Here is a 214,605-nt window from a genome sequence, read left to right on the forward strand (position 1 = left end):
TGAGTCCATCTCTCATTAAATTTTGATTAAATGATAATCTGTAAGCGTTAATAACTCATTATTAAATGGGCACTGACCATCTAAGGGGCTGAGATATGGCAAGATACAGAAAACCAAACAGAATTAAATTAAAAGGCCCTGCCTGGGGTTAAATAGTAGTTACCCACTGACAAACATCTGCTGAAGCTGAGAACTTCAATACAGTACGATCTAAGCTTCAACAGTATGGATGAATGTGGCCTTAGCATTTGGTGAGGGAGAGGCCACTGTTGCCCTTTTTATTGGTGCTATAACTGCTTATTGTTGATCTGTAAGGTGTTTATGACCTACTTAATGACCACTAATAAACAAATATTAAACCATTCATAAACCTTTATAAGGGTAGTCTTGTTTCACAGTGCGTAGCAGTTAATGCTGAAAACAGAGACTGTACGAATACAGTATCTGTAAGCTGAAGGAAAGTACACTGTTATTTAACAGGCAACTTTTACTACTGACAACTTTCCTGCCAAACTTTTTTTAATGGGATTTTTTATTTACCTTTTTTAAGGGATTCTTACACTTTCGTTTTATCGGTCTCTTGTTGTTTTCCGCGTGCCCGTCAGACTGGGTTTAGGGAGTAGACGCATAAGTGCTGCCTTGGCGATTCGCTGTATGGGAGCCAGGCCTAAAAAGCATAGCAGAGGACATGGAAGATTACAAAGCATAGATAATTGCATCAGCCTCGAAGAAGAAGAAGGAAGTCAGTGAGCCAGGTTAGTGCAGAAACCTGCTGACTTAGCTCTCCTCTGCAACAAAAACAAGCAAACACAATGCACTCTCCGTTCTGCTCCAGCTACACTCTTAGTGCACTCAGCAAATGTCCTCACAAAATAACAGTGCACGTACGAGTTCACGGAAAATAAACAGCCCTGGGTGGAGAAGATGCACTGGAGTGTGAATCATAGCATGTGTTATCACAGTGTAGGCCTGCACAGGATACTGTCTGATCATTGTTATCCCATTACTGGCATTTGAGATACGGATTTCTGAAGCGCTGTAAAATGTTAATGGACCTGAACGAGCCTGAGTAAGGCTGTGATGATTTCAATGGACCAAATGGACCAATCTGGGTTTTGGTGCTGTGTACGCTGTATGCTTTTTGACCAATCACAGTTTCAGATGAGTGGGTTTTTTTTTCTTTTTTTTTTTTTTTTGGGGGGGGGGGGGGGGGGGGGGGTGATGAATCAAACAGGCCAACTTGAGTTAACTTCACTTCTGCATCAACAATACACACAGAGTTAAGCTCTAAAGACATTAGTAAACAAGCTGCAACTGAAACTGATTAAATACTGTGATGTTTAGTCTGTGGCTCCACCCCCTCAGTCTAGTCACTTTTTAATCCTATCTCCAGATTAGAACTCCCCCTATCACGTGGGTGGGAGGCCTTCCTATTCTCAGACTCTTGACCATGAAGGGCTGTGATGCTGTGGAGTTGATGGGATTCAGACATATGATCTCCTGTCTTTGGAGGAACTGGCAGTTAGACAGTTGCACCACCCTAGAGCTGTGAAACCATGGAAATACCTGTGTCCAAGAAATAACGAAAAGGTAAATTTCCTCAGAACCGTGTTTTATGTAGTGTAATTTCACAGCTCTAGACCGGCCCTACGGCCTAACTGCTGCTCATCAAGTGTGAGGAAGTTTAGGGGATACACATAGCACACAGCAACAGTACTAAGTAGGCTATGGCATTTCAACCACGGTGGATTAGTATTAATGGGCCCAAGAAAACCTTCTCCACACCATTACACCACTACTTGAATGAAGAGGTGTACAGGTAAAGTAATAAAGTGCTGAATGACTGTATGTTGTAATATGCAGCAGTACAATCACAACGCTAGTATTTTGTCCGCATTTTTGTGGCCTCTCCAGGGCTCCCTGTTGACCCCACTGGCAGTCCTTCACTGTTCTCAAAGTCATCTGACTTGGAGATCCTATGACCTCCATGTCGAATGAATGCAGTGTAACCAGCAACTAATCGCTTTAAGAAATCAGTCTGGTATGTGCATTACTCAAAATACACCCATGATTTGCATGCAGGCAGTTATTAGGTCTCCAGAAGGTGGAAGTGTGGTTAGAGTGGGAGTGGCATGGCAGGGCATGTAAAAGCAACTTCCAGGAACAGTCTAGTAATACGGCCGTGGTTAAGCTGCCGGATAGCTGTGATGTCTGGGCTGTGAGGACAGATGTCCTGAAGAAGGGAGAGCTTGGCTCATAGGGCCCAGCTGTGATCTGATAAGCTGCTATCAGAGATACCGTCACACAGATTATCCCCTACGTGATGTGTACAGAGGCAGAGGCAGGCCTACACACATGCTTTATGTTCTAAAAAGTCCGAACATTAACGAAGACAAGGATACAAAGAATAGGGATGTAACAGTACGACATATGACTAGCATGTTAGCTTGTAACTAATAGTGTTGCAGTACTCAGGTTGCCAGAATATAAACAGGTAGTCTCAGCCTTGTCTTGGCCTCGACCTAGGTGAGGTAACATAACTTTAGCATTTGCTTAATCTCTGTGTAAATTTCAAGCCACATGTGTTTTTTGGTCTTGATATCTTTGGACTTAAGTAATATGTTTTTATTAATTACGTTTATTTTATTATTATTAAAAGGATTTTACATTTGGTTACAGTGCCTTAGTTTGCCAAATACTATAATATAATAACAATTAATAATAATTTTAGTTAGGCTTAGGCTTTAGTTAGCCCCCCCCCCCCCCCCCCAAAAAAAAAAGCTTAAAATAAAATAAAATATGTATAATGAATAATAATGAATGTATAATTAATTTTATTTCACTTTAATTAATTTTTTTAAGATGAAACCTGGTCTCGGCTTGTCTCTCAGACTTACCTAATAAAAGTCTTAGTCTTGACTCATTCTCTGCTCTAGCGGCCTTGACTACAACACTAGTGACATATTAGCTTGAAAGCACAGTTTTTGTTTAAAATATTGCACTTATTATATTAAATGTTCCAATAAACTGAAAATGGGAACATTCAAATACTAACATGAGTCATATTTCCCCCCACTTCTCATTTAAGCTATATCAGAAATGGACCACTGTACTGAATCTGAATTATGTGAATGTTTACACTCCCAGCAAGAACATATATCATTGCTGTCAGAGCAAAATCTGTCCAGAATGGTTGCTATACAAGAAAATGATCTATTGTAGTTTACATTTATTAAATTCTATTTACAGCATTAAGCTGCAACTGGTATTCAGGCCAATCTACAATTGAAACACCCTACCATAACCTTGTAGCACGGTTATTTCACCTGAACAGGTCAACAGAACATGTAAAATGATAAAACGGTGCCCAAATGTACACAATTTTCATTTGATATGACACTATTATTTATAAAAATGGACAAAGGTATGGACAAAAAGCCATCTCTAGGAGGCCACTACTGTTTTAGCTGTGCTAAGCAACTTATGTCCACGGCCTGCAGCCCGCTAAAGGCTCGCCAGACTGACACAAAGCGGAATTACACAGACAATGTAATCCTTCCCTCTGCTGTCAACTGGGACCAGTCCAAGTGTACACACCCCTAAGCGAATCCCCATAGAAAACATGTGGTTAATGACGACATGCAATCAGGCACCCATCCCTTTAATAAACTGTGACCACAGCAGCTGCGTGCGCCATTGTAGGCTAGTAGTGCTGGGTGTAGAGCTGCGGACTGGGCTGTCTGAACCACATGTAACTGCTGACTGGTCCTAATTAGCACTTGCATTAAAAAAAAAAACAAAAGCCCAACAACAACAGTCTGTGCTGCTGAGGTACACGCCATCCTGACTACAGCAGTTCCCAGTTTCCCAGTTCCAGCCAGGTTGTCCACCTGCAGAACACAGTTCTGTGTTTTCCCTGAACCTGAGTCACATCACTATCTCATGATGAAGTCCTTCTGGAGCTGAATCAGGTATGTTACAGTACTTAAAACATGAAGCAGTGGATTACAGGACTGGAGCTGGAAAACTGCGGTGTAAAGTAGTACCTTTGTAAGTATGTAGGCGGTTCCGTTGTGCGCAGGAAGATTACTGTGAAAGCTTTAAATGTTAGGGTTTGGTCAAGGTAATTCACTTTTGCTTCAAAATTGAGCTTGAACACACTGTGTTTGTAACCTTGCTTTCACAGCAAGATTGCTTTCACACTTGCTGCAAGACTCTCAGGCTGTATTAGAGGTCCGATATCATGGAAAACTCCATTTAAAATGTTTTTATTCACTTTTTTAATCAAATTTGTATGAAAACATGTGCGTGTAAACATAAAACATTACATTCTGTTCATAATCCATGTAAAGAAGCTGCGAAAGCTGCCAATTTTTGGGCTGAGTTTGCAAAGTAAGCAGTTTATCCTGCTGGATAGTAGGAGTGATTCAGCCTGGACTGCTTCACTGAATGAGCAACAATACAGGCCGGGCCATTCCGATCAGAGCCCATTCACATACATCTGCCTTAAAGGAGCAGTATCTGAGAATTGGTATTCGTAGGGCTCCCCCTACAGTCGCAGAGTATAACTAACGTTTACACCAACGCCGTAAATACAAATGACACTCTAAGCGACCACTAGTGGACAGTTGTACACATGCATTCGCTGACAAGCTGAGAGATACAGAAGCGGCATCTGAAGGTAAAGAAGCATGTGGTCTGAAGCGGTACGAAGTTCTGGCGAGAGGTGTTGTGTAGTGCTCCGGGCCAAAGTGGCAATAACAGACGACATATTCCTTATTACAGTTTATTAATTCTAGGGGATAAAGAGGTCCTGCAAATGGTTTTGTGAGAATTAAATATTAGTCATTTCCGGTACATAAAACCCACATAAATGTGGATTCTATTGAGAAATAAAATACAGGAAAGTAATGTAGAATATGAGATATGTGCGTAATTCTGTTATTATGCATATACATATTTATATTTCAGTTAGTTAATTCTGTTATTATTTTAACCATTTAAAGCCAAGTGCACCATACTTGATACATATTTGAGTTTTTGAGACCCCTGCAATATCTGTGCCGTAATTAAATAATGAATTACTTTAGGTCATGATTAACATATAATAAATTAAATTATAATCAATGACATATATTAAAAATATATATAATCAGATGCATGTTTTTTGGTCCCTGGTGGATTATCTGTGTACTGCATGCACCAGAAAAATACATACAGATTTCTAAGGTTAAGGAGGATTAAACAATTTTCTTTCTAGTGTTCTATATTTGTTTGCATTTTTTGAGCAGTAAATTCCATATGTATCAAATATAATACAAAATAAATGAAGTAGTATTTCATATATATACAGTAGTCTATATACTGTCCCAGTTTCACGTTCAGCAAACGGGCCGTGGTGCGCTACTGCCATCCAGCGTCCACATTGAGTCCTGCACCTGGTCGAAAATCAATTACGATTTTATTCATTTCATTTTTCTTCCCATTTTGATGTTTTAACAACAGTTAAAATCCGCCCACATCGGAACCGCGCTATATACACATCTTATCCCACCCACAGCCCGTCCTTCTGGCCTAACCGATGGCCTTTATTTTGAACCGGCAGTTTTACAGACTGCTCAGCTGTCACCTCATGGAAGGCGCCTCTGCTGTATGGGGTCTTTCCTCTGCTCCTGTGCTGCAGGGGTCATGCTGAAAACCACACAGTGAAATCGACCGGTTTTTCCTCCAGAAAAATAAATCTCTCGTATCTCCCCGAGCCTCCTCTGGAGTCATGATGGGCGGCAGGACGAGCGCTATCGCGGCGGGTGTCGGCGCGGCGCTGTTTGTCGGGTACTGTATTTATTTCGACAGGAAGAGAAGGAGCGACCCGAACTTCAAGCGCAAGCTGAGAGAGAGTGAGTGATTCCCCGCAGACGCGGTCCGGTCCGGTCCGGTCCGGCCCGGTCCGGTACTGTACTGTGCAGTATGTCCGTGTTTATCAGACAGCGGTTAGCAATGAAGACCGCTCTAATGGAATTTGACGGGGTTTCCAAGGCAACAGTCCCTCACGACCGTTGCCAAGAGACCGACCCCGATGAAGACAGCAGAGCCTGTGTATTAGGACGGTGTTTTTTTTTTTTTTTTGGTTTTTTTTTTGGGCTAAATCTTCGGGTTTTAACTTTTTAGTACTTTACTGTCTTCGAGTACACGGAGCTTTAAAAAGTATTAAGATAAAAAAAACGGCATTTATAATAAATAAAATAATAATAAATATTTCGTTGCTCAGATTAATTAAAAAAAATTAATTTGAATTATTTATTCAGTTAAAGGTTCAGTTATGTTATTTTTAATAAATAATATATCAATATAATTTTTACATTAATATTTTTGTTGTTTCGTACAGCACCGTACCAAGCTACACAAGCTAGCTAATGCTAATGCTAACGGACTCAGACTCAGGCCTTTTTCGTTAAGAGACGTGCTGCGTCGTAAACGTGCTATATCCTACTTATTTATTTATTGTTATATTTATTACTATACATATACTTGGCTATATGTCGATAAATGTAGTTAAATGTGGTGTTTTTGTGACAGTAAGAAAAAACTTAAGAAAAAAAATTTTAACAGCTCGTTTCTGAAGCATAAAAGTTCAGTAAATGGAAAGTAATAGTTGTATTATTTAAAATATTTATTTAAAAAAAAATAAAATAAATAAAGGGCACTTTCCATGAGATGAGCTCTTTAAACCTGTTAGGTCTGTTGGGGTCACTCAAGGTTAGTGCTGCTACAGTGCTGCTGTGACAACACTGGCAGGCCAGGAGGTGCCGGTGCCGTTTACTCTACACTGCTACAGATTGTGATGGTGTGAGATTGCATGAGACACTGAGAAATGCATCAGATCAGATCAGATTAGATTAGATTAGAAAGGCTGTTCAATTGCATGGATGCCTAAACAAAAGCTAACCGTGATTGTCTTTTGCAGGACGGAAGAAGCAGAAGGCAGCACAAGAAAGAGCTGGAATTTCAAGGGTAAAGCAAACACCTGAGCCTTTCCTAATTCTACCCCTGTTCCGGTCTGCAGATCTAAACAAGTGTCATTTAGATTGATAGGATTATTAATTTTTTTACTTGCACATGTTACAAGATTTTGGGACAAGGTTTTCCTTTACACTGGTGGTGATGGGAATCAGAAGCCACTATGACTCCTGACACAAATACGACACAGATAGCAGTTTTATTTACTACCCAAAATGACCTGTGAACCTACACACATGTTCTGGGGATTATATGTAAGGTTCAAATGCTGTAATTGGGGGCTATTTTTCCTTACAGCACTCTGCATGTACCACTCCACCATGTAGATTTTAAAAATACAACCAAAACTCAGAACTATAGCGGGACAGTACTTTACTGTTCCACTGTTTCATTTGGCTGATAACTTTCAGTGAGGCCTTTTAGAGGCATTAAGCATTTCAGTTTTTCACACCAAACCTGCTCAGATTGACTTTGCTCTTATCTTTATTATTTGGAAACTAAAATTTGAAGAACGGATCATTTTAGACGATCAGGCCTAAACTGTGTGTATCGTCTGTAGCTACCGGATTTGAAGGATGCTGAAGCGGTTCAGAAGTTCTTCCTGGAGGAGATCCAGCTGGGAGAGGAACTGTTGGCACAGGGTACGATTCTCATTCTCTTGTTTTTTCGTTTTGTGGTCAAGCTACAGTTACAGTCATGCAAATGCCAGTCAGCCTTAGTACTGCAATCGTCATCATCATCATCCTTGTCTTCTGTCTTTTAGGAGACTATGAGAAAGGAGTGGACCACCTGACCAATGCCATAGCAGTGTGTGGTCAGCCTCAGCAGCTTCTACAAGTGCTGCAGCAGACTCTGCCACCACCAGTTTTCCAGATGCTCCTCACAAAACTGCCCACCATCAGTCAGGTGAGGAGCAATCGGAGCGTTTATGGCAGCTTGCTCTTTTGTGTTGCATTTGTTCCCTGTATCAGAAAGCTGGTGGGCATTAGGGATGTGCATGAAAACTTGAGCACCCAATCAGCATCCAACACTGTACTAGCTAGAGTTTACCTCTTCCAAAGCATGTTTCTGCCCCTAAACACTAGTACTATGACCTAAAAGTAAGCCTGGCCCATAGACTGTACGTAAGAGTGGGCAGTATGCCCCCGTTCACCCCCATGTTGTAAAGCCAAAAGGGTGCAGTAGAGGAACTTTGGAGCCAGAGCATGATTAGTAGAGATGGGAGACAAAGCAGTGTGACTGCCAAACCCTATGTCGTTTTTGTGGCAAGCCCTCCACCTGTCCCTATACTGGGAGTGTGCATAGCAGCTTTCATTAAATAGGAGAAAAGGTGATTACTGCACGCTAAGTCAACTGGCCCCGCAGCTGGCAATCACCTCTTAGCCACACCCTTTTAAAATATGACCAAATACTGGGTGTGTCATTTTAAATTAAAGTCCAGTAGCAATAAAAGCCTTCATGATTATTATTTATTTATTTATTTTTACTTCAGATCCTTATAAATGTTTCACCTGTATAAATCTGACTGTTCCTTCTTGCAGCGCATCGTCAGTGCACAGAGCATGAGCGACGATGACATCGAGTAAGAAGAGGCCCTGTTATTTATGTGCGATGCTCCTCAGTGGACCCTGCTCACCACTGTTTTACTCCTCCACCATCAAATCACTCTCCTGTTTCTCCCCATGCGGTTTCTACAAAGACCACCTGTAACCCCTCTGATAAACACTGATTCATCTGTAAAGGCTGCTTAGGCCTGTAAATTATCATGTTAAATATATCAGTCTCTTTCTATGTGTGGTCTGGAGACCTTTATTAACCTCTAGCTTGACATGTGTCAGCTAACTAACTAACTAACTGACAACCAACCCACCCACCCAATGACTAGTGTTCTCAAACAGTGTGTAAATGGATGAGTGAGAGAGAAGCATGACCTTCATTCATATTTCCATCTTACTTTATTACAAAGTGTTACGTGTGTGTGTGGGGAAAAAAATCAGCAAATATGCAACAAGCAAATGCTGCACATTCACAAATCTTCCTGCGCCAAAATGTTTACATTGCCTGATCTGAGGGTGTTCAGTCCCGTGCCTGGGTAGCACCTGCACTGGACGTTTTTTTATTTATATATATTTATATATATATATATTTATATTTATATATATATATATATATTTATATATATTTATATTTATATATATATATTTATTAATAAATATATATATATAAATATAAATATATATAAATAAATATATATATATAAATATATATATATAAATATAAATATATATTTATATATATATATATATATTTATATATATTTATATTTATATATATATATTTATTAATAAATATATATATATAAATATAAATATATATAAATAAATATATATATATAAATATATATATATAAATATAAATATATATATATAAATATAAATATATATATATAAATATAAATATATATATATATATATTTATATATATATTTATATATATATTTATATATATTTATTTATATATTTATATATATATATATATATATATATAAAATATTCCCACTGTGGCTCTGCTCACAAAGCATATGGATAATGAAATGGAAAGTGTAGCGAGTCCCCAGGCTTTGGACTGAGACCCAATGGGCTATTCAGTTTATCCATAATCAAGAGTTCTGTTCGGTTGGATAAAATAGGTCAAGAAAGCAAAGGGGGCTGAACTACAAAGCTAAATTCATTAGCGAATCAGTTGGTTGCATTGAGTTGAACAGTGTTGGCTCAACTCAACATACTAGTGAGCAACTGCAGTGTCAACGTATGACCCATGAATTCAGCTTCGTACTACACGGCCCACGTCTGTACAGCAAGAACTTTGTTTTATTCATTTAGTTTATTTTTTAAAAACATGTAGACTGTCTTTATGTATTCTGTCTGATACTGCAGTACTTTTGAAGGTGCTTGAGTATTGCCCTTGGTGAGGTCATTTGTAATGGAGAGTCTCTTTTTTTTAAACTCTAAATAATAATAATAAAAAAAATGTATGAAGCTGTGATGCATTTCTAGGATTTATCTATTGTTAACTGGTGTTAAAAAAAAAAAACTACAGTGAAAAAGGGGTAAAAAATGTTACAATCTCAAATAAAGTTGAAAAACACAGTTTCACTCGAAATTATTGCAATGTAGTGAATCAGGATTGGGGCTAGTCCAGGCATAGTTTAATGGATCAAGTATTGGCTACTTTAATCTGAATCCAGTTCCATATAAAGAGTATATTTAGTTTCTTGGAAATGTAACTGCAGAAAAGTACAAATTCTTTAAAACAAAACTTGGGTACAGTAATAAAGTACAAGTCTTCAAATATTCCACCAAACACTAAAAGACACCAGAAGGTTAAGCGTGTGCAGTTTTATTCTTTTTCTTGGGTTTAAATCTCTTCTTCAGTCCTTTGCCCTTCTTGGTGTTGGGATCGGTCATCTCTCCTGTGAAGGACACTGAGGATTTTTTCCCCCTACCCGGATTTTTCTTTAAGGACTTTCCGGCTGGCCTGTTGCCCTCTGCGCTCCTGGGACCTTTAAAGCGTCCTGGATGTGCTCCTTTCCTCCTCTCAGCACCTCTCCCACCCGGTCCTTTAGCGTTCCTCCTTTCTGGGCCGCGGCCTCGCTTTTCCTTCTCCTTCTCCTTCTTCACAGACCTCTTCACTCGGATCTTCCGATTGAGCAGCTCAGAGCCGTTTAAGTTCAGTGCCAGCATTACAGAATCTGCACTCTGAAAAGGAGAGGGAAGCATTTCTTATTTCTGCATTAAAATGACCAGTGTCTCCACTGTAACTGCCTCACAGCAGCAGGGCCGGGTCTATCTAGGAGAATAAGTAGTAGGATAAGCAGTTTGGCTCCATGTCTGCATCACCTACTGCGGCGGTGTTAGCCTGACCCAGCTCACTTAGTGGAAACTAGCATTAATGACCTTTGCAGGGCAAAAATGAGCGGACTGCAGGGTTTCTGTATAGAAGGCTGATGTGTACAGCTGTGCTGGACCATGTTCATGAATTTACTACTGTATATCGCCTTTTATATCGGGACCATGGCAATAGCTGTCCGTTAGCATGCCGAAATCATCAAACCCTGTTGAGTCTGTTTGAATGGATTCCAACATTATTTGGCATGGCATCTATAAAAAGGCCTTCTTGGCGTGGTGCGATTATTGCCTGCAGATTACACGATGCTACAGGATCAAATAAAGTCCTTTTCAATGTAGGGATGTCTCAGTACGGTCCAGTGGATCAGGATCGGGGTTAATCCAGGTAAAGTTTAATGGATCGGGTATCGTCTACTTTAATCCCAATCCAGGTCCATATAAAAAGTATACTGTATATCGCCTGTATACCAGGACCATGGTAATAGCTATCCGTTAGCATAGTGCTAACTGCATGCCGAAGTCTTCAAACCTTGTTAACTTTGTTTAAATAGATTCCAACATTATTTGGCACGACAGCTATGAAAAGGCCTTCTTGGTGTGGTGCGATTTTTGCATGCAGATGGCGGCCTTGGTAAACATTCGGCCCTGCAGTGGAAAAGAGGCCATTGTGTCTGCGGTGTTCTGTGACTGAATTTCTGGACCCCTGGTCTTCTGGTCTGGTCTACCGCAAAAAGGTGGTGGTGTTACCCATTATGCTACACTAACCTACACCAGACTTTACCCAACAAAAAATCATTTTGGGCCAAACGAGGCAGCCCACTGATGCGTTTTCATGCCAACGTCAATTATCAATTATCCACATTGTGCAACCCAACAACCAAGATAATAGCATACACTTCACACATCACACTCTTACCGCAAAAAGGACGTAACCGAAGCCCTTTCCCACTCCAGAATTCCGGTCCCTCACCAGTCGCACCGCCTCCACCTGTCCACACTCTTCAAAGTGTTGCCGCAAAGGGAGCTCCATTATATCTAGGAGATATTACAGTTGGTGGGGTTATAACAGAGGAATTACAAGAGACCCCATTTCTGTGCACTCTAATGCATGAGGACTTACCGTATGGAAGGTTGCCCACAAATATAGACCTCTTATGAACATGCTGGAGAAGGAGAGAGAGAATACACACTGAATGCAAAGTCTGACAAATTCCAGATATACTTCAACTGGCAGCAGTCAAGGGATCACAAGTGCTATGATCACACAAGCTGATTAGCGGACACTCACTGAAATATTCTTCGCGACTCGATCCACTCTGATGTGGACGTTTTTCTCAATCTCCATCCCGTTCCTACAGAATAGGATTACGTTAGGTTTTAGGCAGCAAGAGGAAGCACTCGTCACCTTTCTGACACATTCTGCAGGAGAACCCGCTGTTCCCTTAATGTAGCACAGCAGCAGATCACATCATTTTTCACACAACTCATCAATAACACTTATGGGTACAATACAGAACTAAGAAAACAGTGTTTTCGTGAGCGCTGACGTTGTTTTTTTATTTTTCGTTCGGATTTCTTACCTCAACAGCCTCCTTATAGAGGGCAAGAAAGGGTTAATTTGAGTAAACGATCACTGTTAGGAGCTCATATTCAGTTTTTGTCTAAATCTGATGTAATTAAGAAAAATGACCACCACAGAATAGAGCTGGGTCTCCACTGTAACAGGCCTCACAGTAGCTAAAGCCGATTGCAGTAGTAGGGCCGGTTCAGCAGGGACCAATAGAGAGCAATAGAGCAATGTTTTTTAAAATAGCCTTGTTTAAAATATAAGTACATGACTGGAATTTGGATGGTTGTTTTATTCGTCTGTTTTTGTATTAATTCCAACATGTATTACCTTTCCAGGGCATTCTTTGCCCCCTCCTCCTCTTTAAAAACCACATAAGCGTTGATGCTTTGACTTTTTGGATCAACTTGGCGTCTAGAAAGGAGCACATAAGTGGCATCAGTTAAAACAGGACCTCAAATGCTTTATTTTACATTTTAGACTTTAGAGTTAAGCAGGGATATCTTGCTAATCATAGCACATACCGTATGGTAGCTAGCCGCCTTGACATTGACGGATCTTCCTGAACCTGTAAGAGATGTCTGTTACAAAATAATAACAACAAGCAGCTGATGACACCTGGCTTTCGAGTTGAAGTGTGAGAACACTTACGACTGAGCGGAATCGAACTGATTCAATGGTTCCCAAACCCGCAAAGATCTTCTTCAGATTCTGCAAAACAAAGACGCTCATAAGAACAAGTGCAGGTGAACATACATCCAGTGAAAAGGAGAAACAAGAGCTTCTCATTCTGAAGAAAGAAAGTAGTGAGATCTTGTCAGTGAGCTAGTCTGAAGAACAGAGCTCGGTTCCTCCATGTTTCTTCTGGACGCCCCCCAGTCCAGCCAGCACAGCGTGGAGGATGTGTTCAACTCCATCATCAATCATTAATGATTTACCCTCATTAAGCCCTGATTTACCACCAAACCAGGTGTTGATCTGAGCAGAACTCTAAATAATACTAGACTCCATGAGGAGAACTATGGAGATGTTTTATCAATGGCACGTGGGGCTCCAAAGTTGTTCTGCTGGGAGGCACTTGACTCCAGAGAGCGGTGCAGAGCAATCGACACAACTGAGGAGCAGCTAACCTCTATAACGAACACCTTCAATTACCAAATACACTCCACACCACAACGTCTCGCTAGTGTCATCCGAGCCAAGGGTGGTGATATGACCGTGTCTATGCTGAGACATGAATGCTTTAAAAGCTTTATCACATTTATATGAATATTTAGTCTTTAGAAATGCTGGTATTGTAGACAGACTACCTTCTTTTGGTAGTGGACAGGCAGGTTGCCAACAAACACGGTCCTTTTCGCTTTGATCCTCTCTTCCGCCGGGTTGGATTTAGTCATTTGTCGCTTAGTTGGTCGCTCCTCTTCCCGTGCTTCTTTGTCATAATCTATTGGAGCTTTGCGCTTGACCTTCTTTGGACTTTTCTCCACTTCGTCATCATCTGCATTTTTTAAGGCTTCTTCCCTGTACAAAAAAACCCCCAAAAATAACAAGTGTTTAAAACCAAACCATATCCCCCCCCCCACAAACACTGAATTTCATACAATGCAACATAATGTCAAAAACCTGTTGGTCAGCTTCTTTTCAGCTGTCGATTTTTCTTTTTTGTCCGTTTTCTGTTTTGGAGCTTTTTTAGTGCTGGGAGCTTCGCCTGCATCTCGTTTCATACGACTGGCCTGGGGCTCAACCTGGGAGAACGATAAAGACAAATCATTCCCACTAACTAGCAACTTTAGTAACAATTCTGATGGTCGTTTATCAAGACCGCGAGCTTACCTTTGGAGCTGGAACGAAGACGACAGTGTTTGAGGATGCGGTGGAGAACAGGGAGGACAGCGCTCCACTAGATGGCGAGGTCTGCTTTGCACCCAGGCTGCCCGACACCAGGCCAACAACATAATCTTGCCCAGCATCACTTCTCTTCTCTTCTGCTGCCTCACTGTAAGATAAAATAGTACAATGGTAAATGTCTGTGCCATTTACAGTGTACGAAGTTTGCTTCCTTAGTCACACTGGTGCTACGAGGCAATATAACATTTTAAGGGACAGAATTCAACTGCTTTCTAACCACAGAAACTAAACTTGTCTTGTCTGATAAACTAAAATGTTTGAGGTACAAGAAAAACAGTCATTGGTCTATTCTTTTATGTTAATGTGGTCCAAAGAGCTGCTTAAACCCATGGTTCCCCCCACCCCACACATCTTAGTGTTTACCCTGCTCCCAACACAGCAAGACAGCACTACTATGTGCAGGGCAGGGCCAGGGGTCAAGGGGCTAACACACTCATTCTAACATTCCCAACCCCACACACCTCTATACCTACTATTTACCAAATACTCTTAGGTATATCTGATCTATAGATACAGCAGATCTGTACACCTCAGAAACCAAACATGACTGTGTGTGAGGTACAGGGCAAATCTCTAAGGTTAGCTGCAGAAGACCCAAAGATCAGCAGCAGGAGTAGCCAGAATCACCCCAAACTACTACTAAAGTGCTACAGTAAGCAAAACAGCTGCTGTCACCAACATAACAGACCAAAACTAACGTTACATGCTGATGAGTGGCGAGGTTAACTGAACTCCAGACCTCTGAACTGCTCGTTTCTTCTTCATGCTTTTCTGCTCTTCCCGATCCTTTCGCTGCTTTATCTGCTTAATCTGCTTTCCTTGATCTTCACTCATAAACTACACCCGTGTGCGAGTCTATAATCGCATATCTGGCTGATAAAATAGACAAACGTGCTGCTTTTGCCAGATAATTTAACTCCACATGTTTTCTCCACGCTTGTGCTCCCGTTTCTCGTTCCCCGCGCACAGAGCACAGACATCCAAGGTTCCTACTGTCTTCACGTAGCTAGCTACATAGCTAGCTCTCTAACTCAGTTCTGTAGCTACATAATGTACAAAATACATTCATTTTTGGACAAAAATAAAATACAAACGTGTTTACAAAAGTTACAAAAGGAAGTTCCGACAGCGAGCAGTGGCTAGTCTAATTACCCGACTAGTTAGTCCGCTATTACGAGGTCGGACTGTTTTTCTTGCGGACCAGAGAAGCAGCGGTGGTGCGTTGTGTGTTTCTGCTGCTCCCAGAGATGGAAGAAAAACATCAACTTTAAAACACAGATTTTGATTAAAATGAGAAAAGGAGCTTTTAAAAGGTATGTAATAATATCACGTGTATGTTTTCACATTAGTATAAATCCTCTTTTAGTTGGGTTTAGTAAGTAGCTAGCTGGAGATATGAGGGGTGTTTAGGCAGCAGATGCTCCTGTCTTTTTTTTTGTTTTCGTGTCCTGTCCGTATAAAACTGCTTTGTTGACCACTCAGAATATATATAGTTAGCACTAGCTATCTGTCTATCTGTCTATCTATCTGTCTATCTGTCTATCTGTCTGTCTATCTGTCTATCTGTCTGTCTATCTGTCTGTCTATCTACAGTAGGTGTGAGTAGGCGAACCTCCTCTAGTCGAACCACACCCTCGAGTGTAAACACACACCCTTGCGCTACAACGCTGGCAGAGACAGGTAGGTATCAGCCCTGGCCTACATATAAAATACCCAGATAGCTTTACTGAAGGATTTTCAGAGCTAGATGTGTCCTCTGTGCTGAGTTGGAAGGGCTTTTGTGGGCCTACACGTGGCTAAATGCAATCAGATCCTCCCCCAGCAGCAGTGGGCCGACCCAAACCAGAGGCTTATAAAGGTAAAGGTGCATGTATTTGTCCTCCGCATTTAACCCATCTGGTAGTGAACACACACTCACACACACACATGTATGTGTTAGGGGCAGTGAGTACACACACACACCCAGAGCGGTGGGCAGCCAACTCCAGCGCCCGGGGAGCAGAGAGGGTAAAGGGCCTTGCTCAAGGGCCTTGCTCAACAGTGGCAGCTTGCCGAGCCCGGGAATCGAACCCACAACCCTGTTATCGATATCCCAGCGCTCTAACCGCTGAGCCACCACTGCCCCTGCATGGTGGCTTATGGGTGATATGAGTCCACCTGGATCCACCTGAGCAGAGATAATCATCACCCAGGACATCATCTCCTCCAGACATTATACTCTGGTTAAAGATGTCAACGCTGTCAAAGCCAGCACAACCAGACATGCAGACAGACCCATCAGCCCCACTGGACAGCTCCGACTTCAACCTGAACTTACCAGATAGCATCAGTAATGCTATCTGGGTATTTTATATGTAGGCCAGGACTGATACCTGTCTCTGCCAGCGTGTATATATATTTGTATATTTGTATTTTGTATTTTTTTTTTTTTTTTTGCTTATATTTCTATATTTTCATATTTTTATATTTTATTTTTTAACTTAAATGTAACTTATTCTTTTTTAATTTTTTTTTTATTTTATTTTTCTTTTGCACTTTACTTCATTAAGTTAAGGTTTAGTTAAGTTTAAATGTAGATTTTTATTGTATAGCTTGATGTGGGCAGACTGTCATAAAAGCATTTCACTGCAAGTTATACTGTGTATGACTATGTATGTGACAAATAAAATTTGATTTGATTTGATTTGATTTGAACTTTACAGCCATCCTTACTGTGAGGGTGTGGTGAGGGGACAGGAAAGGTTTTCTTCGCATGCCTCTTCTGTTACGGTTGTATTTGTGCAGGTGCTGCCGCACAGTAGAATAGTGCACCACCACTCCACAGACTGCTAAATATAGGTGTAAGTCCCCCAGCCTCTGGCATATGGCACTCTTAAAGACTGATATAAAAATATAGATGTAAGTATATATAGTTTTCTTTCGCTCATCCAATGAGAAAGAGAAGCAAGACATGTGCTTTCACCCAGCGTTTACCCAACTAACTACCAGCCGATCCCCATCTGAACCTTATTTAGGATGTGTGTCGAGTGAGATGAGAATCAGAGAAGCAGAGAAGTGCGGAATGGCCCAGCAGATGCCCGAGGATGCAGTGGGTCGAAGAGTGTCCTGTGATGGCGAGAGAGGCACTGTAAGATATGTTGGAACGGTTCCCCCTACAACAGGTGGGCCTGATGATCAATTTTCATATGTCACCTTTATGATGTCATTTCATCAGCAGATGCTTTGGTTGCTGACCCATGTGGATGTTTGTATTTAAGGTCTTTGGCTTGGTGTGGAGTGGGACAACCCCGAAAGAGGAAAGCATGACGGAAGCCATGAAGGAGTCCGCTACTTTACATGCAGGTGATGGTCGTGGTGGCCGTGGGTAGGCCAACGTAACCCATAACTAACTTTCATATATTACTACATATATACATACACACTTATCAGCCACAACAATAGTACCACTGACAGGTACCACTGATCTATTGGAAATCTACTGTGACATCTGTCAAGAAGTGGATATATTAGGCAGCAAGTGAATTCTTGAAGGTTATGGATAGACACAAGACCTGTCTCCAGAACATCAGACAGGTCTTGTGGGGGGGTTTCTGGTATGTAGTGGTCAGTGCCTACCTAAAGTGGTCCTAGAAATCATAGCCGGTGAATGGTGAGCAGTGACAGTATCATAAGTACCTAAGGCTCATTGATGTAATCCATGGAGGCCTCACCTTAAAACGTACAGGACTTAAAGGACCTGCTGCTAATGTGCCAGATTCCACAGGACACCTTTAGAGATCTTGTGGAATCCATGCCATAATAAATATTAGGTATTAAGATGTCAATGTAATGGGTGATCTGTGTACATAACACTATATGCAGTTCAGATTTAAGCATGAATACTAGAGTGACTACTTTGCTTATCAGAACTGCTCATAGTGTGGTCTCACCATGTATGGTGGTTTGTGTGTGCTTCCCTGCCTCATTAAGGCACCCAACAGGGGGGTCCTTTGTGCGACCCAAAAAAGCCAGCTTTGGAGTGGACTTATTGACAGCTGTTGGGCTACGCTATGAGATGTGCCTGGACCAGGCTATTGGAGAAGAAGTGAAAATCTCTACCAAGACTGTGAAGATGATCGGTTTTGAATCCATCATGGAAAAACAGAGGTGAGTCCGGTATTATAACAGGCTGGGTGCTGATCCAGGATCAGTTTTCCCTCATGCAGTGGACAACAGTAACTCAATTAGCCTCCTAATTCCAGGCGCACGACACCGTTTTTAAGAACTAATTAACAATTTTTATTATACAGTAATTACTATGCATCTTTTGTATTTGGGTTTAAGGGGTTACATTAAATGTGAATGCAGACTGTGAACAGTTCTGACCCTGTCAGTTTCTGTATGAGGAACAATTTCACATCAACCCCTCCTCATCTATTTAATTATCAGCAGAATTTCGCTGAAAGATCTGCTGCCTCGTTCCTTGCCGAGTGTTGCAGATGCAGTGGCAGTGTTGGGAGCTGTACTTCAGTGTGTTACTGATTTGTTTCAGGATGGAGAATCTAACAGAAATAGCACTTATTAATTGTGAAGTGTCCGGTCCAGGCCCCGAAAATGAAATCAAGAAGAATACGCCCAGTATCCTTTCGATGAAGAAAGCATCCTGATCCAGAGGTCTTCCTCCAGACAGGTTTTGAATTGTGTTATAATGTTATCAGTTCTGGAGCTGTTTGTTGAGAACTCCCTTAACAGCTTTTCTAAGATGCCGTTTCTCTGGATCTTTCTGGAAATCTTCTAAGCTCCTGGGAGGTGGTGGCAGCTGTTACTGAGCAGCTAGAGGAACTACAAGTTCTCTGTCTGAGGTAAGCATCCGTTACCAAACCCATCCAAACACCCAGCAACCTGTTAATTCATCCATCCATCCATCTATCAACTTACACACCCATCCATCCCTCCCCATCTATCCATCTACACATCTATTTATCCATTGATTCATCCATCCACTTATCCATCCACCTATCCATACATCCATCCATCAGTACATCCATTTCATCCATCCATGCATTTACCCCCCATCATTCTTTCCACCCATCCATATAACCATCCATCCAGCAATCCATATAACCATAAATCCACCCATCTATATAACAGTCTATCCACCCATACTATAAATTCCCTGCCTGAGGTAAGCATCTATTCTCCCCACCCATCAATCCTTCCACCCATTCATATAACCATCCATCTACCAATCCATTTACTCATCCATCCACTTATCTATCCACTCATCCATTCTCCCACCTTCCATTTGTCTGCTCATCCACCCACTTATCCATCCATTCATCTATCAATGCATCCATCAATCCATCCATCAATCCAATCTATCCCATCCATCTGTCCATCCATCCACATTCCCATCCTGACACTGATACCCATTAATACTTATATGCCATCTCTAGTAGCAATTATAAATAGTGAATTAAAAAGTGAATTAATAGTAATTAAAATAAGTAATAATTAAATGATAAAGTAAGTAAGTACTTTATGATATAAATATTTCTTCATATCATGATGTTATAATTTTACTGTGTCGTCCACCCCTACTTTTAAGTTTACCAGTGTGTCACCTTGTTTAGCTCCAGGAGTGTGTTCATATTGCTATGCCAAAGGTGTATTCTGGTTCCACTTTATTATAGTCATAATCAACTGAGCATCACATCAAGCCCGTCCAGCCTCAGCCACGCCTTCGCCAGGATAAAAGTCTTGACCCTCAACAACTGTGCCATCACCTGGTCTCAGGTAGAGAATGACTCACTTGCATGTCAGAGTTGCACTTACTCTCCTGTTTACAGTCCTGTTTATTTATTGTTGACATCCCAGCTTTGTCTGTCACCCTAATCTTCCATTAAAAGCATATCGGTTCTGCTGCCGTGTGTGTGTCTTCTGATTAAGACAGACTCTTGCTGTCTTGGCAGGTGCTCCACTGCGCCCCAATGTGGCCAAATGTAGAGGAGCTTTTTCTCAATGATAACGATATCAGTGAATTGCAGAGGTAAGGCTTTAAATACTACACATGACTAATTAGCTTCACAGTCTCTTATATCTTACAGTCTCATATATACATGGAATTATGATTAATTAATGTTTTTTGCTCTTTTTTTTAGGCCTGTAGATGTTCTGCAGGGTTTGAAGGTGTTAGACTTGTCTAACAACGGTTTAGTTCAGGAGAGCTTACCACAAATATATAACCTATACAGGTAAAAAGGACATGTTGTTTTAGCCCAGTCTAGAATGACCTGTATTTTCCACTTATTATAACTTTCTCTTTATTTTAACACAGGTTGGAGATGCTTAATCTTTCCAGTACAGGGCTGTCCACCATTCACTTCAGTGACACGTTACCAGGTGATTCAAAGCCTAGAAGTATTGAAGCAGGGATTAGCGAGCATTATTCTCATGCCTAGGTAATAGTGGTGGTGATATCTCAGCTATAATAATGCCCTTTTTCAGGACCTCTTCATTTTTAGCATATAAAGAGAGGGTAATAGGTCAATTATATGATATTTATTCAACAATTTAACAAATATCAAGAATTTACAAGCTGTAATAATGGTCCTAATTTTACATTTATGTGATTCTTTACTTTAAATGAATACAATTTAGCCTCAGCTCTTTTAAAAAGAACATTTTACATCAATAATCTAATTTACATCAATAGTCTTCTGTCAAGTAATATGTCCTTACATTTGATGTAAAGGCAACAAGACGGCAATGTTTCCTGCCCTGAAGATCCTTTTGCTTGATGACAATAAAATAACGGAGGTAAGGCCCTAGAAAATGATTTTTCAAATAAAATATTTAGAGACATTTCTAAGGTTTGGCTAAGCATCTGAAAGTCTGACTTCTGCATTTCCTGTCTTTCTTTTTCTTCCCTTTTCCTCATTCCCTCTCAGTGGGGTGTGATTAATGAGCTGGATAAGCTGAGAACCTTGGTGCAGTTATCCTGTAAGAGGAATCCCCTGATGGATCTGGAAAAGAATCGCGAGACGACCCGGCAGCTCCTCATTGCGCGAATCGGCCAGCTGGAGATAGTCAATAGGAGTCAGGTGTGTGTGTGTGTGTGTGTGTGTATGCATTTGTTTTCAGGTTAAGCATCAAGAGTGATCCCAGTGACCTAACACACTTTAACTGGGCTTGTGGTCTCTTTCAGGTCCTGCAGGAAGAAAGGAGAGGTGCTGAGCTGGATTACTGTAAGAAGTTTGGACGAGCATGGTTGCAGGCTGGAGGCCACAGTGACCCAGAAAAGAACCATCCCAGTGCAGAGTTTATAGCGGAGCACCCCCGCTACCTTACCCTTATTCAGAGTGAGTCATTGCTCTGGCTTTGCCTCAGGCAGCGGGCATGGCTATTTGTAGGGGTGTAAAAATGCATCATTGCGTCATGGTGTGTGGATCTGAGGGTGGCAATTCAACTGTGTTGATTTTGAAATGCTGGAACGAATGTAATCTGTTATGAATTAGGCACTCATTTTTATTATTATTTGGGACAAAATAAAATTCTTGGGGTATTTTCAAAAGCAAATGCAAAGCTTGATGCTTGATCTTACAATTAATCAAATTGAATCTAACTAGAATCTGCACTGAATCAACTAATTGATCTGATTCTTACTCAAATCTACGCCAACTAACCAACTTGAATTTTACAGGAATGTACCCTAAATCAAATAATTGAATCTTACAACTAATCAACTTGAATTTTACAACTAATTGACTTTAATCTTACAATTAATCACCTTAAATCTTACTTACATTTATGCTAAATCAAGTAATTTCTTAAATCTAACAATTAATCAAATTTAATCTTACTAGAATCTTCACTGAATCAACTAATTGTCTTGAATCTTATTCAAATTTACACTGAATCAACTTGAATTTCGCAATGAATCGACTTGAATCTTACTCGAATCTGTACTGAATCAAATAATCATCTTGAATCTTACAACGAATCGCCTTCAATAAGGTTACAGCTGATGACTTCTTGCTTGTGTGTGCTTTTTTTATTAGAGTATGGTGCACCGGAAGAGGACGAGCTGAAGGAGCAGAAACCATTTGCACTAAAAGATCAGTTGTTGAGTGAGTAGCTACCTGTCTGTTGTAAACAAGCCTACTCTCCTCTTACAGCGGTAGTCTGCCACAGTAATTTCACTTTGTGATGACACATCTTGGAGGTGGAAGCCACTTTTGAAAACTACTACAGCTATGGGGTGGATTTTAGGGGCCATCTGTTTGACAGTTATGGAATTGCATAAAACGCATCTCTGAAATGTCTCTGGACTACAAACAGGAGTTGGGGGTTTGTGAAATGTCTGTCACTGTTGTTTCTCCTCAGCCATCACATTCGAGTGCCCTGAGGACACAGACAGGAAACCCATACAGAAGAAGCTTCCAAGTAAAGACCTACATTTGCTATGTCCCTCACTGGCCGTGCATGCTGTACGTTTTTTTCATGGTTCCGTTTTTGTGGTCTTTACTGTCTCTCATTTCTCTCAGGTTCGATGATGGTTCAGAAAGTGAAGGGGCTGCTGTACAGACTGCTGAAGCTGCCAGGCGCCGAGCTCCGTCTCTCCTACACCAGCTCCAAGGTAATGCACACTCTGTCTTACTGTCCCATGACCTATTATTCTTTATTTTTGATACGGTCACTTCTATAATGTCCAGTTATCTTCCTTTTTTATTTTACTGTATAATGTATCATCACTTTGTTATTCCTGCATTTTTATTCTATGTCTCCTTACATAGATTGAAGGTAAAGAGGTGGAAATTCACAACGACCTGAAGCCTCTGCAGTTCTACTCTATAGAAGACGGGGACCGAATCCTGGTACGCTGGTTCTGAGGCAGGCCCTGCTGGAGCTTAATGGACTCTGGGTCATACACACCTGAACCCTGCACAGACTACAGAGCCCGCTGGTGCCTGCTTTCATCTTGTAGCACATTTCAAAGCAGCAAGATTCACACACAGAGACTAGAGCGATCCTTTTGGCTTTCACGTGTCATTGTTCTAATTAAAGCTTGTGCTTGCGAGGGATGGCAGTGATGCAGTGCTAGATCAGGACGACAATTAAAACATCAGACTGAATCCATGTGCACTGTTTTAACTTATGATGGGATACTAATGTGAATGCTGTATTGTCCTGCTCAGGAGAATAGGATAAATACAGATGAGAGGAGATGAGACAGGTACTGGATAAGGTTGTGAGGTGGCGTCTCTCCAGTCAGTTGCCGGATCTCAACACTAGGTGGTGCTTTTCAGCCTACTCTCACTATACAGCAGCTGCCAGTTGGTTCCTATATGAAATGGGTTTCATGTCAGCAGGTTTTCAGTTCTTTGACTGAATGCATGCTCATGGTGATCTGTTCGATCTGCTCGATCTGCTGTATGTTACAGAGAGTAGGTTGTAAGATAGTAGCCAGGCTACTCCATTTTCTGCATAATTCGATGTTAAACATGTAAACAAAGTCATTCAGAGTGGGTTTAGTGTGAAACGCTCCGTTCCAGAGAAACCTAGAGAATTGTTTACAGTGGTGGTGGATGGAACCCCGTGCCTGAAGAGTTCAATGCCTCTCAAAGCTATTGCACATAATACCAATTATCTATGGTCATCAACATTAGGGACTCTGAGAGGTCCAGTAGATTAAGGAGCTGCCACTACAAACTGAGGATCGCACCCCGGTTCATGCTGCTTGCCATCAGCAGCCTGAGTCAGAGGGAGCACAAGTGGCCTTGCACCCTCAATGTCCAATGTCCTCTCTCAATGTCCTAGTGTGATGTTGGTCAGATGTTGGGGAGCTGCCCTTTCCTCCTGCTTCACGTGTGTCGGTTGAGAAATGTTCTAGCGTTGGGGGCATTGCTAGTGATAGGGGGAGTTGACCTTCAAAATTGGGTAGGAAATGGGGTCAAATTAGAAATAATATGAAGTGATGATCATCAGCATTGTACAAGAGCTACAGAAAATGTGTAGGTCCAGTGATTATGGATGGAAAATTGATTTATTGTCTAATGTCTGTATTTGAGTTGTGGACAAAGTGACACCTGGCTTCATTCACCACCACTGAGAAGCAATCCAATTCAGTGGTATGTAGAATTAAGCTGCTCAGAATGACTCTCAGTGTCATGTCTTAACCCCTGAATTATGCAGAGACTGGGAAAAATGCAGGAATTCCCAAATGAAGGAGCAAAGTGAGTAGATGCACACATTAAAAATGATTAAGCAGTCAAAGCTGAAAATCTGACCGCTATGGTCTTACTAAGGTTAACTGCTTTATATACTTTAATGTGTATTCCTATAGGTAAAACAAGACAAGGCAAGACACACACACACACTGCTATTTCCCTCCTTGTGGGAGTGTTTTTCCTTCTCATGTTTTTTAAGCCCTCGTTTGTCATTTTCTCGAGTAATATTATATCACTTGAATGTAAGAGCAGAGGACATGCAGCTGTTAAAAATGTTAACACACAGTCCCATCTGTGCAGGGGGGAGAAGAGGAGAAGGAGGAGGAGGAGGAGCACTGTTTTATTCCTCAGCAGCTGCCAGGCCTCAAATACACCTTCCTCCTTTTCCGCCCCGTTCACACGACATCACTCATGTTGTCATGAAGCGGCATGGTCGACTGGTGGGAGTCCTACCAGCAGATCCAAACGGCTGCTTGCCAAACAGCGATACGACCCCCGCAGAAAGATGAGTAAAGAAATAAAGAACAGAGAACGCACTCTTAAAAAAGGTTTTTTTTATTAGACAGCTGTACAGAATGGAAAGGTTCTCACATTTGTGTGTTTGTGTGTGTGTGTGTTTGCTGCCTCCTCCCTCCAGCTGCGTCCACAGCACATGCAGGGTAACCTTATCTAATGTGTAAACGCTGAGGCTGGAGCCCCGGATGCGGGATGAGGCCAGGGAGGTTCGGGCCAACGTAGCCTCTGGAGGGGGGCTTGGTCCAGATGGACAGTATCTGGGCCAAGGCCCCTCCAGCCGTCTTCCCTGATTAGCTTTACAGCTTGTAAACTTTATCAACAGTTTGACCTGAAATGTGTATTTAAAATAATGACTATATTTATACCATTTATTTACAGTACAAAATGTAAAATACTCGTAAATATATATATATAATTTTTTTTTTCTTACTTAAGTAAAGAAATAATATAATGATAATATTCACTCCATGCTACCCCATCTGACCCACTGACCCACACATAGTTAATCCAGGGATATCATGCCAAGACAAAAAAATAAAAAACAATGTCTTTAAGGGCTGCTATTATCAATTATTATAATACTTATTGAGTAGTCTGCAGATTATCTAGTGATTAATTGCATAAGAAAATAATCTTTAAAAGTGGTGGCCTTTAATAAAAATATATGAAACACTATTTCTATGATATGTTTACAGTATATATATATATATATATATATATATATATATATATATTATATATATATATCGTTATATCATATATATTGTGTCGTATATCATATATATAATCATTTTATTTATATATATATATATGTATAAACTGCCAGGTTTGGTAGATCTGTTAGATAAGGTAAATCAGCAATCTGGGCTGGACGCCAGTCCCTTGTTGCCCACCAAAATACATAGTAAAATATATATATATTAAATATAGTAGAATTTATATATTTTACTATACATCATATTTGTAACTATATATACATATATACTATATGTATATATAGTATATAGTGTAGTGTGTTATACATATATACATATACACACACATATATATATATATATATATATATATATATATATATATATATATATATATATATATATATATAAAAAAATTCTGGCTCTATTTTATCTATATATAAACAATACAAAACACAAGGCCACCTTCATGTCTTACCTGTACTGTCACTGGTTTTTGTTGGAAAGTGGGTTAAACTGGGGAGTTTTCACAAACGGCTACAATACAACCAGTTAATACAGTGAAATAAAGCTCTAACTACTAATTTTATAACTGATCCATAACAATTTTGGTGATATAATAACTAATTCTGACCCCATCTGCACCAGCTCACGGATTCCCTGGTCCTTCAGGTCCACACTTTTTTTTTATACCCAACCACTTTGCTGACCATCCCTCCTTTCGGACCCCCACACTGCAGTGCATACTTTCAGTGGCCTTTCTCTTCACTCCTTCCTCGTCTCCTCTCGCAGTTTACACGGGACTCTTTATCAGCAGCCGCTTCCTCTCTTCCACTAACCTTCCGCAGTGCACCCACGTCTGCAGTGTCCCGGGCTGTAGGGTCTGTAGTGTCGGTGGGTGGGGTTCAGGGGTCACTTTAGTGGTTCTTTTCTTAATTACCGTACATACCATTTTCATTCCCCCCATTGTGAATCAAGTAGAGTCATCTTTAAAGGCACAGGCGTCTCTTTTTCCCCCTCTCCTTTCTGGTCAGATCACCTGGGACTGCTGCCTCGCTGGGCTGCTGCTCTCAGAAGTTCTATTCCCTATCGAAGCAGGAGCCATCGTTGACATCGGGGCAGCGGCAGGTGAAGCCCTGTGGTCGCGGGAGGCACAGATGGGAGCAGCCTCCGTTGTTCCTTGAGCAGTAGTTCACTTCCGCTGGAGAAAAAAAGCGCAGCGATTGTTCAGGATGTTGGATGATGATCACCACCCCACCTCATCACCCCCATCCCCATGTTCTGAGTTTTTTTTTAAACCCCTTCCCAGACTCCTCTGCATCTACAACCTCTTTTCTGAAGGCCTCAGAGAGCTCTTTGGATCTGTCCATGATGATGATCTTCACCACTCACTTTAACCATCAAGAGCAAACCCCAACTCCCCAACTCATCCCAAAAGTACTGGATGGAGCCCTACCGTCCATCATTCCAGAGAGCACAGTTCTTCCACTGCTCCACAGCTCAATGCTGGGGGGCTTTAGATAGATAGATACTTCATTGACCCTGAAGAAAATTTAGCAGCCAGTAGCAGTTCCACAATACAGCAAACTGCTCTAGTCCACGCCTGGGGTCAACAGTTTCATATTGTTATCTGCTCTAGAAAGTATTCTGTACATTTTCTGTACTTCACTACAGGGACTAGACAAGCTGTGCACGTGCATTTGCACATCTGTGTCAGCAATAAAAAAACAAAGTGGCTCATTGTCCACTTTAGGCCACATATACACATATACATCTAAATATGTGGGGTAGTGGTTTGGAGGGAATGTGAAGTTCAGGAAACAGCTAGCATTAGCAGTTCGTTTAGTTTTCTTTCCCAGACAGAAGAGCATATAGCTCGGCCGCTCGTTTTCTATTGGCTCACACTTCAAAACGAATTCTTGGGTCAATTCCCAGTCAAACAAACTGGCTTTTCCTGCAGACAAAGTTTACTTTATGACAGATAGCAGATGTGTAACTGTAGCGGAGTATTATCCGCTGGGGAAAAGGTCGATAAACAAATTAAAAGCAGAGAGGGCAAACCTTCAGGGCACTGCGGGTAGGAGGTGGTGATGCCGTAAGCTCGTGATTTCTTTTGAGGCTGGAATTCGTCCACCTCTCTCTCTGCCAAACGGTCCACAGAAACCACAGCTTGCCTAGGAAAAGACAACACACATACACACACAAGGACAGTCAGTGACATGGCCTCCACAGACCCATGACCATATAAAGCAGCTTTTCCACTGAGTCAGTGTAACTTAAACATTCAGAGCGGAGACCACCCGCTACCATATCTTGCATCCCATCTCTCATCAAACTGTCCGACTAAACAAATTGTAAACTGGCTGGACACGCTGAGCTACAGGTTAAAGGGCAAGTGATGCAGCACATTCCAGCGTGGTCAAACAGAATTCCTCAGAGGTCTGCGCTGACCAGCGGGAATGTTCATAGGCACTCGAGCGTTCTTCTGTTATGCTGCTGTGTTGTATACAGTATGGCCTCTCACTAACTCAATGTATCTCTTTGTTTTTGTCCAACCCATTAACATCTGCCCCCAGAGTGGGTGGACAGAGTGTCCTTATCGGTCAATTTGGACAAATGGATCAATTTGAGCTTTCTGTGAGCTACCATGTTTCTATCACTGTATAAAAGAAGCTCCATGCTGCCCTTATTGTTGGGTGCACTGTGACAGTTCCTGCAGGTCATTCATGGGTCTCCACAAACACAATACAAGGCCACTGAGGTCGCTATTAAAGCAGATAAGTAGACTAAAATACTGACCCCAGCAGAACTTTAGGAAAGTTCAGTGTAGTTCAGTGACATCAACCGTGGCAAGAGCTTCCTGCAGGTCCCCTGATGACATTTTAGGATCGTCGGAGACCTTGCTAGTATGCTCTGATCTGGCTGTTGTAAACGTTCTCCATGTGTAAATGATTCAGTGGATGGTGGAACGTCTGATTCTAATTTCTAAGTTCTAAGGTCTTCCAAAACTCCTCTGTATCTACAACCTTCTTTCTGAAGGCCTCAGAGAGCTCTTTGGATCTGCTCATGATGGTGATCTTCACCACTCACTTCAACCATCAAGAGCAGACCAGACTAAACATCTGAGGTTTAAATAAGACAGGCTCCTCCAGAATCCTCTCCAACCATGTTCTGATCATCTGCAGCTGATGTTCTGCACCTGATTCTGGTTTTACACATTTTAAATAGATAATAAATGTAGGGGTGTCCTAACCTTTTGGTCACAATATGAATTGCAAATGCTTTCATGGGGTGTCCTTATTTTTTCACATGACTGTAGATGTTTTACATTATGGAAATTGGGCTTTTGTGAAGCCTTTGCCTCTATACCTTCTCCAGTCTGTGTAGTAGAGGTTTCTTCCATAAGAGACAACAGAGAAGGGATAATGCACTCCATCCACCACCTTCTTCCTCAGGCGAGTGTATGGGTCGATACACTCCACCTTACGCGTACCTGCAGCAGTATGAACGACATGTGATGAGAAGGATCTTAAACATAAGCGTTTTTCTTAGTAACGACCTGATCCGGTATGGAAGTGTCTTTCTAAGCATGTTTTAACAGGTCTAGGAAACCAAATTTAACCCATTAAAACTATCTTTGTTTATTTAATAAACTGTTAAAAATGTTTTTTGTGTTTTTGTTAAGCCCTGACTACTAGAAACTGCACAGTAGAGTTCCTAACCCATGACACTTATAAAAAATCCAACCGTTTATGAATATTCAGGATTGAAGACAGTTAAAAGTAAACAGGATTGGTGTTACAAACTAGCAATCACACTGGGTCTGGGCATCAATAAATACTCAATACTGTTTTATTTGGAAACATTAACATTGATATTTTCAAATATTTAAATATATGATATTATACATACCATCAGCAATATTACATACTTTGATAGTTAAGTAATCTATTAACATTCACATATTTTATTATTAATAATCTCATAAAATTGGGACTATTTTTCACTTTTAAATATTCATATGTTTAAATTTTATAATATTATAACCATATACCTAATATACCGAATATCCACTTAATGTAAAACACACATATTTATATATATATATTTTATACATTTTGTTATGTTTCTTGTAATATATATTTATATTTCTTATAATATAATTGAATCTCAGCAGCTACTCAATATGAAATATTTGGATATTGATATTTTGAATATAATCAACAGACACTTTACAATGAATAATAATCATAATTGTATTTACACGCTCAAAACCTTAATATTTGAGTATTGTATTTTTTATATCTGATTGGGTCTTAATGTCAGCAGCTACACAATATTGCATATTTAAATATGAATAATTAAAAAAATAAATATTTGAATATTTAAAATACAATACGCCCTATTAAATATCATATTTCTATTCACACATTTTTTTATTATTATTATTTTAAATGAATTTGTAACATTCTTATTCCCAGTTTTAGTAATGAGGCATTTTATTATATTCTGCATTAATATTTAAATGCTAGATTTAAATAAACAGCACCCCCCCCCCCCCAAACCTGCCCTCAGAGTGATCTAGTGGCATTCCTAACCTGCATCTGCCCAGCACAGCTGCCTGCTATGACTGTCAAAGGTCAATCCGTTGGGCAGCTCCAGATCATCTTTCACGAGGACGGTCCTGTCCGTGCCGTCCATGTTGGACACCTCTATCTTGGGGTTGTCTCTGTTCCAGTCTGCCCAGTACAGACGCCTGCTCCACAGAAAAACAAGAGAGAGAGCAGTCATTTACCGAATTCCACCACAGCTGCAGCTGAACAGAACGCGTCCAGTGTCTGGGTGTTCACCCCACAGAGGGACCACTTTTACACAGTGAAAGAATGATAATCGGTGTGTACCCGTTCTTGGGGTCAGCAATGATGGCTCGTGGATTTATGAGGTCTCTGTCAAAGAGCACGCGGCGGTTGCGTCCATCTAACGTGGACACCTCGATGTGGTCCAGGCGGGAGTCAGTCCAGTACATGTTTCGGGACAGGTGGTCAATCGCAATTCCTTCAGGACTTCCCAAATCTGTAGGTATGAAGAAACACTGATGGTTCATTTACTCCAAACGAAGAGCAGGAAAACCTTTTAGCTTTTAATGGAAGTCAATGTCCACTTTTTTATGAGATTAATAATGCCCTACTTTAGGCTAACATGCTAACATGCTAACATGCCTGGTCTTGTGTGACTGGAAATGGCCAGCGGCGTTGCAAATATGGCCACCAAGTGAACAGACTTGCCCATAAGGACTTCGAATGAACTGTAAATGAGAGTTTGGTCAATGCTAGCATGTTAGCATGTAGCATGTGTGCTACACTGGGACAGAATATAACATACATACACTGTTAGCTAGTTAGCTTGAGGTGGAGCTAGTGAGCTTGACCTCACTAACGCTCTTGTTATTGAACGCAATCAAATCCTCACAGCAATTGGAGAAACCCTTCATGCCTGGACAGTAGGGTCAGTTGTTAGCATGTTAGCATGTGGCTAGTGTGCTACAGCTACACTGGGGCATTAAAGCAAGCGTAGCTGTGGTTCAGGAACCAGCCTGAATGGTTTTTCATGGGGAAAGTTGAAGGTTAAAAGTTCCCTCGAACCAAAAGTGGGAACACTAACACATTAACATATTTGGGGGTTTAGCCATTTGTAAATTGCTACCTTAGAAAAAAGCCTAAATGGACAGAAACCACATAAGCAAGTCCATCTGATGTGGTTTGAGGCAAGCATGTGATTTAGATGGGCAGTTCGCACATTGCTGTACGCGTCCATTCCTTAGTTCCACTACAGTTGAGCTAAGGATGAAAACCTTTAGGATCTAACTGAGCTTGATACTGCTTGAGGCTGTAGGGTCACCTTTTGTGATGATGGCTGTAGGCTGTCCTCCCTGCATGCTGGCCCTGCTGATGGACGGCTGTGTGATGTCTGACCAGTACACCATCTTGTCCACACAGTCGTAGGCCACTGCAATCACCACTCTATCCTGCAGAACACATTTCCATCCGCGTCAGAACCCACATTATCCATTTCCACTGCAAACCCCCATTAGTCATGTTTACTCAAATGGTTTTGAGACAAAACAACTGTCTAGACTCCTCAAGTTGCTTTAGGACCCCCCCTCCCACACACACACCACCACCACCACCACCACCACCACTACCACCACCCATCCACAGACACACGTTTCAAAACAAGGGTATTGTTCAAGAGTTTCAGAGGCATAATGTGCAGCTGTGTAACTCATTGGCTATTCTGAGGTGACCACAGTAGAAGCTGGGCACATGGCAAGTGTCTAGCCGAAGAATCGTGCGACTGTTTGAGAGGAATCTAAGGCATTTCTGAGTGGGTGTTGCAAAATCAAGGGAGAGAAAATCCACAAAATGAGTGAAAAGGAGGAAAATGCTTTGTGCGTCATGAAGACCAGATATTAGATTTCCTCTTGACCCTTTCCATAATTAACACCAAGCAGGACCAGAAGCCACACCATACTCCTATAACTTTTCATCCCATTCAGATTGCCTTATTACCTTTACACCTTTCTTCAAGCCTCAAACTATGCATTCTTGGTTGGGAGTCTCTGTGACGCCTGAGTGTGTCTCATGTCTATTTTTTCCTTATAATTTATTTTGGCACCTGGATGATGGCCATTCCTTGAGAAAGTTCTTCGTGACACAGATAAAAGTTGATTACTGCTGGACTATCCATCTCTTATCCTTCTTTAGGCATCAGTAGAGATCACTGCAAAACACTGAAGGCCTCAGACCTGACAAAGAGTGATCTCTACACTGGCAGATGAACCTCAACCCTCAACAGAGCCAATCAAAATAGAAGACAGCTCAAAGCCATTGGCCTTTGGACTCACAGGGAGATGCATCATGGTCTTGGCCTCCTCTTTCATCATGCTGTTGCCGTCCAGGGGGATGTGTTCGATTTTGCCGCTCTGGGCAAATAGGAGGTTAACTCCTGGAGAAACTGGACTCACAACAGGGCTGGGCGTGGGGCCAAACACGGTAGGAGACACATTATGGTCCAAACCTAGAGGCAGACAGAAAAAAAACATCCTGGGCATCAATAATGGCGTAAGTATTAATTATTAAGATCATCCCAAGCTCTGAAGTAGCACTGCAGTTTAACAAGGATCCCTTGTTTTTGCTAACCCCAATTTAACCTCTAAACCAATGATCTAGAGGCAGGTCTTGTGGAATGTTCCTGGTATGCAAGGGTCAGTACCCATCAAAGGTTCTCCAAGGAGGGACAACCACTGAACCGACAGCAGGTAATGTTCTATGAGGACCCGGCTCACAATCTGCTGGAGTCCATGCCTCGACGGTTCAGAGCTGTTTTGGCAGTACATGTGTGACCTTCACAATATCAGGCAGGTGGTTTTAATGTTACGGCTGATAGGACAGTGTATACTCATCAGTCTGTGCTTACATGTGGGTCTGTTGCCTGGTCCACTTCTGGTTCCAGGGATTTCCTGCCCACTGCGGTCCACACACCAGCACTGACCAGTGCCGCTGTGGCACTGTGTGGGCTCGTACTCTCCATAGGGGTCACAGGTGGGGACGTACTGACCCACCGCAGGCCGTGGGCGGAAGATGCCGTATCCTCCTGATGTGGCGTCCTGCACGGACTCTCTGTGCAGCTCACAGGCTGTCTTCTCACGGTCTGAAACGAGTGAAAACAGCTGAGGAACAGGTGCAGAGAGGAGGCCCAAATGACACACTGAATTAATTAGAACTCGACGGGGGCTGGCGAGCAGATTTAGGGATGTGGAATATGGTGAAGTAGACACAGGCATGGGACCCCAGGCTCTCAGTGGTTCAACCAGTGGTCCAGCCACAATCATCAACACTCATGCAAATTCTCTAAAACCACATCTAAAAACAATGTGTGGAAATAAATATTTATGGTAATTAATTAAATACATAAATGGAAAGAATAAATATTCTTAAATATTATTTAAAGAAGAAAAAATGAATTTCGGCTGTAAATGTAAAAAATACTGCTCAGAATATAAATCTAATAAATACAAATATTAATATATAGGTAAAAACTGATTCTATTCTATATGAAGATATGCAATTCTATACAAAATAAAATGACAAATAAAGAAATAAATAATATTCATATATAAGTATAAATGTATACATATTAATTATATAAGAAATTGTATACAAAATAAAATGACAAATAAAGAAATACATAAATAAATGGAAAAAATAAATACAAATATTAATATATAGGTAAAAAATTATATATAATAATTATATATCTCTATATATATATATTAATATATAAGTAATTCTATACAAAATAAAATGAAGATAAATAAATAAATAAATAATATTGAAGCAAATATATATATAAATTAATATATTCTGAAAGTAAATAAACACCCACTGCTCAAAAAAAAATCTAATAACTAAATATATTAATATATAAGACTGATATATAATAAATATATATAAGAAAAATAAATAATTAAATGACAATACAGCAACTACACTGTAATTAGCCTTTTACATTATTACTGTCAACTAATCGTATATATTTCAGAGTTGCTTCATCGACTTACTACTACTAAATCATAAATCACATCATATGCAGAGGCAGTGCAGTAGCAGTGTTGCAGGGGTGAGGGGTTCAATCCAATCAAATGTCAGACAAAGGGAACTATCATTAAGGCAAGGCGTCGTGTGACATACCTGCCCTGAAATTAGGACAAAAGATTTTTTTGCTTAAAGTAAACAAGTTCTTTCTCAGTGACCAGAGGGCCACATCTGCAGTTAAAAGAGCCCACATCCCACATTTCCCTCCCTGAAGGAGGAAACCTCCGTCATAATGTGGGTTTAGGTATCAAAAATAGTCATGAGTGCATTTACACAAACCGCTCTTTACCTCTTAGAACTAAACAGATGGTTTTATAACTTTAAGACATATGTAAATGACTTCTCTTATGATTGAGCATCCTGTATTATTTTAATACAAAAATCATTCTGTGATTAAACACTAAATTTAGTTTGATTGAGTGGGGCTGAACTGCTGTTGCCAGAATAGGTTTATTTATGCAAATGAGTTGATTTCTGTGACATCACAAAAAAGCTGGAGGAAGCCAGTCTGAGATACATATTATCAATTTCATACACACAGAAAAATTGCACCATTGCATTGGTCAACTCTGTCTGGTGCACTGGTCCACATCATCTTCATGGAGGAGCCATAAGAAAGAAACTTCAGTGATTCCATCACAAAACATCTGGAAGCCAGATGAGGTTGTGGAAACACAGCACTATGGGACGATGGAGTCAACACAGAAGTCTTTGGGCACTTTTTTTGGTAGAAAAAAGAAAAGAACACCTTAATGAAAAGAACACCTTGCCAACTGTGAAGCATCTATCATGCTTCAGGGTTGTGTTTCTGCCAGTGGCACTGGCAATATTGTAAGGGATGAGGACTCCACAAAGTACCAGCAAATCCTGAATGCATGTGTAAAAAAAACTGTCAAGAGGTTGGCTTCTACAACAGGGCCGTGATCCAAAACATACTCCTGACCTAAACATCACAGAGAATTTGTGGATTGGCCCCAATCCCAAAGAACTAGAGGCCTTCAGCAGTGAAGGGTGGGGTTCAATTCCAACTACAAGAACTGAAAAAAAGAGTAACAGCTGCAAGTAGTGATTTCTACCAATGTTGGTGTTACTGAATCTGTACCCAAACCTTTGCACCAATGCAATTATTTATCTGATCCAATTAAAAGGGAATGTCTATGTGTGAAATCAAGCTGATTCAAGGAGGCGATTAGGATAACAATCCTAATCAAATTGTACCGAGGTCAGACATTTACACCCCTGGTCAGACATGGAGGTCAGACATTTACATCCCTGGTCATGAAGCCAGAGGCATATAGAGATGAGAAGGGATGTATGAGTGTGTTCACACACCTTCAAAACACTGAAACACCATTCAAATGAACCCGATTCAAATCAGAACCGGAAGGAGTGTGCTTGTGTCCTTCCTCCACCCTCGGACACACATTCCTATCTCAGCCCAGGCTCACAGGAAGCCCAGTGTGTTCCTCTCGCACTCATTCACAGTCACAAGTACCCATGATTCACTGCTGTTTACATGATGTTATCTTTTGTTTACGTTTGTTTACGCCTGTAATCAGCGTACTCACTTAACCTCCTGACTTGGACCAAATTATTTCCTTTCGGACGTCCACGTCCACATCGCACTTAAAGCCTCCAGACTACGACATGTTCCTTGGTGACTGAGTACCTACCTGATATAGATGTGCAGGTGAAGCCATCGCCATGGAAACCTGGGCGGCACTGGCAGGTAAAGGAGCCCTCTGTGTTGTGGCACACGGCATCTCTATGGCAACGGGCAGTCTGACACTCGTCAATATCTATGAAGCACAGACAAAGAGAGAAAAAAAGACAACTGTGAAATAATTAAAGTAATTATTAGTAATTATAAAGTAATGACTTCATCAGAGTCCGAGTCTGAGCCTAATACATCTCTTTAAATGGAAATACAGCGCACTGTGTTCATCATTAGAACATCTCCAGAGATCTCCTCATGGAGTCTAGTATTATTTAGAGTTCTGCTCAGATCAACACCTGGTTTGGTGGTAAATCAGGGCTTAATGATGGTAAATCAGGTGAGCTGCTGCTGCTGCTGCTGCTGATGGAGTTGAACACATCCTCCACGCTGTGCTGGCTGGACTGGACTGGGGGGGGGGGGTGTCCAGGAGAAACCTGCAGGAACCGAGCTCTGTTCTTCAGACTAGCTCACCGATAAGATCTCACTACTTTCTTTCTTCAGAATGAGAAGCTCTTGTTTCTCCTTTTTACTGGATTCATGTTCACCTGCTTTATCAGTTCTGATGAGATCAGGAGCTCCCACAGTGAAGAACCCTCTACAGCTCAGAGCCTAGGTGTCTGAAACATCTGCTCAGTGCTGTATATATTTCACATTATAGTTAAGAATGTGTTTCTAATTGTGTCAGCATCCTGAAGATATGAGGTTTCGCTACAACAGAGACGCTGCGCCACAAACATGATGCAAAGCAATACGAAGGAAACCAGTCAGACAGCCTCAGAAAAATGATTTCAACACAGTTACAGGAATTTACTTTGGGATCTCTCCAAAAGTAGTTATTACAAAAGCAGGAGTGGGGGAAGGGGCCAATGGGGGAAGGGGGGGGGGTAGTAGAAGCTAAGCACATCTGTGGAGCCTGTGGTCTGAGCATTTCCTGTCCCGTACACTACACTTCCCCTCCCCTGAGGACTGGAGCGGGGGGGTGCATACCACGTACAGCTCCTCATGCTTCTGGACAGTGAGTTAGCTGGCTGATATGGACAGAGTTCATCGAGACGCCAACACAAGGTCTTCCCATGACTGAATGAAAAGGACTAATCCAGACCAGACCTCCTGACACACTTGCTTTAGTTTTGAACTGGAACTTTGAGGCTAATGAGGCTAACAAGTCATGGAAATTCCCCAGTCTAGCCTTACACAGACAGAATACCTATTAGGGGTGTACAAAAATATCAATATATGGAAGTATTGTGATATTATGCTTTGCAGTAATTTCACCCACCCATCAGATATTTCACCATTTTCTCCCCAATTTGGACCGCCAATTACTCCACCCGTACATACCCCCCACATCGCACGCAATGCCCCCGAAACTAGTGAGGGCAACCCCCTCCGTCATGCCACTCATTTTCCGAACTTCCGGGCAACCAACACACCTGGAAGGAAGCGCCGCATACCCGTCTTCAATGCACCAGCCGCCAGACACCAGTGAAGGGCAGCACCACAACAAAGCAATGTGGGTGGGAGAGCGCCATTTACCCACCCACTCTCGGGGCCTCGGCTGCCAATGGCTAGCAGCATGACCGGGATGGATGGTCTTAGGCTGGTCTAAGCTGGTCTTTGGTGGTCAAGGTGGTTGAACAGCTTGTCAGCCCGGCAAAAACATACCCTAAGCTGGTTAACCAGCTCTTGAGCAGCATAGTGTATGATGCATTTGATTTTGGTAAAGTTTCATCATGCTGGTCGTCCAGCTTGGACATGCTGGTCAACCAGATTGATGATGTTGGTCAAGCTGTTTTACCAAGCTAGTTAACCAGTATGACCAAGCATGACCAAGCAAGACCAAGGTGGTCGACCAGCATGATCAACATCACCAAGCTGGTCTTGCTTGGTCATGCTTGGTCATACTGGTCAAACAGCCTTCACTTCAAGGGTAAAAAGGCTTTGGACCTCTCTATCACAAACATGCTTCTTTAAGGAACCAAAAGTGGTTCTTCTATGGCATCGCCCAAAGACCCATTTGTAGCACCTTTATTTTTTAAGAGTGTCAGAAAACCAGATACTCAAGTCCACTAGAACACCTCAGATTGGTCTGAAGTCTTGTGATCTGAATGTTCCTTCACCTAAAGACTACATTAGCCTTATAGCATCCGTACAAAATAGGCAGTAAACTCCACCAGAGAATCAGCTGTTAATAGGACACCCTACCCTGACAGGTCCTGCCGTTTCCGAGGAAGCCTGGCAGACAGGAGCAGATGTAGGAGGACGCCCCAGTGTAGCTGCATCGCGCTCGCTCTGGAACGTCGCAGTCGTGACTCCCTCTCTGGCAGTGATCGATGGGAAGGGCCACTTCTGCAGAGACAAGATAAAAAAAACAACAATCAACTGTAATCTGCTTTTCCTAATGTTCTTAACTGTCCCAGGTCCCTCGTGGTGAATCCACAATCAGTGGACCTTGTTCACCAACTGTACCAATTCAGCTCATCTCTCTCTATCTCTCTCTCTCTCTCTCTATCTCTCTCTCTTCCTGTCTCTCTCTCTCTATCTATCTCTCTATCGATCTATCTCTCTCTCTCTCTTTCTCTCTCTCTCTCTATCTATCTATCTCTCTCTATCAATCTCTCTCTCTCTCTCTCTTTCTCTATCTCTCTCTCTCTCTTTCTCTATCTCTCTATCGATCTATCGTTTTTCTCTCTTTCTTTCTCTCTCTCTCTCTCTATCTATCTCTCTATCAATCTCTCTCTCTCTTTCTTTCTCTCTCTCTCCCTGTCTCTATCTCTCTATCGATCTATCTTTTTCTCTCTCTCTCTCTCTCTATCTATCTATCTCTATCGATCTCTCTATCTCTCTCCCTGTCACTCTCTCTCTATCTATCTCTCTTTTTCTCTTTCTCTCTCTCTATCTCTGTCTCTCTATCTCTCTCTCTCTCTCTCTCTCCCTGTCTCTCTCTCCTTATCTATCTATCTATCTCTCTTTCGATCTATCTCTCTCTCTTTCTCTCTCTCTCTCTCTATCTCTTTATCGATCTATCTTTTTATCTCTCTCTTTCTCTCTCTCTCTCTCTCTCTCTCTAAGAAATGAGACCATTGATGCTGAAATTGTAGATACAGGCCGAGAATCAAATGCAGATATAATTCACTACATTACTGTGTAATTACATAATTCCATGCAAAAAGTACAGCACAGCAACAGTACCGAACTGTTTTTATAGTTCCGGTTCATTTATGTTGGTAAAATGGAATAATACTCTCATTAAGCTCCACACAAAGCTCTCCACTTACGGACACAGGTATGTCCATCGCTGGCGAACTGGAAGCCCTCCATACACTCACAGCGGAAGGTCCCGGGCTGATTGTTACAGATTGTATGAGGTCCACAGATCTGAGGAGTGTCCCTACATTCATCGATATCTAAGAGACAAATATTAATGAGAAAGTTATTACACAGCAACTCATTCTTCTCATAGAAGTGAATAAGAGCCATGTGCTCAACAATCAACTCAACATGTTCCCGCAGTGTAAACTCCACACACATGCCAAACCCAGGTATTGGGATACTCCAATCAGACTGCTTAAGAGCTTTAATCTGTGTTTGCAGCTCCTCAGCGATACAGTAAACGCTGTATTCTCCAAATGTAGCAAGTTTGGCTGATCTGCCAGATTAAAGCGAAGGCCTTTGAAGATAGAAATCATAGAAGGTCTCTGACCAACCGTCCAGCATTTTCCTGCCACAGGCTGACTTGAAAGACTGCGCAATTGTGAACGGAGAAGGATTTCGAAAAAGATAAAGGGTGGAGAGCTATCCTTACCCTAACCTTGGGGGATAAGGTTTGCAAGTGTATATCCCCAAATAACTCCAGCCCATTCATTCCAGCATGAACCACTAGTAGCCTCTGAAGGAGTTTCCTTTATTTTATTAAACCTCTTGCAATACCTACATTTATTTATTTATTTATATATATAATAAATTGTATCTGGTTTTTCACCCATTTTTTTCACCCCAATTCGGACCGTACTCTCCCCCTCCTGACACTAGTGAGGGCGGACCAACACACGCCCCCCTCCAAGCTTCTAATTTTTTTAACTGTCGCCGATGCAACATCATCGGGCAACCAACGGGCCCGATACCCGGCTTTGACGCACCAGCCCGCAGACGCCAGTGATGGCCAGCAATGTGAGAAGAGCGTGCCATCTACCCACCCTAAAGAAAGCATGGCCAACTGTGCTCTCTCGGGCCCTCGGCAGCCCATGGCTAGCAGCATGACCGGGATTCGAACCAGCGATCCTCCTGATAGAGCCTTAGTCGATAATATAGGAAAGGATTTAAGGAAACCATCATCATACACTGATCACTGGCTGAGCTTCTCACCTAGGCACGTGCGTCCGTCTCCCGTGAATCCCGTAGCACACTCACACGTGAACTGGTTTCCTTGGCCTGGGCGGCACACGGCAGTGGTGTCACATCCATGTCTCCCAGTGAAACAAGGGTTCTGCTGTTGGTTTCCACCTGAAAGAGCGTCCACAACCATTTCAAGCCGGTCTGAATTCAATAGTCTAGATGCAGCCATTATATAACCACTATGCCACATCAGAAGGCAGCGGTTGAGGGGCTGCGTGGTCAGTATTCCTCAATCCATATGGAGCTCAGTGACAACATGCAAATGAATACTTTCCACCAGGGACTGGGAAGGAATGTCGGACCAGATTTTAAGTGTATTTTAATAAGTGTAGTGTCATAAAGATGTGTGTGAATGTGAAGAACTTTTTAGATGTTTAAAGAACCATCACTTAATAGATTCTAGTGGCTTTACCTGCTATATCTAACGGACTGTAGTGACAACTTCAGGTTATATTAATCCTGAGGTTTGGAAAAAAAATTCCCTCACATCCTGTGGAGAAGGAGTTTTGTGGGTTTTCTTTAAAGGAGTTTACCCCAACATCTCACATCTGATCCCTATTAGATGTGTTGTGGATGTTTTCTAGATGCACTAAACATTTTTATTATGCTAATTCAAGCAGATTCAATAGATCATAAATGGATTGAATTGTTTCCTTTGGTCCATTTGCCATCTATCTATCTCTCTTTTTTTCTTTCTTTCTCTCTCTCTCTCTCTCTCTCTCTCTCTCTCTGTCTCTAAAATTTTGATATATAGATCAATGGCAACTTACCTGCACCCCAGCATCATAGGGCCATTCCCACTTCCCTTGATCAAAATGACATTTAAAGCAAGTATTCTGTCACCCAATACTTCACGGCCCCATCCCAAACAGGCTGGACCTGCTAAATAAACAACACCATACTGGTGGCCCTCCTGGTGCTGGGAGCAGACATGTCGCCTGGCTGAGAGACAGCTGCTTATTACAGTACGTTTTTGAAGTCTCAGCCCATCCAGGCCCCCCGACAGGAAGTCCTCCACAGATGTTAGTCCTCACTGGCTGTAAACTCCAGCTGAGGCAGGCCTGCTTACATAACCTGGCCCCCACACTAGGAGGGCTACCCCTATGGCCCCCCAATTGGCTACCTCTGCCTCAGCTCTGACCTTAAACCATATGCACATGGTTAAACACACCAGAGCGTGTACACTAACGCAGGTATAGCCGGCAGTGTACTCCAAACTGCTCATGTGATCAACTCAATGATCTAGAACTACCACCTTATTTGTTTCCCCTTAATCATCTAATCAGTTCCAATCTCCACCCACTAGCTAAGACTCCCCCAATGACACGATGCTAACTGCTAATGCAACGTCTTGGAGGAGAACACTAACTGCTTCCTGCTCTTTTTGTTGATTTTAGTTGACTTTAGATGACTCCTCAGACTTCCAGAACAAGACGAGGTGCCCACTTACTGATGGAGCCGACCTTGTTGGTCATGGCGTAGCGAATGAGCTGGTTGGCGGAGTCGTACATCACGAAGACCTGATCCACGCTGAGCTGCTGGCTGGACGGGAGAGGGCGCGAGGCCTCGGCATGGGGGCAGCTTTGGAAACTAATGCTCTGCCTCCACAGGTACATCAGAGTCTGCACAGAGCCATCAGGGAGGGTGACGGTGTAGTCCCGGGTGGAGGAGGAGGTGATCACTGAAAGAGAGAGGGGAAGAAAGTAGAAAAAGCGAGTGAGTGAGTGAGTGAGTGAGAGAGCGAGAGAACAGGAAACAGATGTTTTGGTTCTCGCTCAGATCCAGAATCAGTGCAGGTGGTGCATGCTTCCAATCACTGACTGTATAAAGAGATGGGTCTGCTGGAGCGCGTAAAAAAGCAGACTACTCACAGTGTAGGAACACTACTTGCAGGTGGGAAACGTCTGAGGCATCAGAATAAATAAACAAAAAGTACCTAAACAGAACCAACCCCCTCCCCACACACACACACACACAAATTCTGAATAGCCAATTACCCAACCCACTCATTAATAGTCTTCCCATCACATGTAATGTTCTCAACACTGTGAGGAAAGCACCGGGTACCCAGCCCTAATGCACTGGCTAGGAGACGCCCATGCCATCCAGGATGGGGAGAGAGGAAAATCCATCTACCCACCCATCCAAATCCAGCTGCTGAAGGTGGGCAGCATGACCTGGAGTGCAGTTACGTGACTTTTCAACCTGGTCTTTGGTTGCCAATGGAAATCATCCTTTAGCTTGAGACTGGCTTTATTTAAATTTGACTTATTATTACTATTATTAAAAATATTACTAATACGGCTCACATTAACATTAAGAGTGACCTTTCTTCTCATGAAACGTGTCCCACCCACTGTATCTCCAAATTTGACTGCTTGATTCCTTTGTCGCTTTCTAACTGGGTTGGTGGTTCTCCTCTGGGCAAAACCGAACCTGTTGGCTACATCTGTGATGAGTTCTGAGTTTAAATCTCAGCATTAATTCTTCTAAACTAAAAAAAACTAAAAATGACAGACATTCCCAGGAACCATTAGGCTTTTTCTAAAGGCCTCAAAGACCCCCAAAGGCTTCCCAACTGCAGAAAGTTACCCAATCCATCCAAAACCAGTCAATAAATCAACAGGTTCCAGAGATCTGCCACAATTGCAGCCCTCAGACAGACTCACAGTTGCTGGAGTACTGATAGATCTCATAGTAGGGGTCGATCTGGACTGTGGCCCCTTGTGGCACTTCCGGAATCCTCCCCTCCAACTGAGTGCTGACCACCAGGTGATCGTGCTCATCAATCCCTTTGAATTCCTGACTGATGGTCAGCTTCTCTCCGCCCGGCTGGAAGGTCACTTCGGCCTGGCGGGTGAAAACACCTCCTGTGGACAGAGGAGCGGAGAGGGGTGAGAAACACTCCAGCATATCACAGTGCGAGGCATGACCTCCAGCATGTGCTTTCACTTCAAACAAGGCCGCTTCTGCGGGATGAGAAGTCAGCTGGAAGCAATGTGCTGCAACAACAGCTGAATGGAGAGCTTTGTTCACAGAGCAGAGACGGCTAAAATGAACTCGCAGGCATCATCCTCTGGCCCCTATATAGACTGAGAGATGAAAAGAATGTGAAGCAGATCCACCGATTCACAGCTTTATGTGAAAGAAGACTCTTCACAGACATGTGTTATGAGGAAATACTGAAGTGCCTGTGATGATGAAAAGTCTGCCCTTTGTAAATATTAGAATATAGAACATAGGATGCAAACAGTGTTAATGTTTCATAAAGTTACGCTCACTCCCCGGTCCATACTGTCCATACATGGCATCGAAACGGCAAGAACAGTCACAAAAACCAGCACATACAGTCGCTTATCCATGCTATAGCTAGGGTGACTGGGAAGTGCATTGTTACAAGAAGAAAAGACTTTTACCAGCCTGAAACACTTAAAAACAGCGAATCAGACGAAAATGGTAGGTACAATACACAGATAGTGCTGCTGATGTGTCAGTCAAACTGCTTCGCCTGATTCGCCGTTTGTACAAGTGTTTGACTGGTAAAAGTGTTTTGGTCTGGTAAAAGTGTTTCGGTCTGGTAAAAGTATTTCAGTCTGGTAAAAGTGTTTTGGTCTGGTAAAAGTATTTCAGTCTGGTAAAAGTGTTTTGGTCTGGTAAAAGTATTTCAGTCTGGTAAAAGTGTTTCGGTCTGGTAAAAGTATTTCAGTCTGGTAAAAGTGTTTCGGTCTGGTAAAAGTATTTCAGTCTGGTAAAAGTGTTTCGGTCTGGTAAAAGTATTTCAGTCTGGTAAAAGTATTTCAGTCTGGTAAAAGTATTTCGGTCTGGTAAAAGTATTTCAGTCTGGTAAAAGTATTTTGGTCATTTGTAAATGTGTTTTTATTTTTGTAATGTTGTTTTGCCCTTCTCAGCCACCACAAATAGCAGTTAAGTCCCGCCCATTCCAATCAGCCAACAGCCAATCAGAACAGCGCTCACTTTGACATTTTGATATATATGAGGCACATATCAGCAGTGTCACGCAAAAAAAACTCATCCTTCAAAAACCTTCTTAACTTTCAATGAATATCAATAGACAGCATTTCTATTGGTCCATTTGAGAATTTCCCCACTAAGGGACTAATAAAGGATTATCTTATCTTATCATGAACTTTTTCTCACAATATAAAGATCAACAACCAGATTCACATAATGTCAAAAAGTGAATAATGGCAAAAAATTGAGATACAAGGTTTTTGCGTGACAGCACCACTATACACCAAAACAGCTCATTCAATTGTATGGGATAAAGAAAGGGAGTAAACTGGCCATTGCTTTGTTGAGTCCTGCTATGAGTTTACAGGCTTTCAGGCACAACAGGACTATTAGGAAGCTAGTGTCTAGCCACTAAATTAGAAACACATTGAGAACAATTGACACTTCCTTGCCATGATTAGTTTCTATTTATAGTCAGCTGTTTTTTTTCTTACCAATAACGCTGAAGCCATTCTCATATCCCGGCTGCTCCAGGGCAAAGGCCCAGCCAATGACTCCTCCAAGGGAGGAGAGGGGCTGCAGAGAGGGCCCAACACTGTCTGGGATGGTGCTGACCGCCACATAAGCTCGGCCATCGTTGGCTACCACATACGAGTGCAAATCGTTGTTGGAGAACTCCACCGGAGTGCGAGAGCTCCCGACGTAGACTCTGCCGTTCACTTTCCCGTTCATCCTCTGGGGCTTGCCTGCGGGTTGGGAAACAAAGATGTCAGATCTCAGTCGATGCTGGGCTCAATTTGCAAGACTGACAACAGGGGACAGGGTTGTAACGGTACACAACAGTCAGACCTTCAGTACTCCTCAGGAAGCTCCAACCAATGGTATGACAGGAAAAAGGCAACCAACCCTGAACCATGAACAGACAGTTGTGGAAGTTGCAGCCTGTTCCACCTAGTGCTAGTATAGCGCCCCCCTGAGGTAGTCGGTACAGCCTGTAGTGTGTAAATATTAGCATGTTACTGCCTGGATCCTCAGTCTACAGCTTATGCCTACTGTTTATTCTCCATACGATTCTCTATAAGCTACGTGACACCAGTATAAGGTGGTGTGATCGTTTGGTATGAATACATGCATCTTAACACTCCTAGTTGGTGGTTTATCTATAATGCACTCATTATTTACTTTGTTTTTTTAGCTTCCTAATTAGTGATTCCTGGCTTTCTCCCCCCTCCCGTTATAACTTAGGGATAACTCAGCCAGTTTGCATTGCTGAGCATGTATTTACTGATTAGTGATCCTTAGGGTGTAATAAAGGTCACAGCGCATAAGGGGTTAAAATGCTATGCTTGGGTTGTCAGCGTTCAGTTAACTCCATGTTTTTTTACTGGGTCTTTTCCTAAACTAATCAAGGCCACAGTATAAAGTCTTCAAAGAATTTTTGAAGGTTGATCTTACCATCAGCAACACAGTCCTTCCCATTGCCATAATACCCAGGCTTACAGTGGCAGCAGTACCCGCTAGCATAATCCCTGCAGTCGGCAAAATTCGAGCACTTGTGTCTGTTGCTGGCGCAAGTCTCATAATACGAAAACACTGCAAAACAAAAGACAAACAAACCGGACATTAAACAGTGGAGTGGATGTGGTTAGCAACAGAGCTGGGCAAGTATTGTTGCACGGACTACACGGACAAAAGTATTGGGACACCTCTCGCTGGGTCACTGTTTCTCCTGAAATCAAGGGCATTAAAAAAGAGCTTATCCTGCTCTTGTTGGAGGTGCTGTCTCTACTGTCCAGGGAAGAAGGCTGAATCATTTCTGTGAGGATTTGATTGCATTGAGTGACAAGAGCATAAAGGAGGTCAGGATGTTGGATGATCACCACCCAACCTCATCATCCCCAACTCCCCAGCTCATCCCAAAAGTAATGGATGGAGCTCCACTATCCATCATTCCAGAGAACACAGTTCTTCCACTGCTCCACAGCTCCTCAATGCTGGGGGGCTTTATACCCCTCTAGCCCACGTCTGGCATTAGGCAGCCTGGTGCCAATAGGTTCATGTTTATTTGCTCCAAAGAGTCCTAATCTATTGGCAGTACTTATTATATTATATTACCAGGACTAGGCAAGCTGTGCGCATGTATGCATTTGCACAACTGTGTCAGCAATGGGTGCAACTTAAAGTAGCTGAATGCATTCGTTAGGAGCGGTGACCCCTTCTTTCTTTCCATACCATATTGGAGAAACAAGGTTTTGCATGACAGCGCGACATGCAGTTCTAGTCCTGCAGGTCAGCAGCTGTTTCCATAACTGCGTCAAAAGCTACTCACCGTTAACGTTGATGTCTTCCTCTGGGTCCTCCAGAACTATCAACTGGGGGTTGACAGGTTGGGCCAGGGCTGGCTGAGGCCTGGGGGGCAGTGGGTAGCTTGAACGAGGGTAGCCTGGCTGAGCTGCGACATCCGGCACTGCCTCCTCATGCAAAGCCAGCTCTTCTGATTCGAAGGATGCTTCCGGAAAGGCCGTTGTTGTGGTGAATGGTTCTGGAGCAAATGTCTCTTCTTCGTAAGGTGGGTAATCTGGGGTCTCATCCGGTTCCGAGTACGCTGGCTCTGGGACTTCAGGGGCACCCTGGTGCGGTACACTCTCCTCTGCGGCTGTGGTGGTGACCCGACCCGGGGTTATGGTGTCGAAGGCGGAGGAGGTGCCGATCAGATACACCCACACACCACGCCTGCCTGAATTGGTCAATCTGAGGGAAGGGTAGGGGGTGGGAGCATCAAAAACTTCAAAAACGTAAGATATTCATAACACATGGATGAAGAAGATGACCAAAGCCTTTAATTTATTGATTCCCATTTATGAAATATCACCCTTCCCCCACGCTTTCACGGCTTCATTCATTACAGGCCAAAGCCTCATGCTGAGCAGTTCAACACTTGTCTAATGCTCAAAAATGGCAGAAACAGCTAAATATGGGATTTAACTGGACTATCCAGATATTTAGTGAGTAAACATGTAAACAGTTGCAGAATTGCAATTGTTCTAATACGTCACTGGACAGCTCTATATGCTAGGAGGAGAGCACTAACGCCCAATTCTGTTACATCAGCTAACAGACGCCTAGCATCATAAGTTGGCTAAGTAATGGAGGATAAAGGAGGGCCTCGAGTGTTTGTTAACTGATACGTACAGTACAGACATGTTGACCACATTCAAAAGTGAAAGCATCTCCATGTCTTCTGTTATTATATTTTTTGTTATGACTAATATTTTTCACTGTTTTGGATTATTTAATGATTTTAAGTGATGAATCAAGTCCAACAAGTCCAAGCGTTTTTACTTACTGTGCGAGGTCTCTGACCGAATCCTCATCAGTGGCGATGCGATAATAAGGGCCCTGGGTACTACTCCAGCTGAACCAGCCCTTAATCTGACCTTGGCTGAAGCCAGCCTCTGCAGGCCTACTTTCACCCTCTAGAAGAGTGGAGAAGTACTGCAGATCATCTTTTGGGTAGAGCAGGATGGCATAGGTGGTCAGCTCCATTGATGCAACGACAAGTTGGAAAGTGTTTCTCTGTAAAAGAGCAAAATTACTTATTAGCTTATTATTTTTAAGAATACCATGAAAAAAATTAACAATTGAATATCTTGGAAGTTTATTAAGTTCTCCCAGTTCAGGGGTGTCCAGCTTTGGTCATGGAGAGTTTTAGTCCAAAACAGTTCTGATCCAAACCCACTGATTTAAACTCAGCAGTTGGTTAGCAGGTATTGTCAGTGTGTTAATGTAGGGTTATCACCAAACTGTGCTGGACTCTAAGCCTACAGGACCAAAACCAGACACTCCTGACAGTGCCTCAGCGTTTTCTGGCTTGGATTTATTGTTCTAAGAAAAGCCTTTAATTGATAAAAGGCCTTTAACAGAACCATCCACTGAAATGTCCTTAAAACATACTATTAGCTTGAAGAGATGCTTGAAGTGCTTTAACAGCATCTTGGGGAACTTGCCTTTTGGTTCAAACCATCTCCTCTTTCTGCAGTTCCACGAGTTGCTACGTTCTCCCAGGTCACAATAAGGGCATGAGTGAGGTCGACCTCATCCTCATTCGGAAAAGCTTGGCCAATCTGCTCTGCAATCTTCTGCAACACATCCGGATTGGCATCCTGCCTGAAAAAGACCTTTCCAATTCCATCGCTGGTGTCTAAGTCGCCAAGAAAAGGTGCAATGATGCCAAAGTCCGCAGGCATTTTCCCCAAATACTCGGACTCAGGGGGAGGCTGCTTCAAAGACACAAAGCCATTGGTATTGACCTGCAGACACAACAAATGTGGGACAGGATGAGTCAAGGTTACACTGTGGCCATGAGACAAAGCAAAAATGTTAAAACTGCTAACTCTCAAAGCACAGTTTTAAACAAAGACCACTACACAGAGGACATTTCTATGCCTGGGGACAAGAATTGCTGTCAGGAGGTCCAAGATTCTTCTCCAAGTTCTGACTAAGCTAAGTTTAGACTTACTTTTTTACGCATTCACAAACTCAGCTTTGGTCCCTGAAGGCTTTAGTCCAGCACAGTTTGGGCCCAAACCACCTGATTCAACTCAAGAGTTATAAAGTAGGTTTAGTCAAAGATCACCAAACTGTACTGGACGCTGGGCTTCAATGGACACCTCTGACAGTTTCCTAGTAGTTCTTGACTTTTAAAAGAAAGGGGGACAGGGGTTAAAGGTTCGGGCAAAGGACAATCTCATCTCGGAAACTGCTAACTCTGTGAGATGTTCTAGAGCCGTCGTAGTGAAGGTGTACCGAGAATGGACTTTGACTGCATCCCAATGGCATAAGAAAAGTGCCCTGACGCCCATTGATGCCAGAGGGGAATGACCCGACATCACTGTGGACCAGTTACATTTACATTTACATTTAAGGCGTTTAGCAGACGCTCTTCTCCAGAGTGATATACAAAAGTGCTTTGCTAATTACCCAAGAAAAACCTCAGCTAGTTTGAATAGACTAATAATTCAAAGATAGAGTTTAGACTCTACTAAACACAAGTCAATAAGAAGACCACTCTGCTATTCGCCCAAGTACTCTCAGAAGAGGAGGGTCTTCAGTCTGGGTTTGAAGACAGCCAGTGTTGAGGGATGGCGGGTCGAGCCGAGCCATACTTGAAGCTGAAAGGGCTCTTGGTGCGGATTGGCTTTTGACCATCGCCATCAAGTACGGAGGGCTGGTCCTTTCTGGGCTTTGTAGGCCAGCATCAGGAAGGTAGTGAAGAGAACACAGCAGTGGAGTGACATGGCTGAATTTAGGAACGTTGAAGAACGTTGAAGACGACCCGTGCAGTTAACCTCTATAATGAACACCTTCAGTGACCCAATAAAATCAACGCCACTAGTGTCATCTGAGCCAATTCCCACTATTCCCAGTCTTAGTTACGTAGTGATAATATTCTAATATATATAGATATAAACACTCTCTGCAAAACCCCTAAAACACCAACTCTCAAGTTCAGCTGCTGCTTGAATCAGTAATGCAAGCTTTAAAACATCTGGATTCCCAAGAAAATCCACCCTTATGATTGAAAACAGATGCTTTACCTATCTGCTGGTCAGCTAACAAAAATGTCCATTACATGAACCCAGCTGCACACTGCACATCGTTCAGCTTACCTGCGTTCTCTCCACAAGGCAGGCTGCACGTATGTACGTTTGATTTAACCCAGCAGGTCCCCTGAAAGTGATCTGTAGCACGGCATGTTATTGTAGAACATGAAGCTGAAGCGTCTTCACGGTCCAAGCCGGTCCCAAGTATTTACTAAACAAACAATCCTCTAACTAGTTACAGATGATGGGAATTTGCTTTGAGGTAAGTGAGACTTCCATGAGAGAGCATCCAGGCCGAAACAGAAGGAGCAATTTACAATGTACAGTGACATTCTTGGGCAGTTACGGGGCGAACTAAGTGCAGGGGAATCCGCTATCCTACTGGAAAATTAGCGTTCGTGACCTCGAACTTTAACAGCTACCTGTGTGGAACACAAAGCAAACACAACACTTTTCATATTTTTGACCGAGGACCCTTAAACCAGAGCAGCAGATCCGGCCTGTGATCTCCAAAAGCCTTATACTGGGTCTGGTATCACCTCCTGTTACTGTAAGTGTATACAGTATAAACTATATGGTAAAAGGTTTATGGACAACTGCTCATCCAATGTTTCTTAAAATTAAGGTCAAGCCAGATTCCAACATCAGCAAGTGTGTCCAGCCACTGCTGTAGTAACTGTAGTCTCTAGACCCTATTTCCACTAGATTGTATAACACTGCTGATTGAATTCAACCACGAGAGCATGAGTGAGGCCAGGTACTGAGGTAATGAATGGAGTTCCATCATGCCAGAGAACCTCACAGCCCAGAGCTCTAGCAGACCCCTGCCATGGGGTGCTGAGCGTCCCATTCCACTGGCAATTATTTCCTATGGGGTTCATGGAATTGACCATCTACCTCAGTAATGGGTGAGCCTTAACATTGCTGAATTCAGTCACAACAAGTGGTGTCCACAAACCGTTGGACATGTAATGTATCTGAGATCTCCTGCAAGTTTCGAACCCAACCCAAACCTAACATATCAATCATTCAGCCAATCAAGGACTTCCAAAGGTAGTAGTTAGTTAAATTAGGTGAGGTGAATTAGGGTTGGATCCAAAGTCTGCCAGAAGATAGCTCTCCAGAAGCAATCCTGACAGCCATTGGTAGATATGGTGGATATGGTGTATGCCAAAACGTGTGTGGAGCCCATCAAGTAAAACCACAGGGAACACAGTTATATAACTGCAGATAATGGCTAAAGTATTATCATAGCCATATATAATGGTTGTTTCCTTAGTCTTAGATTTCAATTCCTGGCATTTATGAAAATTGGACGGTACTGTGGGTGCAATCTAACCTAATCTGAAACATCCCTTTAGCCCCCATTTGTCATGACCAATCCAAAAACCAGGACTAACCAGTATCCAGAAGGTTTAGTCTTAATAGGGCAAATTAGGGACCACTATGGTTGCCAGGGGAATCTGTATCAAGGGTAAGATGGCTTGGAACAAGGAGCATCCTGGAGGGCCAGTCTTGGAGGGCATAGTTTGTTGGTTTCCCAATCAGACTGGTGGGATCTCCAGTATTTTGCTCTGCAATCCCATGCATGTCGCCACTTGACCAACATGAGCAACATGGTGTCCATAAGCAGCACTGGCCTAAAGCCTAAAACCTCCTATAGTCCATTGTTAAACAAGCTACGTCTGGTCCGTAGGCTTTGATTTAACATACAATAAAAGCCTCAGGCTAATTATCTTTATCAACTCAACACACTGAAGCCTAGGCTGTTGTGGCATCCCACAGGGTTCTATTCTAGAGTTTATGAAGCTGACACTAATTGTTAAAGTAATGTAGTTATATATTATATATGACCAGAGGTGTCCATGCACTTCAAGGGGTTTAAGGGGTACAACCCCTTACTGATATGTAAGTACTTCTGATGCAATGACATATTTGTGAGCTAAAGTGTGTGGAAGAGAGTCAGCAAATAGTTAGCATTCCTGCTGCTTCCTAGAGCGTCCAGCAAATGACCCTGAAGTGATGCTGATTATAGTCTGCAAGGCTATTAAACTCTGCTGGAGTGTCAAAGGTCTCTACAATGGAGCCCATTCTAATGACACACGTAAGCGCACAAATGACCAAAGCAGCTGATGAAAGGAAAGCATGCAGAGCCAAGTATAGACCTGGAGTCGGTGGAAACGTGTCCGGGTTGTGCCTTGTGAAGCCTCAGGGACTCAAATGGCAAGACGGACTCTTATTAAAGGCTTAGCACACTTTTCAAATGGAAGTGAAGCAGAACAAATCAGGGACCACCCTGCTGTAAACCCCCACTGGGCTTTAAAAATGCAAGGAATTCAGAGTATGGCCTTGAGAACACCAGCTCCGTATTACAAGTAACTGCAAGGTCCTACAGTATGAAGGAGGAGGGACAGGCAAGAGAGGTGTTGAAAGACAAAGGTGTCAGAGCCTGAGGACCATCTGCTTTACAAGTCCTATACAATTATCCCAGATGTGTGAGCCTGATGACTAACATGTCTGAGGTAATACCTTCTGTACCTGTGATTCCATCAAAACAACTGTGAGAACTATGTGACATTGGGAGAACAGGGATTTACTTTTGGTTCCACTGGTAGAACAGAAAGACTTCAAAAAGCCTGCCCAGAAAGGAAGAGTCCATGCATCCAAAGCAAACCACTTCATCTGTCAAACTTGGTGGAGGCACTGTTATGTCATGTTCATGGACGGCTGCCAGTGGAACTGGGTCTCTTGTGTTTATTGATAGTGTGACGGCTCAGCCAACACGCTCATGTGGGGTACACCCAGTTGGAACGTGGGTTAGGTGGGTTCCAGGTGGGCATGAGCTCTGAATGGGTTTGTACATACACTTTTTTTTACCGGGCCCCATTGTTACAGCCATCTTAATCTCACATGGGTCCCATATGCAGTTTGTACCACCCAGGTCCGTTAGACTAAGGTGCTTCCACCATGACGAGTATCGCTGGCTCGAATTCCAATTCATGCTGCCTACCATCAGCAGCCCGAAGAAGCACAATTGACCTTGCTCTTTCTGGGTGGGTACATGGTTCGAGCTCACTACCCACATCACTTCAGTGTGGTACTGGCAGGCACAGGCGTCTACTAGCTGATATATCAGAGCTGGGTGCCCAGAGCTTTCCTCTGAGCACTTTATTTGCGAGAGGACATTGCGTTGTAGAAAGACCCACACAGAAAAGGCCTGGTTACACATCTCAAGGGAGAGAACCCTGGTGATCTGGTGATGTTCATGGGTTCCAGACTTCAGGCAGTCATTGACTGCAAAGAATTTGCATTTATGTATGAAAAATAATCCTAATACATTTCAGCCTGTGAAAAATAAACAGCCTATGTACAAATGACTGTAATTCCTAAACAGTTAATGAAGAATTTTTTGGCAAACATCTCTTAATTTAAAGCTGAAAGTCACCACTTCAATTTAAAACCCATTTCTTCATGTGAATTTAGCCCCTCTTTATGTATAACCATTACATAAATATCCAAGTGAAAGACACGCCACATTACCATCAGCCCAGAACTTCCATATTGGTGCATCCTCAATCCAAACTGCATGCTAAACTCAACACACACAAGCCTATTATGGCTAATAAAGCAGGCTCTGGACACCAAGTACGTCTCCTGATAGCTGATAGACTCCATGTGGGTTAAGGGAGTAAGGGAGTTTTGGCCAAAGCTCAGCTTTAAGATTTAGATATGCCCTTGCTGACCCTCCCAGTGGAGCGCACAGGAATTCAACCCTGACCGCTTTTAATCATACCCAAACCCCTCCCTGCAGGCTCCCCGGGGGCGGAGGTGGGCTAGGGAACGCTTCAGGGGAGGGCAGGAGATAGCAAAATCCAGCTGGAGGGGCTGCCAAAAAGGCACTCACTAAGGCAATACCACCTCGACCAGAGCCGGATCAGAAAGGAGCTGGGAAAAGAGAGACTGTTTACTGTTTTGTTAGAGTGCAATTAAGATATAATATATGTAAATGAGCTTTATTGTGATTGGCTGAGCTGAGCTGAAACACTCCTTATAACTTGAATGAGTTGCTGGAGGCTAAACAGACGCATATATGTAAATGACTGGGTTTAGGGACATCAGAAACAGGGTACAGTTTAGTTTTATTGCATTGACTGTATGTTTATAATAAGCATTTTCCATACTATGAGACTTTTTATGATAGACATAGCACAAATAATAGAGTGACAGAGGTCAAAGTCAGTCGAAATCTCTGGTACAAAAGCGGAAGAAGTCAGTTCTGGACACTAACTATGTCTTGACTGATTTGTTACAGTTGGGGTCGGGCAGAAAACTGTGAGAATGAGATTTTTTAGCCAAAATAATCCTTTAAAAGGACAGTCTTTCAACCTCTTAAGAGCCTATGGTCCCCATGTTATTACAAACCTCTATTATCAGAGAATAGCCACACCAAGTCACTGTAGCCTTGGATCGTTAAGGGGTTAAATAGACATCGATGTCACCCATTTCAGACACTAGTAATAGATGTCCATGTCAGTCAAATCTCGGTCTGTAAATTCGGGGTCAAGCAGAAAACTGTAAATTTGATTTATTTGGCCAAAACCATCCTTAGAAAATGTTTACGTCACCCAACCTTGACCAATAAACCTGCCTTTTGACCAAAGCAACCCTTTAAAATGACCAATTCAGAAGTTCAGGGTAGCATAACCTCATAAAGTAGCTAGAAGAAGTGGTGTCCACAAACTATTGGACATGTAATATATCTGAGTTGACTCCTGTAAGTTTCGAACCCAGCCCAAACCTAACATATCAATCATTCAGCCCATCAAGGACTTCCAAAGGCAGTAATTAGTTAAATCAGGTGAGGTGAATTAGGGTGGGGCCAAAGTCTACCAGAACATAGCTCTCCAGAGGCAATCCTGAAGACCACTGGTGGATACTGAACGGTGCTAAATGGTTAAAGAAGTAAAGTTTGGAACTCTAACCACATCTTGACCAATTTGTTACAACTAAACTGTGTAAACCTGCCTTTTGACCAAAGCAACCCTTGACCAATGACTAATTCAGAGGTTCAGGGTAGCATAAACCCTAATCCTGAAAAAAATGTTCCATCTATCCCTAATCCGGGCTGGATAGGCGACTCATTATCCCACAAAGGTATCATGCAGGTAAGCCTCTTATATGATGGATTTTAACATGCAATGGACGTTGAATGTCGAGTACCCCACCGAAGCGCCGGCTTAAGAGCGGAAATGCTCTTAACTCAGCTAAACAGACCTCAAAAAGGGCAGGAAGAAGCACTGCCTGCTTTGGAGAGAGAGAGGGGCGGAAACTGGAGCTAGTGTAGATCTGCAGGAAAGCCTTATCCTCAGGCAAGAGCTGAGGAACATAGCAGCGTAGCGTGGTGTCGCCTGTCTGCACACAACAAAGGCACTTGAGATCCAGCTAAGCTAAAAACACTCTTTGTTCCGTATCTATGTAGCGTCTCTGAGCTGGAGAACAGCATGGTGCCCCCCAACCCTCCACCCCAAGTCCACAATCTAAAGATCTGCACTCCCACTCTCAGACTCTCAGTGACTCCAGTATGAATGTCTGCGCTTGTGGTTTCTCAGCGGTTTACTTCGTTACTTGGTGTTGCTGAGCAAAGAACTGATCGCTGCGAGTTTCCGACACCAGCTAACGATCTATTAGGCCGAGTGTCACACGGATTGACCCTTTGTAAGCACTCGCCGGAATGCAGACTGCTATCAGTAAATGTGGGGGGATGAGCAAATAAGGAAGATGTTGTTTGAAGGGGGTTGTGTCAACAAAGTGGGGGGAGAGGAGACCAGACAGAGAGTACAAAGAACCAACAAAGTCAACGACCCACTGAAGAACAGCACTCGCTGAAACCATCCTTTTATCTACTCCTTTAACATCTGCCGCACGTCTGGGCCGCCTTTGATGATTACATCAGTGAGCCGATAATCGACTGATTATTTCTTGGAAAAGATCAAACAATAAAAATGGACTGAATCAAGCAAAAACCAACTATACAGAGTCTTTCAAAGAATTCTAAATGAAACTATTTTACAGATCATAGCTGGCATGCAAAAACCTTGCATCTTGCAGTCTCCATTACAAATGAAACCCAAAATGACATATAATAATAATAATGATATTTTTATTGTAATATACTTATAATAATATACTATACACATATAATATTTTTCACGTTAACTTACATTGCCTTGTTTTTTCCATGACGGTACCAAAATTTTCCAATATATATATATATACAAAAATATAAAAGAAACTATGTGGCATAAAATTAATAAAAAACAAGAATATTACAGCTTATTACACCAAGCAGTCATAAATAGACTGAAATATGACAAATTTAAACAACAAATGTAAAATATTCCAAATACACATTTCACTAGGTAACGCTGTCAAGAGAACTACTCTTGGTGTTGTACTGTGAAAAATAGGGTTCTGCAAAGGTTCTTTGGTAAATGAAACTAAAGATGGAACTAACAACTCTAATAACTGTTTAATTGCTTGAATGGTTCTTTATCTGGTCGTGATTCTTTATGATGGCATAGACTAGTTCTTTAAATCACCTCCTGAAAAAAGGTTCTGGCCTCCCGGGTGGTGCAACAGTCTAAGCGTTGACGCGTTTTATCAGGAGAAGTCGAATTTGATTGCGAACAACAGCTCTATATAGCTTTGAAACAGAACGCTAGAATGTATTACTAAGATCAGTTCATGTGTACTCATGTACAAAGCAGTCCAGGCTGAAACACTCCTTAAAACCTCAGCATAAGTGAATAGGTGGATGTATGTTAACCCCTTAAAAGGCCGGGTGTTATTACAAACCTCTATTACCAGAGAACAGCCCCTCCAGGTTGTATAGAAGTCCCTGTAGCTACGAAATACTACACTACTACTATTAAGGCTTAGAGAGGTTGAGGGGTGTACTGTACATGTACTGTATGAACTGGGAACTGACTGGAGCTCTTAAAATGGCAAGAGTATGACCGACTGCTTTAGTGAGAGTGTGTTAGAACCAAAAACAGTGAAAATCTATCTAAAAAAAACTCCAGTTTAGCCTGTTTAGCCTCATGAACTATGCATCCCATACTGGTCTAAACTGGTGTATGAGGGTCTGGTGCTGTTTGACCAGCATATCAGTGTTTAATACAAAAAATCTAAACCCAAATAATGCGAATTGTTAGCAACAACCCTGCAAAACTAGCATTCTCTCCATTTCAATACAATATAAAGGACCTCTAAACCCACTCAGATGAGATTACTGCCTGATTACGGACTGTAAGTTTCCTAAAACAATGACCGAAGAGAAGACTGCAGAAGACTGCATCTCATTCACAAGAACGGGCCTTCCACAAAGGAGGCCTCCAACAATGGAGGCGGAGAAGAGCACGTCACACACTCCGTGTCTTCTCCGTATCTACAGTCCCAGGAACTCGCTGAGAGTAAGTTCATTAAGAGGAGGGGGTTACTTAGACCCTGGGGAAGTTTAACGCTCATGTGTTTGCACTAGACGAGTGAGTGAACACCTCAATAGTCCAAGCACTGTTTGTAAAAGATGACCCACCGATCACACGGCAATCGATGGCGGCCTTAAAGACATCACAAGCAAAGCGAGGACAGACAAAGCTGTTTCGCAGCAGTTTAGTCTGGCAGAGTGTCTGAGTGTGCTGAGAACACAGGAAAAGAAGGGGTGGGAAAAGGGGTCTTGTTCCATAAAGCTCTGAGAGTCAAGAATAAACGACCTCAGCTGTGCGGAAATCACTCCAGTGACTAACGACTCCATCTATGGACACTGGCACTGAGAATAAATATTTAGGCCTTTCTTGCTGGACTTCTTTTCTTTCTCAGAATGACTTTTCAATGCAGGGTGAGAGAGAGAGAGAGAGAGAGAGAGAGAGAGAGAGAGAGAGAGAGAGCACATGGCTGGATCATGGAATGAACCGACCAGAATTCTGGTCCCACAGTACATCTGCAAACACTTCCTAAGCTTCTTACAGGTGGTCGATATGGAAAATAAGCAAAACTGTAGAGTTATACTTATACTCAAAGGGAATTCCACTAATGTCCCAACATTTCTGAATAATTCATTTGTTAAGATGTAAACAAAGCCATTCAGAGTGGTCTGGTTTAGTGGTTTGAAGAGATCCACCATCCCATTTTGAGATGTATTGGCCTAAATGTGTTTTTTATTATTATTATTTATTTATTTATTTAAATATGTGAATGATGGAGCAGCACAGGCAGGGTGTAGTAAGGCAAAATAGTTTAAAAAGCTAAAGTTAAAATCTTTAAGCTCTACCACAATTTGTCCATCACCAACACTGCATATAAAACTCAGAACACATATGTAGGTTCACTGGTGGTATTGGAGACTAAAGAAATGGCTATATCCATTCACCACCACTGTAAAGGAATCTCAGCAAGTTTTTTCTAAAACTAACCATTTCACATCAAACCCACTCCGAATGACTTTGTTTATAACACAACAATCGTACAATTACGTAGAAATGATGAGAAACATCTGGGGAAAATGCCCTTTAACGTTGTTTACAGGCTCTCTTAATTGGTCTAAATCTGCCAAAACATTTGATACATGTAGCTGTTCAGTGTTGTAGGACTTCTGATGATATACCCCCATGATATACCCAGCAAAGAGTACTGTGGTGTAGAGCTGGGCGATATGGAAAAAATATCACGAATCAAGATATTTAAAGAAATGTTTTTTACAATATATGATATTTACTGCAATATTTTGTCATGTAGACAAAATGCACCAACATCGTAACATTTACAAATCTGCTATCCAAATACTCTTACATAATGAGTACCGTGATTTTCTTAAAATATGTTTTACTCTATTGAATTAAATAAGACTAATGATTATACTTTTTATAATGAAACGTGCAGTTTTTTTAGTGCTCTTTAAGCACTGACGATACTCATAATACACTCATAAAGCATATTGTGTACCAGGATAACAAAATGTATCACGATACAGTAAAATACTGTCATATCGCCCAGCTCTGCTGTGGTGTGATTTGATACAGGTAGCTGTTCAGTGTTGTAGGATGATACCCATGATATACGCTGCAAAGAGTACTGTGGTGTAGAGCTGGACGATATGGAAAAAATGTATATCATGATATTTAATTTTTTTTTTTATGATATACAATATCTATTGCAATATTTTGTCATGTATATGTCACTGCTATCCAAATACTCCAAATACTACCCATACTGAGTACCATGAGTTTTCCTAAAATACGCTTCACTCTATTGAATTAAACAAGACTTTATTGATTATTTATCACAATGCAATTAAATACTGTCATATTGTCACATTGCCCAGCTCTACTGTGGTGTAATTTATCACTTTAATGATAACAGATTATCATAATACCTCAAATTTGTCTTTTACAACTTCTAAAAACTTCTTCTGCAAACACAGCAGCTGAAATCAATGGCAAGCCCCCCCCCCCCCCCCCCCCAACCTCCAGAGATTACACCGAATGTTCTGGACGATATCTGATCCATCAACATCTGGAACTCAGAGAAAGCTGCAGAACGACCCTATCAGCCGGGGTATTACATGTGATTAGTGCACATGTGAAAAGGACTGAGAACTGCAGATTCCTGTGCCGGCTGATAGCAGGTATCAGGGTTTCACACGCAAACCCATTTAGTAACACTTACAAAAACAAAAAAGAGAAAATACCAGTGATGAGGCCTGTTCATCGGGCCTGCTCCGTGAACCCCCTCCAGCAGAGCAAACTCTGAGCCATTAGGCTGCATGAATGGACATACAGCCCTGTGAAATCTCAAACACTCTGCAAACACATCTAATCCTCCCCATCACTGCTGAACGCTAAACACTGTCCAACAGAGCACTTATTATGGCATTGGCTTAAGCTATTCCTCAGGATATACTAATTATAGTAAGTGGAATGGGTGAGTGAAAATGAAGAGTTATCAGTATCACTACAGATTTCGGTCACGGTATTCTTTACTGGATATATCGTGACTATATGTGACTCATTAAATGTTCATTTATAAAAGGGGGGGGGTAATTAGTCATGTTTAACAGGATGAGTGTATGTGAAAAATAGTCACTGGGTTTTTAATAGATTTTTAAAATACATTATATGTTATTATAATTTTATAGCATATAATAACGTCAATTAAAATTGTATTATGTATCATGCAGAATAAAAAAAGTACTTTTTAACATTTTGGACAACCTATGCAAAAAAAAAACAAGTAAACACAAAGAAAAACATTTTTACAAAAGTGAGAAAACGAAAAATTAACGAAATTAAGAAAACAAAACGCTTAAAAAAGTTCACGTTTAAAAAGTAAAATTAAAAAACGAGTATTTTACTATTAAAACGAGTGTTTTTTAAAGAAAAGTACAAACTAACTTATTTTTAAAAGACAGAAACAATAAAAAAAACGCAAACGCTTAAAAAAGTAAAAACGAATATACTTAAAAAAAACAATAATAGCTAATAAAATAACGAAATACTTACGTAAACTTTATCAAACTGATTATCGAAGAAAAACACAGCCTGGTCCAGAATGACTTCTTGAGTTACGTCCGTCCCCGGGTCCAGAAACTGGTCACCGAACTGAACCCCATAGTCCAGCAGGTCGCTCCGGCTGACACAGTTCACCGTCACGGCTAAAAGGAGGAGAACCCCAAATACAGCCGGGCAGGGACGAGCAAGACCGGCCATGGCTGCAGCTCTGCGGGCATGTGGGGTCTGCTACACCCCTGCAAAGGGGAAACTTCGGAAGGCGGTCAGTTTCCACACGAACACTCTGGGATTGGCTAGAACCTTACACGAGTCCCGCCCCCTGCGCGCTGATTGGCTAGTAGTGGTCGGATAGTAGCAGCGCTATGGAGGGATGTCTCTCTCTCTCTGCATGGCTCTGGATAGTAATTGACCACAGGGCAATTTTTCCTTCGATCGGTGCACATGTGAAAGTAATTGAGAGCAGCAGCTTCCTGCTCGGTTCTGCGCACACTGATGGCAGGTAGCAGGACTTCACACGCATACTTCTTTAGTAAGACTCGAAAAAAGAGGAGAAAATCCAGACCTGAGTCCTGAAACCAAACAGATCTGCTCAGTGACTCAACTACAGCAGCACACACACTCCCTATTAGCTAACAGGAATGAACATGAGGCATCAAACCCTCTCCATCACTACAGGAGATGAGGCTTGTCTGATAGAATTGATTTGTTTTATATCTAATATTATAATATTATATCTAATAAAGTTTATATACTTATATTGCAGAAAAAAAAACTTCTTAACTAGCGTGCTAATCTGCTATTTTTGTTCCCATGAGAACGTAAATGATTCGTTTGGATCAATAACGGTAGAAAACATGAACATGCTGTGGTTTCATTCCATGTTGTCAAATTTGCAACCAGACTAGAACCCAGAGGCAGGGCCAGACTCGCCGACTCATTTGGTAGACCCCTCCCCCTTCTCCCAGACCAAGCCTTAGTGTCTCAGACCGTCTTCACTGAGCTTCCAGTGCAGAAGCAGAGCGGATTTCCCCCTGGATTCCCAGTTCCCAGTTGGACAGAGTGGACTGGGCAGAGCTACTTTGGACCGTGTGCTGAGATGCTTTCAGGAAACCCAGCCCTGGCCAGTTGTTTGGGGCGGACAATAGCGACCACCCTGTCCTGTTGTTGGCTTCCACAAATAGACCCAAGAGTCAAATCAGTTCCTTTTACTTCTACAATATGGAGTTTACCTCATTAATGGTGTTGCTATGATATCCCAGGTGGTTGCTATGTTGTTGTTAAGTGGATTCTAGATGGGCGCTGCAATGTGACAAAGTGCCAGGATGTTGCTTAGTGGTATGGTGATATGGTGAGTTTGGTGATCTCAGGTGGTTACTGAGGTGTTGTCAAGTGGTTTCTGTTATGCAACATGTGGTTGGTTGGGTGTTTCTAGTGTACTAGGATCATTGTGGTATTTGAAGGGCACTCCATTCATTCTTATGGGGAAAATTCAGCAAAATTCCTTGCTATGAGGAAATGTACGCATCACACAGATAAACTGAACAATGTAGATATATAGATATCTCGGAAACTGCGTGAGGAGATACGCAGAGAAAATCTGGCCGAAAAATATTAATAATAATAATAAGAAGGTAAACAAAAGAGTTGATCAATGCTTTGCGAAACACAGACATTATAACTTCCCTATATTTACACATGGGCAGAAAACACAACATGTCATCACCACCGTTGGCAGAACTTGCACGTATGCTACAGATCTGATAGATCAGAGAGATCCTGTGTAGTTAGTGTACAGTGTATTAGCAGAACTCATCGCTCTATCATGGGTGTACTGGTCGAGTACTGGTATTCCCTAATACTGCTTGTTGGCCTCAGTGGCTTGTCTTTGTCTGCTCATGAATCATTTCCTCTCAAGTCAAAAATAAAACTAGGAGGTCAAAGACAAAACATCCGCCTGTGGCCTCCCAACTGAAGGACAACAGGGGGAAGAGTCATTAACAAATCAACATCAAGAGAGCTCAGGAGATAGGATCTGCGTGCAGGCCCACTGTATAATTAGAGCGTCTGAGGGACACCGTATCCTCTTTCAGAAGAAGTTGTTATCTCTGTGACGGTAAGTTTAAAGATAACTCTGAGTTTTCTGTAGTTCTGCTTCATTAAATTATTCATCCACTGCGGTTTAGTGAGAAAGGCTCAGTTTCAGAGAAACTGAAACAGAAGAAAATAAACTGAAGAATGAAATTGTTCCATTTAGTCCCAGGTTCTCAAGTTCTCTAATATCCTCTCAGCTGAGGGTGACGTTTGGGTCTTCTTTTGGCTCTGCCAAAGAATAGTGGTCTATTTACGCACAGGTGTTTAAACTAGTGATCTTGGGATCTGCACTGAGCTTCTTGTGCTTTCCCATTGGACTGTGTGTTGGTCAAATCCAATGACTGCTGTCAAACAAACCCCATTTTATGTGGGCACAGAGAATCTCCCAGCTGTAGTCAATCATGATCACTTACAAGAAAAGGTCTTGGTCTTGGGTAAAAGACATTTTGGAACATTCAGCACCGCTAAATTAACTAGAGAGTGCAGTTCCTGCAGAGATTGCGAGTCTAATTGCAGCTAGGTGGTAGATATGGTATCCCAGGTGATTGCCAAGTGGTTGCTGTGGTGTTGCTAGGTGGTTGCTATGGTGTTGCTAGGTGGTTGCCAGGGTGGCTTTACAGGTGTTACTATGTTTCATGCTAATACGTTGTCTTGATGTGGGTGTCCAAACACCTTTGACTAAATGCTGGGGTGCAAAAACTTTTGCAGAAAAGATTTGTCCAGTGCCAAAAGACCAACGGAGAGAAAGGGTGTGTGGGAGAGCTGTCCTTCCGACATTTGCTCCTATAGGGAAAAAATGTACGCTAATTTTACGAAAGCATAACCGTAACAACGTTATTGGTTCTGCAGTTGTGCCAAATTTGTGTCTGTAGCTCGAAAAATGTGGAAAAAAGTTTACGGACACATTTCAGTGCATTCCTATGGTAGTGTTTTGGCCACTTTTTTTGTGTTTGTACACTTGATGTTTTTTTTACAGACACTATTGCACTTCTCCAAACGCTGAATACTAGCACACTATTCCAGATCAGGACGGCCGTGTCGGAGTTGGAGTGGTGCTGATATCTCAGAAACTGTAGGAGGAGCAGCTCCAAAAAAAAGGAGATGATAAAAACTGGAGGGTGCAGTTCCCGCAGAAACTGCAGGTGTGGTTACTGCTCAGTGGTGACAGGGCACCAGAATTTTGGTCCAAAAGCTCACCCGATTCCTTTGGCTAATATAGCTGTGTCCACAAACTTGTGGCCAGTTTTATTGATTGTTTTTTTTTAGGATGTATGATGTCACTCACTCTGCCCCACCTCCATGCTGAGTGCATGTAAACGTCTGATCACAGCTGGAGAGAGTGTCAGAAACACACTGCTGGCAAAGTGAGTTAAAAAAATCGAAAGCGCCACCTTGTGGTTTGATACAGTCAGTGCAACTGGTGACGTAAGAACAGGAGGCTCAGCATCCTCTGATGTGGAAAATTCTCAGTGGCAGCGTTTATCCCTAGAGAAATATGTCTATAGTAGTCTATCATAGCAAACTCCGCCCCAGCATACACACACACACACACATACACACACACACACACAGAATGAAAGGTATCCGCCATAGTCGCCATCTCTCTCTCTCTTTCTCTCTCTCTCTCTTTATCTCTCTGAACAGCTCCACCAGTGACGTAGTCCTCATTGAGATCATGTGCCTGTGCTCCTCTCTCTACCCTGCTGCAGGAAGCCGGGCTCATTCGCTTATTCTTTTTATATCTGCTCCTCCTCCTCCTCCTCCCTTCCTCCCTCCCTCCCTCGCTCGCTCCCTCCCTACCTACCTCCCTCAGTCGCTCTCTCCTTCCCTTTTCTCTCTCTCTCTCCTGCTTGTGTGAGATGGCCAGGTACGCCTGCACCGAGAGCCATCATGGACAGAAAAATGGACGACTCAGACGGGACCAGAAACGACAGATGCAGAGGAGCACCTTCTTGGAGTGAGGCCAGACCCTGACCGGATAACGAGAGTGAGTGAGAGAGGGAGGGAGAGGGAGAGAGAGAGAGGTGAGAAAAGAAGGCAGAGAACAAGTGCAGGGACACCGAAAAAGAGAGAGTGTGTGTCTGATAGAGTGTGTGACCAAGTAAGAGAGAGAGGAGAGAGAGAGAGAGAGAGAGAGCCTGATAGAGAGACATTTGGAAAGTGCAGGGGGAGATGGAGAGCTCCTCTCCATCAGTGGAAGACAGGAGAGGGGAGGTGTCCAGGTCCTCAGGGGGTAACGGGTCTCTTTCCCCGCCAACCCTGAGCCCGGCTGTGCCCCCCTACGTAAAGCTGGGCCTGACCGTGGCCTACACGGCCTTCTACTCGCTCCTCTTCGCCTTCGTCTACGCCCAGCTGTGGCTGGTGCTGCGCTACCGGCACAAGCGCTTCAGCTACCAGACGGCCTTTCTGTTCCTGTGTCTGCTGTGGGCCGCCCTGCGCGCCCTGCTCTTCTCCTTCTACTTTCGCGACTGTGTGACGGCCAACGCACTCGGACCCTTCTCCTTCTGGCTGCTCTACTGCTTCCCTGTCTGTCTGCAGTTCTTCACCCTCAGCCTCATGAACCTCTACTGTGCACAGGTGAGGGTGGGTAAGGGGCGGGGCTGGAAATCTCAGGCTACCCTGAGGAACAGAGTACGCATACAATCATGTGTTCTATCATAACTGTAGCTGAACCTCAGTCTACTGTGTCTGCCTAGATTAGACTTCACTAGCATTGGTACCCTCACGACCGCGCTGCTTTTACCTGTTAGTATTTATGCTCAGACTTGCCCTGGACTCGTAAGTATTTGTACTCAGACGTGTCTCAAGCTTGTTAGTAATTGGACTTGTCTGAGACATTAGTATTTGTATTCGGACTCGTCTCAAACTCATTAGTATTTGTACTCGGATGTGTCTCAAACTCATTAGTATTTGTATTCGGACTCGTCTCAAACTCATTAGTATTTGTACTCGGATGTGTCTCAAACTCATTAGTATTTGTACTCTGACTCGTCTCAAACTCATTAGTATTTGTACTCTGACTCGTCTCAAACTCATTAGTATTTAAACTCAGACTCATCTCAAACTGATTAGTATTTGTACTCTGACTCGTCTCAAACTGATTAGTATTTGTACTCGGATTTGTCTCAAACTCATTAGTATTTGTACTGGGACTTGTCTCAAATATGTTAGTATTGTACTCTGACTCATTTTAAACTCATTAGTATTTATATTCGGACTTGTCTCAAACTCATTATTATTTGGCCTGGGCTCATCCTGAACTTTGACTCGTTAGTACTACAGCAGCACCTCTGTAGGATAGAAATAAGCATGTTTAAAGATAATGACATGTTTCTTCTCAGACAGAGCGCCCCTTTAAATTTCTAAGATTACAGACAGCCACTTTAATATCTAAATGAAAAAAGTTTAGAAGTTACCAGAAACAGTTTAGATTAATAAGTGAAGATTAGGACTGCAGATGAAGGGGTCCAGGTGGTGGGAGCACAGACAGGTCGAGGCAGGACAAAGGACCCAGTCTTTTTTCTTTTTTGATTATTCAGAAGCTCGGCACATGCTCCTCCATGTGTGACCTACATTTCAGAGGGAACCTGCATTACATATTGATGACGTGGATACACGCTGAAGCACCGCGTTGGCTGGAGCACTGTAGTACCACATCAAGGGCCCCGTTTTCACACACAGAATAAACCTGCTGCTAAAAAAAGCTACAGTCACATAACCAGCCCCTGCCTTGTGTTAACTCAGACTGGAACGGGAAAAGGAAGGTGTTGTATTAATAGCATCAGTATTACACTGCAGTTCAAATGGATCAGGGGGGCTATGAAATGCCATCCAGTTACCATCCACAACGGTACCACATACTTACAATACAGGCCAGTAGATCTGCCCATTACCATCTGCCCGTTCAAGTTCTCTGTTGCTTTACTAAGAACAGGGTTGAAATGAAACCCACCCCTAAAAATATGACACTCTATGAAAAATTTCTACTCTGACTCGTCTCAAACTCGTTAATATTTGTACTTGGACTCGTCTCAAACTCTTAAGTAATCGAACTCTGACTCGTCTCAAACTCATTAGTATTTGTACTCGGACTCGTCTCATTAGTAATAATACTCTGACTCGTCTCAAACTCATTAGTATTTGTACTCGGACTCGTCTCAAACTCCTGAGTAATTGTACTCGGACTCGTCTCAAACTCATTAGTATTTCTACTCAGACTCGTCTCAAACTCATTAGTATTTCTACTCGGACTCGTCTCAAACTCATTAGTATTTCTACTCAGACTCGTCTCAAACTCATTATTATTTCTACTCGGACTCGTCTCAAACTCATTATTATTTCTACTCGGACTCGTCTCAAACTCATTAGTATTTCTACTCAGACTCGTCTCAAACTCATTATTATTTCTACTCAGACTCGTCTCAAACTCATTATTATTTCTACTCGGACTCGTCTCAAACTCATTAGTATTTCTACTCAGACTCGTCTCAAACTCATTATTATTTCTACTCGGACTCGTCTCAAACTCATTATTATTTCTACTCAGACTCGTCTCAAACTCGTTAGTATTTGTACTTGGACTCGTCTCAAACTCATTAGTAAAGGTACTCGGACTCGTCTCAAACTCATTATTATTTCTACTCAGACTTGTCTCAAACTCCTGAGTAATTGTATTTGGACTCGTCTCAAACTCATTAGTATTTGTACTCGGACTCGTCTCAAACTCATTATTATTTCTACTCAGACTCGTCTCAAACTCGTTAGTGTTTGTACTTGGACTCGTCTCAAACTCATTAGTAAAGGTACTCGGACTCGTCTCAAACTCATTAGTATTTGTACTCGGACTCGTCTCATTAGTAATCATACTCAGACTCGTCTCAAACTCATTAGTATTTGTACTCGGACTTGTCTTAATCTCGTTAGTAATTGTACTCGGACTCGTCTCAAACTCATTAGTATTTGTACTCAGACTCGTCTCAAACTCATTAGTATTTGTACTCAGACTCGTCTCAAACTCATTAGTAATCATGCTCTGATTTGTCTCAAACTCATTTGTATTTGTACTTGCTTGTTTCTGCATTTGGCACTGCATTTTCTCAGAGCTGAGTTGATCTGAGTTGAGCAGCCAGCTGACATCCTTTTTGTCATTACCAGGTTTTCTTCAAGGCCAAGTCGAAATATTCCCCTCATCTGCTCAAGTACAAGTGAGTAATTAACAGAACAGCCCTGTCACCTGTCACTGCTCTTCATATCCATGCTTCTGCCTTGCTTAATTACTCAGCACAGATCACTTACTCACACTGCAACAAATGTAAAGTCAGGTCATAGTCAAAGTCAGACTTAAACTGATGCAGTAACCGATCACAGAGCTTTTTTTTAAAGTTAACTCAACTTAGTTTAGCCCTTAGCCTGCAGCTAAAACTGAGTAAATACTGCGTAAGATGTTGAGGCTGTGGCTCCACCTCCTCCATCTGTTTACTGTTTATTCCCATCTGTAGGTTAGAACTCTCCCATCACATGACGTCCTTAGACCCAGAGACTTCCCCCCATAACATGGGTCGAGGCTTTCTTATTCTCAGACTCCTGACCATAGACGGCTGTGGGGCTGTGGGGTTGATGGGATTCGAACTTATGGCCTCCTGTCATTTGACAAGCAGGCTGTTAGACGGTTGCTCCACTCTAGAGCTGTGAAGCTGTGTACATTTCTGTGTCCAGGGAAGAAGATATGTTTGTATGCAGTGTAATTTCACAGCTCTAGGCCGGCCCTACGGTCTAACTGCTGCTCATCAGGTGTGAGATCATCAGTTCAAATCCCAGCAAGGGCTCAGCGCTCCATTGTCAATAGCTTCCCAGTCTGGGAACGTCATGTGATAGGGGGAGTTATAGCCTGCAGATGGGATACACAGTAACACACAGTGAACAGATTGAAGGGGCGGAGCCACAGGCTAAACATCTTACATAGTGTTTTAGCTGCAGCTCGTTTACTAATGTCTTTAAGGCTCAACTTAATAAAGTATTATTGACCAAACTGAGCTGCAGAAGTGAAAAATTAGATTTTTTGACTAAACTAAGTTGAGTTAACTCATAAAGTGTAATTTCACAGCTCTAGGCCGGCCCTATGGTCTAACTGCTGCTCATCAGGTATGAGGAGATCATCAGTTCAAATCCCAGCAAGGGCTCAGCGTTCCATTGTCAATAGCTTCCCAGTCTGGAAATGTCATGTGATGGGGGGAGTTCTAACCTGCAGATGGGGTGCACAGTAATAAACAGTGAACAGATTGGGGGGGGGGGCGGAGCCACAGGCTAAACATCTTACATAGTGTTTTAGCTGCAGCTTGTTTACTAATGTCTTTAAGGCTCAACTTAATAAAGTATTATTGACCAAACTGAGCTGCAGAAGTGAAAAACGAGAATTTTTGACTAAACTAAGTTGAGTTTTTTTAGGTCGGTTATCAGGGTAATCGTCACTGTCAGAGGTGTGAAATGCATTCATCCGGTGTAGCGTACCAATCTGGAGGCGTTGCAACTGTGTAATCTTACAAATAACTCAATCACACAAACAGCAGAACTGCGTCATGGTGAAATTTGACACGTTGTGATGCAGCGGTCAACCAAACTGACTCATTCTCAGGTTCCCTCTGTACCTGCTCTTCGTGGGTGTGAGCCTGCTGTTCTTGCTGGTTAACCTGGCCTGCGCCCTGCTGGTGAAAATGACGGACACCCAGGTGAAGACCATCGTTCTGGTGCGGGTCACCATTAACGACTCGCTCTTCGTCCTCTGCGCCATCTCTCTCTCCGTCTGCCTCTACAAGGTGGCCAAGATGTCCCTGGCCAGCATCTACCTGGAGTCCAAGGTAGAACGGCAAACCCCAAATGACACAATTAACACGTTCAGAGCAAGACTGAAACCATCTTACTGGGCTTGTCTTACACAGGGCATCATCTCATCATCTTCTTAATGTCTTATAGGAATAGTTTGGCAAATGATCAAATTAGCATGTATGTGGTCTGAGGTGTAACTATTGTGGTTATGCTGACTCAGCTTGTTTAATTGCCATAGAAAAGCATTGCCAATATAACAGCAGGGTCTGGAGCAGTCACTATGCCTAATGCCATCCCATTAGATAGAAGGGTGGGTATAAAGCCCTGCAGCACTGGGCTGTGGAGCTGGAGCTCCAGCCATTACCTCTGGGATAAGTCTGAGTGGCATTTTTTATCTCTAACTAATCATCCATTATCAGTACCTGACCTCACTAATGCTCCCATGGCTGAATGCCATCAAATCCTCACGACAATGTTCTATCTAGCGTAAGGCCTTTACAGAAGAGCAGAGGTGGTTACTACAGCAGTGGAAAAACTAACTACCCTAGTCAAGCACTTCTGGATAAGCAGATGTCTACAAACTTTTGCCATATATATTTGGTCTATATGCCTTGTATTTGAAATTGGCCACTTTCAGATGACAACATAAACATATTATGTGATTAAAATTTTATATTACACAACATACAAGTATTGCATATATGTTTAATACATATATGTATTAATATTATGCAAATATGTTCCATATATATATGTATATAGTTGTTAAGTTAGGTGTAAGGCCCATAGAGTTATGTGTATATATGGCCACATATCAGAGTTCTGTACGGGCTAAACAGGCCAACTGCAGACATCAAATCAGTTGTGACAGTATTATTTAAATTGAAAATCAGGGCAAATCTGCATAGGTGAGATGAACACAGCAGTGAGCCTTATAGAGCAGTGGCGTGATTGGGATTCATGGTGAATGAAGTGTGTGGTGGTTAAGGGTCCTGTTTGCTCTGCTTGTGCTGGTTACAGGGTACCTCAGTGTGTCAGGTGACCCTGATAGGCATAATGGTGATTTTCCTGTATGCCTCCAGAGCCTGCTACAACCTTGTTGTTCTGGCTCTAACAGACATCGAGACCATCAACTCATTTGATTATGACTGGTACAATGTGTCTGACCAGGTAAGTCCTGAAACAGTAGTTGTAGTCCTGAATATGTAATATGCCTAATTAATTATATGACCCTATATCTATCTATATATATATGAGACATATGTATTATTATTAAAGAAGTAATACTATGTGTAATAATACTATATACTGTTTATACCATATATATATATATATATATATATATATATATATATATAAATAATGTAATAATAATTTACCCTGTGTATTATATATCTAATAGTAATTATATGCCCATGTTGTACTATAAAAAGTTCTTATATATTAATATATGAATTCATAATTATTAAAATGCCCTATATATGCTGTACATATATATATATATGTATATATATATATATATATATATATAGTACAAAAAGGATAATACATGTATATTATATATATGTAATATAAATGTATTGTCCTTTTTGTACTATATATATGTATGAATGTAATAATATTCAACATATGTATTATATATCTAACAATAATTATATGCCCAAATTGTACTATAAACAAGTACTTACATGTAATAATAAAATGCCCCATATGTATTCTATACATTATTATAAATATATCTTTATAAATGTATTATAAAAGTACCTATGGGTAATAATTCTACTACTACTAGTACTTATAATAATACATCCTATATGTACTATTATATCTTTTGCACTACATATATGTAATAATATATACAATATGTTTTATATGTGTGTATCAATATGGAATACTATAGATATATATGTATAGTATATATGTATACACATATTTACCCTACATAATGTATATGCAAATACCTCTACGCAATAATATGCTAAGCCTGAACTGTAACCGTTGTCACTCATCACACATACTTCAACTGCACTGTCTCTGATACTGCAGGCTGACCTGAGGTCCAGTCTGGGTGATGCTGGCTATGTCGTATTCGGGGTCATTCTCTTTGTGTGGGAGTTACTTCCCACGTCCCTGGTGGTCTTCTTCTTCAGGGTTCGCAAGCCAGCACAGGACAGGGTGAGGAGAACAGTGTGTGTGTGTGATAAAGGGAGAGAGCATTTGTTTTACTAATGAAAATAGTGTTTCTCATGTGTAAACTGTTATTATATAGTCTAACTATTTGAGCTCTATACACTTATTTGTCCATATAACTTTTTAGATATTAACTTTTGTATACACTATATGGACAAAAGTATTGGGACACATTGTTTCTTCCAAAATCAAGGGGATTAAAATGAGTGTATTCTGCGCATGTTGGAGTAACTGTCTGATGCAGAAGAGACTGATGTTTCCTAACTTGTGTCTAGAGTGCATCTGCCATCCCGAGTCACGTCTTCTCCACCAAACGCTACTTCTTTGACAATCCCAGACGTTATGACAGTGATGATGATCTCGCCTGGGGCTCGCTCCCTCAGAGCTCTTCTACAAGGTAAAAAAACACACCATATCCACAACACATAATACACTCCCCAGAGACACTGCAGTGCTGCTGAAGAGATTAGTCACAGTGACTGTCACTGGAATTCACTACAGGAGAGAGTAAAGCTCAGCTCACTGGTCTCACTCAGTCATTTAAACCACCTCCACTCTGCCCATAACTGTTTTACTTTATTTTAATTATATTACTTTTTATTTTTTATTTATTTTATTTTTGTTTTATCTATATTGTTTAATATCTTATCACATTTGTTTGCTTTATTTATTTGTATTTTATATATTTATTTATGTATTTCTGTATTTTTATTATTTTGGTGTATTAATTTCTATTTCTGTTGTTTTATGTATTTATTTTTCTCTTATTAGTTAAACCTTATTTGGTTTATTTTATACTCTCATAGTCTTGATTGTTTTCCTTTTATCGTTTTTGTATTTGTTATTTTAGCTCAGATGATTTTTAATTAAGTTGATAAAATTATTAGTTTATTATTATTTTAGTTAGTTCATAATTAGTAATTCTCAAGTTTTAGTTTCCTTATTTATTTATTTATTATTTCCATCATTTTGTTTGGTTTTAAAATCTTAATTTGATTTCTTTATTTAAAGTAATTGTATTTTTGTAATTGACTTGATATATTTTATAATTTCTCCCATTTTATCTCTTAATTTTATTTGGGTTTATTACATTTTATTTCTAGTTTTGATATTGTTTTCTTTTAATAGTTAGGAGTAGGGTTTTAATCCCTGTTTACTGTAAATGCTTAACTACATTAAAAACCCTCAGAGTTCTTCCAAGTGAAAATAAAGGTTGATTGATTAGGCTGTGCCAAATACTGCTTAGGCCTGTTGAGTGCTTTCAAGGCACTTTTTCCTGAACCAGGGCTTTCTAACAGGATCGGGTTGTTTGTCAGTTTGTCAACAGATTGCTATGACTGGGGGAGCCGAAGCAGCAGCTTCCTCGTGCACCTGGGAGGAGAGAATCAACGGTCGTCCCCAGTGACCCCAGGGCTAAACCGCTAGCACCAGGGCCACTACATACTGCTACGTGTATATTAGCTATGTGATTGCACTGCACTTTAATGTCCGCAACGTCAGTTACTCTTAATGTGTCTTTACAGTCAGCTTAACACTACTGAGGTGCACCACTGCCGGAAAGGAAATTGTGCTGAGTGAGTTTCCATGGCAACGCCTGCTACGAGATGCATCGGTTACCATGAGGATCTCAGTTTAGAGATGCACCAGTTACCATGGTAACCCAAGCTATGAGATGCAGACGTTACTATGGTATTCCCATCTGAGAGAAGCATGAGTAACCATGGTAATCCCAGTTACGCGATAGATAAACTGCCAAGGCAATCCCAGACTTGTGACGCACGCATTGCCATGGCAACCCCCCATGCAACTGAGACATTCCGAGTTACTATGGCAACCCCAACAGAGACCTGCAAGTTACAATGGTAATCCCATCTGAGCGATAGAACCTCTTCCATGGTAATGCCAGCTAGGTGATACATTAGCTAACATGGGAGGCCCAGTTGAGTGATGCAGCAGTTACCATGGTAACCCTAGTTAAGAGATGCACAAGTCACCGTGGTGTTTCCATCAGAGAAATGCGTGAGTTACCACGGTAATCCCAGTCACGTGATGCATAAACTGCCATGGCAATCCCAGCTATGTGATGCATTAGTTGCCATGGTCATTCCAACTGAGACATTCCGTTATCTATGGCAACCCCAACAGAGACCCCTTAGTTACCATGGTAATCCTAGGTAATCCCAGAAACTCTGCATTGGTAATGGTGATACATTAGTTAACATGGCAAGCCCAGTTAAGTAATTAGCACGAGTTATCATGGTAATCCCACTAGAGAGAGGCATGAGTTATTGTAGTAACCCTATCCAAATGATGTAGCCGTTACCATGGTAAGACCAGTTAAGGGATGCATGAGTTACCATGGTGTACCCACCTGATAGATGCATGAGTAACCACAGTAACACCAGTTACATAATGCATAAATTGCTAAGCTAACCCTAGCTGTGTGACACTCATCTCAAAGATGTATGAGTTACCATGGAAACCCTGTCTAAATGATGTAGCTGTTACCATGGCAACCTCAGTAAAGAGATGCACGAGTTTACTCATGACTGAAATGATATGAGGTACCATGGCAATCCCAGTTGAGCGATGAAACTGGTAATGGTGTCAGCTAAGTTACCGTGGTAATCCTACCCAAATTATGTAGCCGTTACCATGGTAATTTCAGTCCATCATGCATGCATTACTGTGGTAATCTTGGCTAAATTATGCAGCAGTTACTATGGCTAGGACAGTAAAACGAAGCACCTGGGATTACTCCAGTCGTCCCAGCTGGGTGATGCAGGAGTTTTCTAAAGACAACTGGAAAAAGAAAGACTGTAGGTTGCACTGTAGCATCGCAGACTGTACTAACAGTAAACTAGTGTAAAAGGTACACTAATCAAGATTTCAGCATTTTTAGTTATTCAAATATTTGTAATTGTACCATAGTTCCCTTTATACTGTATAATACATCCATAACGGAGGTAAAACACACGTATTTATTTATTTTACACCCAGCAAAGAGGGTGAAAGTCCATTTCTTCATTCAAGCTTGACTTTAAACAAGTGGGAAAATGGTCTTAATTAGAGTACCTTTAGCACTGAGGAGCACTAGCAAGTTCATGTACAATCAATCAAGTCTTGTTCAGCATCATATTAGGATCATAATAGAGAACATGAAGACCATACAATAAGCTACTCTGTACAGCATGAATGTGTTATTTGCTATTTAAGTATTTGCCTGGAGGACTAAACTTAAAGACCAAAAAAAACACGCTTATGTTTGTGAGAAAGAAAAGAAAAACTGGTGGGTTTTCCCACTCACATTATTTCTCATGTACTTGGTTTCTTGTACAGTATTTCATGCCTTTCTTTTATGCTTAGTAAAATGTCTCTGCGGTGGATTTCCGTCATTCTCATTTGGTGGCTGGTTATTGTTTTTATTGGTTGGTTCTATTCCATTGATCACAGATTGTGAAGATTCACCAATAAAGAAATAACGTTTGAAAAGGAACGTGTTTCTGTTTTAAGCTTTGGACTCTAAACAAGTACTTTGAGTTAGAGCTAGACCTCTCAGGATCCCAGGTCATGCCGCCTGCCTGGTCAGCAGCCGGAGCCTGGGAGAGCACACCTGGCCTAGCTTTCTCTCCCCACATCACTTCAGTGTGATGCTGGCCGGCACGGGTGTCTGGTAGCTGATGCATCAGAGCTGGGTAACCAACGCTGTCCTCCAAGCATATTGGTTGCCCGGTGACATTGCAGTACTAGCCATTGCAAGAGAGTACTAACCACTGGGTTTGATTAATGGCTAAAACTAGGGTTGCAGCGGTGTACTGGTTTTAAGTACATCATGATATGAAAATTGATTGTTCTCATACCCTGTACATTTGCTTAATACTGGTATTAGGGGGAAATCCCACCAGTTTCTTACAATTTATATGAATTATAAATGTAAAACATTATTTAATTTATCAAATAAATAAATAAATAAACAAGGCAAGCAGAAAAATTCATAAGAAAAATAATCACCAGCTGGAAACATAAACTTCTTCTCAACTACAGCTTTATTGATATATGTATTATTATTTTTAATGCAGGGACTTTTTTACATATGCTATATTAATGAATAGTTTTCACTATAGTAAAGATCTTTTGATGTGCTATACAGTGTTACCGTAAAATTGTGACGATTATCATACCGTGAAAATCTCATACTGTTGCAACCCAACCCTGCAAACATGCTGATGTGGGGCTCACGTGGTTAGAATGTGGGCTAAGTGGGTTCCAGGTGGGTGCGGGCTCTGAGTGGCTCTGTACATGCATTTTTACTGGGACTCAGTTGGGCTTCTCAAAAAGGCCTCATCATTACACCCCACCTTAATCTCACATGGGTCTTATCTAGGACCCGTATGCAGTGTACAACCCAGATGGTGCCCATGCTTAACCCGTCCTGGTCCAATCACTGACCCTGGTGGGCATCCATATGTGGAGCCAACATACAACCGAAGAACAAAACTTACTGGTTCCCAGTTGGGCTACCCATACAGGCCCTGCAACAACACCACATGTTATCTATATGTTACAACTTTGAGAAAAGCCAACACATGGAAGAAACGAGGGCGAGACTTTCTGAGTAACAGATTTATTCCTGTTGAAATAAATAGATTTGACATGAACCCACAGGAACACAGGAGCAATTACACCATCAACAGAGAACTGAAAGGGGCTGAGTTTCTCAAAACAATCATCGGATCACACAACAGCCATTAAAGGTACAATAAGGAGCATAGCTGAGATTGGTCAATTGCATATAAACACCATTTCGCTGTTGGTCATTAGCTGGCCATGTTCTCACAAAAGTACAAAAAGGGAACTTGCACCTCTTATTACACAACATTCCCATGTCATTCATTTTGAACAAGAATATTTGTCAAAAAAATTGGAATTGAAAATTTTACTTATTGCTCCTTTAAACTACAGTTTTCGTGCTGCTATCTTTCTCTGCAGCAGGAGAGACGTCGGTTTTGGGAAACACAGTCTTGGTTGGGCTTCAGTGGTGGAAAGTAACTGATCTGGAACACTTTGTAAAACACTTTGGAAAATTGGAATAGTAACGACGTCCAGTCAGAACGAGGTGGTCTCTAATTCGCCAATGGCAAGATGTACACTATATGGACAAAAGTGTTGGGACACCTACACAATATACCAACAGGAGCTTCTATGACCCCCCAATTCTAAACCCATAGGCACTAATATGGAACCGGCCCTCTGGAGCTCTGCAGTTATTAAGTCAGCAGAGCGTTGGAGACTTTTCTGCACTATGAGCTCTATAAACTCAGCACTCGGCCCTGACCCCGCTCTGTATATTTACATGGTCTGACAGACACTCGGTGGCTGAGCTGCTCTCTGTGAGCTGTTCCTCCTAAACTCTTCCACTGTTCAATAATAACACCACTCACAGCTGATGGAGGAAGATCTAGGAGGGAGGAAATTTCACCAGCTGACTTGTTGTTGCAGCGGTGTCTCCTATTACATACAGAACCACGCTGGAGTTCAGTGAGCTCTTTAGAACCTCCTGTTCTTTCACTAATGAGTGTAAAGGCAAACTGCAGGGCTAGGTGCTTGGTGTTATGCACCAAAATGCGGCAATGGGACTTAATGAAACACCCAAATTCGATGATTAAGAAGTGTCCCAATACTTTTGTCAAAGACGTCACAGTTGCCAAGCGTTTGGATGAAGCTTATTTTGTCCACTTATTTACTGGAAAGATGTCTTTTTTAGGTCAAATTTATTCATTGAATTGTCTGACAGCACTGTGTGTGGTTCTGTGGAGTCTCAGAAGTAACAGTACTGACTTCTCAGCACCCTTTCCACCACTGACAGTCCCAGTCATTTTAGAAAGGCATGGTAGAACTGAGAACTGGCAGCAACAGCCTCCCAATCAGTGTAGTCTGTTAATCCCAGCGCGAGCTCCATCATATACAGGATCTTAGAGCAGTTAAGGCAGACAAGTATGCTCTGGTGTTCTTCAAAGCATGCAATTGCTCATTACCACACACACACACACACACACACACACTCACACACTCACACACTCACACACTCACACACTCACACACTCACACATAGCTGCTCTTATTCGTCACCATCTTCATCATTACCGTTATTACAATCTTATGATGACCACGCCCCTCATGGACCAGTGTTCTAGATACTGTGTAGATCTGTGTACAGTATATATGGTGGAGGTTTTCCTGCACATGCAATTTCACACTTTGCTAGGACATTGCTATGATGGGACATGTGTGTGTGTGTGTGTGTGTGTGTGTGTAGGTGTGTATATCCATGCCAATGACTATGAAAAACATAGACGCCATGATTCCATCCCCTTCTGTTCTATAGAAATAACTAACTTGCAGCCAGAGTCTGTGCAGGAGAGACTGGGAGCGGTGCCAGATTGGTCTACTCATTTAACAGACCCGCCCCTTCTCCCAGAGCACTGTAGCCCCGCCTTCTTCCGAATAAAGGGTTAAACTGATTTCTGGCAGAGGAAAAACCAACAGTTGGAATGTGGAGACACTGAAGACACTGAGGAGGACAAATGGGATGGAAGATGGGCTGTTTGGTCATCGTCTAAACATATGGGGATGGGCGGAGCTACACGTCAAACTGTAACCAGCCAGCAGAGGTGCTAGACCTGTAGTGGCTTCACTTTTGAGAGATCCTGGGCTGTCCATGTTTTCTACAGTCATTGATGTGAACAACCAAAAACCATCACAACAAACGGTCCGTAAGGAAGAGTCCACCTAAATATTTAAATTATGGAAATTCAAGAGGGGCCGGAAAATCTGAGTCTTTGGTCCAAATGTAAAGGAAAACTGAACAGATCCGACTTCTGTGGTACAGCAGTTAGAGAAGACGTTTAATAAAGCATCTGCAGATCACTCGAACACACACACACACACACACACACACACACACACACACACACACACACACACACACACACCCCTTCACACTGAACACTATAAATAATTTGCTTGATGTTAAAAATAGACCCAAATAAAGAAAAAGCACCCACAGGTCTGTGGCATAGGCAGGACGTTCAAAAGAGGGAAGATCAGTCGATGTCTTGCGAGCTGCCAAAAATTATTCCCAAGCGGTTTTCACACGTCTGATCTGTTTAAACATCGGATTCAAACATGATCTGATCTGTAACTGCATCACAGCTTGTTGACTGTCAGCCATGCACTGGGCTTTTCATGTGTGTTAGATTACAGATGATCTCTCTCATGAAAAAAAAAAAATCAGTCAGATTAAGGGGCGGTGCGACGGGACATAATAGCATATATATTTTCAATCCAAGCTTTTCTATTGGTCCGTTCATCACGAACCTTTGAGACAATATAAAAAAACAAATGCCAGATTCACTATATGTCCAAGATCGACGATATTTAGAGTGTACTGTAGGTATCGTCAAAAAAATCACAGAAATCGGATTGTCCTATGAACCATTCCTTTAAGTTTTCCAATTAAACCTACCTGTGGTTAATTAGATGTGAGATGTTGGATACAGTCCCTTCACTGCTGGTGCTTTGGGAACCTTCTCCACTCTGACTCACCAAACCTCTCAAAGCCAAATTCTCATGACCCATCAATTCTGTTTACATACAGCAGGAAACATGTGATGGCCACTTTATGCCCCATTGCCCCGCCCCGAATTCTGACAGTCTGAAATCCTCAACGCCAAACCCTCTGTTCTAGCCACTGACCGTGAACCAGCTAAGAAACAGGCCCAAAGCCCAAAGCCTGTTGGATGTAACTGCTTGTTATGAGTTGCCCAGCTTCGTAACATCACAGTGCTGCACTGCGAGCGAGGAGGGATGCAAACGCGTGATGCCGGCTGCTTACTGCTGCTCCGAAGCCGCTGTGCATCGTTCGCAGGTTAAATCAGGGGGATCCAAGCTGAATTTGCGTGTGTGAGCCATGTCATGGTGCAACGTCGTCACAGGCACAGGTTTCGCTGCTCTGTCACAGAAACACAAATGCGCTTAAAGCCAAGAGAGAATTAATCGGATTTCGTTGCCAAGCATTTCCTTAAGGAGGAAAATAGCTAAGCATGACAGCATGGAACTGACAGAGCAGTCACGCACTGGCAAATGCACACATTCCTGCGTTTGCTCACGCAGCACAGCGCACACACAGAGCTCACATACAGCTCCTGTACAGCAAAAGCACACATTTTTAAATATAACCATAAAAAAAATAGAAGAAGAAGAAGTAGGCATTGCGAGGCGTTTCATTTCAAGGGGAACTTTTTTTTTTTGAGGATAAGAACCTGAACACACTTTGAAGCACTGCAAAAGTCAGCGTGGATCACAAAGCTGCAGAAGTGCGCCGCTCTGAGTGCTGGCTGCTACTCTTATCACATTAGAAGCAGACAGCTAGCATGACTCTGGTTTGCAGTGGTTTTCAGCAAATCGGACAGCAGAATGAAGGGGGGGGGGGATGGTTCTGTTGACCAGAGATCAATCCTGAAGTCTCTAATGGAGGCCTTACTCTGAGGAAGAGACTATTGCAGAGTCCAGTGGCCTGGCGCCACCTGGTGGCCGGGATGTGTGTTACCTCTGGTCCTTCAGAAGGGTCCTGAAGTTATGGAGCTCTTTTATACTGGTGGAGAGTCTACAAACAAATCAGGCAAGTGTGTGTTAAACAGGAATTTAAATAATAATAATAATAATAATAATAAATAAATAAATATTTATATTTTTAAGAATTAATTAAAATTAATTAAAATTATATATATATATAAAAAGTGCCACTACAAGGACAAAAGTATTGGGACACCTGCTCATTAATTTTTTAGAAATCAATAGAGTATATATAGAGTCTACAAACAAATCCGGCAAGTGTGTGTTAAACAGGTATAAAAATTATATATATAAATATATATAATATTTATTACTATTTTTAAAGAATTAATTAAACTGAATTAAAATGATATTTTTAAAAAAGTCCCACTATAAGGACAAAAGTATTTGGACCACTGCTCATGTTGATCCTGCTTTTGTTGGAGTAACTGTCTCTACTGTCCAGAAAAGAAGGCAGCTTTCTACTAGATTTTGGAGAAGCACTGCTATGAGGATTTGATCGCATTCAGTAACAGTGTTGGTGATTTCAGGATACTGGATGATGATCACCATCCCACCTCATTTCCCCCAACTCATCCCAAAAGTATTGGATGGACCACCATCATCATTCCAGAGAAGACAGTTGTTCCACTGCTCCACAGCTCAAAGCTGGGGGGCTTTATACCCCTCTAGCCCACGCCTGGCATTAGGCAGCATGGTGCCAATAGGTTCATATATAGGAGTCCTATTCTATTGGCAGTACTTCACTACTTCAACTTAAAATAGTGGCCCGTGTTCATTAGAAGGGGTGTCCACAAACATTTGGGCATATAGTGACCTGATTTACACTTTTACTAATAGAAAAGCGATACGAAAGAGTGTGATTCTGACAAACAGTAATAATAATACTAATAATAATATTAAACAAATAAAGCAAATTGAATAAAAGCTCACCTCCCAAAGGCATTAAGCAAAGCTACGATCTCCTGACGTGTGAGCTGGAAGCCCTTTGAGGGACTATTTTCTGGAAGGTTCTTGATTTCTTTCTCGGAGAAGAGGATCCTCAGTGCCGTGCCCAGCCCCTGGGTCTGTGAAAAGGTAGATTTAGGCTTAGAAGTAAAGTCATTTATATAAAAATAAACAAAACCAATAGATTGTGACTGCTGTGTGTGTGTGTGTGTGTGTGTGTGTGTGTGATAGCTTCTGGAAGATGGCCAGTATTTCCAGCTCCGATTTAAATTTATTATCTAATTTATCTAATCATCCCTTCATTAAAGTAAATCTGCTGAACTGCTGGAGGAAATGAACAAATCCATACAGTGTCTAGACTCTAGACTTCAAAGAGAAGATCAGCCTCTAAACCTGTGTTCCATTAACACTATATGGACAAAAGTATTGGGACACCTGCTAATTCATTGTTTCAACTGAAATCAAGGGTATTTAAAAGAGCTGAGCCTGCTTTTGTCTGAGTAACCATCTCTACTGCTTAGGGAACTAGATTACTAGATTTTGGAAGAGCACTGCTGTGAGGATTTGATTGCATTTGGTGACAAAAGCATTAGTGAGGTCAGGATGTTGAATGATCAACACCCCACCTTATCCTCAACTCTCCCCAACTCATGCCAGAGGTACTGGATGGAGAACCAACCATCATCCCAGAGAACACAGTTCTTTCACTGCTCCACAGCTCAATGCTTGGGGGCTTAATAACCCTCTAGCCCATTCCTGACAATAGGCATGGTGCCAATAGGCTCATGGTTACGTGCTCTAGAGTCCATTTCAATTGGCCGAGGTTCTCTACAGGGACTAGACATCTGTGTCAGCAATGGGTGCAACTTAAAGGGGTGTCCGCAAACTTTTGGACATTGTGCATCAATAACTTTACTGACCGAAAGCACTTTCCCTGTCGTTATACAGTTATACAGTTTTGCACAGTGTTGTATTGTGCAGAATTGGCTTTAAAGTACAAATCTGGATGAAAGCGTGGGGGTTTCGAGGAACGAGCGGAAAGCTTTCATCTACCTGTAACTTTCCCCACAGCCGACATTTGCTGCAGCCCACGCAGTCCATTATGCGGGAGATGTTCTTGAAATGGAGCCTGAACTCTTCCTGTGATGGACAGTGAAATTCAGTTTGGTAGACGAAACACAGACACAACTCTCCAGACTCACTCAAATCTGATCTTTGCACACATTTTGCATAATGAGACTAAACAAACGAGGCCATTGTTATACATGGAAATCGCCAGTCTGACCACAAGACTACTTCAAGACTGAGAGGCAAAGCAATGCATTTTTACAGACGTGACTTAGCTTGGCATCTGCATTAGGTACTTACGCGCAGGGTGTATGTCTATGTGTTTAAGCCCAGGGAAGTGAATGAGGAGAATCTGCTGTAGGTTTTCTTAATAATTTGGTTTTATCAAATGTTTCCCCCCAATTTGGCATCGTCGTTTATAGCTCCCCCAAGCACACACTAGCCACACTCCCGTTTCAGCAGCACCAGCTAACAACAACATCACTTTAAGATTGATGAGGGGAGACATCCATTTACCCACCCGAAGAGAGTGCAGCCAACTGTGCTCTCTCCTTGACTCCGGCTGCTGATGGCAAAGCGGCATGGCTCAGCATTCAAACTCGTGATCCCCGAGCCACTCAGAGCCCCCTGCACTTATGCCGCTTTCAACCATGCCCCGATAACATGAGTCCACACCCAGAACCCATTCTGGGCTCATTTTTGGCCCATTGACTACTCAATTTAAAACATTTTTCTTTTCTGTGTGCATTTTTGCTCAACAGTACGACCTAGTTTTATCCGTATATCGCTTTTCCTTATTTTCCTTAAATCGAACACTAAAGCAGTGAGGAACAGCACTTTCTGGAGTCATGGCATTTCACCGTGCTGACAATGCGGTGCCACCGATTTCAGGAGGAGCAGAGCTCAGTGCTCAGAATGCTCCCGGGCTGGAAAACAGCTTTGACATTTGACCAAATGCACATAAGCTCATGAGTCTGCAACAAAAATGGTAGCCTGAAAATCTGTCTATATGCGTGTATTTATGTATCCATCTTTCTGTAACACCATGGACCCCTATAAGCGAACCAGAATTCAAAGAGAAGTTACCAGTAATTCTTTAGTTCACCTTTAATCTTTGGGCTTCCATTTTGTGGCCTGCAAACATGGAGCTCTCATCAAAGTGCATGGGGAATGCTCTGAGAGAGAGAGAGAGAGAGAGCGAGAGAGAGAGAGAGCGAGAGAGAGAGAGAGAGAGAGAGAGAGAGACAATTATCATTTAAGTGATTTTCATCTGGCATGTTTGGGTTGCAACTAAACTTGCAATAAGTAAACTTGATGTAAATGAATGATGATCAACAAGTTGCTGGCTCTCACTTTGTCTCATTGAAAATCTGCAGCAGCAGCTCCTTGGTAACGGAGTCGTCCTGAGCGTTTCCCGTGTACAGGTTAATGAAGGCGCGCTCGAAGTACGGAGCCACCTTGGACAGCGCCCTCAGCTCGATCAAGTACAGAAAATAGAGGTTCTTCAGTCGGCGTGTTCCCTCTCCTTTGGTTTCGGCTGAATCAAAGCGGCGACGGAACTCTTGCACATTCGGCCCCCAGGTAGCCTTCCCCCAGCGTTCTGCATGAAAACAACAAACACCAGACATGACGGAGTGAGGCTCCTTTCTTTTCTATTCAATTTTGTGTCAATTTTGCTATTTTATTCCTTAATATTTGTCCTTATATCTGTACACGTTTCATATTTTACTTTATTTAGGTTATTTTATGTGATAAAGCTGCTTATCTTCTTATTATTTTTTTATTCTATTCATGTCCATCAGTGTGTTAGTTCAACCTAGGGCAGCACGATATTTGGGGGGGGGTATATTTTGCAATATTTTTTTTCTGCAATACATATTTCAGTACAAAAATGTTTTAGGGATGTAGGAATAGGCATAAAATTGTGTGATTTAATTTGCCTTGCGTGACACCTCACATTCTGCGGTGCGAATCCTGCACATGCTCGCACTGCAATGGTTAAACAATATATTGTGCAACCCTGGTTTAACCATTCCCATTAATCCCCCAATCATCATTAATAACATCACTGAGTGAGGGGTTCAAACTTACCATCGAGTAGGTATTCAGCACTCAGGTGGATATTAATGCTGCTGTGGAGGCCAGAGATCAGCCTGTAGAACACCCTCTTCTCCAGACAGAGCCCTGCAGCACAGAATCAGCCACATACACGTTTTACAAACACCTCGGCCGGCTTTATTAGACAGGTGATGATGCACAATACTGAATCACAATTCATGATTTGAACAAAATGATGGTGATATCCATGCTGTTTCATAATCTCCTAACAAGACTGGGAATAATGACATAATATTAATGAATATTATATATTATTATTAATTAATAAATAAGAAATATATAGCATTATTTGAGTGCTACATGATACATTGGCACAATCACGCTTTTGTACTGCAGTATCACTTTTCAATAAATAAACCTTATTTTTATTATTTTTATTTGTTTTTTTTTTTATTTAAACCTTAGTTTTATTAATAAAACACAGGCAGCCTGTTTTCTGATGCTTTCTGAAAAAAATGCTGGATTTTACTGCTGCATTTCTCAAAGTGTGCAGAGATGCAGTGTGATAAGCACTATTTTTGTATTTTTTTAATGACAAACTGCAGTACACTAACAGAAGTGTAGGTGGCGATATTGCCTCTACTGTTTCACTTAAAAAAAAAAAAAAAAGAAATTGCTTATTTCCCCAGACACAGCTTGTATGGCAGCATTATGATGAGGACAAGTGCACTGTGAAGCAAAAATCTTGTATCTCAAAAACGAAAAACTTTACAGGAGAAGTCAATGGAAGTCAATATTAAAAGATTTGATTTACGGTCATTTTGTCTAAATTTTTTTTATTTGGACTATATAACATTTTTTACCTTGCGTCTAGACATTCTTAGCTTTAAAAAAAAAGCTATTTTGCTGCCATGAGAAAACCTTATATCTACTAAATGGCAACTTTACAGGAGAAGGAAAAAGCCTTCTTAACTTTCAATGGGGAAGTGAATGTAAAAATATATTACTCCAAGTCATTTTGGAGCATTTCTATTCAGGTTATCATGAAATTCTGACACAATATAAATAACAACTCTCAGATTCACATGATGTCAAAAAGTGACAATCTGCAAAAATGTAGATACAAGTTTTTTTTCCCCTGACTGTGACAGAATGACAGAAATAGCCATCGGTTGCAGTTCCAAGTTCCTATGAGATGACGTTTGGTGAACGTGGCATCTCCAGCCTCCCATTAGAGCACTGCAAACACAGCTGCCCTTCCGTGCCCCCAATCTGAGAGAGCTACAGGAGATCTTTGTGAAAGAGGGCTCAAGTGGTACTCGTAAGAGGACAAAAAGGCATGCAGACACACACAGAGGGGTCCATTTAGAGGGGTGCTGATTAAAAAGGGAAGGAATATTACACTGACCTGTTCATAAAGGCAGGTTTGTTCAGCAGTCTAATACCTGACCGCCTGTGTGGGTATTTATATAGGTGTGTGTGTGTGTGTGTGTGTGTGTGTGTGTGTGTGTGTGAACACTGAGCTCAGCAGACAGTCTCAGGCGAGAGCTGTATCTGTGTATACGTGGTGACAAGGATGAGAACGATCCAGTTACCTTCCAGCCAGTTGTAAAAGCCTTCACCTGTGTGAACAAAATCAACAGTGCATCAGCATGGGAGCAAAGACCTCCACCTCACCTGGACCCAAACGGACCCAGACTGGGTTTCTCACGCCCATGTATTCCATATACCATATGGAAGTAAATTCGAAATCATAACGTGAGACTGTGTGTGACCAGATCCCTCACAACTCTCGCAACAACTGATCAACTGAATATCAGGGCTGTGGTTTAATGAAGTACTGTAATATAACTCACCATCGTCGTCCCCTGGAAAACGAGATGGGAACAAAAAGATGGTTACAATCAAACAATCACAGCTATAGAATATTAAAAATAAATAAATAAATGAGAAAGTATTTAAACTCACCGCGAGTTGGGGCCAAGGGATTGAGAGGCCGGTACACCGACCTAGGCCTAGAAATGGTGAATCAAGAGTTGTTTAAAAAATTATTATAAAAATCACAGTTTCTTAAGAACTGGATCTGAAATTTTAATAAAATAATAGATAACAAATAATAAATAACAAACGTCTCAGAAAGAACATCTCAGGAAGTACCCAGAAGTTAACCAAATGGTTTTATATTAATAAATTAAATAGTAATAAAACCAAAGAGATCCACCAGTGTCACTCATCCATCCTCTTCACCACATCATCAACACTGTAGATTTTCTACAGTTCACCGATCGGATTTATATGGAGTCTGGAAAGTGGGCTAGGGTTTATTCAGATCCTTATCTGTACTATTTTTTGTGTGTGTTTGTTTGAGAGCTGTCCTGTTTCAATTCAGCTGATCCGGATCGGCGCCGTTTCAAAGGATTAAATCTGGTGGTTTTAGTGGAGCACAGGTAACACCACTACCGGCCAGTGAGCTACTTCACCATGTGGGAGACTGGGGTTCAATTCCCGGTCTGGGTGACTGTGCTGCGCTACACCAATAAGAGTCTTTGGGGAAGACACTACATTCCTAACACTACATTGGCCCTCCTCTGTAATACGAGTCACCTTGTAAGTCGCTCTGGATAAGAGCGTCAGCTTAATGCTGTAAATGTAAATGTAAATGATTCAGTTCAGATCCTTTGTTTTTACCGCTGTGCTCTAGTGGGGAGCCCTACGACGTTCTCTAGGCAGCTTGAACAGGCGTTATTTGCTTGTCCATCATCGTCAGTGCATCATTAACCCTGTAGATCTACTACAGTAGAACCTCTGGGTTGTAAGAAGTCTGGAGAAGGTGTGATTTATTGAGATGGAGTCTAGATTACTGGAAATGTAAAGACCAGTGTTTTCTATTCTACTCGAGTCCAAATGACTTACTTGAAGCAGTTCTCCTCGTAGATGCTATTCCACACCCTCCAGGCAGAAGGCCCTTTATACCCTGTGTAACGCTCAGGGTTCAGTCGCAGATCCACATACTCGGCCTCAGGAGATGTCTCGTCTACAGGACAAAACAAGAGCAGAAATCAGACTGATTTTCTGTGCCACATCACACTGAGAATGGCCATGGTTAAACATATATGACACAAAAAAAAGAGAAAAGAAAGATAGAAAATCTTGATCCTGTACGAAGATAATCAGCCAAACACAGAAACGCCAACGTTTAGTTTCAATCACAATATTTCGTTAATATGTTCAAGGTTTTTTTTTTGCAGCTGAAGTGGTTTGCACTTCCAGGCAGTTATTAGGTTGCTGCCACTACAGCGAAGCAGTTTTTGCTAGGTGGTTGCTATGGTACAGCAGGTGGTTGCTATGAGGTTGCTAAGTGATTGCTGGATGGGTGCTGTTGTGTTGGCGGGTGGTAGATATGCAGTTGCTTAGTGGTGGCTAGGCAGTTGCTATGGTATTCTAGGTGGTTGCTAGGGAATTTGCTAGGGAATTTGCAGACTGACATTTGCAGAATACTGTGGTATTTGCCGAATACTGTAGTATTTGCCATGGTATTTGCCCAATACTGTAGTATTTGCCATGGTATTTGCCCAATACTGTAGTATTTGCCATGGTATTTGCCCAATACTGTGGTATTTGCAGAATACTGTCGTATTTGCCATGGTATTTGCCTAATACTGTGGTATTTGCAGAATACTGTGGTATTTGCCATGGAATTTACCCAATACTGTAGTATTTGCCATGGTATTTGCCCAATACTGTAGTATTTGCCATGGTATTTGCCCAATACTGTGGTATTTGCAGAATACTGCAGTATTTGCCATGGTATTTGCCCAATACTGTGGTATTTGCAGAATACTGTGGTATTTGCCATGGTATTTGCCCAATGGTATTTGCCCAATACTGTGGTATTTGCAGAATACTGCGGTATTTGCCATGGTATTTGCCCAATACTGTGGTATTTGCAGAATACTGTGGTATTTGCCATGGTATTTTTCTCAATACTGTAGTATTTGCAGAATTTGCAGAAGCATATACATTGGATAAAGATATATATGATATATATAGATCAATAAAATATATAAAATATACTTATTTTGTGTATTTGTTTGTATTTGTACTGAATTCCATTAGTAACAATATGACAAATACAGTCATCCTAACATCACCTAATTACTATACATCATATTGCTCACTCCTACTTCTGAGGGCTAAAAGTCGTGCTGTCTCACCGTCCAGCCCGCAGAAGTGATCCTGGGCATCGTCATGGTGAGCCCAGTCCTCGAACGCCTCTTTACTCTGATTACTGCAATCAGAAAGGAAGAAGGAGGTCAGAAAGATTCCCAACACCTCCGTGCAAACTGTGTTTTTACTACATGTGCACGACCCAGCGCGTGACTGCAGCTAGCAGTAGGACTGGAACAGCAAGGTCGAGCGCGTGGGTTAACTACATACCTCAGTGTACTGTTAATGGCACCCAGCTCATGAGCCTGCTCACACTCCTTAATGTCTCTGATAGAGTTCGCTGCCAGGGAATACTGCCAGGAGAAGAGACAGGTGTCAGGGCAAACAGTGCAGAGACACTTGACATGCAAACAGAACCATCGTAAAAGTGCCAGAGAGTTAATTTACTGAGTGTCGAAGATGTTTGATGTGTGAACAGTACGTCTGCGACTTTCGACGAGCAAAAATTGCTCAGTGGGGTTTAACAAGCCTATTTACCACCCCGTTAATTTACCTTACTTTTACGGAGATGAAAAGTTTAAGAGTAGCCGGTTAGCTTTTAGCCTTGCCCTCACTCGTTTCCCCGGGTTTGGCTTTCTCAAGTCTGTTTAAAAAAAAAAAAAAAAAAAGGGTCCAATACTTTCCCTCTGATGCGTGTTTAGCTCGTTTGGAGAGAAGATCTGCTAAAAGCTAGTGTCAGCAAGTGATAGCTTCTAGCCTAGCACAGACCCCTGTTTGCCTCTGCAGCTTTCACTTCATCACATGCCGAGTTTGAGCCCCCCTTCTGCGAACACTGGCACAGGAAAGCTGCGGCCACTGGGCCTGGTTCCGGTAGCAACACGTAGTCCCTTAACTAGCAATAGAGTCTGGAGGTGATGAGCTGCTCTCCAGTATCAACAACACCATATTCTCCAGTTTGGCAGTTTCACCAGCTTTGAGTAAGGCTTTCGATAGTGGTTTATGTGAATTTAGGGGGTGTAACTATAACAAGTCAAGACTGTGATGTAACAGTTTTGAGATTTTGGAACTGATCCATTTTCTGGTTCTGTTTTGTTTTTGTTTTTTTTGAAGGAGGAAAAGCAGTGTTGGAGGCTTGTAACTTCCATGTTCTGAACTCTCATTATTCAAATCTACCTATCTAAATAATTTTTTATATATATATATATATATATATATATATATATATATATATATATATACACACACACACACACACACACACACACCATATGTATTTATATGTATAATATAGATTTATTTTGGTATATTTGGTGTGTGTGTGTGTGTGTGTGTGTGTGTGTATATATATATATATATATATATTTATATATATATATATACACACACACACACACACACACAGTTTGATGTTCTGGGCCACCTTTCAAAACAGAGACTTTTATGACAGTTCTCAGTTATAAAGCGATCATAGACCTGTTGAGTGGTCAGAGCTCTGGGGTCAAAGGATGCCCTCAACTGGAGTATTTTGGTTTGTACATTAACAAATAGGAATGGATGGGTAATACGTGCACAACTCAACACAAGTGAAACACAGCCAGCCTGACCTTGACTGCTATCACCCAGCCAGATGTCACAGCACTTTGGGTACACGCATTACAGAGCAAACAGTGAGTGCTAAGAAAGCGCTGTGTGCGCTGACTCGACACTAAGTACTAGAACAAGTGTGTCTATCCTTAGCCTTCTGCTCCATTACACGCACCTGCAGGCCGACAGCAAACGGAACGTCCCAACTCACCCTGGAACCCGAAGCACGCCTCATTATCCATTAGACGGTGTTTGCACACATTAAGCATAAAAAAATGGCCATGTTTGACATATCCCCACTAAACTTACCTACTTAAACAGCTGGAAAATTAAATGTACACTACATTACATAAAGATGCTTCAAATGGGTCTTTGAGTGGAGCCGTAGAAGAACCGTGTTTGTGAGATGTGAGTGTGAAAATCTTTAAACTGGTAAAGAAAAGATCCCTTACATCAGTGAAGGTTCTTAAGACGGGTTCTTAAGAAGGTTCTTCACACTCAAATCTCTTTTTTGAGGTCTATCCACCTATTTTCAATTATCATGGCACAACCTTCAGATTGTAGCCCAAAGCCCATAATCAATCCACCAAAGTACCAAGTAGCAGTTGGAGAAGGGTTCTTTTCATGAACGTTTTGAACCTTTTTGAGGTCTTTCCATCTTTTTTGGATAATTTTAGGTCAGGGGTGATTGTGATGGCCATGTTAGGGCCAAACATTCAGCTTATAGTCCAGAATTCGCTGGTATTTAAGTGAATACCAGTGAAACATTCCCCATGTTCTTAAAGAACCCCTTTGAAGCACCTTCGAGTAGTGTAGTTTAAATACTGGGAAATGTTCCCAGTGCCACTGTCTGCACCACAAACCCAAATGAGCCATGATCAACCTATCAAACCTTCTTAACAGTTGGAGAGGTGTTCTTTTCATGGACCACAAATCTGACATTGCTCACTGCCGCCAAAACGTTTTTACTACGTTACACCAAGTGAAGGTTCTTTAGACCCGTACAAGGTTCTTCATACTCAAAAATCTGCTTTCTGAAATCCATCCACAGATTTTTTCTAATGGTTAGGTCAGGAGACTGTGAGGGCCATGGCAAAATCTTCAGCTTGCAGTCCAGAATTTGCTGGTTTTCAACTGAATACCACTAAAATATTCCCAGTGCCACTTGCAACACAAACCCAAAGCACAATCAATCCACCCTAGTGCTCAACAGTTGGAAAGGCGTTCTTTACATGAACTCCAAACATACCTTTGCCAACTGCAGCCAAAGGCTAAAGCTATTTTAACTTCGTCACTGTGTGGGACATGTTTCCAAAGTGCACCAGGCTTGTTTAGAAGAAGGGTTTGCCATGGCTCGCACAGTCCCCTACCAAAACATAACATAACATCCCTTGATGTTCTTTACCAATTGAAAGGTTCTGCACACTTCAACATCTACAAACATGGTTCTTTATGGGACCCTAAAGTGGTTCTTCTATGGCATCACCCAAAAAGCCACTTGAAGCACCTTTATATAGAGTAATGCAAATACCAGTGAAATATTCCCAGTGCCACTGGCTGCACCACAAACCTGAAGCATAATCAACAGTTGGAGAGGTGTTCTTTTCATAAACTTCATGAACTGCAGCCAAAAAGTCTTTATTTTAGCTATTTTACTTCTCTTTTTACTACTATACTACTTTAATAGTATAACACAGCCCATCAGCCAGGCCATGTTTGCTGTCTGAGGCTAACGTAGCTAACAAGTAGTGAAAGATCACACCCAGCCAATTGTGTTGTTCAAACTGCAGGCCTAAATCACACACTTGCCTCAAGACCACATGAAGTTGTGAAGTAATCTCCAACAGGCTTGCTGATGTGGTTTCTGACACAGTATGAATCACTGTTTGGTATAAACTTGAACCCCCAGGACGCCACAGTGCTAATCACGCTAATCACAGTAGTAGTGGTAGGAGTGTCTGAAATCCTGATCCTTGTCCGTACTTTTGCCGACTGACAGAAGCAGGTCTACATGAGCTTTCTAGATGCATCTAGCTATCCAGATCAGCAGCTCCCATCCCTGGTCCATGGTATGGAGCTCACGGTTCGGTGCACGCAGTCACATGGATAAAATACACAACACGGGCAATTTGGGTAAATATGGTCATTTCACAAGTGTGCACGTCACCCATAAACCTTAAGCTGCAAGCCGTTGGATTTGCATGGAAACTGTAGTGGTTTAGGAGTACTGCTAGAGTAACTGTAGTCTTGTTTGCCCTCCCCCCCCCCCCCCTCTCCCTTAGTCCTCCTTTTTTTTTCTTGTCTCACTGCCTGTTGGATTTGAAACCACTGCTATTAAACAAGGATTTCACAGAAATCTCATTTGAACTCAATTAAATCATGGTGGATTACCTGAGGATGATGTATCTGCGTTTATGTGTGTGAACATGCTAACGTTTGCACTTTCCTGCTTAATTAGCACACTACAGGCTGTACTACCTACCTCAGGGGGCGCTATACAGCAGTAGATGGAACACGACTGTCTGTTCAAATTACATGAAAAGGAACCTGGTTCATCCAGCAAATCCAAAGCGTGAACCGAACCATGACGTCTGTGCACTATTACACCCCAGACACATTTTGCAGCGTTTACTAAAGATCAAGATCACTCACCTTATTATAGTTGCCTGATTTAATTCCCACTGGAATCTTGCTCTGCATGAAGGAAGAAACATGTAAGCAGCCTAAACTAGTATAATAATCCTCAACAGCCAGATCTCTTCCCTCACAAAGGATCACTGACTCGCTCATACACTCGCTCATACACTCGCTCATACACTCGCTCATACACTCGCTCATACACTCGCTCATACACTCGCTCATACACTCACTCATACACTTGCAAAACTAGTAAAAAAAAAAAAAAAAAGTAAGAGTAATTCTCTGCTAAACTGCAGGATGACAGAGTGCTGACCTCTGGACAGGGCTCCACATGACAGTCTTTAATGGCGCAGTGGCTGTCGTCAGGCCAGAACGGACAGGGTCGCTTCAGGTTCACCTGGGAAAAGAAAAGAAAAAAATATATATATTTGTATATATATAAAATATATATACCTATATACACAGCAGCATGCAAAATCTTGGTAACCCTGGCCAAAAAAATAAAATAAATAAAAACAATATAATAATAATTGTTTATATTATTTATATTATATATATATATATATATAATTTTTTTTTATTTTGATATTTCTGTCCATAAATAGTCACCTCATTTTCTAAGTAACACAAAGTAAAAAATGACATTTGTCTAATATTCGAAGCAAGAAAAAGGGCCTGAAGCAAAAGTTTGGGCACCCTGCATGGTCAGTACTTAAGGGGTGTGTGAGGACCATGGAGAAAAAAAAAAAACCTTCATCTTGCATCTCACCTACTTAAAATAGCCCAGAGAGTTCTGGTACTGAATGAAATACCAGTAAACGTTCTCTGTGCCACTGGCTGCAACACAAACCCAAAGAATGGTGAATCCACTCTGTGCTGAACAGTTGGGGAGGTGTTCTTCTCATTAATGTTGTTCACTGTGAGCAGAAACCTCTACATGTTTCCAAAATGCATCAGGCTTGTTTAGATGCTCTTTAATTTGTCACTTTTAAAGCCTAGTTGCTCGATGTATTGTTGGCTGTTGTCTTAAGTGAACTCCTTAAACCTCGTACATAGGCCCACACTTCAGTCCTTCACTTTCATACCTGTAGCACCTGCAACACACTCATAATTACCATCAGTTTCATAGACCCTAAAATATAACCCTGGGGTACTCCACAAAATATGCTAAACCAAATGGATACCGAATTAGGGCAGTGGTGGCTCAGCGGTTAGAGCGCCGGGATATCGCTAACAGGGTTGTGGGTTCGATTCCCGGGCTCGGCAAGCTGCCACTGTTGGGCCCTTGAGCAAGGCCCTTTACCCTCTCTGCTCCCCGGGCGCTGGAGTTGGCTGCCCACCGCTCTGGGTGTGTGTGTGTACTCACTGCCCCTAACACGTGTGTGTGTGTGTGAGTGTGCGTTCACTACCAGATGGGTTAAATGCGGAGGACACATTTCGCTGTACAGTCCACACTGTACAGTGACGAATACGTGCACCTTTATCCTTTTTATCCTTTACCTTTATAATTCAGTTTGCATTATGATTCATAACCGAATTACAAACGTAAGGTTTAAATGAGAGATAAATAAGACCCCCACATATATCCATATATTGATATTTCTAAGTATCTACTGAATAGTACTAAGGTTGGAAGATCCAGTATTGTGTCAACACTAGTATTGGCAAATGTCCCACTGATTAATCAGTGGTCATGCTCTGGAAGCTCTGGAAGCTCTGGAATCCAGCCCAACTGGAGTCCTGAAAAGCTTCATCACAGCACTAACCTATTTGGATTTAGTGCTGGGTGGTATGACAGTACATGATACATACCGTTTAAAAGTAATCCGACGATCTGTGTTTCTTACATAGCATAATACCGCAGTTTACAGCAAAAAGCCTTTATTATACTCATAATAAATATGCATTTTTCTATTCTATGGACTCCTGACACGAAAGTAAGCTGAAACCTATAGAAAGTCCAAGTTATTAAATTAATACCATGGTACATTTAAATAATATAATAAATATTGACAACCATACCGCCCAGCCCTATTTCTATGATTTAATACTTTGTGAATTTCTTTACAATTTCTTGTTTGACAACTGATTTAGTTTAACCTGTTTAGTTAGTTTAGTAAGTACCCAATAGTTAGATCTGCCTCAGAGAAAGATCAGGCGTCTCAGCAGCCTCGTTCTTCAAGCCATCTCTCAGTCTAAGCCTAAGCCACTTCCCCCCCTCTCACAGCGGTTTGCATCACCTAAAACAGCTTTCTTTCCTGTGCAGTAAAAAAGACCACTCGTAGCCCGCCACGTCGTCACCCCCTAATCTCTTCCTCCACGCTTCGGGTAAATTAGATGAATCATTTCAGGTTGTAAGAGTCGCAGGTGTCGGGCAAACTCGAGATTAAAATCTGCAGGGGCTGATTTCTGATTTCTGAAGAGCGTAAAAAAGAGCATGAAACCTCTTCTTAGTTCGGGTTCTTTTTGGGACAGAATGAAAAGCCGAAGGTTTTCGGACGGATTTCCTGAATCTAGGGGTTGTAATCTGGCAGCGGCGGAACACAACAGTAGGAACAAGGAGCAGGTCAGAGGAAAAAATGCAAATGAGGAAGTTAACGACTCAACTGGAGCACCTGGCTGAGAAGATTCGAGAAGATTAGAAAGCAACAGAGCGAACAGGGCGATATAAAACTATACTATTGTTATTGTGATAAATGAAGAATTACATTACAGTTCGCTTTTCTGAGGATTTAGCGAATATTGTCATTAATTAAGGAACACCGAACAGCTGCATGTTAACATAATTAACCCAGATTAATTAGGATTTAATCCAGTGCAGAGATTGAAACATTGAAGAAATTCGCTTTCACAAAAAAATAAAAAGGTCTCCTTAAAAACCTTGAATCTGGCATTGTGTCAATATTTCATGCTGAATTGACCAATAGAAATGCTCCTAATTGACTTGGACTTTAAAAGCCATTAAAAGTGCAGTAGGTTTTTTTTCCTTCTGCAGAAAAGCTTCCGTTTTGGAGATAAAGCTGATTTTTAATCAGTTTCAACTGATCAGATTTGACAGAATATAGATATTCTTGTGCATCGTAAACTAGTCATCAAATGCTGAACATATTAAATATACATTTTCTTTGTCGCTCTTCAATTTGTCACTTTTAAAGCCCAGTTGCTCGATGTATTGTTGGCTGTTGTCTCAAGTGAACTCCTTAAACCCTGTACATATACCCACGCTTCCGCAATTACCATCAGTTTCATAGACCCTAAAATATAACCCTGGGGTGCTCCACAAAATATGCTAAACCAAATGGATACACAGCAGTTTCATAGCAGTTCGCATTTTGATTAATAACCGCTTTACAAACCAAGAGTGCAAATGATTCTTTAGGTCATTTTCACTTTCACATTTATTTCTTTTTCCTTTTTAATCTTCTCCAACTGATCAGACTTTACAGAAGATATATAATACTATGAAGCTCCCTTTTTGCCGTACGATCCACACCTATTATCGACAGCCGAGATTTCAACAGTATCCAAGACAGCAATGAAGAACTTACCCTGTAATATCTGAAGAAGTCCCTCTCAATGAGCTTCTGTACGAGTGGAAAGATCTTGAAGTTGTTGAAGACGTCGATGCTCTCGATGTCACAGAAACAGTCGTCCAGGACACCCGTCAACTGCCGATAACAAGAAAGTATATTTTTAAAAAGGGGAAGAGAGAGAAAACAGGAAAAGCACTCCACGCTAGACCCACCCTGTGGCAAGCTTGTTTATACACAGACCCCCCTGTTATTAACATTACACTCATCAGATAATGCAACATGAATATTAACCATTAACCATAATTGCTAAAAAAATCTATAATTTTAATCAGTTTTTATTCAATTTTCTCTAAACAAATAAAAAAATAAATAAAATAATGAATGCCTTTTTGTTGTATCTTCAAAACAGTAATTTTACAGGAAAATAAATAAAATCCTTTTTCACTTTTAATTAAAGTAATTGTAGAAATAATCTCTTTCATTTGGAGAAATTCTGACGTAGTGTCAAGAACAGCTGTCAGATTCAAACCATGTCAAAAGGTTTAAAATCAACAAAATTTAAGATACAAGCTTTTTATTTTCCGTGACAGCGACGATACGATACAATACAGACGATATTAAGCCAGGAATTGTGTATAATTTAACACAAATCATAGTTTTACTTCACGTTCTGTACCTTTTCGATCGTTACCAACTGCTAAACCAGCTAAACTTCCACATCTCGATTCCTTTTTCACACCTGATACCAACTGCTTTCATTTTCCCATGCATTATGAATAGACAGCTGCTTTGTGTGAGGGCCTTCGCTTTGGCACTTGAAACGGACATCGCCTAAATAATTCACCCCCCTCATCCAATCAATGCAACAGGCTCCCCAATACTTTATAATAATCTATCCAAGCACATAATGATCACATAAAGAAAATAAAGAAAGTGGAATATTATTTTTTCAAAATATGATACAACTGAAATGGACAGCAATACAACAAATAAATAAAAAGACTAGATAAAAAGACTAGATCAGACAAAGGTTATTATAATTATTATTACAGTTATAATTATTAGCCTTACGCCAAGTGTGATCTGCCATGGCCGCAAAAGTCCAAAAAGACTGATGGCAAGGAAGGCTGTCCTCCACACGCTGCATCCACCTCCAGGCATGATCAAATAAACCCTTTATCGATCCTCATTTAAATGTTATTAGTTACTTAAAAACTCATAACACAAGGGGAACAGGTAGCAGCTGTCCTCTCCAGTCAAGCTCCAGATCCCAGGCAGCCACCTTGCAGCCCTGCTGTTTATAAAAAGGCAACTTTGGAAAGGGAGGGACAGTTTTTATGCCACCAGGCGATGAGCTGCCACTTAAAGCCACATGTCTTGAAATCACACACGCCTCCAAAACAAAGATCACGTCACATAAAGCCTCGCCTCTCCCCCCCCCCCTCCCGCGCTGTAGTTTTTTACCCACTCCTGTGCCGTTCAGCCGGATGGCTGCGGAACGCGGTAAGAACTACAAATCCCACAACCCCGCACAAAGCTAGCCCGCCGCTGAGCCAATCAGACAACAACACGCTGAGTAAGTGGTCGGTGTGCTTGCAGCTTGTGGATGTGGGGCAGACGCAGAGCTGTTTCAGTGAACCAGGCACGTCCTGTGGATTAAACAGTTGTTTTTACTGGAAATATTACTATTATTATTAATATTAAAGCATTTAAGCGATCCGGTGTGCTGCAACTAGCTAGGTGTCACACAAAGCATCAGTGAGTTGTTTCTGTACTTTATTTTAAATTATTAAATATTAAAACAGGTATTAGGACAACCCAGAACTCAACTATTAACAATTAAGCTCTTAATGGCAAAAATAAATAAAAATAAAAAAGAATTAATTAAACGACACGAAAATATTAATTAATATCGTAGTTCCTGTGTTTTTCCTTTCAATTTTCAGAGCCTTTTAAAATCTATAAAAGTAGAAAAATAATATTTAGAGACGTAAGCGTTGCCTTAATTTAATAAATCGTAGAAAGGTTTAGCTAGCTAATTCAGTGTGCAGTAATTAAACCAAGGAAACAATTAAACTATTAAACCGAAGGAACGGATTTATTAAATAGACTGAAATAATTAAATTAAATTAAATTAAAGGAAATGTAAGAATTTTAAGTTAGAAACTTTTTAGGAGGGAACAATTGATTAAATCCCTAATGTCCCTAAATATTATTTTTCTAGCTAGTTACCATAATACTTCAGACTTTAATGCCGTACAAAAACAAACAAACAAAAAATATATAGAACAAACACGATTAAAAATGTTTAAATATTCCTATTTAATTCACAAATTATTATAAACAGTATTTTAATTTTAATTAGTGAAGAAGAGAAAATGAAACGCGGCCGCGAACCAATTACAGCGGCCCTACGTGATGACGTCAGACGTGACACAGGAAAATGCCAGAAGGACGCGCCGCATGTCGAATATGAGCTGAATGTGAATTACTGTGATAATAAAGTTCATCATCATCATAAAAACCTGAATTTGTCGTTTATCGCGGAAATCACCGCATCGTACTCACGTGACAAAAGCAGCTGTGCTCCGAGCTGTCCGCCGAGCCGCTGTGTGTGTGGTGGTGGTGGTGATGGTGTTGATGGTGTTGTTGGGTTTTCCCCTGACTGCCATAGTGAAACCATCCCCACACTGAATCCCCCAGCACCAAACACAGCAGGAGCAAAGCCCCACACACGCGTGTGCCGCGTCTCACCATCCTGCCTCTGAACTCCCGACAGAAGTGAACTTAGATAACCTAGATAACTAGACTGCATCCGGAGCGCTGCCAGAAATGAGCCAAATCCAGGGACTGCCCTGCCTGTTCCGCTGTGCCCGTTCTCGTGAACTCCTCGTGTAAGAAAATGTCACCTGAAAATGTTTTCTGACGAAATATGAAGTAAATAACGAAAGTCCGCGTCAGTTTCCTCAACGCTGCTCCTTCCTGACTACGGAAACTGAGGAGGCGCTGTGGGCGCGTTCCAAACGGAATCCTGGGCTCGGTCTCAAATCGAGCCATTGTTCCCTAGGTAGGACACTCAGAGGGAATTCACCGGCGCTGTATCTCCCTCCTACAGCACACCTTTAGATTCACTCTTACGATTTTACAGACATCTTAAAGTAAAGGAGAAAGTAAAATTAGAGACTTAAAGACTAAAGTTAAGGACTGTTTCCTTGTTCAAATCATTCCCTTGGTTTAAAGCTTCACACAAGTTCATCTGTATATTTGTTTTGCTTCTTATATTTCTATATTTTCATATTTTTATATTTTTTTTTACTTAAATTTAACGTAAATGTAACTTTTATTTTATTTCTTTAAACTTTTTTTTGCACTTTTGCACTTTATTTCATTAAGTTAAGGTTTAGTTTACATTTAGATCTTATTGAATAGCTTTGATGTGGGCAGCATTTCACTGCAAGTTATACTATGTATTACTATGTATGTGACAAATGAAATTTTTCAAGTCAAGAGTTTAAGATAAGATAAGATAATCCTTTATTAGTCCCGCAGTGGGAAGCAGAAAGGGATAGCAAGACATTCAGTTACAAAAAAATGTAGATAAATAATTTACACTATATACACAATATAAATAAGAATTAAAAAGCAATAGCAATATTATTTACAAGTTATTGCAAATGACTCTTAATTGCACATGTGTGTGTGTGTGTGTGTGTGGGGGGGGGGATATTGCACATAGTATTGTTACATTGAGGGACCTCTCTTCCCTGAACATGTGTGTGTAGTTAAGTGTGTGTGTGTATGTGGTCTGCTTATTTATTGTTATATGTACAGCAGAAACAAGCAGTTACACTGTGCAATGAAAATCTTACTGTGCATTTATTCCATTTACCAACATAATTCTTATAAATATAAATATATATGGTTGGTATGGTGCAACAGATAACACCACTAACTGCCACTGAGTTACAACACCCTGTGGGAGACCAGGGTTCGATTCCCAGTCTGCATGACTATGCTGCGCTACACCAATAAGAGTCCTTGGGCCAGGCTCCTAACACTACATTTGCCCACCTCCCATTTGCCCATATGAGCAACCTTGTAAGTCACTCTGGATAAAAGTGTCTGCTTGTTGTGTTAGCTTTTAGCCTAGCACCCAGCTAACACCCGCTCACCTCATCAGCTTGTTGTCAGTTCCCAGCAGCCGCATCATCATCATGCTCTGCCAGACCTCTGTTAGACCGTGGCCTAGGGTGTTGTCAGACATTTGCAGGTCAGCAGCTATGCTATCAAAGGTGACGTGTGAATTGGTTGAATTTACATTTATGGCATTTAGCTGACGCTCTTATCCAGAGCGACTTACAAGGTTACTCATGTTACAGAGGTAGGCCAATGTAGTGTTAGGAGTCTTGCCCAAGCATTGCGCAGCATAGTCACCCAGACTGGGATTCGTACCCCAGCCTCCCACATGGTGTGGTAGCAGGTAGTGGTGTTATCTGCTGCGCCACACCAACCACAGGTGACGCCTCGTTCCGAATGACTGGGAAAGCTCAACACGGCATGTGTTTAGGGTTAAGTCTGTCTGTTTTAGCCCATCGCTGAACAATATTTACACAGACATTAAGGTGGTTTTCAGTTTCAGGTTTCTGCCGATTCAGAGAGAGGAGGAGTCTGGTGTTGTATGACTGGAGTATTATATAACTGCCCAGAGGTCAGACCTTCCTATAAGAACTTAAATTCCAGTATTCCTGTAAATACACCTAAAACATAATCACTACAGCTACAGGCACGTTTTCCTGACCCATAGCTCAAAAGCTAACATCTCCCCAGAAGTGACAACGGCTACTTCACCAGTTTGAACTGCTAGTTTTCCAGTTAGACCATTAGAAACAGGTTGATTGGATTTCTAACGGTTGTAAATGATGTCCAGAGACCGAACGTCACTGTACTGCACTGTTCAGCTAAGAAGCACACACTTTCATTCGCCATTGCTGGACGGTGTCCTGGAGTATAGAAGGTCAGGGGCTGGCTCAACAGTGGCTGCAAAGCAGATGGGGTACTAAACCCACAACCTTGTGATAAGTACCCTGTTACAAAACCATTGTGGATTGAAGGTGTACTGAAAATACAGCAGCTTCACAAACCCAGTTCAATCAGTCAAGCAAATGTCCTCAGTATTTCTCAGTATTTCTACCTGATACTGTGTTTATTTAGTCCAAAATACAGGATATCTCGAATATCCAGTTTTGCTGGAAGCGTCATCGTATCATTACTTATAAATACCGGTATCAGCCACCATATTACCATTCTCAGCCCTTCTAGAAGATTCTCTGTAAGAGATATTCTTTAACAGGAGAATGTCACACATTGAAGAGGCTAAGTCTAAAGGTGAGTTTCGTCATTATTATTTTTTATTATTCTGATTAATATGAGAGTCTGTTATTAATGAGAGTCTATTATTTTTTATAAACCTGATGATGACCATTTTTTTTCTGTACTGCTGTATCATATCTGATGGTGACTAAATCACATTACTAATAGTTGCTCAGTATACTTTCTTGTATAATAGATTTGGGCCACTTCACATAAACAGACCAGATCTATCTGTTTTTTGTTTTTTTTTATCAGTAGAGCATTACTTAGGAACTAATCCCCAATCCAAATTTGTTCTCAGTGAATTGAATGCCTCTATAGGCTTCCTCACATTAACAGTGAACAGTTGTGGATCTGCTGTCTGAGACACTGTTTTGTAAAGATTTTGAGATTTATGGTGGAGAGGTACAGGCAAGGCACTGTACAGCAAAGCAATCTTGACTCATTACTATCAGCAAGTTCATGCCACTACCATGTCAGTAGTCCTATGGTAGTGTCATTCCATTGCTGGATGGAGTACAGGGGGCTTAATAGTTAGGGGCTACAGTCTGGATTGTAGTAGGTACTACTAATGGGCATACCTTATCAAAATGGCCCAGGCCAATCAGCAGGGATCACCTAGATAAACGTATTATACCATAACAACAGTGCCTGTGAGGGTCTGGGATGTATGTAATACAGTAACTGAACTGAAGCTGAGAAATGGACTGACAAAAGGAAAACTGGTGATAGAGTGCTGGACGCCCAAGGCTCCTCGATGCAGGCTGTCCCATCCAGGGTGCACCAGCACAAGGGCTACTGTGTGGCCTGTATGGGTTCGGTTGATCCCACATATGGATGTCCAGCTGGGTTCCACCAGATTCAGTGATAAGACCGGGAGGGGTTAAACATGGGCCCCATATGAGTTGTACACTGCACATGTGGGCCTAGACGGGACCCATGTGAGATTAGGGTGGGCTGTAACAATTGGGCCCAATTGGGAAAGCCTTAACACCCTTAACATCTCTCTCTGTGTCTCTTTCAGTGTCCGGCACAGAACTGAGGGCAGTAGTCCTGGGATGGCACAAATCTGGAAAGACGTCAGTGATCAATACCATATTAGGACCCGGTGTGACAGTGGCAGTTAGTGGTCAGTGTGTGAAGAAAGAGGGACGTATCCATGGAAGGAAAGTCACGCTGGTTGACACTCCTGGCTGGTGGAAAGACTGCAGCATAAAAGATTCACCAGAGCTCGCCAAACAAGCCATAATGCGCAGTGTAACTCTGTGTCCTCCAGGTCCTCATGCCTTTCTCCTGGTTGTTGGGGTAGATTTGCCATTTATGGAGAAGTACATGGAATCACTAGAGCAGCGCATGGAGCTTTTAAGTGAGAGAGTCTGGGCCCATACCATAGTGCTCTTCACAAGGGGTGACACACTGAAAAAAGTGACCATTGACCGGCGCATTCAAAGAGGTGGGAAAACACTGCAGAGGCTTTTACAGAAATGTGGAAACAGATATCATGTGTTTGATAACACCAACCGGAGCAACCGTGCTCAAGTCTCAGAGTTATTGGAGAAAATAGAGGACGTAGTGAGAGGAAACGGTGGTGGAAATTTTGAGATTGATCTGGAAGAGCTTCGAGGCCTTCAGAGAAAGTGGGAAGATGTTCAGAGAAGAGCAACTGCAAGACAGTCCAAGGTGCAGGAAGAAAGATCTACCATTAAACAAAAAGGTATGTGTGTGGTCAGATGAATTGTCAGCATTTCATTGAAGAGCTGGCCATGTATTAATTCATGTACCTAACAGATCTTTCCCTTCTTCTAATTCATTTGAAGCGTATTTAAGTCACCTTAAAGAAGTGAGAGTTGTGCTCCTGGGTTGGGTGTTTTCTGGGAAGAGCTCAGTGGGAAACACCATACTGAATCAAGAAAGGTTTGTGACGGGGAGCCGAACAACAAAGTGCACACAAGAGCAAGGAAGTGTGGCTGGAAGGAAGATGACTGTGTTGGACACCCCTGGGTGGTGGAAGTTCTTCTCACCTGACCTCAATCCTGACTGGGTCCAGGCCGAAATCCTTAAGAGTATCAAAAAATGTAGGAAATACCCCCAGGCCATGCTGGTGGTGCTCCCTGCAGACACATCCTTTACAGAAGAGCAGAAAAGGATCATTGAGGAAAACATGGCTATCTTTGGAGAACGCATATGGAGACACACCATCGTGTTGTTCACATACGGGGATTTCCTTGGTGATGCGTCCATTGAGCACTACATTGAGAGTGAAGAGGCCCTCCAGTGGCTGGTAGAGAAGTGTGGGAACAGGTATCATGTCTTTGACAACAAGAATAGGGGTGATCATGCTCAGGTGATTGAGCTGTTGGAGAAGATTGAAGAAATGGTGGCTGGAAACTGCTTGTACCGCTACGATACTCCAGGTGTGGAGTTACATGAAGAGACGACTAACTTACAGCTAGTTACTTATGAGGAAAATCAGGTCAAGGACATCCTGAATTTACTACAGAGGGAATGGAACAGAAGGGCTGAGGAGTTTAGAGAAAATATGGAAAAATTATGCACTGAATTTATTGGGCCACCAAGGAAAAGTAACCAAAGCAGGACTCCTCCTCCTGAATGTAAGTTATAAATAATTATGCGACTGTTTTCAGTTTAGTTTTTTTTTTGTTGCTTCATTTAAATTCTAATTGAAATGTGTTGAATTTGTAGTTTGTAGTGAAGATGATGAATTGCCTGTTACCCCCAAAATGTTTGGGCCTGAATGTGAAATGGATCGCCCACTGGAAAGTCAGGTACATTTTAGGAGCTCAAAACTGCCCTGCCATCTCCTCCCTACACTCTAGGTCTTAATGCTAATATAACATTGAGTATTGTGGTCTCCATAATGGCTTTTGTATTTAGTAGTATCTATGCTTAGGGATAGGGATATCTAACCCCAGTTGATACATACTGATACATACAAACTAATACATACTGATACATACATACTGATACATACAAACTGATACATACTGATACATACAAACTGATACATACTGATACATACAAACTGATACATACTGATACATACAAACTAATACGTACTGATACATACAACCTGATACATACAAACTGATACATACTGATACATTCAAACTAATACATACTGATACATACAAACTAATACGTACTGATACATACAACCTGATACATACAAACTGATACATACTGATACATTCAAACTAATACATACTGATACATACTAACTAACGAAAGTGTTTTCTGAGTAAACAGTGAAGCACTTTTGTACGCCGCTCTGGAGAAGAGCATCTGCTAAACCCTTTGTCTTTGTTCATAGACTGGGTTTTGGACAATTTCTGACAATTTCTGCTGATGTTCCCATTCCTACCCTACCACAGGTTAGCGTCGACCTAACAGAACAGCTTCTGCCGCTTCTGGACCGAGAGTGGAGCAGAATAGAGACAGTGGTGATGGAGAAAGTGCGTGCAACTCTTCTCCAGGTCAACCGAGCCAGTGGTAAGCTGCTGTTTGCCTACAAGTAATAACAAATTTTCAAAACATGTAATAAGTGGATACAGATGCTTATGGATGTTCCTTCTCTACAGGCGTGTCTTCTGAAGTGGGTGAAGAAGAGATCCAGGAGTCATTAGTCAAAGTGCTTTGGTGGCTTCCAGGCTGTAGACATGAGAAAGGAGCATGCGGAGTCAGAGACGATGTACCAACAGAGCTGTTCTAACAGATGTGTATGTGTGTTGCTAGTACATGCTATAGGAACCATCTTTGACAGTCAGCACTCTATAACCTGTTGCTTTGTTCCCAGATTACTTTAACTAACATCTCTGAGATTCATTAGCTTGTTAGGTGTTATAGCGCATTCGCAATCATGGTTAGGAATGTTCCGCAAACAGCAAACCCTGTCCCAACAATCAGCAGACTAGCACTCATTGATGCTCACAAAGCACAACCCCCCTAGTTTGTAATGGAATTAAGAAATGGGAGTGGTGCACTGTTCTACTGGGCAGCGACACCTGCATATTAGGCAGGTGATTTGTTGTACATTTGGGGATCTAGTGTATGTTGACTTGTATGTTGTCTTTATTTATTTTTTTTTAATTAGTTTTGAGACATAGCAGGACTGTACTGTTTGTTTTTCCTTTCTCTAAATGTACCAATGTATTATTATTTCCATTATTAATGTAATCTGTCTGCTTGTTAATTAATGTGCTTAAAGCTTTGAATGATTCACTTTTTATTGGCCATGTTGTAAAGTTTCAGGGTTTTTTTGTTTTTTTCACATGCGTCATCATCTGCTGATCATGCAAGTACTACTGTCAGTCCACTTTCAGTATCATGTCATTCTGAAGGCTATGCTTCCCTAAGGAAACTCCTCAAAAAACAAAGGGGGTAAATGGCACAGAAAGAAGAATCTAGTAGTGGTGAGTTTTATTGTTATTTTAAAATCAAATGGTTTTACTAGAACACCTTCCACCGGCCATAGTCACTTCCTATTTCTTTATGTAGTGTTTTCTGTTTAACCTCTGATCAGAGGTGGGCTGTATCTAGCTCTATTTGACTGTATGTTCATAGGTCAGTGTTTATTTGAGCACTTGAGGACACTGTAGATTTCAACTTGTCTGGGTATATTTAAATTCTTTTTAAATTCAGGTATCTCATATTATTATAGTATTATTATTACATATCATATTATTACAGTAATATTTAACAGTATATTTACAGTTAAAATAAGCACGGAAAGTCTTTCTTCCACAGGATTTAGCAATTTAAAGGTTATTGTGCTAGTATTAGAGCCTCATGTTTGACTACGATTAGCTCTGGTGAGTTCTTTTCTCCAGCTTTCTAACTAGTTGAGTCGTAAACAGGGTTAAATTGTGGGGAATTCAGACAACAACAGCAACACAAGTAAAAATACTTGTCTAGTTCTACATTTTGATGCTGTTTTGCTAGCATTTTTGAAGTTTTGCTAGTCATTTGAAACCCAGAAGGCAGATCTCATGATCTGTAAATATTTTACCTCTGCTGAGTATGAAGGTCAGCTGACCTGCGCCGCGGCGGTTCTGGGGTAAACCGCTCATGTGACTCCAGAACTGCTGGTGGGTGCTTCGCTTTTAGCCAGGTAAAAATTCAGGGGCGGATGTAGGAAAAAAAACCACATTGTCCCTCAGTAGCCTGAACAGATTTATACTGAATATCCAAAAGTCTCGTCTCTCTCTCTCCTTCCACTTCCACTTTGCCCTTCCACGACTCTCCTCATTCACTTCTTCTTCATTCACTTTCTTGCTCAGTTGTTTATTTTCTATTTCTCTTAGGTCAGGTTGTGAAAAAGGAATAGGGAAAACAGAAGTAAAAAGAGACTTTGTCAAATGTAGATTTTTTTAATATCAGTAAACAGCAGCACAGTAAAAAATACATTGGCTTAAAAGATGCATGAATACATTTGAGTAAATAAATCCATACATGTGTGTCCTGAAATGTATTTTATTTGATTTTAACTGGAAAAATTTGAACTTCTCTGTGTATTGTTTGTACCACGTCCTAAAATCTCAATCACATGCAGAACTACATAAAATACCCCTGTTCTAGTTTACCCTGTCACTCTTCCCTATATGGGTTAGTTGTGGGTTGTCACTGGTTGTTTGTTAAGCACAAGCATTTCCGTTTTCCCGGACACGTGATGTACAAAAACAACCTTTACATGGCAGTTTGTTTGAAGGCTTGAAGTCAGAGATGGGTAATAAAATAAAGGTGTAGATTATTTAATTTATTTTTTCTTAGTTTCTTTCATTCATTTTCTAAGCTTGTAAATCTGCTACTTTTTCATATTCAGCCACATTGCCTTATTTTAGTGTAATTAACGACATGAGCTGTGCTCTAGCTCTAGGCTCCCTTAAGGACTTTTGTTGAGTTTCAGTTGAAGTTTGATTCCCTGTGTCAGTTCAGTGTTCAGTTCATGTTCATATGTTTGGTTCAGTTTGTCTGTCGTCTCACGTGTTCCTGGTTTTGTTATTTATGTCATGTCTTATTTAGTAATGTTTTTCACCTGAGACGGGGGGTACTTAAAGAGCTCAGCTACAGAGCTCCTCGCCGAGAATTGGTTCAAAGCCTTGAGGTAGCCCGAGAGGCTCGTGACTCAGATCACGGTTTGTTTAGGCCAGTTTGGTTCACAGGTCAGGTCCTCTAGCGAACCTTGCTTTTTTTGTCGGGTTTTGCAAGGCGCTTTCGCTCGCTGGATACATTCGCGACTCACGCTCCAGCAAGGCGACCCTCTTCCACTACGCGTCTCCAGGTTTAGTCGGCCTAGCCGTTTATGGTTCTGCAGCTGGTTCCCCAGCTCTCTTCCCCCCAGTTTTGTGTAGTCTCTGCGTGGTTCATGCTTGTCCTTAGTTCCCTGTAATCTCCAGGGGGGCACAGCCTGATAGGACCCCCCGGGTCTCAGGTGTGATTTTATGTTCGCCCGTTTTAGTTGTCGAGTTTACGTTGTTTTACTGTTTGGTCCCTTTAGTTGCTGCATTGCTTGCTTTCATTTACCCTCTGTGTTGTACCCCTTTTTGTTAATAAAAGTACTTGCATTAGATCCATAATTGCGGGTGTTCGTCCCTCAGTGTCTGGCCTAACCAGCCATGACAGTACCTCTCAAAGAATTAGCTCACAGAGGCACACAACAATGAAGAGACTTCCTCAGTTAATTGTTTCTTTCTAATCTTTAAAACACTTATGATCCGTATCCACGGCTTCCCTCAATAATTGAAAAAGTTTTACATATGCAGAGTGTTTTTCTTTTGCAGTAAAATGTGGGTAGCAGTTCTCACTGAACGTTTTCCTGGTCTTCCAAAGCTCAACTTGATTCTCCTCCACCATTCCTATTGACTGCCATTGTGTAATTACATTGTGAACTGAGGAAACATTATATAGTCTTCTGTAGTAGTGTTAGCCAGAAATTTAGTGTTTCTTCCTTTAATGGACTTTCATATCTTCGCAGATGCAGAACTGAGGGCAGTAGTCCTGGGATGGCACAAATCTGGAAAGACGTCAGTGATCAATACCATATTAGGACCCGGTGTGACAGTGGCAGTTAGTGGTCAGTGTGTGAAGAAAGAGGAACATATCCATGGAAGGAAAGTCACGCTGGTTGACACTCCTGGCTGGTGGAAAGACTGCAGCATAAAAGATTCACCAGAGCTCGCCAAACAAGCCATAATGCGCAGTGTATCTCTGTGTCCTCCAGGTCCTCATGCCTTTCTCCTGGTTGTTGAGGCAGATGTAGCATTCACAGAAAAGCACATGCGGACACTAGAGCAGCGCATGGAGCTTTTAAGTGAGAGAGTCTGGGCCCATACCATAGTGCTCTTCACAAGGGGTGACACACTGAAAAAAGTGACCATTGACCGGCACATTCAAAGAGGTGGGAAAACATTGCAGAGGCTTTTACAGAAATGTGGAAACAGATATCATGCGTTTGATAACACCACCCGAAGCAACCATGCTCAAGTCTCAGAGTTATTGGAGAAAATAGAGGACGTAGTGAGAGGAAACGGTGGTGGAAATTTTGAGATTGATCTGGAAGAGCTTCGAGGCCTTCAGAGAAAGTGGGAAGATGTTCAGAGAAGAGCAACTGCAAGACAGTCCAAGGTGCAGGAAGAAAGATCTACCATTAAACAAAAAGGTATGTGTGTGGTCAGATGAATTGTCAGCATTTCATTGAAGAGCTGGTCATGTATTAATTCATGTACCTAACAGATCTTTCCCTTCTTCTAATTCATTTGAAGCATATTTACGTCACCTTGAAGAAGTGAGAGTTGTGCTCCTGGGTTGGGTGTTTTCTGGTAAGAGCTCAGTGGGAAACACCATACTGAATCAAGAAAGGTTTGTGACGGGAAGCCGAACAACAAAGTGCATACAAGAGCATGGAAGTGTGGCAGGACGGAAGGTAACGGTGTTGGACACCCCTGGGTGGTGGAAGTTCTTCTCACCTGACCTCAATCCTGACTGGGTCCAGGCCGAAATCCTTAAGAGTATCAAAAAAGGTAAGAAATTCCCCCAGGCCATGCTGGTGGTGCTCCCTGCAGACACATCCTTTACAGAAGAGCAGAAAAGGATCATTGAGGAAAACATGGCTATCTTTGGAGAACGCATATGGAGACACACCATCGTGTTGTTCACATACGGGGATTTCCTTGGTGATGCGTCCATTGAGCACTACATTGAGAGTGAAGGTGAGGCCCTCCAGTGGCTGGTAGAGAAGTGTGGGAACAGGTATCATGTCTTTGACAACAAGAATAGGGGTGATCATGCTCAGGTGATTGAGCTGTTGGAGAAGATCGAAGAAATGGTGGCTGGAAACTGCTTGTTTCGTCCTGGTGTTTCACCTGTGGAGTTACAAGAAAAGAAAACTAAACTACAACTAGATCCAGATGAGCAAGATCAGATCCAGGAAATCCTGAAGTCACTTAGGAAGGAATGGAACAGAAGGGCTGAAGAGTTTAGAGAAAATGTGGAAAACGTTTTTACTGAATTTATCGGGCCACCAAGGAGAAGTAACCGAAGCAGGACTCCTCCTCCAGAATGTAAGTTGTCATGGTTTACCTAGTTGTGAGCTTCCATTATTTCCTGCATGCAAGTGGTTTTAATAATGTATCTTATTGGCAGTTATTGACGAAGATAAATCTGATACCTCTGAAACCTTTGGCAGTCTGAGTAAAATGGACAACCCACAGAAGCTCAGCAAAAAGGTGTGGTTTACCTAGGCAGAGTATTCTCATAATGACATTGTTTATTGAGGGACTTTCTAAATGTCCATTCATTTATTTCTATGAAAGAAGGCCTGGCTATACTTCCAAGGAATAACTGTACAGTAGCTTGGCACTATGCAATAATTGGCCCATCCATGCTTTCCACAAAAGTTAGGAACTTTGGGAGGTTCTTCAATTTGCACCTAAAGAGGTTTTTCCACAGTTCCAAACTAAAGAACATCCAAACTTTCCTTGAGGATCTTTAAACTCTTTAATTTCAATTTCAATTTCATTATCTCTCTGTCTAGTTCAAACTGTGGAGGAACCTTTTAAGGTGCTTAAAAGAACCTTCAAGTTTAAGAACCTTCATGTTGCTTCCATGACATGACACGTGACTACATACACTCAGTACTATAGTTTTATTGAGACAGTACATGAACACACAAGGTGGGGAAATTATTAACAGAATTTTTTTTAAATAGTTGACACAAGCAAGAGTACCTCAATTAGAGTTCAGAATGTCTTGATTAATTTTCGATTGATTGCTCAGACATTGAGAAGACTAAGTAGATTGGGTTCTCTCACAGTGTGGTCTTCTCACTACTTCAATGTAATTCAATGCAACAGACTTTCGTTTTGTCCAGTTACTACAATCAGGCTGAACAGGATTGTTGCATATATTCTGTAAAGAATGTCCAACTTACCAACATTTGCTATGAAAGAATGCCTTTGTTAGTGGAACTTGGATGGGGTGCTATTGTGCTTGCTCTCAAGATTGAGACAGATAGATCCCTCCCTAGACTTACCTCTATATATAATAATAACAATAGTAATAATGAAAGAAGAAGGTCTAGGTGTCAAGCCACTTTCCCAGAAATACAAGCTTCTCAGTTCTCAGTGCCTCAGAGTTAGCTCAGCATATTAAATATCAGTTGCTCATATCTCATATCAAAGCTATGATCTTTCTTAGTGAACTGAGTGTAGAAGGTTATTCTGATATTTCATCCCCACCCAAATACAGGTTAGGGATATCCTAACAGGGCAGCTCCCATCACTTCTGGAGAGAGAGTGGAGCAGACAGGAGTCAATGGTGATGGACAAAATGTGTGCAACTCTTCTGAAAGTCAAGGGTAAGTTACTGTTTAAATGCATGTAATAAAATACAAATTTCAGATCAGCAGATATTAAATACGTTCCCAGGGACCTACTGCCTCCCTCGATTCAATCAAACTGACTTTTTTGCTCTAAAAACGGTTAATGTAATGATGTAATTTCCTGAAAAGCTACTAAACACAAGTCGGTAAGGAGACCATTATACTCTACACTTCGCCAAAGTTCTCTCAGAAGAGGTGGGTCTTCAGTCTGCGTTTGAAAGGTTTGTATGCCATTAGGGACACAGCTATTGTGTTCGCTGATATCCCGGGTGGTTGCACTAAATGTATGGATTGTCAGAAAATACAGATTTAGTGATTTTCCATTTCTATAGCATTAAAACGTTTGTCAAAAAGGTTTGTCAAAAAAGTTTTGGATGGAAATGTAGCTACCGATGCTAGTAAATGTACATTCTCCACAGATGTGTCTTCTGAAGTGTGTGAAAAAGAGATCCAGGAGTCAGTGGCCAAAGTGTCTTGGTGGCTTCCAGGCTGCGAACCTGAGAAAGACACATGCAGAAGCAGTGATGATGATGATGATGATGAAGAGGATGCAGGATCAGAGGGACTTTGGAAGACTATGGGAACATTCCAGTTGTGTAATAATTGGTAATACTAGTTAATAAATGGTTTTTAAGTATGACGTATACAAGGCCTATGCTCCCAGAAAGGTATTTGTGAACTGTGTACTGTAAATATGTTTACTGTAAATGTCTAAGCGCTAGATATATTATCACAGTTACAGTTAAATAGTATATCATACGTGTTGCTGATTTGTCAATGTATAAACATTTGAGTGATTTTTAGCACTTAGGCCTAAATTGTTGTGCAAGGTTCTGATGTTGAAAGTGCCCAAGAATGTGTCACTAGAGTATTAAGTAGAATAATGAGAATAATGTGAATAATGTGAACCTCAGACAAATGGGCCGTAAATGGGCCACCTCTAAAACCCCAGGACTGTTATGTCTTAGCTCATAGTGTCACCCAGTACATTAAGCAAAGGTAACGGCTACTTGGAGAGAAAATGGAAAAGAGAAAAGAGGCTGAAAAATTTAAAAGTTAACACTAGCCAAAAGGGTGAATTATTGCTTCGGAGGCGCATTGCGCATCGCAAGGACGTCAATAAAGCTAGCTGGGTACTAGACGGGTGCTAGGCTAAAAGCAGAACCTACCAGAGTCACTTAAGCTAGCTGACCGTACACTGTGGCCTGATGTTGGACAACTAGAGGGCCAACAAGAGGACCCAGAAAAGATGTGTTGAATTCTTCTTATTTTTCTGAAAGCACTGCTAGACTAGGCAATGTTTCTATGAAAGCAGAACGTATCTTTATCTGCATAAATAGAAAATTATCATTTTTCATACTGAGGTACAATAACATGGTGGTAAATAGGAGTATTTTTCACCGCAAAGTCACATACTTAGCTGCAGACTTACTCACCAAATGCATCCTATGGCACCTTAATAGACCAATTATATGAATCTCTCTATGAATTTGTCTTTTGCTTCAGAAATCCAAGATAATAATAACAAAGCTGATGAAGATTAAACAAATAAACACATTCTACATTTGCTGGCTATTTAGTAAAACATGATTCCACTATTCTGCAAGCTTCAGTTTCAAACCGATAAAAAAGGACAGCAGTGAGAGTTTTTAGCAATCTGAGTGGTTTATTGAGTTGATCACAACTGTACAGTTTCTGGTCCACTTAGTAAACTGCAGAACTGCCGCATTTCCTCTGTGCAAAAGATCAACATTAGATGCTGTGCCTAAAATACGCTGCAGTAACGTAGTTGTACATTCATAAACGGAGCTGAATAAAATCAGGTAGTGAAAACAACGGCTGGAACTTTCATTAAACTCCATCTTCAATACAACATTACATATATCGCAATATATATTGTCCATATAGAGTCCAGATGCATTATTTGTAAGGAAAGTGCAGAATTTAGTTTATGTACAAATAATACAGCGAATAAACTCACAGCGAAGGCACTTACTTACGTTCCTATATACACAACTGGGTATGTGCCGGTGGGGGCTGAGGCTGGGGCTGGGGGTTCAGGGTGAAATATCTTAACATTCATAATGATTCCTGATCATTCAAAAGGCTCAACAGTATAAAAATATATATTTACATACATTTTCAAAAAGTTATTTATCATCAATGATCAAAAGGGTGTAAAAGAAAAACACCACTAAGGCTCGCCTTAAAATCCATAGTCTGTACATGCAGGTACCACCTGCAGACACCAGTTCTAACATTGTATTGCACTCTCTCATAAAACACAGGATTCAGCAAGTTTCCGGTGGGTTCTCTTGTATGTGGTTTGGCCTAACACTGCAAAAAGTGATATTCTTGCAAGGTCAGATGACTATTCAACCAATTTCTAGACATTTTCATGTGGAAAATCAACTGATTTTACTTTAATTTCACTAGAAATTCCATGGTTCTCAAAGTGGGGTCTGTGATATTTGTGCCATTTGGTTGCAGAGCCAACATAAACTTTGACAAGAGCCAAAAGAAACATGCAGTATGCCTCACCGCCACTTAACGTAGGACTCAGTGGACTCATGGAGTTGCTTAGTCATTGCTAGGCAGTTGCTACGATATCCCAGATGGCTGTAATGGTGTTTCAGACGGTTTCTAGGGTGTTGCCAAATGGTTGGTTGGGTGTTACTAACGTATTTGTACCATCATGACATAAAAAAGGGTGCAAACATTTGCGCACTGTTTATTCCTGTGGGAAAATAATGTGTAAATAATCATAAGGAAACTGTAAAATTAAAGAAATAAATAAATAAACAAACTAAAGAAAAATAAAGTAGGTCAAAAAGCTGCATAGAGCTGGAACGGTGTCCATATCTTAAACTGTGAGCTGAGTTAGGAGAAATATTAAAAGAATAGTTTGTATTGTGTAACAATATATGATTATTAACCATTAATAAATTTGAAAGTGGGGTGATTTTTTCCCTGCAGGAAGAACCGCTGCACTAGACAACTGTACTTAAAAATGAAATGATATGAGTAAGATATATTGTTTACATAAAAAACCCAAAACAACCTTCACTTGCCACTTTTTTGCAGTGCTCCGTGTTCTAGCTAAAAAATGATTACAAACCAGGTCTGCCCAGAGTGTTAAAACGGCCATCTTCAAGGTAAGCTAGCAGTAGTTTCTTTGGTTATCACCCATCAGCAACAATGGCCATGTACACACCACACCTCACAGTGGAGGTCAGTTTGATTTCAAGTAGTTTAAAACAGCACTGAAAAACATAAAAAAATTAAAACGGATAAAAGTCTTGAAAGAAACGTCCTGAACCTCTGGAATGGAAGTCCAGCAGCGCTTATCGGACTAAAATCACATTCGTAAGCAGTGAACATTAAAAGAAGGTTTAGTGTCTGCAGTAACGGGTCTCAGCTGATGCTCAGATGTGATGCTGGATTCACTGGGCAGCTCTCTTTTTCCTGACAGGGCTCTGCATGTGACTGTGCTTCAGGTCAAAGTACTGCACCTAAAGAAGTGACGGGTAAAAAGCAACCAGATGTTAACAAAGCTAAAGAATCAGTCAGATGCTGAAAGTTCTCTCTGAAGCTTTTCTTGGTCCTCCAGACCTCACCTTGACCTCCACCATTTCTCTTAACTATGTTGTGAAACGAAAGGATGAAGAGCAACCTGAAGATGTTTTCCTGTCTTCCTATTCTATAGCTTTCTCCTGCTTTGTGGGCATCAGTTAGTTTAATAGAGGAGCCCATGGCTGCTGATTGTTGGGAGAAGGTTTGAGGAGTGTGAGTATTAGAAATTTGCAGCCAGAGCCCTAACAGGCTGACCTGGAGATCCGAGACCTTGGGAAATGCTATCTAGGCTCAAATCTTTTGGGGTGCCCAAACTTTTGCAAGGTGCTCCAGTCTAAAAAACAAAAAAACAAAAACACAATAACAGCACACTAATCCAGCTCTTTATACCTTTTGGAGCTCAGTTCATCTTCTACTCACTTAACTATTCACTGTAACAAAAAATTAAAGACCGGGGTGCCCAAACGTTTGCATGCCTAATATGCACTAAATAATCTGGCCGACTTCTTTTGTCCGACTTAAACATTTTTCTGGAGGACTTTAGATGTGCTCTACTGTTTGGAGATCGGAAAAAAGCACAGATTCTGAAGACCTTACCTTCTGAACATCTGAAGGCACCCTGGAGAGGAAGTCCATAACTTCATTGTTGTCGATGGCGTACGGGTTCCGCAGCTTCTTCGTGAATTTATTTATACCTAAAAGCAAAGCAGAAAACCCAGCTCATCAGCACTGCAACAAAAACGGCCTTGTCCAGCAGGGAGCGCTAGTGAGCTGCACTAAGATACACAGTCAGCATTCAGGAGACCTTAAAAGAGACTGAACCCTAAAGAAGCTTTACTGTCACGCAACAACCTCATATCTACAAAACCAACAAAACCAACAAAAAAACATGACTTTTGTCAGTAATCTGATCAACGTGTTTATGTGCACTTGGGCAATCAGATGACCGAAAACCTCCAGGTTTACATGAGTCCGATTTCTACTTCACTTTGTGATTTTACAGAAGCATATGACGTAAACTTTAAACTTCCTTTTGTGGCTTTTTGTAAACATGGACTCATTTTACTGGAAAATACTGGTCTTTGTTTATATATATATATACACAAGACCACTTGAATAATCAGTTATCTGAACTCTGATTATGATCAGAGTCCATACATCCATTTTGGAGCATTTCTATTGGTCCACCGATTATGAAATTCTGATGCAAAACTTTAAAAAACAACAAAAAGGAGATACAAGGTTTTTGCATGACTGCAATGAAATATTGACAATAACTTGCACTAACAGTCAACATCAGACTCTATCAGACTCGTCTGTTCCCGTGGATCTTACCCCATATCAAAATGATGTAGCGTATCGGGATGAAGTATGTGATCACCGTGACGATGATGAGAACCAGGAAGGCCAGGTTGGACAGGAATGGCACTGACCAGTTAAACATACTGGAAAAAAACAAAACACAGGAATGAAGGAATTTCATATTTTGTGATAATGTACAAACCTTACAAGTTGCTGCTGTCACACAAATTCTGGCCATTTCTCACATTTTGACATTATTCAGACCTGTCCTTTATATGTAGCAGATATTCATGATGAATGGACCAATAGCAAAGCTCCAAAATGACTATTATAGTTCCTTATAATTTTTATAAATGATCAAATTTGACTTCAAAGGTTTGTTTCTTTGCTTTTGAAGAGTCTTAGAAAGCCATTTTTTTCTTTTTTAGAAATCGAAGGTATAAGAAGTTATTAAATCCTCTTAAGAACACGTACAGCAGCTGGTACTTACTTCTTTATTCTCTCAGCAAGAGAGGCTATTTCTTCCAGTAGATTCTGGACAGTGATGACAATCTCCTGGACCATGTGGATTTTGTCTATCAACCCTTTTCTCTCAGATTCCTGTAAAAAAGTATTTATTTCAAATTATTAAACTCATTACATTTATATTCATATAATTATTGTAAGAAACCAAATGCACTACCTTCTCATCTTCATCATCCTCATCGCCAGTGTCCATATTGTCCTGAAAAAGGAAGGTAAACACTGTGTAAACATCTATGAGAACTTTCTGCTTACTTACTCACAGAAACAGACACTGATCAGCCATAACATTAGCACCATCTGCCTAATATTGAGAAGGCCTGACACAACAGACCTGACCATTCAAGACATGGACTTCACAAGACCTGTGAAGGCATCCTGCGATATCTGGCACCAAGATGACAGCAGCAGATCCTCCAACAGAAGACTTGTAAGAAGTTCTGAGGTGGGGCCTCCACAAGCATCAGTGAGCCTTGGGTGCCCATGACCCTGTCACCGGCGCACCGGTTGTCCTTTCTTGGACCACTTTTGGTAGGTACTGACCACTGCATACCGGGAACACCTCACAAGACTTGCCTGGTGTTTTGGAGAAGCTCTGACCCAGTCATGTAGAACATCACAGTTTGGTTCTTCGGTTCTTCGTCCTGCTTTGACACTTCGCCTTCAAGAACTAATAGTTCATTTGCTGCCTAATAGGCCTATATCCACCTATATCCAAACCCTTGACGGAGAGATACCACTGTAGATGTTTGTCACTTCACCTGACAGTGGTGCTTATGTTATGGCTGATCTCCTCAGCGATTGGACTATATGCACTAGATTTGTTGGGCCACTGTTTCCTGATCCCACATGGCTTTTAGGAATACAGCTGTGCTCAACTGCTTCAAGAACTGAAAGCAACCTCCAAAAAGGCTTTACCTTCTGAAAGATTTGCATCAAATTGTCAGCGTTTTATTCCATTGGTTATCTCAAAACCACAGTTAAAATCGGAATTTTGCTGATTTGGATTTGGACAAATTTGGATTATTTAGTCCAGAAAGCAGTGAAACAGGTGAAAGAGAGGAGTGTCTATGGTCACACACGTCAACAAAATCACCAAACTGCAGTACTCAAGAGCGTCCACTCTATCTAGGTTGCATTATATTGACCAGAAGGTCACAGGCCAACATCAACACGTCTCTCAGAAAACGTTTTTCAGAAATAATAAAAAGATGACTGCTCTAACGCTCTGCACTCTGCTCACACCCATACGTTCAGGCCTTCTGGAGGGGCTTCGTAAGTATTGAGCAGGCTGTCGGAGACCTTCAACCTCAGCATCCCACTCTTGGCCCATATTAAGGACTACTCAGGCTTCAGGTCTGATTGCTCAACAGCTTCATCTGCCAGCATGAATAAGATCACTGACAATAGATTCAGATTAGACTGAGAAAACCTAGCTTGAGGCTAACATATTAGCATAGGGGTCAAGCTTTTACCTTATTTTTTTACAGCCTCCAAATCGCATAAAGTCACTGATAGTCACAGAGTGCATGAACACGACTTAATCCATTACAATAACAGCAATTTATCTGTTTATCTGTTAATCTGTCACGCAAAAACTTTACAACTTTACAGGAGAAGGAAAAAACCTGCTTAGCTTTTAATGGAAGTCAATGTAAAAAGATTTCATTCCAGGTCATTTTGGAGCATTTCTATTGGTGCATTTATTGTGTAATTTGGATACGATGTAAAGAACAACGGCCAAATTCACATTAAGTCAAAAAGTGAAAAATGGCAAAAATGGAGATACGAGGCTTTTGAGACTCAGCTGTTTCTCTGACACAGTAAATAAACATTTATATATAGAGAGAGACGAGAGTGTGTGATGAGCTGAACGATACTCCAGCTAGGCTCATTTTTGACATATTTAAGATTACGACCAAGATCATCCTTTAGTGCACAGCAGCACAATGGAATTTAACCAATGCATTGAACCTACCCACAGCGGTGAAGGCCCCCCCCCCACCACACCACACACACACACACTACACCCCCCCTAAACATTGGGCATTGTTTCTGTGCACATTCTGGATGATCACATTACTTTGACTCTTATCCACGGTGACTTATGTGAATCTTGTTGCACCGGCTGGAGAATGTAGAGTTACAATATACTGACAAAAGTATTGGGACACCTGCTAATTCATTGTTTCTTCTGAAATCAAGGTAATAATAAAAAAAATTAAAGAGTCCTGAGAGGATTTAATTTGATTGCACTCAGCTACAAGAACGTTAGTGAGGTCAGGATGTTGGAGGATCACCATCCCACCTCATCATCCCCAACTCCTCAACTCATCCTAACAGTACTGAATGGAGCACCATCCATCATTCCAGAGAACACAGTTCTTCCACTGCTCCACAGCTCAATGCTGGGGGGCTTTATACCGCTCTAGCCCACGCCATTGGCATTAGGCAGCTAATAGGTATAGCTATTGGCAGTACTTCTCTACAAGAACTAGACAGGCTGTGTGTGTGTGTATGTGTGCATTTGCACATCTGTGTCAGCAATGTGTGTAAACTTAGGGTGCAAAGTAGCTGAATGCATTAATAAGACAGGGTGTCCACAAACATTTGGGCAAAGTGTAGAGAGTCCTAGGAGTCTTGCTCATAGTGTGGTGTGCTTGCCCAGCTAGGGAATCGAACCCTAGTCTAGCCAATGGAAAGGCAGTGGTGTTACCCCCTACCTACCCTTCAGAGGCTCCCAGGAACCTGATATTTAATGCTTACAGTTTCAAGTTGGACACTCCGGTATGACATAACAGCTGAGACTGGTCAATGTTACCATCCCTTACAATACATCTGACCTTACTGGAGCTCAGTTGTGCTGAGGATGTTTTTGAAGCCCTCACCAGTTCTAGGCTGACCCTCTCGCTGGCGATCTGTAGATAGTTCCATACGAGCAGGAGCACAAGGAATAGAGGCAGCATGTAGAACTCCCAGTACCACACCGTCAGCAGAAAGACCTGCAGGAAGAGACGAGGCCAGAGATAAGGGCATGCATTCAGATTATCAGTGGAGCACAGTGATTGTTTTCATATCGGGCATAATGAGGGTCTTTTCCTATTTTGGCTAATCTCAGGCATAACTGGCATATCTTCCTGTGTGAGCTTGTCTTAGTCATAATGAGGAAAACCCCAAACTGGAGGAGAAGTGGCTTTGGCTTGCTGTAACATGTACCACTACTAATAATACAAGTTGAAGGTGATGAATTCCTGAGATAGTGGGTAACACCTTTACCCTCCATGCAACAGACTGAGGTGTTATTTCCTGCATGGGTGAGAGCACAAAGCTAGATCAATGAAAGGTCAAGTCTGGATTTTGTGTTACATCCCCAGCCTAGGTTCTGTGGAATGTCCAGCCTAGGCTTCGTTTTACGTCTAGTCTCAATTTTGGGTTATTTTCGGTCTAGGTTTCGTGAAACGTCCAGTCTAGCTTCTGTGGAATGTCCAGCCTAGGTTTTGTTTTACGTCTAGTCTAAATTTTGGGTTATGTCCAGTCTAGGTTTCGTGGTACGTCCGGTCTAGGTTCTGTGGAATGTCCAGCTTAGGTTTTGTTTTACGTCTAGTCTACATTTTGGGTTATGTCCAGTCTAGGTTTCGTTGTACGTCCGGTCTAGGTTCTGTGGAATGTCCAGTCTAGGTTTAATTTTACTTCCAGTCTAGATTTCATGTTACGTCCGGTCTAGGTTTCGTGATACATCCAGTCTAGGTTCTGTGGAATGTCCAGCCTAGGCTTCGTTTTACGGCTAGTCTCAATTTTGGGTTATTTTCAGTCTAGGTTTCGTGAAACGTCCAGTCTAGCTTCTGTGGAATGTCCAGCCTAGGTTTTGTTTTACGTCTAGTCTAAATTTTGGGTTATGGCTGGTCTTGGTTTCGTGGTCCGTCTGGTCTAGGTTATGTGGAATGTCCAGCCTAGGTTTTGTTTCACGTCTAGTCTCAATGTTGGGTTTTGTCCAGTCTAGATTTCATGTTGCGTCCAGTCAGATTTTGTTTTATGTCTAGTCTTGATTGTGTTACATCCAGTCTAGGTTCTGTGTAACGTCCAGTTTAGGTTCTGTGTCATGCCTAGCCTAGGTTCTCTGTTATGTCCAGACTAGATTTAGTGTGACGCCCAGACTAGGATTCTTGCTATGACTATACACTGTGTTACACCCAGACTATGTTCCATGTTACGTCTAGTCTACATTTGTGTTACGTCCAGTCTGGGTTCCGTGTTATGCCTAGTCTAGACGTCTAGATTCTTCTGAAATCCCAATGCAGCCATTCAGGCTTACCATGAATGCAATGATACTCCGCTGAACGCTGTCCCACTGAAAGCAGCTCTTGATGTACTGCAGAACTTGAGTCACTGCTCTGTAGATGTTCCTCACGCGAACAACGTTCCTCGTCAGGACCTGATGGAAATAAGCCAGGTTGAGCTACTAGACATCTACAGTCTCATATTCCAATATTCAGCAGTATTTGTAGTTTTACTGGTGTTTTACCTTTTTGGAAAATTTTGGATTGTCCTCAAGAAACTTCCTTTCCCTGGGGTTGAAGGTCCTGATGCTTGCTTTGATCTGAATTAGGAAAGGTTCAGAAGAGAGAGAAGGAGAGAAAGTTCAGCCGGGATATGAATGAATGACCTGAATCACATGTTACAGATGCTGGCCAGTGTTTTACACATCGAGTGCAATCGAGGCTTACTGGATTGAAGATAACTTCAAGCTCCAGTAGTATGGTTCCTTTGGATAAACTCCCCAAGTCCTCTTTCTTCAATGGGCATGATATCATCTGACCATTGTGTATCTGTTATAAACACAAGAAGGTAAAACTTAGTAATTTTTAGTCTCAGGATTTTAATACATACTTTGGTTCCTTTTTTAAATAGTTTTTTGTTTGGTAACATTTTGGTAAATTTTTGCCAATTTTTTGGTCAAATTTTTTGGTCAAATTTTGCCAATAAACCCACCCATTCAAAGCTTTCCCTAGCACTAGCAATGCTCCAGACACTAGGAGAGTAAGTACAGGTCTCCTCCAATACATGCAAAGCCAGCCCTTGGTATTGGTGGTATTCCCCGGCATCCTACAAGCTCAGAGCAAAGTGCTGTGCCGACTAACATCGCTTCTAGAGTGACTGGGGAATAGTGGAAGTGCTTTCGACTGCAAAGCTCCGCAAAGCCCCTCAATGGACGGTTATTTAACTTTAGGGTACCAAGATTTTTTTTGTTATTCCGGAGAACCCTTTTTGGCAATGCCACCTTCACTACTCTCTATGCAAATGTAGTTTTCCCATTTTTCCCCATCCCAACTTTCTTCTGGCAGCACACAGAGCTTCCGTTACTTACTGAAAGCACAGGAATGGCCACTTTCCCCAGGAAGTCCGGGGCCTTGTCTCCATCCTCGTCAAAGACGGTCACTTCCAGTATATCGTGAATGTCTTTGATTGGACTGAACACACAAACAAATGTGACATTTCAGCACCGCATAAGCAGTCTTTTCTAACAACACTCACTCAGCTGCTAATGGAAAAACAATGGAGCCACTCACAATGTGAAGACTTTATCCCACTCAGGGTTGAGCGTTTTGTAGACCGTGTGAGTCTGCAGCCTGTCGTTGCCCAACTCCAGCACACAGAACGGATCACTCTTGCCTACAAAGACAAACCGTGCTCTGTAACTGACGTTCAGCTTGTGAGGATGCTTACTTAGAAATGAGCAGAATTCTGGAATATTAGTTTTACCATTCAAATCCGCAGCCATGAGATCTGAAGCTTTGATCACTTTGACCTGAAGGAAACCAATGTCCCTGATGTTTTTGAAGGAGTTCTGGAAGCTCTAAAGGAGGTAAAGAGGCAGACAATTAAGCTCTCATATTAGATAAAGAAGTGGATCTTATCATGGGGTGTGGACAGAGCAGTGGCAGGATTTTTTTATGTATGAGCAACATGAGCAAGATCAAGTGTCCGTTGTGGTCAAGTCTCAATTTTGGGTTGTGTCCAGTCTAGATTTCATGTTACGTCCAGTCTAGATTTCATGTTACGTCAGGACTATATTTCATGTTACGTCCGGTCTAGATTTCATGTTACATCCGGTCTAGGTTTCGTGTTACATCCAGTCTAAATTTCCTGTTACGTTCGGTCTAGATTTCATGTTACGTCAGGACTAGATTTCACGTTACGTCCAATCTAAGTTTCATGTTACATCCAGTCTAGGTTTTTATGTTACGTCCAGTCTAGATTTCATGTTACGTCCGGATTAGATTTCATGTTACGTCCGGTCTAGGTTTCGTGTTACATCCGGTCTAGATTTCATGTTACATCCGGTCTAGGTTTCGTGTTACATCCGGTCTAGATTTCGTGTTACATCCGGTCTAGGTTTTGTGTTACTTCCAGTCTAAATTTCCTGTTACGTCCGGTCTAGATTTCATGTTACGTCAGGACTATATTTCATGTTACGTCCGGTCTAGATTTCGTGTTACATCCGGTCTAGGTTTCGTGTTACTTCCAGTCTAAATTTCCTGTTACGTCCGGTCTAGATTTCATGTTACGTCAGGACTATATTTCATGTTACTTCCAGTCTAAATTTCCTGTTACGTCCGGTCTAGATTTCATGTTATGTCTGGTCTAGGTTTCATGTTACGTCCGGTCTAGATTTCATGTTACGTCCGGTCTAGGTTTCATGTTACGTCCGGTCTAGGTTTCATGTTACGTACGGTCTAGATTTCATGTTACGTCCATTTTAGATTTCATGTTACGTCCGGTCTAGGTTTCATGTTACGTCCGGTTTAGGTTTCATGTTACGTCCGGTCTAGGTTTCATGTCACATCCAGTCTAGGTTCTGTGTCCAGCCTTGTTTCTTTTTTTATGTATGGGCAACATGCAAGATCTAATAGAGGGAGGGGAGCACGAGGTATGGGGAATCCACACACACACACAAAAAAGAGAATGGTGATGACTAAATGGGATTACGTTTCCGTACGTATTTTTTCAGCATGCTCTCCCTTTCATTTGGCTCCTCCAGCGGTGGAGCACACAGGTCAGTGACAGACACTCCTGTGCATGTGGTTAAATTCACCAGGAACACCACCCTGCCTCGGCTTGGCTCCAGAGCACACGTGCACAACTGCAGCTTGTTTACAGACAATGCGGACAGGTCTACTTCACACCTGCACGCACACACGCACACACACACACACACACACACACACACACACACACACACACACAGAAACATGTAGTCATTGTTCCCACAAGTGCTAAAATAAAAAGCCTGTGAGATAAAATAGACTATTCTTGCCATCAAGAGTTTCAGAAGATTATGATCTCTAGTCCAGACTTCAACCACAGTTTCTCTACACCCTTATAGAACATCATAAAGTTCACAAAACTTACAATCCGTAGCATTCTTCATTTTTCCGGCCCTCTTTGGACCAGACCCCCAGCTCCAGAAAGTTTGGTCCATCAAGGTACTGGTTGAAGTCGAACCTCTCTCTCCACTGAGGGTTGGGCCTTTTGCACTGAGACTGTGAAGGTGGACGACAGCCTACGTCAGGAATATAGCTGGGAGTTTGTTTATCCCCATACAGAAATACACATATTTATATATACAGTACCAGTCAAAAGTTTGGTTTAAATGTGGGCTGATTGACATCTTAACGTCATGTGATCCAACTACTAGGGTGACCATTTTTTTCCAAGAAAAAGGACATACAAGTAGTAGTTAGTTAGGATGTTGTGGCCAGGGGGGATTTCAAGTAGGACCATGGCAGTGTGCAGCTACAGTATGTTAATGTTCTTTAATACATAAACATTCAGGGGCTCAGAATGGCTCAGAGAGCAGGCCAGGACGCTTTGCTATCAGCATCCAGAGTCTGATAGAGCACAACTGCCTGTGCTCTCTCTCTCTCTGGGTGGGTACATGGCACTCTCTTCACCCATCTCTGCGATGTTGGCTGGCACAGGCGTCTGTTGATGTTGGCTGGCACAGGCGTAGCAGAGCTGGGGACCTGACACATTCCTCCAAACGTGTCAGCTGTCCAGCGATGCCGCATTTGCCAGCACTTCTGGTTCTGGGAACACCCCACCTGACGACCTGCCTGATGTTTCGGTGATGTTCTGGCGTCCCAGTTCTGCCTTTGACGGATGTAGATGAAGATAATCAGTGTTTTTCACTTCACATGTGGCACCTGTGGTGCTTATGTTAGGGCTGATCAGTGTATAAATCTTAGGAATCTGATTCAGCAGACAGTTTCTAATTACTGAGACTTTGTCAGAACATCAGTGAAGAGCAGGTGGAGTTATCTCGTCCAGCTTTTACCTACCTTGCTCCTGTATTTCTGGTCTCCTAGCCTGAAGCGCACAAACACATCTCCCTGTCCATCTTCAGGCAGGTTCTGACCCTCCACCAGTGTGATGGTCAGAACTCCGGTCCACAGCTGGCTCTTCCTCAGAGATTCCGACAGGCGTTTGGTCTGCGGTGATAAACTTGACTGCAACACAACACACGAAGCTCGTTTACACGACGCAACAATCATGAAGACGTTATCATTTCAGAGCATCACATACTGCTCTTACCTTAGTGCTCTGTTTCCCCTTCGGAACCCACTTCTTCACACGGAAGATGAGGGGGGAAAAATACAGTGATACAGTGAGCAGGGAGGTTTTGATCACGGTTGTTTTTACCCCCGATCCGATCCAAGTCTCTTAATGCTGACTATTAGTCGATTCCAATCCAATTTTTGTGTTTCCATGTGTATAATACAGCCCCACAATGGTAAGATGTGCTAATTCACAGCAGTCAACAGCAGAGCCAGCCAATCTGATCTACTTTGTTTGGAGCCACTTTTTAAACGACTGTTTTAAACTCTACAGTGTTTAATATCTTACAGTCCGGTCTGACTGACCTCCCTGACCATTCAGCTCCCAGCTCCTTTACAGTTCTACAACAGGTCTAATTAATGGAGCACGGAGGACTGCAGATATTATTCTGCTACCGAAAACCCAAGGATACCCTATCCTTTAGAAATGCCTCAATCGGCCCCCAGTCACTGGATCGGATCGGGACACCCCACTCTGGCCCTAATTAACTCGGTTAGTTCTGTAGCTTTGACTCATTTGGGTTCCTTACATTTTTCTTGCTGTCTCCATCTCTGACTGAGAGACAGATATCAATGACTATCACGCCCATATCTTCCTCCAGGCTGTTAGGGTCAGTGAGCGGCAGCACCATTTCGACTGTCCTGCAGAAAAGATCAAATTGACAACAAAGGTTTTTAAGACTGTGCCTGACACCACAGACACCACATTCAGTGCAGATACAGTAACAGGACTCGATTCACCTACTTCTCAAGTTCCAGTTCACTTAGGAAAACACTGCTGGCACCCATGAAGTCATCTGTGGTTAGGTCCCGATCGTAGACCTGAACACGGACAAATGCAGGATTTTTTCACAGTATCTGGGACCCTTTTATACACTTTCTATGATGACCAATGAATCTATAGGAGTATATACAGGTATAGACATCTCTATATAATGTGATGTTTTGTATATTGGGAAAAATAATTAATTAAAATTTAAAGGTAAAATGCAAGTATTTGTCTCTGTACAGTGAAATGTGTCCTACGCATTTGACCCATCCATGGTAGTGAACACACACACACACACACACACACACACTAGTGAACTAGGGGCTCACTAACACACACATACCAGGAGCGGTGGGCAGCCAACTCCAGCAGAGCTGAGCCCGGGTACTGAACCCACAACTCTGTCATCAATAGCCCAGCGTTCTAACCACTGCCCCACCAGAAATGATGCAGTCGAGATTCCCGCATGTGGGGAATTTGCAAGGGTCAGCACAAACCCAAGTGCAATGGCTAAACCACCTTTGTGAGCATGGTGTCACCCCCATCAGGTAAGTGTTTTATTTATTAATAATGAATTGATTATTTTTTAAAGAATATACAGGGGATTGGGAGGGGTGCAGAGGTCTGCTGACTATATTACCCATGCTGTTACTCTACAGATCAATGCAAGCAGTCCATTAGAAAATGTTCAGATACACACAGTACCTTGATGTCCAGTTTCTGCTGCAGATCACGGATGGGGTAGGAGAAAGTCTCATTCCAGGTTGGGTTGAGGTTCTTGTACACAACCTTGCTTTTGTACAGCGTCTTCCCTTCAAGCTTGAATTTTACATACGGATCACTTGTACCTTTGAAAACAGCCACGGTCAAGAGTTATCCTTAGCAAAAGAGGCAGGATGTCACAACATGGGTTTTTTTTCTGGGGCAGAATGGGTGAACAGCATACATCGAAAACAAGAATCTGATGCACAAGCTCTTCTGAAACCAACACAGGGTCAAAATAATACATACATGGTCAGATACGGCCGAATCAAAAGTTTGGACACATCTGGTTGAATGTGGGCTGATCATCGGCTTTTATGACATTGACCCAAATGCTATGGTGACAATATTTTTGTTGGGAAAAAAAAAGGTTGCTGGGGACGCATTGGGGATCCACAGTAGGATGTGGTGGCTGGGGGATTTCAAGTAGGTTTAAGAACTGTGGCAGTGTGTATGTGTACAGGTGGAAATATAAATAGCCTTAATAGCCTACATGACCACATCACCTCTTTTCAGTTCAAGCCTACTTGAAATCCCCCCAGACGCAAACATCCTAACTACGGTGGAAAGTACTAAATAAACCCACATAAACATAAAGTCAGTGGTCAGTAAGAGTGTCTACCTGTAATTAAATCTATATAACAACAGAATAAACCCGAATAAACAAAAAGTCAGTGGTCAGTGAGTGTGTCTACCTGTAATTAACTTTATATAACATTAAAAGAAGCCCAAATAAACATAAAGTCAGTGGTCAGTGAGTGTGTCTACCTGTAATTAACTTTATATAACATTAAAAGAAGCCCAAATAAACATAAAGTCAGTGGTCAGTAAGAGAATCTACCTGTAATGAACTATATATAACAACAGAATAAACCCCAATAAACATAAAGTCTGTGGTTAGTAAGAGCATTTACCTGTAATTAAATCTATATAACATTAGAATAAACCCAAATAAACAAAGTCAGTGGTCAGTGAGTGTGTCTACCTGTAATTAACTTTATATAACATTAAAAGAAACCCAAAGAAACATGATGTCAGTGGTCAGTAAGAGCGTCTACCTGTAATTAAGTCTATATAACAACAGAATAAACCCGAATAAACAAAGTCAGTGGTCAGTGAGTGTGTCTACCTGTAATTAAGTCTATACAACAACAGAATAAACCCCAATAAACATAAAGTCAGTGGTCAGTGAGTGTGTCTACCTGTAATTAACTCTACATAACATTAAAAGAAACCCAAAGAAACGTGATGTCAGTGGTCAGTAAGAGTGTCTACCTGTAATTAACTCTATATTACAACAGAATGAACCCGAATAAACAAAGTCAGTGGTCAGTGAGTGTGTCTACCTGTAATTAACTTTATATAACATTAAAAGAAACCCAAATAAACATAAAGTCAGTGGTCAGTAAGAGCGTCTACCTGTAATTAAGATAAGATAAGATAAGATAAGATAAGATAGTCCTTTATTAGTCCCGCAGTGGGGAAATTCACAGTGTAACAGCAGAAAGGGATAGCAGAATCAGAATCAGAATCAGAATCTCTTTATTTCACCAAGTATGTTACCCATACAGGACACTCAGTTACAAAAATTTAGATAAATAAATAATTTACACTATATACACACAATATAGATAAGAATTAAAAAAGCAATAAACAATATTATTTACAGCAAAAGACTCTTAATTGCACATGGGGGTGGGATATTGCACATAGTATTCCCTGAACATGAACATGTGTGTGTAGTTAAGTGTGTGTGTATGTGGTCCGCTGGGAGCAGTGTTGGTTGTGTAGTCTGACGGCAGCAGGAAGGAAGGACCTGCGATACCGCTCCTTCACACACTTGGGGTGAAGCAGCCTGTCGCTAAAGGAGCTGCCCAGTGCTGCCAGAGTCTCATGCATGGGGTGGGAGCTGTTCTCCAGCATGGATGCCAGCTTGGTTGTCATCCTCCTGTCTCCCACCACCTGCACTGGGTCTAAGAAGCACCCCAGGACAGAGCTGGCCCTCTTTATGAGTTTTATAACTATATATAACAACAGAATAAACCCCAATAGACAAAGTCTGTGGTTAGTAAGAGCATCTACCTGTAATTAAATCTATATAACATTAGAATAAACCCGAATAAACAAAGTTAGTGGTCAGTGAGTGTGTCTACCTGTAATTAACTTTATATAACATTAAAAGAAACCCAAATAGACATAAAGTCAGTGGTCAGTAAGAGCGTCTACCTGTAATTAAGTCTATATAACAACAGAATAAACCCCAATTAACATAAAGTCAGTGGTCAGTAAGTGTGTCTACCTGTAATTAACTTTATATAACATTAAAAGAAACCCAAATAAACATAGTCAGTGGTCAGTGAGAGTGTCTACCCATAAAACTTTATTTAACATAAGAATAAACCCAAATAAGCATACTACCATGTTACTACCACCACCATGCTTAACAGTGGTCTTGGGTTTGAATGGGTTTGACTTGACACATCCAAGTGTTTAAGACGTCCTGATCCAATGTAGTGGACTGGGTTCAGAGACAATCCAGGCATATTCTCATTAATAGAAGATTGGCAAAATGAACGGCTTCCATTTTTTTGTGCTGAGATCACAACAGCATTAAACTGTTTTACACAGAAAAATAAAACCATGCAATATCTGCACCCTGTCACGCAATTTACAACTGTTTTTACACCAGCTGTCCTGCTCGTGAACACAAGAGCATAAAATAAAAGCCTGTGGGCATTACACACGCTCTATTTTTGCTGTTCACCACGACAGAAACCACCAAAACCATGTAGCTTCGCACTCCCAACATGTTTTTCCACTCATGAGTCACAACTGGTTAAAACTGAAAGTATCACAGATATGTTCAGCTTTCTGGTAGGTATGCTGCACCATGCTTCTGGGTTAAAACCAATGTTTAACACCGCATTCAAAACCCAAGAGAAACCAAGACAAGACAAGCATATTCACCATTTCAACCCATCCGTGCAGTGAACACACACATACACACACATACTAGTGATCAAACACACACATTGACACTGAGCACACATGCACCAGAGCAGTGAGCAACCATCACTCTGGCACCTGGGGAGCAGAGAGGGCCCGTCACAAACAGTGGCAGCTTGCTGAGCCCGGATATCTAACCCACAACATCAGTTCCACTGATCCACAGCCCAGTGCTGCAGGACTTTATACCCACCCTCTACCTAGTGGATGGCATTTGGGATGTGGTCTTAGACTCAAGCGTGGTCTCAGTTAAACACACTCACTGACCGGTTTATTCCCATGTGATATAGAGTTAATTACAGGTAGACACTCTCACTGACAACTGACTTTCTTTATTCAGGTTGATTCTAATGTTATATAGAGTTAATAACAGGTAGACACTCTCACTGACCACTGACTTTATGCTTATGTGGGTTTATTCTAATGTTATATAGAGTTAATTACAGGTAGACACTCTCACTGACCACTGACTTTATGTTTATGTGGGTTTATTCTAAAGTTATATAGACTTAATTACAGGTAGACACTCTCACTGACCACTGACTTTATGCGTATGTGGGTTTATTCTAAAGTTATATAGAGTTAGAGTTAGATCCTGCATCAGAAGCTGATAGATAATAAGCTAAACCATGCCATGACCTGACAGGACAGTGGACTTATTTGTTTTTAGCACTATGCATTCCTTCCAAACTATGCCTCTTACTCAAAACATGTCTATGTGACGTGCCAGTAATCTCACAGTGATGTGAAGAAGGATGTGGTCACAGCTTCAGAAGTGACAGCAACGTCTTCAGACCTCATCATTTCCTGAGGACGCAACTGCTATAAGGCAAGTGCTGGTGTTGGGAAAGCAGAATACGGACACATGCTCAAATGACTAACAAATGCTGTTGGTGACACCCTGGAACACTTCAGACAGCAGATCGTAGTTTTCCAGCACTTTCCAGCAGGAGCAAACTTCAGATTCATCTGTCCAGAGCACACGATTCTAGAAGTCCTGCTTCTTGTTCTCTGGCAAACTTTAGCCCAGATGTTCATTTTTTTTTTTTTTTTTCTACAGCAAGGGTTTCCTCCTTGCACACCTCCCACGCTTACCAAACTCGTGCAGTATCATCTTTCTGCAGGTAGATGGATGCTGAACTTTGACATCTACTTGTAAGGTCCTGTGAGGCAGCTTGTGGTCTGCTCTGGGGCTGAACCTGCTAGGACGGCCTGATCTGGCCATGCAGGCAGTTGTTGTAAATGTTCTTCAGGTGTAAATGATTTAGTGGACGGTGGAACGGCTGATTTCTGATTATTCTGAGATCTTCTTAAACCCCTTTTCCAGACTCGTCTGCATCTACAACCTTCTTTCTGAAGGCCTCAGAGAGCTCTCTGGATCTGGCCACGATGGTGATCTTCACCTCTCACTTCAACCATCAATCCAGAGCAGACTAGACTAAACGTCTGAGGTTTAAATAAGACTCCAGACTCCTCCAGAATAATCTTCTCCAGCCATGTTCTGATCATCTGCAGCTGATGTTCTGCACCGGATTCTGATTTTATACATTTGAAGTGGCAATAAATATGGGGGAGTCCCAAGGTTTTTGTTTTTCTCATAAGAAAATTACTTCCATAAACAGGGCGACAGCAGCCAAGGTATGCGATCCCAGAGGCTCAACAGCTCAACACATCTCACAAATATTCCCAGGACATATTTAGCAATGATATGACTCTACAATAGGCTTATTAAAAGCCCCTCGCTACACATTAAATCATTGGTGTTTTCCCAAATGTGAAGCCCACCGGTTTCAAATGAGCTGCTCTTGAGGATGTAAAGTATCCAGTCATAACATTAAAAAACTGTCAAACATGGTGGTGGTACTCCTATCAATCCATGCAGGAGTGTAGAATTACAAACTTCCATAAACAGGGCGACAGCAGCCAGGATATGCAATCCCAGGGGCTCAACAGATCTCACAAATATTCCCAGAACATATTTAGCAAGTTTCTCATTTTGCAGGAGGTCCCGTGACTGGAGAACAAGTCTCTACATCAGGTTAATGTAATGTTCAGGTATTCATCAGTCAAGTCATGATACAACGTGATAACCGATCACACCAGAAGCTACTTCAAAGTTGACCTTGAGACAGCACTGAATGAATGCAGACTTTTCCTTTCACTTTCAGTGATGTGGCTTCTTCAGATGGCAGATATGGCTTTACGCTCCTGAGAACTTGTTAAGTCACAATTTTAAGACATTTTGGGAGGTGGGGGTAAGCACTCATACATTAAAGATCCAAACCTGGCTTCTCCGAGACTGGCTACTGGACGAGAGCAGGCTGGGGGAGTGGGACACTATTGCAAATTAGACTGTTTGGACCACTGTTTGGATTTAAACAGGAAAGCCGGTTCAGATCAGATCAGGAAATGTGAACGTGACGATCCCAAAAGCAAACAAGTGCCACTCCACATAAACCACAACCTACATCTACAGTGAATTGCGTCTTCATTGTGCAGAGCAGATCCTTCAGGACTGTGTTAAATTTGAAAGAATTTCATATGACAGGTGAAACTTGCCCAGAAGACCGTTTACAGTCCAGTGACTACCTAAGTGAAAACCAGGGGGCTCCAGTGCACTGGGAATGAGAGTGTGGTGTGATATGGAAGGTGTGCTGTGACCTGGGTGTGGCTTCAGACAGGTTTTGATCTGCCGTCTGGAATGCTGACTACAGAAGGAGTGGTGTGTGTTTGCACTTTCTCTAGCATGCAACTTGTCAATTCCAACATGGCTGTGATGAAAATAATTAAGAAAATGAGAACCAGGCAACAAGTCCGGATGTGGTTTCCACTAAATGCCTGGTGTGCCAAGAACAGCTATGGTTGGTTTTGGTGTCACTAGCTCAAAAGAAAGCGCAGGACTATGTAAGACGAGCTCAGAGTTTATCTTCAGAGAGCGAGAAGAAATTCCTGACTAGCAACATTAAGAGATTCCCTGTCCCAACATACCTGACACAGGTCATTTAAAGCAGCCTGACAATTAGCAGCTTATTTGGCCAGATGTGGAATAAATATCTGAAAGAGGTCAGGACTAGAGTTGAGAACCAATGATCTGAAGGAGGTACAAGTCACCTAATGTCACTATTTGTCTGATAATGTAAATAAAACATGAAAGCAGTTCATCTGAATATGAACCGATTTGAATATGATTTGCCTCTTCATCGCTGCATTGCCGTACTACTCTTCTCAGAACGCATTACTTTACCTTTGGAAATGTAACCCGAGAAATGTGCGTAACCATGTAGACACAGGTGACATAACAATGGATATTGGTCTAGCATAACTAAGCAAATAGGATTAGCGTAGCCATGGTAGTGTGCATAGCATAACCATGGAAATGGGTGTAGCATAACCACAGAAATGGGTGTAACGTTTCCATGAAAATGAGTGTAGTGTAACCCCTGAGACAAGTGAAACATGTGTCCAACCACTAAAATGGGTATAGTGTAACCATAAATGTGGGTGTAGTGTTACCATAAATGTGGGTGTAGGGTTACCATGAAAATGGGTGTAGCTTTGGCAAGAAAATTGTTAGAGCGTTACCATGGAAGTGGATGTAACATTACCATGGAAATGGATGTGGCATTACCATGGAAATGGTCGTAGTGATACCATGAAAATGGGTCTAGCGTTGGAATGAAAATGGGTGTAGTGTAGCATTACAATAGAAATGGGTGTAGTGTAGCATTACAATAGAAATGGGTGTAGTGCAGCGTTACAATGGAAATGGGTGTAGTGTACTCTCTGAAACATGGGATGTAACCATGGAAATGGACGTTGTCTAACCACCGAAATGGGTGTAGTGTAGCGTTACTATGGAAATGGGTGTAGCATTACCACCGAAATGGGTGTAGTGTAGCATTACAATGGAAATGGGTGTAGTGTAATCACTGAAACATGGGATGTAAACCATGGAAATGGATGTCGTCTAACCACTGAAATGGGTGTAGTCTAGTGTTACTATGGAAATGAGTGAAGCATTACCAAAGAAATGGGTGTAATGTAGCGTTACAATGGAAATGGGTGTAGTATAGTGTTACAATAAAAATGGGTGTAGCGTAGTATTACAATGGAAATGGGTGTAGTGTAATCACTGAAATATGGGATGTAACCATGGAAATGGATGTCGTCTAACCACTGAAATAGGTGTAGTGTAACCATGGAAATTCAGAACTCAGTCTTACCACAGCGGTCTCTTATGACGAGCCCCCGACCTTCTCTCAGGTTGATGAGGAGCAAGTATGTCTTCTGCAGTTCTCTCTGGTTCTCGCCCATACTCCCAGTCTCTCCTGCCGTGTCCTGAATCTATGACCAAAGCATGAGAGCACAACACTTCCTACTTGTCCAGCAAACCACACATATATCCAGCTTTACGAGGTCACTGAAGTTACGGGTGGGCAAAGCGGCAAAGATGCACAGCCCACACAGAGCACCGCTTTACAAATGCTACCCAACCTATGAGCTCAGCTTGTGTCTTATACAGCGTTTTACTGTGCGTCACTGGGTCCAGTTAATTAAGCTCTCACGAACTTCCTGGATCAGTGGCAATCTGAAAATAATCACTACAGCATTCAATCTGTATCAGGTTTGGTTTATAAGTAATAATAAATTATGTGCTATACATAACATACATAATTGCATCTCCAGCAGGATTAATACTGCATGCAAAGGCAGCACGGAAATAAGAAAATGACAAGCTTTTGCTTATAATCCAACCAGAGTCCAGTCACTCAACACTTTTACTAACAAGGTGCAGTGAGCAACTTAGCAAACCTCTAAAAACTAAATATTATGGTAGTACATGTATAATAACCTTATATCTAGGGCTGGGTGATATGGTAAAAAATACTATATCACGATATTTAAAGACTTTTTTTGCGATATACGATATTTATCACGATACATATAATCACAGACTAAACACATCAGTAGCGACAGATTCTTATAAACTACTATTTAGATCCTCTCCTGTACTGAATATATGATTTACACGGCTAATTACACTGTCAATAATGAAGCCTGCAGCTGATCAGATTTATTAAGCACTAACAGTATCACAATAACAAAATGTATTACAATACTATAAAATCTCGTCACATTGCCCAGCTCAGCTCGTATCTCCAAAAAGGCACATTTTTTGGAAACTGAAAAAAAAATTCTTAATTTTCATTGGAAGTCAATGGAAAATATTTTATTGCAAGCCATTTTGGAGGATTTCTATTGGTCCATTCATAAGGAAATCCTGACAACTGTGTTGCCACTGTGTGAAAAAGTCACCTCAAGCCATAACCACATTTGTTATCAAGTCATCCACATAAAGTGCATTTCTCACCAGATAATAAATGAACACACAAACACACACACACGCACACACACACACACACACACAGTTTACAGCAGTACTCACTGTATTTTGCTCGGCGTCATGGAAGGTAAGGGAATCAGTGTCATTGTTCTCAATCCCCTCTCTCTGCTGCATCAAAAAGAGATAATAATAAAAGCAGAATTAAAACCGTCCTCCAGCCCAAAAACAATCCCCCATATCTACAAGTGGCTGAACTGATCTCAGCTTACGATCTACATTTGTTTTCTGTAGCAATTCTCCTCACTGTTCCATACTTGGCTTCAGTTCTGGAGCTGTATACAGTCCTTAAGGAAAAACAGCAAAGCAAACTAGACTCAATGTCTTTATTAAAAATACCTGCCCTGCAGGACCTAGAGAATTTTAAGCCCTGGGAGCTGAAATAAAGACGCTGAAGAATTTCACTTTCCATTCTAAACATAACCCTTAAAAAACACATAACCCACACTCAATCCCTCTTGTTTTGCATTAGGGCGTATTTTTCTTTTTTAAGGAGCATCATGCAAACGTTTTGGGCAGCCCAGGATATCTCAGCTCTCTGATAACTCCAGATTGGGTCTCAGATCTCCAGATTAGCTTGGCAGGGCTTATGGCTGGGCGATATGGTAGAAATACTATATCACGATTTTTTTTGTTGTTGTTTTCTCTCCAATTTAGATCGGCAGTTACCCAACCCCTAATGTATTTTCTCCCTCCCCCAACACACGCCCCCTCCGACAGGTGCACAGTCAGCCACACAGTTTTCCAAACTGCCACGGATGCAACGTCACCAGTCAACCAACGGACCTGGAGGGAACCGCTGTATACCCGGCTCTGATGCACCGGCTAGCAGATGCCAGGGCACACTTGGCCGCTTAGGGCCCCAAAGCCATCTGGGGGGGCCCCCAAGAGCACCAAAATAGCATGACAAAAAAACTTTTTATTTTATATTAATTTATTTAGTAATTAATACATTTTTATATTAATTTAATTTCATAGTTTGCTCACCAATACTAGGTTAATCAGCTCCTGTTGTTGGCTGCTGCCACTGTTGCAGATGCAGATACAAATGCAGATACTTGTCGCTTGGGTGGTGGATAAAGGCCCGGACGCTTCAGCGTATTGCACAATACCTCTCTCTCCCTATGAAATGATGAAGCATCTGGTGCTGAGGTGGTGGTATAGGCTTGGCCAAGCCTATCTGAGGCCAAGCCACAGATAGATGCAAGTGTAAACACACCCAGAGACTAACCAGGGACTCATTTGACTAGCCAATGTAAATGCATGTGGCTAAGATCTTATCAGAATACGATGAAGTGACCAGGTGAAAACAGCATTTTTGTCTAATAAGTAAACCCGTACGGCATCATTCCTCCAGTCTCGAAATCCGATCACCAGAGGTGACAGGAGACGCCTCCAGGACACACCGCATTGCCAGGTGTAAACAGCTATTAGTCTAATTTGTTTCCTGCAGTATCAGATCACTCCACGCCACGTCTCACAGTCCTCTCACCCTTTACTTCCTGGTACGCTAAATGGACGAAGCGGACCAAAGCTCCGCAGCACTGTAGGCCAAGTAGTTGTCCAACCAGCCTCCAGCTGACACCCTCGTCTGCTTGCAGGATTTGCATAGATGCTTTTTTCTACAGCGCTGTGAACACAGCTGACTTCGGCAAACATTGCTATCCAGCTGCTGCATCACGGATGTATGGGAAGCCTGTTTGCGATCAGATTAACGCTGAGAAACCGATGACGGCTACGTTTACAAAACCACTTGCTGTCTGTGTTTAAGGACAGACACGAGCTGGATCTTTTTGGATTAGCATCCTTTCACACTGAACATGTCTGAAACTCCTGTCTAATCACCACCTGCTAGATTATCTAAGGACATTACTCACAGCTGTATCCTCATACGTTCATGAAAGCAATAACATCAAGCTGCGGGACCAAAAAACACAAAGACAACAGTGATGATATCCACTATAATTAGGATCACGTACCTGAGATTAAGTTACCACATTTCCAGGAGTATTGATCACATGCGAGCGAGTCTGAGAGCTTAACATGACTACGCTTATTTGCGGTTCTTATTCATCACCTACTTTATTTGAACGTTCCTTCATTCAGTGAAACCAGGTGCTGGAACTGAGTAAACCCATGCAAAAACAAATGGAACTCAACTGAGGAGAAGAGGAAGCAAACCTGGGTTAAAGGAGAAGTTCACCACAATTCACATTTCAGCCCTCATACAGTACTGAGAAGAGGTTTGGGCACCTAAGCAATACGAGATTCTACTCATTGTAAACATTCATAGGAGACCTTTTGAAGGTTCTTCACTGTTTTGGAGTTCGAAACCATCTAAAAATCTTTTCTTAAAGGGTTCCCCAGCACTTTCAAACAGAAGAACCTCCAATGGTTCCTTAAGGATCTTCTATGTTTAACTGCAGAAGCTCCAGATCCCATTAGAACAAATGTAGATGAACATAAATCCAGTAAAAAGGAGCAGGAGCTTCTCATTCTGAAGAAAGTAGTGAGGTCTTGTTGGTGAGCTAGTCTGAAGAACAGAGCTTGGTTCCTCCAGGTTTCTCCTGGACGACCCCCCCTCCCAGCCTAGCCAGCACAGCGTGGAGGATGTGTTCAACTCCATCATCATCATCATCAGCAGCAGCAGCTCACCTGATTTACCATCATTAAGCCCTGATTTACCACTAAACCAGGTGTTGATCTGAGGAGAACTGTAAATAATACTAGACTCCATGAGGAGAAGTTTGGAGATGTTCTAATGATGAACACAGTGATGGGGAACCACCACCCACCACTTTCTGTAGGAGTGTTATTATTAGTGTTTTTTCTAATATCAGTGATTTACTGAGCAAATGAACACTTACTGTCAAAATAAGGAGCTTCTAATGGTGCACTAAACTTTGTGTTTACTGACTGGACAACTTCTAGGCACATCAGACAGGTCTTCTTTTAACTGTTTAATTAATCAACTTATTTAGATACAACCATCCAACCTACTTCCATACTACTCCATTAAATGGCAAAATACATACCACATATACATACCACACATACATACTGTACATACAGACAGCTGAACTGACGGATAAAAAGGTTCCTTATAACTACTCTGTCGACACTTGAAATCATAAAATACATTCCTGCAGCCTAAAGAATGCAGTTTCTTTAAGTGGCCTCGCACGCCATAATCACATGACTGCAGGCCTATTCGTCTGCCGTGACGGGGGGGTAATCATATCTACCACTTTACTGTTGTAGTTGAGCTGGCCTGCAATTATGCAAATTATGAACACGGTCAGCGTTTAGAATGACCATAAACTCTGATCAGGTCGTTTCTACCTTGAAAAGATTGTAATTACTAAACTAGTGAATTTGCACGCTGTACCGCTTTCTGAGCAAATTTGAGGTTTTCGAGGTGTTTGTAAACGATTAATATAAGCCGCATTTTACCAAATCGACTTTACGAAGTCCAGCCAGATCAACAGAAGCAACAGCAAAATCAAGTTTACATTTTGGTTGACGCTTTTATCCAGAGCGACTTAACATCAGAATCGTGTTACACAGGTCAGAGAACGCAGCGTTAACCTTTACACCACTGCCATAAATAGCGGAGCTGCATCGGTTTATCGGTTTTAGGTATATCGTGGTATAAAAAATGTATGGTTATCATACCATGTACATTTGCCTTATACCAGTTTTGATTTAAAAAAAAGGGGAAAAAATGCAACCCAATAGAGATTCCCACCAATTTCTTAGTATTTTTTGTCACTCACTGTCTGTTTTGTTTTGGCAATTGATAAATTCGGTCAATTGATTAATGGAGAAAATAATTAGAAGATCAATTCAAAATAATAAAAAAAATCATTAGCTTTATATGAAGTAGCTCAAAAGAGCTCCACCTTGTGCAGCTTTCTTATTTACTGTATTTATTTATTAATATTAGTAATATTAATATGATAATATGTTTTTTATATATACTGCCATTATAAAATACATAATTTTTTTCTGTAGTAAAGTTTTCATTCCTTTAAGGGTCGCTGTATCTTACACTAACATGACTCGGGTTGCGTAGTGCTGCACAGTTCTGGAGAGAAGTTCCACAGTGCAATAGCAGCGCTCCGGTCACATGATTCTGGAACTGCTATTTTAAGGTAAATTGCTACATAATGCTGCTTTCACGTAACCATCTCACTGTCAAAGGTAACGCCTACGTTTTTATTGTATTTGTATCTTTGTGTAATATAATGTGAATAATGTGTTTTTAAAAAGGTTTTAAATCGTTTTCACAGCTACTTTTTGTGACCTCACAGACATTGTGGTTCAACTGATTCAACTGATTCAATCGACTCAACGATTCAATGGCGGTTGTTTAGAGAACGATTATAATGGCATCACTACGTCTGCGTGATATAATGTTTCAACAGTGCCTTCGCAATGTGCGCATGTGCGACAGCCACGCGGCAGGACGTGCAATGTGGAATGAAATCTCCAGAATCGATTTGACGGATTCATTTATGGTCTGACTCAGAAATACTTTTAGAAATATAGTGAACTGGTGGTCTCATACCCAACCCAGGCTTAATGGGTTCAGACAAAAAATTGAGTTGGGTTCAGGGCTCAGAGCTAAAGCTCCTTTTTTGAAGGTGTATTTCTTCTGCAGTAGATTTATTATATATGACTATAAGTATATAGGTTGGGTTTTGGATTATAAACTGACCAGTGCCAGTAGTCAGTTTATAACCCAAAAGTGTGATTTGGGTCAGAACCCAATCTGCTGCATCTTTAGAATACAGCTGACTGGTTGATTACCAGGAACAATCATTTTGAAGCATTTCTTAGTTTGTAATTAAGAGGCATTAATCTGATCTAATCTAATCTAATCTGATCTTATAACATTTACAATAGAAGCTCATTCCCTCGGCACTGGCCCAGATTTTCTGTTCTTTCAAGAAAATCATCGTCCAGTTGTGAAAACAGACCTTTGATTGCACAAAGTCCCCTTTTTTAAAATTTGAGAAGACAAGGAAACGTCGTTCATGAATAACTTGAGGAAATAATTAAACTAAGGAATGCTGAAACTCACACTTACCTCTGTCGAATCCTCTGACACTTCCAGTGCTGGCAGCTCCCCTGTGGGTCGAGAACTAGGCTGTCTCGCCTCAATCTCCTCTGAAGCCTCCAAAAAAAAGTCCTGCTCCTCGACATGACCGTCGGTGACCGACTCTTGATAAGTCCAATCCGAAGAGATCCTAGGTACAGCCAGCAAGCCGTCTGAAAGCTGGGGGCTGCCCCCTCTCTCAAGCAGAGGCTGGTTCACGGGGCTGGAGGGGCTGCTGTGAGGATAGGAGTCCGTCCGGGGCGCTGGTTGGAGGCTGTGGAGCAAGTGGGACGGGCTCTGCATCAAGCGTCTCACATCCGGCACTGAGGAGCTCATCCTCTGGTCCAGCTGCTGCTCCTGCCTGACATGTCGCTTGCTGGGGCTCTTATGGCCACTGTTGCCCCGTACAGAATTGATAAGGGGCTTGGCTCTCTGTCGCAGTTTCCCCCACACCGTCCTTTTGGATTCAGTGGTGGGATCCATTCTGAGGGTTTAAGTGAGGGTGGGCAGGACGAGGAAAAGTTGGCGAGAGCGCTTCACAAAGGCCTGAAGAGCAAACATAAGAACATACATGTTATATGTAAGAACATATGCTAGTGGTGGTGCACTGTTCTCCTGTGCAGTGGTACCTGCACAAATATGACTTTCTGATGACTCTTCCATGAAGACTCATATTAATGCAGGTGTAGCTGCACAGTAAAACAGTGCACCACCTCTCCAGAGTCTACTAAATCTTGCTGAGGGTCTTTTGCAGTCAAATGGGGGTCGGCACAATGCAGTCGGACATGGCTTGATTTTACATACCTGTGGCAAAGGGACTGAATCTGGAATAGAATCTACAATATTTGCCTATATTATAATAAGATATTATGGTAATGATAAAAATCCTAACAAAAACAACAGGGTTTTATTCCCTGAAGAAAACACAGAATGGTTGTGCAGTTAAAGTGGTTCCTGCTGGTTGCTATGATGTTGCCAGGTGGTCACTAAATGGTTGCTATGGTATTGTAATGGTGCCCCAGGTGGTTGGTATGGTGTGGGCGCTAGATGGGTGCTACAGTGTGGCAAGATGACTGCTGTGGTATTTCAGGCAGTTGCCATGAGGTTTCCTAGAAGATGGTAGGGGGTTGCTAGGCAGTTGGCATGGTATCCCAGGTGGTTGTTATAGTGTCTCAGAAGGTTGCTCAGGTATTGCGGTAAGTGGTTGTTGTGATATTGCATGTTGATGGTTGGGGTTACTACACCCCATTCGTTCCTATGGTGATACATTTCCCAGAAGTGTGTATCTGGCACTGAAATAGTGTTAATACCTGGAAACTGCGGGACGAGCAGAAAAATAAATAATAATAAGAAGAATATAAATGGGATAACAATATAGTTACATATTATAATGATGGCAATGATAATAATAATAATAATAATAATAATAATAATAACTCAGGCCTGCAAGGAAAAGGCAGCTGCAATCAGACCAGCAGAACAAACTAAACCTCTGCCATGAAAAGAGCGTTTCATCCTCAGCTCAGCAGCGAAACAGCTCCAGCCTCACATGCACAGACTTGCTTCCGACAGCTGATGAGTCTCAGGCAAGTCTCTTCTCCTCAGCCACAGAGGAAATGTGTTCTCTGGAAATGTTTTGCACTCAGCATTAATCACACCAGCACACACTACCAGCTCCAAGCAGCCAGAGGTTCAGTAGTCTGATCATCAGCCAGGCTTCCCCGGAGGAGTGATCCCTTCCACAGCTCCTACTTCAAATCAACACAACATCTGCAAACTGTTTCCTGATGCTGGAGCTTCCATCACAACACACACACAAAGTCTCGGCGGGGTCTGAGGAGCGTTGAGGAGTTGAGATGCAGCACTGGATCTTCTGGATCTTCAGCACTTTATTATAACTGTTTCTACTGGATTATAAAAGCTCCTGTTAATCCCAGAAGGAGCTGCTTGATAGATGTGGGTGTTTCAACTGGGTGTAAATGCCAGCACTGTACGAACGGTCTGAAGGTATCTGCCCGTATTTTAAAAAGTGAGGACTACGCCCTGAGATAGAGCCCGGTCGGCTTTCCTGTGGTCTGCACGTAGAAGCCGGGCCCCCTCGTTGGTGTGGTGAGTGATGGAAGAAGAGGAGGAGGAGACGGGGTGGAAGTGGGTGCGACGTTTGTTTGACGCACAGTTGAACTGAGAAGCGGGGTTATATAAGAGGATTGAGGGCCAGGAGGAGGAGTTTAGGGTGTGGTCCTGCTCCCAAACACTACACCTACTCTGCCCACGTCCGCTGTTGTTTGGGTTATTGCTGATTACAGCTGACTGTAGAACTGTAAAGCTAATGCTAATTACAGGCCTCTCTAGTAAGCTTGCTCTAGGGGGTAGTACCATGGGGAGTACCAGTACCCCCCCCCCCCCCCCCCCCCCCATCACATTGGACTACTACCTGTGCAGGGAGGGTGAAGGCTAGCATGTGCTTCCTTTAAGACAGGTGAAGCCAGACTACCCCACTGTCACTAATTCGACGTCATCTGACCACTCATTCAACACGCCTGGAGGAGAACACTAACCACTGCCGGTTGTTTACATCAGAGTAACAGACTCGTGCTCACAGACTGGGGGGAGAGGGAGGGCCGGGCCGGGCCGTACCCCTCCCAATTATGCTCCCCGGGTCTCCCAGCCACAGAATGCTGTGGCCTTTCATAGTTTTCAGGTGGTTCAAGAAGCCTGTGCTTTTCAAAGAAGTTGAACCCAACGCCAGAAATCCTTCAGTCAGTCATCTCTGAATGACTAAGATTGAGCAGGTGGAGACTTGAACGGGTGGAGCTTTCATATTAAAAGCCTAAAGCCTTGTCAGCTTAGTCAGCTAAGGTTTTCTGAACCCACAATGCCTAGAATAAATGAATAAATAAATAAAATAAATGATTGAAAGAATAAATAAATAAATAAATATAGCTCAGCTTTCTGAAGTAAGCCGAATATACTGTGAGATCGTGAGCCTACTTAAACCCATATTATTAAAAAAATGAGTCTAATGTGAACCAGGTATGTCCCGATCAAGGTTCTTCACCACTGGTCCGATCAGAGTATCCCAATGCTGACGCCAATCCAATCCGATCCGATCTTCATGTTTCAAAAAATAATCCAGCCCCACAAATTAGGTAAAATGTGCTAATCCACAACAGTAATCAGCAGTAAAATCACTATTTTAGCACCAGTTTCTAAAATCAGACTAAATCTGACTGTAATCTGATCTACTTAGTTTGGAGCAACTTTCTAAACGACTGTTTTAAACTCTATAGTGTTTAATTTCTTACAGTCCAGTCTGACGGACCTACCCTACAGTCAGATTACTTAGTGTGTGAGCATTAGCATTAGCATTAGCATTAGCCTCCTCCTCGTTTCTGCTGTTGCTGCATCATGTTTACAGCGAGGCTCTGAGCTAAGCCTGAACTTTCCGTTCCACCTTAAATTCTGCAGCAGTTACGCTCTGCGGTTGAAATGTACACACTGTACATGCGCCGCTATTTAAGGTGGAATGGAGAGTTAGCATTAGAGCAATAGAACTTTATGTTATGGCTGATCGGGGTATACTGATTACTGCCTGAATCCAAGTGAAATTACTGCATCATGCTGCTCAAAGAGTCACGCTTGGTGGTAAGTTCATTAACACCTTTGCACACCTCATTTCCTACACTGGTGGTCAATTCCCCCTGGACCTCCACCTTCCTGTGGGACTCCGTTTCCTACCAAACCTAACAACTGCAGCTAAACTAGGTCTTCTGAAGACCAGGTGTGACAAAAGCTCAGGCTGGGAGGTGGATATCTGTGAGGGGTTGCTGGCATTTGATGTGTATTGTATAATTCACATTAAAGCAACAATATGTAACATTTTTACTTTATAATAACAATCATGGTGATGCTCCACCGATTCACTGAGAATCACACCACTGACGTTGGTACTCCAAGCTAAGTGTGCCAGAAACTGCAGTGTGTAAAGGGAGGACAACAATTCTGTAATATTAGTGTAAAATCTGGCAATATCCCTCTACTGCCTCAGTCCATATGCTTATTTACCTTTTAATGACAGTTCTGTATTTCCCAGCTTGTCCAGAAATGTACGTTCTTTAATCAAATCAAATTAAATTAATTTGTACTGAGCTTTTTACAAATGCCGGGGTCACAAAGCAGCTTCAGGAATCAGCAAAAAAAGGACAAGTGACCTAAAAACCTAAGACCCCCAGTAAGCAGCCAAAGACCAACTCCCTCAGAGCTAGAGCAAGAAACCTTGGGAGGAACCAAGACTCACAAAAGGGGGAGCCGACTCATCCTTCTCTGATCAGAACTATTTATAAATGACTGGTAAAAGTCACAGACCCACTGCATAAGACTGTTCTACCTGTGCCTGGGGGTCAGCCTGGTAGCTGGGGGTTCCTAAGCGTGAATTACACTTCCCAAGTATAGGAGGCCAAGGAGAAAGAAACATCAATGGTGTGTGTTTAAAGGACCAGTTTCATGAATATCTGAATGTGTCCTTTTTTTATTACAGAAAATAAGACAAATATTCTAAATATTTTAAAACAGAAACTAGTCTGCAAACACAGACTATTCTGAATTCATCATGATTGTGATCGGTAGCGTTCCAAAGTTGGCACATATCTGAAGGAGTGCCTGATATGTATCATTTAACAGTATTTTTTTGTAAAATAATAAAAGACTATAAAAGTACTTAAACCCGCCCTAATACAGCGGTTTCCTGCATGGTGGTGTGTTTACCGCTCTGTCTGGAGTCTTGAAAACTGTTTAGCTATAAGCTTCAGAAACCTGATATGATCTTAAAAGCATCCCCACAAAGTTCTGCAAGCTCTGAAACAGTCACATATCAGCATCGTCATCGACAGAGGCAAACAGCCAAGCGAAAAAAAACCAAAAACCTTGACTAAAGTAACAAGCCGCGCAAACATGACGGATGGGGGCAGGCGGGAATTAATGCTTTAAGCCGCACTCAGCAGAGAGAGAAAGAGGAGGGGAATAGTTTTGGATTAGTACAGTGCAGCACTTTAGCCAGCATAACACCTGCCCACGTCATCCTGCGGAGAAAACGCCTTTCATTCAAACCCTCCAGCTGTAAAGGGCAACCGAGGCCTAAGCTCTATACAGCTTTAAACACTGCCGATGTGTCCTCGAGAGGAACCCTATTAGGAATGAACTCATAAACAGCGTTTATGGGAAAATGGCACTCCGTCTGGGTGGAGAGTGGGACGTCACACCGCTCTGTAAACAGATAAATGACGGGATAAGGAAGAGCAGGGAAAGAATCTGCAATAGCTGTGTGCTGGAAACCCCTCTGAAGTCCCCTCTGAGAAATGATACACTCACAGCGCCTCGCTGGACGACTCTCCTTTAAAGCCAGCCATCCATCTCTGTCCAGCCTGACCCAAATAAAGGGACTGAATACAAAGGGACTTAAATGCAGAGCTGCAAGCTAAACTGCAAATACTGTGCCGATCTGTCTCGATATGGGCTTCTGAAGTACTGATAACACGGAGGTCATGCGGTGTTAAGTCCTGTTTATAAGGTTACTGTGCTGAGCTCAGAATCAGAGCTGTGAATGCTAATAGGAAATCTGGTAAAATACAGAAACATGGATGGAAGGGTTTTTAATATTAAAAACATTACATCTGAACGGTCATTTAAGCTTGTACAAGACCCAAAACTGGCAGCTTAATGGCCTCTAACCACTGACCCACCACTGTCCTAAAGCAAGGGTCATGTTGTGGTCTGGTCCTAATTGACATGGACCTTGGCATCGAACCCACAACCCTGCAATCAATAACCCACTTACCCACCAGTGTCCTTACACAAAGGTCATGCCATGGTGCCCCTGGAGCAGACAGGGTTAAGACCCTTGGCAAGGCTACAGTGACAGCTTAGTGAACCTGGGTATTGAACCCACAACCCTGTGATCAATAATCCAGGCCTCTCACCACTGACCCACCACTGTCCTAAAGCAAGGGTCATGTTGTGGTCTGGTCCTAATTGACATGGACCTTGGCACTGAACCCACAAACCTGCAATCAATAACCCACTTACCCACCAGTGTCCTTAGGCAAAGGTCCCTTGGCAAGGCTACAGTGGCAGCTTAGTGGACCTGGGTAATGAACCCACAACCCTGTGATCAGAAACCCAGCACTCTAACCACTGACCCACCACTGTTCTAAAGAAAGGGCCATGCCATGGTGCACTTTCCCAAGGCTACAGTGGCCGCTTAGTGGACCTGGGTAATGAACCCACAACCCTGTGATCAGAAACCCAGCACTCTAACCACTGACCCACCTCTGTCCTAAAGCAAGGGCCATGTCCTGGTCTGGTCTTAATTGACCTGGGCATCGAACCCATAACCCTGCAATCAATAACCCAGGCCTCTCACCACTCACCCACCACTGTCCTAAAGCAAGGGTCATGTCCTGGTGCCACGGGGCAGAGAGGGTTAAGACCCTTACCAAGCCTACAGTGGCAGCTTAGTGGACCTGGGTAATAAACCCACAACCCTGAGATTAATAGCCCAGCACTTCAACCTTTGACCCACCACTGTCCTAAAGTAGGGGTCATGTCCTGGTCTGGTCTTAATTGACCTGGGCATCGAACCCATAACCCTGCAATCAATAACCCAGGCCTCTAAACACTGACCCACCACCACTGCCCTAGGGCAAGGGTCAAGCTGTAACTGTGATACTGATTACAGAGCGATTAATTATGCTGAATGATGTCGTAACACGGACAAAAATAAAAATCCAAAAATGGAACATCTGAACATGTTGGCTGCAATCATAATAATGGCTGTTTCCCTGCAACACTCAAACGGATTAAAGGTAAAGGTAAAAAGGTAAAGGTGCACGTATTCGTCACTGTACAGTGTGGACTGTACAGCGAAATGTGTCCTCCGCATTTAACCCATCTGGTAGTGAACACACACTCACACACGTGTTAGGGGCAGTGAGTACACACACACACACCCAGAGCGGTGGGCAGCCAACTCCAGCGCCCGGGGAGCAGAGAGGGTAAAGGGCCTTGCTCAAGGGCCCAACAGTGGCAGCTTGCCGAGCCCGGGAATCGAACCCACAACCCTGTTATCGATATCCCGGCGCTCTAACCGCTGAGCCACCACTGCCCCGTGATATTAAACTGATAAGAACAGATACTACACATAAGTGACTGAACTCAGCTGATCTGGTGAACTATTAGATCATCAATGAGACTTCTGAAATGATGACAGAAGCAGAAATGAGCTCACTTCTATATTTCACACATTAGTGCAAATGTAAACACTTCTAGCCTAATAACAGCCACAGCTACTACAGCTACAGCCGCTAGTTACGATGAGCGAACACATAAGCAATCGTCTGCAATGCAGTCAAAGCTACTCTGGCTCTACAGATCCAAACACACCACTGCAGATGTTGTCCTTCACCCCTACGCAAGCCTGAAAAGCATGACTAAGAGCGAGCCTAGCCGCCACAACACAAACCCGGCCTCAGTCAGGCCTTGCTAAACACCACAAGATGCTGAAAAGTTGACTCATGCTTTTTCGTCGTTGCTTGCGTAAACCGCTGGAGTGAACGGCCTAAAAAAACACTGCTAATGAATATTAACAGCTGTTTAAAAACAAAACCCCTTATCTTAAAGTTACACGCTCCACAAAGTCCATCCTGCAGCTGAGAGAGCAGCAGCTGCCCTCCTGAGGGCTGGATTCACTCTGTTTTCGCTATTTTCGTACGTTTGTATAGATATGGTATATCTCGAACCACAGAAGCATGTATATTTAAGAGAACTTAACGCCGTGTGTGATCATGTAGCTCCAGTGTGAAAGTAAGGATGCAAAGTTCTGATCCCAAACGTGGCTTAATTGGCTGATTTTCTCCGTGATAAAGATGAAAACTGTAAATTTGTTTTTTTTTCCAGGCTTAATAATTAAAATGCTGTATGTAGAAATATGTAAAATATGTAAACATGAGTATTTCCTGAAGCAGGATTTTGTGGTTAGCCAGATATCTTAGGTAGCTTCGACTATGTTGTTGTAGCTACTGTGCAAAACTAATGAAACCAATTTCTTGTTAATATATATATATATATATATATATATATATTATTTATATTATATATATATATTTTATTTATTTAAAATAATATATATTAATTTATTTTATTTATTTATATATGTATTTATTTATTTTGACCATAACTTGGCTTCCTAGGACAATGATTAAAAAAACCATAATATACAATAATATAAAAAATAAGAGCAAGACTCAAGATTCATCTGTCCAAAGCATGATGTCCCAGAATTCCTGGTCTTAGTCCAGGTGTTCTCTGGCAAAGTAGTCTTGCCCTGATGTGTTTTTCTTTTTACCTTACAGTTTTCCTCTTTCTGATGGTAGATGATCTACTCTGACTTCCACTGTGGTGAGAGCTGCCTGTAAGGTCCTGTGAGGACATGTCAGGATTGTTGGAGACATCTTCATGCAGCTTGTGGTCTGCTCTGGGCTGAACCTGCTAGGATGGCCTGATCTGGCCATGCAGGCAGTTGTTGTAAATGTTCTTTAGGTGTAAATGATTTAGCGGACGGTGGAACGTCTGATTTCTGATTACTCTGAGATCTTCTTAAACCTCTTCCCAGACTCATCTGTATCTACAACCTTCTTTCTGAAGGCCTCAGAGAGCTCTTTGGATCTGGCCATGATGGTGATCTTCTACACCCCTCACTTCAACCATCAGTGAAGAGCAGACCAGGCTAAACCTCCAGACTCCTCCAGAATTCTCTCGAACCATGTTCTGCACCTGCTTCTGATTCGACACATTTGGAGTAGTAATACATGTTTTCCTCACAAGAAAATTACATTTCTATTAATTTTATTTTACTAATTAAATTTTTAAAAAAAATTCAAGACGTTTCTTCAGTTGTTTGTGTCTTGTTAAATGACCTTCATCTCTAATATCGTCTACATGTTTAATTATATTTTTCCATGGCTGTATTCTGAGATTTCTCCCGAGAACACTACAGCTGGACCACAAAAACCACTACACCAGATCAAGGAAGTCCATGAAGGTTTACACCCACAATCATTAACCTTGCAGGCAAACAAAGCTTTCTGCTTGATTGAAAGCAAGCCAATGCAATTTTCCCCTCCTCTCACATTACAGAGGCAGTCCAACCACACTCAGCAAACTGGCCACTAATCCTTCTCCACCTCATCCAGCTCATTCATGCAGAGCTGGGCTGGGCTGGGCTGGGCTGAGCGTTCCTCTGTCCTCCATCTGCAGCAGAGTTCAGGGCAAAAAGACAAGCTGTTACGAGAATACTGTGTCCTCCCATCCACTAAGCAGATCAGGAATTAAAAAAAAAAAAAAAAACGCACAAAATCCATGGTTACAGAGCAGAAAGCAGAAGGGATTAGTGATACATGCTCAGTTTCCTTTCCAAACATTTGTTTGTAATGGATGCTAACAAGAGCGGGATGCTGGGAAGAGTTTCCAAATCTCTAAAAGTTGAAAAAATACCCTTCTTCCCCTGAAGAAAGTGAAAGATTGAGAAATTCAAAAACACCAGCTGTAACCAATAATGCTTTTATTAGCTCTGCAGGAAACACTGCCAAGTGAAGGTTTCCCATGCCAGTTAGTATTCGGTTGCTTTTACGGGAACGCCCCTCCTAATTCCCTCCGAATTCCTACAACAATCAGGAAAGAATGCAAATCGGCCCACAGTGCTCTGCAGCCCCTCCGTGCACTACTGTACTGTTGATTTAAGGAATAGTTTAGTGAGAAAAACCAACCTTTTGAACTACAGCTGGGAATATGACGATATTTTATTGTATTGTGATACATTTTGTAATCGTGTTACACAATCAGCACTGAGAAACTGCGTGTTTCATCACAGAGAGTGTAATCAGTCTTATTTCATTGAATATTTTGAGTAAAAATCTCGGTACTTAGTATGGGATAGCAGTTATTATATATTTTTATATTATTATATTTATTTTACATAAAAAAAAAGACAAAATATTGTGATAAATATCGTCTTTAAATATCACAATATCATTTTTTCCCATTTCGCCCAGCTCTATTTTTAACCCAATTTTCCTCTTAAACAGCTATATCATATACTGAAGTCAAACCAAGCCAAACAGAACCAATGGCCTGGTTCAGGGCGTGTTTCACAGACCACTTAAAAAGAGGCCCTAGACCCCTGTATTTTTTGGGGGGCACTCGACTAATGAGAGTTCGGTACGTAGAAGTGACAAACTGCGGACCTTAAACACTGCTCTTCCTCCTTAAAAAATAAAACAAATTTAATTCAGCAGAACCAAAACAAAGCTGGAAAACAGGCCAATTCCAAAACCTCCAAACTGTTACATCACAGTCTTGCAACCTCAGAATTTACATAAACCCCACCCACTAGAGAACACTGCTCCGGGATTAACACAGTGTCTACTTTGGGAGAATATGGAAGCGAGGTTAAAAGACTAAAAGCTGACGCCGACTGATAAAGCCATTGGACTAAGATGGTGTGCGGGGGGGGGGGGGGGGGGGGGGGAATACAGAACAACAAAAAAAAAACATCAGGGCAAGACCCAAGATTCATCTGCCCAAAGCACATCATTCCCGAAGTCCTGGTCTTAGTCCAAGTGTCCTCAGTTGTCGTCTTTCTAAAGGCAGATGCTGGAGTTTGACATTTTCAGATCTACAGCTGGTTTGCTGTGGTCTGAATCTGATAAAGGGAGCTCAAACATGGAACGTTTTCCCTGTGTTTACAAGTAAGAAGGTCCTGTGCTCTGGACTAGTGATGATTTCCATGAAGCTTAACATGGAGCAATGTAGCAATGTACAGCTGGGCAGTACACCAGGTTAACACCTGGCTAGGGGAGCCGTTTAGCTCAAACTTGAGGAGTACACCCAAAATCTGGGTCAAATCAAGGTCAGATCACGTTCTCACCACAAACGAACCAGCTCCAGAGTTCGATTGGGACTGGGCCGAGACCACCTGCTCTTAAGGGTCTTGATGCGGTTGTTTTGGTCCGCATCATAGTGCGATTACTGTCTCCACACCTAACTTACTCAACAGTCCAGGCAAGGCTTTCTACCAGAGCATGGTGAGGATCTGATTGCATTCAGCGCCCAGAGCCTTAGCGAGGCCAGGATGTTGTATGATGATCACCACCCACCTTATTCCAATTTTAAAAAGTACTGGATGGAGCTCCACCATCCATCATCCCCGAGAACACAGTTCCTCCACTGCTCCACAGCTCAATGCTGGGGGGCTTTATACCCCTCTAGCCCACGGCCGGCTTTCGCAGGGTCCAATTGACTTGTGTTTATCACAAGTCTGCTCCAGAGAGTCCTTTTCTATTGGCTGTATTTCTCAGCAGAGACAAGACAAGTGTGTGTGTGTGTGTGTGTGTGTGCTTTTGCACATCTGTCTCTCTCTGAGACTACAGGTCAGTTTCCCAGACAGGGAATAGGCCTGTAGCGAAGCAGGGTAGTTTAGGACTAGGATTAGTCCACATCCAGGAATCCGACCCTATATGACAAACTCTCAGCATTAACACTCATGTGGAACATCTGATGTTGGTCAGATTACGTACAGCACATAAAAAAAAGAAAAAAAAAAAGATAAAGCCTCATTTGCTCAGTATTGAGAAATACGTACCACGCCTGTCAATGTCACAATATTGATTAAAGGCATAGTTTGACCACAAATACAATACAGGCCTTCAACCAGCGTAATCAAACTCCAATACACGTCTGGTGTCCAGAGTTCACTTCTGAACTTCTGCAAGTTTCTGAAATCACTGCACTTCTCATCTTAATGGTGAACTCCTTCTATTTTTCCAAAATGCATAATTACAGTAGAACTATAGAGCTGGGCAATATGACGATATTTTATCGTATTGTGATCAATTTTGTTATCGTGATATGCTTTTCAGTATGGAAGAGTATCTGAACAGTAGTTTTTAAGAATCTGTCGCTACTGATGTTTTTAGTCTGTGATTATATATATATATATATATTGTGAAAATCGTGTATCGCGGTCTTTAAACCAACCCATCCCAACTAGGCACCATTAGGAAATTGTGGACCACTATACTTACGCTATATGGACAAAAGTATTGGGACACCTGCTCATTCTAAGATATAAAGTAAGAGTTGATCCCTGTCCAGGGAAGAAGGCCTTCTACTAGATTTCCGAGCATGGCTACGAGGATCTGACTGCATTCAGCGACAAGAGCTTTGGGATGATGATGGCCACTCCACCTTATCATCCCTATTTCTCCAACTCATCCTAATCAAAAGTACTGGATGGAGCACCACCATGCATCATCCCAGAGAACACAGTTACTCCACCGCTCCACAGCTCAATGCTTGGGGGCTTTATATCCCTCTAGCCCACGCCTGGCTTTACGCAGGGTTCAACTGGCTTGTGTTTATCTGCTCCAAACAGTCTACTGGCAGGACTTCTCAACAGGGACTAGACACCCTGTGTGTGTGTATGTGTGCATTTGCACATATGTGCCAGCAATGAGTGCAACTTACAATAGCCAAATGCATTCACTACAAGGGGCGTCCACAAACATTTGGACATATAAATATCAGACAGGCCGACTTGCACATGTAAAGCCAGCCATCGCCTCTTTTTGCGAACTGCTGCTGATGCAGCATCACTGCGGCTTCGCTGCATCTCCCAGCTCTGACACAGCAGCTAACAGACGCCTGTGCTGACCAACATCACACTGGGAGTGACGTGGGAAGGAGGTGTCAATAACCACCCCTGAGAGAGCAGGGCCACTCGCGCTCCCTCTCACCCCGGCTGCTGATGACAGTAAGCGGTCACCACACAACACTACCACGGCCTAGCTGGTGAGTTACTGATCTACAACTCAGCCCACGCCAGGCCATCAAATTACATGTGTACCTTGATTTGATGACTGCACTGATAAAACATGTGGCTACTAACCCATAAATCCACACAGGATGCACACAGGACGGCCTGGGTACAGGGGACAGTACCTAGACCTGTCAGGTAGGGTCAGCTACTTGACAGATTTCGTCCTGCTGGGTCCTGTTTTGGCCCTGTTTGGGTTGGATCACCACTCTAGCAGCACAGTCATGTACCCATATGGATGCCCATCATGGTCCCACAAGGGTCAGTGATGGGACCAGGAAGGGTTTAACCTGGGCCACATTTGGGACGCCCAACTGGGTCCCAGTAACAACACACGTACAAACCCACCTACACTGAGTCTACTGACTGGCAATAATGGTTACTAAAGAGGCTGAGAGGGTCTTCTTCTTCCTCTTCCTCCTCCTCCTCCTCCTCTTCTTCTTCTTCGTCGTCATCTTCTCAACTGCTGCACTATTTAAGGTGGAAGGTAAAATTAGAGGAAAAAAGGAGCCCGGTGGCCTGCTGACAGTCATGGAAGGAAACCTGGTATCTGAGGTGTCTTGTCTGAGCATCCACACAGCATGATGCTCCCACCACCATGCTTCACAGCTGGGATGGTGTTTGTGAGGAACGGGCAGTATTAGGTCACATTTGTGTCTCATCTGGTCAGAAAAACCTTACCCCACATTTGAGCTGGGGGGCTCTGAAGGAGGGGCCAAGTTCAGCCGGGTTACCTACTGACAGTAGTTCCACACTAGTGAAAGGAGAACTCATGGAGGAACTCAGTAGAGATGCCTGAGGCAGTTCAGCCTACTTAGACTTAGAAAGTCTGTCTGCCTGCCTGCCTGTCTGTCTGTCTGTCTGTCTGTCTGCCTCTCTGTCTGTCTTAACCAGAAGATATGGAAAGGTGACCTACCTCAGGTCCAGCGTTTAAAGCGTTTGGACACCATCCTGCTCCGAGCTCTGTGTTGAAATACCGGAGAGAAACATGTGCAAACAGAATGGGCGGTGCTTACAGTGTGTGTGTGTGTGTGTGTGTGTGTGAGAGTGTGTGAGAGAGTGAGAGAGAGAGAGAGAGAGAGAGAGAGAGAGAGAGAGGGAGGGAGTGAGTGAGAGAGAGCGAGTCAGTCAATGAGAGAAATACTTCCTCATAGCCAGTCCTGTAGCCACGTACAGTAAAAGTGTCCAGGGCTGCTGTCCTGCTTCCTTCATGCGGAGAAGCTGCAGCTTTAGCTAGACCTGCCCATCACTCCTCACAGCGCGGAAACCCCCCTATGCCCCTCACTCTCACCATGAAGGAGGTCAGGGTTTGTTCCCGTTGTGTTTTTTTTTTATTTGCACCATTTGTTGTATTTATTTTTTCCCTCTTTCATGACAAGTAAACTTTAATTACAATGAATAATTAAAAAAGTGAATTTAAATATAAATACTGTCGAATTTTTACAACAGTGTCTGCTGCCCCCTGCTGGACGAAGAGCGGAACTGCAGAGCTTGTGCTTACAATCATAAAATAAAATAAAAAATATTCTTTAAATTTGCAGTGTTTATTTGAACGTCTGACCACTTATTAACAATATATATATATATATATATATATATATATATATATATATATATATATATATATATATATATATATATATAAAACACTGTGCATATAGGACTTTTATTTTGCATAATATTTGATACTTTGATCTGGAATTTATTGCTAAAACATACAGACACAAACTTAAGTTTTTTATATTTGATATTATTTTAATAATTTCACTGTAATTTATGTCATTCATTATTATTTGTTATCTTATCTCTAATAATTATTTAAGATTATTAAGATTAAGCCTCAAGTGTCTTGAGGTAGGTTGGTAGGTTGAAATCTGGGCTTTGATTGGCTGATGTTGTTGTTGTTTTTTTTTTAATATAAATTTGTCAAAAGATGTATGACAAATACACACGTGGACAAAATTGTTGGCACCCCTCAGTAATGAAAGAAAAACCCACAATGGTCACAGAAATAACTTGAATCTGACAAAAGTAATAATAAATAAAAATTCTTTGAAAATTAACCAATGAAAATCCAACACTGATTTTGAACCAGGCTTCAACAGAATTATTTCAAAAGTAAACTCATTAAACAGGCCTGGACAAAAATGATGGTACCCCTGAAAATAATGTGACCAAAGGGACGTGGTAAATCAAGGTGTGTCCACTAATTAGCATCACAGGTGTCTACAATCTTGTAATCCGTCAGTGGGCCTGTATATCGGGCTACAGGTAGTCACTGTGCTGTAACGATAGGGCCTATTTGGGGAGTCCAGTTGGGGCCCAGTAAAAACGCATATACAAACCCACTCAGAGACCATACCCCACCTGGAACCCACCTAGCCCACATTTCACCCATGTGAGCTCCACATGAGCATGTTGTGGGCTTTTGAGGAGCTTTAATTGCCATAAGAACCTCATAGAGGATCAGACAGCAGTGCTATCTGTTCATATTACTGCTGTGCAGAGACTGCATGTGCAGCCTAAAATAGGTAACTAGGTAATTAATTAGCCAAAATAACACTAATCATATTTGCTAAGTGTCACACCAAAGACCTCCTTTAGTTACACAGCACACACTGGTGCTTTGCGATGTGTGTGTGTGTGTGTGTTTGTATATGGGTCATATACTTTACTCCGTTCCCCTCTCAGGAGTGAGTTCCCTTCTGCAGCGAAGACGGCAGCAGAAGGGCAGAACAAAGGCCATTTGAACTTTGAACTCTTTAAGTCAACATTAAATAGGTCACATCCTACCACCAACACCAACCCACCAACGTCCTTGTGCTGTGAATGGCCTAGTTTCTGTGTGGGTGTGAGGAGAGAGCAAGCGAAGCAGAGAAAATGGGTACATGTGATTTACACCCCTTCTTATGTAAATAATCAGCTAATCAATGCAAATATGAATATTTTAGAAGATATAATCAGGGGATTGTTAACGTCCGAGGCGTGCTGGGACTCCCTAGAGGTTCCTCCTGGAACCTTTGGTGGGTCATGCTGCACCGTTAAGGACCTGGGATACCCCTTCTTTGTATATAATGGTTGTGGTGGACAAAAGTATTGGGACACCTGCTCTTTCATTGTTTCTTCTGAAATCAGGGGAATTAAAAAGAGCTGATCCTGCTTTTGTTGAAGTAACTGTCTCTACTGTCCAGGGAGGAAGGGTTTCTACTAGATTTTAGAGGAGAATTGCAGTGAGGATTTGATTGCATTCAGCAACACAAGCATTAGAGAGGTCAGAATGTTGGATGATGATCACCACCCCACCTCATTCCTCCCCAACTCATCCCAAAAGTATTGGATAGAGCATCAACCCTTATTCCAGAGAACACAGTTCCTCCACAGCTCAATGCTCATCATACCCCCTCTATCCCACCCCTGGCTTATGGGTCAATATGCCAATAGGTTCATCTGTGTTGATTTGCTCCAGAGAGTCCTATTCTATTGGTGATGCTTCTCTACAGGAACTAATCAAGCTCTGTGTGTGTGCATTTCTCATTAAAGTAGTTGAATGCATTCATTTAAGAAAGGGTGTCCACAAACATTTGGGCACATAGTGTAGATAACGTGCAGCTGCATGTGTTTAAAGAATCAGACACATTAAAGAAGAGCAGTGAATTTTTAAGATGGCCAGCTTGTTCATTAATCAACAGATTTACTAATGATACAATGAGAACATGGCTGGAATAAATTATATGAAAGTGAAATGAAAAATGCTGTTTTTGCTAATAATTGAAGTCCAGGAGCACCACAGAGCAGAGTCTGGAGAGAAAACCGGACCAAAGGACAAACATTTGGCTCAAGTTCATGCTTCAGTCAAAAGACCACCCCACCCCCACCCCCCAAAAAATAATACATGTTTGGATTTTGGACGTCACGCTACAAATACAGCAAATAGATCTACTCCTCATTCCCTGACAGAGTCTTTCAATCCTTCACCTCTCCTCTCTCATACCTGTACAGTGAGTGCTCCCACAAGCTTAATACTGCTCTCCCCTCCAGCCCTCCTTTCTGATACGCCCCTCTCTGCTACATAAAGTAAGGGCCGATGGTGGCCACGCCATTAAATACTCAATAAATAGTGACCATCTGTCCACTCCTTGCGTGTCCCCTTGGAACTTTCGGGGCTGTCCGTAAGAGTGGGGGGGTGCGCTATGTCACCCAGTTATCTGTACGCATCCGTTTGAGCGAAGGCCTCCCGCTGCCCTCTGGACCTGATGGGTGTCTGCCCTGGCCTGGGATGGTTGGGTGAGCGGAGTCTCTGCGCTGGTCCTCGCGGTCGCTGCCCTCGTACGAGCTGCAGGAGGAGCTGAGGCTCTCTGCGGGAGAACGGCCCAGGTCCTGTCTGGATGAAGGTTGGGGCAGGGTGAGGAAGACCATGGGGGTCCCGCGCTCTCGGGGGGGGGAAACGGGTTCAGCTTTGATGTCGACGCCTGGAGAAGAGCTGGGCAGCTTGGAGACCTGAGTGAGGGGCCGAGAGGCTCTGTGGAAACAAAAGGGACGATCTTTGCTCTCGCAGGCGTCTCACACGTCTCTCATATAAGAACGGAAATGATATACACCTACCAGCCATTACATTAAAACCACTGACAGCTGAAGCAGTGGCATCTGTAGGGGCGAGATCTACATATTAGGCAACATAAGCTTGAAGGTGAAGTTGGAAGCAGGACCAATGGACAAGCATAAGAACCTCAGCCACTTTCACAAGAGCCTAATTGTGACGGCTGAACGACACTAGGGCAGAACATCTCCTGGTTGTGGGTTTTCCTGGTATGCGGTGGTCAGTACCTCCCAAAAGTGCCCCAACAAAGGACAACCAGTGACCTAGCAACAGGGTAAAGGGTACCCAAGGCTTCACTGATGCTCATGGAGGCCTCACCTCACAACTCTTATGAGTTAAAAGAATTAAAGGAGCTGGGGCCAGATACCACAGGACGCCTTCAGAGGCATGCCTGTTTTAACAGCACGAGGAGGACCTACACTATATTAGGCATTAGGTGGTATTAATGTTATGGCTGATTGGTGTATAGCTTGTTTTAATAAGTCGTGTTCCAGTCCACGGGTGGCAGCGATGGCCCTGATAAAGCTCTGGGAGCTTTAGTTCTATTACTGAGGTCGAAGCGGTTAAACGCCTTATCGATACTGGTTAAACTGGAATTTGCAAACCAAAGTGGGAGGGGCTAGGAGCCACTGGGCACTACTGGACAAAAGGACAGAAATGTACTCAATACAGATCAAAGCAGTGTCAGAGTGCACAGCACGACCTGCTGAACGGACGGAGCTTTCAACAATCAATCACTCACCCCTGAGACGTTGCTGCCGACTGGCCCAGTTGAGTGTGTTGCCATGACGACCCCGAGCCCAGACCGAGGCTCTCTGGCAGGTTGAACCCACTGTTGAAGTTACTGAGCTCTGAGCTGTTCAGAGAGTAATCTGAAATTAAACAGCTGCATTACTTCACCAGCGACGACGCGGCCTGCAGGTGAACAGAGGTGACGGGCGCGGAGGGGTGTTTACCTGAGCTGTACGCGGTGTACGGCAGTCCCTGAGGAGGCAGGCTGGGAGTTGCCATGGACACCACCGGCGTTGTCAGCGACTGGCTGGACTGGGGGCTGTTTATCCTCTGAGATTTGCATAAAACAAGGAAAACAGAGGCATTACAGCAGGACACTCACAGGTATCCCACGGGAACAGGGTGGGAACCTTTTCTTTATCCCTCCAGTGTCAGACACACAGTTGCTGGATGTGTGGATGCAGTATGTCCACTAGAGGTCCTTATGAGGCCACATATGAGGCCACATTCATTCCTGAGCACTAGGAGTGTTATTTAAGCAAGCAATTATCAATAATGATGTTCTAATGATCTGCAGCTGACTCTAATTTCAGCCTTTTTTAGGAGTAATAATTGCATTTCTATGAATTATTATTAAATAAATACATTTTTTAAATGATGCTTAAAGACATTTCTTCAGCAGTCATATTCCCTCCATCAGTCAGTATTGTTCACATAACGTCCAGAGGTCCATAAATATGTTACAAAAAGACAACAATTTTATGGGGTGTCCTAATTTTTTGTCCCAAATTCCAACCATCCTCGTTTAGGCCTAGATTAGTTTGCCATACACTTTTCTGTTACTGAAGTCTACAGCCCCCAGGATAGTGCATTTCCCAAAAGAAACTAGTGGTTCCCACTTCCTGCTAGGCTGTTGCTACATGGTTGTTATGGTATCCCAGTTGGTTACTATGGTGTTGCTTATTGGTTCACAGGTGGTTAGTATCGTGCGGCCAGGAGGTTGCTATGACGTTGCTGGGCACTACAATGTTGCAAGGTGACTAAAATGGTATTTCAGGTGGCTGCTGTGGTGGTGTTTAATAGATGCTAGGATGTTACTAGGCAGTTGCTAGGCAGTCACTGTAGTATCCCGGATGGTTGCTATGATGTCTCAGGTGGTTGGCTAGTGATTGCAGTGGTACCCTATGTGGTTGCCTGCTACTACTATATTTGCTTCATCGTGACACAAATTGGAAGGGGGCTAAAACTTTTGCACTCCATTCATTCCTAATGGAAGGGAAAAGTCACTTTGTAACTCACCAGATCCCCCTCTGCTTCCTCCGGCTGCATGCAAGAGACAGACATACAGTGTACAGACGTGTACGGGAACTAAGCTCCAAAAACGTCAGCAGTAGGTTCACCGTTTTTGTGATGTCACAAAAAGTATCACATTTACATATCTCAGCCTACTTGTCGGTTTAGCCCCACCCACTCACACTGAAGTCATAGGCAGAGGCCGAAAGTGTAATTACAGACCTATATTACCAGAGCATCGCCCCGCCAGTTTGTACAGACGCCCCTGTAGTTACTGAGCAATAAGCCCTGGAGTGTTAAGGGGTTAAACCAGGCACAGTATAGACAGCCAATCAGAACGGAGCTCATTTACATCCAGTCTTGAAGGCAAAAAAACTAAATACATGCTGTTTAAGTTTGAAAATGGTTCTGTGGAAATGAATTATGACTGTTTTAGGAGCATAAACCCACACAAAGTGGACTGTACGCTCTTAAAACCGGTTCCACAAAGGGTTCTTTGAGTGCCGTCAGAGGAACACCTTTCAGGGTCCTACCCCTTCCAGAGTTTCTGAGTGTAAGGAACTGTTTTAAGGCTATTACACACATTTAAACAAAGGGCTCTACAGTAACAGCAATGGATCTAAACAGAACTTATGAATAAACGGTTCTCTGCTTGTTTAAATTGTTCTTTAAATGGTTTATTATTATAGGAATTAAGCATAAACCCACACAGACTGAGCATCGCAGTCCTAAAAAACAAGGTTCCATAAAGGGTTCTGAGTGAGTGCTGTCATAGGGGAACACCTTTCAGTGTACTAGCCCTTTCAGTAAAGGAAAAATGGGCCCTGAGTTCTGAGTGTGAAGAACTGTTCAAAGGTTTAAATAATATTTAATTCATATTTTTTATCATGTAAAGGTTCTATTACACACATTTAAACAAGGGGTTCTTCAGTTACGGCAATGGTTCTACATAGAACTTTGAAATAAACGGTTCTATGAGGGTTTAAATAGTTCTTTAAATGAATTATGATGGTTTCTGGAGCATGAACCCACGCAAACGGGGCGTCACAGTCCTAAAAATAAGGTTCCATAAAGGGTTCTTTAAGTGCTGTCATAGAGGAACACCTTTTAGTGTACTATCCCTTTTAGTAAAGGAAAAAAAGGTTAAAATAATATTTAAATAATATTTTTATAATGTAACGGTTCTATTATACACATTTAAACAAGGGGTCTTTAGTTATGGCAATGGTTCTACATAGAACCTTAAAATAAATGGTTCTTTAAGGGTTTAAATAGTTCTTTAAATGAATTATTCTGTTTTTGGTGGACATCCCAGTCCTAAAAACAAGGTTCCACGAAGGGATGTGGAGTGTGGTCACTGAAGAACCCTTTTTTGGTATTCTAAAAAAAACTGATTAAAGGTTCTTAAAGGTTCTCATAATGTAAAGGTTCTTTGTGTGTTGGTTCTTCAAATACAAGAAAAAAAACTCCTAAATTAATAAAAACAATATAATAGGTTCCACGATTGTTCCACTATAGGGAATAGGGTTCTACTATTGGACGGTTCTTCATTATGTGACGGTTCTTTAAACCTTGAAGGGTTTAAAGAACGTCTGAGTTAAAAGCAGAGGCTGAGGAGCACTCATCTCACCAGGGCCGACACGGGGCCTTTACAGGCCGGTGGGATGAGCACCCGCAGCTCCGGTTTGTGGCTCACAGGCGCGAGGCTGCCTGCAGGGGGCGCTGGAGACTTGGCCTGCAGTCCTCTCCCCATGCCGCTCTCTGCCTGGGTGCTGACGAAGCCGTTCACTGAAGGAGACACAGGAGATAAAGAGGGTACAGCAGCGGCGCTGACAGACGGCTGGAGCAGTGGGTGAGAACACAGTGCTTTCAGATTTCACACCGCAGACACGTGAAGTGTGAACAGCTCCAGCAGAATCAGCACACACACACACACACACACACACACACGGCAGACTGGGTAGAGGAGCTGGTGTGTGTTTGAGGGAGTTCTGCAGAAAATGAATGGAGCAGGATGGAGAGGAGAGAAGCCTGCAGTTGTGCTCTTCTACCAAACACCTCAGAGCCCTGGAGAACATCAGCTTACGTCCAATCAGCACCAGGGATTAGGTCACTGACACACACACACACACACACACACACACACACTTTACTCTCTCTTTATCTGTATTCTGTATCTCACCATCTCTCTTTCACACACATTCTTCCACTCTCTCCCAATATTTGCTCTCTCTCTCTCTCTCTCTCTCTCTCTCTCACACACACACACACACACACACACACACAGACACACACATTTTTCTTTCTCTCTCTCTTCTTTTAGTTCTCCCTCTCTCTCTCTCCCTCTCTCTTCTTTTAGTTCTCCCTCTCTCTCTCTCCCTCTCTCTTCTTTTAGTTCTCCCTCTCTCTCTCTCTCTTCTTTTAGTTCTCCCCCTCTCTCTCTCCCTCTCTCTTTCTTCTTTTAGTTCTGCCTCTCTCACTCCCTTCTTTTAGCGATTAACCATTTCTGCAGTAAGGGCAGTATATTAGTGTGTAGGCTAAAATGGCAAACTACTGCTTGGAGCAGTTTATAGGTAAGGCTTTGAGTTTGTTTAGCACCATGGTGAATTGGCAAAAACCTGCATCACAATACAGGGGCTCTGATTCGATGCACTGTGATTTACTGTGATAGTGTGAGTAAAGCAACATGAAGCAATTAAAAAAACTACAAAACAAAACCATCATAGTATAAAACCCACATATGGCTAAAATCTGAGTAAAAGAAAAGCTGAGCATTAATCCAGTCAAAACAGCGGGATCTGAAGTGGTCAGGGTTTAAACCCAACACTAAATGAACCACTGTCTGACACCAATCTCTACAACTAAACTATTAATCAAAATAGGAATACTCGGAGGGCTTTGAGTGGCTCAGGTTGCGAGTCCAAATCCCAGCGGCCGCTGTCTGAGAGAGCACAATTGGTCATGCTCTCTCCGGTAGATGCCGCTCTCTCCCCTCATCACTCTTGAAGCGACGTTGGCCTGCACAGGCATCTGTTGGCCAGTGTGGTGTAGCTGTGGGCCCGGGGCTTTTCTCTGAGCGTGTCAGCAGGCAGCAGTTTGAAAATTACTGAATTGCATGTACTGAAGGAGACGTGTTACCCTCCTAGTGTTGGGAGCATTGCTAATGCTAGGGGGAGCTACAAATGGGTGGGTTATCTGGCAGCATGAAATCTGACCAAAATAAAAAATTCAATAAATTAAAAAAAGTAAATAATAATGCCCTGTGAGGCGCTGTCACTATGATCAGAGGATCGGCTGCTAGCCATCGGCAGCTGAGGTCCTGAGAGAGCACAATTGGCCTTGCTTTCTCCAGTGGGTGGATGGACCCCCCCCACCCCCACATCTGCATTGCATGCAATGAGTGGGTGGATTACGAACGGGTTGGGTAATTAGTGGTCCAAAGGAAAAAATGGATCAGATGAAATTTATATAAAATAATAATAATAATAATAAAAATTAAGAATTTTACCATACGCAGCATAACGGAGGTAAAGGGCTTGTGTAACAGACCTGCTAGCCCCGCACTGGCAGTTGTGTGCAGTGTACTGGAGGACAGGGACAGCATGGCTGCTTCACTCAGGGACACTGAGGCCGAGGGCAGAGCCGACCCGGCCGTGCTGTAGGAGAGGGTGCCGGGGTCATCCATGGGGACAGCTACGGGCAGTGTAAAGCTCTGCTGGGACAGGACAGGCGGCTAGAGATAGCAACACACACACACACACATGTACAGATAGAGGTGAATAAACAGGGGGTTTCAGCTGCAGCTCATTCACTTATTTTATCACTTATTTGTCTTTAAGGCTCAAATTAATAAAATATTATTGACTAAATGCAAAAGCACAATTTCATTAAATTACTATTTTATGGTTCCGCATCATGTTGTCAAACTCCTCATTGATCTTCTGGTACTTCTCCTCTGTGTGTGGGGTGAGAACGTATGAGGACGTGTCCGGCTCTGGGCTCTCACAGCCTCGATGCTCTTTCTTATTCAGGGCCTGGAAAAGAAACAGGATGCAGTGAATCAGAGCGACAGAGAGGAGAGAGGCCGGTCCTGCAACGTTGGCGGGAGAATTGGTATTTTCCTTGCTCCTGGACTCCCCCTACAGCCAGAAAGTGCAATTTGCGCTTTGAGACACCCCTTAAGAAGGACATGCTTTTAACATGCATTTCTGGACAAGCTGAGATCTGGACTGAAGAGGTGGCAGAGTAATACTACAAGATTTTACACTAAAATGCCTGTACACAGTTCTTGTGAGCGTTGTCCTGCCCGCCTCACCAGAGTCACATAGTGCAGTTAGTGGCGTTAGAAAGGCTGGAATAGAAACAAAAGAGATGCTATTCTGCAAAATACAGTCAGTGGAGTCTCCAAATGATTTTGAAGCAAATGCACACACACACTTGTTTAGTACCTGTAGAGAAGTATCACCAATAGAATAGGACTCTCTGGAGCAGATAAACATGTGGAACCTACTGGCACCATGCTGCCTAATGCCAGACATGAGCTAGAGAGGTGTAAAGACCCCCCCAGCAGCACTGAGCTGTGGAGCAGTGGAAGAACTGTGTTCTCTGGAATGATGAATGGTGGTGCTCCATCCATTACTTCTGAGATGCGTTGGGGAGTTAGAGATGAGGTGAGGTGGTGATCATCCGAGAACGCTCTTGTTGCTATGTGCAATGTAAAAACCCTTCTTCCCTGGACAGCAGAGACAGTTGCTCCAACAAAAGCAGGATATTGAATTCATTCATTGAGAGTTCTTCTCTTCTAAAGTTACAATTGTACAGATATGAGTTTTTTGCATGTCAGTAATGATATATGTTATTATTAAAATGAAGTTCAAAGGTGATTTTGATTAATATTCTAAAAATAGGTTGTTTGTTCGGAGGTATTAAATTGAAATCCCAAATCTAGCACTCAAAGCTTCACCTTCTGTAATTCTCTTCCATATGATTTCTTAGGCCAGCTCCGGCTTCTCGACACTCATACATAATTAGAACTGATAATTATATTAATGGTCTCGTTTCTGTATTGATAACTAGAGAGCTGTAACTGCAGGAAGCAGGGCTGGTCACTACTAATCTGTAAAATCATGCACTGTATGCAAATCGCCAACAGTAATCTGCAAAATACACAAACACATAAACAGAAGTAGTGCTGTGAAAAGCCCACACAGCCTAAGTGATTCGGATTTTTCAAAATGTCCCATTAGCAGTGGGCAAACACAGCAAGGCTCTGCCAAACACGCATGCCAGGTCCTTGACTGATAGCATCTCAAGTTTCAGTGTGTGTGTTTTGGATCGCGCCCTGCCTGTATTTTTAGCTCCGACCCGTTAGCAGCACTTCCTTTCACCGTGTTCGTCAACACATGGCAGCAGGAGGAGATGCCTACATCACTCCATGTGAACTGGCCAGGCTTCTAGCTTCTAAATCCCAAAAGGCCTAATGAAAACTACATCCTGGTTTAGTGCTGACCACACGCCTAAACTTTAGCCTTTGAAATGATGTCAGAAATCCAGAGAACATAAAACTAATGACTATTAATAATAATAATACACAGGCCTCTGACATTTCCTTGGATCAAACGACTACACCTCCACCTAAAACGAGTGATTTTTGAGTAAATTCAACATAGTTTAGTCAAAAATTCCCCAAACTCACATTTCTATACTTCTGCATCTCAGTCGGGTTGACAGTACACACTGAGTTGAGCCTCAAAAACAGCTGAAATTGATTAAATACTGTGTAAGATGTTTAGCCTGTGGCTCCGCCCTCTCAATCAAACCCCATCTGCAGGTTAGACATCCCCCTATCACATAACATTCCCAGACTGGGAAGCTTTTGACAATGAAGCAGTGAGCCCTTGCTGGGATTTGAACTAATGATCTCACTCATGATGAGCAGCAGTTAGACCGTAGGGCCGGTCTAGAGCTGTGAACTTGCACTGCATACAAACACGGCTCTGAGTAAATTTACCTTACTGTTCTTTCCCGGACACAGAAATGTATATGGCTTCACAGCTCTAGAGTGGAGCAACTGTCTAACTGCCTGGTTCTCAGAAGATCATGAGATCAAATCCTGTCAAACACCACGGCCCTCTATGGTCAGGATTCTAGAGAATAAGAAGGCCTAACCCTATGTGATGGGGGGAGTTCTAACCTGCAGATGGGAATAAACAGTAAACAGATGAGGGGGAGGAGCCACAGACTGAACAGCTTACGCAGTATTTACTCAGTTTCAGCTGCAGGCTCATTTACTAATGTTTTGAGGCTCAACTCGATGTGTACTGTTGACTAAACAGATGCAGACGTGCTAAACTGACTCAATTAAGCTAAATTAAATGTACATTTTTCATTTCATTAAATTAAATATCATTTATATGTTGAAACATCAACCTGGCCATGGTCAACTTTCACAGCAGATGAAAATGAGACATTTGGCTAAATCTGGATTTGTGTGATTGGACATGAGGTACACTATATAGAGCAATGACTGCAATCAAGGACTGAATGGCGCTGGACCAGATCAGGATGGCCATAGCAATCTGAGGACAGGCCACTAGCATGGCTGACTGCCCGATCTGTAATTGCTGAAAGCATCATGGCCAAATGGGCTTCGAAACATACACAAAATATATATCGCAGCGTCAGCAAAAGCAGTCTGCATTCCCAGACACTGTAGTCCTGCCTGCTGTTTTCTAACCTATTTAAAGTCAATTGGCAGCTCTATTCATATCTTATTCAATTAGACATCTGAAAAGATGGCTATAATAATGGAATCCGATCTCATCCTGTAACAAATCTAGGCTGAAACAGCACACACTCACCCTGCTGTGAGTGATGTTGTTAGCTGTGTGTGTGTCTTCCTGTGGGGTAGTGGAGGGTTTTTAGCAGTTTGGGTATGATAGCCTGCTTTGAGATGCTCATAAAGGGAAGTACTTTCATTAAAAAAAAGAAAAAAGCTAATTTTAGAAACTGGTATCAGTGCGAAATGACTTCACGACATAAATAATTCCATTGTATTAAAATATGCATATTATTGCTAATATTTACTGATGATTTACTGTCATTACATATATGTGTATATTTTGATCCAAACGCTAGGGTGACCACATTTCAAATGGACAATGGAGCCAACAGGTTCAGGTTTATATTTTATATGCATTTGCACATCTGTTTCAACGCAATGGGTAGTAGTTGCTAAACGCATTTATTAGAAGAGGTGTCCCCAAACTTTTGGACATGCAGTGTATGGCTCCCTGTCAAATGCAGCTGCTCACCTCCACAATGTCCGAGTTGGTCCTGCTCTCATGTGGCTCGTTGTACTCGGTGTACTTCAGTAAGACCTTGTCCATGTCTGTGCTAGCGTACTGGAAGAGCTTATTGGAGCTGTTGAAGATGATGAGGGCTATCTCACAGTCACACAGCACGCTCAGCTCATAGGCCTTCTTCATCAGGCCAAACTTCCTCTTGGTGAAGGTTACCTAGAAAAAACAGACCACAAATATATACAAATATGAGAAATTATCCATGGCAACCAGATTCCAGCTCAATGTGGCTTCTTCAGTTCTGCACTGGAGCTGCAAGGCTAATGCGGCTAACAAGTAATGGGGCGAATGGTAATGGCACAGGGCCAAAAACCTCAAAAGCAAGTATATTAGAGATTACTTCATAACATAAAGGTGATGGTGCAGATCAGTTACAGTAGAAAATATGAACAGCACATTGTCTAACAAGAGTGAAGATACCACAGGTCTAGCGCCTCTGCTGGCTGGTTGCAGTATGATGTGTAGCCCCGCCCATCCTCATATGTTTCAATGACCAAACAGCCCATTCTCCATTTCCATTATCACCTGCCATTCCAACAGTAAGTTCTCCCTATGCTAATATTGGCCCCAGAAATCAGTTTTTAAACCCTTACTCTGCTATATCGTAAAAAGGCGGGGCTACAAAGGCGGGGATTTAAGTGATTGACAGCCTTGGCTGGAAGAGACCGGTCGTCTGCTGGACCTGCATCACGCCCTTTCTGTTCATTACATGGAGGAGCTGAGTTGTGCAGTTGTCCACTTACTGGACAAACTGGAAATCCAGGGGGAAATCCGTGGTAAGCTCAATGAAGGCGGTCTGAGACACGCTTGGTCTGAAATAGGGGTGCGGGTCTGGCTCCGCCAGTCTGGTTTCTACAGTGCAGACTCTGGTTGCAAATTTGACAACATGGCAGACAGTTTTGGCTTCATTTCTGTACCACAGCGTCCATGCTTTCTATAGTCACTTGCGCTAATTATGCTAATTATGCTAATTACGTTTCCGTTACTTTTTAGCTACATTAGCCTCGCAGGTCCAGTGCAAAAAAAAGCACCAAACATTGGTCTTGGCTGATGAACCACATTTTGGCTGAAGGGCAAATCATTTCATTTCAGACCAAATCGTTGGTTCATCAGTGTTCTAGATAATAGCTGTTCTAGACTCTGCGATTCAGGTTAATGCCTTCATTTCCTGCCTTGGACATAATAAGACCGTAATGGCCTCATTAGGAGAGTCATGCGAACACAGTTCTCTTCTTTTGTTCATGGCAGTGTGACAGAGCCCAGCTGTCAGGGTTGCCAGATCTCGTCATGTTCCCTGCCAATTATCACCCCTCCCAGAGGAACCTCAAACCTTCCACCACTTCGCTGCGGAGCACCAGGGCCGCAGAGAGCTGTGTGCAGCTTAGCTGGGCACGTTATCATGAGCTGAGCAGAACTTCAAATCCACTGTGAAAAGCAGCTACAAATGATTCGTTTAGAAGCGCAAGATCTTGAGAAAATGCCAAAAATGTGACCCGTTAATTCTTCACATTAATAAACACCTAGCGTTGACTTTCCTCTGGCATGGCGTAATATGTTTCATTCATATGAAAATTATGCATTTGCATCAATACAAAGGTTCGTTAGCAACCTACACTATATGTCCAAATGTTTGTGGACACTCCTTCTAATGAATGCATTCAGCTTCTTTAAGCTGCACACACACACACACAACTTGTCTACTCCCTGTAGGGAAGCACTGCCAATAGAATAGGACTCTCTGGAGCAGATAAACATGAAACTATTGGCACCATCCTGCCTAATGCCTAATAAACACTTTTTTTATCTCCTTGATTTCGGAAGAAACAATGAATGAACGAGGAAGCAGGTGTCCCAATACTTCTGTCAATTTAGTGTACATGAAAGGACAATGGCACACAGACAATATATATATATATATATATAAGTAGTATATATGCTATATGCCATGGTCTAGCAGGTGGTATTACCAGTGCAGTTCAGACTATTTTAAACTCCTGTGTTCAGCGTTTCAGAAAACTTCGGTGCTGTTTGACTGAAGCTGTCAGCAGACAGACCGCGCTCTGCTGAGTGGAAGGTTGCAGAGGGATAAACATGTCTGGGTCATTTCCACAGAGAATAACTAGCCCGCAGATATTAGCCCACAACATGTAATAATGCTATTTAGAGGAGAGCGGGTCGCAGTGTAATGTGGGGTAAAATGCAGGTTCAAGTAGAACAAGGTTTTGCTCATCTTCTCATAGTCCCTCAGAAACGTCATCTGAGACTTTTCACAACAATCGGACCCAGCGCCCAGGAAGCAGAGAGGGTTAAGGGCCTTGTTGCTGAGCCTGGGTATCGAACCCACAACCCTGTCATCAATAAACCAGAGCTATTTACCACTTATTAGAGCTGGGTATTGAACCCACAGCCTTGTGATCAAAATTCTAATGCACTAATGGTTGATCCACTACACTGTGAAGAGTGTGTGATTCTAACACCATAGAATTGTACTGAATACAGTCACAAAAAAAAAAATGTGTCACATCGATTTACCAGACTTGGTCTGTCACAGTTACTCGGTCTGTGGGGTAGGTTGTGGGGTTTGCGCTCGCCCTGCTTTCGGGTGGTGCTGGGCGTGTATATGGATTAAGACTTACCACACACTTCTTTTAGCACAGTCAGCCTAGCATTAGGACTGGAGTGTGTATGAAAGTCAGAGCAGGCACAGAGATAGAAATAAACCCTCACCTGCCACTAGCCTGTGTGCAAATGTCAAATTATTGCAATAAAAAGGCCGCAGTGTGTGCTGAGCCCATAATACAGCAAACGAGAACTCTTCCAGACAAGATACGGTTTGTTGTGCTGCTGTGAGAGTTTATATTTAGAGCACAGGCCAGACTGAGCGAATTCCAGCCTAGCTCTGCGGCTTTAGCTTGAGTGATGGCCATCAGGGGTTAGAGAGAGAGGGAGAGAGCAAGAGAGGCTGTATGCTTCCTACACAGACTGGCTCTGCTGGCTAATGAGAGATACAGAGCCCTGGACTCCTCTAATTACTGCAACCACACCACAGGGACAGCAGGTCCAGTGAGGGACGCAGGACAAGCGCTCCAGTGTGTGGCCCGCCGAGGCTCCTCCCTGAGACGCACATACATATACACACACACACAAACACACAGTCTGCCTCACAACCTCATCAACCAACCAGGGCCAAAGGAGTGGTCAGTGGACAAGGAGCTAAGGTTGCATGTTAAAAGTCGCTGTGTGGAAAAACGCAGAGTTTAGATCAGATGAGCTGCTGATTAATCTGTTCAGTAAAATCACTTTATTTTTATGATCAGTTTCTGTAATCAGACGTTCTGGACTGTTTTATAGTGTTTAATATCTTATATATAATATTACCCTTAATCCACCTCTATTCACCAGGGTCCAGGACCAGGATCCAGCGTTTTGAGCTGGGCAGTAATACCAATCTATCGCCAGGCACCACACACACACCCTATGCTCCTCCTATGCTCCACCACTCACCTGATTCAGATCAGTAGGCACACCTGACTATAGTGGAGGTCATCAGCTTTTCAGGCATTTTTAATTTCCAACCAGTGTTGGGAGGGTATCAGTCCCAGTTTCTGTCATGAGACCTTCTGGACTGACAGATTTAGACTTTTCTTAAAATGACTGTTTAATATAAAAGCCTTATAATCCAGTCTGACTCTCCTCTCTGACCAATCAGCTCCCAGCTCCTTTACAACACTGCAGTCAGAAACACAGTAAGGTGTATTACTCAGTAACTATTGGGACTTCTGTACAAACTGGTAGGGCTTTAAGGGGTTTAAGGGGTTAATCAGGCAGTGGCAGCTCAGCGGTTAGAGCTCCAGGCTGTTGATGACAGGGTTGTGTTGGGTTCGATACCCAGGCTCAGCAAGCTGCCACTGTTGGGCCCTCAAGCAAGGCCCATCACCCTCTCTGTTCCCGAGTGCTGGAGTTGGCTGCCCACCACTCTGGGTGTGTGTGTGTGCTTACTGCCCCTAGTTCACTAGTGTGTGTGTGTGTGTGTGTGTGTGTTCACTACCAGTAGAGTGGACTCATCCATGAGTCCAGTTGAACTGCTCTCACCTGTCTGTTCCTTTCGTCTACAATGCGGGTGATCTGGATCTTCTTTCGTCCCATTCTCACCACCTGCTTCTTCCTCTAATACTCAAACGACGGCTTGAGTTCTGTCAGATCTGTTCTGCGAACCTTCTGTCCGCTAGTGCGTCGTCAGAAAATGAGTGTCCTCATCATTTTTCTCTGGATCCAAATCCTGTGAAAAGGTGAAAAACAGAATATGTTGATGAATTATTATATGTTTTTTCCATTTTTGAGTGCAATCACAGTAATTACAAGAAATCCCAATGCTGTTACAACATTAGATGCTAAAACTGACACTGTATCTACACTTTTTGCCAGCATTAATATGATATGGATGGTTCTGTTCAACTTTTTATTTATTTTTAACTTTTTTTTTAACATTGTTTTTTTTTTTTTAATTTGAAACAACATGAAAACATCCATCCATCCATTTATCCACCTTCTCCAGGGTCAAGGGAAAGGATCTGACCTGCAATCGCTGAGTATACCCAATACCCAATCAATCGCAGGGTACCACACACACACACCCATTCACCAATTCACCTTAGCCAAATGATCTAAATCTAAGGTTTGACTAACATCAAAGATTAATGACCCTTTGCCACCTGCGACGATGCTTCCGTACTGATTCACCTGATTCAGATCAGTAGGCACATCTGATTGTAGTGGAGGTCATCAGGTCATCAGCTTTTCAGGCATGTTTTAAATTTCCCCCAGTAGCTAAGACTCGCCCTATCACACGATGCCACCAGTGCTGGGAGGGGTGAAGGCTAGCATGAGCTTCCTCTGAGGTGCAACTGCTACAAATGCAATGTCATTGGACAGCTGAACAGGCTTGGAAGAGAACACTAATTGCCAGTTATGCTACAACATAAACCTTCAAATATTTGCTTCCTCTGCCACTGAATACCTGCGACGTGTATCCAGTGAGAAAGGTGAAGCTTGAGCGTCATTGGGCCTTTCAACAGGACAATTGTCCTAAGCTTACCCCAAAATCCTGGACAGTTCTGGAGTGTTCTGCATAGTCGCCTGACTTGAACCCTACAGAAAATCTTCGGTGGGATTTGAAGAAGGTGGCTGCAGCAGCAAACCCAAGAATATTAGTGAACTGGAGGCCAATGCCGATGAGGAATGGGCTGAGACTCAAGCAGAACAGCTAAAGGGGGGTCTACTAGGTGCTAAAGAGGTTGTCATGAAGGAGTTGAGTAATTCTGAGACTGCAGTTGTCATTGAAAGTGTCACTGTGTGTTGAGTTTGGAGAAAGCACTTGTTCTATTAGTTGTGTTGAGATTGAAACTGCTCTCATTTGATTGGTTTATTGCAAACAGCTGAATGTTTGCTAGTAGCTAATTTCTCGTGTTGGGTTCTCAGCCTACCACGATACACTCTGTCCCACCAAAAACACTCAAAGCTACGTGTAGTGGACCAGCCTCCCAGCTTTACAGTGTATCTAAAGAAGCAAACTTCAGCCACCAAACGCATCTTGGCTGGAGAAACAGTGCAAATTGGATTTCGAAGCGCCGCTTTAAGACGTATGAATGGATCAATTCCAAAAGACTTTCCAAAAAAACAAGCTGAACTTCGTCACCAAGATCCGGTTTGTGCGTGAAAGTCGCCGGGTCTCCCACGCCGTGCGAAAACCAAACCAGGCTTTACAATAGGTCCCTTCAATGAGCATCAGCAAGTTCACCCAACTGTGAGCGGTCCTGTACTTACACAATCAGAGAAGCCGAGCGTCAGGAGAGCCAACAATGCAATATGTCATCTTCTACTCAACCTCATGTAAAAAAAACAAAACTCCAGCAACATCCCACTCACTGGAACTTGTAGACGCTCCATTGTTCCATCGTAATTATTGTTCGGAGGATCAGCAGGGGCTGTTCGAATTTGCTGCGCTCTAAAAATAATTAAAAATGTCAGATGAAAACAGCGGGTTATATTTGGTAGCTTAACACTCGCCGCGTGTTCTTCTTCTTCTCCGGTCAGTTATTTCAGCTGTGGGAAACAATTGTATCTCAGAAAGTAAGGAGAAGAAACAACAGCCTCCGTCTCAGCAGCGTTCACACCTTCCCTCTCATCTCCACAGTTACCACGGCAACACGCTAGATAGCGTTAATGAGGAAAAGCGACTGCGGTTGAAGGAAAAGTTCAGCAAGGTGTGGGGTGTGAGGGTTTTTTTTGGAAGAGAACTGAGATTTAAGATAAAGTAATCAGAGATGCATCTGGGGCTTGGATTTGGCTGTTCAATCTTCAGATCCTGAAGTGGTCTGATCTTCAGATTGAACAGCCAAATCCGATTGATTCTGAGTCGGGTCGATCTATCTGATCGCTGGTGATTGCTGGCTTGTACTAGGAAGGGTTTCGGCTGTCAGATGCATCTTGGAGAGAGGCAGTGGGTTTACACTGCTGTAAGATGGGGCTCAAATGCGTCTCCGCTCACCTCCTGAAGTGGTCAGAGTGATTTGGATTTGGATCTGGTTTAAATGTGGATCTGGTTGTGTTCACACTTGCATTGGCCTTATCCAGATATGGCTTGGCCTTATCCAGATATGATGCTGGTGCTGGAAGTCACCAGGTGTAAACAGATTTAGATTTGTATCCAGTTATGCAGCGTCGCTTTTACTGATTTTTAAATGCTCCGAAATATGATCCCATATGGGACCATTAATCAGGGATCCCATATGGGATCATATTTCTGAGCATTTAAAAATCAGTAAAAGCGACGCTGCATAACTGAGATATAATGAGACCCTGTTTACACCTGGTGACTTCCGGCACCAGCATAAGGATAAGGCCAAGCCATATCAAAGTCTAAGTGCAAGTGTGAACACAACCAGATCCACATTTAAACCAGATCCAAATCCGATCACCTTTCAGACCACTTCAGGAGGTGGTCTGAGATGCATTTGAGCCCCAATGTTATTGCAGTGTAAACCCATCCACCTCTCTCTTCCTAGTGCAACCCAGCGATCACCAGCGATCAGACAGATGAGAGCAAACACACGCCACTAAAACCCTATCAGGATACAATCCAGATTCTCGCCAGGTGTAAACAGGGTCTGAGACTCTGAGTGCGGTCTGCCTGATCGGATCCAAGCGAATCATCAGTTCATTCAAGCTTAACTTGAATTTCTGCCGTTCAGAGAAGAGAACGAGCATCCATTAGCAAAGCTCACACCTCCAGTGCTGCCACGTCCAAAAAAAGAGAGGAACGCATGTGTTTCTCAATCTGTTAATAGGCTCACAAGTGTGTGTGTGTGTGTGTGTGTGTGTGTGTCTTTGTGTTAAACATGATGAAGCACTTTAACTCACGTGACTCACGGAAACACCAGGAGTCAGAGGGTCATCTTCAGCATCCCTGTTTAACCCGCAATCTTCTGGAGGTCCACCTGAGACACATCGACATCAACCATTAGCAAAGAAAGCTGGACGAGCCGCACCCTGGTTAGACCGAAGACTTCGCCCACTCCCTCCAAATATATTCGATGGGTGGTGTCAGAGCTTTGTCTCTTTACTTTATTTGCGCTTGATTTACAAGGCTAATGCTAATGTAGCTAACTTGTTATTTTTATGTCTGATTGGTCTCAATACACCTCGCAGAGTCCGCCCTGCTACAGTGCTACAGGAGCTTATCGCATGTGGGTCTCAAACCCATGACCATGTGATCAATTACAGAATTGGGTTTTAACAGCATGCAGTGCTTGAATGCATTCGTTTGTATATGTACACTGATCAGCCATAACATTAGCACCAAGGGGTGGGACCTACATATCAGGCAGCAGGTGAACAGTCAGTTCTTTAAAGTGATTGAAGCTGTTAAAGCTGTTAAAAAATGGCCAAGCGTAAGAATCACACTTTGACATTTTGACAAGAACCAAACTATGTTGGATAGACGACTGGGTCAGAACATCTCCAGAACATCAGGCAGGTCTTCTGGGGGGTTTCATTAAAGCGTAAGTGCAAGACGCATTTAAACCAGATACAACTCTGATCCCTCAAACCACAGAGCAGAGAGTGTTGAGGGCCCAACAATTGCAGATTATTGGACATGGGTCTCAAACCCATGACCATGCGATCAATGACAGAATTGGGTTTTAACAGCATGCAGTGCTTCAATGTATTCGTATATATATGTTCACCAATCAGCCATAACATTAGTACCACTGACTGATGAAGGGACTAGCATCGATTGTCTTCAGTTCAGTCGGTTCTTAAAGGTCTTAAAACCAGGAAAATCTCCAGAACATCCAGGAACATCTCCAGAACATCAGGCAGGGCTTGTGGGGGGTTTTCTGGTATGCAGTGGTCAGGACCTACCAAAAGTGGTCCCAGAAAAGACTGTAAAAGCAAAATCTGCTCCAGTTCTGAGGAGGAAGGACATTTTCGCATGGTTACGAACAAAACTGATAATCTTGTAACACAAAGCAGAAGAATCAGACCTTCAGATGACGAGCATATTCTCAAGGGCGCGAGCGATTGAGCTGGAAAACACAATGCAGCTCCAACAGGCGTATCAAACGTCCCCTCAGACGAGACCTCCATTCTTATCGTGTCCAATTCATTTGCAGAGCAGCACCGCAGGGTCAATGAGGGGATTACAGCCCTGCTGAACCGAACCATCCCCAGCCTTTAACCAGCCACTGTACCTAGGCGAGTAAACACCAGCGTTCAGCTGACAAACACACTTGTGGGCTCTCTGGGAGGGAAAGTCTACAGTGTGCTTCAGCAAAGTGATGCTCGTGTCCTGAATTAAACACGGTTGACCATGTTTACGTGTAAACTGGCTGTGTGCTCTTTCCAAGCACAACATCCCGGGGATGAGGAATGCTCCCGTGTGAACGAGTGTAACTGCATGGTCTGACTGAAATGCAGAGAATGATCTACAGTATTTTCTTGGGTATCCAGTATACAGCACCTATAAAAAGTATTCATCCCCTTGGACGTTCAGAGCCTTAAGGTGTAGACCAGGTGTAGACCAGGTGTAGACCAGGGCCTCATGAACATGGCTTGTTACTCACGCTGCAGTAACAATGCTGGGGGAAGCCCAGCCTAATGCCGCGATAGCGTTGAAAAAACAGCTGTAGCATTGCTGGGCGAGGCCAACGGCTGGTGTGGTAGTTGGGCTAGGCGTGTGAAGCTGCTGCAGTAGCAATGCTGGGCGAGGCTGATGGACACCATGGTAGCGCCGCGAATGCCACAGTAGCGAAATTGTCTCTTCTAGGCCAGCCTGCTAGGCAATCCAACAAAAATATATGATGTAAGACCTAAATTAACAGGAGTCCAGCCACAAGGCAGGTTGGGGAGTCAGGGATTCATGCTGAAGGCACCATCTGTGCATCCAGGCTTCACCTGTCCAGTGTTGGTGAGCCTGTGCTGAGCCACTGCAGCCTCGGCTTTCTGTTCTTGGCTGAAAGAAGTGGAACTTGATGTAGTCTTCTGCGGTTGTAGCTCATCCACCTTAAGGTTGGACATGTTGAGTTCATTCTTAGAGGCTTTCCGTTCTCTTCAGCTCCAACTAGTCTGGTCATTCTCTATTGACCTCCCTGATTTACAAGGTGTGTGAGGAACCCTAGAGACGGCTAAAAACCCCAGAAGATCAGCAGATCTACTCAACTACTCAAACCCCCATCACCAACAATCATGTCACGCTCAAGGCCGACGAGATCACATTCTTCCCTCATTCTGATGGTAGATGCAAACACATTATCTGAAGCTGCTGAAGGTCAACATCTGAATGAGTGTATGCATTTACGCACAGCTGCCACATGGTTGGCTGATTAGATAATTGCATGAATGAGTAGATGAGCAGTAGTAGTAGTAGTAGTGTTCCTAATAATGTGCTTGGTGAGTGTATAACGGGCTGAAGCAGCCCAGGAAGGTGTATAGAAGGACGCAAACAGATGTTACCAGCTCAGCTCTGATGAAAGCGCATGTTTTTACACAGCCAGAAACTTAATAAGCATGACCGAACACCGAGACGTGACATAACACACCGACTGCGCTGCTGAGGACACGTCTGTCCTCCGCTGGAAATCATACAGTAACTCATTAGAAGGAGTGCGGAGAACACGCTGTGCCCTCTGGTCTGGCACGCTGGTGACTGAGGGCAACATGCTAGGCCTTCGCTGAGCAATTACGCCAGCTGTGAGTTTTCCACAATAAGTGGTGAATGACAAAGCGCCATGCGGAAAGATCAGAAACATCTGGGCTGCGTTTGGGAGGCTGGAGAAATGCAATGCCTTCCTCGCAGTCGTCAAAACACGCGACCATAGTTCTACATTTTCCCAGATAAATAAAACACCTGCTTAGCTAATTATCCTGCTCAACACGCCGCAGTTTAACTACTGCGTAAGTTTTTTATTAGTGTGGCTCAAAGCTCCCTCTCCCCTCTGTGGAAGGTGTCGTTTATCCGGAGTGAAGAGGGTGAGGTCATGAAGAACGCAGTCACGCTGCCCTGCGCCGCTTTATTCTCTTTCAGTGGGTTTTAGTAAAGAGCACCATATGTTACATTTCCACTCAAACCCATCTCTCTCTCTCTCTCTCTCTCTCTCTCTTTTCTGCTCTTCGTCTCATCCCCTTTTCTCCCTCTTTTGTTCTCTAACTCTCTCTCGTCCTCTTTACTTTTGTTTCTGCAGTTTATCTCTCCTTCTATCTCTATCTCTTTCTTTTATCCACTCGCTCCTTATTTATCTGCTTATTTCTTTCTCATACTCTCTCATCTCTTTCTTTATCTCTCTCCTTCTATCTCATGATCTATCTCTCTTCCCCTTCTGTCTCATTCACTATCTCCTTACTTCTCACTTCTTCTATCTCATGATCTATCACTCTTTCTCTTCTGTCTTATTCTGTATCTCCTTATTTCTTTCTCATTCTCTATCTCTTTCTATCTCATTCTCTATCTTTCTCCTTCTATCTCATGATCTATCTCTCTTTTCCTTCTGTCTCATTCTATATCTCCTTATTTCTCTTTCTCATTCTCTATCTCTCTCCTTCTCTCATGATCTACCTTTCTTTTTCTTCTATCTCAGTCTCTTTCTCTTTATTTCTCACTTCTTCTATCTCACAATATCTCTCTTTCTCTTCTGTCTCATTCTCTATCTCCTTATTTCTCACTTCTTCTATCTCATGATCTATCTCTCTTCCCCTTGTGTCTCATCCTCTATCTCTTTTTATCTCATTCTCTCTCTCTCTCTCATTCTATCTCATGATCTACCTCTCTTTCTCTTCTATCTCATTCTCTCTCTCCTTTTTTCTCTTTCTTATTCTCTCATTCTCTACCTCTCTCCTTTCTCTTTTGCTGTCTATCTCATTCTTTACTTTCCTTTTTCTCCTTCTTTCTCAATCCCTCTGCTTCTTTCTGCCTCATTATCCTTCTTTCTCTCTTCCTACCATCTAATTCTTTCTCTCTCTTTCTCCTTTCTCTGCTTTGGTGTCTATCCTTTTTGCTGCCTGTCTCTTTCACTTTCTCATTCTCCTTAATTTTCCCTCTCTCTCTCATTCTCTCTCTCTCTCTCGCTTGCTCTCATCAACACTCTTCTCTCTTCTGCTTTCTCTCTTTTGCTCACTAGCTCTCTCACACTCCCTCCTTTCCTCCCTCCCCATTTTCACTTCTCGCTTTCCTTTTCTCCTCTTTCACCCCCCCTCTCTCTCTCCATCTCTTTCCCTTTCTCCCACTCTGATATTCCTCTCTCGATCATCTAATCCATCACTGAATTGTGTATTTGTGCTGCGAGCATTCTGACCAATCACAGACGTTCATGTGGCTGTTATGAAGAATCAAGCCATTCACCCGATCCTACAAATAATTCTGATCAATAACAAATGTCGGCCAAACGCCGTTCCTTCATTTCAGCGGGGGGTGGGGGGGGTGTTTGCAGCATATTGGCGAGATTATCACAGTACAGTTACAGTACGCAGGGCTAAAACACACCACAGCCCGGCTGCTCTACCAGATCTGAGAAGCTGTCCCTACACCGTGAGGCATCTGCTGCTGCAGAGAATCGTTTGATCCACTAAATCTAATTATATCGTTTTCCTCGGATTGGTGTTTGATTCTCGTTGAGATTCAGGTCTTCCTTTTTATGTTAGGGCTGGATACACAGTGCTGTAGCCCCCCTGCTGGGAGGTGGGCTGTGAGGCCTGCTCCAGGCTCCTCACTCTCTCGGCATCAGCTGAAAAGCTTCCTCTGAGAGCTCTACATGCTGTTCAAAGCGCTGATTTCAGAGAAAAGAATAGAAATGAGTACATCTGTGAGCCCACAGCTGGGTGAGGGGAAGGTCACGTATCAGACATGCAGTGTCACGACCAAGTAACAGCTACTCAGTACACCATACAATACAGTGATAACACTTATAACAGTAATATTATCATCCTGTTATCTTATATATTATATAATTATACTATAAGTATTACTGTCATTTTCAAGCTTGTGTTATCACATAACTGATACCTTTGCTAGTTTTAATCTTATATGTATTTTTATATGTTTATTTGTAGGATAGTAAAGTAATAGAAAACAGAAGAGAGTTGTGTTGTTATTTAATAAAAATAAATAAATAAATAAATAAATGAATAAAAACACGACCTCGAGTGTGTTACTGTTTTTATACATCAGTTCGGGAAATAAATAAAGTAAGAAATTAATAAATTAAAATGTAAACGTAGGACGTCATATGTTTTAATGTTAGCCTTTTCCTTCCTTAACCAGCAGCTGCTTTATTGCGGTACTACGGTCAGGGGGTCAACTGCAAATGCCAAACTGCACAGAACTAGTTAAAAGGGCATAAAGCTGAATTTCAAAATTTTGATCTGTAGCCACTCGCTAAACCAGCCTTTACCTAACAAGCTCAGCTACAGCTCCATCGAGTCATTTTGGAAAATATTTGCAAATCAGAAATGGCCTAAAAGCAGTGACTTGTCCCAAACAAGAAACAAATGCTAGAACAGGGCTGTCAAAAGGGGTGTTACTAAGCACTGACCGTGCAGGGTACCCATATTTTTGCTTTGGGCCCTTTACTGCAGCAGAAGCTGGAAATAAAAAAGTAATATCACTTCTAATATTATAGAAATGTGTCTTTAATTTGGTGTGTTTTGTAAATCAGGGCATCTTGTACTTACGTAGCTATTTACAGTAACGGAAATTCTAACCTGGGGTGCCCAAACTTTTGCATGCGACTATATTTTATTGTGTATTAGTGAAGAATGCATTCTTAAAAGTAAAAGTGCAGCATGAATATATGAGCAATGCCATAGAAGAGCCATCTGTTGGTTCCATAAAGAACCTTTATGTTTGTGTAAAGAACCTTATAAAGATCAAAGGGTTAAGTGGATGTAAAGGTTCTTTATACATTTAAAAGTATCTGGTTCTTTAAAGGAATGGTTCTTTAAATGGTTCTTCTATGGCATCGCTCAAAGAACCCTTTGTAGCACCTTTATTTTTAAGAGTGTGGATTTTAACACCCCTCTGGATGTAATAAGACGTTCCACTGCAGTTTTACAGGGAAGCTCTAGCAGGGAGCTCTATTGAGTCATTATTTATGGAAGTGGCTTCCAGACTGTGGTTTTTTCGAAACACTGGTGGGCCGCACTGTCGGGGTGAGTGGGCTGCATCAATCCATATATTACCCCCCCCCCCAAAAGCAAAGCTAAATGCAGCACGGTTCACATATGAAGCTATAACCACTTCCAGGCTGTTTCTGCAGCGCCGACGCTCGCAAAGAGCTGCTGTGTTGTCAGTGAGGCTTTTTTTTAATAACCAGCCTCGCACATTCACTAGAAGTGTAGAGGCTGAGAACAGCATGAACGGCATCAATAGATTAAAGCTTCAAGTCTATTTTTTGCCGCTTGCTATGAGCTAGGCATAAGTGTCACTAGGCATAAGTGCAAAATACTCAACGTATGTCCTCCTGTGCTGTTCAGCCACATGAGTGCTTCAACCTGTGTGGTCAGAAGATGGAAAAGGTTAAGGCATACTAAGCTAAAAAATGCAGGCCAGGATTCGGTCGTTTAACATTGTCAGTGGCAAAAAGGCTGGCCGAGCAGCAGCGTTAGAGCTCGATGAAAACGACGCTAAAGCGCTAAAACACAAAAACGGGAAAGAGCTGCCGTGTACAAACAGATTCAGCAGGAATTCACAGCTCGTCAGAGTCGCCTTTTTACAGGTACTGAGCCAAATTCTGCCTCCAGCCCAGAATCGGACTCCCTTCCAGCACACAAGCGTCACACAGTGGAAAGAGCTCAACAGACGACCCTGGTATTCCTTTCATTTATGTTTAGAAATAAGGGTTAACCTACAGCTGCAGTAGATACAGCCACCAAAGGGGGCAGCATAACACCGGCTCTTTTTCTTTCTCTATAGCGTAACGGGTGCTGATAGCCTGCCTCAACTTCCTGGAATTGGTCTGAAAGTTTGAGTCAGTGTTTCTTTCACTGTGTTCGAAAGTTTCAGTGTTTTAACTTCAAACGAACCAAACCAAACTTCTTCTTTAGGTCCGAGACCACCTCTTTTGGTTGGACCGTGGTTTTGCGGTAGCTTTCACACCTGCTACTTTGATTCGGACCAAACTGAAAAGTCTGAAAAGTGAAAAGTCAGAAGGTCCAGACCAAGCAAGGTAGATGTGAAAGCACCCTCAAGAGTGACACTGAGGAAAAGCTTCTGGACTGGCTAACGTTTGGCTACTCCAAAGCGTCCGATTCTGCCAATGCTTTTCAATGGAGGTACACTGATCAGCCATAACATCAAATATTGGGTAGGTCCCCCTCATGCCACCTAAACAACTCTGAGCTGCTGAGACATGGACTCCACAAGGCCTCTGAAGATCCTTTAAGTCCTGTTGTTGTAAGGTGGAGGCTCCACAAGCATCAATGAGCCTTGGGTGCCCATGACGCCCCTGTTGCTGGGTTCACTGGTTGCCCTTCCTTTCAGCACCTAATTTGGTCGGGCCGTGGTTCGTGGCACCTTTCACACCTGCCATTTTGGTTCGGACCAAACTTAAAAAAAAAAAAAAAAGTCAGAAGGACCCTCAAAAGAACCCTAGGAGTGTCTCGTTACATCCCTATCTGAGTAACGATGAGTAAAAGGTTCTGCTACTGTTAAATTCCAGTACAGGAGCAGTAAAAGCATGAAGCCCAATCGCAGGAGCATGATCTAGGCAGCGAGTCTACTGAATGTTTAATCTCGCTCATTAATGTTCCAACAGGCCACGTCAACTACATTTTGTCGTGATAACTACTGCTACATGAAATGCATCATCACGGCTCCATTGGGCCCCTTAATCGTCCAACACCACTAATGAAAGCTGATGGCTACGCTTCCATTTGGCAAAAAGCTTCACCACATGCCTAAAGGGTTATGGACACATGTTCATCCAGCGTTCCTTCTGAAATCAGGGATATTCTCAGGGAGTTTGAGGCTCTTGGCTGCAGTAGCATTCTCTACTTATCTGAGAGGGCTTTACAGTAGACGTTGGAACATTGCTAGGAAGGGTCCGATTGCTTTCAGCCATGAGGCCATTAGTAAGGATGATTGGCTGGAGCTCTGCCGGTCCAGGGAATGCAGTTTCTAGCCAATGCTTGACATTGAGTATGATGATCTTAGGCTGACGTGTGGCTACTCCTAACACTGATCAGCCATATCATTAAAACCACTTAATATTGTGTAGGTCCCCCTCATGCCACCTAAACCGTCAAGGGATGGACCCCCACAAGACCTCTGAAGGCATCCTGTGGTAGCTGCACCACAGACATCAGCAGCAGCTCCTTTAAGAAGTGCTGTAAGGTGTGAGGTGGAGCCTCCACAAGCATCAACGAGCACTGGGTGCCCGTGACCCTGTCGCAAGGTAAAAAGGGGTCCACCGGTTGTCCACCCCTAATGTTTTGAAGGCGTTCTGACCCAGCTGTCTAGCCCTTGACTGTTCACTTGCTGCCTAATATGAAGATCTGCCCCTTGACAGGAGAAACTGGCACCTGTATGTGATCTAAATCTGTAACCTGCCCGGCCAAGTAAGGTGGCACTGTTGTTGACCATACGGTGCACTGCTGACCTTCCGAGGTCAAAGTTGCCAGCAAAGGCCTTTAAGAGAGAGAGAAGAGGATTGGTCTGAGGAAGAGGATTAGCAAAAGACTCTGGCAGCGACAATTAGATCAGGATCCCTCTGACTGATCCACACTCTTCGCAAGGTCAAAAAAGAGACGGTTCGGTGGACGAAACTGAGGAGATACTGAAGTGGAGAGAAAGGGAAATTCTTGCAGAACACAATCCACTTTACAGATAAATGTGCTTTGGCAGAGAACTCCACATTTCCCGTGTTTGTCAGGCGGACACGTCTGGAGGCAGGAGCTGGGGTTTTCCAGAGAAATTTGCAGGAGTAGATCATCTCTCTTGCAGTTTGGAACCACGGCCAAGGGAACGGAGCGCATTAGCGTCCAAGATTTAAATGAACGTTAAGCCGTGCAGTGCAGTGACACTCGCCTGGGGGGATTTTAATGCATGTTGGCGACTTAATAATTGATTAAAAATAGGGACTAAAATTACTTTTTCATTAGCGCAGTTTCGCCGGAGCTAGACGTTGCCTTATAAGATCATGTAGAATGAGCTCTCCACAGCCTTACCTTATCCACTGGACGGAAAAGTACAGACCGAAAGCACTCCCTGATCAGCTTGCACCACACAGCATCAAGCAGACAACCTGGCGAAACAAACAAAAAACAAAAAGAAATTAAACATATTGTAAAAAAAGATTATTTCCCATTATTTTTCAATTAAAAGCTTACTGATTAAAGTTGTGTACAGGTACCACACACACCCAGCCCTTATATACAAAAGCAAGCTGCAAAATGAGCAGATTTCAATCTGCTGTTTTTATGACATCACAAAAGTGAACACTGCAAGAATCCTTTTTCATGTTTTGATATAATGTGAATCTGGCAGTCGTCCTTTACATTGTGGCAGAATTTCATGATGAATGGACCAATAGAAATGCTCCAAATGACCATTTGCTCTGTTTGCTATATCTACTGCTCTTCAGCTCCACCTATTCAGGCCAAAGTCTTTGGGAGAGATTCAGCCTGGGCTGCTTTATAAGCCAGCCAATCAGAACCCTTCCATGTGTTATCAGTGTAACAGCACAGTCATTCGTAAATATCCCAATACAAAGTTTGGGCTGGGCAAAATTCATTGCAAATGAATTAGTTGCAAATTCAGAAATTCAAAACATACAGAACCCCTAACCGAATAAATATTGCTCATATCAGGAATATATAATTTTTTTTTAAACCCCTTAGCAACATACTACCACCTGTAGTTATGTGACTCCACCCCATCCAGCCTGCCACATAGAAGCAACATAGAGAACTCAAAAGCCAAGTCAATCGAGCAACCTGAGCAGCTTCTCTCAAAGAAAAACGCTGAGTCTGTCGCTCATTAAAATAATCGTTCATTAAAATAATCGTTCATTAAAATAATCATTAATTAAAATCGTCGCTCATTAAAATAATCGTTCATTAAAATAATCATTAATTAAAATCGTCGCTCATTAAAATAATCTTTCATTAAAATAACTGTTCATTAAAACAATCATTAATTAAAATCATCATTCATTAAAATAATCGTTCATTAAAATCGTCGCTTATTAAAATAATCGTTCATTAAAATAATCGTTCATTAAAATCGTCGCTCATTAAAATAATTGTTCATTAAAATAATCATTTATTAAAATAACCGTTCATTAAAATCATCGTTCATTAAAATAATTGTTCATTACAATAATCTTTCATTAAAATAATTGTTTATTAAAATAACCGTTCATTAAAATCATCGTTCATTAAAATAATTGTTCATTAAAATCATCGTTCATTAAAATAATCTTTCATTAAAACAATCATTAATTAAAATCATCGTTCATTAAAATAATCGTTCATTAAAATCATAATCAAGATCAAATGTTCAATTAACCGTGACATTAATTTGAGGTTTTATCACCCAGAACTACTTTAAATATTCTGAAAAGAAGAAATTTAAAAGCAGGAAAATTAGATTTGTCGATCATCCCTATTCAGTTCATTCCCTAAACAGTTGGTGACAGATGTTATCTGGCAGATCTAAGGTACGTCCATCTTCCAAATTTCTTATTTTCAATCAAAACATGTAGTTTAACCCCCCCCCCCAAAATAAAAGCACTGAGTTTCTCTAAGCACATGAGAAAATACCTGAGGCCACTCCAGTTTAGACTGCTTTCATGCTCTTGAAGTTGTGTGAGGCGCTGGCCAGGCGGTGCCCACTAGTAATAAAGTGTAAAGCGGTCTGCAGGCCTCTGCCAGGGCACAGGGCCAAACCCTCCATCTCTCTGGTTTGGACGCCGGCGCTGAATCTTAACAGTAAGGTCAGTAAAGCACACTCGTGTTGCCGTCCAGATCTAACACACAGTTTGATTTGGCACGGACGCAGGTTTCTATTTACACTCCACAAAAGCCGGCTTCATGCGCCTACAGGAAGGCAGATTGAGGAGCTAATATTTGGAGACAATTTTATTTGATTTCTGTATTTATTGAGTGTAATTTCTGACTCGCGGGAAACCTATTTAGCATCAAACGTGCGGCCTGGTGGTCAGACAGGAGGCAGCCAGAGGTTTTTGGTTTTGGAGCTGGAGAGGTGGGATGAGAATAGCGGGAGACCCCACAGGGATAGGCTTTCAGCTCGGAGCTGAATGCGCTCCAGGAGCCACAGCTCGGGTAGAAGTGAGGGCAGAGCGGATCCGGTCATATGACAGAACCGCTCGGAGAAACTTGGGTTTGGCGACCAGCTACGTTCAATCTCTGATTCCCGCTTATACTTAGTGAACTTTGTGGACAAAAGTATTGGGACACCTGCTCATCCATGGCTTCTTCTGAAATCAAGGGTATTAAAAAGTGTGGGATTTACTGTCTCTACTGTCCAGGAAAAGCTTTCTACTAGATTTTGGAGGATTTTATTGCATCTACCAAAAGTGCTCCAAGAAATGACAACCGGGGAACCGGTGACAGAGTCACGGGCCCCTAAGACCCTAAGTGATGCGATCCAGGGAGGCCCCACCTCACAACTTACAGGACTTAAAGGATCTAGTGCTGCTAACAACCTTCCGAAGTCTTAAGGAGTCCTTCCTAAGGAGTGTCGGGACAAGGGGGACATACTCAAAATTAGGCAGGTGGTCCTAATGTTAAAGCTAAGCGTTTTATATATATATATATATATATATATATATATATAGAGAGAGAGAGAGAGAGAAGTTAAATATGTCATAAAGCATAAAATTATTAATATACTGGATAATGTGCTTAAAATCTATACTACGGCAAATGGATAACACACACACACAACATAAAAAAAAAAAAAAAAAAATATATATATATATATATATATATATATATATATATATATATATATATATATAATGGGCATAAATTATATATGGGTCAATACTTACTCTATAGGGTACTGAGTAATATGCTGGCTAATATGTATGGCTAAATACAAATACAGCCCATGTCTAATGACCTGCTGCTGCTGTGTAGAGTAACAGTAAACAGTACTACAGCCTGTGACTTTAAAGATTAGGGTGCTGTTAAAGATCATATTCCCACACCATCTAAAGCTTAACTTAACAGAACAGCAAGAACTGATTCACGGGTTCTGCAGAAAGAATAAGCGCATTAAGAATCACAGGACTGAGGAGGAATTCTAGACAGATGGTGAAACCACTGAGCATACTGACCACGCATACCAGTCAACAGAGTGCAGGAACTACTGTACGCAGTAAACACTGATGTTTACAGGGTGAATATATATATATATATATATATCAGAAAGTGATTCCTCAAAGCCAACAGTGGGACAAAAAAACAACAACAGTGACAGAGAGTTTGAAGTCTTACCAGGCAAAGAAAGTGAGCAGAGGTGTCCTTCAGATTAGAGCGAAAGTGCTGAGCTCCAAATCTCTTCAGGCTTGAGAGAGAAGTAGGCTAGTTAGGCTCCTTTTGCCCCTCCTGAAACAAATCTTGAGGAGAATGAAGAGCGAGAGAGGGGATGAGAGAGAGAGAGAGAGAAATCACATTTCAAGGACGTGACATTGGTCTTCTCGAATGGGCTTGAATTACCATCCACTCTCCCCTTGTCTCCTTGCTCTGCCGTATCACCACAAGGTAAAGGAGAAATAAGGGCCGTGGCCTCAAACCAAGGCATTAACAGCCCATGACTGCTTTCTTCACCAAAATGCAACACACTGATTGAATGAGTGCAGGTTAATGCACGTCACTTACTGCCCTCGTCCCAAAGCACCTCGGCCTATAGTGAAGGAGTGTACGTACATCTGAGCCAAGCGTAATAGTACAGTAATACACTTAGGTCAAATGTGCTGCCTCATGATTTACCATATGCACAGTGATGCGTGTAATTTGACAAAGCAGGCTTCACTCAGTCTAATCAAATTGTCCACGTCTCCAAATCTGGAGCAGACGGCGTTAGTTTGTGCCCTAATTCAATAGGCCGCCCACTATTAACCTCAGAGAGGACCAGAAATAGCCGGAGAACGCGTGCCTGCTATTTTCAAACCATACGGCTATTAAAAAAAAAGACCCCGTTCTTAAACAGCTGGTACTATTTTTAGTTCTGGTGGAGCCAGATATAACCGCTTCTTTAATGGGCCCCAGAACGTGTAGAAGCACTGTCCTGTGACGAGGTTAGAGGCTTGGACTTAACTGACCAGTACTGTGACGGACCATTCCTACAGCCAGTCATTCAGACCTGTGGGAAAACAAACCCAGAGCGACCGACAGGTCATGATGAATATATCCAGAAGCAGAGGGCGTCTTACACTCGCACAAAGTAATCATTCATAACAAGCTCAATTAGGAGTGGGACATATGGAGGAGTGGGATTTTACTATTCCGCGATAAGTAAGGATGCACAGATATGGAATCCGAGGGCCGAGATTGGCACGGGATAGTCTTCCTGATGCTGAATCCAACATGTACATTCATGAGAAGTAGGAATTGGGTCTAAATCTACCTGGATCATCATTACAGTGAATAAGATTTAATTATGTAGGGTTAGAAATTTGGACAAATGAATCAAATGCATTAATTTTGGCACTTAAATTTGTCTGGAAGAGTAAAATATTGACTTCAGATTTCGATTAACTTTGATGCCAAATCCCTATATCATTCCTTTTTTTTAATAACAATTATCTCCCTTTTCCGATATACTGTACCTAATGCTACAACGGCTAATGAAAGGGTTAATGCTAAAGACTAATATACTTAAAAACACATTACAGTATAAAAACAAATAATAATACTAATAACATCAATGATAAAGTTACTAATATATTGTTTATATACTGTATATACAGTGGTATACACAGTCAAAATAAAAACAAATATTTATACAGTATATATATTAATATATTGTACATAAAATGATACATGCAATTATAAATGATAAAATGACTACTATATACACTCAATGTATTATCTATACTCAATTTATAATCATATGTATGATATACATTATACAAAATTGTATATATAATGTATATATAATATAATATACTCAAATATACAATACAATATATGTGGTAATAAATGCAAACACCTAATACTAACTAACACCTATTACACTTGAAATATAGGCTATTAAGGTATATAATGGTTATGATCATAAAGTTAACACCTATGCCTAATATATTTAAAATATCCTACTTATAAGGTAATAAGTGATTCAATAGCTAATAATTGTAGCTTACACAGTAAAAATACAAATACAGTTTTTTATTTTATTGTACAGTTCAGTTAAAAACATCATAAAATAATGTCCAATAATGGTGAAGTCTAAATATTCCAGTATATTTTATTAATTATCGCCCAAAACTGACAGGATTTCAATATAATCAAGCAGCCCTAAGGATAATCCCTGTGCTATTTGGGACAGTTCTCAGTAAATTAAACAGCTTAAATAAGCAATAATAATAATAATAATAATAATAATAATAATAATGATGATGATGATGATGATAATAATAATAATAATAATAATAATAAAAAGAGAATACATTCATTCTCTTACTGTTCTTCAGATTTTTACTGAATTAATCTGGGTGTATCGTAAAGTCATAAAGTGGGAAAGTATCGTGATACAGACTAGTATAGGCTAGTATTGCCCACCCCTATAAACTCAGCTCAATGTAGTCATTCATTAAACAGCCCTAAAACAAAGAGTGCACTTAGCAATACACTAAATTAATGTTAGAAACATTAAAAAATGTGTTTAAACGATGGAATAATAATAATAATAATAATAATAATAATAATAATAATAATAATAATAAAGTGGACGAGGTATTCACAGCCCCCAGCCCTCAGCCCTCAGCCCCCAGCCCCCAGCCCCCAGCCCTCAGCCCCCAGCCCTCAGCCCCCAGCCCTCAGCCCCCAGCCCAGCGCCCCGCTTCAGCAGCGCGTTTCTGATGAACCCCGTGGAAATCACTCGGCTTACGGGCTCACTGAACACGCTAAACTACAGCGATTAAATCTAAAATACAACCTCAATTATAAAACACACGACTACAGACCCAGAAATCAGACCTCCACCGAACAGCCGTTATCAAATCCCCCCGAACTAGCAAGTAAGTTATCGCTACATCCTGTAGTTATCAGCCCCGTCCCTCCGTCCCTCCCTCCGTCCGTCCGTCCGCCTCAACCCCTTCCCCTCTAACTTACCCTCTTCAGAGAGAAAATGACCCCACTCGGCGACTAAAATCGAAATATGAGGCGGAAATATCCCCTGTCAGCCTTCACTCGCCGTCCTCTCCTGGTTAAATGTTGTGCGGTGAAGAAATAATCCCCAGGCAGAAGCTCCAGCCCCGCGACTCCTCCCTCACAGCCGAGCTAAGTCACATTAGGGGCGGACACAGGCTGGGAGGGAGTCCCGTTAACCTGCGGTTCTCGGTCACCCTTCCTGGAGGATACACACACATACACACACACACACACATACACTGTATTTTAGTCGTTTTTCCTGCTCTTACACACAGAATTGAATCTATTAACGCATTCATGAGCCCTTAATGGTGTTAAAATAGGTGTATTATGTGAAACTACATCCCAGCTCTAACTGCTGGGATGTAGAGGTCATTACTTCATGACCTACAGTAGACACCGATGCCCCCCAGTGCTGCTAGCATTTCAGCATATGAACAAAAGATGGCAACAACAGATATTTTACCATTTCTAATTTCCTCATAAATCCAATAATACCTCCACACACTTCGTCTGTTTGTGCAGAAGTACACGTTTCAAGTGCACTTTATTAGGAACACCATTATAGTTTGGGTTTGGGCCTCAATTCTTCATGGAATGGATTCGTTTCCCCAAAGATGTTGGAAACGTAGGGAAACGTTCCTATGCAGTTCTGGCCCATGTTGAAATGATTGCAGCAGGCGATTCACTCAGATCTTTCAAGAGCACTTTCACGCTCGGCCTCTCCCGTTCCACCACATCCCAAAGGTGTTCAGCTGGATTCAGATCCAGTGACTGGGAAGGTTACCGAGGAACTCCTTGAGAAGCCGGGGAGAAGAAACGGCACGTTCATTACGACATGGTGCATTGCCATGCTGAAGTAGTCATTAGAAGATGCGATGGATAAAGCGTGGTGATGAAGGGATGCACATGGCAGTAATGATACTCAGCAGGCTGTGGTGTTGATTGATTGATTGGTGTTGATTGATTGATTGGTGTTGATTGATTGGTGTTGATTGATTGGTGTTGATCGGCCAAGAAAACCTTTCTCACACCATTACACCACCACCACCACCACCACCTCCAGCAACAGATAACACCACTACCTGCCAGTGAGCTATTACACCCTGTGGGAGGCTGGGGTTCGATTCCCGGCCTGGGTGACTGTGCTGGGCTACACCAATGAGAGTCCTTGGGCAAGACTCCTAACACAGCATTGGTCCACCTCTGTAATACGAGTCACCTTGTAAGTCGCTCTGGATAAGAGCGTCAGCTTAATGCTGTAAATGTAAAGGACGCCCACACGATAGAGTAACGATCATTTCGCTCGTCTGTACATCACATCATAATACATGACAATAAAGAACCTCGGTTCTAGATTCAGTAGAATTACCCAAATATTACAGAAAGCCAGCTGAGGGTATTGGGTATTGGTATTGAGTTTGTTCCACTGTAATAAGATCCCTGTTCATGGCCTATTCATTTGTGTTAATATGTCATTTAGTGGCAATAACAGTCATGTTTATTAGCATTTCAGGCCAAAGATCTACAGTCGGTTAAAGCCTTTTTTTGCTTGCTTTCTCTCTCTCACACACACACACACACACACACACACACACACACACACACACACACACACACACACACACACACACACACACACACCAGCTCCTTTTCTCTCAGAGGTGTTTTTCCACATGAAGAGCGTGAAAGACAAAAAGTTGGGAGAGGCGTCTGTTTTCCATCAGCAGGCCTCCTCGCACCAAATACATGCCTTCGAAGATAATATCTGAATTTGTGACTAACATCTATGACTAACACAGTTCATAGATGATCTCAGCCAGAGAGATAACTATTGTTAAACAGCACTGATCTGAATCTGCTTCCCTTTTGTTGAAGATATCTCTGAACAGGCGTTAACATACTGATTAAATGCAGGGTTCAACCCATTCCCGCCATTCCAAAAGCACAAAACAGCTCAATATAACGAGAAAGGATCCTAAAATGATCAGAGCATTTCACAGAATAATGAAAAACAATGTCACAATAGTGCCTCAGTAAAATAGAGCTCAAAATAATGACAGTATCTCTAAATAATGAGATATTTCAAAGTAATGAGATAGTATTTCAAAATAATGATTTACTATATCAAATTAATGACTTAGTATTTCACAAATGTATTATTTCAAAATAATGAGATAGCATCTCAAAGTTATGAATTATTATTTAAAAAAAGAGATATTATTTCCAAATAATGAGATAGTATATCAAAATAATAACTTAGTATCTCAAAATAAAGATTTAGTTTATATAGTATCAAATAATAATTTATATCAAAATAATGGCTTAGTATTTCCAAATAATGAGATAGTATTTCAAAACGATGACTTAGTATCTCAAAATAAAGATTTACTATATCAAAATAATGATTTACTATATCAAAATAATGACTTAGTATTTCACAAATTAACTATTTCAATATGAGATAGTATCTCAAAATTATGATTTAGTATTTCAAAATAATGAGATATGTCCAAATAATGAGATAGTATATCAAAATAATGACTTAGTATCTCAAAAATAATGACAAAATAATGGCCTCACAGTGATGAATTAGCATTTTACAAAAATAAAATATTTAGGCATTAGAATTGTTGTTGTACTTTGCCTTTCTTACAAGGTGGAAAGCAGAAGTAACACTGCAGAGCGTACAGTTTCCAAACCTTGTACCTCCACATTTGCTGTAACATAACGTGAATTGTGATTGTTTCACATCGACTTCCATTAGAGGTTAAGAAGTTTTTTTTTCCTGCTCCTGTAAAGTTACCATGTTAGAGACTGAGCATTGTCAATAATTTCAACAAACCCAGCCTTGTGATATTAATCTTCTGGTGAATCTTCTGATAAAGATCCAACTAAAAAGGTTTCAGCCTGGAATCATCTAAACATCAGCTTGGATGCACTCACACATTTGTTAACACTTGGATAGACAAACTTCTCCAGAGGGAACAAATAGTGCAGTCAGCTCCATAAAACACCCACAGCGTGAGCATCAGGCCTGTAATACGACCTTAAAGAATTGCTTTATTTATTGGACGACATCAGAACAGACCCAGCTGTCAGGGCTAATTTACTGTTCCACTGCTTCTCAGGAGTCTAACAGCTCCAAACACAGGTATCTGCCTGTTTTTCCCATCGAAACCTGTTGTGGAGGGATTACGGCTCAATTATTCCTGAGCTGAAGTGCCAGGGATTTTTCCAGGGATTGTTTTTTTTCTGATAAATGAAACTTTGGCTCGCTGGCTACATAATTATACATTCATTCAGCCATTTTGATTTGCATTTCTGTGGCATGATTCAGATACCAGTGACTGTGATGAACCGAAGCTCAGAGAACCATCTGAGAATCTGAACTTAAAGGGCCCACATCCAGGGAAAACTCCACTCGGAAAGGAGGCTTCAGAAACAGCCAGCTTTAAATGCATTACTTTTGTGATGTCAGTATATTAGCTCCACCCACTTGCACTGAAGTGAAGTTATAAGGAGGGTTTAAGCCTAGAGGCAGCCAATCAGAATAGAGCTCATTTACAAATGTACACAATGCAACAGCCTTACATACAGCAACACAAAAACATGATAGTGGCCCTTTAAAGGAACATTCTAGTGCATATAATACACTGTATAATACACAATATGGACAAAAGTATTGGGACACCTCCTCATTCATTGCATTTTCAGGGGTTTATCCTGCATTTGTTGGAGTAACTGTCTCTGCTGTCCAGGGTAGAAGGCTTTCTACTAGATTTTGGAGGAGCACTGCTGTGAGGAGTTGATTGCATTCAGTGATGAAAGCGGTCATGAGGTCATCATCACCCCAACGCATCATCACTCCAGAGAACACAGCTCCACAGCTCTAGCCCATGCCTGGTACTGGGTCTGGTGCCAATGCCAGCTTAATGCCTATCTGCTCCAGAGAGTCCTATTCTATTGGCAGAACTTTTCAAAAGACCAATCAGGTCACATGGTCAGAACTAACCGTTGTATAATAACAAACAAATGACTGAATATTAGAATATTAGAGAGTCAGGGTTGTTTATTTAATGTATTCACGTCTACAGAAAAGTGGACATTACTGTAAACACGGCCTTCTGTCCCCAAACCATGACAAACGTTGTTGGACACTGGTCACTCTCTGCAATGTTGGACGTGCTTCAGTTAGACAGATGAATGAAACACAGTCAGAGATTTAAGCCGTACAAAAGCCTGGATGGTTAAACCACACTGGACGCGGATATGAACCTGCAGTTCCTAAAGGAACACTTCAGATATTGCCAGTCTAATCTCTATAGGCTACATCTGTAGTGCAACTGATGCCCAGACAATAACTTCAACACAGATTCTGGTAAATGACTCCAAATAGAAGCTGCTGGACAGATGCTGAAATCTGTCAGTGAACATTTACAGGGAAATAAATATTTTTGCCAAAATATTAATATAATTAATTATATGCAGTCATATGTTAATGCAATTAAGCTCTAACTCCGCCTCATTTCTTCTCTCAGTCCCATCATGAGTCCTGTATAGCAAGAGCCAAACAGCTGAAGTTCCAAAATCACATTATACACTTATTAAAAATGTAGCAACTGTCAATTGGCTTCTATTTTAGAGAGATTTTTTGGGGTACCTAATATTCTGTTTTCTGTGGTGAGGTTTATGGTGAATTTTACAGCTCAGAGAATGATCTGAGAGTCTGAATTAAAGGGTTTCAGGGTAAAACCTAATTTTCTTCTCCTCCACACAGTATGTAGACAGTGCTCAATATGCAGAACATACAGTTTTATCCCCGTTTTGTGGAAACTAAGCTGCAAAAACAGACAGTTTTTAATGCATTGCAGCAATGCAAGGCCACAAAAACCAATGTACTTACATACACTAGCCCTGCCTATTCAACCTACACCAGTTTAGCCCCGCCCATTTGCACGAAATAAAGTTCTAAGGTTTCAGCCTGGACTGCTTTTTAAAATTTTTCTTTTTTACCCCCCAACGTTGTTCTGCCAATTAACCCACCTGTTCGTAGAGAGTAAGGACTTACACGATACACAAGTTCTCCCATGATGCATGTGAAACCAGCCACCGCCTCTTTTAAAACTGCAGCCGTTGTGGCAAAGGATAGCGGCAGGTCTCCAGCTCTGCTGAGACATCACTTAAGAGTGACGAGGGGAGAGGGGAGAGCGGAGAGCATCATCTACCCACCCGGAGAGAGCACGGCCAATTGTGCTCTCTCTGACTCAGGCCGCTGATGGCAAAGCAGCACAGCTTGAGATTCCAACTCGACAACACCCGGCCAAAGTGGCATAACATTAAACCACTGAGCCATTCTGAGCCATTGACTGGTTTGGTGTAAGGGAGCCAATCAGAACAGAGGACATTTACATATTGCAGTCTTCAGATGCAGCAGAGAGAGATTAGTTTGACACTGGCTAGAGTATTCCTTTAAACTGTCTTCTGAACATCGGACGTGCATTAAAATGACATTTTACTGTGAATTAACAGCCTTTTAACCGGTATCTGTGTGGTCCACTGTGAGCAAACGGTCAACAGAAATGAATGGTTCTTTGTTTTTCTCTCTTTCTTAGATAACAAACTATATTTCTTCATATAAGCTTCATTCCAGAACTCAACCCATCCACTCAGGTAATCTCCAAAATGTGAGACAAATCTTCAGAAGAATAAATAATTCACTTATAATCTGTCTGAACCTCTATCAAGTAAAAATCCCTCCAATATTCAAAAATACCTTATGTGAACATCTCTGACCCTTCTAGAAGTTTAGTGAAGAAAAATACTTGAGCTCCTGTCTTCACCATCTAAAAAAACCCCATAAAAGCCCTCTCCTCCGTCTGTCTCGGTCTACATTCATTCTGTACGATATCTAAGAAAAGGCGTCCACTCCGGTAACCTGCGGGAGCTGTTAAAGCACAGTACGCTCTGACGGCCTGCTCTGTATTCTGTAACGGATCTGCAGTTTTTAGGTACTTCAGCATCAGCTCATTGTAGATCAGGTCTATCACAATATGCTCCCAGTGGGTCGGATCGGACTAGGAGAGCACCACGATGGAGGATGTGGGGAATGGTGGGTCCAGACGCTCATCAGCTCTGCAGGTCAAACGTCTGCGAGCACTGGCTGGAGCAGCAGTACGCCACGAAACTCACAGTCGTTCTGAGAGAGAGAGAGAGAGAGATTTAAATGGTTTAACGACATCACATCATGATCATCTTCTACATTTATCTCCAACAGAACTGGCTCTAAATTATTGAAAGCATTGATTGCAAACTTTTAAACAGTGGTCAAGACCCTGAAACACACACACACACACACACACACACACACACACACACACACACACACACACACACACACACAAAGACCACTGATGCTGACTACGACTAAGCTACCAAGCTGCAGCGGACTCCTCCAGAGGTAATTGGCGGGCCGATTAAATCTCTTAATGCATATGGAGTCAAGGCAATTAGCTGCCCTGATTGGGTTAGTGTGGGAGATGTTGATGCGGAAATGCCGGTGTCCCGTTACAAATGGGCCGTGACAGGCAGCGGACTGAGCCCGGCTCAGAACAGCCAGCTCATCAGTTTAACAACAAGGTGGGAGATGGGAGCAGATAAGGGGAGGGATTTTGAGCACGGAGCAGGAAAATGAGGGAAAAACAGAGGGAGATATATATATATACGATCTGACAGTGGGTTTGAGGGAATGTATGCCAATCGTGGCTGCAAATTGATTGATTGATTGCTTGATTAGCTGCTGTTAACTGTGTGGAAAAAGTGGGGGGGAAAAAAGGAAACTAGAACGTTAGATTGTAATACACAACAGGAAGCACAGGGGGCGATATTCCTGTAGATGCTGCCCACATCAGATTCAAACCCCTGACTCTGGCATACAAAGCCAAGACTGGACCAGCCAGCCCCTCCGTACTTGATGGCGATGGTCAAAAGCCGATCTGCACCAAGAGACCTTCCAGCTTCAAATACGGCTCGGCTCGACCCGCCATCCCTTAAGATCCAGGAAGACGAGCGTCCAGACTTTTTTTTCTGTCCTGCACCAAAGTGGTGGGACGAACTTCCCCTGGGTGTCCGAACAGCAGAGTCAAACACTCGCTGTCCTCAAATCCAGACTGAAGACCCTCCACTTCTCAGAGGACTTAGGCAGAGTGTAGAGTGAGTAGAATATTGTGGTCTCCATACTGACTTCTGTATTTACTAGCATGTAAGCTTAGAGTGTGGTATACAGCTGTCCATGAGGGGGCGCTCAAAGCAAGATTTGTATTTGTAGCAGTAGTGTAAAAGCAAATCACTCTCTCTGACTGTAGGGGGAACCTACAATTCATACATAATTGATTGATTCATACATAATTGATTAGTCAATTAATCAAATAATGGCTGATAGATTCATTGATTATGGAAATAATCAGCTTGCGTCTGTACCTTCTGTGTACTCCTGCCAGCGCGGTCTCTCTGAGGGGGAAAATCTTGGGGTAGACGATGGTGAACATGGGCTGACTGCAACGATGGCAGTGGCCCAGTGGACACTGCAGCAGGTCCAGCAGACTGTTGGGCAGCAGGAACGGGGGCAAGAACTTCTGAGCGTCTGAATAGAAAATGATACAAATGAATGAAGGGCCTGATGAGGTCAAGCAGGGGAAGCAAACAACGGCAACATTTTACATGTTCTGTCCCAAAGTGTTTACTTAATGAGATAAAATCCATTTATAATATAGATAATATTTTCCATTATTTGGTTATAAATACGTATAAAAGGTGAAGGTTGCTGGATATGCAACATTTTGGACAGTTGGTGTATCTTGAGACCTCTTAATTACTATGAATTTTCCACAAAATGCAGGTATGAGACAGAAACTGACCCACATATGAACCCTGGCACTTTAAAGGTGCCAGAGAATGGATTTATTGAGAATTTTGCTAGTTTGGATCTTATGCTAATTTGTAAGAAGACTGTGAGAGAGGAGACACATGAAAAAGGTAGGGATGGAGCGTGTTAAATTAGGGAGGAGGGGGGCTTCAGGCAAATAGTATTTTAGTATGCATGTGACTTACTGTCGGGCAAAAAAATGCTTGATTGCGGTTAAGCAAGCCTATTTACCACCCTGTTATTTTGTGCTAATTGTCTTTTTACAGAGGACTCATGGAAAAAAAAAACATTCATCTCTGCATTTATTGGCTGATTTACGACCCCGGAGACGACTTACAGAACCGCACATATTATAGCACATATTAACACCGTAACACCGAGTCTTGCCAGATTGTGTTGCTGTCCTCTCTCTGTGTCCTCTCAGCGCAATGTGCTGTTAGCAAGCTGAAGAGATTAAGAGTAGCCTGTTAGCTTTTGGTTTTGCCCCCAATTTGTCTTCCCGGGTTTGTCTTTTTTGACTCTTACTGATTAAAAAAAAAAAAAAACAATAGGCTGGTGTTTTCACTTCTGATGTGAATTTAGCTCCAGTTTGGTTTAGCTGAGGTAGCGGACGATGGAGAGAAGAGGTGGTAACAGCTATCTTTGGCTAACGTTAGGTTTTGGCCTAACACGGATTCCTATTTGCCTGCCCCTGGCTTGCGTTTCATTCCCTCCTGCGGACACCGGCACAGGAGAAGCGGTGGCCTGGTTCCTGTAGCAACCCGTACTCCCATAGCTAGCAGACTCTGGAGGTGATGAGCTGCTCTCCAGTATTAACAACAACATGTTCTCTTAAAGTCGCAGTCACGTTTTACTGTTTCGCCAGCTTTGAGCCGAGGTTTCTCTAAAGGTTTATGTAAACTTAGGAGTGTAAGAATAATGAGGCTGTGATGATGGAAGTTTTGGGGTTTTGGAATTGCCTTGTTTTCCAGCTTGGTTTTGGTTCTGCTGGATGTTCTTTTAAAGGAGTAACAACAGTGTTAAAGCTTCACAGTTTCTTAAACTAATTATTTAACTAAGCTAAGATAAACACAGTTCTAGGGCACATTTTAAGGTTTTACTGATGTTAAGCATAAAAGAATAAATGCTCTTGTAACTATATGTATACATGTAGTTTAGAAAATATGTGGTAATTCAGAAATTCAGGAGAAGGCTGATGACAGGGTCACCTTTCCTGGGCTGACCGTAGGCTACATGCAGCGTCCTCATGGCCATCTCCTCCAGGGTCAGCACTCGGTCGGCCTCTGAGCCGATAGCCTTCACCTCTAAAGGCAGAGGCACACTTAGATCTCCCTGGGCCAGGGACAGCTGTTTAACTTCAGACACCTGCGATGTCAGACCACACCTGCAAACACACACACAGTGAAAAGTGTGAGTTGGGAAACATGCACACGGGACATTCCTATAAATAAAGTAAATGACAGCAAACTTTTAACAGAGAACTTGACTAACGGACAAATGCTGTGCTGCTGCCCATACGTGAGTCTGTCCAAATATTTGTGGACACCTCTTCAAACGAATGCATTCAGCTACTTTCAAGTTGCACACACTGCTGGCACAGATGTGCAAATGTACACACACACACACACACACACACACACACACACACACACACACACACACACACACACACACACAAGCTAGGGAAGTACTGCTAATAGAATAGGACTCTGGACCAGGATCAACCTATTGGCACCATGCCATTTCAGGCATGGGCTAGAGGGGTATAAAGGCCCCCAACATTGAGCTGTGGAGCACTGGAACTTCATTAGAAGGATGGTTAGTGCTCCATCCAGTGCTGTTGGGATGAGTTGGGGTTGACCCCACTAACGCTCTTGTCGCTGAATGCAATCAAATCCTCACATCAATGCTCCATCAATGCAAAATCTAGTAGAAAGTCTTCTTCTCTGGACAGTAGAGACAGTTACTCCAACAAAAGCAGGATAAACGCTTCTCAACATTGAATGAGAAGGTGTCCCAATACTTTTGTCCGCATAGTGTATTAATAATAAACCCAATTTTACTGCTACTATTGAGGCTACTCACCCGCTGCAGCCAATGACTTTGTTATACAGGTACGAGGGCAGGCCCTTCAGGTGAACGTTGTTGTCCACAAAAACAAACTGCAGCTCCATGGAGCGTCCTAGATCTGCCGGGGAGATATAGGCAGTCACTCTGAAGCTCAGTAAAGGTAAATAAGGTGATACACACTCTATTCACTTCTCACATCTTAAAGATGCACAGGAAACATATTTAGAACTGGGGCCTGAAATCACAGCACTCAGCTGACTGAGGGAGATGCACTGTCCTTGAGGTAAACTTGAGTTAGATGCTATCATGGCTGCTTTGGAGAATGGAAGCCTTTGAAGCTGCTGTGAATAGCTGAGCAGGGTAAGAGAGAGAGAGCGTGAGAGAGAGAGAGAGAGAGATTGAGGAAGCAGTGTGAACACCATTATGAGAAGCATTCCAGGCTCATTATCACCCACAATGCCCCTGGGGCTCCACACAGCGAGCAGCCTACCACAGCACCTGCAGCTCCATGTGACCCCCTCACTACCTCTAGCTCGACTAACAGCCACAGGCCCTGAGCCCAGCCGGGGGGAGGTGGGGGGCTGGGTCTGCTGTCTGAGATGTGAAGGGGTTGTAGAAGGGGGTAAAATCCAGAGCAGTCCATTAAAACACAGGCAGGAATAGGTGCTGTTCTGAGTTCCAGACTTTTGGGGATGGAGCTGAAACTGGCAGTAATGCAGATGTCCAGGGGGAGGGTTGGTGACCCCCGGTGAAGGCACAGAGGCTCACCCAGGGGCAGCGAGGTCAAGCAGTTGGCGGCCATGGAGAGCTCGTTGAGGTCAGGCAGCAGGCAGAGCTGCCGGGGGATGCAGTGCAGCCGGTTGCGGTCAGCGGTCAGGCACTGCAGGGACAGACACTGGGCAAGCCGCTCCGGAAGAGTCTTCAGGAGGTTCATGGACACGTCCAGGGTCTCCAGTTCCTTCAAGTCGCCCAGTTCTTACACACACACACACACACACACACACACACACACACACATACGCACACATCCACAGAGAAATTAATACACATGATTCCGTTGCCAGTATGCGCTCAATTTGTGAGCCAAAATAAATTTCTCAGCCATTTATATTAATAAATAAATAAATAATAATCTGTTAAACCAATATAACACTTTTTTTATTATGTTCCACTACTGAAACATGGTGAATTATGGGATTTCTAGACTGAATCATCACTGAATCGAACCGTCTGCATGGACTCCACTTCAAGTACCAGCATTTGCTGCCCTCTGCTGGTGACAAATGATGCTGATGAAGAGAAACGTGAGGAAGGAACAGGGCAGGTACCTTAGCTACCTTGTCCAAGTTGTTTGCTATGAACTGAGGACTGATTTTCACATCTGTCCAAATGTTTGTGGACACCCCTTCTAATGCTAATGCACACACACACACAGCTAGTGTCTAACACACACATGTTAGTCCATGTAGAGAAGTACTACCAAGAGAATAGGACTCTCTGAAGCAGAGAAACCTAATGAGCCTAATGGCACCATGCTGCCTAATGCCAGGCGTGAGCTGGAGGGGTATAAAGCCCCACAGCAGCACTGAGCTGTGAAGCAGTGGAAGAAAGATGAATGGTGGTGCCTTATCCATTACTTCTGGGATGAGTTGGGATGAGTTAAGGATGATACAACATCCTGATCTCACTAACACTCTTCTTGCTGAATGCAATCAAATCCTCACAGCAAAGCCTTCTTTCCTGCACAGTAGAGACAGTTACTCCAACAAAAGCAGGATCGACTCTTTTTAATACTCTTGATTTTGAAAGAAACAATAAATAAGCGGGTGTCCAAATACTTTTCCTTTTTGATTTTTGAAACATCGGTCAAAGATTACATCATATCGTTCATAATTTTTTCATTAATAATTTCTTGTTCAAATATTACATAGAAAATCTAAAAAAGCATTCCGAGGTGTGGCTTATTCTATATCCAGTTACAGCGTATGAGCTATTCTTAACTTTTTATAACAAAAAAAAAAAAAAGATTTGAACTACAGGTGATTGCAAATGTTGGCTCGGTACAGCGAGTAAAGAGGATTTTTTTTTGGCTGTACATTCTGCACAATCTCCACTGGCAGGGAAAAAGAGCGATCTGTGCTCTCTGGGCACCTGCCTGACGTACCACACTCCATTTATTACTGCAGATTTTTTACTCACTGCTGCTAAATTAGGAAAGCAGAGGAGGAGAAGGAACACAAAGCCTTTGCCAAAAAAGCAGGAGGCTGATTTACTGGTGGTGCCAGGGCCTCGTCACCCACAAACACACTTCTGCCAGGGAGCAGCATGTGCGCAAACAGTCATCTCGCTGGAGTAAACTGCAGTAGATGGTGCAGGATTGGTCCTAAAATGAGTTTCGATGATTCAAGACACATTAAAAATGTACTGTGAGTGGAAATATTAAAATATTGATCAAATATTGGCCCTGCTCGGACTGAGCCGAGCCCTGACGGAGGAGGTCTTACACTAGAATTATTTCCAGGAAGGTCCAGGAAGGTGTAATTCTGTTCTGGAAGCAATCAAGCAATTTTATAAAATTGCTCAGTAACAACCAAGAAACGTTACCAAATGTGGACTGGTCAAATCTGACCGATGTCCCGCCCATTTAATAAGGTCTGTATTGATGATACTACTGATCCACTATACTGAACTCTCCAAATCACTGCAAAATCATCTTAAAAAATTATGACAAACCTTGAGGAAGGAATTTCAGCTGGTTGTTGGCCAGTCGCAGATGCCGCAACGAGCGCAGCCGGCCGATCTCGGGGCAGATCACTTGCAGAGCATTGTCACTCAGATCCAGAGACTGCAGTCTGACCAGGTTCCCAATAGCTGTGGGTTCAATTAGAGCGGTTTACAGTGTGTTGAACAGCTGCACAATTCAAACAACTGTGAGCAATGAAATAAGAACAATATAAATAAAGCCAGAGACGCCAAGCAGCCAAGCAGAGCTCGGAGAATTTACCTTGCGGAATGATGACAATATTGTTCGAGTGCAGATACCTACAGCAGGAACAGAGAGAATTAAGATACTATAAGAGACCTTTGTGCTGGAAATGCAGGGAAACGTCCTTCACTTCTGTTAAGGTTTGTTCTGTGCATGTTTTCATTACCTACCGCTAATGTTTATCATATAAAGGTAAAAAAGGTAAAGGTGCACGTATTTGTCACTGTACAGTGTGGACTGTACAGCGAAATGTGTCCTCCGCATTTAACCCATCTGTGGTAGTGAACATACACTCACACACACACGTGTTAGGGGCAGTGAGTACACACACACACCCAGAGCGGTGGGCAGCCAACTCCAGCGCCCGGGGAGCAGAGAGGGTAAAGGGCCTTGCTCAAGGGCCAAACAGTGGCAGCTTGCCGAGCCCGGGAATCGAACCCACAACCCTGTTATCGATATCCCGGCACTCTAACCGCTGAGCCACCACTGACTGCCCCTCTTGTTACTGCAGAATAATTACGAATACAAAAAAATATGAATACTGCAATGTCCCTATTATACAGTCAAAATACAAATGATTATTTCTGATTTACTTGCTTAGTTTCTATTATTTTTTATTAATTTATTACTACAATATTGTTATATTTATTACATTATTATTACAATTTATATCAATTTTTTTAAAGAATATGTTTATAATTTCTATTTTTAAAAAATAGACTCAACTTTTTATTCCCTGTCTGGCTGTAAGTAAACATTTATAGTAAATAAATATGCAAAAATAAACCGTAGAAAGAGAAAAGAGGCAACAGGAGGTGAAGGTTTATGTAATTTTGTTTGTACTTTGTAATGCTTTATTTCACAAAAAATGGAAAAAAAACAAAAAACATTTAAAATAAAATGAAAATGCGCCAGAACTTTTGCATGTCACATTATATTAAATTGAGTAAATAAACAGTAATTCAGTATAAAATAATAAATAAATAAATAAACAATGAAATACTCACAACTCAATCAGGTTGGGGAGTTTCTGTGCGAGATTATCAGGCTGGAAAAAAAAGAAGTGATTAATAAGATTAACTAAAAACTTATGAAGCTTTGTTTTAATACTGTTGTACTTTTGGCCACGGCATCACTGGGAATCAAACTTTAAAGCGAAAGAAAGAAATAAACACACTATATGGACAAAAGTATTGGGACACCTACAGGAGATTTTATGACCCCCCCAATTCTAAACCCATAGGCATTAATATGGAGTTGTTTCCCCTTTACTCTGCAGCTCTAACAGCAGCAGCAGGTCTGGAGCTCTGCTGCAGTTACTGAGTCTGAGATTGGAGACTTTTCTGCACTATGAGCTCAGCACTCGGCCCTGACCCCGCTCTGTAACTTTACATGGTCTGACAGACACTCGGTGGCTGAGCTGCTCTCTGTGAGCTGTTCCTCCTAAACTCTTCCACTGTTCAATAATAACACCACTCACAGCTGATGGTGGAAGATCTAGGAGGGAGGAAATTTCACCAGCTGACTTGTTGTTGTAGTTGTTGGTGCAGCGGTGTCTCCTATTACATACAGAACCACGCTGGCTGGAGTTCAGTGAGCTCTTCAGAACCTCCCAGACTTTCACTAATGTGTGGAGGAAAGGCAGACTGCAGGACTAGGGGCTTGATTTTACATACCTGTGGTGATGGCACTGAATGAAACACCTGAATTCAATGATTAAGAGCTGTGTACCCATATATAAAACTGATCAAACAAACCCTTACCAGTGTTGTGAGGGAGTTTCTCTTCATGTAGAGTCTTTCCAAGAACTGTAAGCCCTCATCTTTTAGGAGCTCCACAGGAAAGATGTTCAGGTTCCTATAGTTCAGGAAGAGGTTCTTGTGCCGCTCTTGCTTGGCTGTAAATATCGTTTCGTGGAGTTCTGAAGCCATGATCTGAGAGGCCTTTTAAGGCCGAAGGGCAGTCTCTCGATCAGTCCCAGGATGACCGGACCCTTAAACAGGGGGTTAGAAGAATGGACAGTGAGTAAATGAATGCAGGTGACCCCTAAATACATGTAGGACAATGTTTCACTTAGCCTGGTGGAGCAGCTGAGGGTGTGCAGCTGGAGGCTCAGGTACTGAAGCATATCTACAGTTTTAATGTGATATGACCAACATCAGTACCTGACCACACTGCACTTGTGGTCGAATGCAATCAAATCCAAATAGCCATGGTCCAACAACACAAGGCGCTAAGCCTTCCCAGACTGATTTTACTGCTGCAAGGGGGCGAAAAACTCCACAGCTACAGCAGCTACAGCAGCTCCAGCAGCTCCACAGCTACAGCAGCTCCACAGCTACAGCAGCTCCAGAGCTACAGCAGCTCCAGAGCTACAGCAGCTACAGCAGCTCCAGAGCTACAGCAGCTCCAGAGCTACAGCAGCTACAGCAGCTCCACAGCTCCAGAGCTACAGCAGCTCCACAGCTACAGCAGCTACAGAGCTACAGCAGCTCCACAGCTCCAGAGCTACAGCAGCTACAGCAGCTACACCAGCTACACCAGCTACAGAGCTACAGCAGCTACAGCAGCTACAGCAGCTACAGAGCTACAGAGCTACAGCAGCTACAGCAGCTCCACAGCTACAGAGCTACAGAGCTACAGCAGCTACAGCAGCTACAGCAGCTACAGCAGCTCCACAGCTACAGAGCTACAGAGCTACAGCAGCTACAGCAGCTACAGCAGCTACAGCAGCTCCACAGCTACAGCAGCTACAGCAGCTCCACAGCTACAGCAGCTACAGCAGCTCCACAGCTACAGCAGCTACAGCAGCTCCAGAGCTACAGCAGCTCCAGAGCTACAGCAGCTACAGAGCTACAGAGCTACAGCAGCTACAGCAGCTCCACAGCTACAGAGCTACAGCAGCTCCACAGCTACAGCAGCTACAGAGCTACAGCAGCTCCAGCAGCTACAGAGCTACAGCAGCTACAGCAGCTCCACAGCTACAGCAGCTACAGCAGCTACAGCAGCTCCAGAGCTACAGCAGCTACAGCAGCTCCACAGCTACAGCAGCTACAGCAGCTCCAGAGCTACAGCAGCTACAGCAGCTACAGCAGCTCCACAGCTCCAGAGCTACAGCAGCTACAGCAGCTCCACAGCTCCAGCAGCTACAGCAGCTCCAGAGCTACAGCAGCTCCAGAGCTAGCCTGGTTCCAGACAGCGAAGACGGTAAAACTACAGGAGCTGATGAAGAAGAAGATGATGATGATGAAGATGAAGAAGATGATGGTGTGAGGAAGAGAGGGAGACTGTCTGCAGCTGAACTCACATCTCAGCGCTGTTGCAGGTCTGTGATGGTTGATGTTGATGTTTCTGTTATTCTGCAGCTTCTCCAACAGCTGACTTCCGACAGCGCGCACACGTCACATCCGGCAGGACGGAGAAACACGTTATTATTATTATTATTATTATTATTATTATTATTATGTTACAAATGTAGTGGTAAAAATATTAGCAAAAATATTTTGGGTTATAAATTTTACAATTGCTCGTTTAAATAAGGACATTAATAACATTAATAGTAAAATACTAAACAGAAACACAAAAATACGTGTATTTTGTATAGTTGCACATTTTAGTAGCCCATATAATATTAATAATAATAATAATAGTAGTTATTATTATTAACCCATATCCATAAAACCTTCGTATGCAAAAGTTTAGACAACCCCGTTCAGATGCCTTCTTATATTAATTTTAACTGTACATAAACATTTACACACAATTTCTACGCATCTGCTCTTTTTATCACATCAGATTCTGTTTTTGGTATAGAAATATATATATATATATATATATATACACCCCAATCAGCCATAACATTAATACCATCTGCCTAATATTGAGTAGGCCCCCCTTGTGACCACTCGAGGCATCGGCTCCTTGCGATGTGGGGCCTCCATGGAATAAGCCTTAGCCGCCCATGACTCTGTCGATGGTCCTCCTGTTCTCATATATTTGGGCCACTTTGGGTAGGTACTGACCACTGCTTACCAGAAGACCCACAGAAGACCTGCCTGATGTTCACAGTTAGGTCCTTCTCAAAGTGGCTCCCAATTCTGTCCTGCTTTTAACACCTGACCTTCAAGAACTGACTGTTCACTTGCTGTCTGATATATCCACCCCTCCACAGGAGCCCCTGTAGATGAGGACAGCCGGGGTTAAGGTTATGGCTGACCTGCATGTGTGTGTGTATGAGCTGTAGAATGTGAAGCTGTTGACCCGTCTAAGAATTACAGGGGGGATGTTACCAGAACCCATTCAGAAATCTGACTGAAGACCTGTGAGTACAGTGACAGACGAGCCGGAGGGCCTTGAGGGTGTGTGGTGCCCCTCCAGCATTAAGCAGTGAAGGCCTTGAGGTCATCAGGGGTTAAGAAACAGCAGCAGCAGCAGCAGCAGCAGCAACTTCAACCCTCCACCCATGCTCGACCCATCCTCTTCAGCTGCCCACTTCATCTCCAGGCCTCAAGCTGGTCATTTTTTTTTCTATTTATTTATTTATTTATGTTTCTGTATTTTATCAAACAGTACTTCTACTGTTCCTGGAATCCGTGGCTCAGAGATTCAGAGATATCCGGCCCCCAAACATGGCAGAGCTCGTTAATATGCATGAGCTCATCAGACGTCCAGTAGATCATAATAATAATAATCACAGCTTCTTTATGAGCAGAATAAACCAGCCTCGTCAATATTTTCAAATACACAATATGGACAAAAGTATCGGGACGCCTGCTCATTCATTGCTTCTTTCTAAATCAAGGGCATTAATAAACCTGTCCAGAGAAGACGGTTTCTTGAGTTGAGCATTGCTGTGAGAATTTGACTGCATGCATCTGCAAGTCTGTTAGTAAGGTCATGGTGCCAATAGGTCCATGTTTACCTGCTCCAGAGAGTCCTATTCTATTGGCACTACTTCTCTACAGGGAGCAGACAGGCTGTGTGTGTGTGTGTGAACTTGCACATCTGTGCCAGCAATGGGTGCAACTTAAAGAAGGGGTGTCCACAAGTATTTGGACGTAACCCAGAGTCTGTACACATGGACACAAATTACAAAGCTGGTGATCTGAATTTATTAATTTTCTTTTCTTAGCAAGTATCACATACACACACACGCGCACACACACACTTAAAAATAATAATAAAAAAATCCAGCATGTGCCACTATGAACAAAATCTTCGTGATTAATCTGTAAGGTATATTATTGGGGCACTTTTAGTTCTTTATTTTATTAATTTACTCATTTATTTTTTGTAACATAATGGAAAGCAAAAATAAATAAAGTCCTTTTTTTCCTTTTTCCATTTATTTTAAACATGAAACAACCAGGCTTGAAGAGGCTTGGACCACAAACCTTTGGGCGCCCACCTCTCTCGGTCAATATGCGAGCTGTTGGTTTCCATATCTGTAATAAATCCTTTGTTTAATAGGTCTGAACTCGAATCGCAGCACCTCGTATAGAACTCTTTCGATTTTTCAATATTTATTGTACAAATAGCAGAACGTTCATTGGTAAAAAAAAAAAAGTTTATATGGAACAAAGTGTAGAAAAGTTTGTTTTCAGAGATCTAGATTAAGCCATCGTTCATCTTCCCCCCCCGCCCCCCATCAACATCATTTACCCTCTCTTGTCGGACGCTGCGCACTCACGGAGTACGCCGTTTAAAATGTTCAAGGAATTTGGAAATGTGTCTCGTAGAAAAGTAATCAAATAAAAGTGAATCGGAAGCAGCAATATCGTCAGCAGCAGAGCAGAGAAGGCTCTTGGGCCTTGGGGCGTTCCCTGTCCCCCAAAAACCTTCAGCCCTGAGAACATCTAGCCCACAGTGGATGGGGCTCGGACCCATCATTTGGAAGGGTATTGCAGATCAGAGAACAAGGGAGAGGAAGAGAGAACCAGTATGTTTTGTAGGAGTATAAGAAAAAAAAAAAAAAGTGAGTGGGAGGAGGAGGATCATCAGGATCGCTATTCTGCCCCTGGGACAGTTCTGGGACTTATCAGCTCGAGTCCTAAACTTAAAGGAGTAGTCAAAAAACTTAAACCTAATTTCTACCTTCAGCATCTGTAGAATACATGTGACTTTCTCAGACAGAATTGTCCTCACGCTTTCAAAAATACTCATACTCCATCCATCCTCCAGCATCTGCCCATTGAAATCTATTGGGTTTCAAGTCGATGATTTTTCAGTTCTTCTTCAAGTACAGGACAACGTGTCAAAATGACGGTCTGTGGTACCCGACCGTACACAAAAGATAAAGGAAGGTCCAAAAGTCAGAGACTACACTGATTTTATTATTATTTTCGGTCCATTCCAATGTAAATTTGAGGAATGAACAATAAAAGCTAAAGCTAGCCTTGCTAAACATGCCGATACCATGCCACATAAGCGGCCTGTGTCCATTAGTATAACTGCAGACTCACATCAGTCTTGACCATTATTGTTCTACACGGTCACACCAGAAGATTATGACCGCCTATCTTCCAAACAATGGGAAGAACCCACCTCAGTTCGGATGACTCCGGTGAGACATTGTAGCATGGATGGTATTAGGTGATGGAAGGTGCTCATAATAAAGCTTGCCAGGAGTCATCGTTCCTTTTTGGCATCAATGGCCTGTTGGGTACCACTGTTATCTAGAACATCCCACTAAGGTTGGCGCTTTCAGCGACCCTATTTTAATATCATGACCACTTCTGGTTTGGAATGAACTCGACCCAGTTGCTGCTGCATGGATAAATAAGCGAGCGCACCAGTCAGCTGTGGCAGAGTGCAAAACCGTCGTCATGGGCGAAGGATGTGATTTGACTGATGTCCAAAAGGGCTTGATTATAGGGTACCGAGTAAAGGGTGGTAGCTTTTAGCAAACTGCCAACGTTGTGGGATGTTCTAGAGCTGCTGTAGTGAACGGGCCCTTGATACCTGAGGGGAATGACGGTGAGTGGTACACTCGCCACCGGGGAGCAGCTAACCAACGTCTCGGTAGCATCATCCGAGCCAAGGGTGGTTATTTCCACTGTAATCTTCTGATACGATCATGTAATAATCTACATTTTCTGTTATGACAGCATATGACTGTATGCTGCAACAATGTTTATGGCACGTTTATGTCCATGATATGCAGCAAGTGTTTACTTTTTGTTGGGTAACAAAGCAAATTTCTTAAAAACGACAAAAGCAATAAGAATAGTAAATATTAATAACGATTCAGTTGTTCTAATTGATCACAATTTAAGCAAAATGTGCAAAACTGACTGTTTAAGGCCAGATATGTATCTTTTTATGTAGTTTTGATCTCCTTAATGCTGCCAAATACTAAAATTTCTGAATTTCAGATGCTAACTTTCAAACTCTTACGTTAACAACAATATTTAATAATAAAATGAGAAATTAATGCAAAATTAAAAGGATTTTAATAAATGGCCTCAGGTACATTTGGACCCTGCTGTATAGAAAGTAGGTTTAAAACTCAAAATATCCAAAAACAAAAAAACAAAACAAAACAAAAAAAACAAACAAAAACACTTTTCTTCTGGACTATTCTCCAACCTCCTTCCTCACTTTCCTGTTTCACCACCAGTCCTGAAATCACTCAGATTAACGTGATCTGTGCTTTTTTTTTATTATATATTTTTTTCTAAAGCAGCGACTGTGGAAAGAGAGGGCGATGATAATGACGATGATTAAAGAAAGAATCGCTACCCACTTCCAGACCATCTCTCGCCAGACCACCACTTTCCCTTTTCTTTTCTTTAAACAAGCCCCTTCACTCTGATCATTGGCTGCATCATGTAAAAGAACGAGGGGAACGTATGTCTTTTTAATTTCAGTTACAGTGAACAGTCCAGCCAACGAAACCGCAAACTCCGCTCTGTTGATCCGTGGAATCGGATTTTGAAAGCGGTTCGGCTTTCCGAGTCTCGGGACAAACCCTCAAAACATCAATGAACTCTCAGCAGAACATACATTCCACACACCGTAGGCCACCAAGATACAGTAGACAGCGTTCGTTGCAATTTGCACCAGAAGTGTTTTTCTTTTTTTATCAATTCAAAAGTTTGGATTCAAGAGAACACAACAGTCAGTCAGAAATGAACGTACAATGAAAAAAACAAAGTTGGAATTGAACATTGGGTGGGGAGGGTAAGGGGGATTACGAATTACACAACTATTAAAAAAAAGAAAAAAGAAAAAAAAAGGGCTGCTTCACTTCGAATCCTTTGACTCACTGACTCGTGACTCACTGACTCATGACTCACCGACTCGAGCACAGTTTGCCGATTTCCCTGCTCTAGCAGACCTACGACACCTGCTGAATTCACAGGTGAGCTGAACCAGTCGAATCAGGCGTGCTTGAGCAGGAAAAGCAAAAGCAAAAGGACTGTGCAGGAGTCCGGCCCTCCAGGACCGGGATTGCCCACCCCTGGCTTAGGCTTAAGCTTAAGCTATCGTACCATCTATTCATTTTCGAATCCCTGCCTGTTTAAGCCAGACGAAAAAGGTGCATGAATGAATGAACAGTCGGCAAAACTTCCAGCACGTCTGAAGCCAACTCAAGCTAAGGCCTGTCCTTTTTTTTTTTTTTTTTTTTTAGGGGCTCTCAGAATCGCTTAAAATCTCAAATAAATAAATCAACAGATGGGCGATTCTTATAGGGAAGTCAGAAAGCAGCCAGTTTGTACAAACGCCCACAAAAGGCCAGCTCGTGCTGTGGTTCGTAGTGTTTTTTGAGGTTTACCCAGATACACAAAGCTGTAATTGTCTTTTTTCTTTTCTTTCCCAGGGTGTGTGTGTGTTTATGTGTATGTGTAGAGGGTGTACAGGGTGGGGTCAGATGTATTTTCTTTATATACAGGTACATATATATTCATAAAAAAGGGTGAGGTAGATAAATGCTTGAAGGAGAAACAAAGAAACTCAAAAAGAAAAAAAGTCCCAAAGTCATGAAAAAAATATAAAAATATCTCAAATGTAACACTTAATCAAAGGGGATTTGTACAGTGATTTGAAACATATCACAAAAAAGGAATCAAAAATAAATAATGAAAATAAAAGGAGATGAAAGAAGCGGCGAAACAATCCTTCAGAACAAACGGACAGAAAACTGGCGCGCGTCGATTGACCTCTCGATTGACCTATGATTGTGAAATGTATGAGCCTGACCTCTTCATATAAGCTTAGTTTCATCTTAACATTGGGTACGCCAAATCGCACGAGCTTACTGCTCGCTTTCCTGACATTAGGAGGTGGGCCAGTGAATTTACATTACCTCTGTGGAGGAGGAGGTGGTGGTGGGTGGTAGTGCCGGTCCCAAAACCTAAGCTGGAGACCCCCCACTATATAGGTCTGCAGGTTGCTCCAAGAAGGCCTAAGGCGGTGAAGATGAGCAGCGTTCTGGAAAACGGCCACCATCCCGCCCACTGCTGTTGGTAACTTTTCTGAGGGTATACTGTTTAAATAGCTGGTTGTTTTACTGTATATGACCTTACACTGATCAGCCATAACATTAGCACCACCTGCCTAATATGGAGAAGGGCCCCCTCTTGTGCCGCCACTACAGATCTGACCATTCGAGTCATTCGAGGACTCCACAGGAGAGGACCTCTGAGATGTCCTGCTGTGGTATCTGGAACCAAGACTAACACCAGCAGCAGATCTTAAGCCAGGCACCCATGACCCTGTCGCTGGTTGTAGTTTCTTGGAGCTGACCACTGCATAAAAAAAAAAAAAGAATAAACACAAAACCAAAACCTGCCTGATGTTTTGGAGATGTTCTGACCCAGTCGTCTAGACGGCTCAGGTTCTTGACCTTGACTGTTCACTTGCTGCCTAATATGTAGATCTCACCCCTTGACAGAAGCCACTGTACATGAAGATAATCAGATGTTCTCAAGGTCAGATGTCAGTGGTGCTAATGTTTTGGCTGATCCGCTCTGGTTTAGTAATAATCAGCCTGGCTCGACCTGGAGTCCCTCACATGAGCATGACGTACGACTCCAGAGGTTTATATATGTGCAGTTGGTAAAACTTTGTGAAATTTTGTGGAAGCAGTGTTAAAGCAAGCAGGGTAAAAAGCGGAGAGTGTGCGCTTGGGTGGGGTGCGGGTGGATTAAGGGGTATTATAATGGCAATGGAGTCTGGAATTTGACCTGAGATTTTGGTTGCGCCTTGATGTTATGTGAGAGACAGTGCTCGACTGCTGATGTTGAGGCGGTGCCACCATGAACGTAACAATGACGAACATCAATCTGTAACTTTTGACCAAAAACAACGGAGGAAAAAAAACCCCTTACATAATACGACTCTTATTTCAGAAGTTCAAAAATGCATTCGCTCAGTAACGGGTGGGGTGGGGGAGTTATGGGAGAGTTAACGGTGAACAGGAAAACAAAAAAAAACAAACAAACAAAAAATAACTAGAAAAAAACAACATCTTTCCACATAGGGGCACAAATTATAAATAGTATATATTTTTCTTTTTTTCTGCAAAAAGTACAAGCATAAGAAAATGGACTGTAGTGGACACAGTAAAGGATTCAACCCTAAGGATTTCTCTTTTACATATAGATATATATATATGTATATATTACAACCACAAAAGAAAAAAAGAGAATAAAATAGCAGCTTCTTTCAGTACAGACACACAGGTGTTCATCTGAACTGTAAAAAAGGTACAAAAGTGACACGAACAAAATGATGTGTACGCTCCGTGGTCCGACATACAACTGAAAGACCAATCGCGAGATGTCTGAAGGAGGAGTTAGGTGGTGGGGAAATGTGACGGGACTACAAAAATACCTGCTCCTGACGACCGAAAACGTACTGAAACCTTCAATTTAACCACTTCTCTCTTTTCCCATGCTGATCTCTTCTGGGGTCGCTTTGTGTTCGCTTTGTGGTCGTTATCTCTTCCTAGGTGCTCCTTTTTTTTTACATTTTTAAATTTTTGCATTTTTGCATCTCTGTTAACAGCACTTTTTTTTTTCGCTTTCTGTCCGGACGCGGCTAACTCA

The 214,605-nt window shown here is 42.2% G+C and overlaps 10 protein-coding genes across 20 annotated transcripts; 4 read left to right on the forward strand and 6 right to left on the reverse strand.

The window, feature by feature from the left end:
• Window positions 1-5,639: 5,639 nt before the first annotated feature.
• tomm20b (translocase of outer mitochondrial membrane 20b) lies at window positions 5,640-8,808 on the forward strand. Its single transcript, XM_072660245.1, has 5 exons — window positions 5,640-5,897; window positions 6,965-7,011; window positions 7,577-7,658; window positions 7,781-7,923; window positions 8,559-8,808. The coding sequence occupies exons 1-5, from the start codon at window positions 5,774-5,776 to the stop codon at window positions 8,601-8,603; spliced, it is 441 nt and encodes a 146-aa protein (XP_072516346.1). The 5' UTR covers window positions 5,640-5,773; the 3' UTR covers window positions 8,604-8,808.
• Window positions 8,809-9,575: 767 nt separating this feature from the next.
• Window positions 9,576-15,349, reverse strand: rbm34 (RNA binding motif protein 34). Its single transcript, XM_072660290.1, has 11 exons — window positions 15,140-15,349; window positions 14,326-14,488; window positions 14,116-14,237; window positions 13,803-14,013; window positions 13,144-13,203; window positions 13,017-13,060; window positions 12,823-12,906; window positions 12,214-12,277; window positions 12,046-12,088; window positions 11,842-11,960; window positions 9,576-10,775 (listed from the first exon to the last, which is right to left on the reverse strand). Exons 1-11 carry the CDS (start codon window positions 15,232-15,234, stop codon window positions 10,401-10,403), a joined length of 1,380 nt encoding a protein of 459 aa, XP_072516391.1. The 5' UTR covers window positions 15,235-15,349; the 3' UTR covers window positions 9,576-10,400.
• Window positions 15,350-15,605: 256 nt separating this feature from the next.
• Window positions 15,606-23,513, forward strand: tbce (tubulin folding cofactor E). 5 transcript variants are annotated; one of them, XM_072660725.1, is made up of 18 exons: window positions 15,606-15,713; window positions 15,994-16,080; window positions 17,415-17,561; window positions 17,658-17,742; window positions 18,370-18,546; window positions 18,932-19,017; window positions 19,142-19,241; window positions 20,073-20,175; window positions 20,352-20,428; window positions 20,541-20,633; window positions 20,717-20,781; window positions 21,134-21,198; window positions 21,330-21,482; window positions 21,587-21,740; window positions 22,440-22,508; window positions 22,765-22,824; window positions 22,926-23,017; window positions 23,175-23,513. In XM_072660725.1, exons 3-18 carry the CDS (start codon window positions 17,432-17,434, stop codon window positions 23,268-23,270), a joined length of 1,605 nt encoding a protein of 534 aa, XP_072516826.1. In that variant the 5' UTR covers window positions 15,606-15,713; window positions 15,994-16,080; window positions 17,415-17,431; the 3' UTR covers window positions 23,271-23,513. The 5 variants fall into 5 exon arrangements, with proteins under 5 accessions (XP_072516826.1, XP_072516827.1, XP_072516828.1 ...); XM_072660726.1 differs by having other exon boundaries at window positions 15,997-16,080; XM_072660727.1 differs by lacking the exon at window positions 15,994-16,080 and adding an exon at window positions 17,103-17,298.
• A 2,693-nt stretch (window positions 23,514-26,206) lies between these two features.
• On the reverse strand, window positions 26,207-60,930 carry nid1a (nidogen 1a). Its single transcript, XM_072660722.1, has 20 exons — window positions 60,717-60,930; window positions 48,565-48,867; window positions 47,904-48,133; window positions 46,887-47,308; window positions 46,013-46,150; window positions 45,052-45,303; window positions 43,255-43,455; window positions 42,036-42,266; window positions 40,556-40,693; window positions 39,469-39,597; window positions 38,396-38,539; window positions 36,147-36,272; window positions 33,296-33,529; window positions 32,724-32,896; window positions 31,718-31,844; window positions 30,721-30,892; window positions 30,418-30,575; window positions 29,189-29,312; window positions 27,881-27,993; window positions 26,207-27,020 (listed from the first exon to the last, which is right to left on the reverse strand). The coding sequence occupies exons 1-20, from the start codon at window positions 60,921-60,923 to the stop codon at window positions 26,899-26,901; spliced, it is 3,744 nt and encodes a 1,247-aa protein (XP_072516823.1). The 5' UTR covers window positions 60,924-60,930; the 3' UTR covers window positions 26,207-26,898.
• Window positions 60,931-64,482: 3,552 nt separating this feature from the next.
• On the forward strand, window positions 64,483-75,229 carry gpr137bb (G protein-coupled receptor 137Bb). The gene is made up of 7 exons (XM_072660728.1): window positions 64,483-65,393; window positions 67,971-68,020; window positions 69,448-69,670; window positions 70,659-70,808; window positions 71,685-71,813; window positions 72,104-72,225; window positions 73,145-75,229. The coding sequence occupies exons 1-7, from the start codon at window positions 64,989-64,991 to the stop codon at window positions 73,251-73,253; spliced, it is 1,188 nt and encodes a 395-aa protein (XP_072516829.1). The 5' UTR covers window positions 64,483-64,988; the 3' UTR covers window positions 73,254-75,229.
• A 1,207-nt stretch (window positions 75,230-76,436) lies between these two features.
• ero1b (endoplasmic reticulum oxidoreductase 1 beta) lies at window positions 76,437-99,441 on the reverse strand. Its single transcript, XM_072660153.1, has 16 exons — window positions 99,029-99,441; window positions 96,476-96,595; window positions 93,241-93,324; window positions 92,940-92,981; window positions 88,974-89,056; window positions 88,751-88,824; window positions 87,450-87,570; window positions 86,505-86,551; window positions 86,393-86,404; window positions 86,132-86,158; window positions 84,570-84,662; window positions 83,832-84,078; window positions 83,584-83,653; window positions 82,464-82,550; window positions 81,396-81,529; window positions 76,437-80,493 (listed from the first exon to the last, which is right to left on the reverse strand). Exons 1-16 carry the CDS (start codon window positions 99,215-99,217, stop codon window positions 80,433-80,435), a joined length of 1,491 nt encoding a protein of 496 aa, XP_072516254.1. The 5' UTR covers window positions 99,218-99,441; the 3' UTR covers window positions 76,437-80,432.
• Window positions 99,442-101,814: 2,373 nt separating this feature from the next.
• Window positions 101,815-113,633, forward strand: LOC140537788 (uncharacterized). Its single transcript, XM_072660042.1, has 12 exons — window positions 101,815-101,845; window positions 102,855-103,544; window positions 103,648-104,442; window positions 104,534-104,616; window positions 105,223-105,340; window positions 105,430-105,539; window positions 106,242-106,260; window positions 108,822-109,505; window positions 109,609-110,406; window positions 110,489-110,571; window positions 111,593-111,701; window positions 112,145-113,633. Exons 1-12 carry the CDS (start codon window positions 101,815-101,817, stop codon window positions 112,333-112,335), a joined length of 3,711 nt encoding a protein of 1,236 aa, XP_072516143.1. The 3' UTR covers window positions 112,336-113,633.
• On the reverse strand, window positions 113,372-154,689 carry mctp2b (multiple C2 domains, transmembrane 2b). 4 transcript variants are annotated; one of them, XM_072659854.1, is made up of 24 exons: window positions 154,618-154,689; window positions 140,768-141,322; window positions 135,721-135,786; window positions 134,498-134,618; window positions 127,212-127,354; window positions 126,483-126,559; window positions 126,268-126,379; window positions 125,715-125,747; window positions 125,462-125,629; window positions 125,225-125,269; window positions 124,533-124,663; window positions 124,120-124,306; window positions 122,883-122,976; window positions 122,690-122,792; window positions 122,488-122,590; window positions 121,847-121,948; window positions 121,645-121,719; window positions 121,435-121,554; window positions 120,011-120,124; window positions 117,283-117,324; window positions 117,091-117,200; window positions 116,634-116,743; window positions 115,896-115,993; window positions 113,372-115,237 (listed from the first exon to the last, which is right to left on the reverse strand). In XM_072659854.1, the coding sequence occupies exons 2-24, from the start codon at window positions 141,257-141,259 to the stop codon at window positions 115,169-115,171; spliced, it is 2,715 nt and encodes a 904-aa protein (XP_072515955.1). In that variant the 5' UTR covers window positions 141,260-141,322; window positions 154,618-154,689; the 3' UTR covers window positions 113,372-115,168. The 4 variants fall into 4 exon arrangements, with proteins under 4 accessions (XP_072515955.1, XP_072515956.1, XP_072515957.1 ...); XM_072659855.1 differs by lacking the exon at window positions 125,225-125,269; XM_072659856.1 differs by lacking the exons at window positions 140,768-141,322; window positions 154,618-154,689 and adding an exon at window positions 135,888-135,968.
• Window positions 154,690-157,356: 2,667 nt separating this feature from the next.
• Window positions 157,357-190,711, reverse strand: mef2ab (myocyte enhancer factor 2ab). 4 transcript variants are annotated; one of them, XM_072660367.1, is made up of 13 exons: window positions 190,536-190,711; window positions 187,698-187,819; window positions 184,401-184,477; window positions 175,104-175,180; window positions 171,777-171,963; window positions 167,637-167,840; window positions 164,220-164,357; window positions 163,873-164,056; window positions 161,954-162,111; window positions 160,330-160,353; window positions 159,255-159,360; window positions 159,041-159,170; window positions 157,357-158,220 (listed from the first exon to the last, which is right to left on the reverse strand). In XM_072660367.1, exons 5-13 carry the CDS (start codon window positions 171,828-171,830, stop codon window positions 157,890-157,892), a joined length of 1,329 nt encoding a protein of 442 aa, XP_072516468.1. In that variant the 5' UTR covers window positions 171,831-171,963; window positions 175,104-175,180; window positions 184,401-184,477; window positions 187,698-187,819; window positions 190,536-190,711; the 3' UTR covers window positions 157,357-157,889. The 4 variants fall into 4 exon arrangements, with proteins under 4 accessions (XP_072516468.1, XP_072516469.1, XP_072516471.1 ...); XM_072660368.1 differs by lacking the exon at window positions 175,104-175,180; XM_072660370.1 differs by lacking the exon at window positions 160,330-160,353 and having other exon boundaries at window positions 190,536-190,710.
• Window positions 190,712-194,628: 3,917 nt separating this feature from the next.
• lrrc28 (leucine rich repeat containing 28) lies at window positions 194,629-206,942 on the reverse strand. Its single transcript, XM_072660715.1, has 10 exons — window positions 206,862-206,942; window positions 205,318-205,547; window positions 204,562-204,602; window positions 203,573-203,610; window positions 203,302-203,439; window positions 201,337-201,543; window positions 200,584-200,686; window positions 199,707-199,882; window positions 198,054-198,216; window positions 194,629-196,773 (listed from the first exon to the last, which is right to left on the reverse strand). Exons 2-10 carry the CDS (start codon window positions 205,483-205,485, stop codon window positions 196,704-196,706), a joined length of 1,104 nt encoding a protein of 367 aa, XP_072516816.1. The 5' UTR covers window positions 205,486-205,547; window positions 206,862-206,942; the 3' UTR covers window positions 194,629-196,703.
• Between the last annotated feature and the right edge of the window lie 7,663 nt (window positions 206,943-214,605).

The sequence above is a fragment of the Salminus brasiliensis genome, chromosome 17 (assembly GCF_030463535.1).
Source record: "Salminus brasiliensis chromosome 17, fSalBra1.hap2, whole genome shotgun sequence".
NCBI lineage: Eukaryota > Metazoa > Chordata > Actinopteri > Characiformes > Bryconidae > Salminus > Salminus brasiliensis.

Bases quoted from the DNA above. Each gene is read 5' to 3' on its own strand.
- tomm20b (XM_072660245.1), top strand. From the start codon at position 5,774: ATGATGGGCGGCAGGACGAGCGCTATCGCGGCGGGTGTCGGCGCGGCG. The intron at 7,012-7,576 runs GTAAAGCAAACA...TATCGTCTGTAG, and splicing joins AAAGAGCTGGAATTTCAAGG to CTACCGGATTTGAAGGATGC. The intron at 7,659-7,780 runs GTACGATTCTCA...TCTGTCTTTTAG, and splicing joins AGAGGAACTGTTGGCACAGG to GAGACTATGAGAAAGGAGTG.
- rbm34 (XM_072660290.1), bottom strand. From the start codon at position 15,234: ATGAGTGAAGATCAAGGAAAGCAGATTAAGCAGATAAAGCAGCGAAAG. The intron at 14,238-14,325 runs GTAAGCTCGCGG...TCGTTCTCCCAG, and splicing joins TCTTCGTTCCAGCTCCAAAG to GTTGAGCCCCAGGCCAGTCG. The intron at 13,061-13,143 runs GTAAGTGTTCTC...CATCTCTTACAG, and splicing joins CAGTTCGATTCCGCTCAGTC to GTTCAGGAAGATCCGTCAAT.
- tbce (XM_072660723.1), top strand. From the start codon at position 17,351: ATGTGCTTTCACCCAGCGTTTACCCAACTAACTACCAGCCGATCCCCA. The intron at 20,429-20,540 runs GTAAGGCTTTAA...TCTTTTTTTTAG, and splicing joins GATATCAGTGAATTGCAGAG to GCCTGTAGATGTTCTGCAGG. The intron at 21,199-21,329 runs GTAAGGCCCTAG...ATTCCCTCTCAG, and splicing joins ATGACAATAAAATAACGGAG to TGGGGTGTGATTAATGAGCT.
- nid1a (XM_072660722.1), bottom strand. From the start codon at position 60,923: ATGGCCGGTCTTGCTCGTCCCTGCCCGGCTGTATTTGGGGTTCTCCTC. The intron at 45,304-46,012 runs GTAAGATCAACC...CCCAACCCGCAG, and splicing joins GAAGGACTGTGTTGCTGATG to GCAAGCCCCAGAGGATGAAC. The intron at 40,694-42,035 runs GTAAGTGGGCAC...ACGCTCTTTCAG, and splicing joins CAACAAGGTCGGCTCCATCA to GTGGAAACCAACAGCAGAAC.
- gpr137bb (XM_072660728.1), top strand. From the start codon at position 64,989: ATGGAGAGCTCCTCTCCATCAGTGGAAGACAGGAGAGGGGAGGTGTCC. The intron at 68,021-69,447 runs GTGAGTAATTAA...ACTCATTCTCAG, and splicing joins CCTCATCTGCTCAAGTACAA to GTTCCCTCTGTACCTGCTCT. The intron at 70,809-71,684 runs GTAAGTCCTGAA...CTGATACTGCAG, and splicing joins GGTACAATGTGTCTGACCAG to GCTGACCTGAGGTCCAGTCT.
- ero1b (XM_072660153.1), bottom strand. From the start codon at position 99,217: ATGGTGAGACGCGGCACACGCGTGTGTGGGGCTTTGCTCCTGCTGTGT. The intron at 96,596-99,028 runs GTGAGTACGATG...TGTTATCGGCAG, and splicing joins AGCACAGCTGCTTTTGTCAC to TTGACGGGTGTCCTGGACGA. The intron at 81,530-82,463 runs GTAGATGAAAGC...ACCTTTTCACAG, and splicing joins GGCTGTGGGGAAAGTTACAG to ACCCAGGGGCTGGGCACGGC.
- LOC140537788 (XM_072660042.1), top strand. From the start codon at position 101,815: ATGTCACACATTGAAGAGGCTAAGTCTAAAG. The intron at 109,506-109,608 runs GTATGTGTGTGG...ATTCATTTGAAG, and splicing joins ATCTACCATTAAACAAAAAG to CATATTTACGTCACCTTGAA. The intron at 111,702-112,144 runs GTAAGTTACTGT...CATTCTCCACAG, and splicing joins AACTCTTCTGAAAGTCAAGG to ATGTGTCTTCTGAAGTGTGT.
- mctp2b (XM_072659854.1), bottom strand. From the start codon at position 141,259: ATGGATCCCACCACTGAATCCAAAAGGACGGTGTGGGGGAAACTGCGA. The intron at 124,664-125,224 runs GTGGGGTGTTCC...CCACCTTCACAG, and splicing joins AACATCAGGCAGGTCGTCAG to TCTCAGTGCAAAAGGCCCAA. The intron at 117,325-120,010 runs GTGAGGGCTTCA...TTCCTTTTTCAG, and splicing joins AGAGGGTCAGCCTAGAACTG to GACAATATGGACACTGGCGA.
- mef2ab (XM_072660368.1), bottom strand. From the start codon at position 171,830: ATGGGACGAAAGAAGATCCAGATCACCCGCATTGTAGACGAAAGGAAC. The intron at 167,841-171,776 runs GTGAGAGCAGTT...TGTTTTTTCTAG, and splicing joins TAGACGAAAGGAACAGACAG to GTAACCTTCACCAAGAGGAA. The intron at 159,171-159,254 runs GTAAACACCCCT...GTTTAATTTCAG, and splicing joins GTACACCGCGTACAGCTCAG to ATTACTCTCTGAACAGCTCA.
- lrrc28 (XM_072660715.1), bottom strand. From the start codon at position 205,485: ATGGCTTCAGAACTCCACGAAACGATATTTACAGCCAAGCAAGAGCGG. The intron at 204,603-205,317 runs GTAAGGGTTTGT...TTTTTTTTCCAG, and splicing joins GAAACTCCCTCACAACACTG to CCTGATAATCTCGCACAGAA. The intron at 199,883-200,583 runs GTGAGTAGCCTC...GTGTGTTTGCAG, and splicing joins AAAGTCATTGGCTGCAGCGG to GTGTGGTCTGACATCGCAGG.